General features: G+C 35.6%; 19 protein-coding genes and 5 long non-coding RNA genes across 45 annotated transcripts; 11 read left to right on the top strand and 13 right to left on the bottom strand.

Annotated features, from left to right (window-relative positions):
• Positions 1-11,558: 11,558 nt before the first annotated feature.
• Positions 11,559-42,339, bottom strand: LOC122515883 (mucin-17-like). Its single transcript, XM_043633377.1, has 18 exons — positions 42,289-42,339; positions 39,123-39,213; positions 26,357-27,656; positions 25,610-26,241; positions 25,479-25,535; positions 21,857-23,176; positions 21,569-21,721; positions 16,663-19,636; positions 15,584-16,542; positions 14,793-14,909; positions 14,639-14,719; positions 14,385-14,573; positions 13,787-14,317; positions 13,628-13,696; positions 12,367-13,108; positions 12,076-12,296; positions 11,699-12,001; positions 11,559-11,627 (listed from the first exon to the last, which is right to left on the bottom strand). The coding sequence occupies exons 2-18, from the start codon at positions 39,210-39,212 to the stop codon at positions 11,559-11,561; spliced, it is 9,807 nt and encodes a 3,268-aa protein (XP_043489312.1). The 5' UTR covers position 39,213; positions 42,289-42,339.
• A 959-nt stretch (positions 42,340-43,298) lies between these two features.
• Positions 43,299-48,384, top strand: LOC122515741 (phospholipase D2). Of its 2 annotated transcripts, XM_043633156.1 has the most exons (10): positions 43,299-43,523; positions 43,862-44,039; positions 44,125-44,485; positions 44,545-44,665; positions 44,729-45,388; positions 45,541-45,808; positions 45,880-46,042; positions 46,126-47,362; positions 47,469-47,798; positions 47,883-48,384. In XM_043633156.1, the coding sequence occupies exons 2-10, from the start codon at positions 43,910-43,912 to the stop codon at positions 47,982-47,984; spliced, it is 3,372 nt and encodes a 1,123-aa protein (XP_043489091.1). In that variant the 5' UTR covers positions 43,299-43,523; positions 43,862-43,909; the 3' UTR covers positions 47,985-48,384. The 2 variants fall into 2 exon arrangements, with proteins under 2 accessions (XP_043489091.1, XP_043489092.1); XM_043633157.1 differs by lacking the exon at positions 47,883-48,384 and having other exon boundaries at positions 46,126-47,123; positions 47,469-47,576.
• Positions 48,385-48,963: 579 nt separating this feature from the next.
• Positions 48,964-51,849, top strand: LOC122515939 (nucleolar GTP-binding protein 1). Its single transcript, XM_043633449.1, has 9 exons — positions 48,964-49,166; positions 49,253-49,527; positions 49,613-49,850; positions 49,932-50,174; positions 50,252-50,506; positions 50,591-50,878; positions 50,958-51,236; positions 51,324-51,440; positions 51,547-51,849. The coding sequence occupies exons 1-9, from the start codon at positions 49,119-49,121 to the stop codon at positions 51,700-51,702; spliced, it is 1,899 nt and encodes a 632-aa protein (XP_043489384.1). The 5' UTR covers positions 48,964-49,118; the 3' UTR covers positions 51,703-51,849.
• A 2,122-nt stretch (positions 51,850-53,971) lies between these two features.
• On the bottom strand, positions 53,972-78,784 carry LOC122515940 (bone morphogenetic protein 4). Its single transcript, XM_043633450.1, has 3 exons — positions 76,899-78,784; positions 62,510-62,639; positions 53,972-55,234 (listed from the first exon to the last, which is right to left on the bottom strand). The coding sequence occupies exons 1-3, from the start codon at positions 77,685-77,687 to the stop codon at positions 54,294-54,296; spliced, it is 1,860 nt and encodes a 619-aa protein (XP_043489385.1). The 5' UTR covers positions 77,688-78,784; the 3' UTR covers positions 53,972-54,293.
• A 119-nt stretch (positions 78,785-78,903) lies between these two features.
• On the bottom strand, positions 78,904-89,068 carry LOC122515946. 8 transcript variants are annotated; one of them, XR_006303426.1, is made up of 14 exons: positions 88,496-89,068; positions 88,282-88,425; positions 88,089-88,199; positions 87,363-87,449; positions 86,677-87,169; positions 86,164-86,302; positions 84,051-84,370; positions 83,564-83,696; positions 81,349-81,504; positions 81,153-81,266; positions 80,683-81,036; positions 80,176-80,373; positions 79,674-79,962; positions 78,904-79,305 (listed from the first exon to the last, which is right to left on the bottom strand). It is a non-coding gene; the product is annotated as an uncharacterized LOC122515946 (long non-coding RNA). The 8 variants fall into 8 exon arrangements; XR_006303427.1 differs by having other exon boundaries at positions 84,247-84,370; XR_006303425.1 differs by lacking the exon at positions 83,564-83,696 and having other exon boundaries at positions 78,904-79,142; positions 79,224-79,305; positions 84,247-84,370.
• LOC122515948 lies at positions 89,039-90,408 on the top strand. Its single transcript, XR_006303434.1, has 2 exons — positions 89,039-89,353; positions 90,247-90,408. It is a non-coding gene; the product is annotated as an uncharacterized LOC122515948 (long non-coding RNA).
• Positions 89,381-93,306, bottom strand: LOC122515943 (inositol oxygenase). The gene is made up of 6 exons (XM_043633454.1): positions 92,252-93,306; positions 91,657-91,840; positions 90,781-90,989; positions 90,587-90,723; positions 90,288-90,518; positions 89,381-90,216 (listed from the first exon to the last, which is right to left on the bottom strand). Exons 1-6 carry the CDS (start codon positions 92,267-92,269, stop codon positions 90,108-90,110), a joined length of 888 nt encoding a protein of 295 aa, XP_043489389.1. The 5' UTR covers positions 92,270-93,306; the 3' UTR covers positions 89,381-90,107.
• A 102-nt stretch (positions 93,307-93,408) lies between these two features.
• LOC122515938 (splicing factor, suppressor of white-apricot homolog) lies at positions 93,409-99,140 on the bottom strand. Of its 3 annotated transcripts, none has more exons than XM_043633446.1 (8): positions 98,912-99,140; positions 97,224-97,393; positions 96,935-97,137; positions 96,640-96,862; positions 96,289-96,368; positions 95,394-95,564; positions 94,035-95,323; positions 93,409-93,936 (listed from the first exon to the last, which is right to left on the bottom strand). In XM_043633446.1, the coding sequence occupies exons 1-8, from the start codon at positions 99,106-99,108 to the stop codon at positions 93,774-93,776; spliced, it is 2,496 nt and encodes an 831-aa protein (XP_043489381.1). In that variant the 5' UTR covers positions 99,109-99,140; the 3' UTR covers positions 93,409-93,773. The 3 variants fall into 3 exon arrangements, with proteins under 3 accessions (XP_043489381.1, XP_043489383.1, XP_043489382.1); XM_043633448.1 differs by having other exon boundaries at positions 93,409-93,933; XM_043633447.1 differs by having other exon boundaries at positions 96,935-97,134.
• A 260-nt stretch (positions 99,141-99,400) lies between these two features.
• On the bottom strand, positions 99,401-100,899 carry LOC122515944 (chromatin complexes subunit BAP18). Of its 2 annotated transcripts, none has more exons than XM_043633457.1 (4): positions 100,808-100,899; positions 100,345-100,436; positions 99,922-100,020; positions 99,401-99,813 (listed from the first exon to the last, which is right to left on the bottom strand). In XM_043633457.1, exons 1-4 carry the CDS (start codon positions 100,823-100,825, stop codon positions 99,552-99,554), a joined length of 471 nt encoding a protein of 156 aa, XP_043489392.1. In that variant the 5' UTR covers positions 100,826-100,899; the 3' UTR covers positions 99,401-99,551. The 2 variants fall into 2 exon arrangements, with proteins under 2 accessions (XP_043489392.1, XP_043489390.1); XM_043633455.1 differs by lacking the exon at positions 100,808-100,899 and adding an exon at positions 100,589-100,692.
• Positions 99,743-101,795, top strand: LOC122515947. Of its 2 annotated transcripts, none has more exons than XR_006303432.1 (4): positions 99,743-100,255; positions 100,334-100,527; positions 100,606-100,890; positions 101,484-101,795. It is a non-coding gene; the product is annotated as an uncharacterized LOC122515947 (long non-coding RNA). The 2 variants fall into 2 exon arrangements; XR_006303433.1 differs by having other exon boundaries at positions 100,322-100,527.
• LOC122515945 (probable RNA methyltransferase CG11342) lies at positions 101,114-102,635 on the bottom strand. Its single transcript, XM_043633458.1, has 3 exons — positions 102,441-102,635; positions 101,887-102,124; positions 101,114-101,753 (listed from the first exon to the last, which is right to left on the bottom strand). The coding sequence occupies exons 2-3, from the start codon at positions 102,088-102,090 to the stop codon at positions 101,181-101,183; spliced, it is 777 nt and encodes a 258-aa protein (XP_043489393.1). The 5' UTR covers positions 102,091-102,124; positions 102,441-102,635; the 3' UTR covers positions 101,114-101,180.
• A 4,418-nt stretch (positions 102,636-107,053) lies between these two features.
• LOC122515949 lies at positions 107,054-113,961 on the bottom strand. The gene is made up of 2 exons (XR_006303435.1): positions 107,625-113,961; positions 107,054-107,498 (listed from the first exon to the last, which is right to left on the bottom strand). It is a non-coding gene; the product is annotated as an uncharacterized LOC122515949 (long non-coding RNA).
• Positions 113,962-116,403: 2,442 nt separating this feature from the next.
• LOC122515941 (tribbles homolog 2) lies at positions 116,404-126,238 on the top strand. 3 transcript variants are annotated; one of them, XM_043633453.1, is made up of 5 exons: positions 116,404-116,604; positions 118,351-118,470; positions 120,400-121,501; positions 122,899-123,200; positions 124,437-126,238. In XM_043633453.1, the coding sequence occupies exons 3-5, from the start codon at positions 120,989-120,991 to the stop codon at positions 125,065-125,067; spliced, it is 1,446 nt and encodes a 481-aa protein (XP_043489388.1). In that variant the 5' UTR covers positions 116,404-116,604; positions 118,351-118,470; positions 120,400-120,988; the 3' UTR covers positions 125,068-126,238. The 3 variants fall into 3 exon arrangements, with proteins under 3 accessions (XP_043489388.1, XP_043489387.1, XP_043489386.1); XM_043633452.1 differs by lacking the exon at positions 118,351-118,470; XM_043633451.1 differs by lacking the exon at positions 116,404-116,604 and having other exon boundaries at positions 118,046-118,470.
• Positions 126,239-126,922: 684 nt separating this feature from the next.
• On the top strand, positions 126,923-130,237 carry LOC122515937 (SH3 domain-containing protein 19). 3 transcript variants are annotated; one of them, XM_043633442.1, is made up of 6 exons: positions 126,923-127,026; positions 127,639-127,720; positions 128,030-128,159; positions 128,241-129,029; positions 129,109-129,372; positions 129,486-130,237. In XM_043633442.1, the coding sequence occupies exons 1-6, from the start codon at positions 127,005-127,007 to the stop codon at positions 129,645-129,647; spliced, it is 1,449 nt and encodes a 482-aa protein (XP_043489377.1). In that variant the 5' UTR covers positions 126,923-127,004; the 3' UTR covers positions 129,648-130,237. The 3 variants fall into 3 exon arrangements, with proteins under 3 accessions (XP_043489377.1, XP_043489380.1, XP_043489379.1); XM_043633445.1 differs by having other exon boundaries at positions 126,924-127,026; positions 129,482-130,237; XM_043633444.1 differs by lacking the exon at positions 126,923-127,026 and adding an exon at positions 127,034-127,162.
• A 677-nt stretch (positions 130,238-130,914) lies between these two features.
• On the bottom strand, positions 130,915-133,687 carry LOC122515882. Its single transcript, XM_043633376.1, has 8 exons — positions 133,682-133,687; positions 133,547-133,621; positions 132,955-133,174; positions 132,678-132,850; positions 132,386-132,602; positions 132,103-132,289; positions 131,839-132,018; positions 130,915-131,736 (listed from the first exon to the last, which is right to left on the bottom strand). Exons 1-8 carry the CDS (start codon positions 133,685-133,687, stop codon positions 131,415-131,417), a joined length of 1,380 nt encoding a protein of 459 aa, XP_043489311.1. The 3' UTR covers positions 130,915-131,414.
• Positions 133,688-135,355: 1,668 nt separating this feature from the next.
• On the bottom strand, positions 135,356-136,694 carry LOC122515936 (cysteine-rich hydrophobic domain-containing protein 2). The gene is made up of 4 exons (XM_043633441.1): positions 136,218-136,694; positions 135,853-136,063; positions 135,664-135,780; positions 135,356-135,581 (listed from the first exon to the last, which is right to left on the bottom strand). The coding sequence occupies exons 1-4, from the start codon at positions 136,334-136,336 to the stop codon at positions 135,531-135,533; spliced, it is 498 nt and encodes a 165-aa protein (XP_043489376.1). The 5' UTR covers positions 136,337-136,694; the 3' UTR covers positions 135,356-135,530.
• A 234-nt stretch (positions 136,695-136,928) lies between these two features.
• On the top strand, positions 136,929-139,530 carry LOC122515931 (U4/U6 small nuclear ribonucleoprotein Prp4). The gene is made up of 5 exons (XM_043633433.1): positions 136,929-137,157; positions 137,330-137,863; positions 137,975-138,352; positions 138,442-138,655; positions 138,808-139,530. Exons 2-5 carry the CDS (start codon positions 137,341-137,343, stop codon positions 139,265-139,267), a joined length of 1,575 nt encoding a protein of 524 aa, XP_043489368.1. The 5' UTR covers positions 136,929-137,157; positions 137,330-137,340; the 3' UTR covers positions 139,268-139,530.
• A 574-nt stretch (positions 139,531-140,104) lies between these two features.
• Positions 140,105-145,557, bottom strand: LOC122515930 (delta-1-pyrroline-5-carboxylate synthase). The gene is made up of 6 exons (XM_043633432.1): positions 144,962-145,557; positions 143,561-143,897; positions 141,872-142,519; positions 140,978-141,795; positions 140,623-140,913; positions 140,105-140,537 (listed from the first exon to the last, which is right to left on the bottom strand). Exons 1-6 carry the CDS (start codon positions 145,058-145,060, stop codon positions 140,370-140,372), a joined length of 2,361 nt encoding a protein of 786 aa, XP_043489367.1. The 5' UTR covers positions 145,061-145,557; the 3' UTR covers positions 140,105-140,369.
• A 3,545-nt stretch (positions 145,558-149,102) lies between these two features.
• Positions 149,103-178,664, top strand: LOC122515929 (ionotropic receptor 25a). Of its 2 annotated transcripts, XM_043633429.1 has the most exons (7): positions 149,103-149,243; positions 174,534-174,668; positions 174,809-175,344; positions 175,432-176,588; positions 176,668-177,500; positions 177,706-178,035; positions 178,116-178,664. In XM_043633429.1, the coding sequence occupies exons 3-7, from the start codon at positions 175,197-175,199 to the stop codon at positions 178,465-178,467; spliced, it is 2,820 nt and encodes a 939-aa protein (XP_043489364.1). In that variant the 5' UTR covers positions 149,103-149,243; positions 174,534-174,668; positions 174,809-175,196; the 3' UTR covers positions 178,468-178,664. The 2 variants fall into 2 exon arrangements, with proteins under 2 accessions (XP_043489364.1, XP_043489366.1); XM_043633431.1 differs by lacking the exon at positions 174,534-174,668.
• LOC122515932 (tyramine receptor 1) lies at positions 149,325-166,097 on the top strand. Of its 4 annotated transcripts, none has more exons than XM_043633436.1 (3): positions 149,325-149,575; positions 159,718-159,923; positions 164,468-166,097. In XM_043633436.1, exon 3 carries the CDS (start codon positions 164,580-164,582, stop codon positions 165,873-165,875), a length of 1,296 nt encoding a protein of 431 aa, XP_043489371.1. In that variant the 5' UTR covers positions 149,325-149,575; positions 159,718-159,923; positions 164,468-164,579; the 3' UTR covers positions 165,876-166,097. The 4 variants fall into 4 exon arrangements, with proteins under 4 accessions (XP_043489371.1, XP_043489369.1, XP_043489372.1 ...); XM_043633434.1 differs by lacking the exon at positions 149,325-149,575 and adding an exon at positions 150,501-151,418; XM_043633437.1 differs by lacking the exon at positions 149,325-149,575 and adding an exon at positions 155,659-155,678.
• A 537-nt stretch (positions 178,665-179,201) lies between the features above and the next one.
• Positions 179,202-181,116, top strand: LOC122515933 (mitochondrial RNA pseudouridine synthase Rpusd4-like). 2 transcript variants are annotated; one of them, XM_043633438.1, is made up of 5 exons: positions 179,202-179,288; positions 179,593-179,820; positions 179,915-180,101; positions 180,168-180,366; positions 180,450-181,116. In XM_043633438.1, exons 2-5 carry the CDS (start codon positions 179,616-179,618, stop codon positions 180,960-180,962), a joined length of 1,104 nt encoding a protein of 367 aa, XP_043489373.1. In that variant the 5' UTR covers positions 179,202-179,288; positions 179,593-179,615; the 3' UTR covers positions 180,963-181,116. The 2 variants fall into 2 exon arrangements, with proteins under 2 accessions (XP_043489373.1, XP_043489374.1); XM_043633439.1 differs by lacking the exon at positions 179,202-179,288 and adding an exon at positions 179,446-179,499.
• LOC122515935 lies at positions 181,048-181,571 on the bottom strand. The gene is made up of 2 exons (XM_043633440.1): positions 181,437-181,571; positions 181,048-181,358 (listed from the first exon to the last, which is right to left on the bottom strand). The coding sequence occupies exons 1-2, from the start codon at positions 181,475-181,477 to the stop codon at positions 181,103-181,105; spliced, it is 297 nt and encodes a 98-aa protein (XP_043489375.1). The 5' UTR covers positions 181,478-181,571; the 3' UTR covers positions 181,048-181,102.
• A 2,484-nt stretch (positions 181,572-184,055) lies between these two features.
• On the top strand, positions 184,056-192,569 carry LOC122515927 (alkaline phosphatase 4-like). The gene is made up of 8 exons (XM_043633428.1): positions 184,056-184,250; positions 185,734-185,841; positions 186,531-186,751; positions 187,557-187,749; positions 189,252-189,418; positions 189,720-190,031; positions 190,866-191,295; positions 191,716-192,569. Exons 2-8 carry the CDS (start codon positions 185,751-185,753, stop codon positions 191,943-191,945), a joined length of 1,644 nt encoding a protein of 547 aa, XP_043489363.1. The 5' UTR covers positions 184,056-184,250; positions 185,734-185,750; the 3' UTR covers positions 191,946-192,569.
• Positions 184,326-185,449, bottom strand: LOC122515928. Its single transcript, XR_006303423.1, has 2 exons — positions 184,505-185,449; positions 184,326-184,364 (listed from the first exon to the last, which is right to left on the bottom strand). It is a non-coding gene; the product is annotated as an uncharacterized LOC122515928 (long non-coding RNA).
• Positions 192,570-205,239: the final 12,670 nt, after the last annotated feature.

The following is a 205,239-nucleotide window of genomic DNA, read 5'->3' as shown; positions in this document are numbered from 1 at the left end:
TAGCACGTCACCTGTGTCTTCCTACATCTTTCATGATTAACGTGTGTGGATTCTTCTTCACGTCGTGAAAAATCAAGTCTCTTCTTTTCCAGTACATTGATTGACCCACCTATGCAGAAAGCATCAAGATCTTTAATACTTTGACTAAATTTTTTTAGAAAATATTATACTATTGGTTTATTCCCAATAAAAGAAAATTATGTTTGCCTTTTAAAGATCCTTTAAACTGCTGCTGCCTTCTCTATTGCAAAATGTTCCCCATGGAATCTCTACAAAAGAAATTAGTTAATACAAGTCCACATATTTTCTAGTGAGTCGATTAACAATAATATCTTTCATTACCTGGTACGAGGCTTGGCAATACAATTTGTATAAGAAAAGAATTCTTAATATAAATGATTCCTTTTTGTCTTTAAATTTTTAGTAATCAGGATGCATTCATTCTTCAATTCTTTTGATAGTATTTCTAATACATAGTTTCCTTCCAGGGTGAGAACAAAACCCTTTCCACACTGTCTTCCTAGATCTCTCCGATTACAGTGTAGTTGGATTTTGCTTATCGAATTGAAAATTATCTTTCCTTTCTTCCAGTTTATGATTGATCACCTATGCAGAAAGAATAAGATCTTTTACTTTGAATAAATATCTTTTAAGAAATTATTATACTTGGTTTATTCCCAATACAAGATTTATGTTGCTTTAAAAGATCCTTTAAACTGCTGCTGCATTCTATTTGTAAAATGATTCCCATGGCATCTCTACAAAAAAGAAATTCGTTGATACAAGTCCTCAATATTTTCTAGTAATTCGATTAACAATAATTTTTTTTATTACTGGTACGAGGCTTGGCAATACAATTTGTAAAAGAAAGAATCCCTTATGTAATATGATTCCTATTGTCTTTTAAATTTGTAAAAATTAAAGATTGTAACGTTCTGATTTAAACATTATTTCAATTTTATGTAATTGTTTAAACTAACTATACGTTTGTTTTTACGTCCCTTGCAATGGACTTGGATAATAAAATTTTTATCCAGAAAAATATCACATTAAATTATTTTCTATTCAAAGTATGTTAATAAGTATGTAATGTTTAAACCAGTACATATGTGTTTAAACAATCTGAAATATAAACAGAGCATTAGAATATTAAAATAATATTAAATAATCGATAGGAATGTCTTATGTTGTCTAAAAGATCGGAATATGATCTATGTACCGTCCCCTTCGAAATCGATCGTTGAAATGAGACGTTGTCCTCTATGAAAGTACTTTTATTAAAGTTGTTTTAATACCTTCCAAACAATGCGCATGTGTATAAAGGGTGTCATACATCTAATACATAATCTTTAAGATTATAACGTTCTGGTTTTAAGCACTTTTATCATTTATGTAATTATTTTAATGCTCCTGCGCAATGAGGACTTCGAGGGTAAAATTTAGCTGCAATATAAGAAAAGTGCATTAGTGCATTGAAATAATTGTAATGTATACGTAATGTACATGTATATGTAAATGAAAAAAGAAAGTACATTTCTCTAAACAATTATACAACCAATCTATTCAAACAATTAATAAACAATATACTAATGTAAAATGTGAATTATTGAAGTTTACCATTATGATAGAAGAAAGCTGAGGTGTTTGCTCGTTTAAGTACCATAAAAAAATTGCCTGGATTCATTTTAAAATCTTGTAAACTCTTCTTTTATATATGTACTTGATACACAAAACATTAAGAAAGCCTAATAGATGCTGTGATTTTCCAAATCTTCAAATACTTGCAAATCTGAAAATCATAAGATTGTATTAGTAAAGTATCAAACAATCTGATATTTGTGTGATGATTTGTATAAGATGTCTCTCACTCTTTTCCCTTCTCATACTTTTATATTAATATTCTTTATGTTATAAAGAAAAGAGATAAACTTACCAAACTGATATAAATATAAAAATGTAAACACAATTATTATTTAGATAGAAAAGTAAACACAATTAGACTGACAATGAGTATGTGTATTCATGCTGTATTCTACCAAAGCTTGGAAACCTAAAAAAAAGTATAATGTAACATAGCATTGGTATAATATAAAGAAAATTAAATTTATGAATGCTTTGTATACTTGTAGCACGTTCGTTGTTAATATTTAAAACATAATGTACAAAATAAAGACAATATACACTAAAAACTATGTCACATTGCACAGAAAACAGAATCGTATAGATAAGAAACCAAGTTATAGAAATCTTTAAAACAAATGACATAAAGCACTATAGCCATCCTTAAAGAATTAAAATAAATTGAAACAAAACAATTGACATCTCTCATGCCAACTATGAAAGTATAAATTCCCGTATTCTGTATCGATATGGAAAAATTCTTGTTATTTTAATTCTTTAAGGATGGCTATATTGTTTATGTCAATTGTTTTTAAAATATCTGCAACGGTTTCTTTTCTATGATTGTGTTTTTCTGTGCTGTTTTTAGTGTATAACCTCTTTATTTTATTCCTTATTTTTTAATATAATAAAGAAACGTGTACACCTAATAGGAAAGTAAAATTATTTTTGATTTATTAAATAAATAAATTTTGTGTGTTTTTCAGTGTAATGTGATACAGTTTTTAGTGTATATTGTTTTCATTCTACACGTTATTTTTAAATATTAACAACGAACGTGCTACAAGTATACAAAACACTCATAAATTTAATTTTCTTTATATTATACCAATGCTATGTTACATTATACTTTTTTTAGGTTTCCAAGATTTGGTAGAATACAGCATGAATACACATACTCATTGTCAGTCTAATTGTGTTTACTTTTCTATCTAAATAATAATTGTGTTTACTTTTTTATATTTATATCAGTTTGGTAAGTTTATCTCTTTTCTTTTATAACATAAAGAATATTAATATAAAAAGTATGAGAAGGGAAAAGAGTGAGAGACATCTTATACAAATATCATCACACAAATATATCAGATTGTTTGATACTTTACTAATACAATCTTATGATTTTCAGATTTGCAAGTATTTGAAGATTTGGAAAATCACAGCATCTATTAGGCTTTCTTAATGTTTTGTGTATCAAGTACATATATAAAAGAAGAGTTTACAAGATTTTAAAATGAATCCAGGCAATTTTTTTATGGTACTTAAACGAGCAAACACCTCAGCTTTCTTCTATCATAATGGTAAACTTCAATAATTCACATTTTACATTAGTATATTGTTTATTAATTGTTTGAATAGATTGGTTGTATAATTGTTTAGAGAAATGTACTTTCTTTTTTCATTTACATATACATGTACATTACGTATACATTAACAATTATTTCAATGCACTAATGCACTTTTCTTATATTACAGCTAAATTTTACCCTCGAAGTCCTCATTGCGCAGGAGCATTAAAATAATTACATAAAAATGATAAAAGTGCTTAAACCAGAACGTTATAATCTTAAAGATTATGTATTAGATGTATGACACCCTTTATACACATGCGTAACGTTTGGAAGGTCTTATAAACAACTTTTAATAAAATACTTTCATAGAAGACAACGTCTCCTTTCAACGGTGCATTTCGAAGGGGACGGTACGTAGATCATATATTCCGATCTTTTAGACAACAATAGACATTCCTATCGATTATTTAACAATTATTTTAATATTCTAATGCAATCTCTTTATATTTCAGATTGTTTAAACACATATGTACTGGTTTAAACATTACATACTTATTAATATACTTTGAATATAAAATAATTTTAATGTGATATTTTTCTGGATAAAAATTTTATTATCCAAAGTCATCATTGCACAGGGACGTTAAAACAAATGTATATTAGTTTAAACAATTACATAACAATTGAAGGAATGTTTAAATCAGAACGTTGCCATGTGATAAAGTTTTTAGTGTATATTGTCTTTATTTTCTTCGTTATTTTTTGAATATTAACAAGGAACGTATACACCTAATAGAAAAATAAATTAGATAAGAATATTTATTAATTAGATTAATAATTAAATAATTATAATTGATAATAAAAATGATATTTAATTTATGTGATTAATAAATTATGTATGTTCTTCTGTGCGGTGTGATAAGGTTTATAGTGCATATTTTCTTTATTCTTTTCGTTATTTTTTAAATATTAACAAGATACTTGTACCTTAAATAGAAAAATAGAATAAATTTTTATTTATTTAATAAATAAATTATTATTTAGCTTGACTAACGTGGTCATGAAGAAAGGCGAGTTATGGTAATTGGGAATTTCTGATTGGTCACTTTACGTCCAAAGTGTAAGACCAAAGATGATTAGCGAATCAGCGCTCTTTTCTTCTTGCCGTTATGGAGATCGCACGGATACTTCGTCGTCCCGTTAATCTCAGGTAATTAAAAAATATTTTCTAACGTAAATAATTTACCTTTATACTAATCGATTATTCTAATAAATGACTTCCAAATGATATAATCGAAAGATTACGATAATGTCGAGGATAAAGAATATTTGCGTAGAAAAAAATTCCATTACTTTGGTATGCATTTTTCTACGCAATTATGTATATATATATGTCTTGTTTTACAGCATCATTTCTATAGGTATCGACTTATAATAATCAATTTCGATTGTTTGGATTAATAAAGTATATTTCGACAATTGTTATGTTCCTATATCCTATTTTTACCTATTCGATATTTTTCTATAATAGATGGAAAAATGCAAAATTATAAAGCAGCCATTGGTCAACGGATTTCGCTACTTTTTTTGAAAGTGGACTACCGCGCATACTACCGCGCGCAGCAGATGCGCAGCAGAGGCAACGCAGTGGCAATGCAAGGGGAAACGCAGGGGAAAGGTAGAGGAAACGCCATTTTCTGTCAGCTGTATATGTTCCAACGTACTGCGTCATCCCGTTTAATCCAGGTAATTAAAAAATAGTTTACACCTTTCTATTATATATCAAATGATAGCTACACACAAGATTTTCATACGTGAGTGTTTTCAAAACGAAATATTGAAAAGTTCGAACGATATCTGTGACAATGTAACTTCGATATATCTCGGCGTCCCGCCAAATCTCACCAATGTTACTTAACAATATTTCTTCTAATTTCCAGCTTTTTTCATGGTATCGATACTTACTACCATCTCTAATGATGCTCTAATTAATTATTTTTCATAATTATGTATTCAAAGATCGTATTTCGTATTAAATTCGATTCCTGTCACATACACACACATACAGGCATATATGCATAAGTATAGGTAGCTCGTACACATACACTCATATATTTGATTTTCTTTATGTTATACTAATGTAATCTTTTTTTTCCTTTTTTAGGTACCGAGCATTAGGAGAGTCCAGCAGGAATACATATACTCAGTCTAACAATTGTGTTTACTCTTTTTTATCTTCATATTCATCGAGGTAAGCGTTATTCTTTTTTTTAAACCATACAGAAATGTATACAAAGAGTGAGAACGAAAGTGAGAGAGAGAGAGAGAGAGAGAGAGAGAGAGAGAGAAAATAAGAAAACAAAATATTCTATCACGGGCAATAACGAATGTGTACGTATATTCCAGGAATTTCTCCAAGTAAGAACAGAAGAAACGAAGACAGCCGAAAACAAAACGAAGACAGCCGAACGTTCGACACGAAGGACGCGATTACGTGTTCATTCCTGATCAATCCTTCAACGAGCTAAGATCTAACAAACGTGACGTATTAAACTATATATATATATATAACGTTATCGATTTTTATTAACAATTTTTACTGATATTAAATACTTTATATGTAATTTTATACAAGTAGTGAGATAAAGGCAATTAATATTGCTTGAATTTATATTGATTCTTTATGATAAAATATCTTTAAAAGTGTGCAATGCCTTCAGGAATGATTCACAGGATATATTGTTCTATAATCTTTTTAGTATGTTTCAGCTTTTCAGAGTTTTATTTAATTTTATTTTATTCATCGTCATCCTAAGGGTAGGATACCCATCCTGCAGTCATCAATGAAGACTAAAAGTAAGTATATTTTCCTATTAAACGTTTCTATCATAATTTCAATGGTTTTTTATTGAGAAGATGATATTAATTGTTCTTTTTCTTTTTCTGTTTCAGAACATCATTGCAATCGAGCGCGTAGGCAATGAGGTACTCGTGTGTTGCATCGTAAAAATAAAATACAAAAGAATCGGAAATTAAAGTCAGTGTTGATCGTCGCATGTTAAAGTTTCGTTTGCTCGGTTAAGAAACTCCGTAAGTTTCTTTTATTCGGTTTAAACGTGTGCTCATCGTCATCCTAAGGGTAGGATACCCATCGTGCATTCATCAATGAAGAATAAACGTAAGTCAATTTTTATTTTAAACACTTTCTCAATAATTATAATAATTTTTTTACTTACAACAATGATATTTATAATTTTGTTTTTATTTCTGTTTCAGATCATCATGGGAATATATCAGTGTTGGAAGTGTTTGTGAATTGTGTTTGTGAAGTGTTGCAAGTGTTCGTGCATTGCTATCGTGCGCGAAGCAATATACGGGAGTGTTGTATCGTAAAATATAATTAAAATCACGGATTAGAAGCACGTTCGTTCGTTAATTTCAATTCCGTCGCGTTCGCGAACTATTTTTGAAGTTTATATATTAAATTAACTGCGACCAATGCAGTAATTGCATTAGAGTTTGTTCGAGTAAAGTTGTATTTTTATCTTTAAACAGTCGCACAGACTGTTCGCGTATTAGAATCAGTGCATCAATGAAGATTTTTTACTTGCATTGACTGTGTGCAAAGCAGTCTTTGGAAGCAGTTGTAGAATCAGTAATCGGGCGTAAAACAAATTAAAATCATACGCGAATTAGAATCAGTGTTGTTCGTCGTATAATAAAATTTCGGTTTCGCGATAAGAAACTCATCTATAGTTTCTTATTTTCGTTTACACCGCGTTTTTAGATTCACGCGAGGTGCATCGCCATGTGCAATTGAATTTCATCCCATTGGAATGCATTGTAAGTATCTATTTTTATTAACATTTTATTCGTTTTTGTTTGCTATAATTTTGCGTCATATTACATATAACTTATCGTTTTGTTCTATTTTATTTTACAGATATGACGACGGACTTTCTACCTTATCAAAGATGTGGATGAATTCTTCGATGGATCTTCGATGGATCTTCGATGGATCTTCGGTGGATCTTCGATGGATCTACGATGGATCTTCGATGGATCTTCGATGGATCTTCGATGGATCTTCGATACTCGCATTCTACAATACTTGCTGCGAAGTAGGAGTGTTTTGGAGCCATCGTAGAACTTCTTATGCCGTGAGTTAAAATTTAAAGTCCCTCCGGTGCTCAATCATGTCGAGGATGAAAGGTCCTAATCGGCACGAGTTACTGGTTGTAATTATTTAAATAAATTAGTGACGAGCACATGAGTAATTCCTTTCTAGGAGTTACTCATGAAAATTGTATATTATATTGTATATTGTATTGTATATTTTATATTAGTTCAGGATAGGTTTTCTTGTCTCACCGGTTAAATTCATTTAATTAATAATGCAATTAATAAATGCACTTTCTTTTTTATTACGTGTTTTGTTCGTGGTTAGTAGTGGTGAAATCGAGCATTTATTTACTCGTTTTTGTCCAGAAAAGCATGTAATAAATGTCTTACATGCATTGCTTCGTACTTAGTTTATCTAATCGCGATTAATTTTGATATATCGATACTTCGATATTATAAATAAATGAGCAAGAAGACAAACCATTCGCGACGGATAGATTCTAGCAGTTAAGTGGTGGCTCAAAGCCCAGTTCTTTTATTAGAACAGCCAACTTAATGAAAGGAGTCGTCCGAGGTTTTGAAATATATTAAAAGATATTAAAAGATATTAAAAGTCATTATTTATTAAATAAATTGAAGAGTCCTTAATCGCTTAGATGAATTTTTATAAAAATGTATATTTATATGTTATGTATATATGTGTTTTTAATCATATTTTTTAGATCAGGATTTTCAGCTTCTAATGTACTAATCTCCCGTTTCTCCCCCCTATACTTTCTGCGTTCTCATCTATACGTGTGCCCAGGTGCTACTCGTATGGGTGAGAAACAGTTGGTATAGGTTTAGTTTTAAGTTTTTCCCCTATTGGCGGCTGTCATTGTGCTAGTGATTGCACGATGTACTTTACACCTGTATGTGCGTATTAGGTAGTGTACTGTACATCGTTTCGTGATAGTTTTTAATTAATGAATTATTTAATATTTAAAGTAATACTTAGTATAGCACACCTAAGAGTTAGGTGTTATATGAAAAATACACATGGTTGTATTTTTCTATTTATATTACATTTTTCTAATTTTTTTTTTTTCGAATCGTTTTGAATAGTAGAGTTCCCACATTTGTTTGTGGAAATTTAACAATACTTGTATTATATTAGTATGCTGATATATACTAGTATGTACCAGTATTTTTGCTTTAGTCATTATTGCAATAATCATTAGCCTTGGCAGTCGATTACAGCATTGGTACGTACTCCCATAAGTTTAGAAAAGACGCGTTTGAACTAGGGTGTCGGAGGTGCCCCGGGGCATGCTCTCTAGTTTAGGCTTTTGCACCCTGGTGGTATGTGAGAGAATCGTGGAGTGAGAGGGTGGGTACGCATGTGTATTTGCTCTTTTTAAATATGGGTAATTGGCAGGCAGGTAGCATACTTCTTTGAGCGAATGTGAAAACTTTAATTTTAAGTAGGTAGGATCCAGGAAAGGCACGAGGTTTGCTTCCACTCCGGAGTGGAAATTTCGCCTCCTGGTTAATACAGAATTCTTACAAAAATTTTTTTTTATTCATTCATTTTTCATTCATCATATTTGTAAATTTATTTTGTAACTCTTCTGTAATACTTGTATATGTATCATGAGATTCAAAGGAATTTGCAACGATTTGAAAGATTTATTTCTATTTCGATTCTATCTCGAACGAGATAGAGTCGAACAATTTCGCAAATACTTTGATCCATTTGATACTTAGTTTTAAGTATTTTAATATTAGCACTTCGCACAATCGCGATTTTCTCAATTAGAAATATAACGAATGAATGAAATGAAAATATTGCAAGAAAATGCATAACATTTATTGCATTATTTATTTCAATTCTATTTTATTTTTTGATATTAAAAGTGCGACGTGTTATTAGGTCATCGATAATTATCTGCTTGGACATTCGTTTAATTGTGCTCGTGTATATGTCATTAAACTCTAAGTTCATTGATGGTCCACGAGCTTGAATAACTAACGGAAAATGTAAATTAATTTTTTAATAATCGAGAATTAGAATTATCAAACAAAATACGAGTTAATTTGTAAAAAAAAGTATGAGAAATTTTATCTTGCTTCCACGTAGAAAATGTCCAATGCGGTTTTCAGGGATGCAGAAAGAAGAGGCTAAATGCCGAAGAAGCTAATTGCCGAAGAGGCCCCCACTTAATTGTGGCTGAAGAGGGCAACTACATAGACTATCGAGTTATTTTCAAAAGTTCAACAGTAAGTTCGAACTTTTCGAGAATAGCTCTCTAGTCATATTTTATATTTTATTATATTACTTTCTTTGCTCGTCATTAATTTGTAGTTGTAATTGGAGATGATGGACCATTCCATCTCCTTGAGACACCAAATTTGTCTCTATATCGTCAGAAAGATGCATATGTGTTTAATTAGAGTCAAAAATATTAAAATTTTCGTATTATTATATTTTGAAGCGTAAATAATGTTCGGTAAATATTACAGTCATTTCTTTTTTCTTGTTCCGTCTTTAAGATTTTTCAATGTGATCGTATATTTTTAAATTTGCAAGTTTTCTTTTCTATATATTGCAGTTTCAAATTAATTCATAATAATTAATAGATATTATTTTTTTTTAGTAATTTAATATTTGTACTTTTCCTATTTCTTTTTATTTTTATTTATTTTATGTAAATGTAAAATCACGCGTTTAAATTCTATTTTATTGCAACGGTAAATAATGATTTGATAAAAATTAATAGAGAATTCAATTGAAAAGTGCATCTGTGAATTGGACGATTTATATGTCAGGCTATTTTATCACTTGATTGTATATTAATATAGTTTTCTTTTTGTTACAGGTGATCATCAATGGATTTATCATCTACTTGTTTTGATTTTCTCTTACTAGAGCTTTTAATATAATATATGTATATGCATTTCTGAAGGCACACACAAATACTTATTATTACATATACTTTATAATTTGCTTTTCTAGAAAAAAATGGACGAAATAAAAGAAAGAAATAAATATACCAAAACAATATGCACACGCTACCAGCTTTATTATACAAAAAAGAATAAAAACGTATGCCCATTTGAAGGGTTACGAATAAACTGTACAAAAAAAGAGAAGAAATAAAAATAAAAAAGAGAAAGTAAAAGGCAGGAAGGAAAAAAATGTGCTGGTGACATTTTCATGTCTTTCTCACTCTCTCTCTCTCTCTCTCACCCTATCTCTCCCTTTCACTCATACTATCTCACTCTCATTCACTCTTTTTCTCTCTCTTTCTATTTACCTATATATCTCACTTTCTTTTCTCACTCTTAAATGTATCTTAAATTACCACCATCTGTCTCTCTCTCTTTCTCTCTCTCTCTCCCGCTCATGTTTATCTTTCTCTATCTCTCTCGGCAAGCATCAACAACGTACATAGTCGCCTTTAATTCGACCTTCGTGTGTGGCCCTCAGCTTGGAGCTAAGTACAAAGCTCGCGTCGCGAATCGTTTCGTCTTTCTTCATTCGTATCTCTTCCTCTCTCCTCTCTCTTTCTCCCTCTTTCTCTCTCCTCCTCCCTTTCCCTTTCTCTCTCTCGTGACGAGGCGTGACCCTTGCGATTAATTACGTTAATTACGACGAACGTTACAAATGTCTCAAGCGGTATATATCTGCCCGTTTCTGTGCGAGAGAGTCCAAGCCAAAAGGGTTGAAAGGGGCTGAGAAATGGGCCCTACCCTAGAAACATTTACAAAGCGTCGTATTTCTAATTTTTCTGTCTCCTGTCTGCTTATTTTTTTTTCTTTTTCTACGTTCCAATTGTTCGTCATTGTTGAAAGAAAAGATTAAAGGAAGAAGAAGAAGAAGCAAATTCAAAAAAGAAAAAAAAATGAAAAAGCAAAGCGAACAATTCGCTGCATTAAAAATCAACTTTCTTTCTCTTTTTTTCTCTCTCTTGTTTCCATTTTCTTTTCTCTCTCCTCTAGAAAAAAAAAGAAAAAATAAAGTTATTAGATAACTGTGCAAAGCGAGACGATCGCTACTGCCAAAAATTTGTGAATGTTTAAGTAAATAAAATATAAATATTAATCGTCCATCACACCGTTGAAACTTTCGTCGAACATTTTTTCACGTTAACTCGAAAAATTAATACATTGATCTATAAGTTTTAGGTCCGTCCGTTATAGATCTAGATCTAATGATGACGCGGTTTCATCGATGCTTATTTCAAGAATTTTGTAGGAAATTGCATTTTATCCGACAGCCTCTGATACGATTTTCGTGCCGTTTCTTACGAAAGACTGCAACTGTTGTGCCGCACCCTGTAAAATATAATATAATCAATCATAAAGAGTTAAATAATTTATTTTTCAAATAAATATTTGTCCATTACCGTTATGGCAGCACCAAGGAACTGACTGAACGCTCTAGTAGCACCAAGAGCAACGTTCACCACTTGATTCCGGGCACCCTCTCCACCTACGCCATTATTATTTTGTGCATTTTGAAGTGGATTAACGAAATTGGCGAACCCACTGAAAAGCGGTGGTGGATAAGTCGAGCTAGGTGACCACGTTGTCGTTTGCGGTCTTGGTCTTGAAGTCGATGGTCTTCCCGTCGTACTGGTTGGTCTTGTTGTAGTTGGTCGAGAAGTACTCGTGCTCGGTGGAAGTGAAACGAGATTTTTCTCTAGACTCTGAGCAAACAAACGAATCGTTGAACGTATAAACAAATTCATAGTTATTCATCAAAATAAAATATTTGACTTACAGCCAATTGTAATTGTTCTCGAAGATTAGTAGCTGGAGTGGATGGTTCGATGCCTTGAGCCTTCAAAAGGGCAGCCAAAAGAGCTGCATTGTTGATCTCAGGTGATCGCGTAGTCGTAATTAATGGAACTTTGGCTTGACCAGATAAAATAGCTCTCAAGAAAGCTTCGTCGTCTAGAGCCGATGTCGGAGCGGGTGTCCCAGGTTTCTGGTTTTTCTTGTCTGCAAAGAAAAAATGAGAAAAATCCATGAAAGTACAATTTTACGTAATACGACCTAATCCTCAACTCACTTGATTGCTGAAGCGAGTTAAATAGTGCTGACAAGAACTTGGCGTCATCTTCCGGTGAATACGTTGAGCTAATAACATTAGGAAGTCTAGGATTTGGATTGTTCAGTAATACTTGTGTCGTAGTAGTTACTGGTTTCACTGTGGTTGTCGTCGATGTCGTCGATGTCGTTGGTTTCGTGGTATCAATAATTATCTCAGAAATGTTAACCATTCTAGGCGTAATAGACGATTGAGTCGTTACAACAGGTCTCTGCGTGATCTCAACGATTCTCGGTGTCGTTTTAATTGGCTTCGTTGTAGTTTTAACAGGTTTTACTGTGGTGGAAGGTCCGAAGAAGTTTCCACCAAAAAGCGCTTGCAACAAGCTGGCACCTATTCCTTGAACAGGTGCTGATGTCGTAGTTTTAGGCTTGGAAGGTATAGATTTTGCTGTGACGATAATCGGTGATTTGGTCGTACTACTCGATACCGAAGCACTGTGAGTTTGAGCACTGGCAGCTAAATCGGAGATTTTAATAGGTTTTTCAATAATGGTAGGTGTCGTAGTAACTGGTTTCGATGTTGATGAAGATATCGTTGAAGCTTTAGTAGTAGAAGATGGTAATAAATCGATGATTATCGGTGCGGATGACGACGCTTGAGGTAGTGGCGATACTTGTATGGAATTTGGAGATGCATTTGCAAATTGAATAGCTTTTGGTGAACGAGTAGGTCCAGCATTATTCAGGGCAAGAGATAGAATCTGAATAACATGATATAATTACATGTTGTAAGTGTTGTGCGATCTTGATAATAACAGTTGTTTCAGTTTTTTTTTTTAAATATTATCCTATTAGGTAAAACAAAGCACATTTTGCATATATCACGGTGATTCACTAATTCCAAGTGTTATTTCTGTGTAGTTTGAGAAACACGAGAAAGGAATTACTAGAAATATGTATATCTTGAATTATTACATGCTAGTATTAAAAACGAAATAAGGATTGTGCAAATAGTGAAAGGAAAGTTCGTGTACACACGTTTCTCGCTTCTCCACGGAATATTGCTGGAGTAGCTGGACGATAATTACTATCCACTTTGCGCTCTCCACAGCTTTATTAGTTAATGATGACTTAGGAACTGTTTACCTTGTGTTTTTGCTCTTACATACGTAATTGTTCTGTTAGCCTTTTCAGAATCTACTAAACGTTTTCTATTCTTTCTTTTTTACAATATTTAAGTTTAGGTAAATTATATAAATAAACTTAGGTCGTTATACTACCTTATCGGCTAAAAGCTTTTCCACGTCGTTCAAAGTTTTCTGTGTTGTTGGGCCACCATTAGGCTGTAACTAAAACAAATTATATATTTCTATCTAAATCTGTTTTTTAATAAAGAAGACAATTTTTAATGGCATATAAGAAAAGTTTAATTCACTTACAAGGGAGTTCAAAAATGCCAGATCGTCGAACGTTGTACCAAAAGCATTCTGGGTTCGCATATTTAGTGGTGTTGTTGCTTGTAAAGTTACTGTAGTTGGAGCTGGTGTGGTTGTGGTTGTAGTTGTTGTAGGAGCTGGTGTGGTTGTGGTTGTAATTATTGTGGGAACTGGTGTGATAGTAGTAGTAGTAGTAGTAGTAGTAGTAGTTGGAGAAGGTGTAGTAGTCGTAGTAGTAGTTGTTGTTGGAGCTGGTGTAGTAGTAGTAGTAGTAGTTGTTGGAGCTGGTGTAGTTGTGGTAGTAGTAGTTGTTGTTGGAGCTGGTGTGGTTGTGGTTGTAGTTGTTGTTGGAGCTGGTGTGGTTGTGGTTGTAGTTGTTGTTGGTGCTGGTGTTGTTGCGACAGTAGTAGTTGTCGATGTAGGCATTTCAGTAGTAAAGGAAGAAGACACGATACCAGAAGCTGGTGTAAAAACTTCTACAAACGGACCTACAGGACGTGTATCGAAAACTGGATTACTTTCATTCGAGTCGTCCTAAAAAGTGAACCAAAAATTAGGAAATTGAACTTATAACGTACAGCTTCTTTCAAATAGAACGCACCAAAGTATTGGATGCAATCGATGCAGTTATTACTGGAGAATTAGTGGTAATTCCAAAAATCTGATCCAAAGGATCCCGCCATGGAAAACCTGGAGGAGCCGTTACCTGATCACCATTGGATTGACCGTTCAACAAATTGTCAAAGGAAGGTATTCTCGAAGACGATGCTGGTCCTTCGCTTGCTGCACTCTGATGTAAAATATGAACTTTATTGTAATAACATTTTACAAATAATATTACAACATATCACTTACTGCAACTGAATTTATGTTGACACTGACAACACGTGGGTTGGTGCTAGGTGCACCATTAGTCCAATAATTAACAAATCTGTCCTGTTAATTAAAAATAATGTGAAGCTAGTAAATTAAATCATATTTTTTTTGTCTGTTCTTTTGCACTTTTTACCTGTCCAATATATACCGAGTTACGTTGACCTGCAGATTCTCTAGATCTACTACCTTCATCCCTCTGTCGATCTTGAAAAATACGACCAGCCCCATTGATACCATTCCGTCCAGATCCCTAAAAATGAAGAAGACTCATTAGTATGTCATAAAAATACATCAACTAATATAAAAGGTTTATCAAATCATGTAAGCGTAGCATTAGAAATATCGAAATATGACTTCCGTGTAATTAGGTGACTACAGTGAGTGCTGTGAGGGTGCGAAAAATATTTACAAAAGTGCCAAAACGAAAAGAAAGAAAATTTTCTATGTACAAGTTTCTATACAACTCGACATCATGTTTCGATACTTTTATCCTGTTGAAAAAGAACGTCAATTAAATATCATATTTACGATGGGTTTATGGAGCTCTATGGGAGAAATTGAACAAGTTTTATGATTTGAATCCGATTGCTCGAGATCTTTTTAAAATATATACAGAAAGAAAGTAAGAGAAAGAAAGGTAAAATAAAATACAATTATCAACGCATGCTTTCGCAGTGTCACATTTATCTACTCGACTCATAAAATTGACACTAGTCGTGACACTGGGAAACTATTAGTGTAGCTACGAAATTATGTCAAATTAAATAAAAGCGTTAGTATACTACTTATTAATACTGCTGTCAATTTCTATTATTTGTATTGATGTTGAAAAAAATAATTTCGATATAACAACAGCAGTATCGTTCCCAAAAAAATCGGAAAGAAATGAAAATTACGATCTCGAACAAATTGTCAACTCGTCACAGATTTATGATGAACGAATTTAAAGATGTGGGATAGAGATACCATTGTATTTGTGGTCGCGAGGCTACCGGGGGTACCAAGTGGGCCCAAGAAATCGGCTCCACCTCCGTTGGATCCGCTGATCGCGTTACCAGTAAGTCCCAAATCAACGGTGCCAAAGTTTTGAGCATTTGTCATCAGGTTGGCGACGGGTCTACGATTATTATAATAGCTCGGGGCTTGGTATTGATTAAAAGTGCCTTGGTTAGCCTGGTTATAAAAGAACACGGGTGGTGGTCTGTTAGTGGTAGTTGTAGTGCTAAGAGAAAAGACAACCTCGACCGGATTGCTTGGTGGATCTGGTATGATCGTGCCATTTGGGAACTTCCGAACCAATCTGCCATCAGGGTAGATACCAAATATGACGTATGGGCTGTCAACGTTTCTAGCATCGATGAGATTATCTTCTGGACGTTTCCTGACGATCGTTTTGTTAGGATAAATCCCGTAAACGTGATAATCGCGTAGAGGAACTCTGGTAGACGAGCTAGGACTAAATCTAGGCGCTGGAGTAAGCCTGCTACCGCCAAATCGACCCATATATGGACTAGTGAACGTCGTCTGAGTGGTAGCTGGAGATTCCGATGAAAATTCAGGCATGCTGGGAATAGTTTGAGATGTGGTAGACGGTGCGGTGGTCGTAGTAGTCGCGGCACTTGAACTCGAAGCTGGGGTCGAAGTTGTTTCTGCCGTTAAATCCATCGTTGTTGTTTCGACGTCTGTGTCCATCCCGGATATTGAATTGGAAATGTCTGGAGGCAATGTAGCAGAGGCTGGCATTGTGGAAATACTCATCGACGCTTCGGTGGAGATCAGATTATCATTTATATCAATGTTATCTTCCGTAGGTTGCATAACAGACGTCGTAGTCTCAATTGCAGTGGTAGTTTCAGATGGACGATCGGTTGTTGTTGAAGATGCTGGTGTAGTCATGGTCGTTGTCGTCATCGTCGTAGTCGTCATGGCCGTCGTTGTCGTCGTAGTCGTCATGGTTGTCATCGTCGACGTCGTCGTCGTCGTATCAATAGATGTCGATGTGCCAGATGGAGAGGATTCAGTGATCAAGGAATTGGAAGAGTCTGACGTTGTTGTGGTTGGAGACTCTGTGATGATGGTGGAAGGAATGATGGTAGTTTCGTTCATTTGATCGAATTGCATTGTTCCTGAGGCTGCCGTCCCTTGGGCAGTTGCTGGTGTTGCATCCTGCAAACGGTCAATATCAGTTGGAGTGGTGTTCATGAAATCAAGGGGTGGTAATGAGGGATCTGTGAGTATTATCGTTGTGGTTGTTTCGATTGGCCGGTTAGTGGTGATAGTCCCAGTAATATTTGTTAAATTCAACAAATCTGTATCAGTTGTTAGTAACGGTGGGTTAGTAGTTACCTCTGCATCGTTAACAACCAATTCCGTCGAAGTCATTTCAATTGTTTGGTTAGTTCTGTTGCTTTCGATTGATTCATCAAGAGCCTGTTCGGTTATAGTTTCGGTAATAATTATTTCAGGGGCTTGACTCGTTGAAATATCATCATTATTAGTTACTATTTCCGTAGTAGTTGTGGGCTCTGTTATTGCAGCGGTTGACATGGGCTCGGTTGAAACGAAATTAGTACTACTTCTATCATTGATTACAGTCGACTGAGTTAAAAATTCGATGTTTGCGGATGATAATGTAGTTTCTGTTGTACTAGTGGGTATTTCAGTGTCAGTATTTAAAGGATTTCTTGTCGACAATTCATCATCATTTACCACAGTGGTTGTTGTCAACGATTCTGCTACCATACTTGGAGTAGATGAGACCGATATATCTATACTTCCTACAGGGGTAGTTGTCTGAGTCTGGGTCGTGGTTGATTGAAAATCATAACTGAGTGTCGTCGATTCAAGATCAGCAGTAGAAACAGTCGTTGTTTCTTCGTCCTGCGTAATCTCTAGAGAACTCTCAGTTATATTCTCAAATTCTTCATTCGGGACAATTCCTATTTCGTTTTCGATGGGTTCAGTGGTAGTAGTAATCTCAACATTTTCTAACGTCGTTCCTAATTCGAAACTGGTATCATTTGTCTGAATAAATTCCACTTCGTTTTGTGTTACATTAAGTGCTAAACTATCGTCCACAATTTCAGTATTAGTAATCGTTGTTGGGCTTAAAGGAGTGGATTCTATTTCATTTTCGGACAGGTCGATTGCTAAAGTAGTCACTTCTTCACGTTCTGAACTGATCGTTGTCGTCTCTACCTGTTCTGATGGAACTTCGGTAGAAAACTCTGGTACATTCTCCGTAGTACTGTCATTAAGGGAACCGTTGTCAATATTTATCATCGTTGTACTAGAATCAGTGGTCAAACTACTTTCAATATTTTCCACATTTGTTTCCAAATTAATTGTATTTGAAATATTGTCCAATCTAGTTTGAACGGAGGTCTCGTTCATAGCTTCCGAAAACAGGGACTTCGCGATTGTCATTAATTCTGTGAGTAACGTGTCATTAGGAGCATCGGTAATAGTGCTTTCTAAAGTAGAATCTTGTAAGGTCGTTGGTAGGAAAGTAGTCATTTCTGTTGAATTAATGGGACTCTCTGGGGTGATATTTACACTGGATTCATTCTCAAGGCTTATAGAAGATACAGGTTGAGTTAGCAATTCTATATCCAATGTTAAATCAGAGCTTTCAGCGTTCGCTGTTGTGCTCGAATCTGTTGTAGAACTAGTTTCAACGTTATCCAAAGTATTTGTTTCTGAATCATTGAAACCTACTGCTTCTTGAATGGACGCATCCATCGATACAGATGTGATATCATCAGAAATTGTAGTGGTTTCTTGTTGTTGAACGATCGTGGAATTCTCAACTGGATTATTCGAAATGATATTTGTATCCACATCAGACGTTGAAATTGGTATCTCGGTTGTTGCATCTGGAGTCGTTGTTAAAGTTGGTGGTAAGGTTGTTAGACCTATAGAACTTTGCAAACGAGATAAAATATCTTGAGCAAAGTCTATCAACCTCGTACGGAAAGTCGTTACTATTGGTAGATCAGTCGTTGTTCTTATAGTTGACGTGAAATCATTCGATTCACTGCTACTCGAAGTTACGTCAGATTGTTCTATAGTGTTACTCTCGATACTTTCAGTGGACGTTTCAATGGGAGAAGTCGTGGAAACGACAGATGATGCCTGTGAAGTTGTTGATTCGGTAGGGACGATAGTTGTGATGTCCGATGAGGCTGAGGAATTTTCTACATTTTGTGTTGCACTTGTTGTTGGAATAGTATCCATGTTATTAGTCACTTCCGTAGTCTCTGGTAAATCTACTAAACGACTCTCGATAGTAATCGATTCCGTAGTACTAGCTACGTCTGTACTGGAACTCATCGTCTCGACTGAATTCGATGACTGGGTCACAGTAGTTGTAAGAACATCGTTCATAGAAGTTACTGTCGTAGAGGTAGGTTCCATTGTTGGGGTAGAAGACAAAGTGTCCATAAGATCATTGGTAAAAGACGAAGTATCTACAGGATCTGTACTAATTGGACTATCTTGCGTCGTTGACATTTCTTCAACAACAGCAACACTAGTAGACAACTCGTCAGTTGTCGTGTTAGTTTCTATCATTGAATCTGGAATGGTGGACATTGACCCAATGGGTTCAACAGTCGTGGATATATTTAATGACTCGGGTAAACCTTCCGTAGTAACCGTGGGGTTCTCCATATCCTGGTTTAAGTTTTCGTTCGATAGATTATCCGGTTGGGTGTTGGTAGTGTTTGGGGTCTGTGGGCTCGCGATCTCTACATTCGTGGGACTCGTGGTATCATTGTTAGAATTGGCGTTGCCATTGGTGCCGTTAGTTGCGTTGTTAGAGTCTACCTGAGTTACAGTGTCATTAAGTCGTTGCTGTTGAGAATTCCCTTGTTCGTTTTGGACGCTAGCCGATTCCAATGCTTGATAGTATGTTAAGAATTTGGGCTCTCCAGGACTGGAAATATCAATAGGTGGTGGTAGTGCTGAACCAATATTCTGTAATCAGAAAATGAGAGGTGCGTGCAAGTGCTATACATATAATAATGTGCCGCGTGGTGTAAATTAGATATATTTCTATTTACAAATCGATTGTAGATTACCTAGAAGAAAAGAAACGATCATTAATACCGATTGATACAGCTTGTTTAGCCAATTAAGTGAGCATACACCATCTCTTGGTAAATCCCTGAACTAGATGAGAAAGAGTACGAACAGGAACACCTGAGAAACTAGCTAATACTATGAAATACTATGAAATACTATGATATACTATATGTAATCGGGTATATAGCAGATAAACTCGTTCTTAAGGTTAAAGATCTCTCTTACACGGCTATCTAGAAAACTAGATAGCCGTTCACTTGGAAGTCTTTTTCTACTTGTATAGAAATATCTTGCAACTTTAAGCACCTTCCACAGATGTGGATTCTGTCTTCGGACTGAACAAAATTCTTCAATTAAGATCGCAAAGAGAGAGAGAATGTCAAACTTCCAATCGATTCTAATTTATTCCACGAATGATAGTCAAAATTTACTGAATTTTTCGATGAATTAAAAAGAAAAATCAATAAAGCCAAGACAAATGTCATGTTTTTGACATATTAACTTACAAGTTGACCTCGATTAACGTGCCGCATATTTCCTTCTTCCTATAAAACTCGATCCCCTACCACCTACGCCAAGTTCCAGGTACGTATATCGAATATATAAGAAATTCACGTATTACGCACACGATATCATACTTTCACCATCGTTACAGTAGTCACGTGGAATGTTCAAACAGGTAGAACAGGATAATCATCGCTATGTTCTATCACATTCAACAGGTATTACCATTTAGATGATTAATTCATTTGTTATCACATTAAAAACAAATAAAGAAAATCAAATAAATATACGCAAATACTATTTTGTCAAAATCTAAATTGAAAAAGAATAAAAGATATTTTAATTGCTATATATATATAGCACACATAAAGTAAAGTTATAAAGTAAGGACGAAAAACTACGTATCGCGTGCAATGCAAGAAGCAATACATTTATTACAAAATAATATATATAAATTTTTCGTGTAGTACAATACTTTCATATACGTTATTCCAAATTTTTGAACAAATGTTACGTCAATATGAAGAATAGAAATGTTAATATTTGGCTAAATATCTACGGTGCATTAGTGTATGTATCTAGAATATATATGTTCTATAAGAAAAGAAACCCTTTCATTATTTTTCTTTGTTTTTTGTTCTATGAAAATCCTTGAAATCCACGTGCAAATTAATGACGTTCTAAAAGTGACAATATTTTTCGAGGTGCTGCATGCTAGAGCGTGATAATTTGAGAAATCACATCGAAACCCTAATAACTATAGCGAACATCGTATTCACGATCATATATATTATAATAAAATCAAATAATGTCTATATACCACAACCTATAATAAATGACTGATATAAAAAAAAATATATATATATATATTTATAATTAAAGAAAAATGGCAATGCTGTAAAAATAAGAAAATAATAATAAAATAAGCGGGATTAATTATATAATCAGTAATCACTATAATAATCTAACGAAGATTATTCGTATCAAGGCTCTCCGAATCGAGAATTCCATTGGGGCTGGTAGTAATACCAAGATCGGTGGACCGAGATGGCGGTGCGACACTCTCCAAATCCTCTTCGATCTTCGTGGTGAATACCTTTTAAGCACACAAAATAATAACCACGTGATTCTTCCTAATGTTCATATTTATTCATACGGAGCCAGCCTAAGAAGCCATCCTCGATTGCAAACAATTTGCTTACCTTTTCGTTTTACCTTTTTTTTCGCTTGATACCTCAACAATATGGTTTATTCAAAGAGATAAAAAGAACAAGAAATTGAGCGTGCCCAATATGTTGCATAGAATTTATGTTATCTTACCTCTATCGGAGTTATTTGGGTTGTCGAAGAACTTGTAATCGAAGGTACAGTTGCTTGATAACCCGTTGATTTTCTAACGAACAATTCAGCTCCTTTGTACCTAGCACTGAATCTTGGTGGTGATCCATTTGGGGTAATCCTAGGAGTAGAGCTCTGTAACAGAAAATTCAAATATTTCTATTAATAAAACAAAACATTATTTATTACGTTTAAAAAATTCATCATCGAAATTATGAAACTTATAATCGGCAATGATTACAAATAATAAAATGAAAAAAAAATACTTACTCCGTTGTTAACGTTGCTGTAGGATTCAGCAAAAATCGGTGTCTTGTTACCCAAAGAGCTGAGAAGCGGCGCTACAGTACTGCGGAGTTGTTCGAGAAGAGTATTATTACCACTGAGAAAGGCACTTCTGGTAGGATTGAAGATGTTGCTGGAACCAGTATTACCATTGCTGCTGTCGGTAATACCAGATTCAATCGAGTTAGTATCGTTGCTGATCCTAACGCTAACTTGTGGTTCTTGCGGTATCGATCGAGTAGTCGGTGTTGAACTTTTCAAAGTCGCGTGGTACTTGGGTGTCTTAGGTGTGATTGCTACACCCGAAGTACTGTCAACCTTGTTGGTTGACTGTACCGAGGTCGTTGGTACTTCCGAATGTCTACGATAAGTCGCTGTTCTTGGCCTAAACTCTCGTCTTTTTGAAGACGTTGAAGTAACTGTTGTAATAGTTTTTGGAATAGGATCGAAAGGCTTCAAAATATCAACCTTTTTTCTACTGTATCTGCTGGTAACCAAAGACGTTCTTGACGTAGTTTGCTGAGGAATCTCGTTAATTTCTTCGACGATCTTGTCTTTGATCAATTTTTTCGGATAACGAGTTTGAAAGTTAACTTTAGTCACGCTGTTCAACATTCTTGGCTTCTTCGTTTGATTCTCTTCATTCTCGATCGTTGAAAAGGATTGTTGTTTGTTCGATTTGATCTTACTCGTATCCTCGATAACATCAGTGAGACCATTGGTAGAATCTCTTTCCAAAGATTTGTTACGTCTAGCTATAAAATTGTTTGATTTGAATTCTTTGATCGCACTTCTAGGTGTACTATTAAAACCTTTCACAGGTTTCGAAGTAATAGAAGATAAATCTTGAGTTTTGCTTTTACGCGTTGAAGAATTTTTCAATAAGGTTCCATCGATCATCGTCGAAGAGACTTCCTCGGTAACTTTGGTCACTGTCTCGACAACATAATTCGGAGTATCTTCGTCAACCGATATCGACGTTACTGTTCTCTCAGATATAACTCTTCCCTTTTTTTGACGAGACGCCCTCGATTCGTGATCAGAATTTTCCTCAAACTGATCTTGCCTACCTCTAGAAAGCTTCTCCAGTTTCCGCTGATCATCCGCTCGACTGGTCTTACTAACTTTCGCTAGTTTGTCAACCTTTTTCGTTTCTTCGGCAATCGACATATCAGTTGTCCTAGATTTGCCTGTCAAATCCAAAACATTTTCTTGCTCGTTCAATTCAGGCTTCACCAATCTCCTAGCTAATTCCAATTTCATTCTTGATCTTTCTGAGAATAGAGCAGACGATGATTTCTTTCCCTGTAAAAAGATCGATCGAACGAAGGATCTATCGTAAGACATTTGTTCTAGATCAATTTCTCAATAAAAAGGAAGAAAAAATAAGGAAACAGAGAAAGAGAGAAAAAGAGAGAGAGAGTTAGTTAGTATGTTACCCTGATCATAGCGAAGAAAGTATCCATCTCCATAGAGGAATCCTTCTCAAGGTCATTGAGACGATGCAGACCGCCGAGAGAGAGTCTTTTTCATTCGTTCATTACATATTTTCCTACGATCCTACATCGTCTAATCTTTACGACTAACTAATTGTAACGTATAAAATAAATATAACATATGTGTAGTATATATCTATGAAAAATCCATTTAAGGAAAGAGGATGAGCCCGAGATAACGTAGGAAGGAAAAGATCCATCCTGCCAGTTGACTGGCAACCCTCTCGAGCCATGACTTCATCGAGCTGCTTAACAACTGAAACTTCAAGTTTTTTTTCTTTCCTTTTTCTACCTTATCTATCTTTTTTCTTTGCGTTATCTAATCGGTCAACTAATCGTGAAGCTTATGTGATTTGATTTTCTTCTACTACAAATTTAAAATCATTCTAATCAAGCGTATACTACTTGTCTAATATTTTTACAAAACTATATATAATATTTGGTTTGTGTAAATTATTTCTGTACAAGATGGATGACACTATACAATCGATCTATGATTTATGATCTATCTACTGTCATTACTTTTTTCTCTATTTCGTTGTTTAATTTGGTTTTTTTTTGCGTTGTTGTTGTTGTTGTTGTTGTTGCTAGTGCATTTATCTAATATAGCAAGAGTGATATTTTGTTTGCGTTTAGTAAAAGCCTGAGAGAAAAGGCAGAGAGACTGTAGGTAGAGGTAAATTTTGTAATTCGTGCGATTTCAAACGTTCACTCGCGTGTCAATTGTCATGGTCGTCTAGTACACGTAGCCTATCTTGTAAAAGTAATCCTTTCGATTGATCGAAAGAGGAAGCGAGAGAAAGAGAGAGAGAGAGAGAGAAAACGATCAACAAAAGCAATCTGGAGATCTATAATTACTAAGTATGCCGCCACATTCGCCACCACATTCGCCGCCATGTGTTTCGAATCAGAGAAAGAAATCCTTTTTTCATTTTTTTCTTATTTTTTCTTTGATTTTATTTTGTTTTATGATATGGAACATCGGACGTGCGAGATTACCAAGATACAGCTTTCGTGTCAGCTCCTTTCTAGCCTACATTTTGAAATCATTTTCTTCCGATTAACTCATTCTCTAAGTAATCTAATTTTATTAAAAATATTAGTCTTATGAAACGATCATGTGAGATCACCGTAATGATTAATTGTTTTTATTTAGAAAAATGTTATAGAAAATATGAACTTTCTCGATTTTTTCTCCATATATAGTTATAATGATTACTAATCATCCTGACTTTCTCATTGCAGGATGCAACATATAAATATTATAAATCTTATCGAATTGTCAATCACTTTGGCACGACTAGTTTTTACGAAATATAATTCTACAAAATATATATGTTAGCTTTCTCTTAAACAATTCTGTTCTCAACATCCTTCTAATCTATTCATAGTAATTAATCCGAACTTCATTTAAAAGCAAGTAGCATAAGTCTTCTATGCAACTGTCATAATCTTAGAAACAAATTCATGTATAAATTCATGTCTCTTTCTCTCTTTTCCTGAAACCTCGACAAAAATATGAAATGTTTTGAAAAAACAAACAATGAAAACCATAAAAGAGAAAGCGAAGAAGGCAAGTATCGTATTTCAATGACCTAATTTGAAATTGGAGAGCACACAGTAAGGTGAAATAAGTGGACGATCTGTCCAAAACCAGTTCACTTTCTCCTATATGGGATCCTTGAAAAATCCAGTTAAAACTTTAATATCCCTGATCCGAAACAACTTGCCAAAAAAAAAAGAATAAAAATATTGGATTGACCTTGAGAGTATTCCTCAATTTAAAAGGAACGACAGATACATCGACGATTGGTCGATTAATCAAACGATATGGCAAATGCAATTAATGAATAATAATCATTCGTTCACGGAAACTTTGTATAATTCTCGTAGCTTATAAATACAACTCAAGAAGCATAAATAGGAATTTAAGCTAAGCGATATCGTTTAGTTACACGTAATTACACGTATCAGTGGTTATTCAAGGCTGGTGAATGTTAAACCGATCGGAAGAAAGATGCGGAAGAAAGTTAATTTAAACGATAAAACTTGTAACGTGTTATTGCAATGTACAGCTAATAATAATAATTATAAATATTACATTAACTTACCTCGGTACTTGTTCTCGGGGTACTCTTAGTAACAGGAATTTTGAGATTAGAATTTTTCTGAAAATCAAATATCATCGGTGTGATTGTCGAGTAGAGTAAAAAAAGAAAGAATAACGAATAGAAAAACTTACCAATTGCGATAATCTTGCTTTGAAATCAGGCGGATAATTATCACTCTCTTCCGAATCTTTAGCAGGATTTACTTGTTCAACATTCTTGCTGCCTCTTCTTGGATTTTGATTTTTCGTTGTACTCGCCATGGTCGAAGTTGATTCATCAATGTTTAACTTCTTCGATCCTCTTCTGGTAGTTGGAACGATAGTGGTAGATTCTTTATTAATCGATCGATCATAACCAGAAATGATTTCATTGGTCTGTTCTTTTACAGTAGTACTACTCGATGAACTTTCGATCTTATCTAGATGACCAGGTCTTCTTCTTAGCGTCCACCCAGGATTACCACGAACTTGTGTAGGAGACATCTTTACTGGTTTATTCGGACTGGAAGTTATTTCGTCGGTTGGAAATTTTCTACCTCTGAACCCTAACCCATGATTAAAAAAATCTTCCTTCGTTGTATTCCTTCCTCCTTGAGAAACAGCCCGAATTCTTGACCTAACGCGAGATGATCCTTCGGTAATTGTACGACCCGATTCTCGTTGTCCTGTACTTCTCGTCGTTGAAATTGGAACTTCTGGAACCGGTAGTGTAGTGTACTCTAATGTCCCAGTTGTCATTTCCATCGGAATAGCTGTTGGAAAATCTAAAAACGTGAATTTTCCTTGTTATATACGTTTGTAAGAACAAACATTTTATAATAGAAGCTTTAAAAAGCATCGTATATCTGTATATTTTTGTATTATATTATTTTAACTTACCAATTAATTTTGGAGTAGTTGTCTCGGCTCTGATCCTTCCTCTAGAACGTCCACGATTATCTTGATCCTGAACCGTGTCTACCGATCTTGATCTAATTTCAGGATTTCTAAAATTCCTATCACCAGAAGACCTACGTTTGATCTCTGCTTGTCCTGAAACTCCATTAGAGGAGATTGATCTTGAAACGATATCCAAACTTCTATCTCTTGTTCTCGACTTGCCTGATTCGTTAGCAGAATTTCTCGAACGATCCGAACTTCTTCCACTGTTTCTATTTTTCGAACGAGTGGTAACAGTAGTCTCGATAGTTTCAGGCGTTGTAAAGTCAACGAACTTAGATGATCCTCTTCTGGATTGAACCGATCGCGAATTGGATGTACCAAGTTCATCGTTGGATTTTCTTCGACTTTTCGTTCTATCAGAATTTCTAGATTCTTTTATATTCGATCTAGAATATTCTCGATCGTCGCTTCGTCTATCCGCATTCCTAGAAGAAGATCTCGATGACGAATATTGATTCTCAGCAGCATCATTGATCGCAGTCGTAAGTTTTGGATAATCCGTAGTCGCCAAAATGAGTGGGATGTCAACTCGAATACTTTCAGACTCTGTCAATTGTATCGAATCTTCCGTAGTTTTTCCTCCTCTTTCCGAATCCTTCCTAGATCCTCTTGACGAACTATTTCTTCTAGTACTATTCGTCGAACTCTCAGAATTGAATCTCCTGCTAACTGGTAATTCTTTTTTTAATTCTTTATCCGTATAAGTCGTATGTATCTTTCTTCCAGTTCTCGATCTTGAGTTTTCCGTTGTCCCAGAAAATACCGATGGTCCGGTGTTAACGTTCAGCTGCTGATCATTCCCCTTTTTAACGGATTCTACTTTAGACGAGACTCTTCGCGACGCGTTATTCTCTTTTCTTTGCCTTGGTGCTTCCAACGTTGCTTCCTGATCGATTCTTCTTGAGATTTGTTTATGACTTTGTTCAGGTAAATATCTTCTCTCGTTTCTTTTCGATGATCTTGTTCTCGAATCAGCCAAATTGGTTGATTGTTCAGGATTGATCTTCTTATCAGCGACACTTCGATCTCTCGATCCAAAGGATTCTTTAACATTGTCAGAATTTCTTGAAACTTGCCTGTCGTTGTTAGATGCTCTTCGAGTTTCTGCCTTTCTTTCCCGATTCGATCTCGAACGCAACGATGATGCTGCACTGGTAGTTTCGAATTTATCTATTGATTTTCCATCGAATCTTGCTGTACCTCGGCTACCAAACGTTTGCGATCTCTGCTCTTCCACCTACGGACAATATATTTCTTTAACTTTAATATTTCTCATTTATTTTTTCTATTTTCTTTTTTTGTATAATATCATCAAACCCGTATAAGTGAATTTTTCTTCGTATTAATATTAACTTTATCGTTCGATTTATCGAAAGGAAAGTGTTATGCATTTGAACGAGTTGCGAAATTATTCACATCCGGTTTCGCTTCAGCAATACTCTATCCTACGTATTATTTATATATATATATATTTTTTTTTTTCGTTCTTTGCTGTCAGAATCGCTTTTAATTTATTTTAAATTCAGGGACAGGTTGCAAGTAATCCAAGCGATTGGATTACTTGCAAGGTTTATGCAAATATTCGCTGTCCATAAAATTTTATAATAAAACAGAATGAAAAGTAATAAAAATTTCACGTAATCATATATTAAGGTATATAGATTGGTTCTTGGGTGGGATAAAAGTCCACCTACGAACTTTTGGTCTACCCTATATACGTGCCACTTAGCGATGAAAAGAAATATTGAAAATTTATAGATCGTAGATCTATAGATCACTGGAACGAAGTCATCAAATTTGATGATCGATCGATGTTTACATAACGAATTACATCGAATACTCTGATAAGGTAGTTGCAAAAGCATTAATTATACAAAGAGGCTACTGGAAACTTTCTCTTCTAATTATCTTTTGATAACTGTGAATTAACGTAATGAGGAGTAACATCGAGAACCATTGCGATCGTCGGATGTGCAAAGAAAAATGATATAGGTCGTGTAATATCCTAAAACTCGGTTTTATTTGTAATCGGATAATCTACAAACATTTCACGTGAAAAAATTGTATTCCAACGTTATATTTACTAAAAATACTTTTTATTTTTTTATTATGAAACATTGCAAATGAAAAATTGGACAAAAAACTTGTACAAAACTACAATCTTTCTTACAATCACTTTTTCTAATAAGGAATTCAAATCATCAGTTCATTAGCAATTGTACTATGTAAAAATAAAGCAATAGAAAATAATGTGAATAATAAGTAGAGTATTTCAATTAGAATAAATGAAAAAAAATGAATAGTAGGCGAGTTGATTAACATCTAACGAATCCATATAAGATGTTTTTCTAGTTTCCAGATCAGATTCATACGATCGGTATGTATTCTACATTACGCGTACTCCGGGATTCTTTTTTAAATGAAAATGAAAAAAGTAAAATGAGAGAAAAATGTATATAACTTTTAAATGCAATACTAACCGAGAAATCCTTTTATTTTTTGTATTTTTTGTTGGGTAGGTTAGAATTATAAGGAAAGGTGAATCGGTAGCAAGAGCAGGTCGATTGCTAAGTTGTCGAAAGCTTGCGAAACTGATCGTTAGGATGGCAATTACGCCAGATAAGCCTCGTTTGAAGCAGCGAGATTTACGCAAATGGAATTAAGTACAACCGACAAATCGTTCGACACTTATATCTACGGCCTGCTCGATCATCAACAAAAAGAAAGATCGATAAGAAGGAAGGATGAAGAAAGACAAAATTCTTTCTTTCGATTAACTCCTAGAACAGAGAACTAAATCATGATCGATTTATCAATCTTCATAGATCGTGCTCGATGATTTAATGAAATTAATTCGATCAAGCGGCTTCAGTGATCTCTGACGAGATAATTATGTGATCAAAGCGATCGACGAAGCTGGCAAGTAGTAATTCCCGGTCTGTGGTCAGACACGAGATCATCCTAATGTTTCTCTTCAACCCTCATTGATTTCCAACTCGTGAAAGGATCAAACGTCAATTATTTTCCTTTTAATCTAACGATACTTTATATGAAATATCCTATTTTATTCCTTTTTTTTTTTTTTTTCGATTCAAACGTTTGCCATAAAACATTACATAGAAATTATTTCGTATAACATTTCATTGGATCTAGAAAATGTTCTTATGAAATATATACATAAGTAGTAATTATATTTCTAATAAAAAAAATAAAAACGAAACCGTACTTTTTATAATCGATCAATAAAAAATATAACGTTGAACGCGTAAGATGGAAAATTCAACGATGAACGGATATAAGTGGAGAAAATCGGTCATAACTCGTTTACCGTGCATAGATAGTTCCGGTTATGCTTTCGATCTCTGAACGTTACTATTACGTCTTAACAACACGTACGATCGAAGAAACGAAAGTATACACGTGTATGTGCGAGGAGACAGTCAACAACTGTAACAAGTTGCAACGATTACAGGTCTTAATTGTACCTACGTGAAATATATTATAATATAATATAATATAATAATTATATATCAATTTTTTGCAAACTTTTTTGTACAATCGAAAATAGTTAAGTTCCTGGATTCGAATCGATTAGAAAAATAAAAGTCAAATCGATACTTTTCTGGCTTGCAATCGAACAGGTAAAAGGTATTTGAGAATTCGTTGAGAGACAGATAGTTAGATTTGAAGCGAGTAAGAGTACCTGTGTTGATATACGTACTATATCACGTTAAGGTGTTCAGTTTCAAATGGGAAACGAAGCCGATATACTTTTCCAGAAGGCTGCCCACACTTTTGAAAAATGGTGCGTGGGTTATCAATTACTAATACCTCTCTAATTTCCATGATCGTTCTTCTAATCCTGTTCGCGAATTAATTGTCTTTTGTTCTATCTATTTATCTATCTATCTATCTCTTCGTTAAACTTAGATAATGAGATTTTGAAAATTACAAATGATAAGACGTCGCACTTTCGTAGCACAGGTTCTCTCGTTGTTCCAGTTAAGCTTTATCTTTATCTAATCCTAAGGAACACGTACATACGTACGTAGAATCGATATTGAAAGTAAAAGTCAACGTTTTCACGTCACGTTTACTCTTGGTCAAGCATGCAATAGCATTCAACAAGGCTGACCGATCGTGCGAATTACATACCTAATACTATTCCACGTATTTTGATAACATGAATATATTTTTGACAATCAAGTTTTTTCAGTTTATTTTTTAACTGGTTTTATTCCTGAGAAAATATATTTTTTACTTTGATAAATGATTTGGAGGTAAAAAAGTAATAAAACCGATAAGGATACGATTATGCAAAATAAAGTGCGAGAATATTTGAGAAAGAGAAAGAGAAATAGAAAAAAGACAGAGAGAGAGAGAGAGAAAAGGAAAGAAGTTTGATGAGATAATAGTAAGAAAAAGAAAGAGAAAGATATAGTGTCCCTTCACTTCTGACGTGAAAGGCGGATAATAGTTATGGTTGTTATATTATTAAAGCATTTACCAAGTTGCTTCTATTAAATTATCCCGTTGCTACTAATGATTTGGCTATAGTGTGTCGTATCGTGTCGCGTCATGGTGTTAATCTTTGGCAAGATTTCGTAAGCGGAGCAATAACAGCTTCCTAGTCCAAAGAAACTGAACGATGGGAGATATATATAGAAGAATAATATTGTATCTCGCTAATCTACTAAACTGCATCGAGTGTCCCGAGGCTGTATCGCTTTCTCCAAGAGGGTAGACGACTTCGTTTCGGTTAGTCGTCCTTGAATTCATTTCAGAAAGAATTGTATGAATAATTATGTATTTAAGTATGTGACATATTTCTTTTTCTTTTTTTTCAAACAGTTCAAGCGATTTATTTTATCTATCGATCAATTTGCTTTGCGTTCGATAAATCAATCATTTTGTATTGCATACAAATTTATATTTTTACATATGCATGATGCATAAGTTAAGCAAATTTATTAATAATCATTGCTTCTTATTTTTGTTTTTATGGTAAAATTGTAAATTCGTCTTAGGTGATATTTGCAGTTTCTTCGAGTTGCAATTAAATCAACTCTTCCTTCTATTTTCCTAGATCGAGCAAGTAACATACTCATTAAATGTGAAATCTTCGGCACATCTCGGCAAAGCATAATTTCGAAGATCGATCGATAATAACCGGCATGCATAATCTAGTAGCTAGAAATAATAATAGCACGCTGATTTCGTTCGGAATAGTTTAAGAGATGATTCGTAGGTGTCTGCGAGCCGGATGGAATGAACCTTTCAAAATAGATTTAAAAAAAAACGAGAGAGAGATCATAAAAACGAACGATGACGTTAAGGTCTTTTATCTTTTAGAAAGCAACGATCTTTATTGTCGTTACTCGTTCAACATAATGGACGAAAAAAAAAATATAATGTAATGCATACAAATTACATTAAACTATGTTGCAACGATAATTTTGTATAAGCAAAATAATAAATATCATATCGAACGAGAAGAATCTTAAGTATGAATGAAAAATAATATTACGTATATTAGAATTCCAAGTTAATTGAAAACTACGATTAATTGAATTATATTTTTCTCGAAGACAAGTATTATTATCGATTCTTAAAAACATTTAAGAATTGTTGTCTACCCGTGTATTATCGAACGAAAGATACTAGATTCCTAATAAATAATTAAAATCGTATTACGCAAGAACTGAAAGCATTTATCGAGGTAGAGAAGAGCGACCTAAAAAAAAATAAAACTGGCTTACGCCTCGTATGAGAAGGGCGTGGTTAAAGTGAACATTCTTAAGGTACCACAAAATCCTTTCACGAGTGCACCTTCGTGACCCAACGTGCCTTCTACCGTAGAAACGAAAAGAAGAAACTTTCGAAAATGATCTTCGCGTTCGCATTTAAGATTCTTGATCACATATTGAATTATTTCTTACGTTAGCTTCGAATTAGTTGGAATCATTTTCTGCTCTTTTAACGAATCAACGACGTGTCACGATAATTCTGATAACAATTCAAACAGGATTTGCTTTTTTTTCCTTTTCTCTCTCTCTCTCTCTCTTTTTCTTTTTCTTTGTTCCTTACAATTTGCCTGAAGCAGGATAGAAAGTAGAAGTTAACTATGTAAGTGTTAAAGGTCGATCGAAGATGTTCGACAGAACATCTGTGCAGATATTGAACCTTCTCTCTAGCTTTTTTTTAAGTGGACAATGATATTAAATTGTTGATTGATCTTTGCACAAGTTATTAAAAATTATAGAAAAATAATAACCTATATAAACTGTGAGGAAATATTGACAGGAAATAAAAGAAAAGAGTAAGGTACAGGAAGAAAATCTCTTCTGATTGTTTGATAAACGATTATACATCCGGTAGTACGAGTTTGTTTTAAAAAAAAATCTTGCAGATCTTGCTTTCTCCTCGACCTTTCGATCCATCCATTAAGATTCTCTAAATCCTTTAGACTGCTCGATGAGACACGCAAAATTTGTGAAAATACATTTTATAATTATTTATTAGCACAGGTTCGATAAAAAAAAAAATAAATGAGCAAAAAGGATTGGCTTAATCTGAAAAAGTTGTCGTCGATAATTTCAGTAATATATTCTGCAGTATCGTTCCGGTAGCTTGGACAAATTTTCATGCATCGATCGTGTCATTTCAACGATGCAATCTTATTTTTTTCCTCTTCTTCTTCTTCTTCTTTTTATCGTTAAAAATATAAACGGCCTTGGCACAGCTTAATAGGATCGAACGTTTCGTTAAATCTCGCATAGTTAATTTGTTTTCGATTAATATCAACTTCTTTAGCATTTGATCTATCGATCCGTTGATAGACAGATAGACCGATCAATCGAAATTACGTGTTTGAATAATTTAATAAGCAAATCTTTTCTCTCGGAGAGACTTCGTTATGAAATATAAACTACCTTGTCGTTTAAAAGGAATAATAGTCGTGAGAAAGAGTGTTTGTTCGAGGATTCACAAAGACGATAATCTCGTGACTGTTTTAGAATTCGGTGCTCGTTTCGAAGGATAGAGAAAATGAAAGTGTAACGAACGAATTACATCGCAACTGACCATGGCTCGAGTTGATGCGCCTTGTAAATTCTATACCGTGCGTGAAATAATTGAATCGGTCTGTCTATCTCTCTGTCTCTTTTCTTACTTTTATATATATTTATATGTATGTTCTTTGTATTTCTATTGTTACTATTATTACGATGATTTGTGCATTGTTCTATGTAGTCATTGCTTCATATTAAAAAGAGAATGCATTTTAATTCTATATCTTCTTATATATATTTTACGTTACTTTTTGTATTTTCCTTTCCAATTGTAAGATAAAGAAAGGTAAATATTCACACGATTATTGTAAATTAATTAAAAATTATATTGAAAATATTGATTTAGAGATTTATAGAAATAATAATTGAAAAATAAACTTTCGATTTTTTTTTCTATTTCTGAATATTTCATTGGAAATGAAATCGCAATGTCGCAGGAATGAACGAATAAGAAGTTGCCGAATACGATCGAGTGTCGCTATATCGAATCACAACGACTTCCTACTTTCCTATCATCCAAGAAATAACTTTTATTCTCTTTTAAATGATCGTATACGGAAAGAGAATTAGTAATTCGTGATGGTTAATATTTTGGAAAGGTTATACGAAAAATACGTGTCTCCTATTTTATATGAATCATTAGAAGAATTTCTACCGTGGTTGTTATGCAACTCTGGTTATCATAAGATTAAGATATAGTAGTTATAAAACTTTCGAAAATTCAAATGCTCTTGGACGATCTCATCTTGATTTCACGTTCCATAAAATCGTCTTTGCGAGTTGAAGAAATAAAGTAAAATCACGGATAAATGTTGAAACTGATAATTAGCGCGTTCGTGTGTGTCAGACGTTTCGCACTACTCTCGTTGATGATAGATAACTTCGAATGTTACCGGACACTGAGCGAACGCATTACAAGCTAACACTTTAACCGGTTGCATTCGTGTTTACTGCAATTTTTATGCGGTCTAAATATTTACTTTTAACGTTGTTACAGATGAATTTATTACAAAAGTTCCATTTAAATTGCCGTGTTAATCTTCACATAAAATTGCTGCCTCTTTTTAATCTCGAACAAACCAATTACAAATCTAACAAGTATTATCAAAGTATCTATCTAAGATTCCTTTCGGATATTATCGATGTAACAGATCATAAATCATAATCGCGAGTATCGGCACGACTCAATGACGATCTCTTATTTTATTTTTAAATTTATAAATAATTAATAAACATTTTTCCGTTTTTATCGCAGAAGTAGATAATGGTTGTGTTGCGTTGTGTTGTTCTTGTTGCAGAGTGTAAGTATGTAAGTGCATAGGAAAGAAAAGAAGGCGTAGAACCGCAGATGGATGTTGCACCTTGCACAAGCGCAATCTAAATCTGGTTTTCCATCGGAGAAAGCGCCTCCTCTCTTATTCCATCCTTCTTCCTTCCACTCACTTCCTCGTACTTCTTCATATATCATTATTACGTATTATATATATGTGACGATAATTATGATAGTGGCCTAAGTCAACAAATTATACAAATTTATTTGACGATTAGATTTTAATATAAAACTTAGGCCATTTGCGTCTTTTATAATTGAATGGTTAAAAAAAGGAAACACGTATAAGATTTTAAGAAAAATCAAAACGAAAATAAAAATGTATGCACATTTGACCATGCCAGCCAGCAAGGAGAGACAGATTGAATCTTGATATTGAAGCAAAAAACGTGTAAAAAGTTAGAACATGGCGTGTTTAGAGTCTCACGAAGAGTTTAAAATGGTTGGTGGCCACGCGACGACCAACGTTTAAACCTCTTTTAACCTTTCTCGTAATGTCTCGTAATATCGAGAGCACGATCTCGCTCAGCTCGATATTGCGGTCTGCATTAAGATTTGCTTTTGCTACTTTAACAGAAAGAGAAAGAAAGAGAGACCACCCTCCCTCCCCCTTGGGTGGGAGATAGTGTCAAGAATAATATAAGACAAGTTTATCATTATCGAAAGGATATTCTCGAGAAATCCTGGCGTCCTCGATTGTATCCAAGTTATTCGGTGCAAGGACGAACTACTTTGTATATCACTTTTCTTCTTTACTATTTTTTTATTTTACTTGTAAATTATTCAGGAACCAAAAATGAAATAAAAGTAACCCGAACTATATCCTTCTTTTTTATATCGTTGTCTTTAGTAAAGAGATTTTTTGTAATGCGACCTATCGGTTACGTAACATAAAAAAATAAAAAGAAAGATCGATCGATCGATCGATTTTATTTTTATTGCCTAAGAAGTTATATAGAAATTAATTAATACGAAGTAGTAAATATAGTGCGAATAAAGAGTGATATTTAAAAGAGAAACTTTCTATTCGTTATGGATGATTAAATGATGGACTCAAACTCGAAGACTTTAATAGTCCTTGCACCGGATGCCTCTTTCTTACGAAACTATTTCTATTTTTACGACACCATTCTAAAAAGCTAGAGAAACAGAGACGGAAAAGGAAAATTTTGACGTTGCTAAGAATTATCAACTTGTCGTTTCGTAGGACTCCATTTCTTTCTACTCGATTATCATACAAATCTACCAAACGAGAGTTCCAACTTTCACGAAATAAAAACATTCAAATTATAGATATTTTTGCTTAAGAGAAATGGCTCATTAATCAACCTAATCGACCAAGAGAACCAATAGCCTACTCTGTTGTCTCCAATTGAAATTCTTTTTCTTAATTCTTTTTTTAATTAATCAAATCTTCGCGAACGCTGGCATTTTATATTATATATATATAAAAATTACGTGTCTTCTCGTATAAAATTGCAATGATATATACAAATGTATTCAGAAACGTTTAAAAGAAAAAAGACAATGAGCAAATAAAAAAGAGAGAGAAAAAGAAAGAATGAAAATGGCCTTGTACTCTGCTACATGTCAGACAGAAAGATCAGAAAAAGATCACGTAGCATTTCACGAGTTCCATTTAGTTTCTATATTCTAAACATTAGCAAAAAAGACAACGGATAAAACATCATCGATAATCACAACGGTTATTAATCAAAGAAATCGCATAAAAAAAAAAAAGTAAAGAAGGAACGATTGCATGAAATTAAAGAGACAGTTGTAATTAACATCTTAATACTAATTGCAAATAGGTAACATCGCGGCAAGTAGGCGTTAAAAAAAAAGATAGGAAAAAAATGATAAAATAATTATTCGAAGGTTGACGTAAACTAGATCATGTAAACGATTTGATCCAATTCATCGATCTCTTTCCCTTTCTCTCTCTTTCTCTCCTTCTCCCATCAACGATATTTCTTTTGCAATCAATTAATAAATAAATTAATAAGAAATTTGTAAATCTAGGTCTACGCAATAACTGACAGACGCAATTTCTTACGCAATACTAGAACACCAAAGATGCTCTCTGAATCTAATCAAAGAAGTTAATCTAACAGTTTTCATCGACTTCTTGGTTCTTACGCAAAACTGAAACGAGAATACTTCAACGATGCACTTTACGAACGAGAAGAATTGCACGTAAAGGAAGGAAAAGATGAGTAATTTAGATAATGATTCTAGTTGAAAAAAAAAAAAGAAAAAAGAGAAAAAAAGGAAGAAAACAATTCGACCTTCGTTATAATTAACCGATCATTAATTAAAATAACGAATCAAAGGAAAACAATGTTCGAATTTTTCGTGAAAAATGTTGATTTTGTTACTACTGCGAAAAGATAAGTCGATTTCACTTGCATGGGCAAATAGTTTGTTCATGGTGTGTCAATAAGTCAATATTTAGCCTGCAGCTTTTATTTTTCTTACTCGATTTTTATCCTTCTCCCTCTCTTTCGTCGACCTCGAGGTTGAATGAAACACGCGATGTTTGTTCTCGTGTCGAAACTTAAAAACGGATAATCTTACTTAATCTTGGTGCTTAAGCTTTAATTAAAACAGGACTGTAAAAATGATAGTACTTTTATTAATGTATTATAATTATCTGATTCTGATTGCGAGTTAAAATTACACGCGTTATTTATGGATCTCGATGGAAGAACAAATAAAATTATGCGTGACATAAAAATATGTGAAAATGTATATATGGATCTAGAGTAAACATTACGTCTTCGTAACCATACGAGATCCTGGTCATTGTCAACGATGCGATTCAAATAAAAATATTTATAGTCACCCGTTATGTATAGTTTGCCAGCAGCAACTGGCTCACGACTAGGCGTGGTCCTCTGGGTGCCAATCTGCGAGCTCCTTATTTCTTTCTATCTTTTCTACTAGTTATATACATTATATACGTACTTCTATCTCTTTGGCAAACTCCTACCATAAGTTTCCTAATGATATCCAACTAACATACTTATAGTTACTTTGTAACACGATAGGATAACACATAAAAGTACAGAAAAGTTCTTGTCAAAAGAATTGGAACGGGGTAGGGATATATTTTCATTTATGATCAAATTCATAAAGAGAATTACTTTCGAAAAAGAGTTAAATAAGTATCAATAAAAACAAATTAATACAAATGACATATTTTTATGTCAAGGATAAGGCGACGATAAAACATAGGACATCGTTCATTTTCTTTTCTTTTTATTTTTCCATGAAGGCTGTCGACCCAGCGGAACGAACAAATTCGTGTTATTCGAAAGGAATCGCGTAATTGAAGACGTTCGTAAGCGCTTAATTAGCGACAGACAGACAGGAGAGGAAGGAAATTATTCTTGGTCTAGGCGAAACGGAAGTTGTATCGTATATCTTGTCTCCTATGTTGTTTTATAACACGATTAGAACGAGTACCAAAGGAACGAGAAAAGTCTCTTCTCGTCTGACCAGTACGTATACGTGACTACTTACGTCACAATACATAATTACCAGTACTTATTGATTTTTATTTTTATTTTTATTTTTATCCTTATCTTTTCCTTTTTTTCTCCATATAATTTAATCGCTTTGTTATTCATTCCTGATTAAAAACGTTTTATTATTTGTCGTTTCATTTTATTTCATTTCATTCCATTCCATTGATTTGTTCTTCATCTTTCATTTAATATTTGAAATGAATTTTATTTAATTGCCTAATCGTTGTAATTCCATACCCACGCAAACACGCACACACGCATGCTATTTAATTATTATAATGAATTGTTTTGAAATACTTGTTTAATTTCATTCGTCATATTTAATCGCTTGTATTTTCTTAGGCATCCATTTATAACTCATATCGTACTCATTTCACCCAAAGTACGTATCATCCTAATGCATTTGAACGATGCTCGATCATAGACACGCTTTCCCCGTGTCCGTTTGATCATAAAGGTTATTTAAACGAGTTCTTCTATGAAAAAATCATACTCTTTTAATCTCTTAATCAAACGTTCTCAAGATACGAATAAAACACCTTTGGAAAGTTTATTTTTTCTTCTAAACGATCGTCCTTCTCAAACTCGCCTAATTCTTTAAAGCTTCTAAGATAATGATTTCCAACTCGTTAGTGTAACTTATAATAGCGTAACACTTTACATTTGTATTTAATTATTTAAATCGTCTATTGTCGAGAAGTATAAAATGTATTTTTTTTTTTTTTTTAATTGACAAGGGTAATAAAAAATAATTGTTATCAATTAATCATCACCTGGGAACTGTGTCCACGCAGAGCCTCGCTCGTAACGAATAGCAACACGAATAGTATCGCTATCGTGCACCACGATAGTCTCCGCTCCATTCTGTAAATAAAACAATTATACGTATTAACATTAATACTACAACTTTCCTATTATTCAAAATGGAACATTCATTTTTCATGTATACAACTTTTGCATCATTACTTTCACTCGTAATTTGCCATAACTTTCCATTCCATTTCAATCTTATAATTGTTCTAACAAGCATCCAAACATTCTAAGAATATCAAAAACATTTATAATAAATTAGAAAGAAGGGATATATATGTTTTAAATAGTACACGCGGTGTACATGTTACTATTTCCTTAATGTATGCACATGCAGACGAAACTCGGGCATTGGTTCGTTCGTTCGTTCGTTGAAATTTACTTTTACTCTTACTTATGTTAGACTACTCGTAGAACTCGGTCTCCCGCTAAAAGAACCACCTAGAAAAGTTCTTTATAGCACGGGAAACTAGATTCTTAAGACCCGTGCTTTGAATGAGAAAATTCTAAAAAATTATTCGAGTAGAGAAATAGTAGGAAAAAAAGAAAATTAGACCGTTCAGAAAGCTTTCATCTAAGCTCGAGATTGTCACGTTTGATAATGTTAAATCGCTGAAAGTTCATTGAAAGTTCCAGGAAAGAGAAAGAGAAAGAGAGAAATGTATTTCAATTCGAGTAGAAATCAATCTTACGTAAGTTCGTTATCGAGAACGACGCGTAATATATCATAGTAACAAACATTGAGTTTATCTACTTAACTATTTATCTGTTTATTAATAAGAAAAATATGATATTATCGAACTATTGATACATAAAACAAAGGATGATTCTCTCGAGTTTAGCTTGAAAAAAGATCTGGTTTTCTAGCGATGAAATTCGTGACGAGTTCGTTACTCCCTATCTGTTCGCGGATCGCATACAAATCGCGGATCACGCGAGGAGTTAGAAGAGGAAGATCAAGATCACACAACCACGCGAGGATCGACGACCGTACTCGAATCACCGTTAGGCTCGATCGCGTTCTATATACATTAACGTGATAGAGAGAGAAAGAGAGATTCGATTTCATTCAGGATTCTACCTACACGCGTGACGTAGTATTTTCTTCCTTTAAAAGGACCATGCGATAAGCTATATACGGATACATTTTTATCTATATTTTTCAAAAGGAGACCAAAAAATAGATGGAAAATTTCCAACTAGTGAAAAATCAAATGAAAATTCACAAAGAGACGATGACGAATAATAAGATAGTCGAGATAAGAAACGTGCGAACTTAAACTATTAAAAGACAATTGCGGATGCACCGAAGCAAAACACCAAGGACGAATGTTGGATCTTTGCAAAGTGGTATTAAATGAAAGAACGAAACGACCACGTTATAATATCGGCCAGCTTTCTATCGTAAAGATATGTTATTACAAGGAAACAAAGAAATCGAACATAAAACAACGATGCAGTTTCTCTCTTTTACACCGATAGACAAAATGAATGTAGAAAAAAATGCAGATAAAAAGGATGGAAAAAGGACAAAATAAGGAGCTAGACAAAATCTGTATAGAAATTCTCGATCTCTTAGTAAAGTTCGATTAACTTAACTGAAATCACGCTCGAGCGAGATCGCAAGCGAATCGAAAGTAAATTCTTTTCGAGTTGTCCGTGGAGCATGTCGGTGGTCGATCGTTGAAACGAACACTATACGCTCGAATCCGATCTATCGAACTAAGTAAGTAAGTAAGTAAATAAACGAGTAAGGAAAAACGATCCTAAGTCTTGTGCGAATTTAAACGAACTCGATAGATGATCGAGATCATAATCGATCAAATTTCGAGAGATCTATCGATCGTTGCTATTATAATTTCAAGGGATCTATGAATCTCTTTGATTTTGCCTATATACGATTTAGAATAGAATGATCAATAGCGAAACTATATAAAACTATATAAAACTATATAAAACTAATGTGATTCAATCTTTCCTCGAACTGGAAAACAAGTTAAATTCCTGAATATAAATCATAAAACAACGGATCAAAACGATTATGTAACAAGTGGACACGGTATACCATTGGAAATTTAATTGGTATTTATGATTGACCATATCAACATAGAAGAAGAAAAATGTCGATATAAATATATAAAGAAGCAAAGGAAGGAAAATTTGAATCATTTCACCTATTTCTCTCGTGTTTTACGTAAGAGAAGAAAAGAAAAAGAGAAAGAAATAGAGAGATACGGAGAGAAACACGAAGGGAACATCTGGTAGTACGTGAAAGTGGTCTGAAAGATTGCCGACAAGGAACGGTCAGTTAATTTCATACCTGTTCGCTTAATATTTCTCTCGACTACGTTCACTCCGGTAGAGATTTCAAAGTTCACTACCGGAAATACCAAAAATAAAATAAACAATAATAAATAAATACAAACAAAAAAGAAAATTAATCTCACGTTTTTCCCTACAAGACTATTACGAATAACTCACCTTGCAACTTCTCAATACTTCCGTCCGATGCAATGTTTCATTTCAATATTACAAACAGGTTGCACTAATATTTTTTTTTATTATTACTTTTTCTATTTACTCGTAGAAAAAACCCACAAATATACAAATATATATATATATATATGTCCTAATTAATGACGAATTCAAAAAAAAACTCGTAGAGTATCACTTCTGAGAAAATAAAATTTGTAAATTTCGCGCGCAAAAAATTTGGAGACAAAACACTGCCGAAAGACGCGGGAAATTTGAATATTTTGAATAAAAAAGAAGGAAGAGAAACGAAATGAAAAAGATTAAGTCTTTCTTACGACCACGTGTATCATCTTCAATCTCTCTTTTTCTTACAAATGTATGTGTACGCGTATATGCGTGCGCGTGCTTATAATAAACGCAACGTTCGAACGTTCGCCGTTACCGAATGCTCGTAGACAAGTGGAAGTCGATCGAACGACTCTCTGTGTCAAAAATCCTCGCTCTGCAAAATGGGGGAGAAAAAAAACATCCAAGTCGACAATGTGTGCCGACGTTTTCCCTTTCGCCCGGTAACCACCACCATACCACCACCATCACCACCACCACCACCACCATCACCACCACCTTCAACACCCGTCACCGTCTTATCCCTACCTTTACCAATGCCATCGACTTTGATCTTCATGACTTTTTTCCACCTCTTTTTCGTTTAACGATAAAGATCATCTTTCATCCTACTTTGGTCTAATTTTATTTATTTCTTCTTTTACTTTCGTTTTCTTTCCTCTTCGATAGATTCCTAAAAAAGAGAAGATACTGTTAGTACAATGCATTCATATTTACTTAATATTCCTATACGTCCCCATAGTTTCGTATTTAAAATTTGAATAACAATAAGCTATAAGTAAGAATGATTCAATCATTATTTAATCGATTAAAAGATCGATATTTTTCTCGTACAATAATATCATTGAAATGAATTTTTTTCTTTCTTTCGCTTTTTTATAATGTTGTAAATATAGTCTCGATCGAAGAGAAAAGAAATTGACATACTTCACATGAGCGAAATTTCTATTCTATCGTGAGGAGAAATGTCTTTGAAAATACAAGCTTTCGCAATAAATTTCACCTAAATTAATACCGATTGATTGCAACCCATTACACGCGTCAATTCTTTTTTCATAATTTAATGAGAGCGAATAAATGCACGCAAAGACGGAGAAAACGTTTGTTCTTCTTCGATGTAACCGGTAGTGCCTTCGTAAGTCATTAATTAAAAATTTATTAAAAATTTACTTAAATTTATTCATTTCCGATACAACGAATTTCAAACTGCAACAAAAGCGGGAAAATTAACAAAAACAAATTATACACGGACAAATACTTATTTATATATTAAATAAAAAAAGTCAAAATCTTCAATGAAAATGAGAAAAAATAATTAATTTCAAATGTTAGTTTCAAAAAAATTAAGAAATAATTATAAGTAAGCTTAAAAAAATATTCTACCGAAGATAATTGTTAATGGAAGATAAAGTCAATTGAATTTCCTGTTTTACCGACAGTGCAATATATTTTATCGATCTACTCGATCATATGTACAATTGTTTCGGTCATTTTCGGTCAAGATCGCGATTAATCGCGCTACTATGATGACAGTTTCGAAGAAAGGAACACGCGTAAGACGCGTAAGCAGTATGCACTTGATACTTCAGTTATTATAGACAAGATTGTTCACAATGAATCGATAATCAATAATAGAATTCACTTGAAAGGGGTGTATTTTTAATTTTTCTCGTAATATATCGTATTGTTTTCATTCATTGTTACGCGCCAAAAATCAACGTTCTAACAAAATTGCTATAGCAGGCAAAAAGAAACAACATTTGGTATCCTTTGTTTTTTTCATTTCGATAATGTTATTTCTTTCACGCATGAACAATGCATTTATTTATGTTTGCGATGCACGTCACAAGAAATTGCAAAACCAAATGAGCTAGACGTGATCTCGATTTCAAGGCTATAATTATCAATAATAATACATGATTGATAATACGTTTTTAATTAAAGAACTTATTCTCTTATCTCATTTTGACACATTGTATTCCAGTACGATTCGTTCCCTTTGTTCTAAAACACTTTTTTAAAGTAGTATACTTTCTTCGTTTAATTGAAGCTATCTGAATGAATAAATTCTTATGAATATATCCTTAAAACAAATTGATAGATATTTTTTACAATCTATTAAGTATTACAGTATTATGAATCGTTGAACATGGAACGTACTATGTCTCATGATTCTGAATTCGACGATGCTCTTGGAGTACCTGATTTGGATTTAACGATTAATGAAAATGGAGAAACTATCAATATTTTAATCAATGAAGAGAATATCGACGAGAGAGGTAATTAGATTACATTGGACGAATATAACTAATAGTAGATAAATTATTATAACATTCTTTCTTGTTTCTTTTATTTCCTATTTAGAATGTACCGGTGTAATACCATTTTCTGCCATACACAACATTCCTATAAAATCGAAGAAACAATGTAAAGATATTTTTATACCTTGCGAGGAAATTTATGTAAGAATTGTAGATAATGAACGTAGTGTAACTACGCATCCTTTAAATCCAAATTTATATACTATAGAATTTAAACACGGTCCGTTTTCTTGGACAATAAAAAAGAGATACAAGCATATTCAAAATTTGCATAATCAATTGAAAATTTATAGAACGAGTTTAAATATACCTTTTCCAACTAAAGGACACAAAGAAAGAAGAAGTAGTTTAAAATCCTTGGCTTATTCGGGAGAGAAAAAGAAAAATAGAGGTGCTTTACCGAGGTATACATTGAAATACATAAATATACTAATGCGTTCTCTATACAAAATCTATTCTATAGGTTTCCAAACAAACCAGATGTTTTAGTCCCTTATGAACAATTAAATCATAGAATGAAAGCTTTGGAAAATTATTTGGGAAATCTAGTTAAAATAGATATCTATAAACAACATCCTGAAACGGTACATATAAAATATTATTACATCTATCGCAAAGAGAATAATTCTTATACTTATTATTTCTAGATCAACTTTATGGGATTATCGTATCTGTCGTTTATAGCTGATTTAGGAATGAAAGGTAAAGAAGGAATAGTCCTGAAACGTACCGGTTCAGGAGCTAGAACTAGATGTAATTTCTGTGGTTTACTGGAAGGCATGTTTTGTGTTAGATGCAATTATTTTTGTGCTTCCATCTGTAGTAAATGGCATAGTCGACATCTGCTTGTTAAAGATACCTTCATAGCATATATGGATCCTAAAGACAACAAATTAAAATCTGTTATTTTAATGGATAATGCTTTTGGTATTAGTTTTGGAATGTATACAACAGGATTACGAAATGGAATACAAATAATAAATCAAAGTAGACACGTTGTCTTCAAATGCTGGACACGTAGACAAGCTAAAGAATGGATTGAATTTATTCAACATGTTATTAATACAGAAGGTAAAGATTTTATAAAAACGAATCCACATAATTCCTTTGCTCCGTATCGTTCTCCTATACCAGCAACTTGGTTCGTGGATGGATGCAGTTATATGTCGGCTGTAGCCGATGCATTAGAAAATGCCAGAGAAGAAATTTTTATTGCCGATTGGTGGCTCTCGCCAGAAATTTTCATGAAGCGTCCTGCAACCAATGGGGATTATTGGAGACTTGATATAATTTTACAAAGGAAAGCAGTAAGTATAAAATCTATAACCAAATGATCTAATTGCCCAAAAATTACTTTACATCATAGATTATTTTTGATGCAACTAGTATGCGAGAGAAGTACACTATAAGAAGTACAAATACACTTAAAATTAAATACATAAATATCTATCTCTTCTAGATAGAAGGTGTTAAAGTATTCATAATGATATACAAAGAAGTGGAAGTTGCACTGGGAATAAATAGTTTCTACAGTAAACAACGACTTGTAGAAAAATGTCCTGAGAACATAAAAGTTTTAAGGCATCCAGACCACGCAAGAGTTGGAGTTTTCCTTTGGGCGCATCACGAGAAAATTGTAGTTGTTGATCAAAGTATTGCATTTCTCGGTGGCATTGATTTATGTTACGGAAGATGGGACAACAATGAACATAGACTAACCGATTTGGGTAAATTCCAAAGTTTTTTTAAAAGTATAACAAACATGGAATAATTAAATATATATATTATGAATGCACAGGATCGGTTCAACATTCCAGTATATACATTCCATCCAAAGGAAAAACAGTAAACACAAGTAGTAAACGAGTAACGCAATGTAACATTCGAAGTCACGTATTACTCCCGTTAGCAATAGCAACTAACACGATAGCTATGGCAACTACGAGAGCTTTACCAGTATTGTATGTCCTATACTAAAAAATTAGTGCTAAATATAAATTGATTAAATAAATATCAAATGTTAATGTTAATTCTGACTTTATAGACCAATGGTAACTAGCAATAAGACATTAAAAGAAGAATATTTACCGCAATTGAATGCGGGTGATCTACTCATGATACCACCATCACAAGAATTAGATACTATGAAGTGCAATACTCCAGAACCGCAAAGAAAAAATTTATTTGACATGGCTATAACAAAAGTTGGAAGAGTCAAAGATAATATAAAAATAAAACGAAAAGAACTTATAAACATGGTGTATAGCTCACATGAAGAAACTGAGATCGAATATGATGAAGTTGATAATGAGATTATGCTAACACCTTTTAGAGATAAGGAAGGAATGATGTATAAAAGCACAGATATATATGACATTTCTGATACGAGCAAAATGTGGCTTGGAAAAGATTATACAAATTTTATCGTAAAAGACTTCAATGACTTGGAAAAACCATATCAAGATTTAGTTGATAGAAGTACAACTCCTAGAATGCCCTGGCACGATGTAGGAGTTCTAATACAAGGAGGAGCAGCTAGGGACATTGCGAGACATTTTATTCAACGTTGGAATGCTATTAAAATGGAGAAAGCAAAGTTAAACGCTGCCTATCCATTTCTACTGCCAAAATCTTATAAAGATTATAGAAGTCATGCTTCGTTCATTCCACAAAAATATATACAGAATGTCAAATGTCAAGTATTACGATCAGTTAGTTCATGGTCTGCTGGCTTTCTGGATTCCGATATGCTGGAAGCTAGTATACAAGAAGCATATATTCAAGCAATAAATAAGGCTGAAAGATATATATACATAGAAAATCAATTTTTTATAACACTTGCAACAACAGAAATAAGCAATGTGAAGAATCGTATAGGAGAAACTCTATTGAAAAGAATTTTACAAGCGCACAGGGAAGGGGCTATTTTTCGAGTGTTCGTTGTCATGCCTTTGCTACCAGGATTCGAAGGTGAAGTTGGTGGTCCAAGCGGAACGACTCTACGTGCTATAACGCATTGGAATTACGCTTCTATATCGAGAGGTAAAGATGCTATTCTAAACCAACTAATGGAAGCAGGTATATCAGATCCTAGCGAATACATCACATTCCATGGACTAAGAACTCATGCTATGCTCAATGGTACTTTGGTGACCGAACTCATTTACGTACACAGTAAGCTAATGATTGTAGATGATAAAACAGTAATTTGTGGTTCTGCTAACATAAATGATAGAAGCATGATAGCTACTAGAGATAGTGAAATTGCTGTCATTATTCATGTGAGTTTATTTTTTGTTTTTGTTTTATTCTTTTCTCTCTATGTCTAGCATCATAAATATGCATATAAATAAACAAATAAAATAAACTGTTATTTCTCGTTAATAGGATTTAGAATTCGATGAGGGGAGAATGAACGACATAGCTTTTCCATGTGGAAAATTTGCTGGATCCTTCAGAAAGCAACTATTCCGTGAACACTTAGGATTGTTGAAAAGTAATGAAAACATCGATTTAACTGATATAATTAAAAAATCTTTCTATAAAGATATATGGTGTACGAGAAGCAGAAACAATACCAAAATATATGAAGAAGTTTTTCATTGCATTCCTACTAACAAAGTTGGTAATTTTGCTACTTTAAAACAATATCAAGATGAAGCCTCTTTCAGTTCTACAGATCCGATTTTAGCTCAAGAAATGGTCGAAAATATTAAGGTTTATCATTTCTTCTATTTTTAACTTTATATCTTATGTTAAACGTGTATCTAATATAACTTAACATTATAACTATTATCTTAGGGTCATTTGGTAGACATGCCACTAAATTTCTTGTGCGATGAAGATTTAAAACCTGCAGCTAGTACAGTTGAAGGAATAATGCCAACAGCTTTATGGACCTAAAATTTAAATAAAGTACTCAAGAAAGAATATTTACATGGCTAATACTTTAAACGGCTGGTTATAACCGTCTGGTCATGCTTGTGAGCCATACTTGCTTGCACTAATTTTAGACTAAATTTTATCTAGCAACTTTTAACAAACAAAATCTTTAGAAAATTTTACTAGCAGAACAGTTAATTTATTTGTTAATAATATATTTATTACAAAAAAAAAAGAAAAAAAAAGAGAAGACGATTGTTATAAAATGAAGAATACTTAGCTTACATTCCAATATATCTACCTCTTTTAATTATATAAATGCTGTTGTAATGTGAATTCTTTTGATTGAAGCATATTATCATCCATCGATGAACTGATGATTCTAAGTATCATTTTTATACAAAACACTTTTACACTGAAATTATTACTGTTTGTTATATATTAATATAATATAATAAGCAATAACACAATAAGCGTATATATTTATGACTCTAATATATATTATTTTGTTTCCAAAAATATTCAACAAAATTAAGAATTTCAATAATTGCATTACATCTATTACCTTGACAGCATTTGCGTTGTTTTACGATGATATTACACGCCATTATTATTACATCGCAAGTAATATCGATTTTCAATCAATTAATAGAATAAAAATAAATATCAAAAGAGATCACTTATTTACATTCTTTTAACAAGTACTTAATAAAAAGCAATAAAAGTGACAGATAAAAAATGTATGTAGTATATTCGGCTATTTTTCGATAAATTATAAATAATTATAATTTATTTCTTATCTCTCTTGTATGTGTTTTCGTTATAACTTTTAAAGATTAAAATAATGTAGAATTTTTCTTATAATTTATTAGTCATTTTAAATTTGAAATTTTTTAATTTGGCGCCAATACGGACACAGAGTAGCCAATAGTTAAAAAAATAATTATGAAGCGCTATCTTGGAAATTTGAAATTTACGAATATAAGGTTGGACAACCTGTTCTTTTTGCGATAGCATCGTGTGCTGTTCCACGTGTTTTTTTATATTTATGTTAAATAACATATATAATTAAAAAAATAACGCACGTGTTTGATCGTGCGATGTTTTATTGTTGCGATTTTTGTATATTTGTAAAAATTATTAAGTGATTTCAAAATGGTGCTGTATAATTTTAAGAAGATTGCGGTTGTCCCAACTGCAAAGGTTAAGATCACTTTAATTTATACAATTATTAATAGAATTAAATCTTTTATTTAGAGATATTTAAACTTTGATTTCTTCTTTTATAGGACTTTATTGATATAATTTTATCAAAAACACAACGTAAAACTCCAACAGTTATCCATAAAAATTATAAGATCACAAGAATACGTGCATTCTATACGCGTAAAGTTAAATTCACTCAACAAAATTTTCATGACAGATTATCACAAATAATTCAAGATTTTCCTAAGCTCGACGATGTCCATCCATTTTATGCCGATTTAATGAATATCTTGTACGATAAGGATCATTACAAATTAGCTCTTGGACAAATTAATACTGCTCGCCACTTGATAGATAAGTAAGTATATTATCTCAACGTAGTTAATAGTATATTCAGTTTGTAATTATATGAACTCTTTACTATGTACTTATTATTGTCATAGCGTTGCAAAAGATTATGTTCGTTTGTTGAAATATGGTGATTCGTTATATCGATGCAAACAATTAAAGAAAGCTGCGTTAGGTCGTATGGCCACTATTATGAAGAGGCAAGCTTCCAATTTGACATATCTTGAACAAGTTCGACAACATTTAGCTAGGTTGCCAAGTATAGATCCTTATACACGCACAATTATTATTTGTGGATTTCCAAATGTTGGTAAAAGTAGTTTTATCAATAAGGTGAGTTGACTTTTGTTCTTAGACAAAAATGATATCTCTAAGCACGTTGTCCAGTTAACTTTGAATTGTTTTTGTACTTAGATTACGCGTGCCGATGTAGATGTTCAACCTTATGCGTTTACAACTAAATCGCTATACGTGGGCCATACGGATTACAAATACTTACGTTGGCAAGTGATAGACACACCTGGTATATTGGATCATCCGTTAGAGCAGAGAAATGTAATAGAAATGCAAGCAGTTACGGCTCTTGCTCATTTGCGCGCAGCTGTGCTTTATTTTTTTGATATATCCGAACAATGCGGACATTCGTTAGAAGAACAGGTGAATAATATTTTATTCTCTCGAGAAATGTCTTGCTTTACCTTTTGCGAAACTAATATTTTCTATTATTACTTCAGGCTAAATTATTTGAATCTATCAAGCCTTTATTTGCCAATAAGCCATTGTTAATCGTAATGAACAAAGTTGATGTGACACGTTTGGATGAACTTCCTATTGAAAAACGCGAGATCTTGAAACCATTAGAAGCGGATACAAATGTGCCAATATTGGAAATGAGTACCTTAACAGATTTTGGTGTTATAGATGTAAAAAACCAAGCGTGTGACCGTTTACTGGCTTTCAGAGTCGATCAAAAGATCAAGACGAAGAAGGTACTTTCCCATAAATAAAGTTTCTATTTTTGTAATATTCACAGACACATCAATTTTTAATCTACTGATTATTGCATATCACAGGTGGAAGGTATATTAAATCGATTACATGTTGCTCAACCAGTACCAAGGGATCAAAAAGTTCGAGCACCATGTATTCCAGAAAGTGTCTTGCTTAAGAAACAAGCTATAGCCAATAAAATGGAACGACAACGAAAATTGGAAAGAGAAATAGAGGAAGAGATGGGTGATGATTATGTACTCGATTTGAAGAAGAATTATGATATAGAAGGAGATCAGAAATATGATATTATACCAGAAATCTGGGAAGGTCATAACATAGCAGATTACATTGATCCAGAAATATTCGAGGTTGGTGTAAATTAACGCACTGCTGTGCATTCATATTCCTGGTGCATTATTATTTATATGTTTCGATGAAAAATTTCAGAAATTAAATCAATTAGAACGGGAAGAACAGTTAAGAGAAGAATCTGGTATGTACGATTACAAATTACCAGAATTGACGGAAACTATGCAGGAGATCGTAGCATTGGCTAAAAAGATTCGCGAGAAGAAGATAATTATGAAGGAGGAAGCTAGAATTCAAAAGGCATCTACGAAACCTGTTATGCCAAGAACAGCTGCAGCTAAAGTACGAGATAGATCTGTCTCCAAATTGAAAGAACAGATGGAAGATCTTGGTGTTGATATGGAAGATACTGAAAATGTAACTACACGTCTCAACTTCTTAACAATTGTAACAAATGTATTACTTAACAATTATTAACAACATTAATATTGTGTTTTTATAAAGGCACACTTTACGAAAAAGAGGAGTAGGTCTAGATCACGTTCACTGACAGCCAATAAGAGAATACGAACGGAATCGCAGTCACGAGCTCGTAGTGAAATGGGCATTAGAGATGTCGATGTGAGTAGAAATAAAAAATATATAAATATATATCTCTCTCTCTCTTCTCTCTTTGGAAAAAAGCCAGTATAAATGGATATAATTCATGAAATTGTTTTTTTAATAGATGAAACTCAAGCTAAAGAACATAGCACACAAGGCATTGAAGAAGAAGGTCGCAAAGAAAGGTCTTAAGGGAGAAGCGGATAGATTTATTGGCACAAAAATGCCCAGACATTTGTTCTCTGGCAAAAGAGGAGTTGGTAAGACCGATAGAAGGTAAACAAATTCATCCTGAAATTTTAACAATTCTTTTGCCTAAAGAAATTAACGAATATGGTTTTCCAATTATATATTTCATAATAGAATTAAATGAATTGTTAGAAATATGCTCGCATATTGTAATAAAAATAAAGAAAAAAAGATTTTTTATTTTTAGAATTTCTTCAGAATTTCTTTAGAATTTCTCATTTTTATCTATCCAATCACATATTCCATAATGAGCTCACCAATTTGCATTTGCCACTAACTACATGATTAATTAAACATTTTTGTTATATTATCAAGACATTGGAAAAGATATGTTTGATATATTAGCGTTTATATAAATCACGGAAAATCTAGTGAACAACAGTAACATACACGCATGAACATAGATATATACCTTTTGCTCGCAATTTATTGAAACATTTAATGTAAAATTCTAAAAGACGAACAAGAATGGTTAGTTGCATAATGCGAAGGTAACCTTCGAACTCGAGCAGATGAAACGTCGTTACGCCCAAGGAAAGTTTATTGCTGTCGTGTCGTGATAACCCCGAAGTGCTGCTCTCCAGAGATTTTAACTTTATTCATGGAATCTATAGTCCTTAACGTTGACACTAATATCACAACGTTCGAGAGTATTGTGCAATTCAAAAGTCAAAGTGTATGTGAATAAATAATCGGAACAGTATTTACACATACACGTACACATACACGTATATAATATGTATATATACAACATATTTTATCTAACACACAGGGTAGCTATAGAAGAAGAGAATATTTTCTCTTTCATTATAACGTAGGAAGTGTCGACCTTATATAAATAATGATACGCAGATCATTAGAAATAAAAAGAAAAATAGAATGACGAGCAAAAAGGGAAAATGCAACAATAAAAAAAAATTGTCCGCTTTTTTTTTTTATTGAAAATTCATCGGTCAGCATATACTTAAGATTTTTCTATAAATTAGAATAATAATAATTTATGTAAATGTTCGTACTCTCTTATATTTTATTACGAATAAATGAAGGGGAATAGAGGATAATAACGGAGTAACGAGGAATTTCTGTGTTCATTGTGCGTAATAGGAAGATATAAATATATATATATATATATTTTTTTTTAATAAAAAATCGGACGAATAATTCAAATATATAATTGGAGAGTTTTAGGAAAAAAGGATGATTATTTTTTTTCAATTGTAATGGTTTTTTACATTATCTGTTATAATAAAGTCGTGTATTTTTTTCTTTTTATTTTATCTAATTTAAATGTAATACGTTTTTCCTATAACGATGTAGATGGAGTAGAGGGATAAGATTAAATTTTTTCTCTCAAAGTAATGCAATGAATTATAATATAATCGTACGGAGATTCTATTTTCACATAAATACTATAGGAACTAATAAAATTAAATAAAAAAAACAAAAGAAAAATGTTTTTTCTTTTTTTTTTCTGTAAAGCAAAGGAGTTTTTAATTGCAAAACACACTTTTTATTTCTTTTCTTTTTCTTCTTCTTCTTCTTCTTCTTCTTCTTCATTTCCATTTTCGTCTTCGTCTTCGTCTTCATCTTCTTTTTTTGATAACTTTAACTCGAGATTAACGTTGCTGTGCGTAATAATAATAGTAGCAATAGTACATAGTCAAGTATTTTGTTTTTTTCTTAATAGTTAGCCTAAAATGATTGTAATAAATTAATAAATACGTATGGACTATAGATACATTAATGATTATGGCCTTTTTCGTGCATACAGCGAGTGTCACTTAAAATCGTACACCATTACGCTTATTACCAGGTGTAGAAGTATGAAACCGAAATTTCATACTAGAAAACTATTGGTATAGCATGTTTAGGATGAAGACAATTTAGAAATAAATAGTTTTCAAGAGTAACGATGTACGATTTTAAGTGACACTAGCTGTATACAAGGAAACGTTATATCCTGATCGATAAGTCGATTAATAAAATATATTCATACAAATGATTTAATAACAAAATATACGATTGGAAAAATATATGAAAGACTAAAAGTTATAATTAACAAATCATTAAATAATAATTTGCGTAGAAAGGACAAAAACTTGAGTGATAGAGGGACACAGAGAATTGAAAACATAAAAAAAAAATATATATATATATATATGTATATGTATAAATAAAAAAGAAGTTAAACATCATTCAATAATTTCGATCAGGTTTGAAACGATTAAAAAGAATCCTATCGGTAAAAAATACGACTAATATTAAACTATAATGAACAATGACGAGCAGATATCTTAGTATCACAGTCAATGTGAGACCCGCTACTACCGAGAGGGAGTCAAAGGGTCTGGATTTATTTTATGGTGGTTTTTTCCTTAGAATTTAATTTCTAATCCTTTAAATATTATTTCGCGTATTTCCTATAATAATTGAACAAAAGGAAGATCTATAGGAAAAGATGTACGTCAAAAATAAAAGAAAAAAAGGAGAAAACCACCTTACACAAAACTATATGTTATTCGGACGATTCTTTGGTGAGTCCTAAACGACTCCTGGATTGGTTCAAGACCATATCTCTCTTTCTCTCTCTCTCTCTCTCTTCCGAAGGCCCCTTCTCCCTTTCTACGAACAAGCACATTCCAGCACACGCATGTTCTTCCAATTGGAGATCTTCAAAGTGGTAGAGTCGTTCTCGTCGAAATAAAGAATCTCGAGTTCGGTGAGTTTGCTCGGTGCACAACAAGGCCTCGGTGCTTTCCTTTTGTCTTCCTTCCATATAAGACTTTGTAAAAGTGCATGATGATGGGCAGGATTGTATCTAGGTGGACATCGACCCTTGCAATAACCCGCGTCGAACGTCTTAGGTTGCACAATAAATTCGAAACCCTTGAGATCTTTGAATATTACCGTCATCTCGTGTCTACAACATTTTTTGTTATCCTCACGACACTCGGTCCTACGTCCCTTATGAAGAGACATCAATTTTTCCGGTGTTCCGCGTTTCCTTCTTCTATTACCGTTATTATTACCCGTTACATCATAGGATGCACTTGTAAAAACATTTAAAGCAGGTAAAGCAAAGACGCGACGAATCGGTGAACCATTTTGAAGAAATTGTAAATTTAATTCAAGGTTCTTTCGTTCATCGAGTAAACATGCTATCGCTAACTCCGTCACGTCTACTTCTAACCATTTTGAATCTCGTGGATCGTCCAATCGAATTCTTCTTCTTACTTGCGGACTTTTTCTCCTCGTTGTTGGCCTTGTTTTTGACGACGCCGACGACGACGACGACGACGACAACGAAGATAAAGCTATCGTGTCGGAATACAATTGTTCGTTTCGTAGATAAACGATAATTTCCAAATCGTTGTCATTGTCGGTAGCTCGGTGATCTCCCACCAACAGGAACCTCAAGGATGCGTGATCAAGCGTAGAATCTTCTTCGTCTAAATCCTCGGGAATTTCCACGGGAAAGAACAATCGTTGAAGAATCTCGCTATCTTCTTCATCTTCTACTTCTGCTTCCGTCGTCTCTCGTCTCGTCCTATTTCCAGAATGCTCTGTAACAAGAAATCGAAATATATGTGTGTGTATGTGTGTCTCTGCTATGTCTGTTTAAAGATTGTTATGAAGAATGCTATTACGTCAGTGGAAAATGGAAAATCATTAATGGATGAACGATTACCAGCCGGGGAATCATTTTATCCAGACGATGCGATAGACTAACGCATTTAGGTTTTTACGTTGAAATTAAACGAGGAATCCGAATGCGATGACATCAAAAACAACGACAATAAGATATATCTATATTTTTGAAGGGTTTCCTCGTAATTAGGCTATATTTAATATATTAAATCAACGATTAAAATATCCGACAAAAAATGTAGACTTTTATTTTCCAACAACTCGGCGGTATTCATTTTGAAACTGTATACCATTTCTAAAAGCAATCGCGAAAAAGCTAAGACTCGAGAGGGATGCAAATAGCATCATCTTCATCCAGCATCTGCTGTTTCCAGGCGAAACGTTAACAATAATTGCTCGGTGAATATGTATATGCTGTATGAAAGATAGAGAGAGTGAGAGAGGAAAACGTGTTTAATGCGACGCGTTAATAATTGTCTCACGGTCCGGACTGTCTGCATTTTCTACATCGTGGAAGATCGTGAACCATTGCTAACATCCTGTGTGTAAGCCAGACGTAACCCATTTGTTCAATGAATAATTATTTAATCCTTTTTTCTTTTTTTTTTTTTTTTTGTCAATATACAATATATCTATATAAATTATTTACAAGAATTGTAAAGATTCTAAACGTGCTATTATTCGACAAATCAATTATTCAACAAAATCACCAATGTAAACGTTCTAACGAAACATTATTAATTGTTACGAAAGACCGATGCTTTTTAATCTAACATATACGTATACGTATATGCATTTGTATACGTATGTTAGGTACTTTATTAGAACATTATCGTGTTTGATGTCAACGCGCGAGAAGTAGGTCGGTGCTGAACGTTACTGCTCGTTACACCACAGACACATTGTAACGTGACAACGTGATCGATCACGTTCTTCTCTTTGTAAACGTTTCTAACGCGCGTTAACATTTGAAAAATTCTAACTCATTCATGCGTCTTCCTTTCTCTCCCTCTCTCTCTCTCATTCCTCCCCCACCACCCTCTTTCACATTATTTGATCTTTCCATCATACGTAAAGATGTTTCAATCTTTTCCTATTATCCTAGAAATTTGTATTGAAAGGAATTCCAGGCTGATCGCCAAGTTAATTGTTTAACAAACGTTTGTCTCTATATAATGTGCACATAAGCAAATGGAGGACAGACACAATGTAAGAAAGCAATTCATGTAAAAAGTAGCTTATGAAACTCGGGCTTATTGCCAACTAACAATGGATTGTTAGAAAGATGGAAAGAGAGAACGAGATAATAAAGGATCGGAGTAAATAGCAAAGAGAAAGTTTTCCAACTTGTTACATTGTTTTCTTACCAAACGATTTTTAATTTACTATTAAATGCCATTGTTAACATATCTCTGAACGTTTTTTAAACACGTATATACATAGATAAATGGAAAAAGAAACTTTTAAGTGTTTTTCTAAATATATACTTTCATAATATTCTTACATAAAACTCACTTAAACCAATGAAATTCTTGACAGAAACGTACGAGCAAAAAATCGATAAAAATTGTATTTCTAGATCATTTCTATATTATTTCCTAGGTAATTTCTCGATCATTGCTAGATTTTATTTCTTAGATTATTTTATATATGTTCTAATCGAACGATTTCAACACTCGAATTTATTGAATAATTTCTAATAATTGAATTTTTTACGATCAAAGAAATAATAATGTATTCGAAGCATTCGTAATTAAACGTTCTTATTTCCAGATCATTTCTAGATCATTTCTAGATCATTTCTATAGATTATTTCTAAATCATTCACGATACGTTCCTGACGAATGATATTAACTTACGAAATTGTTATTATTTCTGGTAATTTACATTTTTTCGATCAAATAAATATGATATTAATAACGATAATAATATTGGAAACGTTTATTATAATATGTCCTCATTTCTGGATCACACTTCTGGATCATTTCCGATAAATTTCGATACGTTCGACTCTCGAACTTGTACTTTCTGATATTAGTAAATGAAATTCACAATAAGAGGAAATATATATGCATATTACTCGAAGTTTAATCATTAACGTTAAATTACGAGCTAATTTACGTCTCGCTTCGAATAAAAATTTTCAAAAAAATACTCTACATAAAACTGGACTACGATAAAAGAAAAAAGAACTTTTAACTTGTTCGTTTTTATTACTGCATCACTCCGAAGCAAACTGGAAATATTACTTCGACATCTTGTAAATAACATTTAACTTGTCTCCCACATACTTTTTATAATCAAACGTTTATCCCTTTTTTGTTGTTAAATATACGTATGTAAATCTATTATCATTTTTCCACTATGCGAAAATATCAAAGAATTTCTCGAGCGAACGAACCCGTTTCTCTTATCAACGAAAACGACCATTTCATTTTCGTATCCTTTATCTTGTCCTTTTATATTTGTATATTTTGTTAAAAAGATAGAAAAAGGAAGAGAATTTATCTTCTTCGAAATTTCTTCTCGTTCTTCGCCATACTCGGAATACGATTTTACGAGCTTTTAGCTACATATGTATATATGTCGAAGATACTGATAATCAAATTTACGAACGACTTCGTGGAATTCATTGATTTACTTAAAAACTATCTTGTACCTTCGTCGATAAATCATCGATTTTTCGAAAATGTCTAAACTAAAAGATGGAGAAGACAAAAAAATGTCAATTACAAATTAATATCGTATTATATTATAGTAATAGTAATAAAATATATATATATACTTATCCTGTGCGACTATCAGAATAATAGTTCTTAGAAATAAAAGACTGTCGAATTATTCGAATTCGAAGAATAACCTTCTAATGGAGTACCTACCTAACACGTGTGCAATGTGCATTACTCATTCATTTATACTATTCTATACGATTTCCACGAACAATAGTGTGTACTAATATAAGAATATGCATTTATATTAGATCGTAAAACTTTCCTCTTTGAGTTTAATTAATAAATTGAATGTATATGAAGTGACATATCAAATGTAAAGAATGAAAAAGAAACGAACGACCAGTAAAAATGATTAACGGTTGCAATTGAAATAATTTCAAATCCCTTATGTTCTGTTAAAGAATTTCGCGCGTACTATATTCCGAGCCACCTACGCACCGTAAATGAAAAAAGCACGAGTCTTTCGTAATAATTAACTCTATTTAAATCCATTAAACATTGACACAATCATTTCCTCGAATCGTAGAAACGCATGTCCTATTTGTTTATTTTCCAAAGACGCCACTAAAATCGTTCCCAAGTCTAATCTTGAAAATAATTGAAGCTGGAAGTTTCGCGTGGGTCGAGATGATTTATAACACGTTGGAAACGTGTCCAAGCGTTCCCACCCCCGCCCTCCTTCTCCCTATCTATTTCCATCTCTCTCTCTCTCCAGTTTATGGAATCCAATAGAATGTCAAATTATCGCGATCGGTATGTTCCATCGATCCGAACGTGAAATTTCAATTATGCGTTGGTGCATTCGATGCATCGTGGAATTATCTCTTCTATATCTCCATCTCTTTCTCTCTTCTTCCTACTACACGAGAGAGCACGTGCGACGTGAAAGAGAAAGAAATAGAATGATTTATTGGCTAGATAAGAATAAGATTCTACAAAATTATGGGATGCCTAGGACATTTATGGGACTGGAAAAAAATTGTTTGGATTGATTGACAAATTGGCCACTCCGTCGAATGATTTATTAAGTATTTAGAATGATTCGAAGAGAGATAAAGAGTAAGAGTATTAGTAAGAGATTCCTAAGAGTTAATTATAGAAATACGAAATTTGTATCCGATTATTATAATTGTATTTAGAAATGAAAAATTGTGAAGAAGAAAGAATGAAGAAGAAATTATTAGAGAAATCGATCTTTCTTATCGTCAGATGATCGATCGAAAGCGCGGATCGATATCCGCGAACTCGCGCACTAGTACGTTCATTCACAAATAGAATTAGGCGAAGCGAGGAAGTCGGTTGACGATTCCTCGGAAAATAGCTCGAATGATAAATCCTTTCGGAATTCATGGCATTTTCTTCGATAGACTCGGCAAACAACGAAGAATATCTGTTGATATTCGTCAGACACGGAGAATTTCGTACTGCGAAATCGCCTTGCGATTATACGCCCTAAATAACCGACACGCTAACACACATAGACACCGCGGAATCGTAAGCCGTGCCAATTATAGACTTTATCACACGACTTCGATTCTAAGAATAGACACCGAGAACATTTCTCCTAAGGTATTTTCGCATCGCGTAAGAAATATAGAAAGAGAGTGAGATAAAGAAGAGAAATGCGTCTTCCGTTCCGTATCCTTTACGGAATCTTACCTCGATTCCTGGAAAACGAGCTTTAAACGTCTTAGACTAACTTAAGTCGTAGTAATATGAATTAGAGAGTAAGAAGAGAGATATCATCGGTATTCGTTGGATCGGCAAAATTCACGATTAAAGGTCCTCCTCTTATTTTCCACTTGCCGATTATACGCCAACACACGTGTGCCTGCCTGCCTGCCTGCCTGACTGCCTGGCCCGACATACTACACTTTGGCTAGATCAATTCAAAGATGATTGACGTTTTCTACGTTCTAACGTCCGTCTTCCTACGTCTTGCACATATCTATATAAATAGCTAAACTTTGACAAGATACAATTGTTTTTACAAGAAATTATTTTCTATGGGAAGACAGTGGACAGATATATTTATCTAATTCGTTGAAAATTTTCGAACATGATCCGAATGTCGTCCGGCGATCCAAATGAATTCGTCGAGTTCGATGACAACGCTGGAGCTCGGATCGTAACCCAATTAGCTGGGAGATCGTCCGGCGCCGTTAATCGCGTTAAAACGTGGAAGCAAATTGCACGTGGCGCTAAAAATAAAATAGGAGAGAAAGAGAAAAGTCGAAAATAATCGAATTATACTATATAAAGCATATTACCTATAATAAAGACCATTTGAAAATTCATATCAATTGAAATTTTGCGAATTTTCGTGTAAACGAATAATCTGTAAAATATAAAAGTCATCATTCTTAACGATCTAGAATTGTATCTGAAAAGTGTAGATGAAACACAAAAGCAGAGTGCAGACTACCCGCTACCGCTGCTACTAACTTCTTCTTCTCTACATTGCTGTTGCTGCTCGTGCATTTGCTTGGCGATTCGTTCTTATTGCATCGAGGAACTCGTCGCTCGGCATTCCGCCGAGCATGGAATTTCTATTTCATAATAACAGCCGTGTAGCGGCTGCGAGGCGAGCCGTCACGAGCAAAGAAGTCTTCTTCTTTTCATCTTCTTAACGTTGCTACCACCGTAGACAAGCACCACTTCAGACTGGTCAGCTCGAGTAGGTACACTTTAGACGAATGTCCGACCTAAAACCTAAGGTCATCTCGAGATGCCAGATTCCATAATATGTACTTACTACTAACTTACTTTTTCGGTCAGCAGGATCAGAGAAACTCGTATCTCTTTAATTAGATAATTCAAATTACAATGTTTATACCGAAGACAAACGACGACTACCATTACCTAACTTCTAATCTTCGTGCGAGAATTAAGATTTCAAAGCCCCTAATGTTCATTTTTATGGATTGATATTTTCACAAGTGTGGAAGATTCTTATTATGTCATTCGACTGAATTTATAAATGTAACATCAATTAGGAAATCAAGAGAGAAAAGCAACTGCAAATGTGTTTTAAAAAGAATACATCTAATATATCAGAGCTTCTAAATTTATCTTATTTACTCGAATAAACATTCTTCCTTTCGAAATCTACGATAACTGTCTGAGAAAACAAAATTCAAGAGAGAAAAAAGAATAGATCTCGTGCAATTTCGTATAATAGGAAGAGAAACAAATTACTCGACTTTGCTTTCTAACCAAACGTCACGTTTCTCTCGAACCCTTTCTCTATACAACCCTAACCCTAAGTTTATTTACGCGAAGTGGCAATTATACTTCTGACAAAACGATACCATCTACATTTTCCGAGAAGGCCTCTAACAATTTTCCGAGTCATCTGGACTGTGCGTAGTTAACAAATAAACTCGTAATAGTTCATTTCTAATTTTCAAAGGTTCGCTTAAAAAAAGGTCAAATTATTGAAATTATAACGAATTATTTGTAATCCGATTGATACGAAGATTTTGCATTTTTTCTACTACACGGATACTTTCTCTCTATCTTGATCCAGCAAGTTCCAATAATAGCATTTCGTATATTTGCTCGAGACACTCCAAAAGAAATATACTCTTCGAATCTTGGGATCTCAGCATCCGCTAGTTTCTCCCTCTCTAGCTTATCTAGCCAGCAATCTAGATATCTTCTATCTTTCTAGTTATCTTCTTCGTCACCGTTTCTCGGAAAAGAGGACAAACGAAAAAGAGATTTGACGTAAGAGAGACGACGAGAACGATGCATTCGAAGATCAAAACTTACGTCATCGTTATCGAACACCTAAAGGATCGATTCATTTTCTTTTGCCTTATGCAATACTCCTACTATCATTTCCTTCTACTTCTTCCGTTAAGATCTCGAAGATCTTTCGGTGCAAGTTCATTGACCGAGACAGGAGTCTCGGTCATCTTCAATCTTCCGACGTTTGCAACTTCCTTCTGGACTACCACTGGGATTCTCTTTACCTCCTTCATCTTTTTTATTACTCGGTGTGGGAGCATGAAACAAGAAGGAAAAAAAATGAAAAAGAAACGAGTTTGCAGTTCTTCGCTAAAGTTCGCCCAGGTTTCAACGGGGTTGAGACCCCCTTTTAGTCAGAATTCTTGGCTAAAATTTCGCGGCTCTTTTTAAAATGACCCTTTAATTTCTCTCTCTCACGCACACTTGCTTTCTTTCTTTCTTTCTTTCTTTTAACCCTTTCTCTCATCTATAAGAAACAAAGTGTCAGGTCTTTTCTTATACGAGTTTACGAGCGACGCGTGAAAATTTTAAGTCTCTCCGTTCCTCTCTCTCTCTTTTTTTTTTACCCTTCACGCGAGATGAAAAAAGACTTTTCTACGTAGATACGTACTACGTATACCTACATATACATATATGCGCATACGTATAAAATAAAGTAATTCTCACGATTTGTTTTATTTTCTTTTTTATTTCGAGTTAATATACCTGTGCCATGAAACACGTGAAGTCTTCTTCGCTTTCTCGACTCCTGCGGTGGTCCATGATGCTGCGACAGCTGCACTTTCTTCAGGTACTCTCTGTGCGCCCTCTCGTATTCCGTCTGGCTTACGTTAGCCTAAAAAAAAATAAAAGAAAAATACAGAAATGTAAAATACGTACAAATCTCTCGTACATATGTTTCACCTTTATGCGCGGATAAAAGAGATTTACGCGTTTTAGTCTTATTATAATTCTCATCGTAAAAAAATTCAATGAACTCGTATAAAATAACCATTTATTATACTAGCCATTGATTTCTACAACTTATTATTACCTGCTTGCTTCGTTAACATTCCAATTAAATAAGCTATCGCGTTGAATCTGATATCTACATTTATTACGATTGGATATCCAAGTAAAAATGATTAGGATCAATTACGAGCAATCAAGAAGAAATGAAATGATCAAATAAGAAAACTAAACGGATAATCATTGCCATGAAAATATGTGTGTGTGTGTGTGTGTGTTTGCGCGAAAATGTGTCATTGATGATCGACATAAAAAGAAATGATCTAATTTTTTAACGTCACAACATAAAGTTTGTCGCGAATCAAATGTGAATTTTACGCTCTAGTTAACAATCATACTCTTTCTCTCTCTCTCTCTTTCTTCATTCGTCCTCATTGTTTTTCCCACCGTTTTTACCCCTTTTTTCATCCCTCTTAAAGCTCCTCTCCAAGTTTCAAGTTGTTCTCTCTTTCTCTCTCTCTCTCCTTTCTACTCTTCAGAAGGTACTAGGAACGTCTACGGTACTGTATCTCGGACGTTTCACTGGTTGAAAAGGCCAGACGTCGATGACGTTCCTGAGATTAATAACAAGAGAGAGAAAAAGACATTTCTGTGATTATCTCGAAAAAAAAGAGAAAGACAGAAATAGTAGCAAAGTTGACAATTTTATTCTCCCTTCCGTTAAATTATCTTAGTCTCTCCGTATAAGCATTCAGATATACGCAATTCCATTATTATTACCGATAACTTTGCCATTTTTAAATATATATATTTACACTTGCGATCAAAAAGTGTGTGCGAGAGAGGGAGAGAGAGAGAGAGAGAGAGAAAAAGTTAAACGTTTGGTCGGATCGATGAGAATAGTAGGAAGAAAGAGAGATCATTTCTAAAATTAAGACGTGCATTCGTCAATGTGACCAATCATCATATAAAACGCAACATCTTCCAATTGTAACATTATCCCATTTCTCGAGAAGGTAGATATAAATAATATTATCGCGTTCGTCATTTGTTTGCACGTTAATAAAGTTGGTTAATCATTTCCAAGAAGAGATCGTACAATTCGATCGAGTTACGAGAAAATCCTATTTGTAATAATGAACGATGTTAATGAAGCGAAAAAGATCGTACAAAAAATCTCAAAGGAAACACGCGTCTCTCGTTAACCCCTTCTTCCGTAAGTTCGATTTAACTTTAATAATATATTGTAGCATTTGACGATATGTGAATTAGTCGAAAATGTTAATAAAAAATGACGAAATGGAGGAAAGAAAGAAGAAGACGGGAACGTAGACGAGAAATAAAGTAAACAATCGCGACGAGATCCTCGTGAATTCACCGGAAGCAGACGGCGAAGACGATAGGTGAGTCATCCTTCATCGCGGCAACCTAACGCCCCCGCCAATCCCTTTAAAGTCATTTAACTTCTCTTTCTTTTTCTTTTTTTTCGAAAGAAAGAGATAGATTGTTCTTTTTCGTCTTCTTCTTAAAAGATCGGTTAACTTCACCGAGGCAAGTTCCGGTTCGAGAAGAATGTTTTCTTCGTCTTCTCCTTCGTCTTCTTCTTTATCTTCGTTTTCTTTGAAGCTATTGCAAAGCTAAAGAATACGTGACTTCGCGATATTCTTGCTAGTAAAGGAAATGAAGACGAAGAGAGAGAAAGAGAGAGTGCGAAGCGTGGACTTTTTAGAAAGTCATGACAACATCTTCGTGGGTGGCCCCCCCTCCTATTGGCAATTAGATGCGAATAAATTCTTATTGAAATCCAAGCAATCTAACATACGGTACAATACCGTATGTACAATATATTGTAATTGTAATTAAGCTTGTCGTTTATCGTGGAAACATTTGGAAATTGACGCGATATACGCATGACCGCATTTCCTTCATTGATAAATTTGAAGCTCTCCTTTCCCTCTAGCTTCCGTTCATCTCTTAATCCGTCTAGACGAACGTAATTTCTTTTTAAGACGAGTATACTACCCCTTAGGTCTGCGTAGGTCAGCCAATTGGCCCTTTTAAAATTGTGATTTGCGAGAGCAGTGTCCTGGTATGCATATACAAGGGAAAACAAATTCGCGAGGCCAAGAGAGCGCGCACAGCAGATCACCGGACGTGGATGAAACAACAACAAATCCGATCGGACGCTCAGCAGGGAATTTCCATGCGTTTCTTTACGTATGGCTGCTTAATTATTCGCAAACGCGAAAAACGAGAATAGAAATTTTAGAATACGGCCGGGATATACATGAAAAAAAAGAAAAAGAAAAAAAGAGATAGTTATATAAATCGATTGGCCTTGGACTCGAAAGTCGAACGATAAATATAAAAAAGAAAAAAGATATCTCTTTCTCGGAAGATTCGTGAAATAAAGAAAAATAAAATAAATTTTTCTGGGCACGCCTCCGACTCGTTAAAATCTCAACAGATTTGCGTTAAACGAAACTGTTTACCAACGAGATATTTATCGCATTATACAAAGTCGACGCGAAATTATTCGTCGACAAAAATCGATCATTATCGATACTCGTAATTGATACTCGTGTCGGTATTTATCGAAAGAAGAAAAATACGATAGAGACGAATTCCTGCTAACATTTGACACATTCCCTATTCTAAGAAATTCGGACAACAAAAATACCGGTTTGACGATTATCTACCGGTCGATCTTGATGATGACATCGATCTACGAAGTATCGTGACGTCGAAGACGTCATCGCCATGACGCTGCTTCTTTTTTACTTCCTCTTTCTCTCGTGTTCTCGAAAAAGAAAAATACCCGACACCATCGATAGTGCGTGCAGAAAAGAAAAAAAGGAGGGATAAAAGGAGAGCTAATTTACAGCGTTCCGTCCTTCAAAACGATCGAGAAACTTCATTTAATTAACTTTACGTATACCATGCTTATGCATGAAATGCATTTCTCGCGAAACGCCAGCAGGACCATGTATTAAGTCCTATCAAAAGTGTATACAAAGTAAATTTGTGCTACGTCAAACGCGTTCCTGATCTTTTACTCTGCTAAAAGAATAAAAGAGTAAGCACGAGAGAGAGAGAGAGAGAGAGAGAGTGAGAGAAATTTCCTTTGTATAAAAGGAAGACGAAACGATGTGTCTCAACGATTAACTTTCTCTTCAAATTTAAACCAATCGTAAATCTCGTTAGCGTCGATTCAACGACCAAGTGATTGCAACCTGTCATACCGAGCTGGACATAGTAACTTTAAAGTTATTTTTGATCGACTGATATACGATATATATACGCATATAAATGAATATATATATATAGATAACACGAAAAGGATAAGATGGTCACCGATGAAAGGGATTTATCTCTTAGAATTTTCTCTCTCTCTCTCTCTTTTTGACTCGTCATAGTCTGTCGTTAGAATGTCACCGATCATTAAAATTCAACCGATTAGAAATGGAATCGTCGAAGGATGTTAACGAGTCGAATGAAATCACGCGCGATGTAAGGAAGTACCTAGACAGGTAAATTCAAGAAAGAAAGAATAAATATAAATGATTCATTTGAAACTCGTTTTATATCTTATCGATCGTTGATATCAAATTTAGAAATAAATTACATACAAAAGATTTATCTATATCAATAAAATATTTGTAGGAAAGATGAATAATATAAACGAAAAGTACGTTAAACTCTCTCTCTCTCTCTCTCTGTCTTTCTTCGTGGACGCAATTGCCTAAGTGTCCCGATAATATGGTACGCATGTAACCGAATTATCAACGTAGAAATCCCATAAATATCACTGGAGATAAACAGGCCTGGCCTTTATCTTACACAATTTATTCGTTCTTGCCGACTTGAGTTATAGCCGCCCCAAGTTGCGGGAGCACGCGCTTTGCTAGTGTTTTCCATCTTTTCTTAACAAACAACCTTCTTTTCATTTCTCTTTCTCTTCGTCTTATATTCCTCTAGTAGCTCTAGTTTCGTCTCCATCAACGAACAAGAATTTCAATCCTATGGTTATAAAGGGAAAAAATATATGCGATACTTCTTTCCCTCTTCGTTAGAAAATTTGTTCGTGATTTTTGACGATACAACGAGTTGTCAATAGGACAAAAAAAAGGACAAAACTGGAGTAAGAAAAGATAGAAGAATTCAAGTTGGAATATCGAGTAGTCGAAGCACTCGACGTAACAGGTTTTTCAAAAATACTTTGACGTATATTTGCGAACAAAACTTTTATACATACATATATAAGCAAATGTATAAATATATTTCACCCGATATATATGAATTTATATTTCTATTCGTCTCCTTTAAATACTCTCTCTGTGTAACTTCGAAACCATATAAATATATATATGGTTTCGAAGTTTTCTTTCGGTTTCTCCCAACACGAGGTTTTCGCGTAAGATCGAAAAAAGGAAGACGCTGGGGTTATGCTTTCGAAAAAAGTTCAAAGTCTTCTAGTCGGTATAAATATTTTTCAAATCGTGTAATGAGTATGCCCACCACGTGGGTGTATACTTATAATTAGCGTGCGGGCCATTATGTAGATACATTGCTACCAGGATACGTACGAGACAGGGCAAACGCACGGCGCCGTTCTTTAGAAAAAAAAAAACAAGACAAAAGAAAAGAAATAAGAAAGATACAGAGAGAGAGATGAAACGTGTTATCTTCGTTAACAAATTTCGATTGAAAATAATTCAATTCCATAAATGAGAATCAAATATTTCGATTGAAAATAATTTTCAAAGAAATGACGTATAGTTCTGAAAACTAAACTAAACTATACTAAACGAAACGAAACGAAATGTGTGTATGTAAGAAGGCGCATTCGTCGAAAAAATTAGACAGGAAGAGGAGAGGAAAGAAAAGAAATAAAGAGTGTTTCGTCCATTCGAAAGTTAAACGCGAATGTGGAAAAAGGAAGGTGTGGTATATTTCGGAATAAATTTAGATAGTTATAAGGGCGGCGAATGGCGACGAGAAATGATTCAGAGACGCGCGGTACGATGATTTGCTAACGTGCGAACTTGTTACGAAGAAAAAAGAAGTAAGAGAGAGAAAGATAGAAAAATACTTGAATAATTTTTTATCGTCTTGGCGAATGCCATTGGGAAATTCCAGGCGTTTTTTTTATTTCCGTTAAGCATTTCTCATTCCCTATCACGCACCTGCTCTATCTTTGTCTATTTGATTATTCCTAACTCGCAGGTATTCTTTTGTAATAGAAAGGATCCGAATATATATGCCATGCCGGATCTTAGGAACCTCGATGATTTTTGAAGATCTATGATTCGTAAAAACAAACACATACAACACCTGCGTGCACACGCGTGTAATTATATAATCCTCGTTATAGCGACTCTCTAACCACGGCAAATCTTTTTAATAGCTGACCTCGAAATCTATTGGAAAGGATGTAGGTAAGTAAGCATATACTGGTTTATACTCTTTTGCCGATCTAATAGGAAATACTTCCGAGGGAAGGATATTTTTGGACGAAACGAAGACAAAATGTCTCGAATCGTAGCGAAGCATGTTGCATCTTGGCACCTTAAGTATGAAATATCAGCTTTTATGTTGGTTGGAAAGCAAGAGGAAAAGTGACTATACGTCGTAGCTTGCGCATATGTCGGCGAAGAATAAGAAGAAGGAAGGAAGGAAGGAAGGAAGGAAGACAAGAACTAATGTAAAAAGGATTGAAGGCAAGGCAAGGGACGACGCACGTGCTCGTGCATGCGTAAGCGAAAGTAGGGCAAGAAGGACCACCCACGTTCGACGACGTCCTGTCTACTACCACCGACCAGTGCAAAGCAACTTCTCTTTCTACAAAGAAGAAGAAGAAGAAGAAGAAGAAGAAGTCTCACAAGAGCCGCGACGAGAACACAAGGAAACAGGCGATCGAGTTCTTTCAGATTTTTCCTCAAATCTCGACGACGCACAATGAAACTCCCCTACCTGTTAAACTTCCCTACCTTTTACCTTTTACAAATATCCGACGATATTCTTAGGAACGGTGGAATCAAAGAACAAACTGAAATACCTTACTATTCCATCGATGGAATGTTCTTCTTTCAGGGATAAAGAAAGAAAGAAAGAAAGAAACATATACGCCATGTTACGCGTACAAAAATAGAAAAAGATATCTTATTTGCGTATGTTATTAGTTACCATCTTCCTCTCTTTTATGTACTGTACTTATATACGTACGTATTTTGTTAACGGTGAGTAGACGATATCGATTTAATCGCAACAAGATATATAATTATCTCCATTGGATCTCTAATAAAGTATTAATTGATGACATAACGTTGTAATATCCTCGTGAACGAACTTTCCTCATTCTCGTGGAACGATTGAAACGTTAACATTCTATTTCCGTAGAAATCGTTTATACGTCTATGAAATACTCCGAGTATTTTTAGACCCTGTGAATATTTAATCGTTAGATAGGTAGATAGGTAGATAGATAGATAGATGGAAAGATCAAATTATTATCGTCCGAAATAATTTTATACGATGTATCGAATCAAATTGAAACGACTTAGGTCTTACGATATGAAATGTTAGATAAATTAAAAGATTAAAGAGCGAGAAAAATAAACGAGAAAGGTAATGAGAATAGAAAACGAATTCGAAAGAAACCTTTGAGAGGAACTTTTTCATCTTCTTCCATAGTTATACGTCGACATGAGTCACCGATCTATTCCTTTCAAATTCTACGTTACCAATGACGTAGTAAGTACTTCCGGTAACCATTTCTTCCAAATCTTGGAAGAGTTAAGAGAAAGTTGCATCGAATTGAGAGAACGTATACGTATATTACTTCTGGATCGTCCGACGCGAGCAACGAGGGGGAGTGTTTCGGTGTTCGATAATTTACTACGAATTGCGATAACATGAAAATGAAGAAAACATAACTAGTTATTTAACATAGTAAACAATACTATAATCAAGACTTATACAATTGAATACTTTTAATCCGAGAAGAACGCATTTAATTGCTATTGTAAAGAGAAAATCAAAAGAAACACGCCGTCAATCGTTATTCGCATAGTTTCATAACGAGCCACATTAGCGTCCACGCATGTACGCGATTATGTTAATTTGAAGAAAAAATGATAAGAATCATCGTCGTCCTATGACGCACCCACACCGGTAATAATTGGATATTAACGTTATCGGGTAAAACGAATCTTTCTCTTAGAATCTCGACGACACTCGAAAAGGTAATCCACCTGTCGATAAATTAATAATTTCAATGAAAATAAAAAGTGGTGAAAAATTTCTAGACGTATCTCTACGCGAATGAAACTTTCTCGTAGAGTGAAGTAACATCTTGTACGAAGAGACGTAGAAAAGGAGGAATAAAATAAAGTAAAAGATAGCATATCAAATAAAAGCAAGCCAAATGAATAAGGAAAGAATGAAAATAAAATGGAAAGAGATGCGCGTGCGCTCTGAGAGATCAAAGTTGCGTGCCGGTGGGCAAAAGAGGAGGCCGCCCTTCCCCGCTCTTTATAGTACGACGGCATGCGTGCGTGACACCTGTTGCTTAAACGCGACGAAGAAGGTGGCCTCAACGGAACTCGGACGCGAACGAAAAATACTTTCAAACGAATGCCGAGATCGCGAGGACGTTTCCTTGCCAAACATTTCCCATTGTTTTCTATGGAAAAATATAAAGAACCCTTTAGAGATATGTAATCAAGCGTATGTCCAATGAAACTGCCGATCGAAATATTAGAAAAATTTCATTACGCGTACATTCCATATATACTTTCTCTCTTTCTAAGAGTTAATGGAACTTTGTAAAGTACTTGGACGGTATCCTAAAGAACGGCTTCATAAATCAGCTAAGTTGTTCATGAAGAAAAGAAAAAAAGCTTAGGTGGAAGCCTCCTCGTACGGTCGTATAACATCGTCGACGGTTATAAAGATACTTGCTGTAATTTATGCGTGTAACAATGAACAAGCAACATGCTTCTTCTTCTTCTTCTTCTTTTTCTTCTTCTTAGGATATTTCATGCAACTAGCGTTACAGATCTATCGGTAAAGCTAAAGGATCGATTGATCTTCGAGTCTTTAAAATATCAATGCGCTTTATAAATTAATTTACATTTTCGAAAAATACAATATATCTATTTTATTCATTTTGAAGAACATTTTAGAATAAAATAAATAACATAATAATATGGTCACGCGCACATATATTATCTCGTAAAGTTTCGTAACTCCGTTTAACAAATTCATCGATTTATTTCGTTTTTTTATTATCCCTAAAGGTGAAAGTTCTCACGAATCGCGATGTATATTTTCATAAACCACAGATGGATGACTCTTCGACGAGACGCGTGGAAAGTTCGTTGGAATGTTGCATTCGGTCGTAGATCGCGTAGATCGTATAAATCATGGATCCAAGAAAATACGTATAAAAGTAAAATTAATGATCGTACGTGTCTTCAATTTAAATAACATTAATTTCCATCGATAAATCGATTGAATTATCGCTCAAACTAAATCGTTGAAATTTTTAACAAATGCATACATATATATATATATATATATAGTAGGTAAATGTATATTAATTATATACTATTATAACAAAGTTCGCGCGTAATAATGAGTCTGCACGTTCGGCGAAATCATCGGCGAAATTATCGGCTATCGAATGCGATGAGAATCTGCGGGGGGGAGGGCTTTATCTTTGGTCTTTGCACGATTAAATCGCATAATGAAACGAAATTAATTAAAAGGGCACAAAAGGATAAAGTGATCGAGCGATTTTCATTCCTCTCTTCTCATCGTTCTTATACGCTACAAACTCGCTTTATAATTAATTGTATAATTAATTCGTAGATTTTGACGAAAGGGAAAAGAAACCGCGCAAATGTTATTCTTGATATTTCGAAAAAAGAAAAAACTCTAGTCGAATCCACATTGTCGGAAGAAAAGGAATTCATACTTATATACCAGATGTATGTGCATCTGTCCATGTTGGTAAGTATGTATACATAAAGGTGTGTGTGCACGCGGCAAAATGCTCGGGATTGGATAATGAGAAGTCGCGCCGTGCGTAATTTCACGGGAGGAGACGAGTCTGTATGTCGTTTCAGGATGCAACGCAACACGGCTGCATGTGCAATGTATATACTACTACATGCCAAGGATACGAGAGAGAACAGCTTGAACTTTCGAGCGTGTTACAACTCGTTCCAAGCCGAACCTCCCGTAGGTACAAGATGATTCCACGAGAGAGCTATAATGATACCGTTACGGGGCAAAAACTGAAATGCTCAACAACGACAAAAAAAAAAAACAATCTAAGAGGGAGAAAGAGATTTCATTCTTTACGGTGAAAGAATGATCGAGAAGATGAAATTTAAATTGATTAGCAAAGTTTTTCATTGAATTCAAAGAAAATCTTCTCATCGTCATTTATTTTCATACGTCTTTTACTCGTATATTCGAAATATTTTTTTCTATTTCTAAGAAACTCTCGCGAGGAATTATTTTTCAAAAGTTTAATCAATGACTCTGGACATGCATGCATATGTAAATAATAATATAATAAATCAAGGTAAATCTAAGATATAAGAAGGAAGAAAAATAATAATGTCCGACCGTTGGTCGATTAATGATGCGGTAGAGATGAACGCGTAAAAGAATAACTACGAGAAAAAGAAAACAAAAAGAATAGAAAGGAAGAGTATAGAGCGAATTAAAAACGTGGAATCGATTTTCCGTACCGATCTTAACCGAGTATAATTAAAAGTATCAAAGGGGTCGATGTGCTCCAAATCCTTTTTTTCTCTTTCTCCGACAAAGTTCGAAATCTTCATTTCCAAAGACAAAACGGTGGCATTATCTCGAATGATGCTACGACTATTTTCATGCGAGTCTCTTAAGTACGCGAGTCGTATTCCTTGACACACTTAAAATTACTCGATTAAATCTACGAAGAGCAACATTAATGTTCTCTCCCTCTCTCTCAATTTTTCTTTTTCGAAATGAATTTCTCACGTTTCCTATTCGTCAAATTTTGATGCGTAATCATTAATAAGAAAAACATTTTAAGAACAAAAGTATCGCGCATCAGTGGCTCCTGCAAAAAACAAGAAGAAAAGCTACAAGGTTGGGCAATCGCTAACCGAAGAGGAAAAATGTAGCAGGGATGGTGGTTTGCGAAGCGAAACGAAGCGAAACCTTTCGACGAGACATATACTGCAAGTATATTCTTCTTTTCCTTCTTGTTTCTTTCTTTTTTGATCTACCCTTCCTCCTCCCGCGTACCTTTCTAAATGTCTTCGAGGCGTCACCACTTTGTCACCTTTTGCTTTATTATATCCATTTTTCTTTTCGACCGAAGAGAGAATATGATATAGGAGAGATATACGAAAGAACGATTTCACGTTCGGCTGACTGTAAAATTGGAACAAGAGTATTATCGGTAACTGTATAAGATGGACAACGTAACCCAACGTTTTGTCTGGTATTTGATAGCAAAACAATGATGAAATTTGAACGGACAGGTTTGTTGGTTGCAATGGTAGGGTTGTCGTTTGAGAAGAGCGTTGACAGGTCGCGCAAGAGACAGGTTGTGCCATTTGACGTCAGATCCGAATAGCCATGAAAATTTCTATCGAAAGTATTCGGGACCCACCTGATCGCTTCTTCGACTCTGCTGAACATAAGATTCTTCGGAGTCTTCTCGAGACTCTTGTACCGTCAGATAACGATCGTGGAGATTGAGACGCGAGTAATCCGGTCGTTTTAAGTGTCGCTCGCTTATCTGGAAAGCCGAGTCTTCTCTATACGTGAGAAAAGATGTTTACTCGTGTCGGCGTATCATCAAAAGAACCTGATTATTATGTAGTACATACATATATCTATGTATGCACACACAGGATATTGCATGTATTTCTTCTTCAATTATACGAGTACATCCAGTTTCCTTTTACTTTTTTTACAAGACAATACTCTAGTGTTACTTTTTGTCGCGATGTTGACAACTAAGACGATCGAGGCCATGTAAGATTTTTCTTAACATCGTAGATTTTCCAGATTATTGAATTAAATGAATAAACTTACAAGTGAATTAGTTGTCACGCCTACGAATAGAATGATCTAATGGAAAGACAAGTCGTTGAAAAAAATGATCGGACGAACACGCGATTCGATTGTTCACGCTTTACTGTGATACACGCTGTCACACGGCTCGTTTCACGCGTGAATCTATGAGCTCTTAACGATCCAGATGCTCCCAGATGACAGCTTCTTCTCTCTCTCTCTCTCTCTCTCTATCATGTGTTCTCCTCCTCCTATTCGCTGTCGTTGGCGTTGTCGTTCGTTGTCGTCTACGATACACCAACACGAAAGTACAGAGAATGCTTTTTTATACGATGCCAACGAACCCTGCTCTGCACGACGTTATTCTATATATGTTTGTATGTATGTAAAAGCGACGTGTCATAGACACGTGTAACGCGGTCAACATTTTGTCGATAAAATTGGTCGAGTGGCCTCGACGAGACGCGTCGAATGCACCCGACGACTACGTCGGTCCAAATTCTCAAACTCCTGTCGTTATTTTCATTATTCTCCTTATCAATTATTTTTTCTATAAATAAACATTATATAATATATGTTACAAACAATGGAACAAATATATTGATCTGTTAAACTATGAAATTGAAATTTGATTCGCAGATTAGATAGATATTAGATCCAATAAAACAATAAAATATTTCGAAACGATATTTCAAACATTTTATGAAACATTTTGGTAATGAGATAAAAATGTATATGTGTAGTTATAGAAAGTTTTGGTAAATTTCTAATTATAAAATTCGGAAAAGTTTTTTCAAAATTTCATATATGATATGCACATGCATAAATCGTGTTATTAATGAGATAATTACATATGTGTATTAATTAAGATATAGCTTACGCATTCACTTTTATAAGATTAGTGTTAAAATTCCGAAAAATTGGCCAATAATCGTGAAGGATGTTGCTTCGATCGATGTTCGAACGTTAATGCTATTTTGTAAATACTCGATCATCTTTCACATACGTCACTTCTTCGAATTAATGACAATAAATAACTTTCGTAAAAAGGTCAGATTGTTTATTTACTCTTAGTAAGAACGTTAGTCGGTTGATGTTTTCCGTATTATTAAGATACGTTTCTCGTTGCATACTTAATTTTAGAAATAATCACGTCGAGAAATTTCTTTTTAATATTTCAAATATGCTTATGTACGCATATGCATGTTAAATATGAAATTTTGTCAATAAAATAAGCATATGTACAGTACGATCGTACAAATATTTATATAACATTTTCTCTAAAACGTCTAGATATTTTGTCTAAGACCTAGGTTTTTCATGAATTGACTGAATTATACATTGTAACGATAGCATATACAATTTAAGTAGATTTTTGTTACTCACTTCTAACTTAAATGAAAGAAAAAATACTAAAGAAGAAAAAGGAATAGAACAATGAAAACAATATACTAAGAAGATCGTTGCAAAGATAAAAGAGCAACCATGCTATAATTAGTAATAATTACTGAACAATAACAACACGTGAATTATATAAGAATTCTCACATTTACATCGATATATTGATTTTAATCATTACATAAAACTTACGACAGCCTACCCGTTTACCTACACTCCATCTTCATTAACTTGGCGATATATTAATTAATTCCTGTCGTAAATATTTCAATGAAAATGAAAGAAAAATATGCATAAAAATGCTAGTGAAAGGTGTTGTCAAGTGATATCTTGCACATATGTATATAGATTAATACATAAATATATATATGTATATTTATTCTTTTCATTCAATCTAAATGATAACGCGAACTTCGATCAACGAACTCGAGGAACAGTTATGAATGAAGAAGAAAATGTCGTCGAGATCGGTTGTTATCGTCATCGGAGGCAATCATTTTCATGAGTTTATCGAGAAGTTCTTTTCGGACTCTGGGTCGCGAGTCGTGACAACAAAAAGAGGAGGAAATATATATAGATAGAGAGAAAGAGAAAGAGAGAGAGACATTTGAAATATAGTGATTATAAAAGTACTCTAACAATAAGTCACCAATTTTACTTATGCATTCTATTTTTTATGTCATATTATTCTTAAGCTTTTCAACTCGCAAAAGAAAGACCTATTTTTAAAATAAATAAATATATTTTCCTATTTGTCATTATACAAAACGAATTTAAAAAGAATTCCAAATATATAACTATCTTAAAACACATGTATAAATCTTTGATCACTTTTATAATCATTGGGCTCATTTGTCAGCTCCACTTTCTTTCAATCTCTTTAATTTTCTTTCATCAAACAATGCTGATCGTAAATAACTCGAGAGTACGAAAATATCCTAAACGTTTATAGAGAATCTGATATAGCTGAGTTGATCCAACTTGACTGTTTATATTCTTAGTAACTAAACAACAGAATAATCTATTAATCGGTTACTCTCTCTTCTTCTTTACTACACAAAGGATCTTTCGATTAAAACCTGAAAGAATATTACCATCGTTATTATTATTATTATTATTATTATTGCTATTATTGTTATCAATGTTTCACAATCTAAAAGAAATTGAGCCAATGCAATATGTTTAACTTACAATAACAAAATTTGTTTAAAAATCTCTTCTTGCTCATTTGATCAACCAGCTATACCGTTACGTCGTTCTTCTTTCTCTCTCTTGAATTACGTTCATGGTTTATATTGTACATATATGATATTACATGTAGTAGTGGTATGGTGAAAAGGAGAAGAGATGAAAAGAAAGAAGCCGATATTGTGTACTTGCTTTCTGTGTGTATATACTTATTCCCCATCGAGATAAATCCAACTCGAATAACTTTCAAATCGCGCACACTTCTATTCTAATCGCTAATATCGATCTCCTTTCAAAAACACTCCCATTAATGTTTCATTTAATAACGTTAGTGAAAATTCAAGAGAAAAAATCTCCGCATTAGACGTTGGTTATGAAAACAAAATAAATGTAATCAAATTCTCAAACAAGTCAATAAAGTGCGCGAAAAATATGATATAATGCGTATGAAACGCAGGGTGCAGAAGACGCCTACCTTAGAAGGATCAGGTATCCTCCGAAGCCCGAGGCTTTCTACGATGCTCCTTCTGATAATCTCGAGCTCTTCGTCGCCGAGCACGTTCCTCGAAGAATGACCAGCACTAGTTGGCGTAGCCGTTGCCGTTGGCTCATATATCACCTCCTCCTCGTAGTTCTCTTCGAATTCGAGGAATCTCGAATAGGTTTCCACCTGCTGCTGCTGCTGCTGCTGCTGCTGCTGCTGCTGAAGCTCATAAGATGAAGATGAAGATGATGCCGGTGCTGGTACACCAAGTATAGGCTCGTACAAAACGCTCATCACGAGTAGGGCAAGGATAATACTTGTAGATAAACCTTTTGTTGGTTTCCTCAATAAAGAGGAAGAGGACGACGAAGACAAAGATGAAGAAGAAGAAATTTTTCTAAAGTTTTCACCAACGACTAACAGTTCATCCCGTTCTTTGCGTTCTTTATTAGCAACACTATTATCGGAGTCTACCGTAGTACAAAACGAAAATAACGAATAAGAGGTGGTCTCGTTGCGGAACGTCTTTAGAGCATTCAAAGCACGTGGTGGTTGTCCTCGAGTACCGGATCTCACCGTAGCAGTTTCTTCGCAAACATCAAACAAGCTACTATTCACAGCTGAAGAGTCGGCACAGCACGAAATGACTTTGGCGTTGTTACGACAAGAATTTTGCCGATGATATCGTTGTTGGCGTTGCTGTTGTTGCTCTTGCTTTGCCGGCTCTTCTCGATCGTTTTCACGAGTACCACTTCGAATGATTATTGAGAGCTTGCCCATAGCCAGGAACGCGAGCTCGTGGCCTGTGTCCGGGCCTTGATCGCTCGGCTACTCTCTACAGAGAGAACTCAACGCGGTTCTACGCTCTCCTACGCGGATCTCACACTTTCCCCTTCTTTCCCCTTCTTTTTCCTCTCTTATTTCGATCGTTCTTTTAATCTAGAACGATCAAGACTGTTTCGCACCTCTTCTGAGTCTTTTGATAATTCCAGTCTATTTACTATTATCCTTCTTTTCACCTTTTTTCTATCCGTTTTTGTCGCACACAAGGAAAACGTATATAATAAACACACACCATTCTTAAAAAACGAATGCACATGAACTCGTTATAAAAAACAAATTCAACAAAACATAAGAATAAAAAAGTTAATGATGTTGCTAATCCGATCTTTAAGAGGAATTTTAAGAGGAAAAATCAATTCTTTTTTCTTTATCTTCTTAGACGATGATAATCCTTCATAATAATTCGATCATTTATCTTGAACCCTAATTCTCGTGGCTGGCCACGAGAAGAATAGGACAAGTACAACACCGAAACGGTCATAGTTAATTAATTCAAGTATAAGAAGAAAAACAAAAAAAAGAAAATAATTAATGAGAGTAAACGTAAAATTCTCGCAGGAATCTTCATAGACGATTAACTTCTTGTCACAATGAAATCTTTCTCATATATAAGTGTATAATATCTCTCTCTCTCTCTCTCTCTCTCTCTTATTATATAATATATCTATATCGTTTTATTTTTAATATCTATCTTTTATGCGATCTTAGCTTTCTCGATAGAAGAAAACGATAATAAGACTCGTGATTAGCCAGCTAAATTCTTCGATACGATTGGAGAGAAGAAGAATTACTACTACTCTCTTCTCCTTTCTTTCGTTTCTCTCTCTTTTTTCTTGTTCTCTCCCTCGCTACCTCAAAGGATGGAGGAGGAAGGAGAGCACGGACCGCTACCTACGACTGCCGGCTGTCGACTGTGTGCTGTATTGCGTGTGCATGTATATATCCTCATTGGGCTCCCGCCTCTGCCGCTACAAAACTCTTGCCGGCGCCGCTGCCACCACCACCACCACCTCCACCACCACCACCACCGCCACCACCATCGTCAGTACTACTGTCCTCAACTTTACCTACGACGACGACGACGACGACGACGACGACCAAGACGACGTCTTCGAACTCTTCTTTTCCTTCCTTCCTTCCTTCCTTCTTCTTCTTCCACCTATCCTGCTACTTCATCTTCTTCTTCTTCTTCTTCTTGTAAGACAGAAAAGGCCGTGCAAAGGCCACCGATTATTATGTCTTCGACTTCTTGCTCTCATTCCGCTTTCTCTTTCCCCTCCACTTCTTCTTCTTGTTCTTCTTCTCTTCGATACTCTACTTACTTCACGGTTAATCTTTCGACTGCATTCTTGGTCCTTTCAAAATGGCGTCTTTTGTAATCTATCTTCTTTGCTATAATTGAATAGATAAAATACCTTAGAGTGTGCATTAGAAACGCTATCCTGATTTAATCAAAGATATTCATTTACTTACGAATGTTTTCACAAATTGCTACAACTATTTAATTAATGTTCGATTACATTCCCAATTAATAGCATCATTTATAATCCATCTTCTTTGGTAATTTAATGAAAAAACAAATAGAAACGTTAGAGAACAAGAATTCTATTATCGTGTTAGATATTTATTTCGTTACGAATGTTAACATATTTCAACAACTGTTCTCCAAAAAGAAATTGATTATAAATTATCACCTCGCGATAAACCAAGGAAAATTTAGTTATTAAAGGACGTTGAAAAAATAATTGAGAGTTCTCGGGCTAGACGAAGATAATGAGAAGGAGGAGGATTTGTGCCGTGTAGGAGCAAAGCCTCCAGGCAGGATTCTTTGCGAGACGAATGAATCTTCGTTCTCTTTCGCGACTCCTCTCGTGCTACTTCGTGCCGTTTCGTGACTTCGAACCGAGTTAACTCTCCACTTACCGGCACGTCGTCGCCGTCGCCGTCGTCGTCGTCGTCGTCGTCGTCGTCGTCGTCGTTGTCATCGCCGTTGCCATCGTTCACAAGTGTACGTACACCATGGGTCTATAACACTGATATGAGCTTTCTTCATCTGTCCTAGAACGTACTTCGTTTCTACCCTTTTTCGTCTTTTACTTTTACCCTTCTTTTAATTAACATCCCCCACCTCGCAATTGTTTATTCTTTCTTTCTTCAAACAGAGAGAACACTTGTACGTGATTTAAAATGCTCCTTCGAAAAGCAAAGTTCTCTGAAACGAATCATACCGCATATGTATTATAAAATATATAATTTATTTCATTTTAAACAAGTTTAACTATAAAAAAAGGAACGTAAAATATAATTAATTGTTTATATAAGAAATTAATATAAGGAAAGCTTGACGGATTATATATATAACGATTAGTTAAAAAACACTTTGAAAGATCCTTTGATCCTTTTTAATTAATTTCATTATACTTACACCCCTTGTGCATTTACCGTGTAGTTCCACCGTGTCAATACGGAAGGGGGAATTACACATCCGCATTGACATCTGACCTCTGATTATTCCAATCTCTCTCAAGCTCGTGCTTCAGATATTCTTATTAGTGTTCTAGTTAACGTTCCTTCCGGTGATAACGAATCCCATGTCGCAGTCAAGCCTTTCCTTCAGGTTTTTCTGAAAGACATTGCTCTATGTTTCTAATATAAATGATTAATATATTAATAGTACAGAAAAGAAATGAAACGTCAGTGTAAGTACCTTGAAAAACTTGATATGATCTAATTCGTCAATTATAAAAGCTCTTACGAGTTAAAATGTTGAGATCGACCTAATATGACACAACTTGGATTTTACGTTCATTTAATCCAAAAAACTTAGGATCTACCTAACGTGTTTTTAAAGGTACATGCATAGTTGAATATGTAAGTTCTATATACATATTTAAACGCGTTGTTTTGCAGCTTTATATCACAGGATACTTACATATGTATATGTAGAAACGAAACGAGAAAGCGTGACTTCGATGGAATCCCTGAGTGAAGTCACCTCTCCCCGGAAATTACCGATCGATTTCGAGGAACTCGCGAACGGTGCTTGCTTTCACTTTACGACGGCGTACACGAACGACCCTGTCACCACCACCACCACCATATCGTCCTATCCGCCATTAATACTACCACCATATTACAACCCCTCTTCGTTTCTTCATTTTTCTTCTTCTTTCTTTTTATTTTTTTTTTATGTTCGCAGAAAGAAACAAAGCCTTGCGTGACTGTTGAACGCAATACTTGTCGTTAATAAGGCGAAAATACTTAGAAAACAGAAATGAATGTGAATCTAAAAGAGAAATGCAAAAGGTATTTTAATGATATGATTAGGAATTAGAAAAAGGAGTGTACGCTAAGTTTTTCCCATTAAAATGCGAATGATTTATTAAAGCACTAAGTATTTACCTCTTTAAAGCACATCCTGTCCTTAACTTTTTTTCAAAATATAAAGAAAAGTACTTTCTCATTCTTCAAGTTACTTTTATAAGAATTAAAAAGTACTTAGGGTAAATAGAAATCCTAGGAAGAGTAAAAGGGTAAATCGAACGAGCTTACGAGTACTGCGTTCTTCGTTAGAATTGATTAAGCGTTTAATACTTACGCGACTTGAGTCATATCCGTGAATCCACAGAGTAGACCTTCGACTTCAATTTGAACATTTTAGGAACGTACGTGATGTGTCTCAGTCTTTTCTCGAAATTATCCTTTCTCTCATTGTATGTGTACCATTAACGTATACGATCTTTATAAAATTTATCTGAAATAGAAGAATTAACATCTTTTATTGATCTATACTTTGAATTAATATTTTTCTTAATAATAAGAAAGAAAGATAAATAAAACTGCGCTAATAAGTATATGATATTACTAAAAGGTCTTCAAATTGACCAGAACAAAAGGAATACAAACTACGAATATATTCCTAATTACATGAGTGAACATACAGACACACACACACACAAGATAGATATTTAAATTCATATTCACACAAAAATTACAAATTCACACGTAAACATATATATATATATATATACGTATAAAAAGAGAAAGATTTTATCGGAGTGAGTAAGAATTTAATTTAGACACCCTAAGCTTCGGCTCCGCGTGGACGAACGCATTGACAACGTCCGGCGTGTTTATGTATGTACATATACACATACACGTGGGCGCTGACAAGCGACAAGACCTAATCTCTTCCCTGAAGCCGTTGTCGTGCTTCCAGCGGTAGCAACGACTCCGCCACCAGCTACCAACCAACCACTAAAGAGTTACCTGAACATACGCGTATACATATACACAGACACATGCATAATATGATGAACCAGTAACATGTTTAAGAAAGACGTCAGGAATGCGAGCTCACGACATTATACGCGTTACCTACGTGGGTGTGCAAGCCTCTTTTCAGGTCTATAACGTATCTATAAGTCTCACACGTCCTGGAAGAAGCAAAAGAGGAGCCTTCTCGACCACAAATATGTCATAATTCACTGGTCACTAGGCTATACCTACCAAAAGTGTCCACTATACTATCCAAAGAGAAAGAGAGAGACAAATACCAGATGCTTTTCTTCCACAAAAGTAATCTCTATCTCGGTGTTGCGAGCGAGAGTGAGAGTGAGAGAAAGACGATTTGTTAAACTTACGCGTATCGCATACACATTGTTCATCTTTCTACTCCTTTTTAACATTCCATGAAAGCAATACGTTTTTATCAAACACGTTATGTTATCTTTATATCATGCATGCTTTCTCCAGCAACTTGCTCGTTATTTCTATGATATACGGAAACGAGTCGAGAAAGAGTACGATAGGAAACTTCTTTTTGCCTTTTTTTCTTACAATGGGGTGGATATTTCTTGAAGAAACAACTTCACATTATTGCTTGTAGTTATAGTCGTCGTAGTTGTCGTCGTCTAATCTCAAAGAAGCTGGCCTCCTCTCCGTTTTCCAAACGCTTTTTTTCGGACAACTTGGAAACGTTAAGTAACGTAAAGTAGACACGAAACAGTAGGTGATATTTTGTGGAGACTAAATGTGTTTCCCCTCTTATTTATTTCTTTTTTATTTCTTTTTAAAAATATTTTCTTTAGATTATTTTCTTCCTGATACGTGAAACAAATTCTTCGACAGAGAATCGTTACATTGAGAATATTCTAATCCTTGTAATCTAGTTTTAAAAATGTTATTTAGATCAAAGTTTATTTCTTTTTTTTTTTTAATATCTTCTCAGACTATCAAAGCTGCATCAGATGCAACAAGTCTTCTCAATGTAAACTCTAATTATAATAAACAATCATTTAGCTTCGACTCAGATCATATCATATCATATAATCGTCCGATCGTTGACCTTGAGTGTGGGGGTGGCGAGGCCGAACGAATGTACGTAAAGTAGTAGTAGTAAACTAATATACATATACATGTATAGCTCGGTAGGATATTCCAATTGTAAAGCGTGTGACGCAAAGGATTCGTGGGTGTATTTACATGAACGTGTTGTTCCTAGAAGTCAGGGACTCCTACGAAGTAAAGGTAGGGGTATGATTCATGAGCGTGACCTACACGAAGAAGGAAGGAAGGGAGAGGAAGAACGATAGATACAATAGATGCATAGATAGAGAAGGACAGATAGGTAGATAGACACATAGATAGATAGATAGATAGATAGAGAGACAGAGAGAGAGAAAGAGAGAGATATAGGTAGTACAGTAATGTACAGTTAATGTCTCGTAATATTCTGTAATACGTTGATGACTAAGCCAATTTTCGCTATCACTATCCCTCTCTCTCTCTCTCATACACACACACACACACACTTGTTGTCTCTTCTTCTTGTCTATCCTTCTTTCTCTTTCTCCTTTCTCGTGTGTGTCCACACGCTCACGCTCGTCCTGCCCCGTACAACTTGTATCTCGGAATCACACTTAATTGGACTTCCAGGTAAGTCACCTGCGAAACACGTAGGAAGCTCGTTTGGAATCTTTCCCCGTGTTACGTTCAGTGTGGATATATATAGGGTGGATCTAAAGTTTCTAAATAATTTAAAAAATAAATTATATCTTTTCGAAACTTATTAGGTACGTATTAATTAGATTTGCAGTTTTACAAGCTAGACTTTGTATACGTAGTATTACATATTAAGAGAAAAGAAATAAATATAAGAAATTAAAAAAAAGAATAATTAATTTTTATAATCATCTACGAAATGTTGACCTACTTAAGAACTTTTGATCCACCCTAAGTGTATGTCATATGCATATTACATATCAGGATTTAATTAGTTTGCTATCAAAGATTCGTTACTTTTTTCTTTTCCTTTTTTGCTTTTTCAGTTGAGGACAAAGAATACGATATTCTTCGAAGGAACAAGTTTTTTCGGTCAAGACTTTTGGAACCGATTAAGCTATCTTCCCCTTTTTTCTTGGATTTTCTCGAATGATTTAGTGAATAGTGGTAGGGTAATAGAATACGAAAGTAGATGGTTCACATAAGTATGTACCTCATTTCTTTTCCCTTTTTCTCAAGAAAAATGTGATGATCTTTTATGGTTTTTTTCTATCTTTCTTTTTGTGAGAATTTTGAATGATTCCTAAGTGTGAGATTTTTGTAGAAATCTTGGACACCTGAAAAAAATTAAATTATATGAAATAAATATTAACTTAATTATAAAAAAAAAACAATATATATATTAAAAGACAAAGAAAATAAAAGATTCATTGATTTTTTAAAAGGTAATAAAATTGATGTTGTCTAGAAACTTTTGATCCACCCTATATAACTTCGGTCTTAAGACATATCCAACAAATGAAGTTGTAGAGTACATATTAAAACATTAATCGTTATCTAAATATTTGAACAGAAGTGGTAAAACGGTTCTAAATGTTCCAGGTAAATATTTTTCACCGTTTTTAAATTCAGAAATATAGATTTCTATACAAAAGAATACAAAATATGCGAGCCCTGATCTTCGAACTCGCTCGAGCAACATTTGCATACATATCGGGAACGTTTGCACGCGGTAAGCCAGCACATTCTTTAGATTCTGAAGAGAGAAAGAGAGAGAGAAAGAGAGAGAGAGAGAGAGAAAGAGTGAACACGCTTCAATATCTAAATCCATTCGAGAAAACTTTAAAGATTCACTATACGTATATGATTTCCCTTTTTGTTAACAGAGTACTTGCTGCTTTCTCACGAGACTTTGACTTGGTTAGACCGATAAGTAAGAGAGAGAGAAAGTTACGAAGAGAAAAGGCTTCTTTATTTTTAGCTATCATGCTGCATATTTTCTACCTCCAGCCCTCCACCCTTTTCCCCTTTTCGATAGTCTTCTTCTTTCACAGTATGCTATCGATGCAACCCATTCTTCCATAAATCTTCCACGAGCGGCAAGTTTTGCAGCTGTGTCCTCTCTTCGTGGCTTCTTCTCTTTTTCCAGTCGTTGCTGCTTCCTTCCGTTTGAGAAAAGAAGACACTGCCACGTGGCTCTTGATCAAACCAGTATCCCGCTCTTTCTCTTTCTCTCTCTCTCTCTCAGCTCTCAGCTCTCAGCTCTCAGCTCTCAGCTCTCAGCTCTCAGCTCTCAGCCCTCTTCCTTTCTTGTAGAGATAACTCGATCATAGGAAAGATCATTTTTTTATGTAACTTTACAAGGTCGAATAGTTTAGATGAGCTTTCCAAGTGACTAGCTTCAATCGATAGATTAGAAATGATGAAGAAGAGACCTTTGTTTTTTCTTTTCTTTTTTCTTCTTCTACTTCTTAAAAATATCCTACGAGACGTTTAAATAATTCTTCGTGTTCTCTAGAAAAAGCACACAGGGACGCTAGATGTTTCATTATTCAATAAATTCTTATAAAACTCTATCCAAAACGTTTCTATATGTACATCTAGTTCCTATTTCTAGACTTTACACTTTGACCTCGTATCCAAGTTAGACACCGATTGACTCTAGGTAACACGGTTATAAGTACAGTTATCTTTTCAATCGATATTATATTCCTTAACTTGTTCAATTGTTTTGCAACTAGTAAAAAAAGAAATATATTTTTAAATTTGTATTTGAATAAGTCAGAAAAATCCTCTACTATTCGAAAAGAAAAAAAAGAATTACTATAAATGCTAATAGAAAAACTAACTTATGGAAAGATATTAGATACATATACATATATAAAGTAATCCGATAATTCGATCGCATTACTTTACATCCATTTCATGGATGGCAAAGGCGCTTAACTTAACACCGTAACGAATAAACGGCTTTGGTCAACGCGATTTACTCTCTCGGTACATTGACATATACATGAATCTTGTATTATATAGATTAAAATGGTTCATGGACGGTTCGTGTAATATAGTCATGGGAGAGCTTTCGCAGTTCAAGGAAATGTTGCGACTACGCCCTCGTGCTTGTACCTACCGATTTTATCAGCTTCATCGGCTTCTAACAAATCATTCCTTCGGCGAATAGTACATATACTTCAAAGTAAACTGTACTCGTGAGTCAAAGAAATTTCATATGACGAGAGAGTGGAAAATAATTCTTCAGATCCGTCAATCTGAAACAAAACAAAAAAATTATTAATATAATGTAATAGTAATGAAAATGATCATAATATATGGGTATTAAGTATATTATATAAATACAATATATCATAATAAGCAATAAGATATATATCGCTCTCTCTCCCTCTCTCTCCCTCTCTCTCCTTCTCTCTCTCTATCTCGATTTTCAATATAAATATACACATATGCATAGATACGCCCCTGGATATCACAAATACACGCCTCCACGCAATGAGAGATCGATGTAACCCCGTTTCAGGTTGAGTAACTTCGATGCAGCCGGCCTTTTATTACATTCCTCACGTCCCAGATTGGGGAAAAAGAAAGATAGAAAGAGATAAAAAGAGATAGAAAGAAAGACCACTACCTGATGCTAATCTTTTGTATTTATACGGTCGCATCTCGATGCAAGAAGAGAACCGACAATTATCCTCTTCTCTCTTATCCCCTCCCCGTCCCCGGCACCGTCCCTGGCCCCGGCCCCGGCCCCATCCTCGGTCCCGTCCGCACCCTCTCATCCCCCTGAACACTTGTGCTTCGAGGAGGCACAATCGGTCAATTTGCGTTGGTTTAATAAAGCAGAGGGCTTATTGTTGGTGGAACGGCCACGCGCTCAAACTTCAAGCTGGTTGGCGCCAGCCCCTTCGGTAAGTCTCTCGTTTACGATGACTTCGTTAATAAGGAGCGGCGCATCATCGATCGTTGTGCATTACTCAGAAAGATCATCGTGTCAAACGACTCGACCTTTACTACGTAATTGCGTTATTACCGTATGAGTAAAATATCTTCGTGCTTATGTATAGCCGATTATTTCAGGTAAAAATTCTTCTGTTTATGGATGGAGTTTTAGAGAAGATTCGCTATAAGAGAGGATTTATGTTTATTAATTACTCGCTAAAAAATTTCTGTGATTTCTTCATACATTAATCATCATAAATTAATCGTTCAATTTGTAATAGGAAAATAAATGAAGATTAAAAATGCTAGGTAAGTATCACAAATTGTTTCCTATCAATATTAACAATAATATCATTAAAAATGTATTCATATTACCTACTTATATATTTCATTGCGATCTACTCTCGTACAAATCATTTTTGAACTTGGCGTTGGCAAGCTTTTCCTATCCTACGTTTAGACCTATTAGAAATAAATATAAAATACATCAATTAGAATGATTTGAAAAGAAAAGAAAAGAAAAAGAAAAGAAAAAGAAGCGATGGAGATCGTCGAAAGTTAAATTTTTCTCACGCGTGCAGAAACAAGGGCTTCGAAATTTAGAGGTTGTACATGCATATGTGTGTTCGATCTTAGATAAGTTTTAGTTTCCGAGGATCGTTGGGTCTTCTCGGAAGTCGATGCGTTTTCAATTACCCGCGAAACCACGCATGCACGTGGCTTGTAAAGCTTCCCCCGACTTAAGTGCCCTTCGTGCCGACACGCGGACCTACGCAACGATTCATTACAACCTGTTATTATTATTATGCGTCTTATTATACCACGTAACATCTCAACGTAGCTAATTTTTTAATCCCCCTTCAAAATATCCTTTTGTTTTCTATTCATTGAACAAATATGCATGTATATATTATACATGCATAGGATGTCTGATTCTTGCAATATTCCACAAGTTTCTTGATATATAAAAAGTAATCCTATTATTATTATAATGTAATCTGAACCCTTTTGCTTTCAATAAATTAAAATAAACCATCCTGTATATACGATATATGCATACTTATTTTTATTAAAAGAGGAACAAGCAAATGATATACTTACTTATAATTTTACTTATTTTGGTCCATTTTTTTCTTCTTCTTCTTCTCAAAAAATTTCAGTATCCATTTCCAGCAAAAAACTTTTCAAACGAACCCCCCCCCCTCCTTGTAGCTTGAAATTTGAGAAGGACGTATTACAAAAAAAAGGTCAAACGTAATCTCATAATAGATTATACTAATCTTATCTAACATACCTATAAATCATTAGGAAGAAGATGAACCTTTTTAAGGAAATACTAACTGCGAAAAAGATTAACGATCGATATACCAATCCGCCATTTGTACTTTTTTTCTAACGGTTGTTAGAGGTAAAAAAATATCATTTTTTATACATTCATCTTTAACAAATAAAAAAGAGAATTTTGTAAATAATTATTTCTTATTAATTATAATTAATATTATACTTACGAATGCTTGGAGCCTCGACGATTTCTCTCTTTCTCTTCACAACACATTTTTTATTATTTTATTCAAAATTCAAACACAAGACTTCACGCCGCTTAAAGTAGTTCAAAACGAAGGCAGGAATAAAACAAAAAAACGATCGTTAATTATTAATATTAGCCGCAGGTGGCGCCTATTACCGCTCTCCTTTGCATCTATTCGTTAAGTAATCTTACCAATTAAAAATTAAATCAGCCGACAATAATCTAATTAACCAATCAGAAAACATTATCGTTTACAAGAAATGTACAAGTAAATTATTCTCATTGGTTATAAGGATAAAATGTAATAGAAACAAAGCTACGTCTTCTTGACGTCATGGAAATAATTTTCCCGCGTATGTTCCCCCATAAAAGTGTGGAAACTTCATGCAGATATTATAGGAAATATATTTCTGAAATTCTCCGATAAATGGTTATAAAAATAATACTTACAGAGAAAGGGGAAAAAGAAAAAAGAAAACACTTTTTATCGCAAACTTCGATCGATCTATCTCTCGTACGCGTATGTTTGAATAAAAAAGAAAAAGTTTCCCAATACGCCAAGAGGTTAGTTTGAATCTTCGATACTTGCTTCGACTTTTGATTCGACTTTTAATTCGATTATCGATATGACTTGTAATTCGACTTTTGACAAATTTAAAAAAGAAAATGGAGATCGTAAGAAAGCACGTATACGCGACATTAATATGGAATAGAAAAAAAACAAAAAGAAAAGAAAAAACATGATTGTATTGTTGGAGCTAAAGGAAGAAAAGGATAAAAAGAGAGGACACTTGATTTGTTACGACACAGTCGTCGTGACAGCTTTCAGTTTATCTAGGTAATACTTTGAATAGGTAGAGCATAGTAGGTAGAGATGCTTACGGTTTATTGAAAAGTTTCTAACGGTAATATTGTAGAACGACATATCGATTGTACGTATACTACAGCAACATAGACAACTTCTACACATCAACCATGACTTTTATCAAAACGTGTGAAAGGAGCCGCTCCCTTGTTCGTTAAACGAGCGAACGTCTAAATCTTTGTTAACGTTGTCGAGAATTTGCCGGGAAAACGTTCGAAAGAAATTCCAAGCAATTCATTCCTAAAGATTTCTTATATACTTTTGTCTAAATACTTTCTCTCTCTATCTTTTTCTTATTCAAAGAAACGGCAAAGAATAATTATTCGACTTTCTTCATTTGCAGCCAGGCAATTTAATAATATCATCATCAAATATATTTTTATTGCATTGTGCAACAATTAAGGTATTTTTTCAGAAAGAAAAATCTTTTCGAGTGATCCTCCTATTGGTTGGATTCATTAGTTTCTGCGAATTTCATTGATCGTTGAAATTTTCCCGCGAATTCAAAGGAATTTAAACGTTTATAAGCATTTTGACTAACATCATGAGAAACATAGTATAAAATATGATAAAAATATATGTATGTATATATATATATATATACATTTGAGGAAGAATCAACTTTTAAAAATCAAAAGCAGAAGTATATATAATATGTACAAAAAAAAAAAAGAAAAATAACTAATTAAGCATAGCTCGTGTCCATTTAGTTTTTCAATATTCTCGTTTACCATTCTAACGTGCCTGGAATATATTTGTCGATCAATTTTTCATAATAAGGCCATAATTGTTCAATATCCGGTATGGCAGCACTTTTTGTGTATAAATCATATTTACTGTAATAAAATAAACGATTTTATTTACAGGAAAGTAACTGTTCATAGTCTATACAAGAAAAATGACTTACTTGAATTCTATGATCCACTTGAGTTTATCTAAATCTTCTTGCGTACAAAAATGCATATAATCACCACCAGCATGCCAAGGATAGAATGAATGATAACGAATCATAGCAAGTGCTTCCTTAGGTAATGTACAATTATTATGAACTAAAACACGGTAAAGATATTCGTCATGTCCCCAGGACATTATTAAATTGTCTATACCGCATTGTGCTTTGTACATCCCATATTTTGTACTATAATATATAAATATATTATTGATAATGCATTTTAGAAGAAAATTCGGTTAGTAACTAATTCTTACTTGTAACGAGAGTCCTGGCCATCAGGATTTGTTTCAAAACTGGAGTCTCTGTAGACTATGGAATCAGCCCATGCACAGCCAACAGGAAATGTATCACCCACGACAGCCCATTGTGGTTCCCCATAGAAGGCCATAATCTAAAATATTTGTGTATTAAAATAGGTAGGTTAATTTGATCTCTGAATATAATATACCTTTCCTAAATCATGTATCAGTCCAGTTAAATGGAACCAATCTAAATCAGGATGATCTTTTCTTATGGATTCGGCCGTTTGAAAGGCGTGAACGATATTTGGTAATAAAGTATCTGGATCGCTCTCGTCGATGAGATCGTTTAATTTGATCAGAGCTTCTTTAATCGTCATTCTGGCTTTGTTGAATTGAAGCCATTCTTTCATACGAGCTGTGTGATAAATGTCGATTAAAGCATTCAAAATTCATTTACATTATCGTTTAATTATCTATTTGATAAGGACTTTCCAAACTTAAATGGGCCAAAACTCACTTTCGAAAACAGTCAATTTTCGCAATCCAAGAATATCTAAATGGCTCTTACATTTTAATATTTAACACGATCCCGTCAGTAAGTCTTGACTCACGCTTCGGAAATCCCTTACGCTTTATTACGTTTTCATTAATATCTTATTATAGGCGAGTTTATTTACTCAATGTGATGAGTTTCTTATTTTATCTAGCATTTGATACAAACGAAAATAATAGATCGATCACTTAGAAATCGATTTTTAAACGAACGGACAGAATTATATCTTTTTAGTTGTGCTACAATCTTTCCGCGAAGAGGATTATGGTCAATTTTACGTCATGGATTGAGGGTTAATTCGATTGACTAGAGAAAATAAGAAAAATATTGATTGAATCAATGATGGTCAATGTTAATGATCTATATATAACATATAGCAACGTATAAATAGATCATTATCTCTCTCCCTCTCTCTCTCTTTCCCTTTCTATATATAAATATATGCATTAGTATATACGTCATATCGAGTCTGTTTATATATGATAAATGGGATAACTGATAATGTATTACAAAATATCTATATACTAACAACGCACAAACTCGACCGTTTGATTAGTATGCATATTCTCGTAAGTCTGACGAACACGTTCCTTGATCTCATCTGCTGGATCTACGCTAAAGTTTCTAAACTCGCTTTTCAATTTGCCGGCATAGATAGGCTCCGGTCGAAACTTCTCCGAAGGATCGATAATCGAAGTAACTTGGTTACGTGACTGCAAATGATCAATTTATATTTTAAAGATACTTATTCAAAATCACCTCTTGCTTTTTCAAACTCTACTCATAGTATACAATATTGAATTTTCTTTTTAAATATTTTCCAATCCTAACTCGCCTTACATTGATTTCTCACAATTATTATCCTATGATTGATAAAATAAAAAGTATATTTCAATTATTGTACGTCATTAATTGTTTAGAACAAATACAAGAAGAATTTTTATAGTATTGATAATTAAATATAATAAGAATTGATATATTTACAAAGTTAATTATAATTTTTTTTTCCAAATTTTAATAAACATAGCATGAAAAATAATTTTCTCTCAATTATAATAACAAGGAGATATATATATATAGTTTTCATATATAGTTTTAGAAACATTAATTTAATTTATACTTACTCTTATTTTAGTAGACATTTTAAAAAAAGTTGTTTCCTTATAAATTAACTTGGTTCCTTGATATACGTGCTCTTTGGGGATACAACACTGACTGACCCGTTCAATCTAACAGAGTTAACTTATAAATCTCAGACAATTCCCCCCTTTGACCCTAGGTTGTTCAACGTTTGGTCTCTCTCACACGCACGTTATTTAATATCCGTTATCTCTTACTAATACAGATAAAAGATAAATAGCAACAAAGGATACCAAGTGTCAGTAGTAAATAAAAATGTAGGAAAATTATTATATCTTATATATTATGCAAGTAAAACTAATCACAATTTTCATATCTTTGCCAATGAAAGAATCAATTAAATAGGAAAATGAAAAATCATCGATACAATTATAATTTAATTAAATAGTATATATGATCTTGAACTGGTATGAATAGTATCTTTGTTGACAAAAAAAAATCACTTCTCTTCCTGGAACCCCATGTTAATACAGAAATTAATACGTAATAATAATAATAATAATAATAATAATAATAATAGTAGTAGTAACTGTTCTTTCTTTTTGATGAAAGAAGTAACTCTTCTTTTACCAATTAATAGAATAAAAATAAAGATAAAAATACGTTTCGTTGTAAATCAAACAGTGAAACTTTGAAAAACTCCAATAACCAAATTGCAAAAGATCTTGTATAAAATAAAAAAAAATATTAACGTGATTTATTTTATCAAAGATTGAAAGATATGAAATATTTGTTGGATTTTGAAGTCTCCTTGATCATTTCTAAAATAGTTCGATCGAGTCTTTCATCATAATTCACGCAATTGACGGTAATCGAGATGTATGAATCTGAGTGTAGCCGGCAATTGCTTTGGATGCGTTACATCTCGTTGATGCAATAAAGTCAATGAACATTATAACGATATATTCGACGTATGAAATTAGCTCGCATATCTAATTGCGTTAAAGTGCTCAAGGGAGACACTTCATACAGTTAGTCGAGTTGTACATACATGCAAACTGACCATATATATATACATAAAAACTCGCATGCTTTATCTATATCGTAAACGTCAATTTAGTTTACTTACAAATACTTCAAGATTATGGAAATCTTTCAATCCGATAACCCATTACATATTATATAAAAAAAGATATGTATATATTGTAATACTTGTTATTTTATTGTAAGAAAAATGTGATTATAACGAAGCCTCTGACGGAATGGAAAAGTTTTGGAAAGAGTTCATAAAGAAAAATATAAAAATAAATTAGAGTATAAAGTATTGACCTATGCACTGTAATGGACTAAGTAAGTTATATTTCTTAGTGTATGTGTGGTGTTCCATTAGCAAATAAACAGTATGAAACATCATTTACCGCTGTGATGCAATCCATGTATGTATGTATATATATATATACATATATATATATATACATATACATATATATGTATTTACAAAGAAATTGTTTTTACACGATTATCAATTCTTATTTCTTAAAAAGAAAACCAACGCATTTAAGTATCTCAAGATGAACTAGAGTCGGAATAACTCGAGTTGCTTCCTTTTCTTCGTACATTTTGTTGATGTCTGTGTGACGGAGTTCGCGATCGAGATCTGTGTCTCGAGGATGATTTTTTGCTCTTTTTAGATCTGTGGTTTCGAGAGCTACTTGGACTGTCGTAGCTACTGTAATCATAAAGAAATAAAAAATATTTATTACGTATATATAGATGCATATATAGAAGAGAGGATTTGATTGTTTGTTTTGTTAGAATATACTTTACCTTCTGTGAGAAGTTTTCTTTTTCTTGTGTTTTTTGTGAACTTTATGTCTCTCAAGACGGCTACGACTTCCACTGCGACTTCTAGATCGTTGTCGAGACCTTTTCCCACTTAAATCTGCACCCTTTAATCGATCCATCAACGAATTACCACAAATTTTGACATCTTCTGATTTATCATCTTCCAAGGACGGAGATGGAACCGAGTAAACCTCATCGGAATCATCTTTTCTTATATTAGGTGTTGCAGAAGTACCAATTTTCGAGCTAGTCGACGAAGTTTGAATTTGACTTAAAAACATGGCTGCTTTTTTCTTTCGTTCGAGTTGCAATTGCTTTTCTCTCGAGGTCGCAGCTAATTTATCACAAGCTGCTGCTGCCACTAATTTGTCTTTTATTCTATCTTCTACTTGCTTGTGTCTTATCTCTAATTGACAATCTTCAAGAATGTCGTCAGTTAAATCAACCAATTCCTTTTCTTCGCTTTTACATTTCTTTATTTCTACCTTAGGTGGTTCTTTATCGATATTAGTTATTATATTAGTTTGTTCCTTGCTATTTAGTGGCGAATTAGGTTTAGAATTAGTTTCTTTCTTTTCAGGTTCCATTTCATCGTCGCTTTCTTCCAACGGCAATGCATTTCTTTTTTCAATTATTACATTCTCACCTTCCTTTGGTTTTTTTATAGAAAATGATACTGTTGTAATTTGTTTGCTTCCTGGACTTTGTTTTGTTTTGGTATCACCCTTCTTCTTAGCTTGTATCATTTTTACTCGTTTTTGTACTTCTTCCATTCTTTGCTGTTTCTTCTGTAATTCCTCCAATTTCTTTTGTTTCTCCTCTTGAGGTTCCTGCTTCTGAAGTAACTCTTCTTCGGTCAACACTTTAGGATTTATGGCCCCTTCGTACATGGTCAATTTATGTGCATAATATCCATGATACTGATGCGACAATTCAAGAAAATTAAATCTTGGATCACCTTTATTTTTCACTATAGCTTCAAAGTCTCTGCCATTTTTGGCCACATAACTGGCCATCTTGTCAATAATTATTTGAACGTCTGCTGGTGGAACGATGAACGATGGTCTGCTTAATGTTTTTGGCGGAGTTGGTCCATAGGGTACCAAAGAAGGTATTTCTTTTGCTTGTGGAGGCGTCGTAGATTCTTCGGTGGAGATAACAGGTACAGCTGGTACTGGTAGCTGAGGTGACGATTGAATTTCACCATTTGGTCCATATATAACTGGACCGTGTGAATATTGCAAGGGTGTTGCTGTGTATGGAGTGTAACTCTAATAAAAACATACAAATTAGAACCCGTAGAGTCTTAGAAAGTCGTAAAAAAGGACTTTGGCAATTTACCTGTGGCACAATAGGTTGTTGATAATATCCAGAAGTCGGCATTTGTTGAACGCTAACATCTAATAACTGTGGTATTTTAGGTGGGGGTGGTTTCCCTGTGATTTTGTTTACAAGCATTGAATAAGCACAGTCCGCAGAGGGCTTGTACTGTATGCTTGGTATGCTAGGAGCCTAGAAATAAGTAAACATATCTTTTAGAAATATTAATAAACTATTTTGCGTATTTCTTTTATGGAAGATTGTAAGTAGGAAAAATATATTATCACCTACAAAGATATTCCCTCCAAAGAAGAGACGGATAATTAATAAAAAACAGAGGCATATGTTTTGAAGACAGGAACGTGTATATATTTCCAGGTACAAAAAGGAAATGTTGGAATATGCTATTAAAATAAATGTAATTCTGTACTTGATGAAATCGGCAATAATGATATTTGTTTAAATTTATAAAATAGGGTATTATTCATTTCCTAATACAGTCATATACGAGATGTATGTTTTTCTGCATAAAATGCTATATGATGCTTTAATGAATCTCTGCTATATGAATAAAACTAATGACTTTCGATAGAGTATGGATAAACAACAAAAAAGGGTAGGAGGATAGGTTCAATGCATACCAGAATCAGCCCTGGAAGCAGAAATATATGACACATAAATTAGTGTAATAGAATAATATTAACATTTCATCCTATGATCCATGTATTTTTGAAATAACTGTTTAAAAAGTAGGTAGTTTCAGAGTTAAACCTGTGATTCTTTAGGAGGCTTCCAAATTTCGTTAATATCCCAATTGTTCTGAATCTTCTAACAGCTTAGGAAGCACTTTTTTTTATGTCTTTTATCAAAAATTATTATATTTGTACGACAATGTATATATTAGAAGAAAACATACCGCTTCTACTTTGGCAAACGATGGTGCTAGGCTTGGGTGAAGGTATGGTTGATCATCTTCATCTGATTCTTCCTCAGGTTCTGTCGTTAAAAAAACAAATCAATGGATATAAATAATTATGATTGTATATTGTTTTCCAAAAATGAGTTACATTTGTCGCTTGTAGATAAAAACCGATGTAGTAGTAACAGGAACTTGTGGCAATACTTACGGCAAGAAAAACTAAGTAGAATCAAAGTAGGTGTGGGTAATCATATCCTGCTTTATGTTGCTTCAATTACTTCAACTCAATCATATCAACTTTCATAATGTTACTACAAGATGCTGCTTTATAGAAAATAGTATGCATACCAGATTCTTCTTTTTCAGGTTGTTTTTCAGGATTATATTTTCCAGTCTTGATCGCTTCCAGCACAAACTTGTAATACGGATGTAGCGGTTCACCTATCGATAAGAACGAAAATTGCGGATTGTTTGCTTGTTTCGCCTTTAGTAGAATCTCCATTTGGCCCCCTTGACGACTAATAAATAGTGCTGTTTTAGTGATTATCGCATTAAGCTTCTGCGTTTCAGGCTGCAAATATGTTATTCGTTAGTGTATGTCTCTAAGATGTCCAAAATAATGATGATCTCAATATTATCTTACCACTGTCATGCCTTCTGGTATTTCAAGATCTGGCGGTGGTACAAAAGCTTGATCCTCTTCTTGCGATCCTTCCGATTGTTTTGGACTCTGAGAGTCTTCGCATGCTAACTTTGAATTGTTCTCATCGTCGTTATAATTATATGCTACTTGAGTATACGAATTTTCAGAGTCCAATGCTTGATGCAATCTTTTCATCTCTTCTTCTAATACCAAGAAAAAAGATAAATTGTTAGTAATATTTCGTTCAAATATAGTTCAATGTAAAACTAGTAGTAAAATAACATCGTACCATGATACATGGAATCTTCTGCATCGTTATTATATAGAGATCGGTATCGTTCTTCATCACAGAGCTGTTCAACTTTAAGTTCATCCTCTGTGAGTATCGTCCGTTGATCAAAACCACCTGCCGGTGGCTCATGAATCCTTAAATCCCCCAGTGCTCCACGTCCATCGTATCTATACACATACAATGTTTAAATTAGAGAAAGAAAATAATACTTTTTAATATGAATTTTGTTAATCCCGGCATCTGAAAAATAATTTATGAAGAGAATCCCACCAAAGAGTTTCCTCTGAAATAGAATATAGTCGTACACAAATTTGAATGATATATCTTTATGTGTAATTTATTCCTTTGCATAACTTCCAAATTAAATATACTATGCATTGTTATACCATGTTTCTGAAGATGCAATTTGTTGCTTTATCTCGTATAAAATGACAACATTTATGATAATTTCATAAATGCTTACATACTAATTTACAAATCATTTATCAATATTATTTCGTTTCTTGTTATTATATTTTATACTACTTACAATTAGATGTATAAAACGTAGAACCATATATTGAATTATGTAAAACATTTTGTCCTGTTTTATCTAACAGAATATTATTTTTATACATATGTATTGCATTACATTTAATCAAACAACATGAGTAATCGTTATATGGTCCACGACGGTATATCCAATTTGATATTTAACATAAGCTGTATTAATTAACAAAGCTGTATTAATAACGGTATGGAAAATAAAATGATATAACTGCAATGAGCATACATATTGCATTATTCAGATATAACTAAAAGTAATTTGAATATCGATCATTAAAATGTAAACAACATAAAACATTAAGCGACAGAAAATGAAATAAAAAGAAAAGATGACAAATTGAAGATATTAGTTTGTGGAAAAATCATTTAGAAGTTCTCACAAAGTGTTCACTTGGATGATGAAGAATACAGTTTGAGTATAAATGCTGCAATGTCTTCGACATGTACGTACACAATCCAGCTTGCCTAAATTTCAAGAAATATTTATAATATAAATGCGCAAAACAAAATATTTTATATAATTTAATATATGTTTCCAGTTACATCTTGGACACGTATGCTGTACATTCAATATTTATAGAAAACTTGTATGCAGAGTATTATACACATAAACGTAGAATGTATATTGCAACATAGAGAAATTATCAAAGTTGCATAATGCATTTGGTAATTCGTACATTGTTGCCAGCACAGCTGAATCTAAGACGCTAATACATACCATGCTGAACGGTCATAAATACCTATAACCGTCAGCTTGCCATTTGTCTCTCTACGCTGTGTCTCACCTTGCTGCTGCACAGACGGTCAGCCATAAGCGCCAAGCCACAAGAGCACCTTACTCTGCGCCCGTGCAGAGCGCATATCGCGCTTCAACACTGCGCGTTCAAATCGCCAACACCTGCAGAAACCTTAAACAGTCTCCAGATTGCTTATCTGTTCATTAACTATTTGCAGTGACCATAACGGTACTGTCTCTTCGATTGTCGTTCACTGCATATTTTTTTCTACTTTATTTTTTATTATTTTTAATTTTTTTGTTCGAATTTGAGATCATTCTTCTAAACGTTACATATATGATGTGTTTATGCAATAATAAATATCCTAGATCATAAATTTGTTTCTAGGTTAGGGAAACGGACCTGTCTATCTTCAACGTGTTATCGCCCATCCATGGTATCAAATGCTTCCCCTGATCAATCATTTTCGCCTTGTCATCGTCTCGAAATAATTTGCAGCTATATCCGAACACCAACAGCTCCTGCGGTTCCTCTTCACCATTTTTTTTACGCAGAATCCCTGAATCAACCATCCATCGCTGACCCTTCGACGACGCCATTTTCTTTCTCTACATATGGATTACAAGAAGACAGAAGATGTTCGACCATTAACATTCATAATCTAAAGAGAGGACAACAACACTGGGGCATGACATCTCATGAAAATAGATGAGCAAACATCGGGATTGGTTCATTCTTTTCATCGTTCCTAGCACTGTTTTACCGACAGTAGGAATATTACCATGTTAGAATAATTTTGATTCGTTGTTAAACCTCTTTAATATATTTTTTCATAGGCTGCGTGATTGTAATTTAAAATAGAGACTTATCATTGGTAATAATACTCTCAAATTCTGTGCGACAAAATTTATTAACAAAAAATTTTCTTTCTTTTTCAGTTCACCGTTCAACGTTACGACAATTAGTCTATTGTACGCTAACAATCGATTACAGCTTTGTTCCCGACTTATAAGTTACAATAGATAAAAGACGTTGTTGAGAGTTACGAAGCTACCTCTTCCGTGGCACCTTCAAATTCGAGTTTGACTTGACAATCATCGGGTAGTCCTTCGACGTCCACCTCTGATTCGGATGCATTTAACATATTCAAGGTAACTTCCGCAGACTTTCCGATAAGAGCTTGATTACCGGCGCTTTGCTGTTTAGATCCTTGTTGTACAACCGTAGACTGTTGACTTTGCTGTCTAATCGGCACCCCAGCTTCCTCGAAAGCTTTCTTCTTCAAGGTAGTTCGAATCTGTGAGCTGCAAACGAGAGAACAAATTGGGAAACATATTGTCAATCCTGACTAAGAAATTGAGAGACCGTTTTCGAGACCGACGTCTCAAAGTGGCCTCGTCGTCTTAACTTACACCGTTCGTCCTTTTATGCGTTCGCTTATTTTGCTCAAGTCTTCGCTGAAGGTCTTTACCGAATGACGGAGCATCTCAATTTCCTCGTCAGTCCATTTACTAAAGAACAGGGTTCTTATTTACATATACTTATATACAATTTTGAAGAGAAGAAGAAAAGAAAAAGAAGTTACACCAAGTTCTCAATAAAGTGTTACGTAGAAACATATGTTTAAATTGCGATTCGAAAAGCGCGCTCCCCGGCACGCTTGGTACGTTTCTATTGGTTCTAGTCACGTGACACTATTCATCATGGCGACCATAAGATGCCGGTGATACGATCGAAAAACAAAAAGTAAAGAGAAAATAGAAAAGTTTATACGTAGAAGAGAATCGTGTACGAATTAAGATACGATCTAAGTATATGTTTCAGATTAAAATTACCCTGCCGGGGAGTCCGTCGTTGGATGAAGTTGCATCGTTAGCTCGCCGAGCTTTCCAAAGGCAGCTCCAGCCGCGGTGAAAATCTCACCGACCTACAAGTACGACAACAAAAAGACATCTCGATGAAATAAAAAGAACTCGATAATTTTATACTTATCTTCTAGCCTTCTAAGGAACACTAAAGTAAGGAAAAATCAAATATTCTTTTTTAATTGATGTCTAATGAAGGAAACGTAAACATAACCTTTTGCCCACTCATAGGCTCCATTGCTCTTGGCATAGCGAAAAGAGATAGAAGAGAGAAAGAGAGCGAGTGAGAGCGAGCGAGCGAACGGAATGCACGTGACTCAAGAGCGGTAGAAAAAGGAAGAACGAGAGCGGTGGGGAGAGAACGGCTGCTAAGCACTATGTGGCGGGAAAGTGCCTAAAATCATCGACTATGAGCCCCTTTTCTTTCGCTTACCTTGCTCGCAGAGTTCATCTCACAAAGAGTTTGTTGTTGCGCGCATACGCCTGACGCTTAGTGCAAAGGAAATAACTCGTACGGTATTGCCATCTTGCGTCGTTCTCGCGATCTTTCCGTTAAACAATTGTAACTTTAATGCTCTTTTTGTCGAGCCACCAACGCACGCACCACCCTAAATGCACGCTCCAAACGTTCTCCTTCTTTTCTTAACTTCACTCCTCAGCTACAATATGTATGTTTAGTATGTTTAGTAATAGACCATTAATTAGTTCTTTTTTTATAGGATCATCTTGCATTCGAGAATTTGTACTTGTTTTATTTTATTTATAAATGCATACAAAAATGAGTTACAGTTATATATGAATGATAATTAATAGGATCGATGATCGTTATTTTTCGCGAAAATCATGATTTTCCTTTGCCAATCGTTGCTGCAAGTAACGATAACTTTTCGAAAATTGCATAGATTGGTCAAGATTAGTTCTATTTGTTCCGACATGTCACCCTTGCGTTCCAATTTTTTGATCAGAGGGAAGTCTTCCAAGTTGGCTAATCGTAGTCTCCTCGAAGCATTTCTGTAACACTTCCAAGGTTGTGGCTCGACAACGATCGTGTCGCAGATAGAGCAAGCTTTGCGAAAGAACTCGACTAATCCGTCGTCTCCGTGATTTAGGTGGATCCACATAGAGATGGAGAAACAAAAGACAACGTCGAAGTGGGTTCTTCCAAGTTTCCTGAGATACCTCGAGATGGTCGGGTCGCACTCGGAAGAAAGAAATTCACCGTACTCGAAGGTAATTCGATCTGGGCGAGGATTACTTTTCCGCGATCTCTCGATAAGGATCGGATCGAGATCTATACCCAGCAGAAATATGTCAAGTCTTTCTTCTTCGCAATTCGTTAAATTAACATTGAAAAAATCGTATAGCTTGTACGTCAGTTCCTATGTAACACGAGAAATATATTTTGTAGGCTCTGAAGAAGATAAAAGGGGTAAAAGTCGATAAATAGGACTCATCTGTCGGTTTACTTATGGACGATTCGTTCCATCCTTTCCGACAGCTGCCCGCTCTTACCCCTGCATTACAGCCAATGTCTAGCCCCACATATTTCCGGTCCGAACGAACAGACTGCCAGACGTCTCGCGGAAGTTGCCGCACGCGTTCTTCCGCACTATGAAATTGGTAGTAATTCATAAAGTTCCCGTATCTGCTCGCACCCGGATCCGCCTTTATTTTCATATTCTCCGTCTCCTCGTTTTCTTTCGGATCTTTCGACATATTTCGAGAATTCTTATAGAATTCTCACGAATTGCTATTTAAATGAGAAATATGTATCTTTAAATATTCTTTTTTATTTGAACCGTTGCATCGAAGCTATTATAATTAATCGATAAGATGTTTATGTTTTAAAACGGTCGATAAGTATGCAATCTTTAACGCGATTACGAAGTATTGTGAAACTTTGAAGAGAAAAATTGACGTTAATCGTTAACGATTTGATTACTAGAAGTAATATTACTTATATCTATTCGACAAAGATGCAATGAATGACGGCTGCGCTACGTTTATAGTTGGCTGGCTAAGCGTGCGTATCGTATTAGTTATATCTATATGATAGTAGTACTCACCACGTGTTACTCGATTCTTTCAACCAACGAAAGACTGAGCTGCCCTATCAAACGAAACATCAACTACGAATCCTTTCTCGCACAGCTGTTCTCGATGCAAGAGTTTAAATTATTCAAATAGGAATTACATGTTCAAAGACTATCGTTTTTAAGGAGTAAACTCTAGTCGTGCGTCGAAGTTTTATATATATATATATATATATAAAGCCTCAATAAAAAGTAAAATAAATTCGAAATCTACTATTACCGACGGTCGATGTTGTAAAAGTAGAAAACTACTATTACCGACGGTCGGTGTTGCAAAAGTAGAAAACTACAATTACCGACGGTCGATAAGATAAAGGTAGAGCACTACTATTACCGATATTGCGCTTAGCCGGCCTGCCACTAAAGTGACTTTTGCGAAGAAATGTCCGATATTCTTCATTCATATTCCTTCGTATTCGAAAAGAATGTCATTTTTTAAAGTCGTAGACAAAATGAGTCACATGGCAGGGAGATCTTGGCAAGATTAACCGAGAAGTAGGCGATGCTGTCATCTCATGAAAACCACGAGAAATTGTTCCGATTATCAAAGAGAAACGTTCAATAATATTATTACATATGTATTATGAAATGTAGCTATTTGAGTGAACGTATATTTGTTTAGATGGATTTTTTTAATGAATTTATTGGATTTATTTGACAAAGAAAAGAAAAAAGGAAAAAGTCATTCGGATAAAGACAAAAGATCGAAGGATAGGATCCAAGGAAGCAAGACTCAAACGAAGAGACGTCCGCGACCCAGATAAACGTTAGCCTTCGCGAGCGAATCCGAGGAGAATCGTGTCGAGATACGATGCATTTGCGTTTCGCGAGAGAACTTTAGTCACTCTTTATCTTTGCCTTGTAATCTCCTTCGATCTATCGATAGAGATTCGTCTCTGATATTTTGTACGCTTATATGTAAGCAGCAGCATAATTTCCATGGATCGGTCAACAACGCCTATCGATCTCTCGAGTTACACGAATTAATTTAGCGATATCATATGGCACCGATACGACCCTGACTTCCTGTCAGAGAAAAGAAGAAAGAAAAAGAAAAATTGACGGAGAAAAGTATACCCGCGAAGGTCTCTTTTAAATGACACACCTACAATTATGTAAAGCCCCCTACGCACCGCGTGTCGCAATAATTCGCAAACAATACGACGATAGATTTGAGTACGTTCCTCCTATGTTTGCGAAACTCGACACGGTGTCGGTGCGATTCTCGTTGAGAGAAGATTATACATTCAATTCGATATAGGAAAAAGGATCGTATAAGTATTTTGTTTAATGGATAATTACGAAAATGGGAAGATAGTTGTCCCTGAAAATAGGCAAGCGTGTCTAGGTTTCGAAAGGTCAGGTAGTAAAAAGTAGAAAATAGGCAGGAAGGCCTTTTGGGTAGGGTCCGTGGAACGGCAGACGCGAGCCGTTCGGGCAGGCGGGCTAAGGCAGGTGCAACTCGGCTATCTCTCGCGTTTGGAGAGCACAACGCGCGCATTCTCTTCTCGCAGCAATTTCCTTTCTTTTTCTTTCATCTCTCGTTGTTCGCTCAAGAGCAGATGCGTCCGTGAACGAAGGCATGTGCGAAGCCACGTACTCCGAGATAACGAGGGGAGGAAGAGGAGGAAGATCGGACGAGCTCCTACAATACCAACGAGTACAGAGAAAAAGATCCGAGTCGAGTCGAGTCGAGCCGAGCCGAGCCGAGCCGAGCCGAGCCGATCCGCCGAACATACAAATATTGAATTTCGTTCGGGTTCTCTCGTTCTTTTTTCAAAGAATCTCTCTTGCCAAATAGCTTTTAAAGCACGCGAGCACGCGTATTGCCAAACGCACGAGCAAACCGGTTCCCCGCTGCTCTTTTGAAATATCTCCGAGGGAAAAAGGATAAAGCGATCGCGAGATTTTGTTCCTGACGCATCGATCGGATTAACCGCGCTCGACTCGAACCCAAAATCTCACCGAAAGTCTCTCACCGAAACTTTACAAATTATTTATGCTATGGCGCTTATGCTATTTTCAAGATTCCATTTTGTAAAGTAAAGTCAGATCCGCGTATCGGAACGAATCTTTGTAAATTGCTACGCTAGATTAGTAATCCCTCGCGTATTCTGGGAAAACACGTTGTCCGTGAGATATCGAGCGATAGGAGACGAGGAAAGTCCAACCTATTGACCCCAATTTTCGCTGCGCTCGATGTCGGATAAAAGAGAAGATAAAAGAAAAGGATTGCGACACACGCACGAGTTTACAATAATTGTACTAAAAAAAAAAAAAGAAAAAATCATGAAAAACGTCGAGTCTGTAATTGCATCGTATGGAGCAACGCGTTGTAAAGTAGTCTCTCGTGTTAGTCGACGTTGCTGCAATTCTAGAACTCCTCTCGCTAGATTCCTTAAAAGAACAAACAAATTATTCAGATTCGAAGAATATTTGATTATAAAATGTGGGAAAATGTCGAAATAAAGGGCCTCTATGATGCATAACTCGGTGAGTGGACGACGATTAGTCAGCACGAGTTGACATCATCCTCTATCCTCGCGTCTACTATATATGCGGTATCTATATATGCGCATCGAATAAAAGGGTCGTTGGATTATTCGTAACGTTGCCGCGGACGATAAAATCTAAACTTGTATCTAGAAGATTGAAATTCGGGAACAACCGAATAAGATAAGATGATGCAAGGGAGAGTAAGAGACTAAAGGAAGGATAAATATTTGATTATTTGTGTAGCCCCGCCCCGAGTGGGTCGACGGCACGAGGACAGCTGGAAGATCCTTTCTTCGAGAAGGAAGATCGAGGACGTCGATACTCGTGGTTACAATAATAGGTAAGTTGAAAATTCGAACTGCTGATACATAACTCCGGAAGTTGGTCGTAAAGCCGATTGGCGCATCCGGCCCATTGAATTCTTTATGTTTTCCAGAGGCATGGAAAATCCGCTTTTTCCGGAACGGCCATCCCCTGCCCCCTCCCTGTCATTGGGTACGGACGAGGATCTTCCTTTGCCGACAAACGGACGACCGAAAACGACCTCACGAGCGACGACAAGAGAAACACAAAGGAAATTTCCGTCTTTCGTGGCTCGGCTAGGCTGCACGCTGGGAGCAACCCTAACTCCGCTATACGCGACAAAGAAAGCCCGTGTATCGCTCCTCCTCGATTCGTTTCCTTCGCTCGTACCAACGCACCAACTACCAGGCACGTGGATTCGACCCTTTTTCTCCGGCTTTGCGAGTATTCTCGTAATTTACTCTTATATACTTTTCTCGCGGAACAACGCGGATAATATTCGGACAGCGTGAATTTTTTCGCTAGACAAATTAGACAATCTTGAGAAATATGATTATATCGTAAATGTTTATTTTGTTTAGACCTAGGGACGACTCGATCCTCGTTTAAATCCGCTTTTCCACGCTTAAAGGCATTTTCGGTCGTCCTTATAAATGGACCGCCCCTTAAATGTCCGAAGGATTAAAGTCAATTCGGCGTCTAAACGCGGTTAAAATCGGCCGAAAAATGAATCACGCGATTATTATAAGACGCAACGAGACGTTTAAGAAATAACATTTCATCTCGCTTCGTTTCTTTCCTCGTTTGTAGAAGCATAAATTATCTCCTATCTATTTTGATTTTTTATTTCGCAAATGTTGGCCAACGTCCTATGTAGACTTTCGACCGAATTCGTTCTTTCGAAAATATATCTAAGAGTTGGTAAAGACGAACGAAAGGATTCCGAAAATGATCGGTTCTTACGAATTCGTTGGACGAACCTCGTAGCATCTAGTCGATTCTAACGGAAGCCAATCTTGTAGCGGATGACGCGACTTCCGGGACGTGACCTTAGGAATTCCAATTTGTTCGTTGCTAGCTCGCTGCTTCTCTCTCGTCTTTTACTTCTCCTCTCCTTTCCATCATCTCCTTCCTCTTATCGTCGAAATCTGTGTTTGCTCGAGCAACCAGCCGTTGACTATTTTCGTCGTTGCCGCTCACCGATCCGCGTCCTTCTTCGCGATTTTGTTATCGCCGAAAGATCGTCCGAACGCTTTCAATTGCTTATTCTTGAAAAAATAGACGCGATACGTAAGGCGGTATTGAATTTTTCTATCGGTATCAAAGTTAGTCACCGTTAAACAAATCAAGAAAAATAAGGATGCGTTAAGAAAACGTGAACGTTTTTCTAGACGCTCGACGAGACCGTCCATACGCGATAGGAATATATACCTGAATATATACCTACTTTGCATTATAATCAAACGATCGAGACGTACTCGAACAACGACAGAGATTCTTTACGTTGCAACGAACTTGAGAATAAAATAACAAAGTACTTATTTATAAATCTAATTATCATTCAAACGAGAATAAATATATTTGCTACATTTATTTGGTCGAACCAAATAATCTGAAATATAAGTAGAGGGGGTGTTGGAATATTCAAATAATCGTTAATTAATCGATGCGAGTGTCCATCGTCGTATAGAAGCACGGAGTATACGTTTCGTGCACCGTCCTCTTCGAAATCCACCGTTGAATTGGGTCAATGTCCTCCTCGAAGTCGTTAAAAAAAAACTAAAATATTAACGGAGTACATTGATATATATGAAAAGTAATATACATAGCAAATAAAAGACATTTTCCGATTGATTTCGTAGCGAGGTAGCTTCGACTAGATATATGGTAGAGATATACGGTAGGGATATACGGTACATCCGGCTGGTCGTCTCTAATTCGTTGCTAAAAAAGTCCCACGGTGGAGCAGGAAGAACCGCGCAAAACTGGATCGTTGAGAGACGACAGAGGAGGAAGACGTATTAATGCTCTCTCGACGAGGGGAAAGAATACGTTCTTGTCGGATGTCATTATCCTTTAAGAGTATTTGTCTCGTTTCGGATACATCGCGGACGTTACGGTAGAAACGGACGGATGGCAACTAGTCCGTGCACGAGTTTATTTAAGGAGCGCTGCTCGGCCGTCGGCTTCCCTCCTTCTTCGCCGTCCGTCTCTCCAAATGATCTTAAATACCTGTATATACGAATGTCGATCGAATCGATTACGTAAAAATAGATCGAGGGAGTTTCTCTCGGCCTTCGACCTTCGAAACGTCCACGCGAATTTACGTATAAATGTATTATAGCTGTGCCTACGTACCGAGGGGTCGCCGAGTTTAACCGTGTAACTGGGTCATCGAAGCGAGGATACGTCGCGAGATAGCACGATTTATCGTCGAACGCGTACATAGATATCCTTTTTCATCGGTAAAGCACGATAACTGGATAGGAAGGAGTCTTTGGATCGCGGCAAAGACCTTCGTTATTCGTCGTCGCGAAAGGGTCCTTGGACTCGGCGAAATATCGATCCGCGACATTAGAAAAGCTCGTAGCGATTTGGCCTTGAAGTCAATGCTGGCAACTCTATCTCGCGATCTTGGCTGGGCCAGCTCGACGCGTCTGGAGAGACTCGACCGAGGCGAAGGTCGAAGGAGGGGAGGAACATGGGAATTATTCCGATCGCGCTCGATCCTTCCAATGCGTAAACCTACTTACAAGTACGTATACTCATTTTTCGTAGCGAGGATACAAGGGGATACGAGTACGTGCCTCTCAACGGAAAGCTCTTTTCTAAGGCTTACTTATCGTTAGATCTTTCGATTCATTCGTCGAGTCAATACGCATGCGGGACTTCGCAGTCGTTAAGGATTAGATTAGGAAAGACGTCGTTATCGTCGGCTCTCGCACGTGCCATTTATCTCTACTTAAACGCGAAAAAAGCTTACCTTTTTAATTACTAAACAGAGAAGAGATTAGATTTATAATTGTTTATTTTCTTCGACTAATCGGAAATTTGTATTTTTCGGAAAGAAACATGGGATAGATATGTATTCCTTTTGCGATCAAACGATACCTACAAATTTAGCTTTTGCATCGATCTTAGGAGATATTAATTATTACGGAAACGTGTCCGTTCGGTCAGGATTGGTTAATAAGTTTGGGAAAGAAGTCGGTTGGTCGATTTCGAAACGATCACGGTTCGAACAGGTGCGATGCTTCGAGCAAAGTTAGCGATCGATCGATCGATCGATCGATCGGAATCGAGAGAATATACGGTGTGTAGCAATTATCGGCTCGTCTCTGTCTTTCTCGTAGAACTGAAATGTCGTTGATACTTCCTAAGTCTCGATTACACCAATAGCGAAAGAAATTGCTTCTTTTTCCTTACGCGTGCTCGTTGCAAGTCACGCTAGTTGCGTGTTACGTTATTGCGTTAATGCGAATACAATTCTGCAGCCACGTTTTAAAGTCTACCGCGAGACGACGCAAACTCGAATGTCGGTAAAAGGAAGACTACTGGAAATAATCTTATCGTTCTTTCGTATGATATACGACGCGATTAAAATGGATTTTTTACAAGACGGATACATCAAAGTTGTCGCTCGCTTTCGAAGAAGACAATAGGCTCTCCGAATTAGAAAACGCTCGAATATTTTGCATTCAATTAGGCGTCTACTTAACGTTTCTCAGAATAAGATCGTCCAAATAAATGTATCGTTTGTTTCTATCGTCATTTTCAAATAGACGCGCACGCATAATCGGTACACCTTGGCTCGGCGATTAGTGGTAGTCGATAAAGAACGGAGTCGTTCCACCGCAGGCTACTTCGAAATCGTATCGATTGTATTTTTCTATTTTTTTCAACGACGAGTTGACGCAATCGTAGTACGTAGTCATTAACGATAGCTCCGGGGTGAGCGGGTGACCAAAGAGCACGTGCTTTCTCTCTCTCTCTCTCTCTCTCTCTCTCTCTTTTTCGCAAGACAAATATTTCTTACGATTTATGAATCACCCGCGTCCACGTAAAATCCGATTCTTCCTATATTATGTATGCGTATACAAACCTTTCTAACGTTATGTTTTCGATCGATGTTTTATTCAAATGGATTTTAAACGAATAAAGAATGACGCGCAAATTATTTCTTTTTACTAAGAATAAGATAATATGAAAAATACATGAATGGAAAAAATTCTGTATTAGTTGTACGTATTTACGTAGTCGAATAATCTTAATCGATCGATTAGAAATACTTTTCGACGTCACGCTCGCGTTACGTATCAATCGTGACGTTCAAAGTACTGTAATCGTTAAAAAGAAATACGATAGTTTTGAAGGCCGAGGTAAGCTTTTCGTCGACATCCTAGTATTTATTTCGAAAAGGATGCTCGCATCCTGCCCAATTGTATTTCCGTGTATATACGTGCATATGTACATATATATATATATAATAAGCAGCAGCTCGAGCAGCTGGCAGCTTTACCGTCGAGAGAGAAACCGGACGAGGAAAAGGATGCTTCGGAGAATGAAGGGGAAGAGGGGAGACCAGGAGCAAAACAGCCTCGACTTAAATTAACCGCAACCCCTTGGAAACGCGTGCGAGCTAGCCGTTATACGGGATACGCGCGTGGCACGTTATTTTCAAATTTCGATCGATTTATCTTTCCGTAAAATCCTTCATTTTTCTTTTTTTTTTTTTTCGTTCTAATTATTTAGAAGGTGGCACGCAGGCAGACAAAATATCGGGTTCGAGCGATTTTTGTAGATCGCGTTATACTCGTTATCTCGGGAGGCGAGAATAATTCTCGACGACTCGGTCCGTAGCAACGATAAGAATAATAATCCTCTCCTTCTTTCTCGATGTTATCTTCTTTTATAAGAGGAAGGTTGCGAAGGAAGACAGACCGGACGTTGGAGGTGGAGCTCTCGTTTCTTTTTCTCCCGAAGCTTTACCTTCGTAGCTTTTCTTATCCCTTTTTCAATATTTTTTCTTCCACCGCCTCCGTGCGTACATTTTATAGGCGCAAACGAAACGAGCTTGAACCGGTTCGAAGCATTTTTCGTCGGTTCCTCGTCCCGGACTTTAGACCGGTATTCCTCCACGCGCGAGATGTGTAGGTAGTTTAGCGAGGTGTGCGCATTTCGCAAATTGCAACTTCGGACCGCGACGCGGACTCCGTTAATATCATTTTCTAACTCGTGCCATTTCGAGACGGAACTTTCCATCGAGAAAGTTACCCATTAAAGTTACCCATTATTTCGTACACCTATGAACGAAATAATTACGAGTCGTCGTTTCGAATTTCATATGTACTACTCTTTCCAAGAGCGGAATCAAGATATCATTTATTTTCTATTACTTATGGCAAACTGCTTATCGAGCAGATAACCGTTATGACACGTGAATAAATATCGAGAACGAAAACTTATTTAAAACGTTCGAAAATTGCGCGATATCGAGACGCGAACGAAACGATCGACACGATTAAAGGAATATAACTCTATCATCTTGCCGCGCAAGGTCGGACCGAGAGTTTCATCGTCGATAATATATTTTTACGTTAGCTCGACGTATCGATACAAAAATGTAACGAAAAAAGTGATGCAACCTGATGGAACAAGCGCGTTCGTATCGAAGCTGAAAGTATCGTAAACGTCCATTAATGCATGCAATATTTGCTTTAGATAATTGATAGAGCGGGTATATATACGTCATTGCGTTCAAAATATCCGAAGAACCGATCAAAAATATCTTTTCGATTCTTTCCTCGTCGGATTTAACGAACAACCATTTCGAGAACCGATGGATTTTAAATCTAAAAAGTTTCCACGCGGGGGCTCCTCTTCGATTTTCACGCCGATCGAATTTCCAAGACCTTTTTTTACGTATGCGTGGACGCGTGCGTATAGATCTCGACGGAAATTCGAACGGACAAAGCGAACTATGCCCGCCGAAGCTCTTCCTTTTCTTCTTTTTTCTATTCTCGACATTTTCATCGTACGAACGAGACGTTCCTCTTCCATTTTACCTTTCTTCGCGAATAATTATATAATTATTTATGCCCTACTCACTTTCGTCGGACGGATTCAAATTGACGATAAACGACAAACATTTATCATTCTTATTCTTAAGGAATAAAAGACGAATAAAAAGATTATTGGAACGAGGTCGACTTATCACCGGTCGGTCCACTTTTTTCCAATCGATTCGCCGCGCGTGTAACGTACTATTAAATAACAATATACGTAGCAAAAGTTATTTATTTTCAACGCAAAATAAATGTGTCAATAGTTGGTCTGATAGAACACTCGAGAGAAAAGTCCGATATCGAGTGTCAATATCGATAATGGGGGGATAGTAGTCCGTAAAGAAGGTCGTTTACAAATTTGGGTCTCGTACGTCTACGTATTCTATTAATGGATTTCATTCGTCTACGTTTACGAAGGGACATGGAACGGGAAAACTGCGTTTATGGTTAGAATATTATACTTCCTTTGCGTATCGTCCAACGGAAGCAAAGTATGCATTTGCGACAAGGAACTTCCGTTTTGAAGTACCCTCGTGTCTACTTGGACGCAGTTAGTTTATATCGAGGGCAGATAACAGTTTCTACGAGAGGCACTCGTATTTCTTCGGTTCCGTTTACTAATCGCCACTCTTGTCACCTAATATAGACTCAACGTTTGCTTCTCGTTCGAAATCAAACGGAAGCGGGAAGTCGTTCCTGCGATTTGGGCGATATATTTCTTTGTCCATGAGAAAAAGGGAGCCCATAAACCAAGGGAAATCGAGAAAACGCGATATATTATAGTTTTAACAATTTGTCCGTTAAGATGATTGCTTCGTAAAAAGTTACGTGGAATATCGCAACGTGGTATGTAAAATGTGTAACGCTACACAAGGTAGTACAAAACTAGGGTCCAGCTTATTGATTTATTCTTTCTAATATAACTGCGCAAAATATTATCACCTATTACTACAGGAAATATACGCTTAGCTAAAAGTATCTCCTCGCGTTATCGTAGATACGTTTTATTACGAAAACTATTTTTCCATGCCATTCTGCACGTATGCAACGAAACGAATTTCCCCTGGCGTAACGTTATCATAGCGATATTACATCAGACAGTTTCCCGAGTCGTCCACGATTACAATAATAAATATACACGTATCGTCGCCCGAAAACGTTCAGTCTCGAATTATCCGTTCCGAAAGAAGAAGATCCGTCGACGTTTCGAGTTATGGAAAATATCTTTGAAGCCCCGCGTTAAGACCTTGCCGATCAAAGTGAGTACGCGTGAACCTTGAAAGTTACGACTTTTCGCAATGGCCGAATCAATGACCGAATCAATGGCCGAATCAATGGCCGAATCAATGGCCGAATCAATGGCCGAATCAATGAACGAGTCATTCACAAAGCTGTCGCGGTCGAATGAGATGGCAAACCGTTCGAAAAAGTTCTCGCCATTTTTTTCCATCCTATGCGTACGAGTTCGAGCCGGCTCGTCTATTGTCGTCTATTAAACGATACGCAAATGAGATAAGAACGATTTAGAATTATTTAGTCGTTTGTTCGGATCCGCGAAGTAGGCATGACCTGCGTCACGTACGCGCTTCGATTTCAAGCGAATACACGTGCAATCCATCGATAGTAATATCGATTAACAGCTCTTGACGGTTCGATAATTTTTCGCCTATCGATCTAAACGATCTAATCGATTCGTCCATCGCAGGTCTTCGAGTTTCTTGAATCTTCCTTCGATTCTGGTAGCAGTTCTCCTTCTCCGAATATCATCATCATTCGTTGTTGACTCTTTTTCCAGGGTGTTTACGAAATAAACCGAAGAAATGATGTAATCCTTAACGCACTTGTTGGAACAAATTTCCCCCTCGACTCGCGAAATTTCTCGATAGCGTTTTATCGCGACTTCAATATTTTCTTCTATTTCTAGGAATGATTTTTGACGAATCTATTATGGCGGAAGTAAATAAAGACATTAAACTTTCTTTTCCCCCGCTTCGACGACGATATTTCAGGAGAAAGGACGTATTATCTCGTTGGCTCTTTGCGAGATAAATCGAATATTTTTGGTTCCGGACACGTTAGTCGATAACCTGCGCGACATATTGTCTCGTATGTAGCAACAGTCTCGACTCGTTGCACCAAGAGGAACTCGCAGACAAACTCGTATAATCTATGCGTATACATACGCACGAGCTTCGATATCAATTGACATGGTCGTCCTTCGTGCGCGCTAATTTTAATTTTAACATGTATTATCGTCGTTGCTATATTTTGCTCTTTTTTTTCTTTTTTCTTGTCGCCAAGAAAGATTCAAACAACTGAATTCTAAATCAAATACGGTTACTAATATGGTATAAAACGTCTTATCAAAATGAAAGATATTCTCTAGGAGAGGATTTTTCCCGAGAAGCGTTGTTCGCAATTATTTTCTCTTATCGGTGTTAACGATTCGTTCCGAGACTAAGAAGAAACTACGAGTTTTCAATTGGAAGACGAGTTTCTAAGTAGTAAATAACAACGGAATCGCGTAGACGCGCGTGAAAGAATGGTTAAGAAGGAGGCGCTCTTAAATGTAGAACGGATACGGTCTTTATGTTGCAAACGTTAATGCCGTAATCTCCGCATCCTTGAATACTTTTTATCCTCGCGAAATAAAGTTTCCTCTTGAATATTTATCGGACAAGGTCGAGCACGGCTTATTTTTCTCGACTCCTCGACGAATCGACAAAAGTCGCATCGTTAGAGTTTCTCGGGTGTTGTCTGAGTTGCGTCTACTCATCGGTGGACGCCCACGCGCATGCAGCTGCGGTAAAAGAAACAACAAAAAGTGGCAGAAGTTGACCAATATCCGGCAAGAGCAATCGACGAACAAGTTTGGAAATTCGAAGGCCTGGTTCTCGTCTCTCTCTCTCTCTCTCCTTCTATTGGCACGATCCGGTGCTCGAATGCCACGCAATCGCGACCCTATCTCTTTGGACACGCGTCGTCGTAGTCGTCGTCGTCGTCGTAGTTCGTGCCTTCGTGCCTTTCCACATATACACGTTGTTGCATGCGTGTAACTCTTCCATTGGCGTACAATTATTTTATCTTTCCACTCGGAATCGAAGCGGATCGCGATGACACCGAAAGAAGACAATGACGGTCTCTCGTCGAGATAATAGCTCTTGCGAAGCGTCAAATTATTTACGAGAGCAGTTTACCTTCTCGCCATCGTGGTTTCGCTCGCGTAAATGACTGGCGAAATGACTGGCGTTACTCGACTCGTCGTCGTCCATTTTTCAAACGGGTCTTTCTCTCTTCATTGTCACGTCAAAGTATTTGACAAATTTCCGAGAGAATTCTTCCAATCGTAAGTCTACGTTTTGTTCGCGCAATCGCCAAGTATCCGCGTGTCGTAGTCTATGCTTCCCGCGCTTTTTAAGGAACGTTAAGGTAGGCCAAGGGCGCGCGACGATTCTCCCCTTTTTTTTATTTTCTCCGTCTACGACCAATTTAGCCAGGGACCGCTTCCAAATAACTTTCGCGAACGTACGAAAGAGAATATAGCGACGAATATTTTTCAAAAATCCCCCCGCTGTGTAATTATGTTTACAAGGAAATGAACGAATCGATATTTTCATTGAAATGGCGCGTCCCCGGGAATCATTTCTTATTGTTAAACCATTTCAATTTCCCCGCATTTATGACGTGCCGCGTGTCAACCGACCACGTACGCGTATCGCCAGCAGGGACGTCTCTCGAATCCTCTAGACCCTTCTCATATACGAACAAAATTACTCACCAACTTTTATACTGTTTATAACTTACCAAAAATGGACCTTATCGTTTATTTTGCGTTATCTCGATTAACTCGGTGCGTTTTTGTAATCACCTGCTTAAATAATTTTTGAAAGAGGTGCCGCAGATCGGAAGCGATTATCTTCCGTTTTCATTTTTAGAACGATAAGCAAATATTATACAGCCGTTCGAGACGTCGCAAGCGACAAATCTCGCAATTTTGAGCAATTACGAGCAACGCTTTCAAATTCTTTTGTAATACTACTCGCATTCGCTGATCATCGTTAGTCAGAATTCATTAATCATTTAATAATCGACGAGGATTCGACGGCGTAGCCGTTGTGTCAGTTTGCCTGGAAATTTCGTGACGAATATAAATACGAAAGTTGCGTCCTTTTCTTCCCATCGATATACTTCATTTCGAATCATATTCGAAGGCAAATTGATAGACATCTGTGTCAGTCGGATCCGAGAAGGTCGGAACCTCGATCTCTGGGTTTCCGTGTCGCGTTATATTCTTACTATTTCCTATTGTGCAACGAGCAAAGAAAGCGTTATTCAATGGTCAGAGCAATGCAAGGGGATTGAAAAAGCGGGATTTGAAAAAGTAGAAAGTGTCTGGATAATGAAATCAAAGGGATCCTTATCTCGAGGAAAATAAAGACACTTTTTTTTTTCGTCGAACGAGTTTGAAAAAAGTCGCAAAGGTTAGATTTATAAAATGTCTATTTAATATTTCCAATCCACCGATCGATCGATTAATCAATTTCCCCCTTGCCGAATAGAAATAATAAGAAAATAGTTTAGACGCGGGGAGAAATAAAATAAAGCGCCGGGAGTGAGGTAGGAAAAGGCGCGCACGCGCACTCGGGGATGCATCGAAAGCGCATGCGTTGTCGAGACAGTAGTTAAAGGGAATGGGAGGGCGCGCCGAAGGTGGTTTGAACTGGTCGCTTAGCGCAGTCGTTGGGTGCACGATGGCGCGATTAGTCGATATTGGCTTTTTCTTTTCTTTTTGCCGCCGTCGTTTCTGAGCGGTGAGTCGGCCCAAAGCGTTGGACCGTCTCCGTGGTACGCGATACTTTCACGTTTTCCACGGCCCTAACACCTCTCCATTTTTTTCATTCATTTTCCGGGTACCTCCTTATTACTGTCATTGTCATCGAAAGCAGCTCGACGAGAAGAAGAAGAAGAAGAAGAAGAAGAAGAAGAAGAATAAGAATAAGAGCAAGTGGAATCGACGCTAACATCGGCGAGAAACGAGTTTTCGCCATTTCTCTTCGTAATTCTCCTCTTTCTCTCTCTCTCTCCCTCCCTCTTTAGTGTTTCTCTTTTACCGATCGATCCACTACTACCACCACTACCACCATCATCAACATCATCGCTTCTACCAGACGGTTTAATACATCGCCAACGTTTTTTGGGAGGAAATTAATCCGAGGACTCTCCGCATTCTCCGTTCAGGAACGTACGGCGACTAAACGAAAAGAATTTCGAAGGTAAATCTTCCAATCGATATTATCCTCTTTTTTCCTACCCTCCATTATTGCTTTTATATCTCATTTCTTCCTCTCGACCATGATTCTCTCGGAGGAGGATGAAAGAGAAGGAAGGAAGGAAGGAAGGATTATCGTGGCCGTGCGCGAGTTCGGTGCAAAGTGCAGTGATTACCGGATCGATGTCCGACCTTCGTATTCTTCCATCTATTTACGTTTACGAGCTCTTCCTTCTCTCTCTTTCCCTCCTTCGTCAAAGTCCTTCTCGTCGATTAAATTTCATTCGTTCTCGTTTGGATCATGCGCGAGATGCGTTTCTCAAAAATATCTCTCGATTAATCGGAGCGAAAACGCGCGGGCGACACAGAGGACGCTCTTTGTTGTGTTTCGTCGAACTTTAATGGCCGCCAATGGTTGCCCCAATGGTTGCGCCAATGGTTGCGTCAATGGTCTTTGGCTAAAAGAAATTTAGTCGAGAGCCTTTCTTTCCTTCTTTCCTTCTTTCCTTCTTTCGTTCGTACGACAAGATTGCGAATTAAAGGGGGATAAATGAAGTAACCAATTTTATCGTCGATTAATTATTAACATTAATCAAAATGTTTCCAAGAACAATTTGCATTCGTGCTCTCGTTTCCGCCGAAGGCAGGAAAAGAGTAAACAAAAAGAAAGGGAGGAAGGGAGGAAGGAAGGAAGGAAAGAGGAAACGATCCGGTTTTTTCCTTTCTCGGTCAATCAACGCTGGGATTCACTGGCGTTGCATCGCTTACTCGTTTACAGTTTCTTCGTGACGTAATGAATGGCAATGCTTACATAGTAAAACTCTTCTCGTTTCTATAGACTCATATTTATACGCCAATTAACGTAATCGTCGGAGTCATTTCGTAGAGCGACTCGCGAACAAATTCCAAATCCAAATTTTGCCTCTTCGTCTTTCCGCAAATAGGAAAATATCGATCGAAAAATAAAATAAAATAAAAGCGTATACATATATCTCGAGAGCCCCCGTCGACCTAAATTCGCGAGTCACGTGCAAAGACAAATAATAGGATGACCGGTAAGAGTATTATTCGCGACCGAAAGGGAACTAGTTGGCAATCGTTGACGTAAACTCGGTCGCGTCTTCGGACATAGTTGGATGCAGTAGTAGTCGATCCTCTTTCCTCGGTCATTCGAAAAAGTAAACGCATGCGCCACGAGGATTCGAATTCGAGAACGCGAGAGACACTTGGAGCGTGATTCATCGGGAGAATATTCGTGCTCGTTATGTCTTAAAAGACGTTAGATTGAGAGCTAAATGACGCTAAACGAAAGCGTACAATAGGAACGCTGAGAATATCCTTCGTTGAAAATACGAGGACGTTCGTCGTACTTTTATCGAATTTCCATTTTCAAGGAAACCGCTCTTCGGGATTCGTTTCTTCCAAAGGTCGATGATCTCTCGTCCCCCCCCCCTCGTCTCTCTCTCTCTCTCTCTCTCATTTCCATAGCTGATACGAAGCGAAAAGGATTAGATAATTGATATTAATATAATTACGATCGCAACGAACAAACATATTTTGAAAAGGAAAAACACAGAGTGGTCTATTGGAGAATTTAAAGTTCGACCTCTCGACGATCGAGAGCCGAACGTATTAGGCAATTTGTTTCGCGAGATTGCGTCATGCGTTCGCGCGCTATTAATGCGAGTGCCAGGCTGGCGATATCGGGACGGCGACACAGCTATGACGGTCGTATTTCTCTCTCTTTCAGTCGCCATTACGACCTTACCGAAGGATATCTGCTGTTATCCGCTGTCGAGATGATTGAATTAAAAGAAGAAGAAGAAGAAGAAGAAGAAGAGGAAGAAGTTATATTTCATTTCGCTCAAATGTATGCTCATTCACCTTTCCATTTAGCGATTTTACTTAGAAACGATCGTAGATGGAACGATGTAGAACAATTCATTGTCAACAATCGTGATTCGGATTCAGATTGGACTTAACTTTTGGTAGAAAATATCGAGCGATATTGTAACGCGTTCAAGACATATTACGTAAGGGAATCGCATCCCATAGGTGATGGGTAGACAGGAAATTGGAGACAAAGTCGCGATCGTTGCCCCGTCGAATAGTTTGAAATTCTTCGACGTTCTCAACATTCTTATTCTTGCATCATCTTTGGACGTTAGAACTGCTACGAACGCCGCCGCGATCGACTTTCCGCGATGTTTGCCAGGTGGAATGCATCGCGAGTAGGTTTTACGTGCATCTATGTATACGCGCCACGCCTCGTTCTTGCAACTTCTTTCATCGCTATTATTTATTTATCCTCGTTAATTCGAAATAATACGAGAAAAAAGATGGATCGTAAATCATTGATAAAACCGATGCTCGCCAAGAGGAAAAAATACGTCGATGTTTTTGCACGTAATCGCTCTCTCTTCCTCCTCCTTCTCCTCCTCCTTCTCCTCCACCTCCGTCTCTTTTTGCGAGGATAATAAACCACATCCGCAAAAGACAAAAAAATGAAAATACTATTGAAAGGAAGGAATATTTCATAATTTTCACGCGACGTAAATACTTATCTTCTCCGACGAGAGTGTTTACGCGAGGGAGAAAAATAATCGAGTGCATTTGTAATTAGTATGAATTAAAGATTGGAATTATGGTTATACACATTAGACGATCGCGCGCATCTTTTACTCGTTAATAGATCCTATTGATTTGCAATATCATTCGCGATTACGATTCGTTATTTCTCAATTGTTTCCATCTTCGTACCGTTTACTCGTCGCGCGTAGTCCGATGCGAGCGTTACGACATATCCAGGGAGTATGTAAAAGTAATAAGAAGAAAGGTCAGAAAACGTAATCGATTCGAAGAAAGAGAAAAAGAAGAGTAGATATTTCGTAAAAGTTTGCTCGCGAGTTTCATAAGATCGAGAGAAGAGGATGTTGGCGGCGCGAGTGGCGTTATCGCGAAAAGAGGCAAGACGATTCGTTTGTTACGGCCCTGATCCCTGGAGCGACTTTGCTTTTGCGCAAGTGCACGCGCGACTATCGCAACCTGTTTGTCGTCGTCGTCGTCGTCGTCGTCGTCGTAGTCGTTCTATACAATTTTACCTTACATTAGCGATTTAACGAGAAAACACCGTTCGTAGATTAATAGACAAATAAATTGGAATTTTTCTTTCGAATTCCGCGTACGCAAACGGAAGCGAATTGCGCGTTCGCGCTCGCGCGCGCCTGCGCTTGACCTTGGTAAGAATCGAATGGCGTCGTTCGAACGAGGAAGGAGAACCGAGTTTCATTTGCCTTTTTGCGAGCATAATCGAAAAAAAAAAAAAAAAGAAAACGAATGGTAAGCGTGTCGCATAAACGATGTACCGGAAATCGCAGCCAATTCTTTGTTCGTCTCTTTCCTCGAGCGCTCTTCCTTTCTCGGCAAATTCGATGATGCTCCGGTCAAAATAAATGGACGAACGAGCTAAATTAGCCGTGACGCGCCGCACGCTTGATCGGTTATTTCCTGAAAGCCCTGATCCTGGAGATGTATTAAGGGCCCGCGGGAAGAAAAGTCGAGAAAAATGAAGATAATTGTCCGAGGGCGCAACGACCGCGTAGAAGCGATATCCCTGACCTTAACGAGATCCCCTCTCCCTTTGGTAGGAATTGGGCGCAACGATAGGCAGGCAACGAATGTCGAAACCGCGTCGCATCGTAGAGATTTAGATTTCGATTAGGACTCTTAGGAAACGCAAACGCGTCCTCGATAGATCGAACCTGCGACTGATCGAAGGATGCCCTTTTTTATTCCACAGGCCTTACCTTCGAGAGAGCGACCGACCACGGACGAGATAAGCAACTCGTTCTCTCTTCACGAAGATCTATCTCCATCCGTCCAAGGACCCAACCGGGATACATACTTGCGAGGCACGGTAACGACAACCGCGCGGGTCCGAGCACAAGTGATATACGTACACATGTGTATTCCTATCTTCTTTTACTCGTATATGTACGTGCACGCATGCACGCATATTTACGTATACAAATGTATAAATGTACATACATTATCTACGCGACGTACCTCGAAGAAACTAGAGCTTAACGGTATTAATATTAGTCGTCGTTTAAGAAACGCGTGAACGTTCGATAAAAACTCTTTAACAACGATAACGGTCGTGCACCGGTCGTGCACCGCGTGCCAACTCGGAAAACTTGATGCTTCCGCGTTCGGTGTTCGACGAGTTTAAAGTGTGTTCAAAAAGATCGATCCGATAAACGAAACGACAATACGTAGGCGCGAAGAACGAAGACAAAAGTCTACGGATCTCTCACCGAGCGAGAGGAAAGAAGAACAAAATAACTGTGCGGCGGAAATAAATCGTTAAATACGGGATAGCCAACAATATGAGAGTGGGGACTACGAGGCAACATCCATTACAAACGACGCGTATTTCCAACAATGGAAAGTTCCTGGTTAATACGAATAATCAGGAGGTGCAACAGCAGCAGCAACAGCAGCAGCAACAGCAGCAGCAGCAGCAACAACAGCAGCAGCAGCAGCAGCAACAGCAGCCGCAACAACAACATCAGCAGCCGCAACAGCTGCAACAACAATCGCAAATATCCCATCAGCACCGTCATCAACAACATCATCATCATCATCACCATCATCGTTATAGGCAGCATCCGTATCAGCAACATCATCAACGACAACGGTCGGTGGCAACGAACACCGAGGAAAATACGAGCGCGGTCGTTCCGCTCGTCGGATTCTCGAGTAGCGAGCCAACGGCACGGAACGTCGAGCATCACGGACCAACCATTCTCGGGGATAGATTCGTTCTTCTTGGTCCGGCGGAAGGCAGTGCACTTTACAGATGCGTCGACGTCCAAACCGATCAGCAGCTTGTCGCCAAGGTCGGTCAACGCATAACTTTTCTTTTAACTCTTTAATCGCATACGCATTTGTCGAATCGCAACGACGGTTCTTTTTCTCGAGCCTACGCTCTGCCATATTATTTTCTTTATTTCCTTTTGCTGAAAAAACTTTAAACCAAAGTAACGCGAAGCAGGCGGCGATACGAGAGCGAGGTTCTCACGGTTAGAAAGTAACGACGCGTGGCCTACGGTAGAAACGCTTGGCGACTCTCTCAACAGAGAGAGAGAGAGAGAGAGAACGAGCCATTGACCGGCTCTTTGCGTTCCTGGAAAGCGGATCTCAAACGGTCCTACATACGTACAATTTCTATCTTTAGTAACTCTTTCATCTCGACGACATTAATCGATAGCTTGCAAATAATAAACGTCGCGGTGGAACGTCTCCTGCCCTCGAGTTTCTACCTTTGCGACATTTCATCGAATTACGATCATTCCGTGGAAAATAATGCGAATAATTTAACGGTGCATATCGTTCGGGAATAATGACATAGTCTTTCATTTACATAGCGATAAATAGTTACGATAGCAAGCGAAAATTTCGTCGATCGAAACACCAAGGAGGACCCCGTTTTATAAGCAGCGTAATATCGTTTGAAAAGCTATAATATCTTCTCATAAAGATATTGTTGAAAGACGCGAAAGGAAAATTCCGAACGTAACGTTTGAAAGTTGAACGAACTCGAGGGTGTTACGCGTATATATAATATATACATGTATATATAAATAAAAGACGGCAAAATTGCATTCTAAACCGAGCGCGCGTTACATGCAAGAGTATTGGATAGAAGAGGGTTAACGGGGCAGGGGGAAGGTTTGAAGGCTCGAGAAGGTTTCGCACTTACGTAGCCTCGCGGTCTCTCCACGGTTGCTCCGCGTTTCCATTAACATTTTACAATCGCTCGACGTTATACAATGAGTCGCTTACATCATCATCGATCCGCGAACAAATACAAGGCTGCACCTTGCCGACGACGGACCCTAACCCGTTGCTCGTAATCGCTACTAAAGCCAGGGCCGTTTGATTTAATTGACGATTACGTCGTCGTCGTCGTCGTCGTCGTCGTCGTCGTCTCGAAAGACAACGCGACACGATTTTGCAAGCGAATGGGTTGTCCGCTTCCCTTTTTTCTCTTCTTCTTCTTTTTCAAGTACACAATTGCACATTTCTCAAAGATACTCTCTCTCTCTCCTCCTCCCTTTTATCGAAACTATCCATTTTTCACGAGCAAGGACGCGTCGTCCGATCGGGTCAACGATGATTTCGTAAAAAATTCGGCGCGAGTTGCGACACGGTCGAGATGCGAACGGTTGTTAAAGAATGGAATGCCTAGAAATGATGGATAATTCGAGCTTTAACCGATGGAATGAAATTTCAGGCCCTGAGTCAAGGTGACAAAGGATGCGAAGCGTTGCTGCAAGCACATCTTCTATTGGAGGGAACGGAGGCGGCAAGCGGACTCGCTGGTATCGTCGAAGGTAGCGGAGGTCGACGTTATCTCCTTTTGGAGGGTCATCATGGTGATTTGCACGCTTACGTTAGGGCACGCAGGAGATTACGCGAGCCCGAAGCGAGACGACTCTTCCGACAAGCAGCCAAGGCCGTTGCCACGTGTCACGAATACGGCGTCGTCCTTAGGGATCTCAAACTTCGAAAGTTTGTCTTTGCGGACGAAGCCAAGTGAGTCCAATTACGCTTCTTCCTTTTCTATACCCTTTCCTACCAAGCTCCGATATCAAATATATTTCGTACGAATCGATTGTCGATCGTCGATCGTCGATTGTCGATCGTCGATTGTCGATCCAGAAGTCATTAAAATACCTATTCGAGTAAATTATATACCGTTAATAAGAGAGAAAGAATGATCGAATAAATCGATCTCGAGCGAACGGCGGGCGTGCGTGCGTGTTGGCCAATCGCCCCTTGCACGCTCGCATTCCTCTCCTTCGCCGAGAATGTTGCAAGGCAGAAAAGCATATTGGTTCATCGACTGGAAGAGTTTTGAAACTGGCAGGTATAATTAAGAAACGCGTGCCTTTAATCGTCCGCTACGCATCGTCCCGCGTCGTCCCTTACCATCTCCTAAAACCCGAATACAAGTTCTCCCTTGTTCCATGTGTGTTCCATTTGTCTCCGCACCAGGTTTAGCAAACTTTGTTCGCGCTCTTCCAACGTCGGGAAAGAAAAAAAAAAGAAAAAGTCACGCACGGCGAAGCATCCAGACGACGGCGGGGTTCTTGAACTCTCGGCCGGTGAAAGTTTAGCGAAGAAAGCCATCCATCCCGGTATCGTTTCTCTATGGTCTCCTCTTCCCGTATGCCGCCAACTCGGTGACGAGAGCCGAGGCCATTGAGCTCTTTTCAAGATCACCACCACCACCAGCACTCGTCGCAATAGGAAAGAGATCCCTTCTCTTCCTCGAGAAAGTCGTAGAAAGGAATAGAGAAATAATTCGTTGAAACACGATTGGCGTAACGCCGATCGCGCTCATTTACCTACCCAAGTACGTAATTATAGTTGTATACTATAATTGTGGCTCGACGTGGCTCGAGGAGGATGCGCGAGATGACGATGGCTAAGTCAAAGACCACGGATTCGCGTCTGCCGACGTTATCTACGTAAATCTAGTTTATCGCGAATTTGTCCGGAAGATAGCCGATTTTCCTCTAAATATTTCTAACGTGGGCGATAGAAATAGCAATAGCAACGGTTGCGTTGTATTAGCTAACAGAGCCAAAAGAGGGAGAGAAAGAGAATATTACGTAGGCGCGTTGTTGCGCCTCGAGACTTCCGCGTTGCGCGACGACGACGAAAGCGCCGCTCTCCTTTCCAATTCCTTTCCTTCATTTCGCTCTTTTATTACTCCTTACGGAAGATACCGAGTGATAACGATAGATCTTTCTGTTTGATTTTTAGAACGCAACTACGATTGGAAAGTTTGGAGGATGCGGTGATCGTGGATAAGGAGGACGACAAGTTGACCGATCGTCGAGGTTGCCCGGCCTACGTTGCACCGGAAGTTCTCAGATCGGGAAGAGCTTATTCCGGAAAGGCAGCGGATATTTGGTCTCTTGGCGTCCTTCTTTATACGATGCTGGTCGGACGTTATCCGTTCAACGACGCGGAACACGCTACGCTCTTTGCAAAAATTTCACGAGGACAGTTTGCTGTGCCGGAATGTCTCAGTCCTCGCGCAAGGTGTCTCATTCGATCCTTGCTAAGAAAAGAACCGTCGGAGAGACCGGATGCCGAGGACGTCCCGCTTCATCCTTGGCTCTCGAAACCACTTCGTCTTTCTTCGCCTTCGCCTTCACCTTCGCCTTCGCCTTTGCACTCGCACTCGCACTCGCACTCGCATTCAACGTCATCTTCCTCATCGTCCTCGTCGTCCTCGTCGTCGTCGTCGTCGTCATCGTCGTCGTCGTCATCGTCCTCGTTTCCACCTTCATCCTTCTCGACATACTCTTCCTCTTATTTCCCTTCGGGGAGATCCGCTTCTCAGGACCAGATCGTACCGGAGCTCGTTAACGATCCTCGACAAGACTGACTCTTCGAAGAAGAGACGATTATTATCCTTTATTCCGCGCGTTAATAGCGCCAGCTCTACGTCTTATTTTTTCAAAGAAAATCTTTAAACTAATGTAAGAAAAGAAAGACATGCATATTATTTTCAAGTCAAAAATTGCGCCAAGATCCTCGTCTCTTTTCGCAGAGACTACCGATCCCTTATTTGTATATTATATGTATTATATATTTCGTGTCATTCGCGTCTCGTATTCGTCCTCGTCTCTACCATTTCTTTTCGCTCCCATTATCGTTTCTACGCCAACAAGCTCCTTACCGAATGTCGTTTAATATTTCAAATTTTGGAGGAACGACGGCCGCGAGTTTCTACGCGATACGATCGAAGTAGAATCTTCGATTTCATGTGTATTTTCAAGATTATTCAAACGCATCGTGTCGTTAAAAAAACACGAATCTAATATTTTGTACCGATAGATCCATGTCTTTCGAATCTTTCGATCGTATCTCGTACGACTTCTCCGCTCCTCGAGAGGTGGATAAGGGCACGAAAAACGATTTCAATCTTAGATATTAGAGATACGTTATCGTTGTTGCAACGGCTTTGCGATCTAAAGCGCGTTAGTTAGAGTTATTCCGTACAATCGATCATAGTTCAAGGTCTTTTCATTTTATAAAACAAGAGCAACGTTTATTTATTAAGGGATGTAAAAAGGGAAAATTGATTTTTAAAACAAGAATAAGAATAATTTCGGGACGCGTGCTGCGAGTAAGAGGATGTTTGGAAAGTAACAAGTGTTCTTCTATTTGATACCTTTAAAAATATATCATTTTATATAACGTCTCTACGGAAGTAAGACTAAAAAACAAACAAACTCGCTAGATCGCTAGATTGATAGATCGAGGAAAGCTTCCTCCTCCCTTCTCTTTTTCCATTTATTTTCTCAAATTATATCTCGTCGATTCATACTCTAGGTGCGTCTTTAGATACGTTCAAAAGAAACATTCTTCGTATCGTTTTAGTCAGGGTATAATGTAACTATAAGCACCTTCTTCGCAAACGGTCTATATGTATATAATTTTCATCGACATCATCCTACCGAAAGCTACAAGAAGACAAACGAATAACTTTAATAATTAGGAAGGATAACGACGTTTCTGTACATAGGCGAAATAAAGTAATGTTTACGACATAATTTTACTAACACGAGTTATATATATATATATATATCCTTTGACTCCTTCCTTTTATTTCTTCGTTCATTGATATTTCATTTAAAACACGTTGATAATTACAACACATAAAATATCTTTTATATCGCAAAGGTGGGTGAATTTAAATAATCGCGCGCATTATAAATTTAATAATAGACATACAATACTCTTCTAATTGGTCACGTCATTGAGCGATGCTGCAAAAACGACCAATCGATTGATCGATAGCTAAAATAAAAAAGAGGTATAGCCAATAAGAATTATTCTTACATCATAAAGATTTGAAAGTTCCTCGAATAACTTCATTAGTAAGACGCGAACCATGGGATACGCAGTACGTATATAAAACGATTTCTTCTTTTAATTCGTCTAAATTACGATCGTTATAAGACGCGCGTACGCAAAGTGTTAAGCATTTTTCTAAAAAATAAGTAATTGGTACAAATAATTAATAGAAATTGCAAATAATAATAGATATAAAAGTTTTTTATTCGACCCTCTCGAGACTCGATATTTTTCGTACTTTTTCGAAAATCGTATTTTTTACGATTTCTTTCGTAACCACGTTATAAATGATAATTCGAAAAGTGGAGGATTAATTAATAAATCGAGGAAATATTATAAGAACAAAGGAAACGAAGAGAGAGAGAGAGAGAGAGAGAGAGAAGTAATCCAAGAGGAAGAGTCAAAGTTGAAGTTGAAATCAATTATTCGATCCCGCCGCGTCGTCAGCGCGTCAAGCGTAAAATGGCCGCGAACGTGAGAACAGGTGAGTCGTGATACCGTCCTCGTCATGGCCTTTCTTACACCTCTCCGTAACTTTTTCAATCATTCGATAAAAGTTCTATTGAAAGAGGCGTAAACGGAATGCTCGAGCGATAAGGACTTGTTCGAAATGAAGTTTGGTAAAGACGTCGATTAATCTTATCTGTCTTTCAGTTGCAATCTCTTCGCGTCACGCATACGCACACATATCATAGCATACGTCAAAGTTATCATTTACGAGTGGAACCTTCAATCGAACCGTTTAGTCATCGATAACGAACGTGTCGCTTTTCAAATATATCATCATCTCGTTAATTGGGTTTAACGCGAATCGAGTGGGCGTATTTTCGAGAGGATCGTTCTTCAAATTTCCTACGAGTTGCATAGTTTTTTTCTCGTCGGCATTGCATCCGCATCGGACGACGCGCGCTTGCACTTACTTATTTACGCACACATTTGACAAAACAGTTTCTTCTGTAGGTGTGAAATCGGTGTCAGGCGGCACATACGTCGCGCTGCGCCGTGACAACGTCGTGACAAGACCGTGACATCGCCAGCTTTTATCTCTTTATTGCTTCATTCGATTTCTGCCACTTCCTTCTGTATTTATTTACAGAGATGCGGATTCCTACGCGTACCGCCCCTCGTCCACCTGTTGTCAATTCTCTTCCACAAAGAAACAATGTCTGGGGTAGCACGTAAGTTAAACGTATTACTATATTTTATTTCTTCTCCTTTTACACTCTAGATCTGACGTGTAAGACGTGTACCTAAGGTAGAAACTATGTTTACGTAAAGTCATTCTCGGTCGAGCGTGCAATAAACATGTTGCAATCGCATTCCATCAAAGAATGTCTGTTACCGTGTTGCAAATACATTGCCAAATTAAAATTGGTATCAATTACGAGCTACTCTCCCTGTTATGTCATTTTATAACTTCCTATCTTCTAAAGAATCATCGTTATACGAGATTCGTTAGACAATGTAAACTTTTATATTTTTATTAGGAATGATATTTTTGCTACCAATTTGATAAGCCAACCGATTCAGAAGAAGAAGCCACCACCGCGTCCACCTCCGCCTAAGTTCAATCAGTGCCATATGCAAACTCAGAGGGATCAGAAATTAAAAAAACCTGTAAGACCGATAAGACCAATTTTCTTTCGCATCTGTATGGTTACAAGTTATTTATTTCATCGTCGTATCTTATTTTCCCAGGCTCGACCTACAGAACTTTTATCTAATTTCTTTGCGTGGAAAGCAGCCAAGCAAGAACACTCCAATACGTCTCGTTCTACTTTGAATTTGTCCCAGGTCTCGTGCCAGTCTTCTAATACCAATGGAACGCTATCTTTGATAGATCTTAGTCCGCCTGGCTCTCCTACGTTTACCACGCGTTCTAGCAGCGACGGTGTTAGTATAGATAGTTTTGGTAGCGATGGTAATTCCAATCCTTCTGCGTTTACCAGCAGCGGAAATACCTCTCAAACGGAAAGTGCCTTCGAAGATGATTTTGACTTTTTTGGCATGACTAATAAAAAGTTTCCAAGCAACGATCCATGGCAAATGAAGCAGCCAGCGTCGGATCCGTTTGGACCGATAGAGGAAAGAAATGCTGGAAGGTTCGAAGATGTCAGACAAATTGGAGATACCTCCTTTTTCGCTTTCAATGATAATTATACGGATAAGCAAGTGCCTTTTGGACAAACTAATTCTAAAGTCATTCGCTCCGTGCCAACGATAATACGTCCAAAGCCACCTAAACCACCGGCACCAAAGATATTAAAAAAACAATTGGAACAAAAAATCAATCAAATTCAAAGCTCATCTACTAACTTACAAAGAACGATGAGACCTCTCAGCGAACCAATATCCCTGGACTTGTCGTATTCGGTGAATGACGCGTGGGGCGATGATCTTAAAGAGGAGCCTTCTCCCCCGATGCCAACAATACCGCCACCAGCACCACCTTTGGAATACTTAACTCAATCTGAAAATGAATTTCAGGTATATGACGGAATTGGTTAAATTCGTATTATCTTTGTTTCCTTTTTACACTGTTTCAAGATAAGTGATATATTTTTAGGAAAACTCTAAAACACCCTATGGTATCGCACTTTACGACTTTCCTGTCACACACTCGGATGATTTACCTTTAAAGGAAGGGGACATTGTTACCTTGATAAGAGTTGTCAACGACGATTGGATGGAAGGAAGGGTGGGAAATCGACAAGGAATATTTCCAATCAACTTTCTCGATATAAAAGTTCCGTTACCTGGATTACAAGACGACATTGTTGTTGCCCTGTATTCTTTCAAGGGAGAGACCTCGGAAGATTTGCCGTTTGAGGTGAGTTAGCAAAAATAACGTCATTCATTTTTTTTACAGTCCGTATATACTGAAACTTTGCTGTGTATAATGCAATATATATAAATATTGATTATAATCGTACTCTAAGGAAGGAGCCAAAATTAAAGTTTTATCAAGACTATCGGACGACTGGTTATACGGCGAATGCAAAGGTAAAAAGGGTCAATTTCCAACTAATTATGTTAACAGAATTCCATACAGTATTTCGCATTCAACATAATCATCGTTTTACAATTTTTGGCCTTAGAATGTAATAATTGCTTTGATATTGCAAACATTTTCCATTATTCGTTTGATATTTTCAATGGATAGTCTTTTGAATAAATATATCTATTATTTTAATACAAAATTTCGAAAAAATTTATACGGCAAAAAAGTATAAGTTTTTATAAGATTTTACTCGTATAAGAGAAGACTGAATTATACACGCATATAGAAAAAAAGAAAAAAAAAAAAACAATAAGAAACTATTTCAAATAATTGTTGCCTTTGAAATCAAGATCATATTCTAAGTAAATTTATTTCTTGAAAGGATATTGTTTAGTATTACAATAAAAACTATCTTTCTATTTTGTAGTATATTGATTGCATTAGAGTACTGCAGAATATTTTTAATAAAATCTTTATATTTGCGCGAATGTTTGCAATATATATATTGAATTACAATTTTTATCTCGTTTTAATAGCAATTCGTATTTATACAATTGAATGAAAAAAAAAACATGTGTTGTATTATTTATATATACTTTGCAGTTAAAAGTTACATTAAAAAGTTACTATTAACTGCACAGTGTTGTAGCATATCTTGTTATAAATTATTTTTCATTAAATGTAGTAAAGAGCATAATGTATTATTTCTTATATTTAAAAGAATTCATTATAGTCTTAAGACAACTTAATGTAAATTCGATTCGCTCGCGAGAATATTGTTAAAATATTTAACAATTTTAGTTCAAACTTTGTTTTTCAAGTATTTTTATCAGTACCATAAATTATCGTAAGCAGATCTTTAATATTAATATTGTACACCTCTTGTGTGTGTATAAATATTATATGTATATATATATGAAATAATATTTAAATAATTAATTTTTATTTGATCAATCAAATTATTAGTAATCAATTAAATCATGTAAAATATATATTTCTTGTACGAAAAATTTAGTAATATAGAAATTAGTGTAGTTTAAAAGATGTATTTTCTCGTACGTAGAATGTTAAATTTGTTATTATTTATACATATGTAATTAAAAAGCTTCATAGCTTTACGAGTTTTGTTATCTGCTTTCCACAAGTTTTGGGTATTTTTTTGTAAAAGCAAATGGATTATTACATATATATATATATATATTTTGTTAGTAATGAAAAGTAAACTGGTTATGTTATTTCATGTACTGTATGAAATAATTCAATCGATGAAGTTTGTTTTACTCCAGTTACCAGACAAAGAGTGATACAGTTAGTAAGCATATATACGAATAGAATAAGTGCATAATCTTTATACATTTTATCTTTTATTTATTTCAGTATATAAAACAGGAATCATAATATTCCGCAAATAATTAATTGTAATTAACTGTATAATGTTCATAATTTGCCTCTATAATGAAACAATATGAAAATATTCATGAAGTTATATTGAATGTAACAGATACGAAAAATAGTCGTATCCACTTTTGAAATCTATATTGGGACCAAACATTTTTTTTATGCAGCCGTAATGTGTAACGTTCGAATAACATATCCCTTAGCATCATTATTAATCCAATGTTACAAATGAAAAATTATATAATTATATATATACATACATATATATATATATTGTGATATTTTACTACATTCGTATAGGAATTTCTCATGTAAAACGAAATAAATGATTCATGTCGTAAAATATCGTATTCAACTATTATCCGAAGAGAACACATTGCATTTTAATTAATTCTTAAATTATTTTTTTTCATTTATGGCAGTTTAAAACCTTTAAGTTTTATTTCAACTTAGTTTATCCAAAATGAGATTGATCAAATGATAGATGCAACATTGCTATTATTTTGTGTAGTAATATTATTGTTAACGAAAGACTCGTCGAACGTGACAACTTTGATAAGTAATATGCTCGGAGTTCGTATAGATTTGAATCTGTCTTCGCACTTACACCACGGAAGACACTTTGTTAATTTTGTCGAAGTTAATATGATTTTGCAATCGATCAATTTTTGTATCACAACGCTTCGAAATTTTTCTCCCGTAAGATAATATAAAAAGAAATTGCAAGCAAAATTCCAATGATATAGGTGAAAGAATAGTCCACGACACCACTTCAACAACATTTTCTCTTCTAGCCTAGAACATTAGAAAAATTGATCATACTATAGTTATACTTTTAGTATATTTTCGTATGTAAATAAGAATTGTCAAGTATATGCTAATGTAGAGCATTCTTACCAATTTATGTATTGTTTATTTTCTTTGATATTCTTTTCTGGATATTTAATTAATATCACATCCCAGTAGAGTTCTAAAGTTTCAACTATTCCAAGCGGTAATAGTAAAATTAAGTATACCATTGATACCGCTAATAAAGTCCTACTCCTTTTATTTGTCTTATTAATCTTTTGGCAGAAACTGCCTAAGAAAATACATAGGTATACATATACTGTTAAAAAAAAATATATGGAGGAAAATTTTGACTATGAAAAATTGTTCTACTTACGAGTTAATTGTCTGCGAAGCGTATCCAATTTTTTCATATGTATAACTAATAAAACATTACCGACAAATATAAAAGTAAGCGGTAGCCACGTCGAGAGTGCAATATATACATACATGGCACTACCCCAAGGTTTGATTTTTTTTTGACACGGTATAAATTCAAAAACACTATCAGTTTCATATCCTAAAATTATTATTCAGACTTGAAATACTTTACTCTTCGAACAGAGGTTTTAGCCGCTTTATATTATATATCAAAATACTTTGTTCATTTGATTACCTCCAGAGTATAATTTCGTTAATGATATTATGAAACTGACGCACGTCAGAGTAGTTACGCTTATGATTGCGGAACGATCAGGATTACTACTATGAGCTCCGAATGGAAAAATAATAGCAAAAACCCGAGCCCATGTTAGAGATACGACCAACCAAGTAGATGTAAATTGAAAAAGTTCCATTATCACAGAATTGGTATCGCATAGAAATTTACTGTTCTGCGGATATTAAAAATGTGCGTAGAGAAAATAATATTGAGAAATTTTGCATACGTATACATTGCAACGACTTACCATAAAAAGATCATTGACAAATGTAAATTGTGATTTTGCTATACCTACTGCATAATTAAATATTAATGCTCCATTGTCGGATATAGCAAGGGCCTTTAAATATAAGGACAAGCTCGAGTCACCCGACACGGGTGCATTCAATATTGCAAAGGATATGGTATTTAATATCACGCCTATATGTACGTACGCGTATATACGTAACGTAGAATAAAAGGATATAATTCATTTTTCATAATTTAGTCTATTGTATGAAATAGAAGCAGCAAACAATTCTTACCGACAATTATAATAAATGGAGTCACATAGCTGAGTAAAAATCGTACAAATTTAACGAATGGTTGCAACGACAACCAATAAAAACGTGCTTCGCATGGCCACGTTATTTCTATATCAGGTTCCGTGAAATTATATAGAAAATCCAAAACAGTTAGGTGCAAGGGACATTCGTCGTCGGTTCTTAAAAAAAATATCGTTTTTTCTACACACGAGTATTTGATCTATCCTTACTTTCTTTTTCTTTCAAATTAATCGAAATAGTTTCATGATAATGCTATTAATAATTCTTACCTGAAAGAATACGTATTGGAAGAATCATAAGATTGCGTCGATTGCAACGACGCTAGCATCGTAACTAGCAATATTTTAATGCCTTTCAAATTGATAACGAACATTTATGATTAAAAAATTAAGGTAAATTATTATTTAGAACTAAGGTAAACGCATTTACAGTGATCTTTTATTATAAGAAACAACTAATTCACACTTTTGATCAGGTGAAAAAAAAGAAACAATTAAGCATTTTGTTCAAATTCTTATAATATCAAATAAATAAATAAAATATTAAGTTTCGTCTGTGCACGATCGATCACACATCTTCTATCGGACACTTTGTCACTATATCGTGAACAGTGATGATCTCCTGTTATTAGAAGCTGCAAAGGCACCTGTCGTCAATTATCATAACATCGAATTATTCTTTGTAAATATCATTCCAATGCAGATACCAGCATGTATGTCATATATGGTTGCGAACAGAGACGAGAGCGTATTATACGCGTCTATAGATAAATGACGATGTTTCAAAGTTCCTTCGGGTGGATGGACGAGGGAGGATAAGATTAAGTACATTATTTCCAATCAACTCGCGTATCCACCAACAAATGCGACGATCCACATAAAACTCACTATCGAACTTTTATTGAACCTTTATTGTTTCGTGATAATAAATACAAATTTCAAAAAGATAAATCCAATGCAGAAAATTGTGACTAGCATTTGACAAATATGTTTGTTCGTTTCACATACAAGTTTGATGAAATTATTGGTAAATGCGTATATATTTAAAATTTACATACAATTGGAAAAATATTCTTTTTCTTTTCTCTTTCTTTTTCTTCTTTTTGGTTCACAGCCACTGAATAGCAACAAAGGTATCAATTACGATGTGTATCGATTACAAATTTCACTTTGTATTTTATCATTATTTCTATCGCATCATTTCTAACAAATCAAAACGAATCGTATAGTCGTTAAATAAATGAGAAATAAATTTTCATTTAATTATCTGATGATAATAACGTAAAATAAAAAAAAAAGATTATCCTGAGATACATATTGTATATATATAATACATACATATTGTGTATATATAATACATAACATGCAGCAGGGTACACCGCTATCCAGACAATTGATATTGTTTAGGATGACAAATTGCACGCAAAACATGATTATGACAGTAATACGAAGAAGAGACAATTAATATTTATTTTTCCTTGCACCAACGCCGATTATAAATGACTGTTACTATCTCGTGCATGATTATACAATTAATCAACAATATGCACCGATCTTAAAGGATAAAAAGTTAAGTGCGAAAGCATATTGATTTTCTTCGCAATAAAATAATTCTGCTTTGTAATATTTGGTTAAAATTGTATTTAAAATGAATTCGTAAGCTGTACACGAGCTGTACATACATAGCGTTATTTCTAATATCACTGTGGTAAGAAATCAACCTATACATAAAATAAATCTATACGTATACACAAATATATACAACAACACATGACGTATATCCGATATATTTTGCGAACTATACAAAATTGTCCTAGAGTCATTTTCACTTTTTACATTACTTTCTACAATTGAATATGTTCGTTGTACTGATCGAGATTAATTTCTTACCTGAGAATTGAAATACTAATTAGCCAATAGGATTGTATTATTAAATATTAGTTACATAGGTAAAAGTAAACGAAGAAAAATAAGAAATAATAGTGCTTCTATGCGCTAAGCTGCGAATAGTGCTTTTTTTCAGAAGAGCATCCGTTAAGATTTTTTTCTCCGTAAATGATAAAATACCATCTTATCCCTTCTCGATTCGTCAATAATACACATATCAACAACAAGATTCTTTCATTTTATTATGAAAGATGAGAGTGTAAATGGCTCGTATTTCAATCGTTCTAAGGTATCTTAAATCAATGGTAATAACATACGCAGATGGACCTCGATTTACGCCATTCTTCCTCGCGATATTTCTCGACGTTAACTCGAAAAGGAGGAACCGAGTTTCTACAATCAATGTAGTAACTTGCGTAGATTGCATTATCATATAATGCAACATTGGCGTGAATTGAGAACTAACTGCTATTGCCCATATACCTATCTTATTATTGTACTGTGTATTCCTACGCATAATATTTACAAAAATATGCGTTCCACCAAATATCTATGGCATTGCGGCAATACCTACTGCCTTTTATCCATTCGATATAATTGGAAAATAACGATCAGGCTAATCAAGCGCCTGTTATATTTCCTATTTCGTCGATTGTACAAGTCATCATTTTAATCTGGTCTATATATCGGTATTTTTGGAATAAATTCGATTAAAAGTACCTGCAAATCAATAATATTATTTTAATCGCTTAGTTACATCTACAAGCGATGAGAGTGCAATTGTAATGTAATTTTAACATACGTATTCCATCATAGAGGAGCTATCACATCTTTGTTTAGTTAGTCGCCAATGTAACCCGAGTTTATGATACAGTCTACCATTCTCCCATTCTAACAATTTATTAAGCAAATGCTGTGTCTATTTAAAATAATAAGAAGAAAATTAGATAATAGAATAGTTAATATATGTCCAAATGAAGCGAAGACTTACCCTTTTACTTAGGCAAATAACTGGCCACAAAGAGCATCCCAATGTACAACAGCAACAAACGCAACCACAGAATAACCATTTAACGTTAACCGGTAAAGTCTTTTTCAAGACGCTATTTATTCTCATTACGGTTGCCTTGAATTCTTCCGGAGCTACTCTGGATACCAGGCCACTGGGAAACTCGGATTCGAAACGATTGCTAAGTCCAAACCTGCATATCGCAAATTATAATATTTAATTAAGAAATAGAAATAATTAGAATTAGAAATGCATATGATGCACGTGCGTCAGAATTGAGAACAAAGTGCGCATCGAGTATACACATGGAGAGGCACGTAGGATAAAAACACCTATATACTACTTACACAGTCATATTTCCAGCCCCACGAATAATTATAGGATCAGGCACCATCGTCACGTAATGTTCCTCCAAATTTTGTTCATTTTCCTCTTCCTCCTCGTAAATGGCATCAAAGTCCGCCATAGCAGTAATTAACAAATTCGATTCTTCCCGCTCGAAAAGGCAACGTATACGAATATACAACGATATCACGTAGCAACTAAACCTTGATTATTCTTCTAAAGGTAACAAGGCAGCAAGGTAGGGTTTATTCAGGGTTGCACGTATCCTTTTATTTTCTTTCTCTTTAAATCCCACTCGAAACTTTCTCTTTCGCATGTTTTTTCTCCGTTGTTCTCGAAATCATCGTCTCTTAACTACTAAACGATGACAAGGAGTATACGAGCAGCGAAGCCTTCAGCTGTTCTCTTGCCGATTCTCTTCCTGATTCTTTGACTAATTTTCTTCTCGATACACAAATCGATAATCACGTCGATAGCAACATCGATAGCCACATCGATAGTTTTCTCGATAGATTCGTGAACCTTATGTCAAATGCATAAGGCGCTAATATTACATAGTTTTATAGGTTAAAACTACAGCGAAAGCAATCCTTTTATTCCATAATTATATTTATAATGTTAACAAAACATATTTTAATGATCTACGAAATTATTTCCACTTTCAATAATGTTAAGAACATCTAAAATCAATTCTTTCGATTAATCGATTATCATTCGATTATCGATATTAGCTGGTCATTATTTATTTGTATATAGTTGGCTGCCCTGCAGCTGTGCGCGCGCGCCTTATTCGGTTGATATATGTCATAACTGTTTACGTATTATTTATTCTTGCTATAAACATTTTAAATATTAATTACAAGTGTACAAGTATTGTATGTATTAAAGGGATATTTTTTTTAAGGTGAAAAAACGTTAATTTCCCTATTAACCATTAATAAGGTATGATATTTATTAATGTTACTTCATTCGAAGGTTAAGTTTGTGCTGCATTTTATTACGTGCACATTTATTATGTGCACTATATTTTTGTTTGCATTAAATAGTTTAATGTATATTTAAAGGGAAATGTTTGTTAATAAATATGTTAATTAATTTATTTGATTTACAATAGTTTCTGAAAATATGTCAGACGACGAAGATTTGGTATACGTAAAGAAACAAAAAATTGTACATTATGGATCACTCGAAGAAGCAGAACGTGCTCGCCTTGCCGCAGCAGCAGAGGGTTCGGAAGAAGAAAAAGAAGCCACTAATTCTAACGATGCGATTAACGTATCCTTGGCTGGTAACATACACATTTCCAACGAATATATGGAATTGGAAGATGAAATGTCCAAAGATAGACAAGCCTTGTTGGAAGAATTTGAACGCAGGAAGAAGGCTAGACAGATCAACGTATCCACGGATGATTCAGAGGTAAAAAAGAATTTAAGACAGTTGGGCGAGCCAATATGTTTGTTCGGCGAAGGTCCTGCAGATAGACGGACCAGATTGAGAGAGTTGCTGGCGAGCCTTGGAGAGGATGCGATAAAGAAGAAACACGAAGAAGAGGAAAAACCTTCTCACGCGGTTGAAAGGGACACGGAATCTACGTGGTATCACGAAGGACCAGAATCTCTTCAAATAGCTCGTTATTGGATAGCAAGTAATTTCTATTTATAAACTTTTAGTTCGAATGTTTCTTCTTTCTCTTCACTCTGTTGATTCATTTATTTACAAGCTCATTGATTCTTCTTCTTCTTCTTCTTCTTTGCAGCTTTTTCTTTAGCCAGGGCAAAAATCAGGTTAGAAAAAGCAAGACAGGATTTCGAATTGCCAGGTGCTACCCGTACAGCTCGTAGACAAGAACTTTTGAAAAAGTTACAAGCCTTATCCATATATTGTTCTCAAATTGGTGATACAAGACCAATATCGTTTTGTCAGTTTAGTCCTAATTCAAAAATTCTTGCTACAGCCTCGTGGTCTGGCTTATGCAAATTATGGTCAGTACCAGACTGTACTCTGTTACGAACTCTTCAGGGACACGCCTGTAACGTCAGTTGCATCGTTTTCCATCCTAATGTCACCCTTTCCGAAGAGATTCTAGGAGATGGAGCAGGGCAAACGTGTGTATTGGCATCTTGCGCTTCGGATGGTACATGCTTGCATTTCCAACAATTCATATTTAAGATATTTCTTGTATTTTTCTCTTAAATCGCTTTATACGCAACTGTTCCTTTTTAGGCACTGTCAAATTATGGGCTGGCGGTAAAGGTGAAGAACCTTTAGCAGAAGTCGAAGGACATGAACCGCACAGAGTTTCACGGATTGCCTTTCATCCATCGGGAAGGTTTCTTGGAACTTGTTGCTACGACGCCTCCTGGCGGTTATGGGATTTGGAACAACAGGCAGAAGTTTTGCATCAAGAAGGTCATGCTAGAGCCGTACACTGTATGAGGTAATTGGCATACCGGTCTATAAACAACTATTTTCTGTTAATCGATTTAATTATGAATTGCTCTTACCAGTTAGTAAGTTAACTAAGTTATTTAGGATATATATATATATAGATATATATATAATAACGTAACGTGTTCTATTCCAATACAGCTTTCAGTGGGATGGTAGCGTCAATGCTACCGGTGGTCACGATTCTTTTGGTAGAGTTTGGGATTTACGAACGGGTAGATGCATTATGTTCATGGAAGGGCATTTAAAATCTATCTTTGGTATCGATTTTTCACCCAACGGTTATCACATAGCCACCGCGAGCGAAGATAACACATGCAAGATCTGGGATCTACGGAAAAGGTCTTGCATATATACTATTCCTGCTCATACCAATTTGTTATCGGACGTGAAATATCAAAGAGGAGAAGGACAGTATTTGGTTACATCGTCGTACGATAATACGGCTAAAATTTGGTCGAATAAAACCTGGCAACCGTTAAAAACTTTGCCAGGGCACGATGGCAAAGTGATGTCCATCGATGTTTCTCCCGATCACAAATTTATCGCGACTAGTTCCTACGATAGAACGTTTAAATTATGGGCACCTGAAAATATTTAACATATCTACGTTCTAAGGGATTATACTCATTAAATAATGGAAATAGAATTATATATTTGTACTTTCGACATAGAAGTTTAAGTAATAAAAATATTTCCTTGCGCGTATTAATTGTTAATAATATAGGTCGCGTTGCATCGCGTTATTCGCATACGCATTTAAACAAAAAATCTTATGTCGATCTTATGTCAGCGGAGCATTCCGATATTATCCTCGTTTTAGATAAAATAATAGATTTTAATAAAACACGACGCTTTAGAATATATCGTTAGACGTATATTTCCTGGTATATCACGCAATCAAAGAGAGATCTATTGGACCCTGTACCGTTGTTATGGTGCATCTTTGGTTGGCCCTCGTATCAAACTTAACGTTATCTCTGATAAAAGCAATTGACGCAAGTTCGTTTACTTACGTAACATAGTAGTTACGTTATTAGTCAATATTTTTAATGAGTAACAAACGACTCTGTTTTTTCTTTTTTTCTTAACATTAAAGATATGTCGAGAATTGATTATATATATATATATATGTATTATCCGGTTAATGACAATTTAATACTAATAATGCGAGTACATTGATTAAAGAAAGTGTGTAACGGATAAGAATAGAAAATAAGTAAAAGCAAGCTACTTCCTCTATATTAGAAATATTATTAGACGTTATTAACGAACTTTTTCATTTCAACGAGGAATAACTACTAGAACCAGGTTGAGTTCGAGCGTCAAGGTTTTTCCACTTTGCTCGCATCTCCTTTCATTTATAATAATTAACTTAATCGGCTATAATTTTATTTACATTATATACAAAACAGAGAAAGAGAGAGAGAGAGAGAGAGAGAGAGAAAAAAGATTATTATTTAATACGAGAGGACACTTATTGTAGCATTGATCGGCTCTTCGTTTCGAATAACTCTTTATCATTTTGCCTTCCTTTAATAAAAATCCTTCGTTCAGTTTTTCTTTTGTTTACTGTACACGTCAAAGAACGATCCTGGCATAATCTTGAAATAAACTTTTTGTATAAATGCTTGTATATGAATCGTAAATATATGTATGATCGTAATAGAAAAGATCATAGAAAAGATTTAGTCGTGTTCGATTCATTGGGAGTCGTTCAAAGGCATAGTTTGATGCAACCAACTCATGCTACCGCCTTCAGCGAAGTCTGCCGCAGCGTGTCCGTCTCCGTGCAAAATCCATTTGGTCGTTAAAAGACCATCTACTCCTACCGGGCCGCGTGCGTGAATCCGAGCCGTAGAAATGCCGACCTTAAAAAGTGACGTGACACGAGGTTACGACATTGAACGAAGAATCGATTTGCTCGTTGATCTGTTCGGTAAATGAAAGATTTACCTCAGCGCCAAGGCCAAATCTATAACCATCGGAAAATCTGGTGCTCGCGTTATGGAAAACGCAAGCGCTGTCGACCTCCCTTTGAAAGTAAGCCGCCTTTTCCATGTCCTCCGTAACGATGACGTCCGTATGCGCGCTCCCGTACTTGTAGATATGAGTTACGGCATCTTCGACATCGGAGACGACCTCGATGGTGCACTCGAGAGAACCGTACTCGGTTCTCATACTTTTAGCGGCAGGTGGTCCGAACGTCAGTAACTCTCTCAACCTTGGCCCGGAGTAGATCTTCACCTGCAAGTTTAGAAGATGTATCAAAGTGCAAAAGCATATAATCGATTAAATGATATTTACTCACTCCCTCTTTTTGCAACATGTTGCAAACATCCGTAAAGAAGGATCCGCTCATATGCGTTTCGTGGATAAGCAAAGTTTCCATGGCGTTGCAGGCTGCCGGATAATCGCATTTGGAGTCTCTGATGATTTTGAGCGCCTTAGCAAGATTTGCCTGATCGTCGACGTAAACGTGACAGACACCCTCGGCGTGACCGAGAACCGGTATATGCTTCGACTGTTCTTGGATGGTACGTACGAGATCGGAACTACCGCGAGGAATGATCAGATCTATGTGTTTTTCCATCGACAATAGGTCGCCTACGTCTTCTCTGGTCGAGACGAGAGAAATCGCGTTAGAGGCACCCACCGTATTCAATGCTTCCTTCACCAATTCGATGAGATACTTGTTACTGTAGGCAGCTTCTTTTCCTCCCTTCAGGAGGAGACCGTTCGCGGTGGACATAGCTAGGGCTGCTACCTGCGGCAAGCTGTCGGGTCTCGACTCGAATATGACGAGAAGTACGCCGATCGGCACGGTTATTTGCTTAAGTTCCAGTCCTTCCGCCAATTTCGTTCTTCTCACGACACGGCCAACGTTTCTCAGAGAATCTTCCGCTATTTGTCGTAGACCGGCGCTCAATGATTTCAATTTACCAGGCGTAAGGGACAATCTCGAGAGCAGAGCTTTCGCGAGACCGGTCTTGGTCGCAACTTCCAAGTCCTTGGCGTTTGCCTCGAGAATTTCTTTTTGTCGGCTTTCCAATAAATCTGCCAGAACGTTGATGCAGTTCGCTCGTTCCTCCGCTTTAAGAGCTTGCAATACTCTGCTGGCGACGCGTGCTATTATACGACGCGCAAACGAGTCCTTAATATAATAGTAACCTTATCCTTTGTAATAAGAATTTGTGAAGCTTACCATTTTCCGCGACTACCTCGACCGGGGTCGACGAGCCGGTGGTCTCCGCGAAGAACGTCCCGATTTTCCTACCCGACATGATACTCTTGATGGCCTTTTCCTGAGTGCCGTTGCAGATGACTACCGAAACTCCGCGATCCAGAGCCCAAAGAGCAGCGTTTACTTTAGAATCCATACCGCCCGTACCGACTTTAGACTTTTGACCGAACTTTATGGTACCCCTCAAGTCCGAACTGAAGGTATGCAACATCTTGGCGCCATCCTGCCACGGAGGAAGATTGTAAATACCATCGACGTCGCTCATCAGAATTAGCAGATCGGCCTGAACTTCGGCAGCCAACATCGCCGCCAAAGAGTCGTTGTCTTTGATGGATATTCCTCTTCTTCCACTTCCACCGGCGACTTCCTCGTCCACGTGGAGCGGGGGCGAGACTGCATCGTTCGTATTGATGATCGGTACGATGTTCAGACTGATCAATTCGCTCAATGTGCTGAACAAATTCTTTCTAGTCTCCTCGTTGTAAAAGTCAGGTTTCGTTACCAATACCTGAGCCAGCTTGACGCCGTATTGCGCAAACATGGCATCGTAGAGAGACATCAGCCCGGATTGACCCACGGCTGCCGCCGCTCTAGGCTCCAGAAGAGTTCCTGCATCCGAGTAATTATCATTTTCGAGAGAATCGAGTATCATCGAGGATCGTTTCTACGTTGAGGGAGGGAGGAAACAAAACAAAGTCGAAAGTTCCTTTGATAGATGCGAATTCATTTCATCCTCCTCCTCCTCCTCCTCCTAATTGGATCAGGGAATTCGGGCAAAAATTCTTATCGAAAAGAGGAGGAAAAGAAAAAGGCGCTTTTTCTTTCCCCGTCCTTGAGAATTTCGCGAAATATAGAGAAATCTAACTTCTCTCATACTTGATTTTATTTATTTAACTGTTAACTCGGTTAACTTATTACGAAGAGGAAGGAGTTGTCGTAAGTTGAAATTGGTAATTGGAAACGGATAATAGGTATTTCTTCGCTTTTAATGGAGTTGCCAGGTGTGAAATAACTCTCCGCGGACTTGGAGTTTGCCAGGCAGCTAATTTAATCTCTAGCAAAGGAATAACACCAAAACTTTAAAGACGCGTCTAGATGTAGGTATAGCGTGGAAGAGAAATTCTTATCCTTGACTCGGCAAGTCGAATGATTCGATAGGGACTTTTACTCGCTTATTTTCCAACGAAACGAATTCGTTCCCAGAAAAATGGATAAAATAGATATAGATATTATTATACCCATTTTTCTCTTTCATTTGGCATACTAATGGCATCCACATCTATCAGCAATTTCCGTAGTTCAAAAAACAAAGAAAAACTTATTCCATTCGATTCGTTATATTTGCATACGCGTGTGCAAACTGGTGCGTGCATTCTCAGCAACTTGGCTGCATTCGACTTGGCTCTTTTCTCGTGGGATCGTACCGAAAGTTTTATCAACGGTCTTTGGTTTTTTTTACTTTACTTGGATATACTACGATAGGTTTGGAAGGTTTAAAAAGAAAAGAGCACGAGCCCCTCGAAGCATGTTCCGTTGTCCTCCCTTTGAAATCTGTCCTGGATTAATTGGGTGTATAATTTGAATAGATGCACTCGAAAGAGCGCGTGGCCTCGAGCGTGGCCTTGAGCGTGGCCTTGAGCGAGTACTCACCGGCGTGTTCCCGTGTATGGTCAGCTGGACTGAGCGTCTCTCGCATGGACAGAGACATGAGCAACTCTTGCGTGAGTTTCTGTTTGCCAAAGGCAACGGCACCGCTGGTCACCATGATGCATTCTCGACCTTCGTTCTGGCACTCGGCCACTTGCTCGACGATGGAAGCTAAACGTCCAAGGGCCAGTCCGTGTTCGTCCTCTCTCGTGATCACCGCGCTTCCGAGTTTAACGACTAACCTACGAGCATATTTCAGCTGGCTGCGATCGTTGAAGGTAGTTGCTCGTCGCGGTCTCTCCGAGGTTTGCAACTCCCTTCGCAATTCTACTCGATTGCCCTTCGAAAAAATAAAAAAAAACACTTTACGTACTTTTCCGATTAAATCTACGAACCATTCTATTACAAAACATTTGATTTTTCTTTTCTAAAGGAGACTCATATCTCGTAGCTTTATCCTTGCTCGATATCACGCGACGATGCGCGCGTAGGAATTTTGTATGCTCGTAACGCTTCAACGTTATCTTCTCGAGATTATTGAAGATAAAAATCGACGAGAAGAACAATGGACATGTAATTTAGATAACAAAATTTCGTCTTACGTTTTTTCAATATGTTCGCTTGTTTTTCCGTCCGTCTTATTAAAGTTTCAATCTCGTTTCGAATTTTTCGCAAGGTTACGTATTATTTCTTTTCTTCATTTTCTCGTAATTTCAATCGTTTTTCATTTGCAATCGTCGATAAATTTTCTTTTGACGTAAATCTCGAATAGTTTCGCAATTGCAATGTAATCGTTTAGTCGCAAGAACGTGCCTCGGTAAACGATTTCGCGCAACGTTCTTATCTTTTAATCCGCTCGAGATCCGCGAGATTTATTTTTACGAAAATACATGCAATTATGAAGAAGAAGAAGAAGAAGAAAAAGAAGAAGAAGAAGAGGAAACGCAAAGAAAGAAGATTCATTTCGCGTTATTATTTTACAAAAATCCTCTCGCTAACGCGTTTTAACTTTTGTCTCGAATAGTTTTTCTACGAGATATCGCACTCAATAATTAGTCAAATCTAAGGTACAATGTCAAAAACTCTGACGCACTGAGCAAAGAATGTATTTTATTTGTACATACATAGAATAAAAGCAAAGTTCAATCTCTTTAACCGAGATTTATTTACGTACGATTGAAATATTTACAAACGCTGAATTATTTTCAGCGCACGATTATCAAATTTGATCCGAATAATTTTCACGAATATTATTAGCTTAACGTTACAAATCAAACGATTAAATTAGATCTATGCGTTTTGGAAACGTTAGTTTTGTTAGATTAATCGATTATTCGGATAAACAAATTTTTCTCGAGAAAAAGATAAGAAAATTGTAAAGCAAAAGAATATATGTAAACGTACTGTTTGTTCCGGTAATCTCAATCCCGTCGAAGACGAGGCAAATCTCCTTCCGCATGGTCCAAGTTTGTTAAATTTCGACAGCACCAGGGATAAATACATGACGACTTAGTTTTTGTTCACTTCCTTTTGACAATTTGATCGATCGCAAAGATTCTCGAAGCGAAATGGTACTACAGAGTCATGAGTTTCGATTGCAAATGGGTAATTGAAGAAATAAGATGTTGACGACTAAATGAACGAATGTACGAACGAATGTACGAACGAGAAACCAAGAGAGAAAAAGAATGAGTCAGGGTGTTTGCGTGTGAGAGAAAGAGAGAGAGTGAGAGAGAGAGAGGGAGAGAGAGAGGGAAAGAAGAAAACCTCGCGAACGGAGGTAGCAAGAGCAGCCGCCACGATGGTCAACGACACACTGCTATTGTAGATAGCGAGCTTCCGAAGAAATCAACGATGACGAGAACGACATCCGACGTTATCGAGTTTCTTTCAGAGATTACAAGAAAGTTGATTTGTTTCGAGAATCGACTTTACCTTTCTAATCGAATCTGTTGGAGAAAGAATCATCAAAATCATCGACCGAACGATTATGAACGATTATGAACGATTTTATACGATTCTCGACAAGTTGTTTGAGACAAACAAATTCCCTCTCTTCCTCTCGTTGTTATATATTATTTTCTACCACTTCCACGAACCGTTCAAAGATCGTTCGAACTCTGACCCCTTACGATCGCGTTATCATCGTTTGCAAATATGCACGCATATGTTTTACGAGTTTCTACGAACATCTTCGATTTGCGCGTATTTCTTATTTTTTACCAAGTACTACTTGGATGTATAAATAAATAAAAAAATAATTCATTTAAGTTTCGCATTAATTTATCTTCGCGAAAAAGTTAAGAGGATCGAAGGAAGAAGGAGTTTACGCGAGTTTGTCGAATCGCTTGTTTGCTTTCGAGATGTAAAACTTCTCCTTGTTAGATATCTTTCGTTTATTCTTTAAAAATGTTTTTAAATGAAAACCGAGGATGTATTTTTCTTGCTCTTTTATCGGATAATTTAATCTCGAAGGTTTCTCTTTTCGAGATGTTTATACAATTAAAAGCGGAAAACGGGGAAGGGTAACGATCGATGTAATCGCAACCCTTTCGAGTAGTACTTCTGTACGAGAAATCAACGGCAAAGTAGAATTTCAGGGATGGGAGGGGGGGGGATCAAACCGATGCTTTATCGTCGAATCTTGAGAGGCAGCGTGTTTTTGTTGGAATGGAAAATACAAAGGATAAATGATCGTAAGATAACTGTTGGTAGTTTAGAGAAGAGACGCGTCTCCAGGGTAAGTCTGTCGAGGTTTACCACAGGCGTCCTGGGATCCCCGTAGTTGCGATGCGATGCGAGTAAGGTACGAGTAAGGTACGAGTAAGGTACGATGCGGTCTACCATCGACAAATCGACCACTTGCCCATTGTCCCATTGCGGACAAAAAATCACTCGCTTTCTTGCTTCGAATCTCGTTATCATACATCACGTTGAGTCGTGGTTGGAAAATGAACGAGCTGCTTCGAATGTAACTGCGTATCGTTAAAACGAGAGATCCATTAATTCGCGAAATAATCTTGCCGACTCGCTAAAGTATAAAATTGAAATTTCATTCGATCCCGTAGAATGGCACGACTAACGGTACGTTCATTTTTAAAACAGAGACAAAGAGATAAGTACGAGCATTGTTGTAGAAAGAAAAGGAGATCTAGGCTTTTCATAAATCGATCGAGTCATAGATTCGAACGATAACATAACCATGTTAGATCCGATCGATGATTAATCGTAAAAGTATAAAGTTTTGTTCGTTGGGACGCAATAATAAAATTGAACGAAATGATATCGATGCTCTCTCTCTCTCTCTGGTATAAGAATTCTCGACTGAATATTCGTAAAAGCAACCATAAAATAAAGGCAAGGGTAGTTTTGCATTTTGCCTCGTAATAATATTAAATTCTTTTTACAGCTCGCGTACAGGGCTTACGAGGTACAGCTCGAGTACTAACGCGGCAATATTTTCATTCGAGTCATTTATTTATTAAGCAAAAGATGAGCCAAGGGTGCTCAACGCATTTTCTCGGTTATCCCGTGCCCCGGGGAGAAGAAAGACCTTTTAAAAAAGCTCCGATATCCTTTGGCCATTCGGTCCAAAAAATCGGTCTTCTTTAATCAATTTTCGCGTATGCGCGTAACGTTTCCCTACCAAGGACCGGAAGCTTCTAGGTGATTTGAAAAATTCATTACTTTTCTTATGGATTATAAAACTACGCGAGAACTTTTGGCCGCGCGTGTATGAAAAGACGGGTGGGGTGTTTGCAAATGATGATGATACTATTGGACGATATTAGGGATTTGGAATAATACACCGATACGACGACGAGTCTGTCGCTTTTATTGGCAAAAGCAGCATTGTTCGTCTTGCACCATTATAACGCGTTATTTCTCATCGTCGTTCGATGTAATTCGATATATTGGCAAGTGTGTATGCTTTGACATATCGCAGGATAATAATATCCGTTTGTTTAGCTATAAATTCGCGCGTATATTTTTGCCCCCTCCCCGTTTATACGTACGGCAATCGGATTTGCATTTCCAATTTATTATTACTAGTTTTACAAAGAACGAGTAAGAAGATGCGAATATAAAAGGAATAAAGAAGGAAAAGTTCGTATAAAAGGATTTTAATAACTCGCTCGAAAGAAATTGGGATTCCTTTTGATATGGAAAATACTTGCCAAGGATGTTCTTTTACGATTAAAACTGACGAATATTTCGCCACGATCTCATTTCGCTCGCACTTTCTCTCCCTCCGTGATTCCATTAAATTTATCTTATAATTCGCTACCGATCGAAAAATACAAAGGGAAAAAAGGAACGATTCGATTAGTTGCAATAAAATGATTGAATTTTAGTCGCGAATGATACGAGTTAATCGTCGAGCGTACGTATTTTGGGAGATGGTCGCTCCATAATCGTCGCATCGGATTCACAATGGATTATCGCAATGGAATTTCTAATCTACTACTGCCGTGTTTGCGCATTATCGCTTGACCGTTTGCATGAATTTTCCTCGAAGCATTCCTCAAATCCGTGGAGACAGCTATATACGATTTATACTTGGGGACATGCCGATGAACGAATATCATCGTCGTCTCGTAACGCATCGCAATATGTTTATAATAATGTACATTACGATTGCGCGTGCTCCGCGATAAAACGTAGAAAATTCTTTACATCGAGGAAACAACGAGTTATATTTCAGGCGCGATATAATAGTAACAAGGTTATCTGATAAAAATCAAGATATCGTTAATACTTTTGAGATCGTATTTTAATCGGTGACCTCGTAATCGTTTTTTTTCTTCTCTCTCTCGTTTTATCTACTTTAATCGGCGTTTAAACAACCTCCGTAGAAGAACGTTCGTTAGATAATATATATATATATATATAATATAACAAGTTCGTTAGATTTCATTCGCGACTCGTGAAAAACATTTTTGGGGCCACGCGACGCAACAGGCTGAGCTTCTTCTACCCCTTTTATTTTTGCGCTTCCAAAGAGATATCCTTTCTTAAAGTATCGCTACGATAACATTCGGTTTTCTTGCAAACGACGTACGAATAAATCTTTCATTTATTATGCGATTCGTTGCTTTTCTTTTTCTTCGAAACATATTTTATTCGAAGAATTTCATTTATTTCAAATATTACTATTGTCGAGTAAATACGTTACCTTATTACTTTCTGCCGTATTTTCCGATAATTCGTTATCTCTTTTAATGACTGATAACGCCTTATCTTCCAGTTTTATATCTATAAGCAACGTTAATGATATTTCGTTGGTCGTTTCGGTTGGTAAACATAATAAAAGTAATGTTGAATTATTGAAATGTAAGAAAATAAGAAAAGGAAGGAAGGAAGGAAGGAAGGAAAAGAAAAGAGAAGAATTTAGGCTTAGCATTGGTCTTCCATTTGATCTTCCTCGGTATCTGGCTTTTAGCAATTCCGTAGGGGAAGATTCTGCGCAGATTCGGCTTTTAGGACGCAAGTGTGCGCAACCGAAAGAGGGAGAGAGAAGATTTTCGAGGGCGCAGGGTTCTGCGTTCGCGTCTTTTGGACGTCGACGCAACCCCGTTGGCGCAGAATGCTGAGCCCATGTTGGGTGCTCAGTGCTCGTCGAACGGCGCTGTCTTGCGACGGGAGCATGCCGCCGCGCCCTGCACCACCGATCAACCGATCTCAGGTACGCGACGACCTACCACGACGAGATTGAAACACCGCCACCGCCCTTTCTTATCTTCCTCTCCCGCTCCCCCGCTCCCCCGCTCCCCCGTTGGCCCATTGCCCCGCTCCGATTTCAGTGAGTGTGTCCACCAATTCGACCTGTGGCATCTTTCCACGACCACTTATCTTTGTGTAGTGTAATCGCAAGAGTGTAGATACCTTCTTTCGAGTGTTCCGAGATTCGACGATTCATTGAAATAATAGCTTCGATCGATGTTCTCCCGCTTAACTCTATCCATTCTCACCTTTCGAAAAGAACAAATATCTCTTAATTTGATGCGTTACGCGGTGGTAGGTTTAACGTTTTTGGTTAAAAACGATAAGAGAAAGATGCGACTCGTCTCGAGAGGATTTTCGCGCGTAACGCGTTTTCCGATAGGTTTTCCGATACGTCTTCCGGGCGTCTCGACCTCGATCGATGCTTTTATGCGATCCTTTTCTCGTCGAAAGAAATACAGACAATAAAAGGTACAGGGTTGTTCCGTAAAACCAACGTTCGAGTAAATTGGACGACACAACCTTCAACGCCAATTCTTCAGTCTACCGCAACGAAACTTTTCTTCCAAAGATCAGAATTTCTACAAAATATTCCTATTATTATCGTCTTTACCAATTTCCTTTTGTTTCTTATTCGTTATCGTTGTTCTTTTTCGAACGAATAATTATTGTCCATAAAAAATTGGAGATAGTTCTGTTAACGTATAAAACCAAATCCGATGGATTTGGATCGTGCAAACTAGCAGCAGCCCCGATCAAAACAAATCTCGCAATAAAATCTCTTCAATCTACGAGTATTAACGTCGAGATGTAATCAAATTTCCTTTTCAATTTCAAATATTCTTTCATTTCGCGCAGCTTAAAGAATTTTCACAGAGAGAGAGAGCAGGGATCTACGATCGATCGATCGATCATTTGTTTTTTCATTTTTTCGCCGTTTTACGACCAATTCGTTCGAAATTCACTTTGAAAGATATTGAAAAGTAACGGGGCGATCTCTATCGCAAATCAAATATTTTCTCGTTAAATCCAATTTATCATCCGACGAGAGATATACGGGATCGAGCAAGACTTTAGATTGGACGCCACTACAGGGAATAAACGGATATTCGAACGAGAATATTTTTCTTAGCTTAGAAAAAAAGATAAAGATGTAAAGTTTACGAAGGTAAGGATGATGGTACCCCTTTGTAAGAAAAACAAACAGGCGAATTTTCTTTTGCACCGTTTTTTCGAAACAATATAAAAATCTAATATATTATATGATATTTATATGAAAATATGGGGATGATTTTAGGTGTAAAACATTAGTCGTTGGAGCTCCCGTTTCGTTCCTCTCTCTCACTCTCTCTCGATTTCTATCTTCCTTCCTTCTCCGTTCTTTAAAGAGAAAACTCGAAGGGTTTGTTTGTTTATCGAGTGTTGCTCAATTTTCGCTGTTACAGGGGTAAGCTTTAGAAGAAGGAGAGAGAAGGAGAGAGAAGGAGAGAGAGGAGATATATAGGCATAGGTTATTGATTATCGTCAATGGTTTTATAAATAACCGATCGTGTAGGAGCACCCACAGGAGACGCATAAATATCGTTGGATGAGTTGGCTTCTTTAAAAGAAGGCATACGCTCTCTTTCCTTTGCCATCTAAACGCGTTTAACCGAGTACTCTGTGCACGTGCACGCGACAAATAAATCGCCTTTTCGCGAATTAAAATCTAGTTATACGCTTTAACGATGATAGACGGATAAGATTGTTGTTTCGGTCGGTACGACGAACGAAATCACTGGGAAATAACTGATTGCTCTTGCGAGCTAATACGAGTAGGATTTTTGTCGAATGACGAAAGGGTGCAATGGGACTTTGAAAAACTGTAGCTTGCTTCTTTTCTTGCATTTAAACTCGAAAGGAAATGAAAACTGCTTTTACGGTAACTACGAATTACGTAACGGAGATCGTATCTACGGTGTCGCGAAACGAAGAAGAAGCAAAAGTAAACTAAACGTTTGGCAAGAATATCAAAGAGAATAGAAGAAGCGACGTAAAGACTAATTTAATTTAAGCGCGACATTTTGTCAATTTTTCATTACTATACCACAGATTCAATCTTTTTTCTCCAAGGGAAAAATTCGTTGCGTCCTTAACCGTACGTAATCTATTTATTTTCACGTTAATTAAAAGTAAATGAACATCGCGACTTTGTTCTATGGGGGGTAGATTAGTGCGACGACGAGTGCGGCGACGAGTGCGGCGACGAGTGCGGCGACGAGGGCGTCTTTAATTTTTATCGGCTTTTTTACGATGGGAAAAAAATTGACGCCGAGGTAACACATACGCAAATGCCCGTTGTGTCGTTGCGTTGCAGATTATTCACGGTTAGCAGTCACTTTGTAAAGACTGCTCGAAAGTGAATAATATCTTTGAGTAATAGCGAGCTGTATCTATACGAAACCTCACTTAAGATATTTCATTTTCTTTTTAAACCACTTTATTTTAGATCGATTCGATTGTAACTATTAGTAGATTATCCAAGAGTATCTTACGCGTTAGCGTTAGCTTTTCATCTCGTCATCGAACGCCAAAAGGATAGTTATTCGATGTTGATCGCGATCACGTTTACGTATCTCTGCGTGCAGGTGTAACGTGCACGAGCACGGTATCAAGTTTTAACTATGGTAGAATATTTATGAAAGACTTTTAGGAAATATCAACGAATGGCATATCCGAATTTACGAATCGTATCGTTCCATTTCTATTCGTATTCGCGTTTCATTATGTCGAATAAAAAAGAAAAAAAGTTTATCCAAAGTAAGAATGAAGTTTCGATAGGAAGGATAGAAAAAAATGACAAAAGCAAAGGTGAGCTGAAATTGGTCGTCGTTCGAGTAGCTTTTCATCGCCTATCATATCACGAGCATCGATCGGATATCGCGCGCGAAACTTTTAGGTGCTTAGAAATTGTTCAATTACGATCTATTCAAAGTGTTTTAGTTTGTAGGAGAAAGGAAGAAAGGGGAAAAAACGGAGGGAGAGACAAAGTCGATCGAAAGTATAAGGACAGTTAGGTAGCATCTTTCTACTTTGTTGCTACAACAGTCAAAGCCTTTTCCTTTTAAACGTTTAACTTAACTCGAAAAAGCATAGTAGCTCGCGAGTAGAGTCGAGTCGAGTTTCCAAGTATTACTTTCTAAATACCCTGATAATCCGAGAACTCTGCTAATGTCAATTAATTCATTGAAAAGGAAGCTTAGAGTCTTTAATCTCGTCGATCTTTCAAAAGATACAAAAGCGTAAAAGTACTCCTCGTTCGGATATATTTCGAATCATTATCGAGAATAAGATTTAACGAAGACCTTAATTAAATAAAAAAGAAAAAAAAAAAAAAAAAAAAGTAGGATCAGCCAGTACCTTAGGTTCTTTTCATTTGATCATGGCCTAAAGAACATTTTCAACGGAGAAAGAATTCACCTACCCATCCACCTACTTATTTCTTCAATTGCTCGATATTGACTCGAAGATAGTAGATACGGTTTCTACCAAGTTGGAATATTAAGTATCCTTTCTTCGCGAGAGGTGAGAAACGAGAACCAAACGAGATGCCGGAGAAGATGATTCTCTTTTGAAATAGCGAGAAATAGAAATTTTGGATAGGTTAATAAGTATTGCTAACTTTTAGATGGAATACGTTTCAATTTCAATTTCGGATCACGTTCTCGCAAAGTTTTCTTTTTATCGAAAACATTTTCCTTCTATAGGTCTTTTTTATACGAGTAAGAGTGAGAAGAGTACGTACCGGGTGCATCGATCGATCGACACATTTTACTTTACTCATTTGTCGAATTATTCATTTTACAAGAAAAAAATAATTATTCATTTTACGAGTTGAAAGAGCGTTCGTTACGATTTACGCTTGAATCATACACTGCGATAAGCACCTATAAATCGTTGTGTACTCATTAATGTATCTCCTTTCCTCCTCCTCCTCCTCCTCCTCCCCCTTTTCTTCGCGTAGATGTTACGAAGCACGAACGCTGAAAATGTTTCTATTAAAAGCTTTCGCGAGGAATTCGTCCTCTTCTATTTTTATGCGAAACCATCGATATTTCCAACAAGTTATGCGCATAAATCGTTGACGATTTCCAACGGAAAATGATAAAATGACAGTAGAACGCAATTTGAGAGTACAATATTCGTGAAATATATTCCTTTATTTATCCTCTCTTATATTTCTTTCCGCGATTCTACGTCCATGTAAGTATCCGATACGGTGAATTATCAAAAGTAGCAATTGTATCGTATCGAAAATTCGATCCAACTATCATCGTTAGTTTATCAGTGTTAATTTATGATACCTAGTCGTTTAACGATCGCGCGACCGATGGAAAATGCATTAACGGGATGCGAGTATTGCCCATTGAATTTGATCAATAATGCGCGCGAACCACTTCTATCTTATTATTGAGAAGTATATCTATTATATTTGCTTTAATACTGGCTTACAATTAGGGTAAAAGGTTCGGTACTTAATCGGAGATAATAGAATCATCGAGTGGATTAGATAAATTTACTTTTCTTACAATCTTTTGCATCGTAGAAAAATAATTACACTTTTACATCAAATTATTTACGTCATTTGCATTGCTCACGATTTTAATCATTATTATTCCATAAAAAGTATTCAATTTGAATTATAATTTAGCAATCGTTCGGATTAGCATAAATGACTTAGTTAATGACTTTTGATCGAACGTAGACGATATATTACGACGAATCAATGCTCGTCTTCTTTTTATTCTATTTTTATTTGGATTATTGAAGCCCGTGCAAATAGTATTATCAAATATTCAAGCTTCTTTTCACCCAGATATATCGATCTCGTTTCCTTAGATTCTTATGAGAAGCATTCCATCATCGCTTTTCGTATTATTCTTTTTCTCTCTCCGTATCTCGGTAAGGGAAAAAACATAAATGCATTGAAATTCTGACGCGTTCGAAAATCAGAATAATTTGAGATAAATGTGATATCGAACGCGCGCGCGCGTTGATAAGCACCTTTTAGTAACTAACGATAAGCACGAGAAAAAATGAAAATAACGGTTCGTTAAAATGGCCGCCGACGCGGAGGTGTCGAGACGGAAAGAATGTAATTTGCAGAAAGAAAGACGTGAAAAAAGTAATCGATCGTACACACACGAATACCATGTTTCATAGATTCGTTCTCCCGTTCGTCCGTTCTTTCGTTTGTTCGTTCGTCTTAATAAAAACACGAGAAGCAACGGGTAAAAACGCTTCCAGCAATTTTAGTATGAAATTTATCGAGCGAGCTTCGTACCTTCGAAAATTACGTCGAAAGATGGAAGAAGTGTTATTTTTTTCGTTTCATTGCAAGGAGAAGAAACGTAGAAAAGATTTTCCTATAATAAAATAAAGGTACGAATGAGATTATACGTAGATATGTATGCAGCGAATAAAAGTATTTTCAATCGGATTAACTATTCTACAATATGGAGGTACTAATTAAAGATTGAAAGGACCGCGAAGACCATCGCGATCCGTGTCGCGTTAAAATTCAAAGCTTCGTCGACTCGGCGGCAATCGCGTGCGGTTTTAAAAAAGTTCGGGAAAGAAGAGGAGGAAATTCTCCAAGGCAAGAAAAGTTTACGAAACACGAAACACGAAACACGAAACACGAAACACGAAATACGATTTCCATGAATTTTTCTTTAGGTTTCTTTCGATATAGTAGGTTTTCAGTACACCTATACCTATATATCTATTTGACGAATCGTGTAGACGTACGTAATACGTAGTCTCGGTCTCGTTCATATTACACGAGCACTACTCGCTTCCATCGCGATTTTCTCTCTTTGCATTTGAGTGCGTGGGAAAGTTTTAATAGCTCTGGCCGCAATTCACTTGCTCGGGAATGAGCAACGCGACGGGCATATAAATCAGTCGCGCGTGCCGTTACCTAAAACTAAATAAATACCTATTTAACAAATCAACCGGATATTTAACGTATTCTTTGTTACTTTATTTCTTTGTATCTCGTTCTAACGTTACAACGCGATGCAACGTCATGCAAGCTATTTACGTGGCATGAAAATAACATATTTCTATATTAATTTCGATCAATTCATTATTATTACAAGTATAGACCTCCTCCTCCTCCTCCTCCTCCTCCTCCTCCTCTTCCTGGTATGACGACATCGAGAATTTATTTTTTCCTTCGTAAGAATTTCGTGGAATAAATTTATGTGTTGTTCTAAAACGATTTCATCCCCTTGCGTCCGTTGGTGGGTTTACCGTTGAAAAACGCTATCCTGGTACGTACGATACCGTCGTACCGTACCACTGGGACTCGTTGCAACGCGAGATAGCATAAAGCGAACTACTACTCCTAGTGGTACGTGTGCACCTTTCCAACTATAATTTTCTCTTACGAGTATGGTAACAATGACATTGTCGTTAATGATCCAATTTTTACGAACCCTGTTGCCATATAAAACGACGCAAATATATTTTTCGTATAAATAAAATTGTATTAGTCGGTCGTCCCCGGAATAATATTTCAACTCTCGTAGGAATAATAAACGAATGCATAGAAAAATGCATCGACAGTTTAGTAGCTATAGAGAGAAGAGGGTTGAAATTTGGTTAGAATTCCGTTCGAAGGTTATTCCAGAGATGTGAAACAAACGAAGCGAAGTCGAGTGCCATTGTATCTTTCGAGAGGGTGGCTCGAGAGGGTGGCTCGAGAGGGGGGCTCGAGAGGGGGGCGAGGAGGAGGACGGGACACACGCTCGATGCGGGATTCTTCCTTTTCTCTTGGTGAATTTAACGGAGCCGAAGAGGGGACAGTTGGGGGAAAGTTGAAACGATAATCGCTCCTGAATGCTCTGTTGCTTTTATTGCGGCACATAATTCCGGATCAATGATTTATAATCCAGGCCTATGCCTTTATCGTCGTCTCGTTAGGTGGTGGTGGTGGTGGTAGGTACGCCAAATCTAGACGGAAAGAGAAAGGGGCCAAGAAAAATTGGACAAACGTAATTTCCTTCGGTGAGTGATCGAATTTCAAGAAAAACTATTCGTTTTCTCTCCACAGAAATTGTTCGTATCGATAAAAAGGAACACGTTAAGAAGTAACATTCGTATAAATGCAAACACACCCAAGTAAAGGTAGAAAAAAGGAAAATGAATCCATAATAATAATAATAATAATCCGATAATCGTGTTATTAGCTTTCGTTGAAATTCTAATCGAAGGTCGTACCGAAAGGAAGGGATTTAAATCGATTTTGTAAGCAGAATTGTGAACGATCTTAATCGCTTTTCTCCTTTCCTTTTTCTTTCTATTTTTTCTTGCTCAGCCGTTTTTTAATTTTTCCTCGGCGGCTCGTCGGAGTCTCGAGATATCGTTTGAATAGCAAGGGGATAAATTGAAAGAACGCAAGGCGAGTAAGAAAGTATATTCTTCCGACGTAAATGGCCGCCTTTTCCTTACTTAAACTTCAAAGGAATAAGAAGGAAGCACCCTCTCTTTTGCATCGGCGTCCTACCGCCGCGCAATATATATCGCATATATCGCATTTAGTCTTGAGCGCGAAATTAATGTTCACATAGCACGTTTACATAGCATGTTTACATAGCACGGTACAATGATACTCGCGTGCAATACATGCATGCTCCTGCACACATTAGGGTGCATTTGGTCGCGAACATTCGTCGCGATGAAATCTGGGTCAAGCGCGGTGTGACTGCTCGATCGAGCAATACGATATTTTCTCATTATTTCTCCGACCACTGCTATATTTCCATCGAGCTGCGAGAATAATTTGATCGATTAATTAACGTAACCCGGGCCTTTGTCAGCGAATATTCGTCTAACTACACGGCAGTTCGTAGCTACAAGTTAGATAAGGGAGCAAATTCGCGAACGGTCAGATCGCGATCATTTCCCCGAAGAATTTGCTCTTTTCCTCTCGAGCCATTGGTCAAGATCATTCGATCAAATTTTGAGACTCGGTTCCGAAGATAATTCATTTACCGCAAAATCAGACACCATCGAGGATATTACAAAGTGTTAATGTTAAATTACAACGACGATAACTTTCATTTATTAACGCGCCGAAAGGTTAGGATAAACCTCGGAAGGGATTTAAATATCCTATGCAAACAACCCGGGACTTCAAAGGTAGCTCTCTACGCACCGCCGCGAAAACACAAACACACACACACACACACACTAACACAAACCTATTTCTAATTCGCAACAAACGATTTACAATTGCAACGAATCGTTATTTATTCATTCAAATGTTCCATTTAAAACTGAAACGTGCTTCGGCAAAGGATCAAACTTATAAATATTTTGGAGAAATCATTTTTAATGGAAATAATCGAAGGTGACAGAGATCGGTCAAAATCTCCATACATTTTCAGATTCATATGCATTTTTGTCTAACGCATAAGTATATATATATATATGTATTTATGTACTCGTACAAATATTGCTTTATTTTTCGTACAAACCGCGTAGACTGTGAAACGAGATAGAAAAATAAGTTGCTTTTCTTAATGCCTAGCGATTCCAAGTTTGCTCAATTTATGAGCAATGAAAATTCTGCAGAAAAATTGTACCAATGTTTAACGCGTAAAATGAAATGAATAAAAGGAAAGTTTCTAAGAGGAATAAAAGAGTAGGCAATAATAGAAATCACCGAGTAACCAATTTTCAATCGAACATACGGTTGACCTTGTACATTTAAGAAACTTTAGAGGAATCTATTGGTCCTCATCGAGAGTACTCTTCTTTGTCCGCCGATTTCCATTTCCTCGCATTGTTCCAATCGTCGTTCCTTTTCAACGACAGTCGAGAATTGAAACGAAGGAAGTAGGTATCGTGTCAGAGATATTACCGCAGGACGTAAAGAAAAGAGAGAGAATCGCGACGTAAGCTCGACAATTACCTCTTACAACAAAGATGAGAAAGGATAGGAAACGAAGGACGTTGAATGTCTCATTATTTTCATATAGAACGAATGGCAGTCGTTGTATGTCTCTTCTCGAAACGCAACTCTCTGCGAATCATAAAAAAGAAACGACATTGATGAAGCAAGAGAAAGGGGAATGCTCGGCTCGATAAAGAATCCAAACGAATATTATACTCGTATTTTTTTTTTTTTTTTTTTTTTTTTTTTACCAAACTTTCGCCCATATTTTATACTTTTTGTTTATACAGGTTCGACGGAAATTCCTAGATTTGGGAAATGATTATTCGATCGGCTATTCGATCCATTTAAAAATAAAAAAGGAAGGATTTTTGTTAAACGTCGCGCGATTGCATAAAGACGCTCTCTAAAGCAGATACGAGATTGTAGTTTAAAACGAATCGAAGTAAAAAGCTACGCGTTAGCGTGATTTTCGCACAATTTGGAAATACTTTTAGAACCACCGTACTACTACTATCATTAAGCTCGCAATCTGTGTCATCTTCGTAGTATTCCGGTCACAGATGCAAAGCGTATCGACGAGTTGTTCGGCTTTTCTCGGTTAAAGCGCATTCTTCTTGAAGTAGGTTAAGACTAGAATTAAATTTTTCCACGGTCGAGACTTTCGGAAAAGATATCGATCTTCTTGGTCTCTCTTCGAATGGTAACCAACTCAAATTGGTCATATAATTTGGATGTTTAATCAGGCGTACCTAATAGCTAAGATAATTCCAACTATTTCTAACTTTCCGCTTCTTGATATTTCGAAATTTTCGATTCGAGGATGGTAACGTATGCAAAGGGAATCTAATTAATAGCAATTAGAGATTCCTAATTGGAAACAATGACGTATGTACGTGCACGATAATTGCTACGATTTGTACGAGTCGTCTCTTTCTCCCTTTAATGCATGCGAACTCATTCCTTCCTAATTAAACGTTGTTTTTAAATGTTGATAATATATAGTCATTGCGACGATCGCGTAGCTCGAGCATTAGTCACCGACCGAAAAAACTGACTTTCTTGTTTAAAACACGTGTTTCGTTTGTTACTCGAAAAAGGGGAAGAATAAATTAAATACGAATATAGATAAGTTGTGAAAAGAGTTTATGGATAGAGACGACGACGACGACGACGACGACGACACACTTTTATCCATCGAATTAGGTTGATGCATATTGTATGACTTTTCTCATTAACATCGAAAGAGAGCATGAATGGATGCAATGAAAATTAACATATAGATATAACGTCGTAACGTAGGATTTTTGTCTCGACGATTATTACAGGACGAAAATGAAAGAACGAATCGATAGAAATGAATTACGATATTAAACGAATTAGGTAGAATGTTTGAATGTCCGTTGATTACGAACCCGTTAATAATCCTAGCATAGTTTATGGAAGAAAAACGATATAATAATGTTGTTGTTTGTTTATTTTTCTTTTGTAGATTTTCTAACCAGCCCCGATCGCGCTCATTGGTAGGAATTGATGGCAGGGTTGTGCTCGTTGCGTCGAGGATCGACGCTCAGTCGTCGGCAGATCGATGATCGACGTTCGATCGGTCATTCTTACGATCGATCCTTTCTGGACGAGCCGTTGCAACAAGTTTTAATCTCATCGAGACTTAACAAAAATCCCAACGTTCTATCTGCCGTAAGTATTATATATTTTGTCCTTAAAGAAGAAAGGAAAAGCCAAAAGGGTTACCTGGTCGGCACTCGAATAAGAAACGCGATAACTAAGAGCATCGTTGTAGAAATAAAATGAAATTTCTTTCTTCTAATAATGGAGCTATTTGGAAATCTTGGAAAATCTGAAAAATGATATATATAAAGGTAAGAGAGAATGTTGGGAAATTCGTCGAAACGCGTTCTCGATTTAATTGGATCGTTTGGACGGAGTAAAATGATCGATGTAAGTTTGATGATAAGCAATATCAAAGGGGTTGAGATAAGAGCTTTCCATTAAGCGATTTCATCCTCGATTGACAGGTCTACTGGATATTTGAATTACTTAGTCAACGTGTACGCGTTTACCTACATAGGTGAATCAACCCTCGTATCTCGACAATCAATCGCGAAATTTAGTAAATTTGTCGGTAATCGATTGTACCGTAACTCCAACAGAGTAGTTACCGTTCGATCGGCCCTTTTGCTTCGATCGCATTTATTTATTTTATATCTTATACCTAACTACTCGCTTCTCTCTCTCTCTATCTATCTATCTATCTTTGCGGATATTTATCAAATATCTGGAGATTCGTAGCTAGCAATATTCCTGAAACGTATATAAATACATTTCATAGTTGAAACATCATCAAAAGTTCAAGGTATATTCCATCGAGTTATTACGAACGAGTCGATACGAATATTTCAATATTCATATCACCATCCTTCTCATCGAAAATGATTAATCCTCTTATCAAAACTAAATTGATGATTGGAGAAATATTCAAAGTTTTTTAATCGAGCCATCGATTATAGATATATAAATTCTTATAAACTAGTCAATACGTTATCATATTTGCTTTACCATATCCGCGTTCAATATTCATTCATTTATTCAAGTTCTACGGTCGAATCGTCGGATTGATTTTCCTTTTTTTTCATTCGTCGATGACTTTTAACCGATAGATTGTACACGAAAGAGAATGATTCATTCGAAAGAAATTCTTTTCAAAGCGAAAATTCGTATTCTCGATAGTCGGAAGGGGAAGAATCAATCGTTCGTCGTTAAACAGAATCAAGAAAGAGAAAGAGAGAACAAACTGACATATTTCAAGTGAAATCATTAGAAAATATCGCACGAGAAATGCAAAGTAACTCGCGAAGTAACTCGCGAAGCAATTGATCGATACAAACGCAAGTATAAATTATACTCGTCTTAGTTTTATGCAAATTTTATCCAATTTTCTTAACCTTCCTTATCAAAGGTTGTTAAAGTTTTTCAATCCCGAGGTAAATGCAACCTCAGATATTTCTTAATAAGTCGCATAGGAAAGCACAAAGTTAGTCGTAGAGCAAACAAAGTTTCATTTAATTTGTCCTGCAAGCGTTGAACACGGATTATGCTGAAAAAGAAAGAAATACGACGTTCTAAATCCAACGAAGAAATAGTCGAAATCATTTTGGATCATTTTCATGGATTTTTCCTTCTTTTTCTCGTCACTAATCGTACTCGTATATACTTGTACCGGTAATATTTAGAAAAGCGCACGAAAGCAAACGGATAATAACTGTTGTCACGCCATGCCATGTATCACGGCAACTCATGCGAAATGAAAAGGCTGGAGAAAAGGCTGGAGAAAAGGCTACAAGAGATACCAATTCTTCAAATAAAAGAAATAAGTATTCTAGCGTTATAGAATTAGTATTATTCCTTGAAATTGATTACGGTTCGACTACAGTTCGACTACGGTCCCCCCCTCCATCTCCCCATCTCCCATCTACCAAAATTTCTGCCCAAGAATATTAAATACAAATTTTGTACTTTTGTCAAATAATTCCTTCGACTCCTTTTAGCGTTAAAATAAATCTCAATGGAGGAACGAACATTATCCGTAATGCAATTGATCGTATTGCATGATCGTTCTTATCTAATCGTTGTTACGGATGCGAATATAATATTGTCTTTCGATCGCTTATAACATAGATAGGAAAAGGAATCGCAAATAATCGAGCGAGAATCGACTCCGACTCTTAACGATGCTAGGGGAAATTGGATGAACGTAAAAGAGGAGAACGGTAAAGCAACTGGTAGAATGTAGAATGAATGAATGTATATATACATATGTACGTATGCTAGTGAACGAAATTACCGTAGGACGGAATTTTCATGAGCGATATTTCATTCGAGTCCTCCTCTCTTTATTCTTTCTTTTTTTTTTTTCTTAACAACGCTCAAATTCTTCAGATAAAAGAAGAAAAAGAAGAAGAAGAAGAAGAAGTAGTAGTAGGAAAGGAACCGACGGCTTTATTTCAACTTTATCGTCTTTCTTTCTCAAGGTACTTCTTCCAATAATCCTCGTGCGTGGTCTTTTCTATGACTTTGAGTTTTTTCGAGAAAAGAGGAAACGAGAATTTTTCCCGAGAAAAAACGAATAATATTTTGAGCTCTCGTAAAACTTTCCGATGGATTACCGTTGGAGGAAGAAACGGAATCGAACGAAAACACGAGTGCGCGAAAAGATTTATTCGCGAGCGCGAGCGTGAGCGAGAAAACGAAGAGACGAGTAGGAAGGAAAATGATCGAACGCGATTGTTCGATCGTCATCGAGAAAATGTCGGTAAAGAGGGGGTGGGAAGCGAAAAGAGGAGGCTTCTTTATGCTTGGAAAAAAGAAGGGTGCTCTCTAATTGATCCGACAAAAAGGCACCGACTGGTGCCTTCCGTTGAGCGACGTTTATCCGTAATTAGTTGTTTCCCTTTTGACGAGAAACAAGGGGGATGCGCGTGTTCGCTAGATTATGGCTAAAACCTAGCCCACGTATTTTTACACTTTCCAAATTGATTTCAATCGATATTTCTCGATAGTTGGATCGTTTTGAAAATGACCTTTCGGCGAAATGAATATTTATGAATGATGTACTGATGTAATGATGTATGAAATAAAAAATAGATTGACGATAATTCATGGTCACGCGCAGGGTCCCTACTTTTGTAATAAATCTTTCCCAGAGTAAGAAGCAACATCATGTTTTACGCTCTAAGACAGAGTTTAACGTTGAACGTACGTTTTCGTTTTTAGTCTAAGGAAGAATGAAGTTACTTATTTGCGTACCCTTACCGACGTCTGAGGTAGAAAACTTGGGAAAAAGATTACAGAGAGAAGGAGTCGTAGAAAAATCGTTAAAATTTGTACGATCGAAAAACTTTTGCTAGTCGGAGTAGGAAATAATTGGTGCGAGTTACTTAACGAATGAAGATAACTTAAGTTAATGAGAATTCTTTTTAAATAAATAATCCTAAGTTTTCTCTTTCCCTCTTTTGAAACTTTCAATGAGATATTTGCCGCGTAATATAACATAGTAATACCTTTGTAATCGTTAAAGTTGTCCTATATGCTAGAGCACATATCCTATTCGTTCCTACGGCACGAAAACTTCCCAATTCTCGAATGTTTAAAGCAAAGTTTTCTGCGACAATCTTGTTCTCTTTTTCACGCACACGGAGACATACTCGGTCGGTCGGTCGGTCGGTCGGTCGTTCGTTTTTTCTCTCGAATTGAAAGTTTTTAACGACAAGCACGATTGCACATTTCAGGCGGATGGATCCCTCGTCGAGCGTCACGGTGCGGAAATTCACGGATAGTACCAGGTGATGCTGTTGCTGCTGCTGCTGCTGCTGCTTGTCGAATTTTAACGAGCAACAAATTCTACGACCTTCGATCTTTAACGAACGAGTATTGAAAAGTACGCGTTCGTGCTCGCCTTCGAAAGCGCACAATACGATCGTTTAGATAAATAAAATGACGCGAAAGGAGCAACAGCAAGGAGAACAAAAATCATGTGATTTCATGGGATTTCGTGGGATTTCATGAAATCGCATGGCGATCTTCGCTTTCCTGCTTGTTTCTCATCCTACTATTAAAACATATAATCTAATATCGTACGCATTAACGACAGCATTTCACTATACTAATACTATAAATATTAGACTCTTTTAAAAACCTGCACGTTTGATCGATTCATCTAATCATCTAGTCGTATTTCTATTGGAATTTCTACTGGAATTTTTACTCGTTCAAAGACGATACTTGAAAAATAATCAAGCGATTTGTCGACGAAGAACGTAAACCTTATTCCATGGCAAACTTATTTAAAAGTCGCGACGCAAACTCCTATTACAAATGTTCATTCGAGCGTTACACCAACTGTTGTTCTATAGAAATGAAAATGCGTTTCCAAGCCGTGCGCAAGCTTTCATAGCGGTTTACCTACCTTTCGCCTTCTGAATTATTGATTTTCGGCTTTGACCTCATGTGTGTAGTTATCAAGACCTTGAATTATTTCTCTTTCAGAGTAATCGTAGGAATACGAGAGTGGATCCTTCGCGATGTATTTTTACCTTTTTATATTCTCCCTGGCGCGTGGCGCGTTTGCGAAAAAAGTCTAAAGGGAGAGCACTCGAAGTACATAGAAATGGTTATTATTGGAATGGCAAGGAAAAGTTCGATGGTTTTTTTCGATGCTGTTCCAGGATCCTCCAGGCGAGCTCGTCTTCGTCGTCGTCGTTGTCGTCGTCGTCGTCGTCGTCGCCGCCGCCGTCCAAGATTCGAGAGGATAAAGGTCGTCGAGAGTGGGAGAAAAAAATGAGCGAGACGATGTCGGAAGATACCGAGGTAGTACCGAGGGGCGAGGACTCGTGCGAGGATGCCGAAGCGCAAGGGAACTTTGGGATGCCAGGTTGGGAAGCGGCGGTGGCCTCGCTGACTCTCGGATTCATCGTTTTAGCAACGGTTCTGGGCAATTCCCTGGTGATCCTGAGCGTTTTTACCTACAGGCCCCTGAGAATAGTCCAAAACTTTTTCATCGTCTCGTTGGCGGTCGCCGATTTGGCCTTGGCGATCCTCGTAATGCCGTTCAACCTAGCTTACCTTCTCCTCGGCAAATGGATTTTCGGCATACACTTTTGCAAGCTCTGGTTGACCTGCGACGTACTCTGCTGCACCGCGAGCATTTTGAATCTCTGCGCGATAGCTTTGGACCGTTATTGGGCTATTACCGATCCAATAAATTACGCGCAAAAGCGCACGCTCAAGAGAGTCCTCGGGACGATAGCCGGCGTTTGGGTGTTATCCGGGGCGATTAGTTCGCCGCCTTTGGCGGGATGGAACGATTGGCCGGAACAATTGGAGGACGACACGCCCTGCCAGTTGACGAGGAGGCAGGGCTACGTTATTTATTCGGCGCTGGGCTCCTTTTTCATCCCGTTATTTCTCATGAGCCTCGTTTACCTAGAAATTTTCCTCGCTACGAGAAAGAGATTGAGGGACCGCGCTCGGCAAAGCCGACTCGGGGCTGTGCAATCGACGAGACACCGAGAGGCCGAAGACGCCGAATCCGTCAGTTCGGAAACGAATCACAACGAGAGGTCGACGACGATGCCCAGGATGCACGCCAAGCCCTCGCTGATCGACGACGACGACGACGACGAACCAACCGAAGTGACGACCGGCGGGGGTGGCCACCCCCCGGCCACCACCACCACCACCGCCACCGCCACCACCACCACCACCACCACCACCACCGGCAGTGTAACCGGAAATTCTAGACGAGCTGCTTCCGGTAGCGGTCCTCCTCAAAATCCTCCGACCACTACCACGGTCTATCAATTTATCGAGGAACGACAGAGAATCTCTCTTTCGAAGGAGAGACGCGCGGCGAGAACGCTTGGCGTCATCATGGGCGTATTCGTAGTCTGTTGGCTACCCTTCTTCCTCATGTACGTCATCGTTCCTTTTTGCCCGGCTTGCTGTCCCTCCATCAGGCTTTCCTACATCATCACGTGGCTGGGTTACCTAAATAGCGCCCTTAATCCCCTCATCTATACCATATTCAATCTCGACTACAGGCGAGCTTTCCGAAAGCTCCTGCGCATTCGCTGATCCTTTCCTTTCAAAACTACTTCCTTTTTATTTAGGTATTTCTTTTTGGCAAAATCAAAACCGACCAAGCGAGAGAACGCATCTCGGCGATATCGAGGTAACGAGTTTTAAATCTTCCTTTAACCAGTTGTTGACTGCGTACGATTTTTTTTACATCACTAGACTGCATTTGTTCGTTAGTTGCTCCTATACGAGCAACTTTTCTCAACGATGAATTTTGCATAAATTAAGAAGAAGAGAGGGAGAGAGAGAAAGTCTCGTCGACTAAAACATACATTCCAAAAAATATCGACAAAGTTGCGAGAGAGAAGCGTCAGGGTTGCGTCAGGATTGCGTCCAATTTTTGTCCACCTATTTTATTCGTCTTTCTTCTTCTAAACGTTGATATTTTAGTTTGAGACGAATCATTGTTCGAACGAGTAGAAAAATAATTCATTTCCTATAGAAGGAGATATATCTTTCGTGTTAAATCGTTAATCCGTTTTTCAAACAAAATACGAAACAAGGATAATCGAATAATCGGATCGTGCCCGTTTCGATCATTACTTTTTATTCTCCTATCAAAACTTAACATCGAAAGTCCATCGACCATGATATCGGTCTAATAAAAGCAAACGGGCTAACGAGAGGGAGAGGAACAAGAACAGTTCTGCTTAAAATTTCATTCTTGTTCGTTCGTATTTAACGAATAATCGCATATTTATTTCGACAATGATTTTCTATTATCTTCAATTGTATCAAAGAATATTCTATATTGAATAACGCGAATGACCGCGATTAATAATTAACCAACCCATTTATCCTCGTATTGGTCAAGTTTTGAAGTATTTCTCTCTCGCAGAAATAAAGAAAATACTAAATTCGCGAAAACTGAAGCGGTATAAACGTACATCACCGAGTGAGATATTTCGCGAGACACTCGTTAGTTTGCAATAGTTTCTCGATTGGAAATTCAAACAACTTTATATACGTAAGTTATTATGTGGTAGAGAAACAGTGAATGACGACGAATGATGAATTCGAGACGATTATCGCGAGAAAGAAACGAAGAGACGCGGTGAATTTTTGCGATGAACAAAAACAAAGTTGCAGCGTATCGATTTATGCAAAATTCGTTTGGCAATCGACTTGCGTGTAAAGATAATTTTACGTAAAACTTGAATAGAATCTAGATAGATAAAGTTTAACAATCTTCTAATACGCAATACGACGAGTACGTTTGGATAAAGGAAGTGTTCGCGATCGATGAAAATTCGCCTTTTTAAATGGTACCAACAAATGGAAACGTTGGAACGTATAGGTAGTAGAATCGTTCCTTTCTTTCCGCGCCCAAGAAGAGAATAGTTCTCTTGGGGGAATGTTGAGAAAATGACTAGGAAGGATTCTCAGGGAAATCGATTCCGAGAGAAGAGATTTTCCAGTAGGACGATTTCCAGTTGACTTTTAGTAGCTTTCTTATTAAACAAAGTAGGATTTTTCATTTTTTCCCCTTTGCCAAAGAATCAAAAATCAAACGAATGACAAACTCTTTGATAATGGAGACAAAAACTCTTCTTGGTTCTTGTTAAATGGAACCTTAATTCGATATATTCGTATTTAACTATTCGCTTTAAGCTGCCCAGATCGATCATAATGAAATATTAAGGAGAAACTGTGGGAGACATTTGGTACGATCGGTACCAAATCGTGACAATTTATTCGATCAATAGGACACTCCAGTCGAGAATTAAGTCAAATTTGAAAGAAGAAGGAACACGACGAAGACAAATTTTAAATAAATACATCATTTTTGATCGATCGCATATATTATACATATTATCGTTATAGATAACTGTGTCGATAATTATGACAGTTATGGTTTACTTACAATTAGTCGACAAGTCGATTAAATTAATATTACGACTTATTTTATATTCGCATTACTCGTATTACAAAATACATCATAAAATGAAACATTTTTGAACTTACGATTAGTCCACTGTCATAATTATCGTAACAATTACGTGAACCTTTTAAAGCTATGCGTTTCAAGTTTTCTTCCTCGCTGTCAGAATGGAAGAGTAAAAAGTGTTCTTACGTTTAATCGAATTATTTAGTTGGCTTATTATCTTTTTCTTTTTTTTTTTTTTTACGTTATTTACGCGTTGCATTAACTCGACGATAATTTACTAGAGAAACGAAAATAACAAATGCAATTAAACTCGTAATCGATTTCGACGAATATCCTTCTCTTCCCCCCAAGGGAACGATCATCTTTTTATCATCAAAAGGAAAAGATAATCGATCGAATAAGTTTCCTTAATAATTAGCCACAATAGGAAGAGTCCTGTGTATTTTAGATAAAACCGATAGAAGGTATATTATAATTATCGTTCGTAAAACACGATTATGGTTGTGAGTATCGATATAACGAAAACTTAATTAAAAATATCTAAGCGAAATGAAAGAAGGAAAAAAAAAAGAAAAAAAAGAAAGAAGAAGAAACGTCATGGAGGACGACCAATGCTTCAAAAATACAAATAGATCTACAAAGTAAAACGAAGGTAAAGATCCAAGGGTTGTGCTATTAGCCTGTAATACGACACATACGTAACAAATAAGATTATTTATGAAAATTGTTTTCGGGCTCGTATACATGACACGAATACATAAATACATATATATATACACGTCGCAATATGCGCGTCCGTACACAAATATATAAATGCGTTTGTCAACGCAAATAAAAGCGCATTAAAAATGTGCGAACAGAGCGTGGTACTCCACTCCATTTTCTCGTCGCGTGTCATTGTTAAAAAATAATTTGACAGTGAGTTGTCTCAGTGTTGGAGTGCATTTATTGTCCACAAAAAGTCCTACATTATAGATTTGACAAAAATTAACTAGAAACAATTTTAAATCTTCTTCGTTGTATATCATAAATATAATAATAATAATAATAATAATAATAATAATAATAATAATAATAATAATAATAATAATAATATAATTTCAACATAATTCGTACTCTGCGATACGAATAGAAACGATAAAAGATGAAACAAGAAAATGCGTAGAAAGTGAAAATCTGACACTGCAACACTGACGCAACTTTTGCCACGAGTCATTTGTGTCTACGGGTGTACGTATTCATTTTTTCCAAAGAGAAAAATATATAAGAAAGACGAGAGTACTTATCTCTCGACTCGAGGATTCGTTGAGAATTCGACTCGACGTAAAAGCGGAACACACCTATATATATGCATAGGGAAATAGGAACGTATGTTGTATCGTGCGACCATACAAAAAAAAATCGAATTACGAAGAGAACAAAAGGATATATGTATAGAGAGAGAGAGAGAGAGAGAGAGAGAGAGAGCGAGAGAGAGCGAGAGAGAGTGAGAGAGGGTTCGAAAGCACCGACCCTTCCTTTTAACTCCTTTTTCCCTTCCAACTTGAACTTCCCCCTCTCGAGTGCCGCTCTAACAAATTAAGCCACGATTTCGTTGCAAGGGCACTCTATAATAAGGTTGTGATAAGGTTGTGAGATATATACGCCTCGTAGCCGTGCTACGGACGTCACAAGATTTTAAATTTAAGCTTAGCGAACAAAATAATAAATTTAACTAAATAAACAAAAATGATCAAGTAAAAAATGTAGATGTAAAGAGAGAATGAGAAAGAGGGAGAGAGAGAGGGAGAGAGAGAGGGAGAGAGAGAGAGAGAGAGAGAGAGAGGGAGAGAGAAAAGGACATCGAATGAATTGATTATCGATAATACAGCGAGGCTCTTTACAGGAACGAAATATTCGTAATATTATTTATTAAAGTCATTACTATCTATGGTCCAAAACGAACATTTCTTCTTCTAGGGTCTCTCTTACATTTTTACAATTTATATCATTAAGCTTTTTACGAGTCATTAGTGAAAATATTGTCGTTGAATGATTAAAAAAAAACTGAGTCCTGCAAAGTTTCTCCATTTATGAAATCAATTGGTTTTTTTTTTCTAAAAAAATATTTTATTAATTCGATTTTCCTTTGATTATTGACACTATTGTATTATATTAATCCCAACTCGTTCTAAGAAGGTATACAAAATGTCGATAATTAATATTTATAATGAAAAAATAAACGTTCTTTCCTTGTTATAATAAAATAATCTTTTGTTTTGTCGTAAAGAAAATGAGAAATTTTCGTAACGATGAAACAAAGTAAAAATGTTCGATTGAATGAAATGTTTCGATAGAAAAAAAAAATAGTTCTTTTTCCGTTGACGCATTCATATAAATTATATTCAACTCTTTTATTTTAATCCTTCGCCTGATAACGAGAAAACATATGATAATGTAGCGATATATGTTTTATAAATTGAAAAATTAGATTTCTGTTTGTATGTCTCTCTCTGTCTCGTCTTCTTTCTCCCTCCCTCTCTCTCTCTCTCTGAAACGAGATTTTGGAAACGCATAAATGTACTATTTGACGCTATATGAATATACATATGTATTATACGCGAGCATACGTAAAACATATGATATTTACATAGTATACAATATGTATTATATCGTACCACGTATTACAAATCATTCGGTCGATATTCATATTTATATCCATCGGGCGATTCGTTAATCGAAACGTTTATCAATATGATAACCAATCATTCGATCTTATAAATAGGGAAACAAAAATCTACATTATTCGTTTAGAAAAAAAGAATTTTCTTCGAACTCGATAAATAAAAACGAATATAAAAATCTTAACGTTCCGATTGATGAATCAAACTATCATCGTCTACGTTGCAATGGACGTCCGATTTTCAAATAAGAAAAAATAAAAATAAAACACACACACACATACACACAAAATGCTATATATACTTATATGATATATATATGTATATATATATATATATATATCTAGTTAATATAAACTAATACTCCGTTGGTTGTGATTTACAAGTATAGCAATACAGGAGCTCGAGTATGCATGTATAATGTGTAAACACGTATGGAGCTTCTTTTCCTCGTTTGTACATATACACATATATATATATATCTAAATACATTCAGATATAATTCTTCGTACAGAGCCCGTTTCTCCGCCATTTTCTTCGAATTATCGAAATAATATATCGAATGATACGCGAATAATGCGAGGGAATAGGAGAACGAGGTTCCAAAATCGGGAGACCATTTTGATCGTCGAGGAACTATGCTTGTTAGATTAATATTGTTATACGTGTACATATACCATATATAGGAATGTTGATCGATAAAAAGATAAGAATTATAGAAAATGAAAGATTATTGACGAGACTCATCGTTTTAGCAAAAAAAAAAAAAAAAAAAAAAAAAATGAATCAAACATTTAAGGTGACAAGAGAAGGTATGATACGACGCGACGTTTCTTCGTTTTCGCGCAACATTCAAATCGAAATATTACGTGCGGATAATTGTATCTGCATAAGTACGTAATTCCGCATCTATGTATATTAGAACATTTCCTATATCGATAGGAAAAGAAAAACTCGAAAAAGATTGAACGAATAAAATGAAATGAAAAAGGAACGAAAGATTGATTTAAAAAAAAGAATAAAAAAATAGGAATAAAAAAAATAAACCGAACGTTTATCGTGCGATAAACTGCCTGCCGCTTGAACATGTAAATATATAACAAATATCCGAATAATAACACATATTATATAATAACGTCGATAATATCTGAGCGTACAAGGAATATCCAAATACTTTATTCCTTTGATCAACAAAGTATTCGCGGATATAATAATGCGCAATTATTTCCGAACTAAATCCCCGTACGAATAGGGGGACTAGGAATACAAGTTCGAATGCAATTACGTGAACTCGGTGATAAGCGAAAGATGATATGATGAAAAGAGACACTAATTACAATGGACATATACAGCATACACGATCCGATACTCGTGTCAGATGCAACCTGTCACCACCCAATTGTTACAATCTTTTCTTTTCATTATTATTATTATTATTATTATTATTATTATTATTGTTATTGTTATTATTTTCCACTCTGTTTTCTTTCTTCGATTGCATTCCAAAAAAAACGATCGTACGTTATCGATCCTATCCTTTATAAACACGTTTCGATATAATCAAACTATTACTTTATTATTAATATTATTATTATTAATATTACTATTATATACGTCGTTTCGAATAAATGTGAACGAAAAGAGACACGACCATTGATTAAAAATATCCAGTATCCGCTGCACACAAAGATTCTCATTTGGAAACTTTTGATAATCCATTGTTTTTTTCCCCTCTGTTATAATATTAAAACCATAAAAGAGTTGGCGATTATTGATATTAGAGAATACTATATCGTAGATTTTTCTATTTTTCTTCTCCCTCCGTTCCTTTCGCTCACCATCGTAATATTCATTTGCAGAAAATACGGAAACGGAATATAAAAGAAGCTTTGTCCGTTCCAATATATTACCACCAACGACCAAAATGCTAAAGAATATAGAAACCAGCGAAAAGTGTGTACACTTTTCATTCTTTTCACGGTCATCGTAATATTTGAGAACGAGATTTGAGAACGAGATTTGAAGAAAAATAACGAAGCCAAATCATATTTTAAGTATGATTCAACTCATTTGCTATCGTGAATTCGTGCGTTAATTGCGCCCACATGACGTGTACGTGCAACATCGTTATCTTAAATTACTCGAACGAGCTTGAATGAAGATTGAAAAAATACAAGTTTCGAGATAGAACAAAGCAACAACGGGGTAACAGTAACGGTAACGGTAACGGTAACAGTAGTAGCTTCAGAAGTACCAGTAGTACTACTAAAAACGTACTCAACCGTTTTTCCCTCACAAAAGAGCAACATCCCCTACTAGAGCAGCGTCGCGTACAAAAGGGCAAACTTTGCGTAACAAGGAAAAAGCATGCAATTAAAAATTTTTCTCGTTCGTTCACTTTTTAAAAAGGGAAAAAAAAAACAAACTAAACCAGTAGAAATCTGATTAAAAAACGAGACGACGATTACGAATATTCTACTAGAACGTGTATCGCATATTTACTCGCATCTTATATCATCGATATATTGCATTGTGCAAAGAATACTTTACGAAGGAAAAACGTGAAACATTTAACGCATATTGCTTAGGAATTAGATCCAATGTCTACCCTTAATAGATCGACGGTAACGTATATAAATACCGTATATGATTATCGCTCAGCTACGATAAAGCTACGATAAAGCTACGATAAAGCTACGATAAAGCTACATTTTTAGATTCGTATATACTTATTCGTAGTTACGAAAGTCCATATATTATAACGTGCAAATCGCGATTAGATCTCGACTGCTTTCTGTCACTCGCTTCGCGTGTCGTTCCTTTTGTTCGATTAGTTTAACGTTCAAGCGATAAGTGGATGCATTTTAAAAGTAATTCTAGGATCGTTAACTATTTTTTTCCTTTACACACTCTTTTTTATTTTCCACGATTATTAATGATTCGTGTTAGTTATTTGCGATATAGCTGAGAGGGAAAAAGGCGTCGACGACAAAATATTAACGGATTATTTCGATTAATTGTCAGAGTAATTACTCTAGTACATTTTAACTAATTGTATATACATACTCTATTACTGATGTTTATATATTCTTTATTTCGGTCCTTCATTTGTTTGACCTACTTGCGAAAAAGTAAATTCGAGTAAATTCGAGTAAATTCGAGTAAATTGGAAAGAATTGCGGACGTGCACAAACATAGGATTAGGAAGGGAGTAAGTAAATAAATCCAAGAGTTATTTGTTAAACGAACGTTTACCGCGCGCGCATTCCCATGGAAACGCGCGATCCCCATGTGGAAAACAAAAAACTAGATTACCGAAAGACGATTTCTTCTTTAATAGCAAAGAAAAGGCAATTAAAGAAACGCGTGGACAATTGCAATGATAAGGAACACAGGAAGAAAATGATCTTACAATTCTTACCATATCTATGAAATTGAGTGCGAGGGTGGGAAAGAAAGGAAAAAGGAAAAAGGAAAAAGGAAAAACGATACCGGTTTCATTCGCGAGACATGAAATATCGAGATTAACCTTTTCGTCTGGGTTTCGTATAATCGTAGGAACAAATCTGACCTCGATTTGAACATTTTCTTTTTTTATTTGCAAAGTAGGTAAAGCAACGTTGCTCCGCGACTTTTGTCGAACTATGTTAGAGTCATTTTCGCCAAAGTTAATCTTTTTGTCGGGAAAATACAATATAGTTGGACTAAATCGATTGGCTGATGTGAACTCGAGCACAGACCGAATTTTACTTTTTATTTTTTAATTTCCTTTGGTCTCGCAGCTACCTGTGCAGCTAGCTGTGTATATACCTATATGTGTAGGAGTATAATCGCGCGAGGCCGATTGCATAAATTAACTCGCACGGTTTCGTGGATCTCGCACGCAGATAAGTCATTTCAAAGCTGGAAGCGAGAGAATGCACTTTAATACCCATGCTAATGGTCGGTGGTTCTACGACAAGCTCGAAGCTCCTCGTCCAATCCTTTATCGCAAAGACTCGATAACTTTATTACCCCTTCGTCATCTTTCTTCTTCTTAATATAATATATCCTTAAGATCGGATATCATTAGATATAAAAAAAAAAAGAGTTTCATATATCTCTTAGTTGAAAAGTCCAATGGGGATTGTGGATACGGATATGGGGGGTATTGATCGAGGAATTCATTGGTAATTGGTCAAGATTGGTAATTGGGACGAGATTCGATTTGGGACGATTTCGAAGAAAAATCGTGACATGCAAGTAATTCATTAGTAATTCATTACTAATTCATTAATAATTCATTCTTATTGCCTTTTTGAAATATAAGACGTTTTTATATAGAAATATAAATGATATAGAGATGAACAATCATTAACGATCTTGTAATTTTGTCTTGGTAGATAAAAATGAATCGGCCGATAATCGGAACGTAAATATCGGATATAGGAAGAATGGAAAACTAATGATAGGATATTAATTAGGTTGGCAATAATGTATAGATCCTTTGTAAAAATGAAGTCGAGAAAGAGAGTCCGAAGGATTGATTGCCGGGGTCATCCCCGCGGCAACCGATGGACAAACACTAATAAGGGAAGCATCGAGCAGCGTTCAGTTGGAAAACTAGCCTTGTTCGGGAAGCGAGCGATATCATCCTCGCGTCGCCGACAATCGAGCGAGAGCCATCGTAACACTTCCAGTTATTCCCTAAGTTTGCCAAGTTAGGCGGCCTCGGTAAAAAAACAAAAAGGCATGTCGAAAGGGAAAAGTTCGAAGGAGTAATTCTCGACCATGAACTTTGCATTTCCTATTTGTCTCGCTTCGATCATTATTTACGTTATTTTGCCAAAGTCCCTCCTCCTAGTCGATGGTCAAGGAATAAAAGAAGATCGGAAGGAGGAGCCAACGACGCCGTCGAATTCCAGGCCGGTCAATATTTGTAGGTATTTTATATTTATTTATTTATTTATTTATTTATTTATTTAATTGTAATGAAAAAGAAAGAAATACAAGAAAATATTTGCAGTCGTGATCAACGACGAGAGCAACGAGATAGCTAACGCAAGCATAGAGGCAGCCTTAAAAACGCTTCGCGATAAATACCATGGGCATTTGGGGCAAGTTTACTCGGTCCAAACGAACGGATCCGATCCCCAGGAATCTCTCCATCGAATATGCGATGCTTGGGAAAAAGCGATCGCCGCCGCCGCTGACACCGCGCCGGACTTCGTTCTATCGACGGCGATTGCCGGTTGGAGCGTCGAGGCGTCCAATTCGTTTTCCAGCGCACTCGGTTTGCCAACCCTGTCCGCTCAATTTGGCCAAGAAGAAGACTTACGATATTGGAATAACTTGGACAACGAAAAGAGTTCTTATCTCGTCCAGGTAATGCCACCTGCCGATTTGTTGCCCGAGATGATTAGACGATTGGCCATTTACCTTAAAGTCACCAACGCAGCTATACTTTTCGATCGTAATTTCGACATGAGCTACAAATACAACAGTCTCTTGCTGAACGTACCTACGAGACACGTGATTAACAACATTGCTCAAAATGTCGAGGATATGAAGGAACAACTTTCGCGTCTACGAGATTTGGACGTCGTTAATTATTTCATTCTTGGAGACGAAAAAACTATTCATATGGTTCTTCAAACCGCGGAGGTTTTAAATTTCATCGGTCACAAGTACGGTTGGTTCGCCTTGACTTTGGATAAAGATATTTGGCCAAATTGCAATTGCAAAAATATCACTCTCCTCTTCATGAAGCCGGAATGGAAAGAGATAGAGAGTAACGAGAAGGGTTTCGACAAATCTCTCCAAGCTATTCTACCTAGTCCCTTTTTATCGTCCGCTTTTTATTACGATTTGACCTTGCTCGGCGTTGAAAGTATGAAATTGGCGATAGAACAGGAAGATTGGCCGCTCGAACCCTTTCACATTAGTTGCGACGATTACAACGGTAACAATACGCCTAGCAGGAATTTTGATTTTCTCGAGAAACTTCGAATCACGTCTAAAAATCTAACGCCAAGTTACGCTGCTTTCCAATGGGGCGAAAAGAACGGGCAACACGGTGCCGATTTTAGGATGTCCATCAATTTGGTCTACATCGAGAAAGAGACGATAGTTTCCACCGAGAATACCGGAAGTTGGTCGGCTGGGATAAATACGCCACTGGAGGTACCGTAACAATATTTATATAATTCCAGCTTTTTCCTTGCTACGCCGCATTTAATTGAAACTTGTCTTGCGTTCTAAGGTGACCAACAACATCATCGTAAACAGTACTGCAGTGACGAGTTACAGAATCGTCACGGTGATCCATCCACCGTTTGTTATGTACAAAAATGAAACCGGCGAGTGGTACGGCTTTTGCATCGATTTGCTCAACGAGATACGACAAACCGTCGAGTTCGAATACGACATACGAGCGATAAATAATTACGGTGAGATGAACGAGAATGGTAGTTGGAACGGTATGATAAAAGAGCTAATAGAGAAACGAGCTGATATCGCCCTCGGTACTCTCTGGGTTATGGCGGAAAGAGAAAAAGTCGTTGACTTTACTGTCCCTTATTACGACCTCGTTGGTTTAACGATAATGATGTTGAAACCAAAAACTCAAACGTCTCTGTTCAAGTTCCTCACTGTCCTAGAAAACGAAGTTTGGTTTTGCATACTCGCTGCTTACTTTTTTACGAGCTTCCTCATGTGGGTATTTGACCGTTGGTCACCCTATAGTTATCAAAACAATCGTGAAAAGTACAAGGACGACGAGGAGAAGAGAGAGTTCAATTTAAAAGAATGTCTTTGGTTTTGTATGACCTCCTTGACACCCCAGGGTGGTGGCGAGGCACCGAAAAATCTTTCGGGCCGTCTCGTCGCTGCTACTTGGTGGCTCTTTGGATTCATCATAATCGCCTCTTATACGGCTAATCTTGCCGCTTTTCTCACCGTTTCCAGACTCGATACGCCGATCGAATCTTTGGACGATCTTAGCAAACAGTACAAGATTCAGTACGCTCCTGTTATCAATTCTGCGGCCTATATTTATTTTGAAAGGATGGCTCACATCGAGGCAAGATTTTACGAGTAAGTCCAAGTCGACCAACCACAAATTATTCCAATTCCATTATCTTATAGGATCTTATAGGATCTTATAGGATCTTATAGGATCTTACAAGATCTTACAGGATCTTATAGGATCTTATAGATGGGGGATATAGATTCCTCCCCCATCTATATTCCCCCATCTATATTCCCCCGTCTCTATTTCTTGTCAATTTTATATTTGCAGGATATGGAAGGATATGAGCTTGAACGATAGCTTGACGGAAGTCGAAAGGGCTAAATTGGCCGTCTGGGAATATCCTGTCAGCGATAAGTACACGAAAATGTTTCAGGCTATGAAAGAAGCTAATTTTCCAGCTACCGTGGACGAAGCAATTAGGCGAGTTCTTCGTCTTGATTCTAACAACGAATTTGCTTATATCGCAGATGCGTCCACGATTAAATATCTCGCAATGACGAATTGTGATGTTACCCAAGTGGGAGAAGAATTTTCGAGGAAGCCTTATGCCATTGCAGTGCAACAAGGTTCACCGTTGAAAGATCAATTTAATAATGCGTATGTGTCCCATTATAACCGAGCATATTTCTTTATATACTGTATATTTAATAAGTCATTTTATTTTTTATCACACGCAGCATTCTAATTTTATTAAATAAGAGAAAATTAGAGAAACTAAAGGATAAATGGTGGAAATATAATCCCGAAAGGAAAGACTGCGGAAAGGAAGACGAGCAAAGCGATGGTATTAGCATTCACAACATCGGTGGTGTCTTCGTAGTGATTTTCGTAGGAATCGCTTTCGCTTGTATAACGTTAGCTTTCGAATATTGGTGGTATCGTTACCGACCAAAAGTCGCTAGAGCCTTGAAGCAAACCGTCTCATCTCCGAACGGCAAAACTGCCAAAGCCATAAGACCAATAAGATTTAATCTACAGCCGGCACCTACTCACGGTTTTCAAGCCACTCGATTTAAATCGAGGTTTTGAATTTTCTCACTTTCGCGAAGATACATTTCTAATAAAGTTATACAGGAACGTGAATTTTCCCCTTAGAAAAGCGCGCATATTAACTTTCATATGATAATACATTATCATACCTAATCACATCCAAGTCAATATAGAACTGTATTATATAGAACATTATCTTTCTCAATATAAATAAACTATTTATTCTTTCTATTGAATTTGTGCATAAATATTTAAGGAATATTATCGGGACACGCGGTAGGCCACCCCCCCTTTCCCGTTAAAAAAAATGTAATTTAACAATTTCATTTTCAAGATGCATCTCTAATCGATAAAGGCTCGGTTAGAAACCCCCCCCTTATTCACTTCAGAGAGGACAAAACGTAAAAAAAGAAAAATATACTAAAACATTTGTAATAATATATGTGCGTGTGTGCGTGTGTATTTATAATATTTTATTTTATCTATACGATTTCATAAAATTCCTCTTTGATCAAACTCTCAGTGGTAACAAAAAAAGATTTATTATTCATATATCATCTTTATCTAATCATTTATAATCGACAAAGAAAAAGATTTTAGCAATAAAATATAATAGAAGAAAAATCTATCTTTCCGATTATATAAAATGTATCTATTTTTTCGAATGAAATGAATCTATTTTAGGAATGAAAAGATAAGAAAATACAATATATCATTTTTTAAAATTGGCGCTACGAGATACGATAAACCGTATATTTCATTGGTTGTTATATATCTGCTGGAATCAGCGAATCAGCCAATCAGCTTAAATTTCTCTGCTCCGCATGGTGGACAGCGGCGATAACCTATTGGAAATATAGGTTAGGATCTTTCCGCTAAGTAATATACACTATATGAGTATTATATTCTTATTTTGACAAATGTTGATTTAAATAAAAGTATACACTATACGATGTAATTTTGATCAGAATTATTTAAGACTAAAATCTCTTAATCATTTTTACCTTTCAAAGTAATCTCTAATTGCAAATATCATTTGTCTTAAATAATTAATTAAATATATTAAATATAGTAAGTAGCATGTGTCTTGTGACATTTAAAAACAAAAACACTACCCCAATATACAAATAATTATTTGATTATTATTTCCTTTTTTCGACGTAGAAATAGAAACAGCAAATATTAATATGCAGAATGCGACATTAAAATCTCGTATTTTGAGATCATTGTGCAATTGCATGATCGACAAACAACTTAATAGGCATTTCGGTGACAATGTCAAAGATATCTTGGAAAAAGAGAAAATCATTCATCCTTATCGCAAATTGCATCCTTGGAAATCTCATGAAAGTTTTTCCAAGTATTTGTTAAAAAATGTTTTATACAACAAAGGTTTGTAAGTTATTAGCATGTATAGTTAAATGCTTTAAATTAGAGTTTACACAGGAGTATAATAATTAATAATTCAATTGTTCTTTCTTTACAGATGGATTGGTTGCAATAAATAAACCATACGGAATATCTTCTAAAACGTCAATTATTATAAACAAAAGGAATCCTAATATTTATGCTACAGTACCTAATGGGGTAGATTATACCTTAGACAATAGTATTGAATTTATTGCTAAGGAATTAGGATACTCTGAATTAGTTATAGTTAAAACACCAGAAAAGTAAGTGTTATCTACAAACAAAAATATTGAATATACTTAAAAATTTGTATCTTGTAAAAACAACAGGTTTATGAGCGGTGTAACACTGTTAGCAGCAAACGATACGGTACGAAAAGCTATCAATTATTCTTACATAAAATCAATAGGACAGAATATTTTGAATAAAACATATTGGATTGTTACTGTAAGAGTACCAAATCAAATAAAAGGACACGAACGCTTGTGTATGAAGAAACAGTTTAATTCGTCTGGATCCGAAAGCAAGGTAATTTTATATCTCTGTACCGATATAAAATTATATGATAGATGATATTAAATAGATAACATTTACTTTGTTTTCATTTATAGATAGTCATAGAAGAGAAATGGAGTGGGAATGAGAAGAAAAAAAGAAAAATCAAATTATTAAATATCCAATTTAAAATCATTTCCAATTCAACAAATAATTTAAGTTCCTTAATTGAAATAAAAGCATCGACTATCAAATGGCACGCTCTAAGATTGTTTGCTTCTACCAGATTATATGCTCCAATTTTGGGAGATAATTTATACGGATCAAGAATACATAAAGTCGCAGGCGAATGGTTATTGGTAAATCCATTTGCAAAAGTAAATAATTATTTACCCGCAATTAGTTCTGAATTATTAGAAATGTTATATTTAAAGAAAGCTAAGCAAGAACTAATACCTTGCCATATTCACGCACGAAGCGTATTTTTACCAAATATCTCAAAAAATGAATCTGTGACGATAGAAGCACCTTTAATACCACCATTCGACTGGACTTGCAGGCAGTTGCAATTTAAAAACATACCAGAATTAGAAGAAAGTACAGAGCGCAATGTTTCGTTGCAAGCTTGACCGGGGATACACAGCCACACATAATGGAATATTTTCATCCTAAATCATATTATATTTGTAAATCAGAAATGATAAAAAAGATCTCTTGATCATAATCTTTATTAATATTGTATAATATTAAATTAACAAACGCAATAAAGTTAATGACTCAAGACATGTTTGCCTTTTAATATTCTTCTCATAAGAATTCTTCTACCTTCAGGCGTTGACATTCTTGCATGCCACCCTAATCTCGTAACGCGTTTGTATTCGGAAGGTTTTGGAAAATTGTACCTAGGTTTTGTCATATAGAAGAATTTTGTTTTAGATGCAAAATTCCTTTGACACTGATTCGGTCCAAGTGTTAAATCCAAGAATCGAGCGAACCCATTGCTACCCATAATCCATTTGTTACCTCTATTTTGGAATAAAATATTTTTTACAAAAATTATTTCATTTGGATATAATGATATTAAAAAAGACAAAACTACTTACGGCAATGCATTAACAATGTTAGAAACCAATCTAGCAAACATTTTAAAAACTTATATCAACTATTTGATAAAATAACAAATCCGAAACTAACAATTGTCATCTAACTTGGAGGTTATAATTGTTGTTAATAAAGTATCTCGTTCAGAGATGGCGCTTTCGAAGTGCCAACATTGGCGGCAAAAATAAAAGTATTATTTTATATACAAAAATATTATATTTATATAAATAGTAATATATTATTTTATGAATATATATTGTTATATATTTCATTTAAATAAATAAATAAAAATAAAAAGAATTTAATGAATTATCCATATTATATATCCATATTATGTATATTAATGAAAAGTTTCTTCATTGTAAATATAAGTTTTTCAACTGTAACAGATATATATATGTATTTAGCAAACAGCAAACTGATAAAAGTGCGATCGTGATTGTCGCGCACGTTAATGATTCATAATACATATGTAAATACATAATATTAGGAATAATAATACAATGATTTGGAAATATGTACATACATATTTACGTAAAGATGATTCAGCACAACTCGTAATATTCTTAATGAGTTAGTAATTATCAAACATATATCACGCTAATTTAATTATCGAAATATACTTCCATATCGATCATGATATTCGTTCAAGTATATCTAAAAGTGCAAGACTCGAAATCGAATAGTCATTCGATTAGTTGTTATCAATTTTTTTTTCTTCCAATTATATGAACTTGCGAATTACAAATTATGATGAAATATAATATGTATACGTAAATATGTGTATGCGTATGTGTATATGCGAATAGTATTCTCGTGCACCCATTCGCCACGTGCTTACGTATCCGCTAATTACGTAGATCACGCTCTCGATCCGATCTTTTAAATACCCTTGCTTTCACGAAGTCTTTTCGAAAGACTTTGAAGATGGCATTAAGCTAGCTTTCCTCAATATTATTTCATAATTCTTTCCGCGAGATATGGGAAATTTAATAGATATGCAAACTAATTTATTCATGCATATGCGGATGTAATCTTATTTTCTTACGTTTATGATAATTTTGTTGACAGAACAAAGACGTATTTTAAACAAAAAAAAAAAAAAAAAAACAAAAAAACACCTTTTCTCCTCTTCATACCTATCTATTTAATAAATTTTAGTATAAAATATATAAACTAACAATAAAATACATACGAAGCTTTGCATTATAAGCAAATATTAATGATTTCAAATTTATAGCGGAAATCTCGGTAGAAATATTCCTATGAGTAAGGGTCATCAGATGTTATTGGCCCTTATTATTCATTTATCGACTTGATACACAATTTCTTTTATTCAATCGATTTTTTTCCCCCTTTTTTCATAAGTAATATTAATTTCATTTGATATTTGGCATAGAAACGCACAAAAACCGTTCGCTTTAACACCCGGCCAGAAATCAGGTTTTGTAATTGGAAGGTGTTACCATTACATGCTTCTGCAGAAGCCAGGTGATTCGTCCTAATACGCGCATAACGTTCGTAGAATTAGAAGGGCGAATAATAATATGTTGTATCCCCTAACGATATCAATACCGTTTTAATAAAGAGAAACGACTATTCAAATAATATACGATTCATTATTTCACGAAAAGAGATTTCTCTTTATAAAAGGAACGCTAATTACAAGTTTTACCTTGCACGTAAATACCTCGCGTAATCTATTATGAGGGAAAAAAACCAAATTTTTACGTAGTCGTAGAAAGCGTCACAAGAGAAAATCACAGAAAGAAATGTTTTCGAAGTAAGCAAGTGTCATTCATTGACAAGATTTATCAAGTTAAAAACTTGAACAGCATATTAATAGACACGTGTTGGAACAGAACATTGTTTAATATCTTTATAATTATCGATTCTTCGATAAGATAGACACAATCAATCGATAAGAAACGTATAAATGTAAAAAACGTAAAAATGTAAAAAAGAAAGACAAGAAAATTAAAAATAATGTTAATGCTATTAATAGGTGCCCAAAGAACGCAAGAAAGAACGAATTAATATTATAAAAGAGATCTGCAAATTGCAATTAGATTTACGAATAAGAACAAAGTATGCTATGAAATGATAAAAACTAAAACTATCTTTGAAGTCAACTATTCAACTACGTTGGATAAAGTGAGAGTTTCGCAACGCATAATTGTTTTCAATAATGTTAAACATTGGTCATAAGAAAAGTATATTTTTCTAGAAAACTTTCACCATTGGAGGATCATCAATTTTATTCCTATTTCTATACATGTATTTGCATTTTTGAAGTTGCATTATTTCTTATGGTCTCGGGACAAAATGAATTACCCGCACATATGTATACATTTATTTTCTACTGGAATAAAAAATCTTATAATAATTTTGACATTATTTATTTTGGATGATAATGGTTAAAGTAAATACTTGTATAGAAAGGAAAGAAAAATATCTATTTGGTTGGTGAGAATCGCACTCACGAATTAATCTATCCTGGACATAAGACATAATGACATTGAGTTCTCTTCAATTACGGTCGGATTAGCAGTGCACGAGGGGACACCCCCCTTCCGTACAGAATCCGTACCCAGTGTCCCTTGCACGCTCTCTCTACCTCGCGCACAATCTGCCACGGCCTTTGAAACGCTATATAAAGTGACAAACTTCCTCGGTGACTCGGTATTAGCGTTAACACTGTATATCACGATACAACCGGCTGTCGCTTTCTCGTTGGTTCTTGGACTCGGTCTACGTGGAATCACGAACAATATCACGATAACATCTCTCAACAAAATCAACAATCATTTGAAGAGGTTCTACTATTTTTTCATCTTTTCGAGTGTGCCAGTGATTTCCCTCTTCCTCTTCCTCTTTCTCTTCCTCTCTTATTTGGTACCGATCGTTACTCTAATAGACGTCAAATGTGCCTAATTGCAAGAGTATAAGAATGTAGTTTGCACAAAGATTACGATTCATCATTTTTAATTGGTAGAAAAGAACCAGAAGGAATTAGAAAAGAGACGTATTTGTGATATCGTCACGAAATGTATTTTTTTTGTTATATTACCAACTAAATGCATATCCTACGATCGCGATCGCAATTTCGAAGATATTTCGATGATATTTCGATGATATTTCGATGATATTTCGATGATATTTCGATGATCGACATACAATGACCCTTTTGGCTTTTTTACGTAAGGACGAATATAGGTTACTCGTTTATTACCACCATGCGAGTATGCCGTTCGTTGGCTGTACGATACTGTGCACACTTTACGCGCTAATCGATTGAGGAACATCCTCTACATACGCACATAGTACATATTATATGAAGTTTCAAAAATTCTCTTCTATTGTTTTCTCTCTCCTATCTTCCAATTTTGATCTTAATTTTTATTATTTTAACAAAGGAGAAATATTTCCTTATAGCATATAAATAAATCTTGAACACGCAAAATTATTATCAGCATTTAATAAGCTATCGTTTAATTTGTGTTCTTATGTTTAGTGTTAGATGTTTATCCAATCGTCGAATCTAAAATGAAGTAATATCAAATATACTAGGAATTGTTGATTTTATCTTGTCCTCAAATCTTTCCTTAGAGATCGGGGTCGGTCGATCGAGTCGTGACAAAAAACTTTTGCCCATGGCATGTGTGTGCACGCATCTTTGTTCTTACCTTATCGCTTATGATAGAGAAGATTAGAGTAGATTATGATTTGATTTTCTTTTTTGAAATGAAAAAATGATCAATTCAAACTAACTCATTTTTCAATTAGGATTTTAATAACTATCTGTAGATATTGTAAGAAGAAAAGATAAATAATCTCTTTATCTTATTAGATCATACTAATTCAAATTTTTGTAATCAAGCTCTAGCAATTATTTTCAACGTTAGATTTAAATCGATTCTATATTCTCGTTACATGCGGTCATTATGTAATTATTAACGTATTATCGACGGTTAGCAAATTATTCTTTTTCCGAGAAGGAGACAAAATGCGAAGAAACGTGTACATATTTCAAATATTTCAGGAGATCAAGATTCAGATAATGTCGAATTTATTAAAACGATCGTAGTTATTTTGAGCATTGAATTTATAAATTCAATTGGATAAGTCTTCATCGAAAGAGTAAAAAAACGATAAGTTGAAAGATACGTAGCGTTGTTAAAGTTTCATTGAATAATATTACAGTAGAAAAATGAAAATAGAAAGGAATTTTGACTGTCATATGTTTAAGCGAAAGCACAATATTAATAAACCGTTAGAATAATTATTTCTTCTTTACAGGTTGATCAATCATAAATATGAAACGTCTCGTCGGGCTAATTTGTATGATACTAGTTATGAATCTTCGAGATTCTACGGCTCTTCGAATGGGATCAACGGATTACGAAGGTTTGTTATAAATGCTGTTTAGTCTTTTAACTTTATTCCGTCGTTCTTGCGTTTCTTGCGTTTAATTGTTTCTATTTAATTTCTATTTAATTTAAACCTTATATACCGTATTATATTCGTTTGATCGATTAATATTGCAGGGGGGTTTTTCCATTTCATTATTAATTAATTGTTATTAAAAAGTAATAATTTTTGTTCAATGAAATTTCCACGAAAACAATGTCAACATTTTATAACTTCATTTCGATTATCGCGTGTCTATTTTTCTCGCACCACATTTCAAAATACGATCGATGATTTCTAATGAAACCTTAAATTATCGATTATCGAAATATACACTGAAGATATGCATAATACGTGCATAGATGGATACGTATTTACGTGTTGCCATTTCGAATTATTACGAATCTATGAAGCATAAATTAAGAGATCTTGTTTCTTTTTTTTTCTTTCTAATCGTTTTTATCTAATAATCCTATGACGTGGAAATAAATAGGCGGAAATAAAGGTGGGGGAAAAGGCAAAAAAGAGAGAAAAAAAAAAAAAGTAAGGTGAGGGTGGTGGCATTGCAATGAACAAACTTGTGAACAAAGAGAAAAAAAAAAGAGAAATAGAAAAAGTGCGATTGTTATCGCGAAATAAGAGAATTATTCCATTGGCAACGAAGCGAAACTTTGATCTCTTATCAGACATGTCCTTCTGGATGAAGTCCGGACAAGAGACTCTTCAAAGGATCTTGGCTCATCGAGATATCGAGAAACGTGCGAAAAATGTGATCATATTTATCGGCGATGGAATGGGCTTTAGCACTATAACAGCTGGTCGAATTTGGACAGGACAGTCGAAGGGTTACTCCGGCGAAGAGTACAAACTCGTTTTCGAGGATTTCCCCAGTACTGGTCTTTCCAAGGTATTACATTTCCTATTAAACTGAATGAAATATAAATGAAACTATTTTTTGCAAAAGAAGTAATATTATTTCAATGCATATACACAGCTATGAACAAAATTATACACGAATTTCTCTTCTCGATGATTTATTTAATAATATTAATCATTTGAATATCCCCACGCACAAATCTTAACATTCATTAATTCTTTGACATATGTTAATCCACTGTCATAACAACTTACACATATGTAAATGCATAATTATTCGCAGATAAATAAAGACAGATAAACGACTTTAATTTTCTTTCTTTCATATGCATACTCGCGCATAATATTATTCCAAGGAGAATTTGACATTGTTTGTATTTTTTTGTTGTACCCATGACGACAACATTGTTCATCTTCTTATCTTGTTGATAGACAACCGACAGTCATTAAAAAAAAAAAACCAGATATATCACTCGCAATTATCAAATATGCCAAGCGTTCAAAAAACCAGCGTTCGATATACGCGAGATAATCTCTTAGTTCGAGTACTCGATTATAAAAATGTCAGAATTGCAAGTTCTTTTACATAAGTCCGAGAAAATATCGTGACACTAAATCACAATGCCAGGAGTGCGCGCGTTTATCTCGTATCAATCTCATTATATTTTCCTGTTTAGTCGGCATAAAACGTGACTAATTGGATATTCTTTCGTTTGAATGTTTATATTTATATGGTATTCGTTCGTATTCGTTCGTATTCGCTTGTACTCATCAGTTTATTCTCTCTTTTTCACTAATTTATTACCTACCGATATACACCTATTACCATATTTCAGACATACAACGTTGATATGCAAGTACCAGATTCAGCAGGCACAGCCACGGCGATGTTTTCCGGTGTAAAATGCCGATATCGTGTTATCGGATACGATGCTAATGCACATTATAATCATTGCGATATAGCGATCAATCAATTGAGTAAATTAACCACAATCGCTGATTGGGCTCAGGAAAGTGATATGGACACAGGTGAGTGTATCTTGTCGTATTATTATTGATATTATTCTAATAACTAGAAAGAGAAAATAGCGCATTAGCAAAAACTTTTTATTGGCAAAATTTGCGAACCAACGATAAGATTCACTCTAATGACTGATACTTTTTATTTGAAATGCGACTTGAAACAATTCAAAAGTGCGATGAAAAACAACGAGATATGTTGTAAAGTTTTTTTTTTCGATTTGTCTTAAAGAATTCCGAAGATTATTTTATTTTTATAGTGGAAAGAAATAACATTTCCATAAATATATAATAGTATCCATATAATAAGTAGGTGCTATAGATCTCTATATTACTTAACAAAAGGAGAATTCAAAGTAATGCAAACTCGAATGCGATAGTCTTGGATCCGCTAATTTATTAATTCGGTCTACGTCAAGCGCCATGGACGTTCGCGAGTATGTATAATCTGTATTGTATCTGTATTGTATCTGTATTGTATCTGTATTGTATCTGTGTTGAGCCGACCTTGTTAATAGTTGCGTCTACCACAGTGAAAGTACTTACGTTCAATCAGCCAGGGAGGTCGTGGTCCGACCTTCTCTCTTATCGAGGACGATTCTGCAATGTCCATGACTGATTTCTCCATTGGGAAATGAAAATGAATTTGATGCGAGACTCGAGTTGGATCCTCGAAACACGTTCGATTCTATATCGATTTGTCGATTGGGGGGAGGGGAGAGGGGGGGGGTCTCGTCTCTTTCATTCGAATATTCATTTTTCTACGTTCTTAGAATTCAAATAAAGTTGACCAGTATCGAAAGAAACGCGCGTCGAATCTCAAACCATGATTGCTTATTTTGTTCTCACTCTTGTTTTTACTTTATTTATTAATTATTATTTTTTCTTCTCCTTCTTCTTCTTCTTTTTAATAGGACTTTTATTGTTTTTATTATTTTATTGTTTTTATCGAGAGTAGGTTGTTGGCTAGTTCTAGCCTCACCCTCGAGAACCCTCGAGAACCCTCGAGAACCCTCCTTCCTCCTTTGTCTGGGCTTGGGACCACCAGCAAGGTATTTAACTAGGCAAAGCACACGGTGTTTCCAGCGCTGCTTGAGACTTTAGCGATTGAACGAGACTAGTGCTTTCAGATTTACTTAATCTCGTAGCGATTGAAAAACAAACAAAAATGGCACGATTTAATTTGAGAAATTAAAGAAAGAAAGTCAAGAAAAAAGAAGTTGCTCTTATCAGTTCAACGACATTTTGCAAGTCATTAACCTATTTCTTGATAAACTGCCTTTGATTCGTTGCCTCTAGCACGAATACTAATTCAAATTTTGTTATGTCATATTGTCTGTAGATGCATATAATAATAATAATAATAATAATAATAACAACAACAACAACAACAACAACAACAACAATGTTCAGCAATAGTTGATTCAAAGAAAAATCGCAATGCTTAGAAAGGTTATATTAAACAAGGATAAAAATGCAAAATCAATCCGGATTATAAAGTCATTTTGTAGGTTTTGTCACTACGACTCGTGTCACTCATGCGACTCCAGCTGGACTCTATGCTCACGTGAATAATCGTGATTGGGAATGCGATACGGAGATTCCACAACAGTACCGAGAATGCACAAAAGACATAGCGAGGCAGCTTGTCGAGGATGCACCAGGAAATGGTTTGAAGGTACGTTCCTAAATTGATCGTATCCCCATCGTTTCGATAATTCGTTTCGGTAATTCGTTCGAATTGACAGTTGACAGGCTTTTATAGAAGACAAGTTGGATCGATTATAGCGACACTTTGACAAATTTTCTTTTCAATATTCGATTTTAAGATTGAAACATTAACAAAATGAATAGAAAAAAAAATCAAGATAAGATCATTTGATATAGATCGTTTATCGATTCGATTCGAGTTTAAGACTAAGCGATTAAAGAGAAACCGATCGAGATTGATTATTTAACCGTCCAATTGAAATGATCAGGTGATAATGGGCGGAGGAGCTCAACATATGGGGATGACTGGACGAAAGTTCGACAAAGGTACCTGTGTCAGAAACGACGGTAGGAACTTGGCCGAGACCTGGTTGGAAAATAATCCCGACGGGAAGCTGGTAACCGAACTTGACGAACTTATGTCTGTAGACATTGGAAGTACCAGTAAGATCATGGGAATCTTTGCACCTAGTCACTTGCCTTATCGCGCAGAAGAGAATAAGTCCGTTCCGTCCTTAGCTAACATGACGATGCAAGCTATTAGATTGCTGAGAAAAAATAAAAATGGATTTCTTTTGATGGTAAGCAATGTAGTACGTGTGCGCGTATGTGTCTCCCCTCCGATAAGAAAGAAAAGGAAAATCAGGAACAAATGCTTTACTTTTAACTTTGCAAATCAATAATTTGTCGATTTCGTCTAATTTCTTACGAGAATTACAGTTTCCCGGATGTTTCTCAAGGCCATAGTACTTGTCTAGATAATTTTATGCGTAACTTTAGAAGTACGTTGATACACCGGCACGGTGACTTTACTTTAACGACTCCTTAATCATATATGCAGCACGTGTTACGCGTAGAACACACAAAAGCGATCTATTGTTTGCACCGACTTGATAACGTTACGATGATACTTCAGTATCATCGGATTAAATTGGTAGCATGGATTTATTCCAGTAAATAAATGAAATGATACGTCTCGAATAACTCCGTTTGTACGATATTTCTAATGAAATCAAATAATCAATTACTCGTTCTCTCAATTATTCAAGTTTCAACTCTATATTGCATAATCTTCTAATAAAGGGTTAGAAAAGTTAGAAAATTATCCATGAGGATAGTCCATGATTCGCTAACAGTTCTAGTAGTTGGTATATATATATATATATATATGGTTGGATCGTTAATTCAATCTTATTTTATCTTTCCCTCCCCCACTCCCTCTAACGGATGATTCGCCTACAGCGAGCACAAATTTCGCTTAATTTGTTTCGTCTGCTTAAATTTCATCGAGTTGTCAAGAAGAACAATCGATTGATGTGCACATAAATACATATAAACATTGAATATATTTTAGATGTACACATGTATATACATACACATGTTATAACTATTTACACTGATAACTCATTTATTAGGTCGAAGGTGGAAAAATCGACATAGCGCATCACCAAAATTATGCACAATTGGCACTTCGCGAACTATCCGAATTCGAAGATGCTGTGAACGTTGCTTTAAAACAAGTCAAACTGGACGAGACTTTGATAATAGTTACCGCTGATCATTCTCATTCTTTCACGATGAATGGCTATCCTGATAGAGGCAACGACATACTTGGTTTAGCAAATAACATAGCTAATACGGATAATCAAAGATATGAGACACTTAGCTACGCTAATGGTCCAGGCTTTTTTTATCATCGTCGAAACGACAGTGAAAATGTTAATGATACTTGGAAAAATTTGGAAGAGGACAGCAATCGTGATAATATATTTTACAGGCACATGGCTGCTCACTACCTGAAAGACGATACACATGGTGGCGAAGACGTTGGAGTTTACGCTATTGGTAAATATTAGATACTCGCTTATTTGGATTAAGTTTCTTTATACAGGATGATTCTTGGATTTGGGTCTCTCTCACAAGCTACAAGTAGAAAATAACTCAAATTCTGTTGGAACAGAAGATGTTGGATAAGGTTGCATATTATAAGGAAGCACACTACAATTGCACTGGCAGGTGCATTGGCAGGTACACTGCCTCGCGTATTGTGTATCGACATCAAAAATAAGAAAACTGGAAGAAAGTTAGGACATATTATGCCATATCATTTTTGTTTTGTTCTCCTATTATTTCTTTAAAGAGCCAAAAATCATTCTGTATTCTATATTCCTTGATTTTATTTACTAAATATTATATTATATTATACTGTGTCGTCTTGTGTAGTCTTGTGTAGTCTTGTGTATTAAATATCGATTTTATTTTTAGGTCCTTACTCCCATCTCTTTCGCAGTACATTCGAACAAAACTATATAGCTCATGTGATAGCTTACGCGGCTTGTTTTAAAGACTGGCCATCGCACTGCGATAGCGCGTACTCTCGATACTTTTATGAATTATCGAACACAAGAGGACGATCAACGGCATCTAATTTCGTTCCTCCTACGTATACGATATTCGTGATACTTATTTTCATGTCAATTTTGATGAGGCCTTGATAAACGATTAACTCCCTCGCTCATAGCAATCAGCACAATGTATTACATTTTTCTCCGTTCAAAATGTATCAAAGAATTCACGTAACTAACGTATTTATCATTATTATTTATTTCTTCGTGAAAATAATTAGTTAAGTCTTTGGAGAATTTATCAAGAAATTTATATTTGTATTTATATTTATATTTTATTACCAAACCTTGCTCGCGTCAAAAGGAAATCATTTTTTATTTTATATCTATGACGTAGTTCTTTCATTGTCGACAGGAGATAAATGTTAGACATTGATCGTTGATTCTATGCTAAAGTTCATGCAACGAGGCCAAATATCCACATTGTGATTGTTATATTGTTAATATATGTAATATTTATTAAACGGTACTGATCGTTTTCAACTTCAATGTATTATATTTTAAAATAGTTTTATAGTATAAGTGGAAACGGAAAATACGTTCACACATACGTCCACATGTATTTATTGTAAACATTTTTTACAAATTGACAATATTACTGAATAATGGAAAATCGCTTGAAATTTTCAAAATTGCGTCTTAATTCGTACTGGTATTTCCATACTGTACTTTCTTTATTTTATTTCTACAAATACAAGTCCTTTTTTTCTCATACTTCTTTTTTTTCTTTATCCATATTCGACCTAACAGAAGTGTTGTTCAATGAAGGAAAAATAAACCCTGAGGAAGCCTGATGTCGTCCGATTACACGTACATATACGTAAATATTATTAACGTATATTCTATAAACCCTTAAACACGCATAAATAACAAAGTGATGAAAAACTTCAAGTCTTACAAAACTTTATATTTATTTTTTTCATTTTTATGTAATTATTTAAATTCAAATATATTTGTTTTACCGTTCCTATGCAGTGGTGACTTCGGAGGGGAAAATTTTCATCGAAAAGAATATCAAATCGAAATTATCTAATATTTAAAGTACGTTTATAAGAATGAAATGTTGAAACCAGTACGTATATGATTAAATAAACTTCAATATATAAAGGGAATGCATCATAATATGAAAATAATTCTTAATTAATCGATAAAAGTGTATATTGTTGCTTAAAAGCTCGGAGTACATGTATACGCATAAAATATTCGAAATAAATAAAAATTATGATTATATTATGGAATTCTTTTACTTTTTGTGCAATTTTTTAAACAAACGTCCATTAAAAATATTTTATTTTAGGAGACTATTAAAATTAAGAAACAATAATAAATAGTTTGGGAAAATATTAATAAATGTATCTATCAATATATTTAATATATCTATATATACTGTGAAAGGCATTTAAATGCCACCCTAGAATCAAAATTTTGACATTTTTCTAATTTCCGATAGGAATCCATATGTTCCGGTAGTTTAAATCGTTTTCCTCCCGTCGCAAAAATTAAATATTAGTAACTCACAAGTTCACTTTTCGCGTAACCACATTCATCTTAGTTACTAACCAGACCATCAATGGGCAATAGTGGATACTTAATGCGATGACGGTACAATACTATTAAAGAATGCAATATTCTTTGATAGTATATGATAGTATAGTTATATTGTAATATAGAATTTTATATAATTATATTTAATTTTAATATATAAACATGTGTGTGCCTTCAGAAATGCATTTATATACATATTTTAAAATGAAGCAATTTAAGACACTCAAATAAAAAAGAATCCAGAAGGTTTGATGATAAATCCAACGATGATCACCTGTAACAAGAAGAAAACTATATTAATCATACAATCAAGTGATACAATAGCCTGACATATAAGTGGTCCAATTCGCAGATGCACTTTTCAATTGAATCCTTTATTTACTTTTTATCAAATCTCTAATTACCGTTGCAATAAAATTAAATTTAAACGCGTGATTTTATATTTACATAAAATAAATAAAAATAAAGAAATAGGAAAAATAAGAATACTAAGTTACTAAAAAAAATAATATCTATTAATTATTATGAGAGAAATACTTTAAAACTGCATTATATAGAAAAGAAGAATTGCAAATTTAATAAAATACGATCAAAGTGAAAAATTTTAAAGACGAAACAAGAAAAGAGAAATTACTGTAATATTTACCGAACGTTATTTAAGCTTTAAAATTAAATAATACAAATATTGTAATATTTCTGACTCTAACTAAACACATATGCATCTTTTGGACGATATGGCACACAGACTTGATGTGCCAAGGAGATGGAATGGTCCATCATCTCCAATTACAATTACAAATTAATGACGAGCAAGAATGTAATATAATAAAATATAAAATATGACTAGAAAGCTATTCTCGAAAAGTTCTAACTTGCTGTTGAACCTTTGAAAATAACTCAATAGTCTACGTAGTTGCCCTCTTCAGCCACAATTAAGTGGGGGCCTCTTCGGCATTAGCCTCTTCGGCCTTAGCCTCTTCTTTCTTCATCCCTGAAAACTGCATTGGACATTTTCAACGTGCAAGAAAGATAAGATATCTCATATCTTTTTTTGCAAATTAACTTTTATTTCGTTATGATTCTAATATGGAATTATGAAAAAATTAATTTATATTTAATGTTAAGTATATTCAAGCTCGTATAACCATGGATGAACTTAGAGTTCATTGCATAATATTACACGAGCACATTTAATCAAACGTCCAAGCAGATAATTTCTCTCGATGACCTAATAACACGTCGCACTTTTAATATCAAATAACAAAATTCAATTGAAATTAAATAATGCAACAAATGTAATGCATTTTCTTGCAATATTTTCATTTCATTCACTTGTTATATTGAACTATATCAAATGTTTTTCATTATAAGAGAAAATTGCTATTGTGCGAAGTGCTAATCACATAATACTTAAAACTAAGTATCAAATTAATCAAAGTATTTGCGAATTTGTTCGAGTCTATCTCGTTCGAGATAGAATCGAAATAGAAATGGATCTTTCAAATTGTTGCAAATCCCTTTGAATCATGATACATAATGAAAATTACAGAAGAGTCACAAAATAAATTTACAAAGCAAGCATATTAGAATAAATAAAAGAAAACATTTTTGTAACAGTTCTGTATAAACCAGGCGGCGAAATTTCCACTCCGGAGTGAAAGTAAGCCTAATGCCTTTCCTGGGTCCTACCTACTTAAAATTAAAGTTTTCACATTCATTCAAAGAAGTATGCTACCTGTCTGCCAATTACCCGTATTTAAAAAGAGCAAATACACATACGTACCCACCCACCCACTCCACGATTCTCTCACATACCACCAGGGTGCAAAAGCCTAAACTAGAGAGCATGCCCCGGGGCACCTCCGACACCCTAGTTCAACCACGTTTTCTAAACTTATATGCTAAAGGGTATACGTACTGATTGCTGTAATCGTCTGCCAAGGCTAGTGATTATTGCATAAAAAACTACAGCAAAAATACAAGTATACACTAGTATATATGCATACTAGTAATATACGAGTATATCAAAGTTTCCACAAATAAATGCGGTAACTCTACTATGCAAAACGATTGTTAAAAAAAAAAAAAAAAAAAAAGTTTGTATCGTACACGTGACTCTACAAGTTATTTTTATTCAATAACTTAAAAAAATAATAAGCGCGGTATTACGTGTCGCGAAACGATGTACAATGCACACACCTAAACGCACACACAGGTGCAACGTACACCGTGCAATCACTAGCACAATGACAGCCGCCAATAGGGGAAAAAACTTAAAACTAAACCTATACCAACTGTTTCTCACCCATACGAGTAGCACCTGGGCACACGTATAGATGAGAACGCAGAAAGTATAGGGGGGAGAAACGGGAGATTAGTACATTAGAAGCTGAAAATCCTGATCTAAAAAATATGATTAAAAACACATATATACATAACATATAAATATACATTTTTATAAAAATTCATCTAAGCGACTAAGGACTCTACAATTTTTTTAATAAATAATGACTTTGAATATCTTTTAATATCTTTTAATATATTTCAAAACCTCGGACGACTCCTTTCATTAAGTTGGCTGTTCTAATAAAAGAACTGGGCTTTAAGCCACCACTTAACTGCTAGAATCTATCCGTCGCGAATGAGTTTGTTTTCTTGCTCATTTATTTGTAATATCGAAGTATCGATATATCAAAATTAATCGCGATTAGATAAACTAAGTACGAAGCAATGCATGTAAGACATTTATTACATGCTTTTCTGGACAAAAACGAGTAAATAAATGCTCGATTTCACCACTACTAACCACGAACAAAACACGTAATAAAAAAGAAAGTGCATTTATTAATTGCATTATTAATTAAATGAATTTAACCGGTGAGACAAGAAAACCTATCCTGAACTAATATAAAATACACAATACAATATACAATACAATATACAATTTTCATGAGTAATTCCAAAAGAAGAATTACTCATGTGCTCGTCATAATTTCTTTAAATAATTACAACCAGTAACTCGTGCCGATTAGGACCTTTCATCCTCGGCATGATTGAGCACCGGAGGGACTTTAAATTTTAACTCACGGCATAAGAAGTTCTACGATGGCTCCAAAACACTCCTACTTCGCAGCAAGTATTATAGAATGCGAGTATCGAAGATCCATCGAAGATCCATCGAAGATCCATCGAAGATCCATCGAAGATCCATCGAAGATCCATCGAAGATCCATCGAAGATCCATCGAGATCCATCGAGATCCATCGAAGATCCATCGAAGATCCATCGAAGAATTCATTCCACATCTTTGATAAGGTAGAAAGTCCGTCGTCATATCTGTAAAATAAAATAGAACAAAACGATAAGTTATTTGCAATATAATCCAAAATCATATAAAATAAAATCGAATAAAATGTAAATAAAAATAGATACTTACAATGCATTCAATGGGATGAAATTCAATTGCACCATGGCGATGCACCTCGCGTGAATCTAAAAACGCGGTATAAACGAAAATAAGAAACTATAGATGAGTTTCTTATCGCGAAACCGAAATTTTATTATACGGCGAACAACACTGATTCTAATTCGCGTTTGATTTTAATTTGTTTTACGCCCGATCACTGATTCTACACAACTAATTCAAAGACTGCTTTGCACACAGTCAATGCAAGTAGAAAAATCTTCATTGATGCACTGATTCTAATACGCGAACAGTCTGTGCGACTGTTTAAAGATAAAAATACAACTTTACTCGAACAAACTCTAATGCAATTACTGCATTGGTCGCAGTTAATTTAATATATAAATTTCAAAAATAGTTCGCGAACGCGACGGAATTGAAAAGAAAACGAACGAACGTGCTTCTAATCCGTGATTTTAATTATATTTAACGATACAACACTCCCGTATATTGCTTCGCGCACGATAGCAATGCACGAACACTTGCAACACTTCACAAACACAATTCACAAACACTTCCAACACTGATATATTCCATGATGATCTGAAACAGAAATAAAAACAAAATTATAAATATCATTGTTGTAAGTAAAAAAATTATTATAATTATTGAGAAAGTGTTTAAAATAAAAATTGACTTACGTTTATTCTTCATTGATGAATGCACGATGGGTATCCTACCCTTAGGATGACGATGAGCACACGTTTAAACCGAATAAAAGAAACTTACGGAGTTTCTTAACCGAGCAAACGAAACTTTAACATGCGACGATCAACACTGACTTTACTTTCCGATTCTTTTGTATTTTATTTTTACGATGCAACACACGAGTACCTCATTGCCTACGCGCTCGATTGCAATGATGTTCTGAAACAGAAAAAGAAAAAGAACAATTAATATCATCCTTATAATAAAAAACCATTAAAGTTATCATAGAAACGTTTAATAGGAAAATATACTTACTTTTAGTCTTCATTGATGACTGCAGGATGGGTATCCTACCCTTAGGATGACGATGAATAAAATAAAATTAAATAAAACTCTGAAAAGCTGAAACATACTAAAAAGATTATAGAACAATATATCCTGTGAATCATTCCTGAAGGCATTGCACACTTTTAAAGATATTTTATCATAAAGAATCAATATAAATTCAAGCAATATTAATTGCCTTTATCTCACTACTTGTATAAAATTACATATAAAGTATTTAATATCAGTAAAAATTGTTAATAAAAATCGATAACGTTATATATATATAATAGTTTAATACGTCACGTCGTTAGATCTTATTGTTAGCTCGTTGAAGGAACGATCTGGAATGAACACGTAATCGCGTCCTTCATGTCGAACGTTCGGCTGTCTTCGTTTTGTTTTCGGCTGTCTTCGTTTCTTCTGTTCTCGCTTCGAGAAATTCCTGGAATATACGTACACATTCGTTATTGCCCGTAGATAGAATATTTTGTTTTCTTATTTTCTCTCTCTCTCTCTTCTCTCACTTTCGTTCTCACTCTTTGTATACATTTCTGTATGGTTTAAAAAAAAGAATAACGCTTACCTCGATGAATATGAAGATAAAAAAGAGTAAACACAATTGTTAGACTGAGTATATGTATTCCTGCTGGACTCTCTCCTAATGCTCGGTACCTAAAAAAGGAAAAAAAAAGATTACATTAGTATAACATAAAGAAAATCAAATATATGAGTGTATGTGTACGAGCTACCTATACTTATGAATATATGCTTGTATGTGTGTGTATGTTACAGGAATCGAATTTAATACGAAATACGATCTTTGAATACATAATTATGAAAAATAATTAATTAGAGCATCATTAGAGATGGTAGTAAGTATCGATACCATGAAAAAAGCTGGAAATTAGAAGAAATATTGTTAAGTAACATTGGTGAGATTTGGCGGGATATCGAGATATATCGATGTTATATTCTCACAAATTTCTTACGAACTTTTTAATATTTCGTTTTGAAAACATTCACGTATGAAAATCTTATGTGTAACTATCGTTTGATATGTAATAGAAAGGTGTAAAATACTTTTCAATTACCTGAATTAAACGAGATGACGCAGTACGCTGGAACATATACAGCTGACAGAAAATGGCGTTTCCTCTACCTTTCCCCTGCGCCCCCTTCCGTTGCCACTGCGTTGCCTCTGCTGCGCATCTGCTGCGCGCGGTAGTATGCGCGGTAGTCAACTTTCAAAAAAAGTAGCGAAATCCGTTGACCAATGGCTACTTGAGATTTTGCATTTTTTCCATCTATTATAGAAAAATATCGAATAGTTAAAAATAGGATATAGGAACATAAAAATTGTCGAAATATATACTTTATTAATCCAAACAATCAAAATTGAACATTATAAGTCGATATCCATAGAAATGATGCCGTAAAACAAGATATATATATCATTGCGTAGAAAAATGCATACCAATGTACATGGAATTTTTTTCTACACAAATATTCTTTATCCTCGACATTATCGTAATCTTTCGATTATATCATTTGGAAGTCATTTGCTAGAAGAATCTATTAGTATATAGGAAGATTATTTACGTTAGAAAATATTTTTTAATTACCTGAGATTAACGGGACGACGTAGCATCCGTCCGATCTCCAACACCGACGCCGCGAAAAGAAAGAGGAATGATCAGCAAAGAGCCCTGATTGGCTTATAATTATTGCAAAAGAAAAAGATGACCAATCAGAAATTCCCAATTACCATATAGAAATGTATTTCACGCACACGTACGTAACTCGCCTTTCTTCATGACCACTCTAGTCAAGCTTGATATGATAATTTATTTATTAAATAAATAAAAAATTTATTCTATTTTACTATTTAAGGTACACGTATCTTGTTAATATTTAAAAAATAACGAAAAGAATAAAGACAATATGCACTATAATCCTTATCACACAGAACAGAAAAACATACATAATTTATTTATTACAATATTAAATATCAATTTTATGAATTATTATAATTATCTAATTACTAATCCAATTAATAATTATTGTTATCTAATTTATTTTTCTGTTAGGTGTATACGTTCCTTGGTAATATTAAAAAAATAACGAGTCAAATAAAGACAATATACACTAAAAACTTTATCACATGGCAACGTTCTGATTTAAACATTCTTTCAATTTTTATGTACTTGTTTAAACTAATATACATTTGTTTTAACGTCCCTGTGCAATGATGACTTTGGATAATAAAATTTTTCTTCAGAAAAATATCACATTAAAATTATTTTATATTTAAAGTATGTTAATAAGTATGTAATGTTTAAACCAGTACATATGTATTTAAACAATCTGAAATATAAGAGATTGCATTAGAATATTAAAAAATTGTTAAATAATCGATAGGAATGTCTATTGTTGTCTAAAAGATCGGAATATATGACGTATGTACCGTCCCCTTCGAAATCCACCGTTGAAATGAGACGTTGTCCTCTATGAAAGTACTTTTATTAAATGTTGTTTATCTGACTTTCCTAACGTTGCGCATGTGTATAAAGGGTGTCATACATCTAATACATAATATTTAAGATTGTAACGTTCTTATTTTAGTATTCTTTTAATTTTTGTGTAATTATTTAGTGCTCCTGCGCATTGTGGACTTCGAGGGTCAAATTTGGCTGCAATATAAGAAAAGTGCATTAGTGCATTATAATAATTGTTAATTAATCGATGCTAGTGTCTATGCAATTTTTATGCAATACTTTAAATAAAACTACACTATAAAGATGTAATTATTACAAACATAAATTACAGTTATATAATTGTAAATATTGAATGAATACTAACTAATAAAGTAACATGTAAGAATTGAATTCCTTTTCCTCACATTTATTAACGTATATGGAAATGAAAAAAGAAAGTACATTTTTCTAAACAGTTATACAACCAATATATTAAAACAATTAATAACAATATACTAATGGAAAATGTGAATTATTGAAGTTTACCATTATGATAGAAGAAAGCTGAGGTGTTTGCTCATTTAAATACCAAAAAAAATTGCCTGGATTCATTTTAAAATCTTCCAAATTCTTCTTTCATGTATTTACTCGATACATAAAACGATAAGAAAGCCTAATAGATGCTGTGCTTTTCCAAATCTTCAAATATTTGCAAATCTGAAAATCATAAGATTGTTTTAATAAAGTATCAAGTTATCCTTGTTAATATTTAAAAACAAATGTGTGCAATAAAGACAATATGCACTAAAAACTTTATCACACACACAGAAAAACACACAAAATTTATTTATTTAATAAATCAAAAATAATTTTATTTTCCTATTAGGTGTACACGTTCTTTTATTATATTTAAAAAATAAGGAATAAAATAAAGAGGTTATACACTAAAAACCGCACAGAAAAACACAATCGTATAGAAAAGAAACCTCGTTGCAGATATTTTAAAAACAATTGACATAAAGCATTATAGCCATCCTTCAAGAATTAAAATAACAAGAGTTTTTCCATATCAAAACAGAGTATGGGAATTTATACTTTCATGGTTGGCATGAGAGATGTCAATTGTTTTGTTTCAATTTATTTTAATTCTTTAAGGATGGCTAAAGTGCTTTATGTCATTTGTTTTAAAGATTTCTATAACGTGGTTTCTTATCTATACGATTGTGTTTTCTGTGAAGTGTGAGAAAGTTTTTAGTGTATATTGTCTTTATTCTATACATTATTTTTTAAATATTAACAAGGAATGTGTTACACGTATAATAAACACTTATATATTTAATTTTCTTTATATTATACCAATGCTAAATTATTTTATACTTTTTTTTAGGTTTCCAAACATTTGGAAGAATACAACATGATTTTAAAATGAATCCAGGCAATTTTTATATAATACTTAAACGTGCAAACACCTCAGCTTTCTTCTATCATAATGGTATACTTCAATAATTCACATTTTACATTAGTATATTGTATTACAATAAAGATAGAATCAAGGCTCCCGTGGGCAGGGTCGCATCCCTTAAGTAAATTCCTTCTTAACAAATGGCGCCCTTTGCGAAGAAGGAATCCACCCGCTACCCATTGAGGGCCTTCACTAAAAAAAATATGGAGACGAACCTGAAAAAGAAAACATTATGCAGAAGTCGTTAACGTTTCATAGTAATTCATCTATTCGTATTCATTATTATTAAGAAACATTATAAGATAATTAGTTTCCATAGATGAAATGGATAAAAGGAACCAAGGAAAAAGAAAGAAGGATATGATATTAATTAGGGATTTAAAAGAAACTAATTACAATTATAATGTTTAAAGTAAGCGGTCTTTGGCTAGATTTTACTTGCAATGGAATGCATAACATATAAAATATGTTAAACATTATACTGAAAGTAAAATACCATTGCCCAGGTCTAACCACGAGGAGGTAACCGCTTCTGAAGACCCGGGATGTGCATCCTGAAGATGTCCCCATCCGAATTAAATTGAAACCAAAGAAAATGAAATGAAAATGATCACCCCGTGAATGATTTTTAATGAGTCCCACTCTTATGCCCCACCCTAAGAGTTCTATTCGGAAAATCTTTACAATTACTATCGATAATGAAGAGAAAAATGGGTAATCAAATAAAAAAATGATAAAGAGGAGTAAAACATGAATGGAATCGAAGTAACATGGAACCCGTGAATAAATAAAATACATTAAATATAAATGTTACACGGGTGTAATGTGCTAAGGAGAGAAGAATAAATAGATTAAAATTATACATGTAATTATAAATTAAATTATACATTTAATTATACTAATAATTATCTTACACTATCCTTTATTATAACTAAGTCTTCATGCTGTCCTGGTGTGGTCCTCGTGCTGTCCTGGGTGGTCATCCTCCTATGTAACCTGCAACAAAAAAGCAAAGGGATCGGGAAGAAGTTGAAAAGTAGGCTTTTTAAAGTGAAACATTTTACGTTTTTTATTTAAGTGGTATCCCACCGGTTGGACTAATCCACTGACTCGAATCTATATTACGAGGAACTTACGCTGCACGTACAGTTTGCCCACCAGCACTATATTTACTGCAAGCTTGAGGAACTGAATCCCTGGGCCCGTCTTACTAATAGCGGTGGTAGACATCCCTTCTAATGCAGTTTCAGTTCCTATGCTACGTGCACATCTATGCTTGCAAAATCGCGAGTTAAAGAAAGCAAAGTAAAATAAAAAAAAATAAAAAAAAAGGATAGGGAGTTTCACTTTAAAAAGCTAAGGGTAGGACATGATTCTATCCTTGGGAGAAAGATAGAATCAAGGCTCGCGTGGGCAGGGTCGCATCCCTGAAGTAAATTCTTCTTAACAAATGGCGCCCTTTGCGAAGAAGGAATCCACCCGCTACCCATTGAATTGCTTCTAAAAAAATAATAAAATTTTAATAAACACTTAATATTAAATTTTATTTAGCCAGTAACAATAATTGTAAAACAATCTATGTAATCGGAGAATTTTATATTATGTTTCAACCAAAGAACGCAACCAAGCTGAAGAAACAGTCATCTAAAGTTATAAAAATAAATTCATATTAAATTTATTTTCTATTCAAAATACGTTAATAGAAGAGTATATAACATTTAAAATAATGTATGTATATGTTTAAGCAATTATATATAATAGCAGAGAACAATACTTTGTTCTATACACCTTAAATAATGTTAATTAATCGATAAAATGTCTATTGTTGCTAAAAACTCGGAGTATATGTTCTGTGATCCCTCCTCCTCGAAATTCACCGTTGAGCTGAGTAATTTCCTCTGTTAAAGTTTTTTTGGTGTGGAAAGTTGGTTTATGTGACTTTCCGAAAAATGCGCATGTGTATAAAAGAAAATCAATAAAATTAATCAATAAAATTTAAATTATAACGCTCTCATTTTAATATTCTTTTAATTTTATGTAATTATTTAAACTAATGTACATTTTTGTAATTATCCTGGCCAGTGATGACTTCGGTGGGAAGGGGTAAAATTTCATCTATTAAAACATAAAATCGAAATTAATTAATATTTAAAGAACGTCAAAATTTAGGTAATGTTTAAATAATATATGCGTTTAAACAATCTTAATATAATAAGAATTCATTAAAATATTAAAATAATTGTTAATTAATCGATGCGAGCGTCTATTGTTGTCTAAAAAGCTCGGAGTATATGTTCTGTGATCCCCTCCTCGAAATTCACCGTTGATCTGAGTAATTATCCTCTGTTAAAGTTTTTTGTGAAAAGGTGTTTATGTGACTGTTCCGAAAATTGCGCATGTGGTATAAAAGAAAATCAATAAAATTAATCAATAAAATTTAATATTATAAACGTTCTTATTTTAATATTCTTTTATTTTTGTATAATTGCTTAAACTAATGTACATTTGTTGTAATGAATCCTGCGCAGTGATGACTTCGGAGGGAAGGGGTAAAATTTTCGTCTATTAAAACATAAAATCAAAATTAATTAATATTTAAAGAACGTCAAAAGTTAGGTAATGTTTAAATAAATAATATGCGTTTAAACAATCTTAATTATAATAAGAAGTCATAAAATATTAAAAATAATTGTTAATGAATTGATAGAAGTGTCTATTGTTGTTAAAAAGTGTCGGTAATATATGTTCGGGGGGAGCTTGTTTCTTCGAAATTCCCCTTCAGACTGGGCCTTTGTCCTCTATGTTAATTACTTTTATTGAAAGTTGTTTATATGACTTCCGAACGTACGCATGTGAAAAAGAGAATAATCCACCGAAACAATTAAATTTATGATATAACGTTCTCATGTAGTATTCTTTAATTTTATGTAATTGTTTAAACTAATGTACATTTTTGTAACGTGTGGAAATTTCATCGAAAAGAATATCACATAGAAATAATTTAATATTAAAAGTATACGAATAAATAAGTAATTTTTAAACGCAGTACACATGTGGTTTCAATGAACTGAATAAAAAAAGAGTGTATTAGAATATTAAAATAATCGTTAATAATCGATAAAAGTGTTTATTGTCGTTTAAATGTGCGTAGCAATATGTAGACATATAATATTCGAAATAAATAAAAATTAATGTTATAATATAGCAGTCTTTTAATTTTTGTGCAATTGTTTTTAAACAAACGTCCTATAAAAATATTTATTAGAGAGAAGATTAACAATAAACATAGTAAATAGCTTGGAAAAATATTATGATTATTATGATTCCTGATTTCCAATAGGATCCATATGTTGCCGGTATGTTAAATCCGGTATTTTAATGTATCGTGACGTCACAAAAATAAAATTTTGTAATAGGATCACAGGATGATACAAGAGCTCTTCAGAAGAGAGTAGGAAACGAGAG

The sequence above is a fragment of the Polistes fuscatus genome, unplaced genomic scaffold (genome assembly GCF_010416935.1).
Source record: "Polistes fuscatus isolate 324 unplaced genomic scaffold, CU_Pfus_HIC Scaffold19, whole genome shotgun sequence".
Lineage (NCBI taxonomy): Eukaryota > Metazoa > Arthropoda > Insecta > Hymenoptera > Vespidae > Polistes > Polistes fuscatus.
This window is presented reverse-complemented; position numbering and strand designations above follow the sequence as displayed.

Excerpts from the sequence above, each read along its gene's own strand:
- LOC122515883 (XM_043633377.1), bottom strand. The coding sequence starts at position 39,212 with ATGGAGCGGAGACTATCGTGGTGCACGATAGCGATACTATTCGTGTTG. Across the intron at positions 19,637-21,568 it reads CCCAAATAACTCCGATAGAG|AATATTGGTTCAGCACTACC; the intron begins GTAAGATAACAT and ends TTCTGATTACAG. Across the intron at positions 14,574-14,638 it reads TCAACATAAATTCAGTTGCA|AGTGCAGCAAGCGAAGGACC; the intron begins GTAAGTGATATG and ends ATTTTACATCAG.
- LOC122515741 (XM_043633156.1), top strand. The coding sequence starts at position 43,910 with ATGGAACGTACTATGTCTCATGATTCTGAATTCGACGATGCTCTTGGA. Across the intron at positions 44,040-44,124 it reads AGAGAATATCGACGAGAGAG|AATGTACCGGTGTAATACCA; the intron begins GTAATTAGATTA and ends TTTCCTATTTAG. Across the intron at positions 45,809-45,879 it reads ACATAGACTAACCGATTTGG|GATCGGTTCAACATTCCAGT; the intron begins GTAAATTCCAAA and ends ATGAATGCACAG.
- LOC122515939 (XM_043633449.1), top strand. The coding sequence starts at position 49,119 with ATGGTGCTGTATAATTTTAAGAAGATTGCGGTTGTCCCAACTGCAAAG. Across the intron at positions 49,167-49,252 it reads CGGTTGTCCCAACTGCAAAG|GACTTTATTGATATAATTTT; the intron begins GTTAAGATCACT and ends CTTCTTTTATAG. Across the intron at positions 50,879-50,957 it reads TTGATCCAGAAATATTCGAG|AAATTAAATCAATTAGAACG; the intron begins GTTGGTGTAAAT and ends GAAAAATTTCAG.
- LOC122515940 (XM_043633450.1), bottom strand. The coding sequence starts at position 77,687 with ATGGGCAAGCTCTCAATAATCATTCGAAGTGGTACTCGTGAAAACGAT. Across the intron at positions 62,640-76,898 it reads GGATACCTGATCCTTCTAAG|GCTAACGTAAGCCAGACGGA; the intron begins GTAGGCGTCTTC and ends ATTTTTTTTTAG. Across the intron at positions 55,235-62,509 it reads TCACGTGTTTCATGGCACAG|AGCATTCTGGAAATAGGACG; the intron begins GTATATTAACTC and ends TTCTTGTTACAG.
- LOC122515943 (XM_043633454.1), bottom strand. Across the intron at positions 90,990-91,656 it reads AACGGTCGAGTTTGTGCGTT|CTCGTATGAAAGAATGGCTT; the intron begins GTTAGTATATAG and ends TTTATCACACAG. Across the intron at positions 90,217-90,287 it reads AAGTGGATCATAGAATTCAA|TAAATATGATTTATACACAA; the intron begins GTAAGTCATTTT and ends ATTTTATTACAG.
- LOC122515938 (XM_043633446.1), bottom strand. The coding sequence starts at position 99,108 with ATGGCGTCGTCGAAGGGTCAGCGATGGATGGTTGATTCAGGGATTCTG. Across the intron at positions 96,369-96,639 it reads ACCTGAAAAAGAAGAATCTG|AACCTGAGGAAGAATCAGAT; the intron begins GTATGCATACTA and ends TTTTAACGACAG. Across the intron at positions 95,565-96,288 it reads CGTTTGCCAAAGTAGAAGCG|GCTCCTAGCATACCAAGCAT; the intron begins GTATGTTTTCTT and ends ACTTATTTCTAG.
- LOC122515944 (XM_043633455.1), bottom strand. The coding sequence starts at position 100,624 with ATGCCAAGAGCAATGGAGCCTATGAGTGGGCAAAAG. Across the intron at positions 100,437-100,588 it reads AGCCTATGAGTGGGCAAAAG|GTCGGTGAGATTTTCACCGC; the intron begins GTTATGTTTACG and ends TCGTACTTGTAG. Across the intron at positions 99,814-99,921 it reads CGCATAAAAGGACGAACGGT|CTCACAGATTCGAACTACCT; the intron begins GTAAGTTAAGAC and ends TCTCGTTTGCAG.
- LOC122515945 (XM_043633458.1), bottom strand. The coding sequence starts at position 102,090 with ATGTCGAAAGATCCGAAAGAAAACGAGGAGACGGAGAATATGAAAATA. Across the intron at positions 101,754-101,886 it reads ACATTGGCTGTAATGCAGGG|GAACTGACGTACAAGCTATA; the intron begins GTAAGAGCGGGC and ends CGTGTTACATAG.
- LOC122515941 (XM_043633452.1), top strand. The coding sequence starts at position 120,989 with ATGAGAGTGGGGACTACGAGGCAACATCCATTACAAACGACGCGTATT. Across the intron at positions 121,502-122,898 it reads ATCAGCAGCTTGTCGCCAAG|GCCCTGAGTCAAGGTGACAA; the intron begins GTCGGTCAACGC and ends ATGAAATTTCAG. Across the intron at positions 123,201-124,436 it reads GTCTTTGCGGACGAAGCCAA|AACGCAACTACGATTGGAAA; the intron begins GTGAGTCCAATT and ends TTTGATTTTTAG.
- LOC122515937 (XM_043633442.1), top strand. The coding sequence starts at position 127,005 with ATGGCCGCGAACGTGAGAACAG. Across the intron at positions 127,027-127,638 it reads GGCCGCGAACGTGAGAACAG|AGATGCGGATTCCTACGCGT; the intron begins GTGAGTCGTGAT and ends ATTTATTTACAG. Across the intron at positions 129,030-129,108 it reads AATCTGAAAATGAATTTCAG|GAAAACTCTAAAACACCCTA; the intron begins GTATATGACGGA and ends ATATATTTTTAG.
- LOC122515882 (XM_043633376.1), bottom strand. Across the intron at positions 132,290-132,385 it reads AACGAAATTATACTCTGGAG|GATATGAAACTGATAGTGTT; the intron begins GTAATCAAATGA and ends TAATAATTTTAG. Across the intron at positions 132,019-132,102 it reads CGCAGACAATTAACTCGTAA|TTTCTGCCAAAAGATTAATA; the intron begins GTAGAACAATTT and ends TTTCTTAGGCAG.
- LOC122515936 (XM_043633441.1), bottom strand. The coding sequence starts at position 136,336 with ATGGCGGACTTTGATGCCATTTACGAGGAGGAAGAGGAAAATGAACAA. Across the intron at positions 136,064-136,217 it reads GGGGCTGGAAATATGACTGT|GTTTGGACTTAGCAATCGTT; the intron begins GTAAGTAGTATA and ends TGCGATATGCAG. Across the intron at positions 135,781-135,852 it reads TTATTTGCCTAAGTAAAAGG|ACACAGCATTTGCTTAATAA; the intron begins GTAAGTCTTCGC and ends TATTTTAAATAG.
- LOC122515931 (XM_043633433.1), top strand. The coding sequence starts at position 137,341 with ATGTCAGACGACGAAGATTTGGTATACGTAAAGAAACAAAAAATTGTA. Across the intron at positions 138,353-138,441 it reads GGCATCTTGCGCTTCGGATG|GCACTGTCAAATTATGGGCT; the intron begins GTACATGCTTGC and ends GTTCCTTTTTAG. Across the intron at positions 138,656-138,807 it reads AGAGCCGTACACTGTATGAG|CTTTCAGTGGGATGGTAGCG; the intron begins GTAATTGGCATA and ends ATTCCAATACAG.
- LOC122515930 (XM_043633432.1), bottom strand. The coding sequence starts at position 145,060 with ATGTATTTATCCCTGGTGCTGTCGAAATTTAACAAACTTGGACCATGC. Across the intron at positions 143,898-144,961 it reads TGAGATTACCGGAACAAACA|GGCAATCGAGTAGAATTGCG; the intron begins GTACGTTTACAT and ends ATTTTTTCGAAG. Across the intron at positions 140,538-140,622 it reads GATTTGGCCTTGGCGCTGAG|GTCGGCATTTCTACGGCTCG; the intron begins GTAAATCTTTCA and ends TCACTTTTTAAG.
- LOC122515932 (XM_043633436.1), top strand. The coding sequence starts at position 164,580 with ATGAGCGAGACGATGTCGGAAGATACCGAGGTAGTACCGAGGGGCGAG.
- LOC122515929 (XM_043633431.1), top strand. The coding sequence starts at position 175,197 with ATGAACTTTGCATTTCCTATTTGTCTCGCTTCGATCATTATTTACGTT. Across the intron at positions 176,589-176,667 it reads GGATAAATACGCCACTGGAG|GTGACCAACAACATCATCGT; the intron begins GTACCGTAACAA and ends TTGCGTTCTAAG. Across the intron at positions 177,501-177,705 it reads ATCGAGGCAAGATTTTACGA|GATATGGAAGGATATGAGCT; the intron begins GTAAGTCCAAGT and ends TTATATTTGCAG.
- LOC122515933 (XM_043633438.1), top strand. The coding sequence starts at position 179,616 with ATGCAGAATGCGACATTAAAATCTCGTATTTTGAGATCATTGTGCAAT. Across the intron at positions 180,102-180,167 it reads ATAGTTAAAACACCAGAAAA|GTTTATGAGCGGTGTAACAC; the intron begins GTAAGTGTTATC and ends TAAAAACAACAG. Across the intron at positions 180,367-180,449 it reads CGTCTGGATCCGAAAGCAAG|ATAGTCATAGAAGAGAAATG; the intron begins GTAATTTTATAT and ends TTTCATTTATAG.
- LOC122515935 (XM_043633440.1), bottom strand. The coding sequence starts at position 181,477 with ATGTTTGCTAGATTGGTTTCTAACATTGTTAATGCATTGCC. Across the intron at positions 181,359-181,436 it reads AACATTGTTAATGCATTGCC|AGGTAACAAATGGATTATGG; the intron begins GTAAGTAGTTTT and ends ATTCCAAAATAG.
- LOC122515927 (XM_043633428.1), top strand. The coding sequence starts at position 185,751 with ATGAAACGTCTCGTCGGGCTAATTTGTATGATACTAGTTATGAATCTT. Across the intron at positions 186,752-187,556 it reads CCAGTACTGGTCTTTCCAAG|ACATACAACGTTGATATGCA; the intron begins GTATTACATTTC and ends ACCATATTTCAG. Across the intron at positions 189,419-189,719 it reads CACCAGGAAATGGTTTGAAG|GTGATAATGGGCGGAGGAGC; the intron begins GTACGTTCCTAA and ends TGAAATGATCAG.